The sequence below is a fragment of the Peromyscus maniculatus genome, chromosome 11, assembly GCF_049852395.1.
Source record: "Peromyscus maniculatus bairdii isolate BWxNUB_F1_BW_parent chromosome 11, HU_Pman_BW_mat_3.1, whole genome shotgun sequence".
Taxonomy (NCBI): domain Eukaryota; kingdom Metazoa; phylum Chordata; class Mammalia; order Rodentia; family Cricetidae; genus Peromyscus; species Peromyscus maniculatus.
The window spans coordinates 40,160,819-40,409,241 of NC_134862.1; the positions used below are offsets into that span (position 1 = coordinate 40,160,819).

Genomic DNA, 248,423 nt, shown 5'->3' on the forward strand with positions numbered 1-248,423 from the left:
CACAAATCATAGTTCTGTCCTGGGACACCTATGTGGGGATGGAACTCTCTCTCTCAATCTCAATTCCAAACAGTATAGAGTGACAAATATTTATATCTGTGGGGTGTGTGAAAGACTTCTACTTTGCAGCCTGATTAGAGACAAGCGCCAAACTGGGTCTGGATCTAATTTTATAGGCTTCTAGGGTTGCATCACACGCCTATTTTCTACTAACAAATTTAATGTGTATTTGCTGCTGTTATTTCTGTTACCACAGTAGAGTAAGCAGGGGGGGGGGGGAGAGAGAGAGAGAGAGAGAGAGAGAGAGAGAGAGAGAGAGAGAGAGAGAGAGAGAGAGAGAGATCTTAAACCCAGGCTGCCCTGGAACTCACTATGCGATCCTGAATAGAGATGAATTCACAGTGCCCTAGCCTGAGCCTCCCAGATTATGGGCTCCACCACACTGGAGACATGTTCTTTCTGGTGACCATTCAGAACAGCAGTGTACTGTATGCTTTATTTGAAGTTTGGAGTCAGTATTCTCAGGTATATAGGATCCTATTCTCTCAGGGCTTCCGATTTTCCTGTTCTCATTGAGAATTGGTAACTTGCCACCCTCAACTCACCTTAGTGCTTGGAGACCATGACTCACAAATGAATCCTAATTTGATGACTTAGAAAACTGTGTATATCAGTTATTCTCTGAGCAGGAGATAGTTTGGGGACCCCGCACAGCAAAGCCAGAATCATACTGGATGGTGACATTTTCAGAATCAACATACTTATCCACAGATAGCTGTAGCAAGCTTTCTTGTCGGACTACCTTTGAATTCCCAGCCCTGCAAATAGCGACATGGAGACTTATTAACTATGAAATCTTGGCCTTAGCTTGGGCTTATTCTCAACTAGCTCTTATAACTTAATTAACCCATATTTTTCAAATCTATGTTCTGCCAAATGGCTCGATTACCTCTTCTTAGTACGGCACACCTGACTTGCTCGCGAATTGCGTGCCTAGATTGCTCCTCCCAGTTTCTCTCCCCGGAAGTCCCACCTATCCTTTCCTGCCTAGCTATTGGTCATTCAGCTATTTATTGCACCAATCACAGTAACACATCTTCACACAGTGTACAAATATCCCACAACAGACAGCTTTCTGTTTCTCGTCTCTGGCTTCACACACAGAGATATAATGAAAACAGTGACGACAGGTAAGATGAACTCTCACTCTCCATGGCCCCAGTCCCTCCTTGGCAGCTAATAAGTCACGGCGGCCGGCTTGTCCATCTGGTAAAACCTTTCTGTTGTATGAGCAGGGATATGTGTCAAACACTATGAAGCCTGCACTCTTAAATTTATAGACCTCAAACGAACGTTAACTTATGTGCTACTCCAAGGCTTGAAATATAAAATTAAACACATTCATTGGGAAAACACTTTTTTAAATTAACCTAACAAATATTTGCAAAGTTCACCCCCATGAGGCTGTTTGGGGAACAATGAGCAACATTCTTGAAATATCACCCCATTTTTAAATTAAAACAATAACTCACATCTGCATTTATAACTAGCTGTATACTAGTGGGACATGTTGATTCTTACAAACTATTAGACAATTGCCTGTGGACAGTAGACAATTATTCTGCAAATTATAAATCAATGCATTATGAAATGTCTTCTATTTATACAGTGATTTATAATTTTACACTACTGCATTATTTATTTTTATAATAATGTGGCAATTTACCATGTTAATAGAAAAAATGTTCTACTTAATGGATACTACACTAGAGAAAAATAAGGCCTATAGAAGAATTAGCTTTTAATCATTTGGAAGTATTCACCTAAATATCACACATTAATATAAAATTGTTTCTGCTAGATAAGTACCTTAATGATTATAATATTTAGCTTCCAGTGATTCTATAATTACATAGTTAAATGTATTCCTTAAAAACATACTTCATTGTACTTAACATGGAGCTGAATTATAGCCACTGGCTAACTACTTCTTAAGAATTCTTTCTTCATCCCTTAATTTAAACTATTTACCCTTTGCCATACCTTCCTACTCAACCATAAAGGACAGGAGGACACCAGAGTAGAGGAACTACGGCTCTGAGGAACTACAGTGCTGGGGAAACTACCTGTAATTTCCAGGGCGTGCTGCCGAGTGTCAGAGAGGAAGCCCTTGGACACAGCATTCTCAGATACCCTGGATCACGTTAAAGGTGAAACTCTAAATTATCAACGGCTTGATGCTGACCCCGGGTGGCTAAAACTTAGTATGGCCAGCATGTTAACTCACTGAAGGAGAAGAGCCGAGTTGAACAGGTCAGGTACAGAACAGAGCTGGGCAGGGTCATCCCACGACAGGGTGTGGAGACAGGAGTAGATTCTCTCCTTCCACCATGTGGATCCTGGGGTTCAAACTCAGGTCCTCTCCCCAGGCTTAGCTGAAGATACCTTTCCTCACTGAGCCATCTCACAGACCCAACTCCAAGACTTTCTCACTGTTCCCTCCTCCCCACAACAGGGACACTTACTGCCCCCCCCACCCCCCCCCACCCCCCGCTCTGCATGTCTGGCGTGATCTCCACCAACATCCAGACCTGGCAGATCTTCAGGGACAGTGTGTATTCTTGATGCGTCTGTGACATCAAAGTAACCGACACTGGGGATACCTCAGGAGAAAACTAAAGGGATAGGCTGTGATTCTGTTTAAAACCCCAGTAAAGTACACATGGGCATTAAATGGTAATGAACAGCACACCATTACCGTAGATAGGAGCATGCCAACTTACAGTAATGTTTGGTGGTAGCTAGATCATAATGAAGACCTTTTTATTCCAATGTTAAACCTCTCATAAATACACTAAGAGAAAAGCTTTAGAGGGCTTATTTGTTAGCCCCCAAACTTAATTCAGTGGTCACTATCTGAGTTAAAGCTGGTCTGCCAATACCTGCCAAGTATCTTATGCACAGACCATATATTTGTGCCTGCTTGAAGGGGAGCAGGGCATTATGAACCTGTATTTCTTATGATTTGCCATTTGGACAGCAGTGAGTATTTGTTACCTAACATTCTAGAGACAATGGTGAACACTGGGGGAAAATGCAAAATAATAGCTTTTACCATCAAGCTGAGCCGTCACAAGTAAAATACAATCCTAACAACCATGTGTATAGCTCCCAGAAACAAAGAGGAACATTGCCCAGAAGTCAGTGAGTTGGCCCTCCTCCCTAAAATATCAGTGATTAAGTGTCAGCCTTCCTCAAGAGAAAGGTGAATAAAGCTGCCACATGATTACTTCCTCTTTCAAGGAAGAACCAGGATAATTTTAATAAGTTGTCGATTTCGCTTATTAATCAGGTTTCCATAAATTACTACATTTGGTTTCCTGGGAAGCTACATCATGAGTGTTAATAGCATGTTTTGCAGACAGGAGAAAGAATGCCCAGCTTAACTTTCTTATGACTTGCCAAGTCTGATCCTAAACTCATCTGCTTCAAGCTTTTCACACTACACGGAACTAATTTACAAACATTTCCTGGGTGGATTCCTGAGACAGTCACTTGGGTCAGTGTCCCTAGAAACCTCACACTTCTACTGTGGTAGGAATGCTCATAGACTATGGCTTTATCAGGAGACCAAATCCCCATAAAACCTACTAATCATGAGTCCTAGTCAGTCACTCAGGCCTTTATCTACATGTGTGTTAAAAAGAGTTTGAAAGTAAAATAAGCTCTATGATGTTTTTCAGTTCAGAAAGTCTAAATTTTATGCTAAGGGGAAAATTGTAAATAATAATAGGCTCATTTCCTTAAAGTACATGAAAGGATTGAGATTTCCATGGATGGAATCCCTCTCCTGTGCACCCCGCCCCAAATGATCATATTGGTATCTATTGAATGAGAAAGGTAAATCGGTGAAGGTTCTGTGAGATTGTTTATCCGGTAAAGGTGTCTGTTGTCAAGCCTAAGAACCTGAACTTGGTCTGCAGGACCCACAGAGTATAAGGAGAGAACCAACTCCCACAAGTTGTCTTCCTACCTGCACCTGTGTGCCATGGCACACACTCACTCACCCACTCACCACCCCCAACACACACACATTAAATAAATAAAAAGTATATACATGTGTGTGCATTAAATGTTTAAAAACATTTTTTAAAATGCTTTCTTAAAATATCTATATGTAAGTGGAAAAATAGCTTACTGGTCTGCTTAGTTTACCAAGAAGTCCTTGAAATTGAGTGCAAAAAATAAATATCATGAAAAGCAACCCAGAATATATTAGTTATGGACAAAAGGAATGAAAATGGAATAGAAGGAAATAGAGTTTGCATTGGTGATCAATTACCTGTAGACTGAGCTATATATACCTTACAGAACCTCAGATGGAAACATTCTATTTATCTACAAGAAAATGAGAACCGATATTTTTATCTACCAGTACCCATTATAAGACCATGTCCCAGGGAGGCAAGTCAATCACTTGACTTCCCATCATGGAGGATACAGTGATTGGCCTTTTCAGCAATAGATTCTCATCTGCATTAGGATCATATGCTGTGGCCAAGCTTCTTCCATATATATCATCTGTGATACAGAGCCATAAACACAGAGCCAAATGCAGAGTTAAAAGCCCAAGAGGTCAGAGCAGTAGTTAAGAACTGAATCTAAAAACCCTTTCTTACCCTTCACTGCTGCCGCCATCCTTCCCCTCGGAAAGAGACCTACTTCCTGTGTGTCTGTCTTTTTATTGACTTTCTGTTCTGCCTTCTTATTGGTTGTAAACCCAACCACATGACCTCCTCATCACTGCCTGTCTATACAGACCTCTAGGTCTCTATGGTTGGTATTGAGATTAAAGGCATGTGTCTCCATGCTGGCTGTATCCTTGAACACACAGAGATCTGCCTGTCATATGATCAGGATTAAAGGTGTTTGCCACCACCACCTGGCCTCTGCTATGGCTTGCTATTAGCTCTGACCCCCAGGCAACTTTATTTATTAACATACAAATAAAATCACATTTCAGTACAAATAAAATATCACCATAATTCTCTGTCATAATAGGATACACTATTGTTGTATGACAAGACTTTTCCTGGGGAGATACAACACACATGTCTACTTGCCCAAAATAGGGAATCCACAACAGACCAAAGTATGGATACCACTAAAGTCTAACTTGGTGAACCAATGAGTTTTATTGGAGTTCCTTTCAGGAATATGGGTGAGGGGTTACTTACAGGAGCAGAAATGACTCAAAGGTAGGTGCATGACCAAAGCCCACTCTAGCACTGATGACAGATCATAAAGCTGGGAACCTGTAGTCACCAAACACTCTACAGGCAGCTCAACAGGTTGGAAAGTCCTTTCCAAGTCCTTTCTGTAGGCATAAACCTCTCCCAGGTAGCTCAGCTGGTTTCTGCTTCTTCTGGGTAGCTGGTATAATCTCAGAATCTTCTTTGCAACATGGCTTGTCTGAAAGTGACCCTCAGTGGTCTTTATTATTTATTGTGGGAGGAAAGGGGGCCTAGTGAATCTGGTCAGTTTCAGGGACTTCCTGAAGCCACTTTGTGTTGTTTACCTTCTGTCTTAAGAAGCTTCTCTGAGAGATGGAATGTTTCAATCTCCGAGGAAACTGCTACACAACACCATGGAAACTCAGTTGACATCAAGAAAAAGGAGCACCGATAGACTGATAGTGTGGAGCTTCACTGGTCCTAACTAGCATTCCATCATAGTATCATAAAGCTGTAGTAGATAATACAGTGTGGTATTGCTGTGGTCAGCCAAACATGCCAAGCATCACCAACCAAAAACCAAATAACAAATCTAAATACATGTGGTCGATTTGTTTGTATCAAAATGACTTCAGAATCACAGGCATAAATGTGAAAGTGAAATTACACATTTCTGTCTTAGTTACTATGGCTGTGATAAAACATCATGACCAAGGCAACTTTTAAAAGAACGCATTTCATCGAGACCTTACTTAGAGTTTCAGAGGATTAGCCCATGACCATCATGGTGGAGAATGTGGTGGGAGGCAAGCAGACATGGCACTGGAGAAGTAGCTGAGAGATCACATCCTCATCTGCAGGCAGCAGGCAGAGATGGACTTAGACTGGGCCTGGTGTGGGCTTTCAAAACCTCAAAGTCCACCCCTAGTGACACACCTCCTCCAACAAGGCCACACCTCCTAATCCTTCCTAAACATTCCAACTAGAAACTAAGCATTCAAATATGTGACCCTATGGGGCCATTCTCATTCAAACCACCACTATATCCTAAAATAAACATATGAAAATTATATTTATAACCTTGGGGTAAGTATATATTTCTCCAACAAGATACAAAAAAAAAACCCTGGTCAAAAGTGAAATACAGGTGTTTTGTGATACTTGTGGGATTCCTCACAGACACCAAAAAATCAACTCAAATAACTTATGATTATTGCATGATCATAAAATGTTTGTGTATGAGCTATGCAAATATTCTTGTATTTCTTAAATTTTCTACATTTCTTAGAATATCTAACACAATGTAAATGTTATATAAAAAATGTTATATTGTTTGGGGAAGAATGATAAAAAAAAAGAAATCTGCATGTGTACATTACAGGTACAAGTTTTTGGGTGGGAGAAATAGTTCTTAACTCCAGCTGGTTGAGTCTGCACGTCAGAAAACTACAGAAGTGTAGGGTTCACTGCATTGCATTATACTTACATTCTGAGTTTATGTTTATATATATAAAACCTTGTGGGGGAAAAAAAGACACATCATAGTGTGGAAACAGGTGCCTTAATGCCCATCCCAGAACAGACTGGAATTCATAAACATCTGGACACTAAATCACAATTAAATAAACAAGCCAATGGGAAAAATGGATGAAACATCCTAATTAAGACTTCATGAAAAAAGAAAATCTGAAAGTACAGTGATGAAGGGACTCCGCCAGCTCAAGTGAGATGAGCCTGGCTCAGGCAGGCCTTGCCCTTCTCTCTACCCTCTCTGTCTTGCTAAAAACTGTTAGCTTGCTTTCCTAAAGCTAGCCACCAAGGACTATTCCCTATTTGGCCACTTCCTCCTCCTGAGGCTGACTACCAAAGTCCAGCAGTCAAAAGCCCCCTTTGGTTCACCTAATTAACATGCTCAATTAAAATTAAAACACCTCATCCTAACATGGGGGTCCCCCTTTACTTGTATAAACCGCCATTTTCCTATGTGCCATGTCTGTCTCCCCTCTATCCAGAGGCGGCCCCTTGTCCCTCTGGGATAAATATCCGTATCCCTCCCCCCTCCCCTCAAGCCCATCTCCTTTACCACCCCATCCTAGCCCCTTCTAGGATCTCCCCTTTTCTTCTTCTTAAAAATTACACCTGCAAGGTCATTTGCTGCTGTTTTTCTGCCAAGTCAGGAAGGAGTCATTTTAACTTTTCTTCCCTGTTTAATAAAGGATCTCTCTGTGAAAACAAATGTTTGGGTGTGGTTTGTGACCAATCCTGGGACTAGGAGGGAGACCCTGCTGTGCACTAACGTGGACTGAGGGGAGTTCCCTTCAGTGAACATGTTATTCAAGCTCATTAATCTTCAGAAAAGAACAAGTTAGAAGCTCAACTTGGTGCCTAGCAGAATTTCCCAAGAAGAAAGAGCAAAGGGTGGAAACACCCTTTGGTGGAATCATTTTGGAAGGCTGCTGAGAAAATGCATGCATATGCATAGTGAACCATCAATCAATTTCACCCTCAGCTCCTCATGGAATAAAAAATATACCCATATATTTAGTAGAAGACACATGCAAAAATATTCTAAGCAGTACACTCATAATATCATAAATGGAAAATACCCCAAATGTCTGTCTACCTGAAACAAGTAAAATGTGCCATAGTCATAGAGTGATATAAAACTAAATAGCATGAAAGTAAACGAACTTCAACTAAACGCAAAATTCACATATGTACACAAATGTTTATGAACAAAGGTGAGATCAAGCTAATTTATTGTGTCTCTTAGTTAGGGTTTCTATTGCTGTGATAAAACACCATGACCAAATGCAATTTGGGAAGGAGATCATTTTATTTCATCTTATTACTCTAAGTCCATGGAAGTCAGGGCAGGAGCTCAAGGCAGGAACCTGGAGACAGGAACTGATACAGAGGAGGAATGTTGCTGACTTGCTTTCTCTCCTGGTTTTCTCAGTTTCCTTTCTTATATACCACAGAATTACCCGTCCAGGGGTGACACCATCCACAATGTGCTGAGCCTTCCCACCTCAATCATTTGTCAAGAAAATGCCCACAGGCTGGCCTGCAGGTCAGTCTTACGGAAACATTTTCTCAATTGTGGTTCCCTCTTCTAAGATCATTCTCACTGGTGTCAATTCAACAAAACCAAAAACAAACAAACAAACCAGGATATATATGATATGAATCTGATTTCATTTCTATAATGTGGAGGGAGGAACACACAAAACCAATTTGCTTTCAAGGGAAACTACAAGTCCTTGTTAGTATGGAAAGTGACCAGAAGGGGGCACCAAAGAATCTCTGCAGCCCGGTAAGGTTCTCTTCTTCCAGAATAATGTTCCTTTAAATTCAGATCTAGTTCTGCAGGTTCAGAACTGGCAGGTGCTGGGCCCATGAGACACAGGGTCATGGCATTCAGTCACAATTCAGCAGGAATGGGGTTAGGATAGTCTGAGCTGATTTCTTTGCAATGTAGAAAATAAAGAAGAAATAAAATTACCTACAGACATGTTAGTGAATCTGTGTCCCGGGTATGTCATAATTATGCAACATACTAAACAGAATGATAACACAAATATTTGGTATTTAATAGTTTATATTTAACCATTACAAGGAGTCAAGCCAAGCCAAGTAGACAATTGAACCACAATGGCTAGCCAGTAATCATCATTGACATAGCTTCAAAAAATAAAAAAATAAAAACCACCTAGGTTCTTCTGGCTCAGAAACTTTTTAACAGGAGTGGTGGTGCTTAAGAATCAGAACAGCTGCTGCGTGGAGATTCTGTCCATTAACCAAAAGGCCTGAATGGCCCCTTAATTTTAACATATTTCGAAGGTTTCCTGTGGGTTCGTGTCCACTTCTCTTTCTCCCTTTCTAATATTTCGATCTCCAGGAACAGTTTGTACACCTCCAGGGCGTTTTTTACATCTTCTGGGTTTGAGAAGCACTGCAAGCGTTTTTTGCCTTCAGTCACTGGTCTGCAGTGTTCAAGGACCGTCTACAAGAAATGTAAAGAAAGAAGTTGGGGGAGGGTGCAGCCTGAGGGGGATTCTCGGCAAAAGTGAGGTTAATATAATTGACGGACATAAGGAAATCAGGAGACTTTGCATCCTTAGTAGGTGTTCACATGCAGGCCACACTATGAGGGAGGTGTGTGTGTGTGTGTGTGTGTGTGTGTGTGTGTGTGTGTGTGTGTGTGTGTGTGTGTGTGTTTTCAGACAGGATTTTGCAGCCTAAGACAGACTTGAAGTTAGGACCCTTCTATGCCCACCTCCTTGTTGCTAGGATTACAGGTATATGCCACTACATCTGGCTCTTGAAGAGCAGAAAAGTTTAGTTGAAGAAAAGACACAGCTCCGAGGATCCAGAGAAGCCCCATAAGGATAGGTGAGGGGGAGTCCTGAAATGCTCCAGAAGCAAAGCAAAAGTATACAGACCACAAACATGGGAAGCTATGGTCAGGGCACTAGGTCTAGGAAATCCTCAATTCTAAAGTTCTGGATCCAGCCATAGAGCAGAAAAACCTACTCCTTCAATCTCACCACGATGCTTCAAGGTTATAAGTGTATATCTGGTAAACCAGGTATCGGGTAGATGCCAAGTGACACCAGCATAGTCTGGGACAGAGCCTTGGAAGAGGTTGCTATATTTAAGGGTGACATCGCAGAAGGTCCCCAAATTGTGCCACTCACCATTTTACAGTTGGGTATTTCAGGGTACCATGTTCTGTTTTCCGAACAAATGATGTTTGGGGGACCAACTATGGTATATCCAGTATCACAACGAACAGTGATGTTTTCCAGTTCAGCATACTGAGCTTTATCCACAGACAGGTTTCCATGTGAGATCACTGGTTTGGGGCACACAGCTTTAACGGGAACATACCTTGTGCTGTCTTCTTCTAAGTGGTGTCAAATTTAGACAATGAAAATGAGAAACTTTGTATATACTTGCATTCAAGTTCTGCAAAACTTACTGATTTCAATAATAATTATAATAGTCCTGATACCTATTGAGAAAAGTACTATGTATATCTATTTGCTAAATTTTTGTTGCCTTATAAATTTTGTTATAATACCTCTATGAATTAGTTTCTATTGTTATTAACATTTTACCAACCATGAAACTGAGAAAATTAATTCTCTAAGTCTCATGTAGCTTTTAAGTGTTAGAACCAATGTTTGCATTTCTGTCCCACAGCGTTGATTAAATGCATGATGCTAAGGATGTGCTTTTCATTGTCCTTACCTTTTAATATTGCAGGGTTCAACAGAACAGTGGCTTTTGGTCGTTAACAAAATGATGCAGGAACCAAGGACACTGAAGAGGTAGTCAGGTTCTTACCTCATCCTCAGTTTATATCAGCGTATCGACCAGGAGCATCATCGGCTCATAGACACAGAAAGGCCATGGAAAGATGGTGGCCATCATAAGATTTCAATGGAAATTTGCAACACTTTATGAACTATGTGTTAACCCTTGAGATTCCTCTTTCTTGAATACTTGGAAAGAAATGAAGGTTGTCGTGGAAAGTTTACTAGAGGCACAAGTAGATTCTTAGATCAAAGTTATCAAGTCTAGCCTCTAAGTATTCTAGAAAGACAGAACAACTGAATAGTAGTGGCTGCTTCTGGCAATGGTGCTTATCTGTGCTTTAAGGCTCAGGAAGGGAAACTAGTGTTCATTTTAATGTTTATTTTTTGCCAGTTTTTTTTTAAGTTTACCATTCATATCTTAAATGTTATCAAATAAATAGGTAAAAGGTAAAATTTAGGTAGGCTTTGATCAACAGAAAATATTGCTGTTATTCTTTTGAACTCTGTCTTCCATGCATTGCTAGTGGACCTGGTGTTACATTGAGGAGGCAAATGTACCCAATAAAAAGACATACAAGACACACAGAAAGTCCAACCAAAACATACGCTCCAACACATTCAGACATACATGCTTCAAAGTAAGGAGGTGTCTGTCTATTGTCTCTTCCTGTAACAGCACACTGTACTCTGGGTAATCTACAGAGAAGTGAGTTTATTTAGAGTCTGTCTATGCAAATCTAAAGAAATAGGGTTGGGATTTGGTTCCTTCATGCCTCAGTGGTGAGAATGAAAGAATAAAGTATCCAGAAAGACCAGAGCAAACAGCTCACATGTACTACAGCTCACCCTGGCATAGCTGCTCCATCCCCAGGACGAGCACGTGTGAGCGATTCAGAAGGGCTCAGTCACCTCTTACTTCAGAGTGCTGATCCATCAGGCCATGTTTCAAGCATAGGGACTCTAGTACAGGAGATGTATCCGATCGAATAATACCCTCCTGCCCCTGGACATTAAGTTCATGTCTCTCCCACTGAAGAATGAATTCCATTCCATGCTAACAACTACCAAGTCTTACTTGTTCCAACCTAAAAAATACAAAGTTCGAAGTCTCATCTGAGACTCAAGGTATCACACAGCCTGAGGCAAATCCCTCCATCTGTGAGCTTGTGAAATCAATTTCTCTACGTCAAACGCGGGGTGTAGGACCAACAGAGTGAAGACATTCTCAAATGAAAGGGAGAAACAGGTATGAAAAATGAGACATGGGGCCAAAGGAAAACTTCAATGGGGGAAATGCATTGAACCTTTTTTTTTCCTTTCCCCAACGACCGTACAAAGGAGAAGGTTTCCTTCCGGCATTTTCACGTAGTTTTCATTGATCTTCCCCTGTCCACTCTCCTCTGTCTCGCTCCTCCCCTCCCATTTGAAGCCTTCAGTGCCAAGCCTTTCACCATCCACTGTCGTCACGTCACCGTGTGTCCTGTGATCCTCCCTCCCTCCTCCCTTGAAGCCCGCTCTCTCCTGCTGGGCACCTTACTGTCCTGGCCTCTCTGCAGGCTCACTCGCACATAAATATACAAAGTACACGCTAAAGTCCCATGCAAGAGAGCACACACAGAATGTGTTTCCCTTAGCCTGTTTCCTCCCAGCACTTTTTCTAGTTCTAGACGTTGATCTGTAAATTTCATCTTTCTTTATGGCCAAATAAAATGTCGTTGTGTGTATGTACCGCATGTTCACTACCCATTCATCTGTTGAGGGCCATCTAAGGCTGATTCTGTTTCCATGGGAATCAACAAATGTGGATGTGCAAGTATCTCTGTGGTAAGAGATGGACTCCTTTGAGTGTATGCTCAGAAGTGGCTTAGCTGGGTCATATGTTAGTTATATTTTTAATTTTTAAGAACCTCCATACTGCCATGATGATTGTAGTAGTTTATACACCCACCTATAGTAAACGAGGTTTCTTCTTTCTCTATGGCCGGCCTCACTAGCGTTAGTTTTCATGTTTTCTCGATGACAGCCATTCTGATGAGTGAGCTCAAATCTCAAAATACTTTTAATTTATATTTCCCTGATGGTTAAGGATGTTGGACACTTTTAAAAATACATATTGATCCTTTGTATTTCTTCTTTTGAGAGCCATCTGTTCAGTTCATTGGCCTACTTGTTGAACGGAAGTTTGTTTTATCGGTGTTTAATTTTTGCATTTTTTTAAATACTCTCTAAATTAACCCTTTATCTGAAGTGTGGCTGGAAAAGCTTTTCTGCTGTTTTGTTGGCTGTTTGTTTACTATGCTGATGGTTTCCTTTGCTGAGCAGAAGCCTTTCATTTTCATGGAACCTCATTTGTCAACAACTGTGGCTATGTCCTGGAGAACTCCAACATCTATATTCTGAAATATTTTCAGCATCATTTTCTATAATTGCTTAAACATTTTTGGTGTTAAGGTATTTGTTCCACGTTGGATTAACTTTTGTACAGGGTGAGAAATATGGGCCTAATTTTGTTCTTCCATAGGTACTTGCCCAGTTTTACCTGCTAGTACCATTTCTTGAATGGGATTTTTTTCTTGATAAACTTTAACTCTTCTGTTAAAAATGAGGTGTGCATATCTGTATGAGTCAACTTCTAGGCCCATTATGTTCCCTTGGTCTATGTGTCTGTTTTTGTACTGGTACCATATATGCTGCATTTATCTCAAAGGCTCTGTAGTCCAGTTTGAGATCAGATAATACACCTCTGGCTGTGTTCGGTCTGTTTAGGATTACTTTGACTATCTGTAGGATTTCCATATGAATTTTAGAATTTTTTTAAAGTCCTGTGAAAAGTGTCATTGAAATTTTAATGAAGATTGCACTGAATGTGTAAATTTTTTTTGGAGAGCCTCGTTATTTTCACAGTGTTACTTCTATCAGCCCAGGAGCAAAGTTTTTTTTTTCCCCAACATCTAATGTCTTCTTCAATTTCCTTTTCCAGTGTTTTAAGTTTTTCATCTTCTTGGTTAGGTTTATTCCTGTATATTTTCAATTTTATTTTTAACTAACTAATTTTACTTCATATGTGTGCATGGGTGTATGCGAACCACATGCTTTGCCTGGTACCTGCAGGTCAAAAGAGGACATCTTATATCCCCCTCAAACTAGAGTTATGGAGGATGCTGGGAACTGAACCTAGATACTAGAAGAAAGCAACAGGGCTCTTAACCGTTGGCCTGTCTCTTCAGCTCCATGTTCCTAGATATTATTTCTATTGTGAATGGGATATTTTATATAATTTGTCAGAAAGCTCATTACTAGTAGACAGAAAAGCTACTGATTTCAATTTCTGTTGGTGGTTAAGTGCATAAAATATATTTGATAATGAAAGTATAAGTCACAGGTGAGGTTCCACAGTTTCAAAACAGCTATTCTATGTGTACAGAAAGTTCATTGAAATGCACAGTTTCTGGGTCTGGTCAATATGGGTGTGTATTTGGGGGGGAGTTCTTATTATAAATTAATGAAGCTTTAATTTTAAAGAGTATTATGTTCTCTTGTCAACATTTCTTGATGGTTGGGGGAAAGTTCAATGCCCACTTTTACCTTGGTTTTGTCCATCAGGACACTGCACAAAAACCTCTGTCATCTGGCCGGTTCCTCCATGCCATGGCAGGGATGGGGTGCCGAAAGTCCCTGAGTATCAGCTGCTCACACCTCTGCTGCACCTCCACTGCCCGTACAGCTTGAGGTCTGTTGTATCAGGATGATACATCATCTTCTTCTGAGTGCTGATGCCCTAGGATGGATCCCCTGCTCCATGGGACAATACTGGGATAGGGATGATGATGAGCACTGCAGACCTCTCAACTCTGGGCTGTGTCTACGGGTTGCTGTGGCACTGCTCTCTGCTTGGTGGATTCCAACAGGCTATGTTTAGCCTTTGCCAAGCGCCTTTTTCCGTGGTCCTACAATCCAAGCACCTGCTCTTCCATGCAATAACAAGGATGAGGGAATTTGAACATTGGCCATCTTCCGGTTTCAGATTCTCCCACATCCTTTACAGTGTGTGTCTGCTCTCTTCCTTCTGTGGCTGCGGTATTTGTCCTCTGGCTTGGGTTTTCAGTAGCACAGACTGTCTGCAGCCCTGCAGCTCTCCTTGTGCCAGATGCTTTGAGTCTTTCAGGACACTTCCCTGGTAGAATCCTTCTCCACACACACCACTTGGCATGGCATATGCTAGCTAGCTTCTCTGTAAACAAAGCCAATGTAAGCTTATTCCTATTTTCTCTTGTTTCTACATTGGTGGTTTTTAGTTTGACTTTCTTTTATTTAAGGTGTGTGTGTGTGTGTGTGTGTGTGTGTGTGTGTGTGTGTGTGTGTGTTGTGCAACTAAAAAGGGAGTCACGAGAGGGGAGGGAGAGTTCTTATGGTAGGGGTAAAGAGAAAAAAAACATAACATTTGTGACATGAAAGCAAAGCAAGGATACTCTCAGGGAAAAAAACAGAACCAGCCCAAGAAAAGTAGGCAGGAGGCAGAGAACAGGAGGAGAGGGGAGCAAATCAGGACAAAGCATAAAAACACAATGTATAAAAGTTCCATAATAAAACTCATTATTTGCATGCTAACCCTCAAATATTAAAGAAAGCAGGAAGCATACATATGCATACATATAAACATACAACACACACACACACACACACACACACACATACACACACACATGTAACAGAATAGAGATGCTACCTTCCAGGATGCTGGCCAGTATCTCTGTGTAGCTATGTGACTACTAGGTGGAAAACACAAAGCCAGTGTGGTCCATGCCACTCAAAATTAATCCTACCAAACCATTTGCATGATATTGGCATAATTTACTTTTCTACTTGTATCTTTAGATCGGTAGACCAGGCATCACGCTTTCCAAGGCCAGAGGCAAAACAATCCAACCAGTGGACACTGAAGCTGTCCACTGATAGTGAAGCTATAACTCTCGGCAAATTCCTCTGGGCTTTTTCACCTGCTGGGACAGCTTGCATGAGGAGAAATGCTACCATACTGTGCGGTAATAAGCTGCGGCCATGATGAAGAGCCAGGATGTCTGGTACATATTGGTTCAGGAAATAGTATATCTGGAGCCCAAGATAACCACTGGAGTATCTCTTGAGTCGCACCCATAGGGTTTATACTGAGTAGGCAATTATGAGACATGAAGAAATTCTGTTCACCAGGAGTAATAGCTAGAGATATCACATCTGTCAAAAAGTCCAAGCCTACTTGAGTGTTAACTGAAGGAAATAGAATGGACAGTAGTGAAAGAAAATTAGTTATATCAATTACAACCCCCAGAGCAGAGATAACTTACTTTTAACTCTCCTATACAGTGACCTTTAAGACTATGGATGGACACCATTTTTCCCATGATTCTCACCTCCCACCCCTAATTCCTATGTTCTACAAAATTAGCTTCTAGATCCCAAGTTATCTTCTTTTTTTTAAATTTTAGTTTATAATTTAATTTAATTTTACATGTCAGCCACGGATTCCCTTGTTCTCCCCACTCCTGCCCCCCCACCTTCCCTCCAGCCCATCCCCCATTCCCATCTCCTCCATAGCAAAGACTCCCCTGAGGATTGAGTTCAACTTGGTAGATTCAGTCCAGGCAGGTCCAGTCCCCTCCTCCCAGGCTGAGCCAAGTGTCCCTGTATAAGCCCCAGGTTCCAAACAGCCAGCTCATACACTGAGGACAGGTCCCGGTCCCACTGCCTGGATGCCTCCCAAACAGTTGAAGCTAATCAACTGTCTCACTTATCCAGAGGGCCTGATCCAGTTGGGGTTCCTCAGCTATTGGTTCATAGTTCATGTGTTTTCATTCATTTGGCAATTTGTCCCTGTGATTTTTCCAACCTTGGTCTCAACAATTCTCGCTCATACAACCCCTCCTCTTTCTCGCCAATTGGACTCCTGGAGCTCCATCTGGGGATGGATCTAGAAAAAAATCATCCTGAGTGAGGTAACCCAGACTCAAAAAGACAAACAAGGTATGTGCTCACTCATAGGAGGACACTACATGGGGAACAAGGATGACTAGACTGCTACTCACAACTCTGGGGAGGCTACCTAGAAAACAGGACCCCAAGAAAGACACAGGGATCACCCGATGATGGAGAAATGGATGAGATCTACATGAACAACATGGACGTGAATGGGGGTAATGAAGGGCAAGAGTCAAGGGAAAGTGAGCTTAGGGGAGCAGGAGATCCCAGCTGGATCAAGAACAGAGAGGGAGAGCAAGAAATAAGAGACCTTGATAAATGAAGACCACATGAGAATAGGAAGAAGCAAAGTGCTAGAGAGGCCCACAGAAATCCACAAAGATACCCCCACAATAGACTACTGGCAATGGTCGAGAGACAGCCGGAACTGACCTACTCTGGTGATAGGATGGCCAAACACCCTAATTGTCATGCTAGTAACCCCATCCAATGACTGAGGGAGCCGGATGCAGAAATCCATGGCCAGGCCCAAGTTATCTTCTTAAACTTTGCTTTTATATTAACCCAAACTATGGCGTGCACTACTAGACTGTCATGTTGAATTAAAGACTCATTCAGAGTTAAGATAATCATTAAGTTAAGATTCACATTGTTCTTCAATGATTATTTTCAGCATCTTACCATTTTCAGATATATATTTAATGCTTGAGTTTTCGGCAAAGCTTGGTAAGGTAATAGCAGGACTGTTTTGCAGGCCTGAATCAGAACAAGGGAATGAAAAGTTGATGTCAGTCACTAGGACCCAACCTTCCCCTTTATAACAAACTCTCTCATTGTTTAATAATTATATAAGCCACTCTTTCCCCCTTGATGTAGAAATGCAGAGACTCACGGAGTAGTCTTTTACATTACTAAAATATTGGCCATAATGTTAACAGATAATATATGCAGGAACATTAACAAACTGCAACACTGAAGGATCTTATTCAATGTGCTATGTTCTTTGACAAAAGCTTTTGTAAACCCTCTGTTAGTATATCTTGATCCATACCTTTATCTACAGCTTTGGTGGTGCTAGGGCAAACATCTGTGCTCTTCTGCATAATACTGATTGGAAGAACAATCCCAAACTCAGTGATTTTTAAGAAGATTATTCTTCATAAAACTGCATAGAATCACTAGGGATATCTGGGAAATGATGATGACAAGTTCCCTCAATATTCTTACCTGCCTGACATGATGGTATTGCAGGGTCCCACTTTCCATTTTCCTGACATGCACTCCTTCCATCAGTAGACGTAGGGGAAGCACCTTCACCACAAACATAGAAAACATAGTCTCCATAGGCATAGGTGCACATACCAGTGAAATCTCTCCTTTCACTTACAATTTTGATTTTCTCCATATTTGGTATTGGGCAACATATCCCTTGGAGATACAAAGAAATGGGCATACTTCATCATATGGGAAAGGCATCTTTGAAGCTTTTGCTCTACTTTATGAAAGACATTAATAATCAAACTCATGGTAACAGGATAGAATGTTGCTTTCAGAGGAGAGGAAGAATTGCTGAATAGGTATAAAGTTTCAGTTGAATAAATTCTAGAAACATTCAATGCAAAGCAATACAGCAATACAGTTAACAATCACAACACTAGGGGCTGATCAAAAGAGTATACTTAACTTTTAGTGTTTATAATCATGACTCAGAAGAAAAAGAAAGAAAGGGCTATATCAAGATGGAAGAATAAGTATTTGATCATTATATTTCCCCCATTAGAATGTATTGTTGGTTACTTTTATGTTTCTGTGATGAGATACCATGATGAACTCAACTTAAAGAAAGAGTTTAATGGACTTATGACTCCATGGGGTTAGAGACCTTGATGGTAGAATGAGGGCATTGTGACAGGTGATTGGAGCAGCAGGTGAGAACTCATACTTGGATTCATAAGCAGAAGGCAGAGAGCACACTGGGAATGGTGTGAGTCTCTTGAAACCTCAAAGCCTTCCCCCAGTGATGCACCTCTTCCAACAAAGCCACACCTCCTAATTGTTCCCAAACAGTTCCACCAACCAGGGATCAAGTATTTAAGCATATATGCCTTTGGGAACTATTCTTATTCAAATCACTACAAGTATACCTGGAACCACTAGCCATGCATGAAAAGTACCTTCCCAAAAGTTAGGAGACTCTGGCATGAGGGCATTATAATAAGTTTGAGCCTAGTTAAAAAGAAAAGATGCATTGAAGAAGGAAAGGAGGAAAGAATTACAGGTATCATAGCCACTCACCCCCAACTCACCCCTGTTCCCAACTCTAAGTACTGCAATAGGGAGAGAGACATCTTTTACTTGGAAGAAAGAGAGGGAACTAGACATATGCCCTACACCCAGTGCCAGGTTTGCCTCAGTGACCACTGCTGGGTAGAGCTCCATGGCCCCTATGTCTAGGTCAGTGTCTGTGGACAGAATCCCCATAGACAAAAGAAAACCTGAGACTTCTAAAGGACGAACTCATGCATAGGAACTATTGATGGAGTTAGGGATCGACAGAATTTTCTCTTTTGTCTGCCATAGTATGAGCCTAAGGACATTCTCTCAGGGGTCTGTTCAGGTATAAACTTCCAGTGTGGCCTAGATTAGTATCAGATTTAGTGACCAAGGGATCATTTTTTAATTTCCTTTCTCAGCCTTGACCTACCTTAACCCTCAATCAAGAAAAACTCCATCTGCTGAAGGTAGGATAAAGGAAATAAGATCAAAATTTGACTTTGTAACTCCCGCTATAATCAAACTCAATATGGGCAGAACGCAATAACCCTTGATCCAAAGCTAGTGCCCATTGCTACACCCACTACTGCTGAGGTAACAGGTGGAGACACAAACAAAGCTTGGTTAGAATACACAGTACAGCTCATTTCTATCAGGCTGCTACACTCTCTGACCAAAAATGAGGAAGAGCAGGCAGTCATAGAAGATGGGTCTTGGTCTTTGGTCCTGATCTTGTGTTGTGCTCTGCTGGTCATGGCAAGCAATAGATTCCAGGATGATCCAGTGATCCATTAGCCAGGTGATCATAGGATTGCATAAACTGTGGCACCTAACTACAAGCCAGTGATCATGAATGAGGATTCTAGGTTTGCCCCAGCAAAAATAAAAGTCTTCAGGACCCAATATGAATGGAATACTCTCTTTAGCATCCTCACCACCCATCCTGAGCGTCACACTAACTGCAGATTTGTGACAAGTTTGGGCTTGGAGTACCTCTGGCTGCTAAAACACTGATAACGACTCAGTTCACAACTTATGGCAAACCTTGACCCGGGATGGTAATTAGTGTTGAAATACCAGTGGTAACCACTGACTCAAAGAACATCATAAATGTCTTGAACTTGCTCTGCAGTTCAAGAAGGCTTTAAACTTGTGATCTCCCTGCCTTAGCAGGAAAAATAGGTACAAAAAAAATGTGCACATACAAAGATACAGTTCTGAATACATGTGCCTTGCAAGGATTGAGTCATGAAGAGAGAGAAGACTGATAAATAATGATACTGAGAGAGGAATAAAAACTCGCCTATCAAAGGTAGGAATAGATCCAGGGGATTTCACTAATACCAGTTTTTGGATTATATAAGAGAGTTGAAACCAAAGGAGTTCTTTTAAACTCTTTATAAGACGCTCTTTCCAGAGTCAGACAAAGGCACAACAAGAAGAATGTTATAGGGCCAATAGCCCTGAAAAAAAGACACAAAAATCCTCAAAATGCTATCAAGCCAAACCCAACAGCACATTAAAAAGACGTTTTACCATTGAGAGTTAACCCAACAATGGAAAGATGGTTTAACACAGGCAAATCAATAAATGTAATACACTACATTAGTAGAATAAAATAAATAAATCTGAGTATATAGATGAAAAATGTTTTTATAGAACTCAAAACACTTTCATGTAAAAATCTCTGAGCAGCCGGGCGGTGGTGGCGCACGCCTTTAATCCCAGCACTCACGTGGCAGAGGCAGGCGGATCTTTGTGAGTTTGAGGCCAGCCTGGTCTACAGAGCGAGATCCAGGAAAGGCGCAAAGCTACACAGAGAAACCCTGTCTCGAAAAACAAAAACAAAAACAAAAACAAAACAAAACAAAACAAAAAAAATCTCCGAGCAAAGTAGATATAAAAACCATTTGCCATATGCAATACACCTGTAGTCAACATTATCCTAAATGAGTAAAGCTGAAGTATTTCTCTATAGGATCTGGAATAAGACAAAATACCCAGGTTCACTACTTTGAGTCAAGATAGTACTGGAAGATCTGCAAGCAAGCAAATGAAAGAAAAATTTTAAATGTCAAGTCATAAGAGGAAGTCATCATCACTGTTCACCGATGACATCATATTTACAGGAAAAGCCCAATGACTCTATTCAGAAAGTACTAGGAATATTAGGCAAATTGTAATGGTTAATACTGTCAACTTGATGGGCTCTGTAATCCCCTAGGAGATAAATCTCTGGGCATACCTGTGAGAGATTATCTAGATTAAGTTAATAGATAAGGCTAGCCTCTGGGTGTGTCTGTGAGAAATTATCTAGATTAGGTTAATTGAGATGGAAAGACACGCAGTGAATATGGGCAACACCATTCTATGCCCTGGGTTCTGGGCTTCATAAAAGGGAAATAGGTTGAGTTCTAGCATTCAAGAGTGTCTGGTTCCTGACTGTGCATGCAATGTGGTGGACTTCCCCCAAGTCCAAACAAACTTTTCTAACCTTGCATGGTGCTAAGAAGTGGGGTCTTTGCTGTTATAATGTGAACATGTGATACTTTGGGTTTGGGAACTGGTTTAGGGAGGAACATGGGAGAGTTTGGACCATCAGATCCAGAGCCCTGTAAACCGAACTTAAAGAACCATTGTGGTGGGACTTGTAAAACCAGAGTGTCAAATGCAGACTCTGGAAGCAGCCAGGTTATGAAGTTTCAGAGAGGAACAATTAGCAGCTCTATTGGGAACTGGTCAAGAGGCCATTTTTGCTATTCTGGCCAAGAATCCGGCTTTATTCTGCCTGTGTCTTGAGAACTTGAGTGATATTGAACTCATAAGTAAGCAACTAATATCTTTGGCAGAGGAAATGTCAAGACATCCTAATATTCAATCTACAACATGATTAATTCTCAGCGCTCTTGTTCAGAGAGAGAGAGAGAGGAAGAGAGAGAGAGAGAATGAAGTAAAAATATGAAAAAGAATATGAAATGCAGCAAGGAAAGCTGTACATACAAATTTAAAATTTCGGGCAGGGGAAGCGCCTACCTACAAAAGTCTAAAAGAAACCCCACTCTTTTCACTGGAACAATAGCAAAGGCTCCTTGGCAGCAAGGCCCCACCCATCCCAGGAGCCAATTTATGAAAACACAGATTTATGTAAGAGGAGTTGGCCCATACAACAGTGCAGCTGCAGGGTCCCCTGATCTAAAATGACTGCTTAGGAAAGCGGCTCCTCTGTAGCCTCAGCCCTCGACAGCTGTGGTCCACAGCTGACTGACTGACAGTCCATCCTTGACTGACTGTAGAACTCAGCAGCAGCATCCACATGGCACTTGTTTCAAAAACATGAAAGATGCAAGATTTGTTCAGAAGTTTCAGGGGGTCACTAAGACCAGTCAGCACGTAATAGGGTTGGAGTCTCCAGGAGGAATTCCTAAGAGACCCTTGTGTGAAACTGTGAAGATTATGCCCCTTGGAGCCCAGATGATTCCATCGTGTGCCCCAGATGCCAGACAGAAAGCTGCAAGATTTAGCATTTTCAATACTGGGTTTCAGCCTCACTTTAACATTTTCTTTCAGCCGGGCGATGGTGGCACATACCTTTAATCCCAGCACTTGGGAGGCAGAGCCAGGCAGACTGACTCTCTGTGAGTTCGAGGCCAGCCTGATCTACAGAGCAAGTCCAGGACAGGCAGCAAAACTGCACAGAGAAACCCTCTCTCGGAAAAAAAAAAATTCTCTCTACATCTCTGTTCCATTTAAAATGGAAATTATTATTCTATGCCATTGAATATTAGAACCATATAGCTTATATTTTATTGTACAGAGGCTCACAGTTAATAGACTGCCTAAACTCTACACTTGGACTTTTAAACAGTGTTGAATTTGAAACTGTTAAAGATTATAGGATTTTTTTTCTTTTATTTTTGAGATTATAATTGCATCATTTCTCCCTACCCTTCCCTTTTTCTCCCTCCAAACCCTCCCATGCACCCTTCCTTGCTCTCTTTCAAACATGGGGCCTGTTTTCTCATTAATTGTTGTTACATGCACATGTGCACAGAAGTTTCCTTGTGAGATCTGAGTTTGCCTGACAGAGCAGAGCTGCATAAGGGGATGATTTGACCATGGGCAAGGTTGCCAGGTGGTTGGAAGGATCTGCATTTGTCTGTGCCTGGGGGGAGGTCTTTTGCTCCACCCCTTGGCATTCCTTTAAAAGCCCTTTGGCAGAGACAGTCAGGGCCCGATGGATAAGGATCCAGGCCCTCCTGAGCCTGTTCTGTGTTTCTGTCTGTCTCTCTCTAGCTATATTTCTATCTAATATTTCCTGCTGCTCCTGCTCGAGTACCCTGGGGAAAAGTGGGGGTGGGATGGCCCCCCACAAATAATCATCAGAGTAAACAATCGTAAAATTCATGACAGAAATAAACCAAGATGGAATAAAATAAACCAAGAAAACCCTTGTCTGTTGAGACTTGGATATCCACAGAACATATCCCCAAACATTAAGATGAACACATAGCAGGAGATGGACAAAGAACGTTTTATCATCAGCAGACCAGAAAGGAGACCAGAGTATCTACTGGGGAAAGGAACATGGTAGCTAGCCTAAGTCAAAAGAACCAGAAGAGATTCAACGGCAGGTATCAGTGAGAGCAGTTATGTGGCATTTAAAACTTACATAGAATTGACATGTACAAAAAAGTAATAGCATTTAGGTGGAAGCAAATCAGGGTTCTAAGTCTTCCTAAGCCTTGAAAGAGGTGAAGGCATTAACTTGTGGTACAGCAAAAACATAAAAATGCATACTATAATTTTTATTGTATATTAAAGCAAATAAAAGATAGGTGTGTGTGTGTGTGTATGTGTGTGTGTGTGTGTGTGTGTAAAAAGAGACGAAGGAGGAGACACACAGACAGAAAAGTAAAGAAATGATAAATTCAAAAGAAGTCAAGGAGATAACAATACAAAAAGGCAGAAAACATAATATACTATGTTATGTCATATGATTATATGTTATAATTTCATGTGCATTACTAGCTACATTAATTACACATTAACCTTATTTTAAAACATATTTAAAATATTGAACAACAGAAAGCTTAAAACTAAGTCACACAACACAAACTTAAATAAGCTGTGAGCTATATTGACACAAAAATATAACTTAAAGACAAAATAACTACAGCAATAAAGGGTCATTTCATAATAATAAGATGAGAAAAACATCAGTAACATATGCCATTTCAAACATGTACATATCTGTTAATGTCATCTCAAGATACCAAAAAGGAAAAAAAAATGTTTTAAAAGATAAAACATAAACCTGTCATCAGTCCTTCAGTGGAGATTGATATATAGACTTAAATCCTAACATCACAATCACAGAATTAGAACTAAATGACAAATACACACACACACACACACACACACACACACACACACACACACACACACACATATACACAGAGAGAGATTTAAATTCTAACATCACAATCACAGAATTAGAGCTAATTGACAAATATAGAACACTTTAACAATAATCACAAAATAATGCATATTTTCAAATGTGCGCTGAATTTTTACAAAAACTAATCATATCCTATATTATGTAACAGGCCCCAGTAAATTTCAAAGATTGTGCTCAATACATTCAACAAATAATTTAAAAGACGTGTGCAATCGATAGCTTTTTCAAGTGCGAGGTCGCTTACGTTCACAGCCCTTGGTAGGTGTCCACATCAAATTCTCTTGACAAGTCACAGTCTGGGGGTCGTTGGGAGGCGATTGGTAGCCAGGTTTGCACTGGAATTTCAACTTGGTCCCAATTTCAAACATTTGAAAATTTCTTAAAGCAAGCTTATTGCCCTCCCAGGAAGCAAAGGGAATATCTGGTACACCAGTACAACCACCTGACCACGAAAAACAAAACCACGAAGACATGTTAGTCATTCCCACCACCTTTTCCTCCTGACTCCTCTCCATACCACTACAGGGATGCAGCTGAAGCCCCTTCACTTTTAGGTGATGGTGATAGATGTCTGTCAGCCGTATTCTGTCCCACTTCAAACTGTCTCTTTAGTCGCTTCCCTTCACCTTCTGAGTGTGTTATACAGAGATGTTTTGCTACTGACATAGCACGATACCACTTTTGACTTTGCATCCCATGGTAGCCATGACAGCTGGACTAGGACATACAGTGGGAGTAGTGATGGAGCTATTGATGTCCTCAAGTAGAAGGTCACAAGACTCTCACTAGAGACTCCAGCTGTTGTTCCTGGGTCCCCTCCCCAGCTGCATGTGATCTTAGGGATATAAGAGAATATATAGGAAGTGAAAGATTAATTGAAAACAGTACTGCATGATTCAGCTTCCGGGAGGTTGCCATCCAGAATGGGGTGGAGCTTTGTAGCAATACAGCTGTTATGGAGTCACTGGCACTCCATAAATAGCTTCTTCCCAGTGCTCTGAAACCACTCTGTAAGCATGCCTAGTAAGCTCATATTGGTCCCCCCAAGTTGGACGCTGGTGAAGTCATATTTTGTTTCGTCCATTGGTGCCCATCAGACACCAACGTCTGGGGTGAACAGACATTTGTTTGTACAACTCTGTCACACACTAGGCGTTTCCTCATCTGACTCTTGCCAATACTGCCAACACTTCCAGCCGCAGCTTCTGTCTGTTCTGCAGTCTTCTGTTGTGTTTGATTGTGCAAGTCTTGCCATAGAGGCATGAGGATCATCTAAAGAAGGCTGGCTACCATGTAAACATGGGCTTGTGAAGTTTCCAGCGGTAACAATGCAGTAAGAGAGATCTTGCAGAAAGCTTTTTTTATAAAATGCACAGGATTATAATGTAGATTATTATCATAAACTCTAGACCAGTCTAATGAATGTAGCGTAATGGCTAAACAAATGAATTGCTTCATTATTGCAATCATTCATTTGTATTTAACTGCTGTCACTACCTCCAGTACACACACCTTATTCTTATAAATAAATGCAAACAATGGAAAGCAGAATTCGTCACTGGGACTTACTTCCACAGGCAGGAGGACTTGGGCTCCAAACACCTACTGTTCTGTTCACCACAGTGCAGATGATGGAGGCATTGCCAAGGAGCGTAAAGCCACTGTCACAGCTGTAGATGACCGAGGAGCCATATGTATAAAGATCTTCCTCTCTACCACTGTGCTTCCCATTGCTGATTTCTGGAGGGGACTCACACGTGACAACTTAGATGAATAAGGGGAGAGAAAGGAGCAATCAGGAAGGGTATCATTGTAAATCTAAAGTTCTGTCAGTTGTAAATGGAGGGTCCAGGAGGCAATAGAGACACAAGTAGTTAGTATATAATGTGGTGTAAGTGTCATATTATCATGTCAGAAAAAAATCTTTACTTACTTACACATTCTGGGAGAGAATCACTCCAGTCTACTCCTTTACCTTGGACCTCACACCGGCTAGTTGTTGAGCCAATCAGAAGATACCTGAAAGACGGATCTAAGGTTTATCTGGAATCTTATTTTCGTTTACTCTAACAGCAACTGGAATCAAGGTGTTGAACAAATACAATTTTATTCATCATTTTAAAATAAAACAATTGATGTTCTATTGACCAGTAATTACCATTAGAACCATCTTGGAGTTCAATTTCATCATATGGAGCAGGAGCATATTTTCTCATATTAAAATTTCTTTCATCCATTTATGACAATTTATTAATTTTTCTAAGTGTTGTATAATGCAACCAAAGAAAAAAACACATATAAGTTTGGAAGCTATAATTGTTTTTAAACTAAATACAACTTACTAGAACCTTAAAAATGACGTAACTCTTTTCTCAAAACAAATATTTGAAAATTTCCCCACACATTAGAATGTACTTTGTCCTCAGAGCATAGTTTAATATGCATGTGCACATGGTCTTGATTCCTTCACGGTTTCATTACACTGTAGCAAAAGGAGGGAGCAAAATCACCAAAAAAGTCACACCATGCACCGGAAGTTCAAAACTTGCCCTATCCATCTTGTGACTTCTGTTCTTTCTTCCTTTTCCTTCTTTCCTTCCTTTCTTCTTTCTTTCCTTCCTTCCTTCCTTCCTCCCTCCCTTCTTCCCTTCTTCCCTTCTTTTCTTTCTTATTTATTTATTGTTGTGCTGAAAATGGAACTCGGCCTAACACATGCAAACGTAGTGATTTGCCAGGGAGCCTCATGACAACCCCATCATTATCATCCTTTCCTGAAGAAAGCATAAAGATAATTATAGCTAATTAAAAAAATCTTTCCCACCGTGACGGCAAGACCCTAAAATTCAGCCAACCCACCCACAGGCTTTCGTAAACACTCTCCACTGGGTTAACCCTGAAGCCCTTCTCCCAATGTGATGGGCTACCAAAGTTTCCACATTCCATCGATTTCAAAACTTCAAGTATCACATCCATGCTATGGATAACAAAGTATTACTTCCCTGAGTGGTAGATAACAAAGGCCCATGAAGAAAAAACTTCTGGTTAGGAAAATGGAATCTCTAACATGGGTAGAGTCCAACCACGGGACAGGTCAACCACCTGGTCAATGGACCACCTCTAGGAAGGATGGCTCATCTTAAGGCATACTAAAGAGGTGGGCGGATAATTAGTCCTTTAGTGAGATGCTGCTTTTCCTCTCCACAATTCCCATCCCTTGCACAGCCTCTTGCAGAGCACAACCGTGCTGGTTTGTAAGCTTGCCCACTTGTCTGAATTCCTCAGAAAAGGATAGCTTTCCTTTCCTTTCAATTTGTTGTGCTATGGGCATGCCTTCATTAATATTTTGGGGCTTCCCTGATATTTTGGACTTTCTATTTCTCTCAAGCTTCTCTACACAACAGGTGGCTGTTGGTCTGTGATGTGTCTGACCTCCAGACAGACTTAGACAGCATCTCCTCCATCTTCCTCCCCTGGGTGTTGCTGAGATTTAAAGCTTGGCTGCCCTGGTCTGCTTTTCCCTTAAACTCTAATAAAACTGTCCTTGAGCTTTCAGTTGAGTGCATTCTTATTCCTTTATTAATGAGATTAAGGTTCCCCAAAGGGAACCCCAATTTCCCCTATATCATCTGGAAACCACAAAGGGACTCCACACAATTCTAGTGATTCTGTTAGGGGTCAAAACTGAAACAAAACAAGAAAGGTCCCCCCTGCCAGGGCGGTTTCCATTCTGATCATTATTGTTGTTGCTGCTGTTTAAAATCCTGATTCTGTCATTACAAGGAGGAAATCCTAGGAGATTACTCCGTCCTTTCCAGACTTCCATCCAGCCTCTCTACCCAGAGGATGCCATGGTGTCTGACTTCAGAAAGCCCCGAAGCTGCTGGGGCTGACCTTCTGGGAGGAAAGACTGGTGCTCTAGGAGGTGGTGTGTATGTGAGGCTCGGTGGATGCTCAGAGTAGTTGATGTGTTCTTTAGGAGCACCCTGCTTCTCACCAGGTGTCCTGTACACTGGGATCCCTGCAGAGCATAACAAAGCAAACCCCCCGGAGGAGGTAGCAGTGGGGAGCTCTCTTGCAAGAAGTGCTCCAGTCTGAGAACGGTTTGGGCTGTGCCCAGAGGCCTTTGTCCTCTTCACTCTGCCACCTCGATGAAAACGTAGTGTTCCTCTTGTTCTTGTGTGATCCTAGCCCTCAGAGGCAATTGCAGGCCATCAAGTGCCTGCTCAGGCTGATGCCCGTCTGACAGGTCCAGGAGCCTTCATCGTCTTTCATGCAGGACCACATGTTTCTGGTGTCCCAGATGCTCATACAGTTGTTCTTGGGGACAGTAGCCACTAGGCTGCTGTCCAAGCTGAAGACCAGGCTGCTGGTGGTGTCTGTGCGGCCTGCACCTACATACAATCTTCATACTTTGCTCATCATACATTTGTTCAAGAACAAGCTACAAATCAAATGGTGTACAATAGATGCATGGTTCAGCTGTGTTTGCTAAGTACTGTCCTTGTCATGTGCCATCAACTATTTTGACACGATTTGAATCTTCTGGTTTTAAAGCTTGGCATTCCCTTATAAACCATTTACTTTATAGTTGTTATCACATCACGTTCGCTCTCGACAATTCCTTCTCCTTCTAAGACATTGAAAAATGTCCATTTACCCTGAATATCCATAAAATTTTATGAATAAAGTATTATCCGCCAGAATGGAGAAATGTTTTGAAAGAAAAGTATACTATGACCAAATGGGTTTATTTTGAGAATGAAAGGAAGATTATAAAGGTAGGAAAGAGAATTCTGTATTACAGCGTTATAAACTGAACGTATGTGCCTGCCCCTCATAGTCACATGGGGAAGCCATTTATTTGTGAATCTGTATAAAGAAGTCATCATGATTCGTGAGGATGGAATGGAGCCTGAAACCAGGAAGATTAAAAGTCTTTGTAAGAAAAGAAGCCAAGCCAATAAACATGTGAAGAAATATCCAACATCACTAGGAATCATGGAAATGCAAATTAAAACTCCATTGAGATTTCATCTCATCCCACTCAGAAGGGGTATCATCAAGAAGAGAAATAAAACCATTGTGGATGAAGATGCAAAGAATAAAAGACCTTAATACATCAGTGGGAACACAAGCTGCTCCAGTCACCATGACAATCAGTGTGGATGTTCCTCAAACTGTCACACAACCAGCTATACCGCTACTGGGTATTTATCCAAAAGTCTCTAAGTCAACATATCACAGTGATGCATTTACATCAATGTTTAGTGCTTCACTATTCCTAACAACTAAGTTACAGAACCAGCATAAGTATCTAAAATGCAGAGTGGATAAATAAAAAGTGCTACATGTACTTAATAGAAGTTTTTCAGCAAGAAAGACTGAAATTAGTTCATTTTCAGGGAAATGAAATGTTACCAGAGATTATCAGATTGAATGATTAGGTCAGGCTTAGAAATATAAATATTACATAGTTTCTCTATGTCGATTGCCTATATTGTTTGGGGGTTTATGGCATGCCACTAACCAATATTCAAAAAGTTAAAACTTCTGGGCCTTCATATTTGTTAGCCTGTACTGTCTAGCAGGGCATTGCTACCTTGTCAGGGCAACTCCATTTAAACTCTGTCAACATGTGTGTATATTTCAGGAAGCTTCTATAATAGTAGGTTTCAAAGGTCTTCAGTGATGCGCATCCTCTCCCAAACTCCCTCCTTTATCCTGTCCTCTGACTACATTGAAGACTTTCCTTGTCCCCCTTCATTCTATCCCCTTTATGTAAAGGAATCTTTTAAAACTATTCTGAAACCCATCGTAAAGAACAGTTAGTTGGCTGCACTTGAAGTCTCATATCATAAAACTGAGATTAGGAGTTTGTGCAGAGATTTAATTGCTGAGGAATTTATGCAGGAAGTTAATTGCTGTTCTAGATAACTAGCCAGACTAAGGGAAAGGCTGGTGCTATGATAAAGTTTCTTTGTACCTATAACTTTGGTTCAACAAAGTTGAACCAGCTGTCAGCTGGCGACTTTGTCCTTGTAAACTGGACTGGAGCTGGCTATCTGCCCTTAAGAACAGGGCTATTTCCTGGAGAGGTTTATCTTACAACCCATATAGCAAGGACACCTGGTCTAATCTGAACTTACTTTGAGGCTTTAAATCAGCTAATGGTATACAATTGTCTTAGAGCTGGAGAGATACTGTAATTTTCCTATGTCAGCCTGAGCTCTGATCTAAAACAGGTCTCTAAGTCTCTCACAATTTTAATAGACTTAGCTATAAAAACATATTTTTATTCATGAAAATTACACAGTTTAAGAAGAAATCATCTTCCTGATAATCCATAGAAATAAATGTTCCAAATAGGTGGGATATATATTCACGAGGAAAGCATATTACCAAATACAGGCTGTAGGAAAAATCCCACAGCTGTTTAGGGAAGAATTGTACTTAGCACTTGAGAAATTACAGACAAAATTACAGACAAAACGGTATTCATAGTCTGTGACCCCGTGGTCCTTGCCTGCCAGGACTCACCATCAGAGAATTACTCAACTGGAGGGTTGACCTGATGAATATTAGTTGCCATCTGCTGTAGATTGCCATGACTCGTGGCAGAAGAAGGCAACCAAATTAAAAGCTGTATGAGCCGGGTGGTGGTGGTGCTCGCCTTTAATCCCAGCACTCGGGGGGGGGGGGGGCAGAGCCAGGCGGATCTCTATGAGTTTGAGGCCAGCCTGGGCTACAGAGTGAGTTCTAGGACAGGTTCCAAAACTACACAGAGAAACCCTGTCTCGAAAACAAACAAACAAAAAACAAAACAAAACCAAAAACAAATCAAAGTTGTATGAGAAAAAGAAAAAGTAAATTACTTCTAAAGGAATACTGACAAGTACCACGCAGGAAAACTTAAAAGATGGGATACTAAAACCAGCAAAAGATACATAAAAGAATCTAGGGACCAATTCCCTTGTTGGACATAGATGAAAATTTTCTCAATAAAACATTCATAAATGAAATTAAAGAACACATTAAATATTCAACATCATGGTCACATTGGTTTCATTTCAGAAATTAAAGGCTGGTTCATAAATGTGATTAGATACAGACAGGAATCTAAGAACAGAAACCATATGATTATCTCATACATGCAAAAAATGTTCTTGACATTCCTTCATAATAAAAGCCTCAAAAAAAAAAACTAAGAATACAAAGAACATATTTCAGTGAACAAAGTCTGTATATAAGAAATCCATAGCCAACAGCATACTAATACTAAATGGGAGAAAACTGAAAGCATGTCTTTTAAAATCAAAAGCAAGACAAAAGAATACACTCTCCATTATTTTCAATATGGTGCTTAAAGTCCTAGCTACAGCAACAACTCAAGACAAGTTAAAAGGGATATAAACAAAACAAATGAAGAAGTATCCCTTTTTGCAGATAACATGATCTTGTACTTAAAAGACACCACCAACTCTAACCAGAGAACTCTTAGACCTAACCAGGACTTTGAGTAAGCAGCAGAATACAAGATCAAATTGCAAAAATCAGATTTCCTATAGACAAATTATAAATTTGCCATGAAAGAAGTCCCATTCAGGAGAGCTTTTTTTTAAATCCTAGGAATAAGCTTACCCAAGGAAGTAAAAAACCAGTGGGATGGAATTTTGAAATGATGAAGAAAGAAACTGAGGATGAACCAACAACGTAAAGACCTTCCATGCTCATGGTAGCAGATTTAATACTGTAGAAATGGTCATTTACAAGTACGTGGTGGTTTAAATGAGAATAGCACCCATAGGCTCATATGTTTGAATAATTGATGCCCAGCCAGGGGAAATGTTTGGGAAGGATTAGGGGGTGTGGCTTTGTTGTAGGAGGTGGTCACTGGGGCAATGCCATTCTCAGCCAGCTCCTTCTGCCTTGTGTTTGGAGATCAAGATGTGAGCTTTCAGCTACTCCTCCAACACCATGCCTGCCTGCTGCCAAACTTCCTGACATGATGGACATAGACTCATCCTTTGGAATTGTAAGCCCTCAATAAATTCTTTCTTCTTAAGTTGTTTTGGTCATGGTGTCTTATAACAGCAATAAAAAAAAGTAACTCAGACAAAGTAGAATGTGATTCCCATCAAAAGCACTACTCATCACAGAAGTAGAAAAACACTAAAATACATACAAAACAAAAAAACCAAGTAGTCAAAGCCATCCTGAACAGAAAGAGTAAGGCTAAGGATGCCACAATAACTGGTCTTAGAGCCATAGTAACAAACCAAGAATGAAGTAGTGCACACATAAACCTATACAACTTCAGCTGCTCGATGCCTGACAGAGTTGAAAAAGAAAAAGAAAAAAAGCATGGAGAAAAGACAGGTTCTTCAAACAAGGGTACTGGGGAAATTGTGTCCCCATTTACAGAAGAATGAAACTACACCCCTACTTACTCTGTAAGAAACTCAAGAAATAGAAGACCTGGAACCCTTAAACTGCTAGGGAAAATAGGTAGAACACACTTCAAGATATGAGAATAGAAGAAGACTTTATGCAAAATTACTCTAATGACTCATAGAACAATCCCACAAACTGACCAAAGGGATTGCATGAAGTTAAAGAGTGTCTGTACAGGGCTGTACAGTACAACCAGCTGACTAGAAATATAGGATGGGAGAAAATCTTGGGCAATTGTACATTCAATAAGGGATTCATGTCTATAAATGGGCAAATAAATTAGTCTTCAAATGATGAAGTCCAAATAGCCAATAGCTCTTAGAAAGCATGTTCAGCATCCTTAGCCATCAGAGAAATACCAATTAAAACTATACTAAGATTCCACCACATCCCAGTCAGAATGCCTACTATGAAAAAAACAACAACGAATGCTAGTGAGGAAGTGTGTGTGTGTGTGTGTGTGTGTGTGTGTGTGTGTGTGGTGTAAATAATTGAGTTTTATTCAGTCCTAATGGTCAGAATTCTCTCATTTGCAGGAAATTAGGTTAAAATGAAGAGCATCATGTTAAGCATATAAGCTAGCCTCAGAAGCACAGATATGCCATGTTTTCTCTTATGTTCTTAATTAAGATGTGTATAAGTGATAGTAGAAGGGCGGGTATGAGAAAGAGTAGGATGAAACGAGCATGAAAACAAGAATTATGAAAATACAAAATAAAAATAAAAAACAAGAAACTTATTGTGTGAATATATAAACACACTAAAATCATTGAATAGAAAGCCTCTAAGTAGATCCAGATATACCCAAAAGTAAATATAGTATCTTAGAAGGTTTTATCTTATATTATTAGAATAAATGTTGACTTTTAAAAAACATTTTACCACATTTTATTCATTTGGACGGGGCAGGGGGTAATGCATGTGTATCTGGAGTCAAGAAGACACCTTGCAGGAATAATTTCTGTCCTATCATGTTGGTCTTGCAGACATATTAGAAGAAGGTATAGATACAATGATACATGAAAATATCATAATGAAATCTCTTACTTCTGAGGAGGGTAACTCCATAACACCAACTTCTCCAAAAATTATCATCATAAAGTTAGATATAAAATTTAAACCTACAGAATGTTTAGGAAAAGCTAGAAACACTTATGGAGAGCCATAAGTGCACCTTTGGACCCAGAAGATGGCGGGCCAGAGCTGCTTTGCAGACCTGGGTGGGAGTGGCAGCCCCTGAGTTACATGGTACTTTTTTATCCACGTGGTGCCAGAAGTACTCCTGGTTTCCTGTGCAAGGATCTCAGTATGGCTCAGAAGACAGGCAGCTTGTGCCTCAGGATATAGTGGGGAAGATATATCTGAGGGGAGAATTCATAACTGACACCAAAATAATGTTTCATGAAAGAAACATGGCTGGACTGGATCTCACCAAGATTAAAATCCTTTTCCTTGTAAAAGATCTTGTGAAGAGGATGAAAACATTTGCAGTCTGGAAGGAAACTTCACAGTTTACATATTCAATGAATGACTAGAATCTAGAATATGCCAAGAATTCTAAGAATGAAAGGAAAATATCAAATAATCCATTGGAAAATGGGAGAAAGGGTGAACAGATACTTTGGTGAAATATGCACATGGGAAGGAATAGAGGAAAACAAGATCAAGACCATTACCTCCTAACAGAAATGCATGCTTAAAGCCCAATGATGTCACTGATTTGGTAACGATAAAATGCCAAGGCACCAATAAAGGCTAATGTTGATAATAAAGGTGACTTTAAGGTTAAACATTACATTGTTAATCTAGTAATTGCATTCAAGAAATAAACACCCAAATTCAACCCTCCCCTCCCCCGCAAAAAAAAAAAAAAAAAAACCCACCCTCTGGATATGAGTGGTTACAAAGCATTCTTCATTGAAGATGAGGGGGAAACACCTCAAGTGTCCCTCAACAGTCAAGTATTGAAGCACATTCTAGACTGTGGGATCTGCCTCAGCAGTGAGACAGGGGAGACTGTGGATGCACATAACAGCTTTGGTGGGTGTCCAGAGGATTATCCTTCATCCTAAAAGCAATCTCAAAAGGTCACACACGTGTGATTCTATGTATACAATGGTCTTGAAATGGTACAGTTGGAGACACAGACATCAAAAGATGACAGAAGTCAGGAAGAGAAGGGAGGGAGAGGGCTGGAGACAAAGGGTTAACAGGTACGATGGAGCCATCCATCTCCTGACTGTGGCAATGGTTACGTGAATGCACAGATTTGTCAAAGCTTACATAGAGTAAGCGCATGTTCTCCCAGATGAGTGTATGTAAAGCAAGTGAACTCGGTGTGGTGGCCAATAGATTATATTAATTTCTCTTTCTCTTTTCTTTTATTTTTTTTCTTGTTGCTGTTTTTGTGTGCAAAGTTTCTCTGTGAAACAGTCCTGGCTGTCCTGGAACTCACTCTGTAGACCAGGCTGACCTCAAACTCACAGAGGTCTGCCTGCCTCTGCCTCCTGAGTGCTGGGATTAAAGACCAGCACCACCATCGCCCAGTGAATGCTTATTTTCTTGTTGGGATATGGAACTATATCATACAAAATGTAACTTTAGGAGGCAGTGAAACAGTATATGAAAATTTCTTACTATCATTTCTTATAAAAACAAATAGTTTAAAAAACTACAGTGAGTGTTGATTGGTTTTAACACCTTAATAAACAAACATTCTAAACTTTGATGAAATGTTCACTCTGAGAGGTGGAGTGGAAGTTTGTCTTAGAAATAGACATTCATTTTCATTATAAAAATTTTAACAGTCTATGAAGAGTCACCTGACAAACTTTATCAAAATGTCGGTGTGTCTTTTGGGTAGATACAGTGGTTCTCAACCTTCCTAATGCTGTGGCCCTTTAATCCAGTTTCTCATGTTGTGGTGACCTTCAGATATAAAATTATTTCCTTTGACCCTTCATAACTGTAATATTGCTACTGTTATGAATCATATTGTAAATGTCTGTGCTTTCCAACAGCCTCAGTTGACCCCTGTGAAAGGGTTGTTTAACCTCCAAAGGTCAAGACCCATGGACTGAGAACCCCTGGTGTAGAACAACCATCCTATTCCTGGAGCTGTAACCTTTAGAAAAATCTATATACATATGTCAGAGATATATCTAGAGAATAGTGAATTCAAGAATAATATGTAATAACATGAGATTAGAAATGCACAGACATCTGTTTTCAGGGACCATTGAATAAATTATGCTAAGCTCTGATACACATTGAAAAACTTGATCTGCTGTAGTATGGTTATGGAACACCCCTCAAAGGCTCAGGTGTGGTAGGTGTGGTTCCATGCTGGTAGATCTACTAGAGAGATTTAGAATTAGAAGATTTAGATTTAGAGAAAATTTAGAATCTAGTGTGAGTATGTAGGGCTGGGGTGCCAAGCCCTTGAAGGATATGTTAAAACCTTCCCCTTCTCACTCTTTTTTGCTTCCAAGACACCAGGGGTGAACAGCTTTCCTCCACACACCTTGATGATAGTGCCTAGAGACTGTAAACTGAAGCCTCTAAAGTCATGGCCAAAATAGATCTTTCCTCCTTTCAAATTGCTAATCACAAGTATTCTATCACAACAATGGAAAACTAATGCAGTACTCATAAACACACAATACAGATGTGGAATGAGCAAACAGTAGGAACAGGAGGATCAAGGATCTTGGATACATATTTATCGTCATAATATGCTCCATGACTTAACAAATATTTCATTCTCATGGTTCTGGAGACTGGAAGCTTCAAGGCTGGGGTGCCTCTACGGTTAAGTTCTAGAGGCTTCCCAGGTTGCAGAAAGATGCAGAGGAAACAAGTTCTCATATACATCTTCTTTTAAGAGGGGAGGGGCGTACACCTAAAAAGGCTCATCTCCAGGTACCTTGCAAATAAAGATACGGATTTGGGTAACAAAAAGCCACGTTCAGCACAAAGCAATGCAGTTCAGAGGGAAAAAAAAATCAAAGTTCAAAACAGCGTGAGAAGTCAAGTAAACGTGCATAAAAGGGGGGTAAGACATTGGTGGAAGTTTTTGTCCTCAGTTGTGTTTGTATAATAAATACTCATGTAATAAATACTGAAAAGACAGTCATAAATGAGCTAACATCATTTCTTGTCAGAAGACAGAGAAGAATGGGTAAATGGGACTGAGTAGAAGCAAGAACTTTCTAGTTATATACACTTACAGAGTTTTATTGTGAAAACATAAATGTGTTAACCCCTTATAAAATTAATTCAAAGAAAAGTATTGCTTCCAACTTGCCTTATTCTCACTTACCCCTTCGCACAGCTGAACTCTATGGTTGAACCTAAGAAAAGGTCAGTCGTAATATCTATTTTCCCATTGACCAACTCGCCGGGGTTTCTGCATCGTTTCTCTGCAGGAAAATTAAGCTGATGATTAGTGGTGAAATACTCGCAAGATATAAAATTAAGGGGAGTGCTTAGTTTTGGACATCAGTGTTGGATTTTATCACAGAACTGGAAATAGGATGACTAAATGGCTCAGCTATACCACTCGTAGGCAAACACCCAAAGCATCTTCTATCTTACTGCAGAGATACTTGCACAAACACATTCACTGTCACTCTATTCACAGTAGCAAGGAATTGGAATCAACCCTGATGTTCACCAACTACTGACAGGATGATGAAAGTGTAGTACATATACACCAAGAATATTACTCGGCCGTAGAGCAAAAAGGAAGTCATGAAATTTGCATTTAAATGTATAGAACTGGGAAAAAATTATACTGAGTCAAGTTGCCCAGGCCTCCCCAAAATAAACAATGCATGTCTTCTCTCAAATGTGTGTGCTAGCTTCAAATGTTCGATCACACGTGTTTAATCTAAGTACACGTGGAAGCAGGGAAACTAGAAACAGGCCACTGGGGGATGCATTTAGGGAGGATGAATGTAGAACTTAGGTGATGAAAGCAATGGGTAGTAATAGGAACAGAAAGGCTCAAGTAGCTAGTGAGTGACGGGAATAGGGAAGTAAGGGAGGAAGGTTCACCAAAGTGAAGTGTGCATGGAGACGTTATACGGGAAACTATGATCTTGCAACTCAAGTAAAAATATAATAAAAGGAAACAGTCTAACACGTGTGATAGGAATGAACAGGTATGCTGGGAGCTGAAGGTTTCGGTGGGGATGGTAACAAGTGGGTGAGGGAAGGGAAGGATAAGGAGTGGGTTAACCACAACTGAGGGTGTATGGAGAAGCTTTCCAAAACCCCACTAGTTTGTAGGCGAACGTAATTTTAAAAGGAGCTTAAACAGAATTAGCTCAAGTGGGTGAACAATGCTGCTCCCAGAACACATGGGTTATTAAGTGAACATCTCAAGGCCTTATTGCTGAAGACACCACACACATTGGCTACAGGATATAAAAGAAATCAATCTGAATAATAAAAAAAAAAGAAGAAGCGGGGAAACGTCCCCCCTTCTGACTAGCTTGGCTAGCTTTCATGGTGCCAGAATGTGCTACACAGGCTACTGGAAGAGAAAAGACATGGGTGGTCTTACCCGGCACTGGACCCTGCATGCTGCAGGACTGGCCTTACAGTAGGGAAGCTTAACCCACTGGTATGATACTAACATGACTGTTATGGGGCAACCTGAATAAAGTGGATCTGAGGCCTGCTCCCCAGAAAAGAATTCATTCCTGGTACTGTAAACTTGGTCAAAGGTCCATAGATTGGGGGTTGGGGGGCGCGGAAACGGGTCATAGGCCCTAGGGTAGAACTTTCTATTGTTCTTTGGCTAAATGGCCATGCTGTTAAACTGCTTTCTAAACATCTATGTTTATCCCCATAAACCTGGGCTACTCTCCACCTTGAACGTAGACGCTTCTTATTGGAGAGGGTAGTGGTTTATACAGAGATTCATAACTGTTTAAAGTGCTGAGGATATGTGAATGCGGGTGCTCAGTGATAGGTGGGTCATTTATATCAACCCACAGCTTCACCCCTTAAGGCTCAGAGGACATTAGGAAAGAGAGGGTAAAAAGAATGAAAGAGCTGGTGGACAGGGAAGAGGGCTGTGAAAGTCTGTCTTCCGGACACGACAGCTGCAGCACACGTGGACTCACAGCGGCTGTGGCTACCTGCACAAGATTAAAGCCAGTTTAAAAAAAAAATTCCAGGGTGGAGTTGGGGAGGGACTCTCTGTACTCCACCCTGGCGGAAGCAGCTGATGGCTACTGAGAAAAGGAGAATCATTTTACTTTGGGTGGTGACCATTGGGAAGTTCTCCGGCACCCGTCATGACTCAGGTGTGCACACGTGCAGGTAATTGGACTCCCTGGGTTATAGAAAAGAAAAGACGACGTGAGGCTGAGAGAAAGAGAGCGCATGAGCTCTGAGAGGGGAAAGGGAGCTCTGGGGAGGGGCTGGAGTGGATGTGACCAAGATACCATGTATCCATGTACAAAATTTAAAGAATAAAATAAACACAAAAGGCCACTTCATTAGTTTCAACTCCTGCTTCCAGATAGCCCTGATGATATATTCCAATGCTGGTTTCTTTTCCTGACTCATTGAATTGTTATTTTGGGGGAAAATAAAAATAAATACATTGCCAATTTTTATAAAACACTTTAAAAAGAGAAAAAATGCTATATCCAGTTTCATTTGATTAAGTAAACCAATAATGTAATATAGAATATAACACATGGGTGGGTTTTATTTCTAAAGACATATTTTAAATGTTTAGCCTTGTTCACAGACAGAAGAAAATAGAAAATAGGTTTTGAAATGCTCAGTGTTTTAAAAATAGGATATGGTACACTCCCAACTTCCTTCTTTCAAATAGCATAGTTAATGTTAATCTTTAAAAATATTTATTTCAGTCATTTCAGTCAGTGTGTGTGTGTGTGTGTGTGTGTGTGTGTGTGTGTGCATGTGTGTGCACAGTGCACACAATGAATGTGGAGGCTAAGAGAAGGCATCAGAGTCCCAGGAACTAGAGTTACAGATATTAACTGGACACCAGGCTTGTTACATGGGGGCTGGAATCCAACCCTGATCCTGCCAACGGCTCTGCCCTTCTCCAGCCCCAGGTAATATTAATTTGTAGCACGATGTTGTTCGAAGGATTTCTTTAGGCTCGAGGGGTTTGTTACATTTCTGTGAGCACTTCCTGAGAAGAAAAAGTACAGGTGAGGATATAGGTTGATACTCACTGGCACAAAAGATAGTATAGATCCACGAACCATTTTCATCACAAACAAGATGGCTTGTGTTGATTTTCTTGAAGCCGTGATGGCAGGCATATTTCAGAACAGTTCCAGATGAGAAGGTTGTCTCATACAACTGGTTGATTGGAGAAGCAAATGGCAAACTGGGTGGAGGTCCACAATCGCCTGGACACCGGATTACAAAGAACACCACAGGCTGTATCTTCAGAGACAGGACCTCCGTGTTGAGTAGTGATGTTTACAAAGCAAGGACCAGGCTTCTTTCTCATCCTGACTCTCACTACCCCAAATCTCACTGAACACAATAGATGATCACTGACACGTGCTCTCTGATGATAGTAAGGATGGTGATAATGCAGATAGACATTCACCTACTCTTTCCTACTCAGCAACATAGGTCAGCTTCATTATTTTCTCATTGCTTACATCTGCCTACTCAAAATATAGTCATCTGTGTCATGTCAAATAATATTTCTTCCTGCCTTTGTAAAAATATATTTCATTATGGAAGATCAGCTGTCTCAGAGAACAGGGACGGGAAGGAAGCATTTCATTTATGTTCTCTTGGAGCTTTTGAAATGTGTATGAAATGCCTGCTTTAAAAATGCTCTTCTACATCATCACCATTTGGAGACTACATTAAACCCTTCAGAGAAAAACTCAATTCTACTTCCCTAGAAAGAATCATTAAATAAAATACTAAATACCTTTCACATGGCCCAGTGGAACTATTTGTATCTATTCTATATAAATAATCACTTAAACAATAGGAAATTTTCATGGTCAGACTGACAGATAATATGTATTTATTCTTGGTCATAGTTGCTTTGAATTTAGATTATTTGTAGATCTAAACTCATATCAAAATTTCAATACTTATGAAACCTTATCTTTAGTCAGGAGTATAGCAAATTTTCCTAAATCTACCCTACAATGTAAAAAATGGATATCCACTAGCCGTTGCTTAAGGCGGGCACATGATGGACTTGACTCATGGTGTGGTGACTTATGGCTTATCTCTGCCAGCGCACCCCCCCCAGCCCCCATTACTTACCAAGAACAGGAGCCATCAGAACAGTGGCCAAGGTCATTTGGAACAGAGTTGAATGAGAGGTTTTCCACAGCTCAAGGAAGGACCAGGCTGTCATTACCCCTTTTCTGTGGAGGGCGGAGCTCTTGGTGAGTACATGAGAAGACCTTGGAGAGCACATGATCTGATGCCTTTCCAATATGTTTCTACTGTAAGACTCAATAGGCATTGGTCTTATGCTTGTCATCAAGCACTAAAAATAACACAGGAACTATCTTCAAAGGGGTTATAACTGAGTGTATAAGAAAACATATTGAATACAAATATTTACAACACATGGCAGCTTCTATTGGCATAATATACCCCAGGAACTTACTCAGAAGACTGGTTAATTCTATACGGAGAGATAAGTGTGGGTCTTCCGGAAGTGGCTTCCTATGTGGTAAGTATTGCTCTCAAATCCAAAGTAGTAGGTACAGAATACTTTGTATTAAAATGAAAATCAAGTGTGGTCAAAGCAGTAACAAGTGAGAAATAAGAGTCATCTCTAGAAAACTATAGTCATCACTTTGATTAGTTAGAAGGTAAGAATTTTAACAGGAAAGTGTTGGTTAAAGACAGAGACAGATTAGCAGTCGACTGGACTGGGTTTTCAGTGCTAGGATTAGGAGTTTGTCCTCAGTGAATGGACAAACCTCTCTGCTGTTAGGGTGACACAATGACCATGCTTTCCTAAGATCACGACTGCATATGTTTACAAGGTAGTGTCAAAGAGAGAGAAGGTAGAGGGAGGTTTATTTAAAGCACATATGCACTGAGCATCAACACATCCAGTTTAATGAAAGAAGAACTGCCTAATATACACGCATAGATAGGCCCCACACAATGTTAGTGGGCGATTTAATACTATTCTCACTATCAGATATCTATACAATGAACTGTGAAGAAACATTAGAGTTCAATGTCATTGTAGATAACAGGGATTTAATAGGCATCTACAAAATATTCCACTACCAGCCACAGGATGTACATTATTCTCAGCAGCCTACAAAATATTCTCTAACATAGAATATGCTTTACACCAGAAAACAAGGCTTAACACATGCAAGAAAACTGAAATAACTTTTTATATACCATCTTCCCACAGTGAAAACAACAACAAACTAAAGCCCAACAGCATGAGAAATACAGAAAATCAATGAACTCATGGAAATCAACCAATATAATATCAAATGGTCAATGGGTCGTTGAAGAAATCAGGGTGGAAATGACAATTTCCTAGAATCAAATGAAAATGAAAAGACATTGTACCACAATCTGTGGGATACAAACAAAATAGTGACAAGAAGGAAATGTCTACCTAAAATTACCTACATAAAAACCAGAGATTATCAATAAACAACTTGATGATATGCCCACACATATTAGAATAACAGGACACCCCAACCTCAAATCAGTAAACAAAAAATAATGAAGAGAAGGGCAGAAGTTAAGAAAACAGAAATAAAAAGAACAATACAAAGAAAAGAATCCGTGACACAGATGGCCAGTTAGCTAGAGAAAGGGAGGAAAGAGAGCAACGGAGGAACAGAGACACAAAGAGTAAGAGAGGAAGAACCCAAATGAATAAAGAGGAAACATTAGCAATGAAATCCGGAGTTTGTGGTGGTATTGTGTTCCCCAAAATATTGTGTACTCTAATAAATTTATCTGGGGTCAGAGAACAGACAGCCACTAGATACAAAGGCTAGAAAATGGTGGCACTCACACCTTTAATCCTAGCATTCCAGAGATAGAAATCCCTCTGGATCTCTGTGAGTTCAAGGCCACATTGGAAATAGCCAAGCATGGTGACACACGCCTTTAATGCCAGAAAGCAAGCCTTTTAATCCCAGGGAGTGGTGGTAGAAAGTAGAAAGGTATATAAGGCGTGAGGACCAGAAACTAGAGGCATTTGGCTGTTTAAGCATTTGGCTGGTTCAGCATTTGGCTGGTTAAGCATTCAGGCTTTTGAGCAGTAATTCAGCTGAGACCCATTCCGGATGAGGACTCAGAGGCCTCCAGTCTGAGGAGACAAGACCAGCTGAGGATCTGGCAAGGTGAGATAGCTGTGGCATGTTCTGTCTCTCTGACCTTCCAGTATTCACCCCAATAACTGGCCTCGGGTTTGATTTTATTAATAAGAACTTTGAAGATTCATGCTACAGGAGTTTAACTGGACACACTTTGGACACTTTAAAATACTGAAGAAGACACTATAATATGGAAATATCTCACCTCTCATTGGTCAACAGAATTAATATTGTTAAAATGGATGATTAGCAATGAATTGGAAAATCTACAAAATACAGGTACATTTCTAGACACATCGAACCTACTAAGCCAAGAGACTCTAAATCACATGAGTAGACCTTTAACAATCAAGAGTAAAACTGTAATTCAAAAGTCTCCCATTCATAAAGGAGCACAGGTCCGAATGATTTCTACCTTTATCCTTAAAGAAGCACTAGCAGCAGCGCTCCCCAAATTACATCATAAAATAGAAACAGAAAGAAACCACCGGATGCATTTTACAGACCCAGTGTTACACCGACACCACGACCAGATGCGGAGATGTGAGGGCAGAGGGTAGCATGAGAGATCAGTCTCCCTGAAGAATGTGAATGACTAAATTGTCAATAAAAAAAAAAAAAAAAAAAAAAACTTAGAAACTCAATTCAGCAACATCTAACAATGACAACTTACAGTGGTCAACTTGTCTTTATTCCGAGGATACAAGGATGGTTCAACACACACAAATCAATCAAGGAAGGCAGAAGACAGGTTGATTTAAGGACAGACATCACACAACGGACTCAAAGATGCAGGAATGAAAGCCTTTGACAAGTTCAACACATTGTCAGGATAAAAGCCCCAGAGGAACTGAGAACAGAAGGGATGCATCTCAACATAACAAATGCTATATCCAGAAAACATACAGCCACATTTCACCTAGGAGGGAAAAACTGAGACCATTTCCTGGAACCCTGGACAAGAACAGAGCATCCACTTTCTCCACTCGTATTCATTAGAGCACTTGAAGAAATAAGCAAAAATAATATATTGCCAAAGAAATAGATAATAAAGAAATTCAAGCTGGTTGGTGGTGGTGCACGCCTTTAATCCCAGCACTCGGGAGGCAGAGCCAGGCAGATCTCTGTGAGTTTGAGGCCAGCCTGAGCTACCAAGTGAGTCCCTGGAAAGGCACAAAGCTACACAGAGAAACCCTGTCTTGAAAAAAAAAAAAACTTAAAAAAAAAAAGAAATTCAAATACTAAAAGAAGCCATCTTATCCCCATTTGTAGATGATATAAGCCTATAAATAAGAGGCTTAATACTCCACCCAAAAACTCTTAGACCTAAAAAGCACTCCAGAAATGTAATGGGATACAGAATCAACATATAGCATCAGCACTTTCCTGGACGCCAAGAACAAACGTGCCAAGAAAATCAGGAAAACCATCCATTCACAGGAGCTTCAACAGTACTTAGGAATAAACCTAACCAAGGAAGTAAAAGCTCTACAATGAAAACTTTAAAACCCTAGGGAAAAAAAAAGTTGAAGAAAATATTAGAAGACTGAAAGACTTTCCATGCTCATGTATCAGCAGAATAGGAATCTTCATAAAAATTCCAAAGACATTCTTCATAGAACAACAATAATGAGAAAAAAAATCTTAAAATTTATATGGAAGCACAAGAGGCCCCAGATAGTGAATAAGCAATTGAGCAAAAAGAGCAACGAAAGATGCATCATCATATCTGATTTCAAATTATACTAGACGGCCACAGTGACGAAAACAGCCTAGTGCTGGCCCAAAAGCAGACATGCAAACTAAGGGAGCAGAACGGAAGCCCCAGACTCAATACTCCATACATACAGAGTTTCAACAAAGGAACCACAAGTAGACCTTGAAGAAAAGGCAACCTCTTCAATAAACAGACACCCACATGTCGGGAGAACGAAACTGGGTCCCTCTGCCTAATGCTACACAAAAGTCATTTCGAAAGGGATTGAAGATTTTATTTTTAAGATAGGAAACTGACACTGCTGGAGGGAAGGCCCCAAGGTATGGACAGAGGCAAGGACTGCCTCAAAAGGTCTCTAATGTCACAGGAACGGACTGCAAGAACTGACCAATGAGATTGCATGAAATTGAAAACAAACAAAAGCCATTTCTCCACAGTAATGGCCACAGCCAGCAGAACTGGACCAGCGGCAGAACAGGAAGACCCTGGCAACCACACATCTAGTAAATTAGTACCCAGAGTCTATAGAGAACTAAACTAGTCAAATGCCAACCCCCCAACAAGAAATGGGCTGATAACTGTTGAAGCACAAATAATAGATAGATATGTGAAAACTTGTCCACCAGCCTTAGTCACCGAGGAAATACAATTTCAAACTACACGAAGATGCCATCCCGTCCCCGTGGAAAGGCTATCATTAAGAAAACAAATAGCGGGGCTAGAAAGATGGCTCAGCAGTTAAGACACTGGCTTCTGCTCTTCCAGAGGTCCTGAGTTCAATTCCCAGCAACCATGTGGTGGCTCACAACCATCTGTAAACCTGTAATGAGATCTGGTGCCCTCTTCTGGCATGTAGGATGCATGCACACATAATAAATAAATCTTAAAAAAAAAAAAAAAAGGAAAGAAGGAAGGAAGAAAAAGAAAGAAGGAAGGAAGAAAGGAAGGAGAGAGAGAGAGAGAGAGAGAGAGAGGAAGGAAGGAAGGAAGGAAGGAAGGAAGGAAGGAAGGAAGGAAGGAAGGAAGGAAGGAAGGAAGGAAGGAAGGAAGGAAGGAAGAAAGAAAAGCAACCACTGATGATGAGGATATGGAAACCCTTGGACACCTGCTGATGGTAATAAAAATCAACCCAGCCACTATGGACAGAGTATAGAGCTTTCTAAAGAAAGCTAGAACTAGAGTTGCCATATGCCCTGGCTGTGACACTCCTGGGAAAATGCCTGCAAGAGTATATGTTGGCACACTGCTGTGGGATGTTCTGTATAGCAAATGTGTTGCTCTGATTGGTTAGTAAATAAAACACTGATTGGCCAGTCGTCAGGCAGGAGGAAGTATAGGCGGGACAAGGAGGAGAATTCTGTGAAGTGGAAGGTTGAGTCAGAGACACTGCCAGCCACCACCATGACAAGCTGCATGTGAAGATGCCGGTAAGCCACGAGCCACGTGGCAAGGCATAGATTTATAGAAATGGGTTAATTTAAGCTATAAGAACAGTTAGCCATGGCCATACAGTTTGTAAGCAATATAAGTCTCTGTGTTTACTTGGTTGGGTCTGAGTGGCTGTGGGACTGGCGGATGAGAGAGATTTGTCCTGACTGTGGGCCAGGCAGGAAAACTCTAGCTACAGCACACCACAAACCTGCTTGTACATGTTTGTTGTGGCACTATTCGCAATGACCAAGTGATGGGAAGGATAAGAAAATGTATTATATGTATACAGTGGAGTCTTATTAAAAGCCCACACGGTGGAATGAGAGAATTGACTGTCACAAGCCTTCCTCTGGCCTCCATATATGTACACCGCAACACACAATCCCTGCCCCCTCCAATCAATAACTAAATATGCATTCTTTAAAAAACAGGATTTCATCATTCTCACACTAGGGAAACTAAAGTAGGAGAATCTCAGTCTGGCTGCCTGGTTTTCTGCCGAGAGCTTCCGCCTGTTTTAAAGGCAGGCTCACCTGGAAGAAACTGACCTCTCTGAGGAGGCACCGAACGATGGAGGGTGGGAGAGCAGGCTGAAACTAGTGCTCTCAGCACCAGTCACTAAATCCCTGCTCACGGCAGCTGATTTCAGTCCTGGTGGCAGACGGCTGCCAGGCACATTTGCTTAGGGGTGAAGAAGGCATGTCACATCCCTCATTTACCGCAGCCTCAACTGAGGCCACAGCTAGAGAGCTGGGATCACAGAGGCCACTGTGACCTCGGAGAATTTTTCCTTTTATAAAGTTAGAACGTCGGTTGTATATGTCTGTTAGAATTATTGACAGACTTTAATACTGATGTCCTCTGAAAAGGAATTGGCACCATGCTCACAAAATGGAAATCCATTACGTTAGAAAATATTTTGGAAGATAGTCCCAGAATTGAGATTAGAATATGACTCTGCCAACACCAGAACTCTTAGAAATCAAAACATCAGTATAATGATTTAAAATATAATAATGGGTGGTTGCATCGCCAGAACACTTTAATTACATGTGCTCCAGGGCAAAGAAACACCCCGTAGCAGTGGTACCAGGGGCCCTTCGTCTGGTGTCCAGTGGCCTCTGTAAGAGCCAGTTTATATGCAGAGCAGATAGACAGGGCTGTCCTGCAGCCCTTTGCCTCATCTCCTGTCTCCCACCCACTGTCTCCTTAGCATTCATGCATTCCCAGAGCCCTGTCCACATATATAAATTGCTCACAGACCACTGGCTTCAAATGGTAATAATCTTATTCAGTCATATTCCTTCCCACATATGACTACTGTGGAGAGCTTGTCCAATTAAAGTGTACAGCTCTGGGAGGTTGTGTATTTCACTGAACTTCAGGGCATTTCTTATCACGTCTTCCAAAGTCACACTCTCATTAGTAAGCATTTCTTTGCTCTCTTCCCCAAACCTAGCAACCACTAGCCAAATTCTGTGTTTCCAGATCTTCCTGTTTTAGATATTTCATATAATAGATGTGCTACAATGTGTGGCCCACTGCAACTGGATTTTTCTCTACTTAGTATATATTTTTTAATTAACCTCTACCAAAATGACTTTTCATGGCTCAGTAATACCATTGCATTCGGTCACCATCCCATATTCTATCCAACTTCAATCGATGGACATGTGGGTTGTCGATGTAGTAAACTAAAGAGGTTCCTTGATGTCTCATTGTCCCACTGAAAACTGTCGTCACAAATAAAAAGTGCATTTACTGGAGCTAGCTTGCTGTCTCGGTTTAGCTTTCCCTGTTGCTGTGATATGTGATAACATACCCTAACAATAGCAATGTACGTGAGAAAGGGTTAGTTTAGCTCACAGTTTGAGAGCACAGTCTCTCAGGTGGGAAGTGCCAGCTGCAAGAGTTGGGGAAAGCGCCAAGATGTATCCATAATTAGGAGGAAGGGAGCAATGAATCTTTGTGCACTGCTAGCTTGCTCTGTTTTATTTAGCACAGGACCCTAGCCCAAAGAATGGTGCCACCCTTCCTTAGGATGGGTCTTCTCACCTGAATTAACATACTTCACCTCTTATAGGCATGACTAGAGGCTAGTCTAATCAAAATAATCCCTCACAGGCATGACTAGAGGCTAGTCTAATCTAGATAATCCCTCACAGGCACCACCAGTGGCTAGTCAAATTGAGATAACCCCTCCTGGATGTGCTTAGAGGCTTGTTCCCTAGGAGATTCCAGATCCTGTCAAATTGATACAAACCCACCAAGGAACATGCCTTAGCCTAATCTTCATTAAACATATTCAGAACACTAAGACAAAAACCATCTAATTAATACAAAGCCTACCTTGAAATAAAGTGCTGAAAATCTCATGTACACAAACTGGGCATTTTGTAAACATTACAGGATCAGAATCATAAAACACAACACCCCGGAACCCCACTGGTAGCACAGTTCATTATAGACTATCAGTCATTTCCCTCCCACTTCCATGTGTGACTGGGAGCTAAAGGTTCCCATCGCTGCTCAGCATCGCCTGATGCTAGCTCAGGAAAACACCAAACTTCAAAACTCCAAGTCTGGTTTCTGTAGCATTCACTGATAATAACATCTGAGAATGACAGGAAAATCTGTCATGTTAGAGATCATTTATGTTATAAACAATGCTGCCATGAACATTTGTGTACAGTTTTCTGTGTGGATTTTTTTTTTTTTTCATTTTTTTCTAGGGCATCTAACGCTAGGCAAGAGACTCCCGGATCAACAACAATGTTGTCATCGTTCTTAGCAACAGTGAACTGTTCCAAAGTTACTGCACTGTTTTACATTCACACCCCTAACTCAGGAAGATTCTGTTCTTGACATTTTCCCTATAAGCTTTTGTTTACTGTGGTTTTTTTTTTGTTTGTTTGTTTGAGATACAATAGCCTTGTCTGTTGAGGGAATGGTGTCTCACTGTGAGTTTGATCTGAGTTTGATCTAACTTTCCCTAATGAAAAGTGATACTGATGGTATTTTCATGCACTTGTTTGCATCTTGTTTGGAGAAACATGCATTCAAATGACTATTTTTAATTCAACACACCTCCTTTTGTTGATAACCCATGAAAGTTATTTCTTTACCTTTTCTTTACTTATGGAGAAAACCTGTTCCTCTGAGGTACTGGTAGCCCAAACTAGCCTTAAATTCCCTGTCTCCTAGCCTCTACTTCCCAAGTGCTGGCATTACAGCCACCACATCCAGCTTTCTAGTCATCCTTGATAGTATCTCTCTAAACACAAGAGTTATTATTATTATTATTATTATTATTATTATTATTATTATTTAATGTAGCCCAACTTTTCTCTTTCTGTTGTTGCTCATGTTTTTAGGGAAATATGTAAGAAAATCATAGCCTAAACAGGGAGTAAAGATTCACTCTTGTGTATTCTCATAGGAGTTTTATGGTCAGGCTTTTTTTTTTTTTTTTTTTCTAATACAGGTTTTCTCTGCGTAGCCCTGACTGTCTTAGAACTCACTCTATAGACCAGGTAGCCTCGAACCTCCAGAGACCCACTTGCTTCTGCCTCCCAAGTGCTGGGATTAAATGCGTGCACCACTACCTCTATATCTTTCTCCATGAGATATTAGTAAAACAACTATAATAACTTTGTCAGAGTCAAATTATAGAGTCTGCCCGGCTGGTCTAGCTTTTATGTTTAGGTTAAAGGTCTTTTATTTTTTAAAAGCCAGAGCACAATACTAATTCTGGAAAAGTGAGGAACGGGAGGAGACACATGGAAGACTAAACTCTCTCTTGAGAGATGGCATAGAGGGTAACAGGTGTCCTCTTTATCAATCTACTGCTCTTCCCTCTCAAAGGTCTGTGGCCAGATGGCGTCTCTGAAGAGAGAAGGCTGGCTGCGTTGCCGGCTCCAGGCCCTCCTGTGCTGGGGGTAGGCTCTCTCCTCCCAGCGCTTTCCCTTCACTGGGTGACCAATACCATTTGCCATTTCTACTCCCAAATCCAGGGAGTAGACAAACAAACCAACACATTGTGTTTCACAATCAGAAAAACGGTGCCAGACATTCCTAATCTACTATGCGACTTATTTCCTTGTTAGGCATTACGATTTCCCCACTTCTGTACTCCTCGAGGTGGTGAAACTCTACCCTTTCCCCAAGGTTGTCTGAGTGTTTAGTAAATGACTGACCTGCAGGTATCTGAATAAGACGGAGGAAGACTCCAGCGTTGCCTTGGTTTTTTTCCCTCTCACTGACATTCTTGCCCCTCCCTGGAACAGAATTACTGTAACATTCTTTCCTTTCAAGCAAATGTTCTGCTCAAATTCTGAAGTTCCAGTGATGTGGTTAGTGGTTGGCTGGTCAAGTGGGGATGAGTTCAAGTAGTTATTATGTCGGTCATTATTCTTGTAAATAATCAACTGCAGAGAAAACACTCCTTACTCTCAGCTAATCTTCAAATGTGATAAAATATACGAGGGCTTGGTTTTGTCTGGCCTGCCCATGAGAGGTAACTGGGAGGGTGGTTCTCCTGATGTACCCACAAGACAGTCTGCCCACGGTAGACTGGTAGATTGTGTAGGTCGGGACGTAGTGGCTGTGTCTCTCCTGAACGTGTACGAGCTGTTGTACATTATTCCTTAAACAATACCATACAAAAAATTTTTATAGTATTTACATCTTGTATACATTATAAGTAATATCGAATACACAAGAGGATGTATGAGAGTAATCCATAAATACTGTTGGATGAAGAAAAACAAAACATAACAAGAACATAGCTCTTACTTCAAAGGCAATAAGATCATTTATTCTGGAGCCAAATATTAGTGACTATGGCCCATGAGCATAGAGCCAGGTTTCTCAAATTTCATGATTCTGTGTGGCCATGGCTTCATGAAAGTTTTATAGTAACCAAGAAAGAACCAAGAAAGTTAAAAATCAACACCTTTCAAATATCTTGGTAGAAACTCCAGTGGGTTACTGCAAAGCAGGGCACCCTGCTCTGGGGCTCCGATGCTGTCTATGGACATTCTCGTCTCCTGGATTGATGCAATTCTGGGACCTGTTAACGTACCCCAAAAGGTTTCACACAAATCGCAAGGACATTAGGTGAAAGACAAAAGTGGGCAAGGAATAGAAATTAAGGAGGCTAAAGATACTCCCCGCAAAATGTAACCAGGCTCTGGACCTGCAGGACTCCAAACTCTGCAGTTCTCACCAGCCTTCTTAGAATGTTCAATGTCTTTGGGGGAATTTTAGTCACATGATCCATTAGTATCTAATGACTTTGAAACAAATCTCAGCCCACGGTGGCACTGAAGAAAAGCTTTATGTAATGCAGAGTGAAGCCTGACAAACTGGGTATAGATGCTTTTCCTGTCCTGTGGTCTTCAGCTTTTTATTGAAGAATGATAGTACACTCATTCTGCCAGCTCTTGCTGGCAAACTAGTTCTACAGTATTGGAAAATGATAACGATATTTTACCTCACCGCTTGGCATTCACCCATGTATATCCACGAGCACAGACTTTGCCTAGCAATACTCCAGAGTTAAAAACTGGATTATAGTAGTACATAATAACACTTAATAAATCATTCTCTTGTGAAACATACAATTATGTTAAAAAAAAATCTATTTAAGGGGGCTGGAGCCTCAGCTCAGCAGTTAAAACCATTGGCTGCTTTCCCAGAAGACCTGGATTCAATTCCTAGCACCCACATGGTGGCTCACAGCAGCCTGCAGCTCCAGTCCCAAGGGATTCGATGCCTTCTTCCGACCTCCTCAGACACCAGGTGCATAGACATATATGCACACAAAACTTTCATATACATGAAATAATAAAATAAATAAATCCAAAAATTAAATGTTACAAACACTTAAAAACAGGACAATTAAAAATAAAGCAAAAAAAATGTTTTGGGACATTTTATGTTTTAAGGGTGAAGAAACAATAATAAGAAATTATGCTTAGATACCGAGGACTGTTTCTAGCCATTCTTATTCATAATTTTGTTATTATGCCAGTCACTGGTCTTGTCTGCATGTAATTGATGTGCTCAAGATTAACTTGCTTGTTCTCCTAGAAGCTTTCCTTCATTCTTGCCATTTTCTCAGAAAGAAAATCAAGCAACAAAGAACTTTTTAAATATAACTCTTACATAGCACAGCCAAGAGGCAAACCTAGGTTTGAAAATGTACCTATGAAAATAAAATCTATGAAAACAAAAACATGTTACAGTCAGTAAGTTCACCGAGACATGTGGTAGTGTTCATAGTAGTGTAATAACAAAGGAACTAATGGAGGAGGTGGGAATGGGGAGTGGGGTGGGGGGAAAGCTGGGGGGTGGGAGGAGGGAGGAGAGTGGATCTATGGTTGGTATGTAAAATGAATAGAAATTTTCTTAATTAAAAAAAAAAACCTAAGGAACTGAAACAAGCTCTAAATTCCTCCCTTAAAGAAAGAGATAAATCATAGTATGTCTGCATGAGGAAATAATAAAGCACAGCAAGATGAATGAAGCTCTCTATGACATGAACAATCTCACAACCTAGAGAAGTCTCATACAATGCGGAATATGCTGTGTGACCCCATCATAAAAACAACCTCCCTGTTCATACTTTTCCTGGTCCTTCCTCTCTCACAGAACTGACTCTGGCCAACCTTCTAGGATTAACTTCCACCTACTGGTTTCCTATTTTTAAGAAAATCCTCGGGAGTACTATACATTTCTATGAAGAATCACATTTTTTTTTAAAAGATAATGCCTTTGGGTATGACATCAAGGAGATGAAGGAAAAGAAAAGGGCTGGCAGAGACGGCTCAGCTCATAAAAGTGTTTGCTGCCAAGCCCGATGATCTCTGTTCAATCCCTGGGTCCTCTGTGTCAAAAGAAAAGAACAAGTTGTCCTCTGGCCTCCACACATGTGCTGTGGTATGCATGCACCCTCCACGACATACACATTAAAAAAAAAATAATGTTGGCCAGGCAGTGGTGGCACATGCCTTTAGTCCCAGCACTTGGGAGGCAGAGGCAGGCAGATCTCTGTGACCAGTCTGGTCTACAGAATGTGTTCCAGAACAGGCTCTAAAGCTATACAGGGAAATCTTTTTTCAAACCCCCCTCCAAAAAAATTTTTAAAGAGGGCGATAAAATGTTTAATTTTAATATAAATTTTAAGGAATGAGGAAATAAAGATATAAAATAATTACAACTTATAACTAAGATTTTATTCTTTTTTTTTTTTTTTTTTTTTTTTTGGTTTTTCAAGACAGGGTTTCTCTGTGTAGCTTTGCGCCTTTCCTGGAACTCACTTGGTAGCCCAGGCTGGCCTCGAACTCACAGAGATCCGCCTGGCTCTGCCTCCCGAGTGCTGGGATTAAAGGCGTGCGCCACCACCGCCCGGCAAGATTTTATTCTTAAAATATAAAAAAACTTCTGTGGAAATCATTCAAAAATATCAAATAAAGCAATGAACAAATAAGCAGATAGAAAGAGAAGAAATGAAGATGCTCATTTCTAGGAACTGTTGCATGCGTTGGAATCCCTAGACAACAGCTCTGAGATGGAGGTTTCCCTGTGACTTGCTTATCTGAGGTTGCCATGAGGAAGAGTATCTATATGGGAGGACCAGGGCTGAGCAGAAATAAACTGATCTGGAAATCCAACACTCCAGATACTCTAAACGTTGGTTTCTCAACTTGTGGGTCATGACCCCCTTATAGGTCAAATGGTTTGCCCCTTAGGCAAACAGGGGTTGCCTAAGAACATCAGAAAACACAGATATTTACATTGAGATTCATAACAGTAGTAAAATTACAGTTATGAAGTAGCAAAGAAAATAATGTGCTATGGGATGGTCTTTCTGTACTCTGGGAATATGTGTTGCTACCACTGGTTAATAAAGAAGCTGCTATGGCCTGTGTCAAGGCAGAATAAAGCCAGTTGGGGAATCCAAGCACAGAGACAGGGAGAAGAAGGTGGTGTCAGAGGAGACACTGTGTGCCACCACCCAGGACGCAAGATGTAATGAGATACAGGTAAAGCTACAGGACACATGGAAAAATATAGACTAATAGAAATGGGTTGAATTAAGTTGTAAGAGCTAGGTAATGATAAGCCTGGGCCATAAGACAAACAGTTTATAATTCATAAAAGCCTTTGTGTGTTTATTTGGGACTGAACTGCTGTGGGACCAGTCAAAACAGAAACCTTCATCTACAGTAATTTATGGATGTGAGAAACTGTGTTAGAGGGTTGCAGCATCAGGAAGGTTGAGAACCACTGTTTTAAGCTGTCCCTATAAGGTGTCCCCAGTTGATTAAACTGAACACTTGCATCCCTGCATCAACCAATCAGAGGACAAGAAGGCCACCTTAAGTGAGACAAAAACACTTTGTGTTTATTAAAAACATAGATTCCAAGGGTGCACCCTGTGATCAAACGCATCTACTCAGTCTTCAAGGCCTGGATAGTTTGTAAACGTGCCACTTTCTTGTACCACAGTTAAGGAGTCTGCCACGAGGATGCTATCCACTCAATTTGCTTTGTCTTCCAGGATCTTTTATTTCAAACAGGGTGTATGTGGCCGTGCTTGGGCAGCTCTGGTTGCCTCACTCCTTTCATAAAGCATAGATTTTAAGTCCATTTCAATAAGTCAACAGTACATGTAGACTGATGATGTTTTTATTGGAAGGCTAGATTTGTGGATGTTTGCTACTGACATTCCCCATATGTTTTTCCCTGCTTCTTACAAAACAGACCATGATGTTTTAACTTTCAAACTGATTTTTTCTATTTTACTAGAGCAAATACATTTCCATTAAAAACTATATTTCTTTTTACCTACTGAAAAGAACATGTAACCATTGCAGTTCCCATTTTTACTTGCTTGAAGAAACAAAAAAAAAAGAAGAGAAAAAAATGTGTTTTCTGAAAATATGAATATAAATCCAGAGGAAATGTAATAAGAGCTAAAACTTGTCCTGTGGGAGTAAGAAAATGGAAATTTCTAGTGGATCCAGACAGGAAAGATTTCTTTAAACATGGATATAGTTTATTTTAAAATATTTACCTGCTAAGTCAAGAAATGGGTGTGTTTGTATTCTGGTGTATAATTTACTGAATTACTTACAGAAGTGAAAATATAAATACAAAGTTTACATTTAAACTGCAAGGAAAGAAAAAATATTTTAGATATGCCATATTTATTTTAGATCATTTTTGAGTCATTTAAATACAAGACTACACCTTTAAATGGGAGGCTAATTGCAGGAGTGTGAAAACAACCCTGTAGTGAACATGTGTATCCGTGGAGGTTGTGAGGAAAGAAGAAAGCAGGACGCAAAGGCCTCACATGCTCCTTCTCTGCCTTAGAGACTATGGCTGGTGGCACAGGAAGCTTTGAGCACACTGCTAGCAGGAAGGCAGAAGTGTGCTCGGTGTCTATTCTAAGACAGCAGTAAGACGGGGTGGGAGGTGGTTTTTCAGAGAGGGCAATTATAAATTAATTTTGGGAGTGAAAACATATGATTTCCGATTTAATCCCACTTTTCCAACCACTTTATTAAGCTACAAATAACTAGTGAGGATTTATACATATAGTACATTTAATATGTCAATCAGCTTCCCAATATTCTAGAAACTTACTAATAATTTAAGTGTAGTATGTATAGTACACAAGTTAATTATAATCCTAATCTACTCTGGACTATTGAATACATGTAATAAAATGTAACACAAGTAGTAAGTGGCAATAAAATTTTAAAATATTATTATTCAACTAGCACCTAATAAACTAAAAAATACTCATGTTTTAAAAATAATTATCTAATGAATGAAGATATTTTACAGTGACATTTGGTGCCAAGAGGAGGGAGATGTGGTCTCAAATGCTGATGGCAAAATACGGAAAAAGAATTAGCAAAAGCAGGTGTAGGTGAAAAAAAACCTGCCATATAATTATTAATATTTGGCCCCAAAACCCTGGCCCATGTGCACTCCTCTCCCCCAGGACACTGAAAGCAGCTGAAGAGAGGTGCAGGTGGAGGCTGCCAAGGTCAAATCTGCTTGGATTTCCTTTGTTTAAAACTGCACAGCCCTAACAGAGACCTGTGATGTAAGCGTTTTTAATAGGATAGACCTGCAGACCTCCTGATGAGTCGATCATAATACTTTTTCTAGACTTTATTTGCTATTTTGCTATGAAGTATCACCTCTCCACTGCCCTCACTCACATCACATGAGTGAGCAAATGGTTGAATGTTCCTTCCTTCTCTTGAACATTCTACCGGCAGGATTGGTTTAAACCACTTTCCTAATACTCATTTTCATTCTCTGAGTTCATAGTTGTTGTAAGTAATGAAGATGAGATGAACATTGATGCTCCTAAGGCATCTGAACAGTGGAATCAGGAGAAGGAATGCTGTTCTGAGAACGCCAGGAACACCCACAGAGCTAATGATACACCACCACACCGAGAACCAAGTGGGAATCAGATGTGTTCAGATGGGTTGTTGAAGAGTTAATAAGGGTTAACTAAGTAGTTTTTCAGGGGGGTTCAGCAAATGTCTGATTTGTGAGAATGTAACAGGTGGAATCAGTATATACCAGTCTGTAGGGAGAGGTGACCCACTCTCAAAACTGGGTGGGAATTGCGTCAGCAGCAATAGAAGGTAGAACAACCCAGGGACCAGACAGGACCGATGGCAGCTGTGTAGAGAGTGGTTAACTACAATGTGCCAGCTGATAGGTGACTAGACAAGGTGAATAGCACCTGCTCCTACATCCTTGGTCTACCCTGAAGTCCACTACAAACACCTCCTCAAGAGTGGTCCCTTTCCTTGCAGTATGCTTTGCTGCCTCTGGAAGTCAATGCTGCTGGAGTGAGCAAGTGGATGTACACCCCAGGTCCTCACCAGGAGGAGGCTAGCTCAGAGTCACTTTCCTTAGGTCCACAGAGAGCTATCAGCCTGACTGAGCCCTTGGGATCCACAGCAACAACACCCTTTAAAACGGTCCTTCTTGTGCTCTCTTTTCTTGTCCTGTCTTGCCAGCATCCCCTCTTAGTGCTCACCAGAACCACCTTCTAAGTAAATCAGCTGCCACACATGCTTGTATCTGAGGATGAACAAAAATAGTCATCCAAGACAGAATTTCAAGTCACCTCTTAGTATTGGGTAATGGCTTTGATGATGGCAGATGGGAGCTTTCCACATCACATGTGCCTATCTAGCCGTTCGGGCACATCTGTCTCATCTAAGGCCCAGAGAAAACGTGCTATGTACCTTGGCCTCCTGTGGAATGTTTGGGGAAAGCCAACAAAAAGACTAAAGTTACCCACAGAGTCCCATAGGAAGAGACACGAGGCACCGAGACAAGAATGAGAAAGGCTTAGAGGGAGCAGGAGTTGGTGCCTGGAATATGTGGTGCCCCCAGAGAACTCAGATACAAACAATCATGAATAGGGTTTCTCTTCCGGTGTTAGGGAAGTGGCTCCAGCCATGTTCATTCAATATCAAAGAAAACAGTGATCAAATCAGACAAAAGACTTGAGAATGTGAAGATGGCTGAAGTGGTCTTCACAGTCATCAATGCTTTGAACTTCCTTCTCTGGGGCTGGAGTAAGGTTAGAGAGACTACGTGAGTCCCCTTCAAGGAGGGTGGTGGCTGACATGCAGCCTGAATGAAAGAGGGACTTTTCACAGTTCAGAGGAGACTGGCTAGCCTTCAGTGGGTAGCCTGGACCGGGCTGGTTCGGGGGTGGGGGGTGGGGAATGGGGGATGCTGGCAGTTGCTCTGAACTCTAAGGACCTGGCTGACGTGCACACGTAAGACTGTGAGATAGAGGCAGTCCACGGACACAATAGCATGAGTGCACTAAAATGAATTTTGTACCTCATATTTTTAAATAAATGGGTTAGTTTTATATAGTACTAAATGAATACAAGAGCAAAATTGATTTTTAATTGAAAATATGTGCACGTTGTATTCAGAAAAAGCAAATTTACGAGCCACAAGATGATTAATTATTTCATAAACTTAAAACATTATGCTTTAATGAATTAGCCTAACCAGATATTTATTATCATGAACATTAGTGCCAAAGCGACCAAAGGTGCTAAGTGCAGGCGACCTGTTTTGGCACCGAAGTCAGAAAGACAATGCCGTGCTTCTTCCTCCTTCTTGAGAGAGCTTCCAGTCACCACTCCAGGGTAGTTTGTGTTTCCTTGCGTATCTGTAGCTCTAATATCTCAATCTCCCGAGAGAGCTTGTAAATCTCCAGTGCCATTTTCACATCATTGGGATTTGGTAGACATTGCATCAACTTCTTGCCTTTGAACACATGCTCACAGTCTTTAGAGGCCACCTGAAAGAGATGGAGGTTTGGGGTAGCAGTGAGTGGCTCCAGATGATCATTAAGAAATAGAGCAGCCAACATCCTTAATCATCAGAGAAATGCAAATCAAAATGACTCTGAGATTCCACCTTACACCTGTCAGAATGGCTACAATCAAAAACACCAATGACAACCAATGTTGGAGAGGATGTGGAGCAAAGGGAACACTCCTCCACTGTTGGTGGGAATGTAAACTTGTACAACCACTGTGGAAATCAGCATGGCAGTTTCTCAGAAAATTAGGAATCGAACTACCTCAAGACCCAGCCATCCCACTCTTGGGCATATACCCAAGGAATGCTGATTCATACCATAAAGATACATGCTCAGCTATGTTCATAACAGCACTATTTGTAATAGCCAGAACCTGGAAACAACCTAGATGCCCATCAATGGAAGAATGGATGAAAAAAATGTGGTACATATACACAATGGAGTACTACTCAGCAGAGAAAAACAATGAAATCATGAAATTTGCAGGCAAATGGATGGAACTAGAAAAAATCATCCTGAGTGAGGTAACCCAAACTCAGAAAGACAGTCATGGTATGTACTCACTCATAAGTGGATTCTAGATATAAAATAAAGAACAATGAGACCACAACCCATAGAACCATAGAGGCTATATATATAGCATGGTGGTCCCTAGGACGACTGTGGCTTATAATAAATTTCGGTTTTACTCAATTATTGAAAAAAAATAGCCAAATGAATGGAAACACATGAACTATGAACCAAAGGCTGAGGGGCCCCCAGCTGGATCAGGCCCTCTGAATAGGTGAGACAGATGATTGGCTTGATCAGTTTGGGAGGCAACTTGGCAGTGTGACCAAGTCCTGTGCTGATTGCATGAGTTGGCTGTTTGAAACCTGGAGCTTATGCAGGGACACTTGGCTCAGTCTGGGAGGAAGGGACTGGACCTGCCTGGACTGAGTCTACCAGGTTGATCGCAGTCCTCGGGGGGGGGGGGGGGGGGAGGATTTGCCCTGGAGGAGGTGGGAATGGGGGGTATGCTGGGGGTAAGGGAAAGGGGTGGGAGGGGGGAGAATAGGGGAACCCGTGGCTGATATGTAGAACTGAATGGTATTGTAAAATAAAATATATAATAATAAAAAAAAGAGAAAATAAAGCATGTGAATAAAAAAAAAGAAAGAAAAAAAAGAAATAGAGCAGCATCACATTACACGGTCTGAAAAAAAATAGGAGGCAGTACTCCTAGGTCTATGGAACTTCACTCTTGACAGGATTCAGTAGTTCATGTCCTCAAAGAAAAATAGGAAAATGTGCTGTGCCAACTTGCCAAATGACTTTGAGGAAAACACAGGTTCTCTGAACGACTTAGAAATGATTCACAACAAGTCATAGGTCAGCGCTATTGGCTGGGAAGCCATCTTAGTGTTTGATGGCACAGCACTTCTTGATTTGCACCACTTACCTCCTCACATTCGGGCAGCTCTGGGTACCAGGTTCCATTCTCTGAACAAGTGATACTTTGGGAACCTAGCATGGCAAAGCCAAAGTTACACTGGACGGTGACACTTTCAGATTCAACATATTGATCTTTATTGGCAGACAGCAATCCATTCCTTATCTCTGGTTTCTGGCACAGAGCTATAATGAAAACATGTTTTAGATAATTGTCTGAGGAGAAAAACATAATAGTCTGCAGCAAAGAGAAACAACTGATCTTGTGTGTAGCTTATTCTGCTTTCCATTCATTTTGTTTTTGCAAAATATTGATGAGCATTTTTCTTGAGCATAACAGTCTATGTATACTATACAACTTTGACTTAAGTCTCATGATTCTCCTGCTAAGTGAGTCTATTATTTTCCCATTTTGTGAAGAAGAAAACTCAGATACAAAGAAGGTAAGAACTTTTTCCATGGCTATAATATGTTTAAATAACATGACAGGATATTTGTAACAGTGTATATGACACCAGATTCTCTCTTGACACATTAACTCTTGCTGTAAATAGTTCTGCAAGACTCTAATCATGAAGTTTTGATCTTCTGTGAACAGAGAGGACAATTATGCCAAATAAATCACAAATTACTATGAATATAGTTATACTAATATTACATGAACGTAACCTAAGACCTAATCCTGACTCTTCCTGCTCCCTATAACTAATTGGCACTGTGTTTTCTCAACACACCACATCTACATCATGGTAGGTGGAGCCTTGGCAAAAGTTCTGAGGGCAAAACCTGTCACTCTGTTTGAAATTAGCCCAACAGAGACTGTGCTGATACCAGAACAAGTTCTGTTAAATTTTTTACAGGCCCACAGGTGTGATTATAATATGTTTTGCTTCTATAATATTTCTTAAAACATATATAAGAAACTGAGAACGTGAGCTGCTCAAGAAGGCTCATACTGTGACTGTGAGGAAGAAGCAGAAGGAATTAATATCGTGCATGCGTATTTTTCTATGGTTTTGTATGGAATATCATCCATTTATATTAGTTATTTAAAATAAGCAAAATTGACTCTACCAGAGACCATGCTGACTGCAAGACGTCCTCCAAACTCCCTCACTATCTCAGCATCCTCCCACCCTATCCCCAGTCCAGCATTCTCCTAGCTGCCTTGCCACAGCCTCCAACTGGGGCAAAGACTCCCCTCTCTATCAGATACTGTACAGACTGAAGCAAGAAGTCCAGGTAAGCTGCCAGCTAGCCAAACTCCCCTACTCACCCTCTTGGTGTCTCCCCACTCTATCCCCAATGATAAGCCTTTCTAATCACTGTGTTCCATCCCCCAACTGGGGAAGAGACTCCCTGCTCGACCAGAGACCACAGTTGCTCCAGAAGTCCAGCCTCCACTCCAGCCCCTGCTCAACCACAGGCCACATTTACCAGAAGACAAGAGAAGAAATAGAAACCAAGAAACAAAACATCTATCCAACAAGGACTAACTCAGAAATTGTCACCTAGACCTACAATCACCCCAACCCCAGATGCCTAGATGTCAGAACACAATCAATAACAGCCAAGCAGTATGTCATGACCAGAGCCCAGCTATCCTATTACAGCAAGCTCTAAATATTCCAACACAGCTCAAGCACAGGGAAAAGGACCTGAAAACAAACTTTATGAAGATTATTGAGGTCCTTAAAAAGGAAATTAATAAATCCCTTAAAGAAAGCCAGGGAAAAACAAACAAACAGTTCAAGGAAATGAATAAAACTGTTCAAGACCTGAAAATGGAAATGGAAGCAATAAAGAAAATATAAAATGAGGGAATTCTGGAAATGAAAAATCTAGGTAAGTGAACAGGAACCACGGATGCAAGCATCACCGACAGACTATAAGACATGGAAGAGAGAATCCCAGGCATAGAATATACAGTAGAAGAAATAGATACATCGGTCAAAGAAAATGTTAAATCTAAAAAGTTCCTGACACAAAACATCTGGGAAATCTGGGGCACTATGTAAAGACCAAGCCTAAGAATAATAGGAATACAAGAAGGAGAAGAATCCCAGTTCAAAGGCCCATAAAATATTTTCAACAAAATCATAGAAGAAAAATTTCCTAACTTTAAGAAAGATGCCTATAAAGGTACAAGAAGCTTATGGAACACCAAATAGATTAGACCAGAAAAGGAAATCCCCTTGCTACATAATAAAATACTAGATATTCAGAACAAAGAAAGAATACTAAAAGCTGCAAGAGAAAAAGAGCAAGTAATATATAATGGCAGACCTATTAGAATTACATCTGACTTCTCAATGGAGACTCTAAAAGCCAGAAGGACCTGGACAGATGTCCTACAGACTCTAAGAGAAAACAGATGCAAGCCCAGATTATGATACCCAGCAAAACTTTCAATCATCATAGATGGAGAAAACAAAATATTTCATAATAAAGTCAAATTTCAACAATACCTATCCACAAATCCAGCCCTACAGAGGGTACTAGAAGGAAAACTCCAACCTGAGGAGGATAACTACACACTGGAAGCCATGGGAAATAATCTCACACCAGCAAAACAAAAGAGAGAGAGAGAGAGAGAGAGAGAGAGAGAGAGAGAGAGAGAGAAGAGAGAGAGAGAGAGAGAGAGAGAGAGAGAGAGAGAGAGAGAGAGAAGCACACACACACACACACACACACACTCACTCACTCACTCACTCGTATACCATCATCAACAACAGCAAAAAAAGAAAAAACACCCCAGGAATTAACAGTCATTGGTCATTGATATCTCTTGATATTAATGGGTTAAATTCCCCAATAAAAAGTCACAGACTAACAGAGTAGATGTGAAAACAGGACCCATCCTTCTCCTATATATACAAGAGACACACCTCAATATCAAAGATAGACATTACCTCAGAGTAAATGGTTGGAAAAAAATTTTCAAGCAAATGGGCCTAAGAAACAAGTTGATGTAGCCCTTCTAATATCTAACAAAATAGACTTCAAACCAAAATTAATCAAGAAGGAGAGGGAAGGACTTATCAAAGGAAAAATCCAAGATGGTATTTCAATTCTTAATATCTATGCCCTAAATGCAAGGGAACCCAATTTTGTGAAAGAAACATTACTAAAGCTTAAATCACACACTGACCTCCACACATTGATAGTGAGAGATTTCAATACCCCACTCTCACCAACAGATAGGTCACCCAGACATAAAATAAACAGAAAAACACTGGAGTTAGCAGATGTTATCAACAAAATGGACCTAACAGATATCTACAGAACATTTTACCAAAACACGAAATAATATACCTTCTTCTCAGCACTTCATGAAACTTTCTCCAAAATTGACCACATACTGTGCCACAAAAAAAATCAAAACAGATACAAGAAAATTGAAATAACACCCCTAGATCATATCAGATCACCACATATTAAAGCTGGATTTCAATAACAAGATAAACAACAGAAAGCCTACAAACTCATGGAAACTGAACAACTCTACTCAGTGACTAGTGGTCAAGGCAAAAATTTTAAAAAAAATTAAAGAGTTTCTAGAATTCAATGAAAATGAATACACAACACACCCAATCTTATGGGACACAGTGAAAGCTGTTCCAAAAGGAAAGTTCATAGCTCTAAATACCTGCATAAAGAAATTGGAGATATCTCATACAACACACTGAAAACTCTATAACAAAAAGAAGCAAATGCACCCAAGAGGAGTAGATGGCAGGGAATAATCAAACTGAGGGCTGAAATCAACAAAATAGAAACAAAGAGCAATACAAAGAATCAATGAAACAAACATTTGCTTCTTTGAGAAAATTAATAAGATAGACAAACCCTTATCCAAACTAAAAGATGGAGAGAGAATATCCAAATTAACAAAACCAGAAACAAAAAGGGGGTCATAACAACAGATACCAAGGAAATCCAAAGAATCATTAGGTCATACTTTAAAAACCTATACTCCACAAAATTGATAAATCTAAAAGAAATGGACAATTTTCTCAATAGATACTACTTACCAAAGTTAAATCAAGATCACAGAAACAATTTAAATATGCCTAAGGAAATAAAAGCAGTCATTAAAAGTCTCCCAAAATAAATAAATAAATAAATAAACCAAAAAAAAAAAAAAAAAAAAACAGGGACCAGATAGTTTCTGTGCAGAATTCTACCAGACTTTCAAAGAAGAGCTAACACCAATACTCTTCAAATTATTCCACAAAATAGAAACAGAAGGACCATTGCAAAAATTCATTCTATGAAGCCATAGTCATCCTGATACCCAAACCACACAACGATGCAACAAAGAAAGAGAATTATGGGTCAATTTCCCTATGAACATAGATGTAAAAATACTCAATAAAATACAGGCAAACTGAATCCAAGAACACACAAAAAAGATCATCCACCATGACCACGTAGGCTTCCTCCCAGAGATGTAGGGATGGTTCAACATATGAAAATCTGTCAATGTAATACACCATATAAACAAATTGAAAGAAAGAAAAGCACATGATCATCTCATTATATGGTGAAAAAGCCTTTGGCAAAATTCAACACCCCTCCATGATAAAAGTCTTGTAAAGAGAGATGACTGGCCACACTAGTGGAAGTCCATGAACTGTGGACTGGTAGCTGTGGTGCCCCCATGGAACTGGATACAGAAGATGGTTGTTTGGCGTGAACTGTTTGGGGGGCACGCAGGCAAGGGGATCAGGATCTGTCCCTGGTGCACGGGCAGGCTTCTGGGAATCCGGTGCCTGTGGTGTGACACCTTGCACAGCCTTGGTGCAATGGGAAGGGGCTTGGACCTGCCTAGGCTCAGTGCGCCGGGCTCTGCTGACTCCCCATGGGAGACTTTGATTTGGGGGATGTGAGGATGCAGGGTCACTTGGAGAGAGGGCTGGGGGGTAGGAGGAAGGAGGAGGGGGATCTGTGGGTGGTATGTGGAGTAAGTGGAAAATTTCTTAATAAAGAAAAATTAAAAAAAAAAGTCTTGTAAAGAGTAGGGATACAAAGGATATCCCTCAACATAACAAAGGTATTTTTCAACAAGCCTATAGCCAACATCAAATTAAAGGGACAGAAACTCAAAGCAATCCCACTAAAATCAGGAACAAGATAAAGTTGTCCACTCTCTCAATATCTATTGAATATAGTATTTGAAGTTCTAGCTAGAGCAATAAGAGAACTAAAGGGAATCAAGGGGACACAAATTGGAAAGAAAGAAGTCGAATGTCGCTATTTGCAGATGATGAGATAGTATCCATAAGTGACCCCAAAAATTCTACAAGAGAACTCCTACAGCTGATAAACACCTTAGTGGAGTGGTTGGATATAAGATTAACTCAAAAACATCAGTAGCCCTCCTATGTATAAATGACAAATGAACTGAGAGAGAAACCAAGGAAACAATGCCCTTCACAATAGTCACAAACAATATAAAATATCTTGGGAGTAACTCTAACCAAGCAAGTGAAAGACTTGTGTGATAAAACTTCTAAATCTTTGAAGAAAGAAATCAAAGAAGACCTCAGAGGATAGAAAGAGCCCCCATGCTCATGGATCAGTAGGATCAATGCAGTAAAAAATGGCTATCCTACCAAAAGAAATCTATAGATTCAACACAATCCTCACCAAAATTCCAACACAAGTCTTTACAGACTTTGAAGGCAAATACTCAAATTTATAAGGAAAAATAAAGAAAAACAGGATAGCTAAAACAATCCTAACAATAAATGAACTTCTGAAGGTATCACCATCACTGATATCAATCTGTATTACAGAGCTATAATAATAAAAAAAAAACACATGGTATTGGCATAAAAACAGCCATGTTGATCAATTGAATCTAATCAAAGACCCAGACATACATCTACAGACCTATGGATACCTAATTTTTGATAAAGGTCCCAGAAACACACAATGGAAAAAGAAAGCATCTCTGATATGTAGAACTGAATGGTATTGTAAAATAATATATATATATATATATATATATATAAATTAAAAAAAAGAAAGCATCTTTGACAAATGGTGCTGGTCTAACTAGATATCTACATCTAGAAGAATGCAAATAGATCCATATTTATCACCCTGCACAAAAGTCAAGTCCAAGTAGATCAAAGACCCTAAATAAAATCAAATACACTGAACCTAATAGAAGAGAAAGTGGAGAATAGCCTTGAACATGTACAGGAGACAACTTCCTGCACAGAACACTGATAGCACAGGTTCTAAGAACAACAATCAATAAATGGGACCTCATTAAACTGAAAAGTTCTATAAGGCAAAGGACACTGTCAATAGGACAAAACAGCAGCCTACTGAATGTGAAAATATTTTCACCAACCCCACATCTGACAGAGGGCTATTATATAAAATGCATGAAGAACTCAAGAAATTAGACATCAACAAACCAAATAATCCAATTTTTAAAAAAATGAGGTACAGTGCTAAACAGAGAATTCTTTGTTTTTGTTTTTGTTTTTAAATACAGCTTTGGGGAAGCCCTCAGCCCTGCTGGCTGCTGGTCTTCCAATGTAGTTAAACAGAGAATTCTTAACAGAAGAATCTCAAAACACTTAAAGAAATGTTCAACATCCTTAGCCAGCAGGGAAATGCAAACCAAAGCTACTTTGAGATTCCATCTCACACCTGTCAGAATGGCTAAGATCAGTAATACAATTGACAGCTCATGCAGGTGAGGATGGGGACAAGGGGAACACTTTTCCATTTCTGGTGGGAGTGCAAACTCATACAACCACTATGGAAATCATTATGGCAGTTCCTCGGAAAACTGCTAATCTACCTACCTCAAGATCCAGATATACTGCTATTGGGCATATATTTAAAGGATGCTTCCTCTTATCACAAAGATAATTACTCAACTATGATCATAGTAGCTTTATTCATAATAGCCAGAAACTGAAAACAATCTAGATGTCCTTCAACAGAAGAATAAAGAAAGAAAATGTAGTACATTTACACAATGGAGTATTACTCAGCTGTTAAAAGCAATGACATCATGAAATTTTCAGGCAAATAAATGAAACTTGAAAAAAAAAATCAAACTGAGTGAGGTAATCCAGACAGATCCAGAAAGACAAACATAGTATGTACTCACTTATAAGTAGATATTAGCTGTTAAGTCAATGATAATCATGCTACAATCCACAGACAGACCCAGGAAGGCTAAGTAACAGGAAGGCTCTAAGGGAGATGCATGGGTCTCCTTGGGAAGGGAAAATAGAATAGATTTTTGTGGGTGGACTAGGAGAGCATGTGGGGATGGGAACAAGGAGGGATCAGGCAGGGAGAGGGGGTGAAGGGGGAGCACTAGAAGAGATTACTGGAATTGGAGGACATTTGGGGGGCAGGTAATGTGGAAACCTAGTCCAGCAGAAACTCAGAAGTCTACAAGGGTGACCCTAATGAGGACTTCTAGTAATGGAGGAATCAGAACCTGAACCAGCCATCCTCTATAACCAAGCAAGGCTTCCAGAGGTGGGATGGGGACACTGGCCCAGCCATAAAACCTTCAACCTATACTCTACCTTGCCTGCAAGTTGTACTGGGGCAATGGAGGCACAGAACTTGTGGGAGTGGCCAACTAATGACTGGTCTAACTTGAGGCCCATGTCACAAGAGGGAGCCTATGCCCGACACTGCCTGGATGACCAGGAATAGAGGCTAGATAGCCCAGGCTAGATAGATAGAAAAAAATCAATAAAATGATTCCCAAACATATTCTTATATGCTCATAAATTGGTGCCTGACCCAATAGTCATCAAAGAGGCTCCTATTGGCAGATGATGGGAGCAGATACAGAGACCTACAGCCAAACATTAGGTAGAGAGCCAAAACTGAAGATCTCCATCAGGTTCCTCCCCTTGTAGCTCCAGGAACCCTATGGAAGAGGAGGAAAAAGAAATGTAGGAGCCAGAGAGGTCAAGGATACCAGGAGAAATGGGCAACTTAGCAAGCCTTATAGGGGCTCACAGAGACTGAAGCAGCAATCATGGAGCCTGCATGGGTCTGCACTAAGAATTCTGCATATATGTTATGGTTGTGGCTTGATATTTTTGTGGGGCTCCTAACAGTGGGAGCAGGGCTGTCTCTGTCCCTTTTGTCTGCTCATGAGACCCATTTCCTCTCACTGAGTTGCTTGATATGAGGGTTTGTGCCTAGTCTTATCCAATCTTGTTATGCCAAGTTCAGTGGACACTCCTGGGAGACCTGATCATTTCTGAAGAAAAATGGAAGAGGAATGGATCTGGGGGAGAGGGGAGGTAGGATCAGGGGTGGGAGGGATGGAAGAAGGGAAAACTGAGGTTGTAATGTCTTGAAAACAAAAATTTTTTAAAAAAAAAAAGAAAGAAAAGAAAATCATATAATTACAAGAAAAAAATAATCAAATGTTTTGTCCTTCATCTGTCAGGGAAGAACTTTGCTCTCAATTCCCGACAATTCTACCCATGTGGCCATGGGGTGGGAAGGAAGAGGAAGTTACCTTTACACTGTGGAGCTGCTGATCTCCATTGTGAAAGCCAGCAGGAGATATTTGCCTCTCCAACCAGTCTGTATCCTTTATCACACCGATATGTTGCCACAGTTGTGAAGTAACTAGTAGATGTGGTGGTATAATTTCCATGGGCAATGTTTGGAGGAAAATCACAATCTGGATGATAAAACACAGGAGAGAAAGTGAGCCTGTAAAATATGTCAAATAACACTTCCCAGGAGTTGTGCACCCTGGCTGATTCATTCTGTCCTTCTTTCCTCCCTGCCTGGAAGATCCCTGGACCAAAGCCATGCACTTGAATGATCTTCCTGGAAGCCTCAGGTTCAGGAACTTGGAAGTCTCAAACTACCCACTGGTATAATTTGGATGGTGAATTTCTTGGAGTGACCTATAAGTTAAAGGCTTAGCTCCCAGATGACACTATCGGAAGGTGTTGGAAACTTTAGAAGGTGGGGGCCTCATGGGAGGTTCTTCGGTCACTAGAGGCTTTCTGGTTATGGAGACTGTGCGTCTCCAGCCCTCCCGTCTCTTTCTTTCCTCTCTGCCTCATGACTGGGAAAATAGTTTTGCTCCAACTTATACTCTTGCCATTTACACAAGTCTAAAGCAATGGATTCAACCTCTGAAACTATAAGCAAGCCCTCAATTAACTGTTTTCTTTTATAAGAGTTGCCTTGGTCATGGTGTCTGTTCACAGCAATAAAGACAGTAAGACTCATATAACTAAATATGTTGAAATGGCCATTTTCATATTTCTATTAAATTCACCAGCTTCTTCACTCCAAAGTTAGGATTTTGGAGACTTCAGTCTTAACAACAGCTGAACCCTATGTGATATATTTACTATAAAAGAATAATTCAGCTTTGAGTAAATGAAGTCACTGATTTAGCAAAGGCCTGTTTTTCTCCACCTGTATCAGAAAAGAGGTTAGGAACAGCATTGACACACTTGGAAACGTCAAGACCTTACACTTCCAGCTTGGGTCTTGGGCTGGGATAATTCTCCTGCTTTCCTACAGTCAAGCAGCAGTTCTCTTCACAGGGGTCACCTAATATCATCTGCACATCAGTTATTTACATTACAATTCATAACAGTAGAAAATTTACAGCTATGAAGTAGCACTGGGAACAGTTTTATGGCTGGGGGGGCGGGCGGTCACCATAACATGAGGAACTGTATTAAGCAGTCACAGCATTAGAAGGTGTAATGATACCTTGACAATCTGAATATCCATAGCACATTACATTGATCCAATATATTAATGGCATCATGCTAATTCTAGTGATGAGCATGAAATGGCTAGCATGATGGCACTCCAATGCACAGAATATGAACTGTCCAAGACTTGCCACACTGACAATTTTTTTACTTTCAAGGTTCAGTAACTATTAGGTATCCACTGAAGTCAAAGTCACATGACTGCCACTTGCATGTCCTGCTATAAGGAAGGAGCTGAGCACCAAGCAGTCCTTTCTAGACTCTAGAGGCAGCATAATCTATACTTGGGAATATTGCTCTAAGCCCTGTACTAGGTGACATGTGAGACTGCCAGGTTTGAGTGGTGCTTCTGTTTGGCAAGGAATGTTTAGCAGATCTGGGTGATTCTATAGTGAAATCGTGCTGGTGCTAGTCTATAGGATTGGGCTTTGTGTGTTAAAGGTGGCTATAATAGGGAAATCTTCAAATGTTGGTGGGAAATGCACATCATAGGCTGCTGAGGTCCTGAAGGAAGGATGTGGGCTTCAGATGAGAATTACATGCTGCACAGAATTACATTGAAACACAAATCCTGGCATTTTACCATTTTACTTAGTCCTTAGACAAGGCTCCCGACCTTGGGTCAAGTGACCATATAGCCAGAATCATTTGTCACGAGCAAGATCTGTCAAATGTATCAAGTTATAAAGCCAGACAAGTATCCATTATAAAATAGAAATGAAACATTCGGGATCAGACACTGGAAGAATCTGACGACATTTCTGAAAATGCACCCCAGAAATCTCAGTCCCTGCTGCTGCATGGGTGCTTTAGCTCACACCTCTGGCTATAGGATTCCCCGCTCTAGCTCACAGCGGGATGAGGAAAGGTCTCAGCATGATTCGTGGATGGGCATTTTGCTCTGTGTGTACAAGTTGAAATGAATGGAGGCTCCATTAAACCCTGTCAGGGTCCTCTCAAAGGGGAGCCTTCCTGATAGGCCAAGCTGTAGGTGGCATGCCTGAATAGACGTGGCCCAAGAATTGACTACATTCGGATTATTGAGATAGAATGAAGGGTTTATCTGGCCAGATATCTGTAAGGAGAAAGATGGGAATACTGGGCACAATACTGGAATCCTGGAATCCTGGCAAGGAAGCAGGTGAGTCGACACACAGAGTGGGCAGGAAGGTTGAAGGTTTTTGTTGTGTGCGTTAATGGCAGCGCATCCCCTATTAAGAGGTGTTAAAGGACCAAGTAGATATCTACCAGTTAAAGTTGGATATGCCCTGTCATTGTCTTTTTTCACTCGTGAAATCCAACAAGTAGAATCAGGGGATAGGAGAAGCATTTCATCATGGTTGAGTGGAAGATATGCAGGGGCCAACAACATGGACTCCCATTCACCAAGGCCAGTCAGTCATCATTATGGACTTTCCAACATTCCATCAATGATGTCCTTGATATGACACAGTGGCTGGAAGTAATAAGAAAGCCATAGTAGCAATTGTCTTTATCAGACTCCTTCTACCCTGGAAGACTGTGATTTGTTTTGATAGGTAAATATTGCAGGAATGAGTTTACCTTTCTTGACTGCTCAACCTCAACCTAAAGTACTTCCTTTAAGAACTACAGAGTAGGCTGGTTAAACAATTAGAAGATGAGAGGGCTAAGGACAGGCAACCCCAAAATATGATTGCTGCATTGATCATTTAGAGACGAAGGCAACTTGAGAACTAGCTGCAGAGAGGACTATCTAAACTGCCACTTTCCCACCTATATCAAACCATAAAACTTCCTTGCACCAGCCCAAGAAAATATCAGCAGAAATGGAGACTGTTGCTGCTGCAATGTGCCTATACACTAAGTTCTCTAAAATAACACCTATGTTCTACTAGCTTTACACCCCACATAGACCTCCCAGCTATGGTAAACAGACTCTTCACTTGAGCCCAAAGATGCTTGGTAGATGCCTTTTATTCTAAAGCAGAATAAAGCCTGGCACCTCTGCCTCCATTTTCTAAAGGCATCTCCTTTGTTTGAACAGTTGAGGTCATGTTCCTGGTTGATTTGGCATATGAGTCACACACTGCAGTTCCGAACATCAAGTATCTCCCTCAAAAAGGTGCTGGATTTGAAGTGCTGGCTCCCAATACAATGGTGTTCAAATGGGACTTTAAGGAAGCAATTGTGCCTACATTCGGATTATTGAGATAGAATGAAGGGTTTATCATGAGGGTTCCGACTTCTTCAAGAGATTAATTCCATTTATAGATTCATAATTTGATGGCATTTGGGTGAAGCAATGGGAAGGTCAGAAACTGGGGCCTAGTTGTCGGAGGTGGGACACTGTGGACATGTCTTTGAAGTGTGTATCTTGTTCTATTCCCCTCCCTTCCAATGTCTCTCTGCTTTCCGGCCACTGTGAAGTGTTCAGCGCTTCCCCACCATGGCATTCCTTACAGCTTCATCATAGACTCAAAAGAATTGAAACAGCTGTCTTAGTCAGGGTTGCTATTGCTGTGATGAAATGCCAGGACCAAAAAGCAAGTTGGGGAGGAGAGGGTGTATTTGGTTTACACTTCCACATTGCTGTTCATCACTGAAGGAAGTCAGGACAGGAATTCAAGCAGGGCAGGTACTGGAGGCAGGAGCCGAGGCAGAATTCCACAGAGGGGTGCTGCTTACTGGTTTGTTTCACATGGCTTGCTCAGCCTGCTTATAGAACCCAGCACCACCAGCCCAGGATGGCATCACCCACAATGCATTGGATCCTCCTGCATTGATCACTAATTGAGAAAATGCCTTACAGCTAGTACACCAGTCAAACTAAGTGTAACCTACCTCTATTGCCATTCAAAATCATTCTTCCCCTCTTTGAGCTGTTTCTCTCAGGTACTCGTCTAGCAATAGTTAAAGTGTTAACCATTTAAGGGTCTGTCTAAGCCAGGCAGTGGTGGCACACGCCTTTAATCTCAGCATTCGGGAGGCAAAATAGAGGAAAAGGTCAGCAAAATGGATGAGAAAAACAGCAGTATAAAAAAGCCAGCACCATGGAAATAAACTCGGCAAATAAACTGGGATTTTGGAAAACATAGAAATATAAATGAAAACCTCCACGAATCAAAGGATAAATACAACGAAGGCACCACCAACTCCCACTTGACAAGTAGAAGACAGGATGTCAGGGAGAGAGGAGAAGGTTGAGGGAATATCACATACAAACATCGATGAGAAAAAAAGGAAATGATTGTGACAACAGCATCCAGGAACTCCGGGATATGAGTGAGGGAACACACCTAAGAATCCACAGGCCAGGAGAAAGAGCAGAGACAGATGCTGAAGGTGCTGAGGATCTATTCAATAAAGCTAAAGCAAAAGAGTCCCAGATATAGAGAAAGAAATAAGCATTAAAATAAGAGGCATTAAGAAAGAAATGGAGATTCAAACGTAAGATGTGGCCCCGCCTATTACATACTATATTCATGATAGGAAATATAGAGAGCAAAGAGATAATGTTAAAAGCTGGAAGGGAACAATGCCAACACACCTACAACAAAAGAAGTAGCAGAAAAACATCAGGTCCTTTTTCACTCATTAAGTCTAAAAGTCGGGAAACTATGGAATGTTATACTTCAAGTCCTGAAATCGGTACCTAACGATTCCTATAACCAGCAAAGTCATTATTTCTGTTGTGTCTCTTGCTCCTGCAATAAAACACCCTGACAAAAGCAACTTAAGGTGGATGTCTTAGAATTTTTTATTGCTGTGAAGAGACACCATGACCATGGCAACTCTTACAAAGAAAACATTTCATTGAGGTGGCTCACTTACAGTTTCAGAGGTTCAGTCCATTTAATAGCATGATGGAGAGCATGGCATCATGCAGGCAGATGTGGTACTGGAGGAGTAGCTGAGAGTCTTACATCTTGCAGGCAACAGGAGATGGACTGAAACACTGGGCTGTATCCTGAGCATAGGAAACCTCCAAGCCTGCCCCCACAATGACACACTTCCTCCAACAAGGCCATGCATACCCCAACAAAGTCACACCTCCTAATAGTGTCACACCCTGTGAGATTATAGGGCCAATTACATTCAAACTACCACAGTGGGATTATTTTTGTTCACAGTTCCAGGTCCCTCACTGTGGAGAAGTAAGCAGCAGTAACTTGAAGCTGCTAGTCACATTACAGCCATAGTCAGAAAGCAGAGTGGGGATTAAAAGACACATGCACACTCAGATCATTCTCACGTTTTCATCAGTCCAGGGCCCAACCTATGAAATGGTACCACCCATACTCAAGGTAGGTCTTCCCATATCAATTAACATGATTAAAATAGTCCCCACCTCCACCCCAGACATATATACCAACACGCCTACCTAATCTATCAATCCCCCACTGAGAGTCTCCTCTCAGGTAATTCTTGCTGACAATTAAAACTGACCATAACAGCTAACTTTTGAAACTGACAGAGAACAAAGGCTATTCCAAATCAAGCACAAACTAAGGCAGTTAATACCACCACACTCCTACCACAGAAGACACAAAAAGGAATATACAGAGGAGGAAGACATTTTTAATGGCAAGAGCACAGAAAACAATAAACACCATGAGAGAAATGGCCAAAGGCAGGAGAGCTAGGAAGGAATCATGTCCAGCAGAGTAAACAAACCCCTAAAACAAATAGAGAAGAACACAAAGAACGAACAGTAACTCAACCAACCAGAGAAACAACCAACATCACAGGAACTGGTCATTGTCCCTTAATAATAACCTTCCACGTAAATGTCCTCAAATCATCCACAGAAGGATGGACCCTGGCTGACTACTGATTGCAAAAATGAGATGCAACTTTCTGTGGTCTCCAAGAAACATTCACTGACTGAGAGTCAAAGTTTAAAAGAAGATCTATCCAGCAAGTGGAAACCAAAAATGAGGTAGAATAGCTATTCTTGTATCTGATAAAGTAGATTTCAAAGCCAAATTGTATTAGAGATGAAGAAAATCACTAGTTTAGAGGAGGGAACAAGGAAACAAAAAGAAAACAGGATTTCCTACGTAGTCCATCCTTGTCACTACGCTGCCCAAGCCAGCCTTGAACTTACAATTTCCCTGCATTTGTTCTCTTGAAAAAACTTCCTTTAATAATCTCCACACTATTCATATAAAGGAACTCTGGGGCTGGAGAGGTGGCTCAATGGTTAAGGTCATTGGCTGCTCTTCCAGAGGACTCAGATTCAATTCCCAGCACTCACATGGCAGCTCATACTGTGTGTAACCCCAGTTCCAGGGGATCTGACACCCTCAGACACATATGTAGGTAACACACCAATACACATAAAATATATACATTTTTTAAAAATGAAAAAAAAAGAAACTCTCCCCCACAAAACATAGTTCTGTTCATTCTTACTCTGATCACATGATGGAGTTTTGGGATGCCATGTGCCATCTGAACTGCAAGTAGCCGAGGAGGTTTTATCATCATGGCATTTGTATGATACTGTGTCATCATGGAAATAAGTACAGCCATTCTCAGGATACATTCTTTTATGTTCAATGACTCTAACATTCTTTGCATCTGGTACTGGACAACATATCTCTAGAAAACAAAAATGGAGAATAAGGGTCAATGAAATCATCATGAAGGAGTTTCTTACAGTTAATGACTCAATTTCCGCAACTCCGAAGAGAAGTTTGGGGCACAGGAAAGGAAGCCCAAAAACTGAGTTTCTACCTCCTGTAGAATTTCTAAAAAAAAACTCAAGTCCAATCACTTCCTCCAAGTAAGCCATTCCTTCATTGTTTGGTAATTTCAAACATGCATATAATGTGTTTTAATCAATTCAACTCCAATTCTCTCCACAACAGTTGCTCCCCTAGCCCCTCTCAAATTCATATTTCTTTTTTTCAACACACTGAGTGCGCTAGATGCTTCCAGTACATGCACAGGTGTAGGGCCACCTGCTGAAGCATGAGTAGCCTTCTGAGGCTACATCCTGAACAAAACAACAACAACAAAAAAAAAAAAAAAAACTGACTCTCCATTTCCTAGCAGCCATCAATTGCTAACAGCTCTGTTTCCTGTCTCTAAACACAAGCAGAGAGTGGTTGGTTACTCCCATAACATGTATACCTCTATTGCACGAGTGGGCAGATCTTGCCAGGCCAGTGTTGCAACAATTCACAGCTGGATAATACTAATGATTGCCTTTCTCTCCTCCCCTGCCCGGTAGTGTACACATCACCCTACAATACAATGAAAGATAGCCACTAGGGATAAAGCATCTAGGTTGATATAAACTTGATTTCTCCATATTCTATGACTGAAGTATGAGTGAAGGCAATAACCTATAATTGTTAGGGGTCTTTGGCACCCCACTGACCAACACCTTAAAGAAGTAACTGTATGTGGCACTGTGATTTTTATTTAATAGCCTATGATGCCTGAGAGAGGCACTGTTGTCTGCAACCCCCATTACAGGGTGATTTCATTTAAACTCTTTATATATGCATGTATGTATGTTTTTAGGAAGATTATAAAGTAATGGGCTTCCAAATGGCTTTTTAAAAGAAGTCTTTAGTGTCATCTCTCCCCATACTTTCTCCTCTATCCTGCCCCCACCACCCTCTCATTTAACCTTTCCTATTCCACTATGCCTCATTTCCCTCATTATATCAACTGCATTTTTTTCTCCCTTCCATTGAAATATCATGCCGTGGGCCCTTCCTATTTTACTAACTACTATGGGTACTACAATTTAAACATATATCTAAAGATACAAAGCCAGCATTCACATGTGAAAGAGAACATGCAATGCTTGTCTTTCTAGGTCTAGGTTACCTCACTCAGAATGATTTCAAGCTCCATTAATTTATCTGAAAAACTTATTTTTCATAACAGCTGAATAATATTGCATAGCGTAAACTTATCACATTTACATTATCCATCCATCAGTTGATGGACACTTGGGCTAGCTCCATTTCCTGACAATTGTGAATAGAGCAGCAATGAACACCGATGAGCGAGTATCTCTGTAGCAGGACTTGAGGCCTTTGATTACATGCCCAAGAGTGGAATAGCTGGATCATATGGTACAACTATTTCTAGCATATTGAATAATTCCCACACTGCTTTCAATAGTGGCTGTACCAGCTCGGACTCTAAGAATCAATGAGTAAGTATCCACTTTCCCTATGTTCATAGTAGCATTTGTTCTTATTCCTTATTCCTAATCTTAACCATTCTGACTTTGGTAAAATGGAACTACAAACTAGTTTAATTTGCCTAAAGTTCCCTACGGATTTTGAACATTCTAAAAAATATTTTTCAGCCATTAGTATTTCTTCTTTTGGAATTGCTTAGTTCAGTGTTGAAAATTTTAATTGTGTTGTTTGTTTTTTCTATGTGCTGGTTAGTTTTTGTCAATTTGACACAAACCTAGACATAGCTGGAAAGAAGGAACCTGCTGTGGAATATTATTGTTACTCTGTAAAGATAAGTTAGTTACATTTGTTTCTACTGCCTTTGTTAATGATGTAAAGATGTGTTACATTTGTTTATGCGGCATTTAATTATGTAAAGATATATTGCATTTGTTTCACCTTGCCTGCCTAAGGCACTTGATTGGTCTAATAAATAGCTGAATGGCCAATAGCTAGGCAGGAGGGTAGGTGGGGCTGGTGGGCAGAGAGAATAAGTAGGAGAAGAGAAGAGAATGAAAGGAGAATGAGGAGAAAACAGGAGAAAAGAGAGGAACATGACCAGGGCCAGAAGCCAGGCAGCCACCAAATAGACATAAGAAACAGTGAAAGTAAGATGTACTGCTGTGGAATAATCCTTCTGTAGACTGTGAAAATGTGTTGCTCTCATTACTAACAAAAAGCTGATTGGTTGATAACTAGGCAGAATTTTCAGGCCAGAAGGAATGTTAAGAAGAAGAAGGGCAGAGTCTAAAGAGTCTCAGGCCAAATGCAACAAAAGCAACATGAGAAGTTCATAGATGAGGTAAACTAGCCTTGGGGATGCACATAGATTAATAGAAATGGGTTCATTTAAGTTGTAAGAGCTGGCTAGAGACAAGCCTAAGCTATCAGCCTAGTATTTTTAATTAATATTAAGCCTCTTTGTGGTTATTGGGGAGTGGGCTGATGGAACAGAAAAGTCTAGCTACAATATACAGAAGGAAAGAAAGGTAAAAAGCCCTGAGGCAAAACATAGATGAAGAGAAACAGGTTAAGTTATAAGAGCCAGCAAGAAAGGAGCCTAAGCTAAGGCTGAGCATTCATAACTAACAAGTCTCTGAGTCATGATTTGGGAGCTGGTTGGTGGCCCAAAGAAAGCCTGGTACATTTGGCATTCCAACATGGGGCAAGAATTTCCACATAAGGCCTGAGATAGCCAAATGAAAAAAAGAAGCCAGTACACTAAGTAGAAACAGCAAGGTAAGTAAAAATGCCTGCTGCAATGTGGGCACGGGCATCCCAGAGCTGGGACAATTGCAGTTAAAACACATGGCTCTGGGCCAGTCTGACATGGACCCGAGTAGGAGGCAGGACCAGCCACCAGAGCCACTGGTGCAGGGCCTAGCCACCCCTTGTCAATTTAAAGTTTGGCTCACACATCAGAGAACACCGCAAGTGCACAGCTGCAGGCACTTAGGAAAGCAGGTTCAGACAGAGAGAACCTCTGTGCAGGCTACAGTGTGTTTAAAAAATGTGCATAAGCTTAAGAAAAGGGGTATAGACAGTCATAAAAAAATTAAATAGTTTAAAAATAATAAAGTCTTTAAAGAAAGTAAAGTAATATGAAAAGGATAAGCCATGTAAAGGTGAAAAACACACAGAGAGTCATAATCCTGTATGATGTTGTGTTAACTTAGAATTTTTTGAATATTAATAAGCAAATGACAGCTGCTGAGAGACATGCAATTTTAGGAGGGACTGGTGAATTAACCAGCCTACAGAATTAACGCAGCCAGATACTTTAGGAATGCCTTAATTTTAAAATGGAACTCAGAAAATGTATTGCATTGGGGAAGAGGTTATATTTTTGTTTCTACAAGAAACAAAAAGGTGTGGATTCGTTCAAGGTTAATAGTAATCAGGTTTGATGGGGGGGGGGGGACCCTTGAAAAATTCTGGCTATAGACATAAAAAATATAACTAGAAAAACTATAAGACAAGTGACCTATATTTTACCTGCTCAAAAAAATAAATAAATAAAAATAAAAATCATCTTTGCCTGGCTTCTGTGCAATGCACAGTTCATATTTGTGCTAATGCAGATATGTATGTTACCTTTTAAAGTTAGTATATTTTCAGACCAAGGGGACCAGACACCAATGGAAACAGGTGGCCCAGGTGATCCAGCCTCTCAGAGTGCCTCTGTTGCAGTTTCCCTCAGAGTTCTGCATTCAAAACGGCTTCAAGACTGCTGGCTGAGACAGTACAGTCTCACAGATTATTGTAGCCAGGACTGCAGATAAGCCTTACACTTTCCCATCACACAGAGACTGAACAACAAATATTATGGCTAGTTTTCCCAGGATTTGACCATTATCTCAATTTTCTCTGGTTCCCTAAAGATGCCATTGCCCACAGACAGCAGGAAACAATCTAGAGAACAAAACACCCACATTCCCAGTAGGTGGGGTGGGTGACTTTTGGTCATTTGGTGGGTGATAGATGTTTGTCATTATTTAGAGGGAATATAAGATAAAAGGGACAGCTATTAACCTCAAATATTTTACACTGAGGTTGTGGAATATTAATTTAAGGTGTGTTACATTTGCTTATAGTGTAGAACATTCATTTAATGATGCAAAGATGTGTTGCATTATTTTATGTTGCATTTATTTAATTCTATGAAGCTGTGTTACTGTACCTGTCTAAAACACCTGATTGGTCTAATAAAGAGCTGAACATCCAACAGCAAGGCAGGAAAAATGATAGGTGGGGCTGGCAGGCAGAGAGAATAGATAGGAGGAGAAATGTAGGAGGAGCAGATCAAAGAGTAAGAAAAGAAGGGGCCAGCCACCCAGCCACCCAGCCACCCAGCCACCCAGCTACACAGCCACCCAGCCACCCAGCCACCCAGCCACCCAGCCACCCAGCCACCCAGCTACACAGCCACCCAGCCACCCAGCTACACAGCCACCCAGCCACCCAGCTACCCAGCCACCCAGCCACCCAGCCACCCAGCCACCCAGCCACCCAGCCACCCAGCTACACAGCTACACAGCCACCCAGCCACCCAGCTACACAGCCAGATATGGAATAAGAAGGACAGAAAAAATATGGAAATAAAGAAAGGGAAAAGCCAAGAGGCAAAAGGTAGATAGATTAAATTAAGAAAAACTGACTAGAAACTAGCCAAGCTAGCATTTATAAGAAAAAATAAGCCTCCGTGTATGATTATTTGGGATTATTTGGCAGGCCCCCAAAGAGTAAAGAGTAAAAACATCCAACTACACATTGGTATGGGCTTTGATATATTGATACAAATTTAAAGTTATTTTTGTTATACTAAATTTATGTTTTAACTCTTATTTGGAGTATTATACCTATGCAGCTCATTTAAAAATGTAATGCATAATTAAGAAATGCAGGTTAGTAGTTAGTCATCTATAATAATCAAACCTGTAGTCATGTTAGGTATGTTTTCAAAGTTAAACAGATATATTTTAGATAGATAGATGCTCTTCAAACACTTCAAAAACCTACAGAATATGGCATTTAAAATGTTTTGTTATAACATTGGGCTTTTTATTGACAGTGAGATACGTTTGCTCCTGGCAGCACCAATTTACTTCAGAAAGGATGATGGGCATCAAAGAACATCCATGTAGAGTTTGCTTTCAATTTGGCAAAGCTAGTCATTTGGGCAAGAAACTGTCTTTGCCTTGACTGCTGACAGTATACTGTCCAAACTGTATATGCAGGGCACAAAGGAAGTGACCGTCAAACTTTGCCAAAACAAAACGGGACAGTCCTTCAAAATTCCTGCTTCATAGAAAAGTCTGCCAGATATACTAGGCCTGTAGGCTAAAGATTGGATGCTTCAACATTGCAGAGGAACCTTGGGTGACTACTGTCCAGGTAGCCAGCTGTCTCTGATGTTTTGGAAGTTGCTTGCTCTGCACTTTCTGTTTACTCAGGCAATATCATACCCTTCTGGGGTCTTTGATAGAGTTGAAGACTAGATAGTTATAGTTACAGTTTTCTTTAGTTATGATGGAAGATAAATTAGGTACAAAACTTTGGACTCACCAAGACAGGATAAATGATGGAGTATTCTCTCTGCATTTGCCAAATACAAATGGACTGCATATTGTAAATGTAATCCTTACTTGATAATTGTTCTTGTTGTATATAGTTTTACTATGTAAAAATTAGAACCCTTCCTTTTTGTGTAGACAAAAAGAGGGAAATGTTGTGGAATATTATTTTAACCATGTAAAGATGTGTTACATTTGTTTATGCTGGTACAGGAACCTCAGCTAAGGAATTGCCTCCATCAGATTGTCCTATGGGCACGTCTAGGAGCATTGTCTTGATTAATAATTGATGTGGGAGGACCCAGCCCACTGTGGGCAGTGTCACCCCTGGGCAGGTAATCTTGGCTTATATAAGAATGCAAGTGGAACAAGCCATGAGGAGCAAGCTGGAAAGTAGAATTCCTCTGTGATCACTGCTCTAGTTCCTGCCATGACTTCCTTCAATGATGGACTGTGACATAGAACTGTGATATAAATAAACCCTTTCCTCAAGTTTTCTATTGATCATAACATTTATAACAGCAACAGAAAACAAACTAGGGTGTTCAGTGTTTTGTTTTTTAGTTCTTAGTATATTCTAGACATTAACCCTCTGTCAGATGAATGGCTGGTAAAGTTATCTTCCCATTCGATAGGCTGCCTCTTCTTCCAAATGGCAGTGTCCTTCGCTGTATAGCTTCCTAGTTTCATGAGGTCTATTTGTCAAGTGTTGGTGTTGCTGCCTATACCAGCGGAGGAATGTTCAGAAAGTCCTGTTCTGTGCATATAAGTTGGAACATATTCACTGTTTTGTCCTTTAACAGAGTCAAGCTATCAGGTATTATTGAGATCCTTGATGCCTCTGGAAGTAAAAACTAAGGATCTGGTGCCATTCCTGGACATGGAGTTATCCAGTTTGTCCAACACAGTTTGCTGAAGATGCTGTCTTTTTGCCAATGTGTACTGTTGGCCTCTTTGTCAAAAATCAGAAGGTTTTAGGAGTGTGATCTTATATTTGAGTCTTCAGTTCTACTCTATCGGTCAATGTGTCTGTTTTGATGCCAGTACCACGATGCATTCACTACTCATAGCTCCGTGGTATAATTTGAAATCGGAGTTGTGATACCTCCAGTGATGTTTTTATTGGTCAGGATTTTTTGGCTTTCCTGGAGCTTCTGTATTTCAATATGAATTTTAAGATTATGTTTTTGATTTCTATGAAGAATTGGAATTTTGATAAGGATTATATTGAATAATAGATTTTTTGGTAGGATGGCCATTTAAATAATATTAATCTTACTATTCTATGAGCAAATGATATATTTCCATCTTCAGGTGTCTTCTACAACTTCTTCCCTGTTTTAAATATTTCATTGTCTGAGTCTTTCAGTTCTTTCCTTAGATTTAGTCCAAGATAATTTTTGAGGCTATTAAGAATGGGATTGTTTCCCTAGTTCCTTTCTCAGTGTTTATCACTGGAATATAAGGCTACTGATTTTGTGTGTTCGTTTTTTGTATCCTACAACTTTGCTGAATACACTTATCAGCTATAAGTGTTTTCACTGGAATCTTTAGAGTCTTTTATGTATAGGAATCATATCATCTGCAAATAAGGGCACTTATTCCTACCCTATCCATGCTACATGCCACAAGATTAGGCAGTGAGAGCTCAGCTGTTATTTAGAAGGCCAACTAACCAGAAACATGAATTCTGATGGAGGAAACCATCATGCAAGGCATTTTGGAGTTATTGCCTTCTAAATTGACAGCTGTTCTTGCTCTAAGATTTCTTGTGAAGCCATAGCTCTTCCCATCTGTTACAATTTTGGAATTTATTCCCACAGCTTAGCAGTGTATTGATCATTTATTGGGCACAATTTCCCCTATGCATTGGCATATTTGGATGACTTTCCCCAGCTATGTGTAAAAGTAAGTCACATGGCCAAAAAAACTTTGTTTCTAACATCCAGATCTTTGTTCCCCTTCCCAATATAAACTTTGAAGTCTGCCTTCCTGCAATTATTTTTTATTGGGAAACAGTTGGTCAGTATTAGTGTACAGGCAAAAGGACCTTACTTGAGACATTTACAGATGCCTAAGGACAAGAATTACAACATGTCTGTAATTGTTGATTCACAGCCTTAGAGAAGATAGGAAACAAACATACCCTGGTTTCACCTTGCCAGCAGATAAGGGAAGTGCTTCCCCAAACTAACCTCACACTAACAAATTCTTAACTCTTTGTACTCACTTTCACCTCGGTTTATTAATCACCTTATTTTCTAGCTGCACTTAGGAATGTAGTAAAACAGCACAAATTCCCTTCTTAGATTTTCCTATCGATTTAAGTCTCTCTCCCTCTCATTTGTCCCTGTTCCCTTTAAGAGTTCACTGAGGCTTTTACAAGTCACTCCCACCTTGAGTCATTAAGAAAGCCCGACAGTCACTGCCTGGTGTAGCTCTCTTAATCTGTTTTTATGACCTTGAAAAAAATCATTGCCAAAGAATTGCTGATTGTGAGTGTATATAAACTGCAATCCTTGTGGTAGCTGGAGAAGGATAAAGAGACATGCAACAAAGTACGGTATGAGCAGATTCATTTCTTCACCCTCAGATCATTAGGTTTCCCTTGCTTGTTGTAATGTCTTTTTTGGACTCTGAAAGAGGCCTTTAGGGCTGGTACATAAAGGACCTCAATACATCCATATCCCCCTTATCTCCTTCACTTGTCTTATTGTTTTAGCTAAGAGTTCAAGTGTATATTGGATATACATGGAGATATCAGGAAGCCTGGTCTGCTTCCTGATTTTAGTGGTAATGCTTTGGCTTCACCTCCATTTAGCATGGTGTGGACTGTGAGCATCTTGTATAATGCCTTGATGATATTGAGATATGCTTGTGAATCTCTAGTTTCTCCAGGGCTTTTATCATAAAGAGATGTTGAATTCTTCAAAGATCTTTTCTATAGATACTGAGATGACCTCATGATTTCTGCCCTTGAGTTTATTTACTGGTGGATTACATTTATTGTTACATATGTTGTACCATCTACTCATCTTTTGGATGAAGCTAACTTGATCATGGTAGATTGATCATGGTGGATATGATCTTTAATTCAGTTTACAATTATTTTACTAAGAAATTTTGCATTTAAGTTCATCATTGACCTATAATTTTACTTTTTCATTGTGTTTTATCTGGTTCTGGTATCAGGATAATAGAAAATTAGTAAAAAATGGAAGAGTTCCTTTATTTTCTATTATATAAGAATAACTTAGAGAATATTGTTATATTGTTATTACTTATTCTCTGAAGGTCTGGTAGAAAGAATTCTGTGCTGAATCTACCTGGCCCTGGTTTTTTGTTGTTGTTGTTTGTTTGTTTGTTTTGTTTTGTTTTTTAGTTGAGAGTTTTGTTTTTGTTTTTGTTTTTACTATTGATCCTATGTTCTTGGTTTTTATAGGTCTTTTTAAATTATTTGCTTCATCTTGATTCAACTCTGGTTGGTGATATGCATCTAAAAATTCACCCCATTTCCTGTAGACTTTGTTATTGAGTGGAATATAGGTTTTTAAAATATGGTTTTATGATCCTTTGAATTTCCTAAGTGTCTGTTATGTTTCCCTTTTCATCTACGATTTTGTTAATTTGGGTCTTCTTTCTCTTTCTTTTTGTTGATTTGGATATAGGTTTGTCAGTCTTAGAAGTCTCATCAAAGAACCAGCTCTTCTGTTCATTACGTCTTTGTATGTTGTTTGTTTACTTGCTGTATTTTATTAATTTTGACTCTGGTTTATCTTTTCCATTCTACTATTTTGTGTGTAATTTGTTCTCACTTCGCCATGGATTTTAGGTGGAGCATTAAGTTATTAATTTGAGAGCTCTCAAAAAAATTCATGTAAGCACTTTGTACTATAAGGTACCCTCTTAAAATTTCTTCTATTGTGTTCCATAGATTTGACATACTGTGTTTTCATTTTCACTTACTTCTAGGAATTTTTAAGTTTCTTCTTAATTTCTTCATTGACCCAATTATCATTCATTAATGTGTAGTTTAATTTTTGTGAGTTTCTGTAGTTTTTATTCCCATTGACATCCATCTTTATTCTCTTGTTGCCCAACATAGAATGTTATTTCAATTTTTTATATTTATTGAGACTTTTTTGTCTTCTACTGTTGAAGAAAGTTCTATGGCCTGCTGAGAAGAATAGGTATTCTTTAATGTATTCTGTAGATGCCTGTTGGGTCTGTTTTATTTATGTCACTTAATTTTAATGTCTCTTTGCTTAGTTTTTGTCTGGTTGACTCTCTATTGGTGAGAGTGAGGCAGTAAAGTCATCCACTATCACTGTTTTGATTAATCTGTAGCTTTAGGTCTAAGAGTATTTCCTTTATGAAATTGGGTGTATCTAAATGTGGTGTATACATGGTCAGAATTCTAACAATCCCTTAGTAAATTTTCCTTTCATGAGTATGAAACGACCCTTTATTTCTTCTGACTAGTCTTTGTTGGAAGTTTATTTTGTCAGATAACCAAACAGCTGACCCTGCTTGTTTTCTAGTTCCATTTTCTTGAGTACCCTTTCTCATCTTTTTACCCTAAGTTGGTATCTATCATTGAAAGTAGAGTGTGTTTCTTGGAGGCAGAAAAAAGATGGATTTTATTTTCTAACCCCATCTGTTATTGGAAAATCAAGATCATTGATATTAAGAGCTATTTGTAAACAGTGTTTTAATTCTTGACATTTTGTTGTGATGGTGGTGTTTTCTTAGACCTCTTTAGATTAATCATTCTGGAATTATTTATTACTCCTTATCACCTCTTGGTGTTTTTAATCCTTCTCTTGAGATGAAAGTATTCCTTTCAATGTCCACTGTAGAGACAGCATAGTGGCCATAAATCACTGTAATGTGTTTTTACCATGAGATGTTTTTTGTTTCTCTTGATTATGACTGATACTTCTGCTAGGTATAGTAGTCCAGGTTAGCATGTGTTGTATTTCTGAACTTGTAGAACATCAGTTCAACCCCTTTTGCATTTTAAAATCTCCATTGAAAAATTAGCTGTTATTCTGATGGTCATGTCTTTATTAAGTGATTTGGCCTTTCTTTTTTGCAGTTCCCAATATCCTTTGTTTCATGAACTTAGGTTTTTTTTAACTATTAAATGTCAAGGGAGTTTATTTTCTGGTCCAGTCTAATTGGTGTTCTATATGCCACTTCTGAGTCAGGAGTTAGTGCCTGTCTTCTTGAAGCAAGAACTCTGTTAGGTTGACATACCTGTGGCTCAACAACTGTAAGACACATGCCAACTTGTAGGTTGTTGAATTCATAATGGTCTCATGAACTCTTCCACCTGCCAGAACCCCTAGACTTCACATGGGGGAGGAGGGGCTATAGAATCTCATCATGACAAGCGTTGAGCTGAGTGCTGCACCCCAGACCCCTCAGCAGTGAAGTTGAAACATAAACCTGCATGCTGTCTGGCTTCTATATCTGTTTCTTTTGTTCATTTCTAAAGTGGCCTACAGAACGATTTATAATCTTAGCCCCTGAAACTTTATGACCACTTTTGATACTAAATAGCTTCTACTTTAGTCAAAACAGTGTATTCAAGTTTTATTCTAAAAGTGATAAAATTATACTCACATAAGGTATAAGGTCCAATCACTTAGATATTTAATACCCACACACATTTGGGAAACCAGAACTCACCCTTGCATCCTTTAAACGGGCTCCAGGTGAAATCCTTCTGACAAATCACAGCCGTCCGCTGTCTTAAAGCAGGCTCATAGCCAGGCTGGCAATTGTAGTGTAACATAGTCCCAACCGGATAAAAGTCTTCTTTTGTTGGCTTGGGATTTCGTGTCCAGGAAGCATGTGGAATGTCTGGTATATTAGTGCAACTATCTGCTCATAAAACAAGAACAAGAGAAAAGGACATGGTTAATAGGGTCGCCATAGCACTCAGAGAGCATGTCTCATCAAAGGGTACCAAAAGGAACTAATCTTCCATAGCTCACATTGACCACACCAGAAAATGTATAAGGATGTTTGCCAAGATTGGCCCAGAACCTGACAGGTTCTCACCAAAGGCACTACCAAATGCTCTCTGTGTGCTGTGCCAACCACACTCAACAGTAATTCTTCTTTCCGTTGTACTCCAGACAGTTTCATTTCTAAATTGAAGCATTAGGCTTTTTAAAAGAAGATGGCAGGACAACTATCATAGACAGCAAAAACTAACTGTGTATGGTTTCTTGACTAGGGAAACTGAACAAAAGTTATTTCCCTCATCCAGGAAAACTCAGAACAAGAGCAAACAGAGCACTAACAATTTTGAGCCTAGGCTCTGAGGCCTTTCCTCTTCCCTTGCCTGGTACTGCTAGTTTATAAGTAATACACATTTACCTGCGGAGTTGATGGTCATTATTTTGAATCTCCAAACATTCACCATAGGATATAGAGTAAAATCCTCCAGAAAGTACAGGTTGACAGTTTTTAATATTTGTGGAGTTGTGTGGCTTTCTATGCTGTCCAATTTCAGGATATCTTCATCATCTCATGAAGAAACCCCATGTTTTTAGTATTACTCCTACATTGAGTTTTTTAAATAAATGGAATTATACAATGTGTTTTCTTTCCTTTTTTGTAGCTAGCTTCTTTTACTAGAAACCATACTCCAAAATTAATCCATGCCAGCATTTACCCGTACTTTGTTTTTATTCTGTATGATATTCCATTGTATAGCTCTACCAATTTATCACTATTGTCCCATGGATGGGTATTTCGGTTGCTGGCTGTTAAGAAAAATGCTGGTCTGAACTTTCATGCAAAACCTTCTGTGTGGATATCTGTTTATATTTCTCTCTGATAGATACTCAGGAAAATGACTGTGAATCATACAGTAACAACATGCTCATACTTCAGAGGACTGTTGAAATCATTTTCTAAAATGTCTGTAATAATTTAGATTCCCACCATCAGTGTATAGAGTTCTAATTTTTCCACAAATCTTGGTAACTATGTCAGGCTTTTTATAGAACCATTCTGATATTATTTATTATTGCTAAAAGACAATCTTTACAAGAAATAAGAGAGCAATTTGCTCTGGCTGGAAGCATGCAGGAAAACATGAGCACAAGAAAGGTCATTGTATAGATACTTAAGAAGTAAGAGGATGATACAATCACCCATCCCTAGTTAGAAATGGAGATAGGTTTGCAAAACTTCCAAAGACCCCTACTCCATAGATGCTTAAGTCTGTAGTATAAAATAACACAGTCTCTCCACATAGCCTACATACCTCCTCCTCCTCCCACATACTTTAGTTACTGATTTGCCTATGATAATGTCAATATCAGTAAATACTGTTTCAGTAGAGTGTTTAGAAGCTATCAACAGAGAGTCTGTACATGTTTAGTACAGATACATTTTTTTCAAACATTTTAAACCCACAGTTGATTGACTTCCCAGATGTGGAAACTCGATACAAGGAGTCAAGTAGGCCCATTTCTTCTATACAACTGATTTTAAGGAGCATGCTATAAAAATGAAAATAATTGAGTTATTAAGCATATGTAGAAATGTGCTATGTTTAGCAATAATAGCACAGGGTGATAGCTGTAGACAAAGACATATTTGCCAATAAAAATAGCAGACATTAGCTGGAATCTACAGGAAGAAATGAAGAGTCTATGGTAGAGTGTAGTAAAGTAGTTGCCCAACGTGTGTAAAGACCTGAGTTTGGTCCCCAGCTCAAGAACAATAAGGAAAAAAAAAAGAACAATAAGGAGGTAGCTGGAGTGAGACTGGAAGCTATAAATACACAGTTACACTCTGCTTTTCTCTCCACAATCATAAATACATGAAACATAAAATTTTATAAAGTAGTAATCTTATCTGTGATGTGGACATCTCTCTGTATGCTGTGAATGTGTTGCTCTGATTGGTTAATAAATAAAATGCTGACTGGCCAGTAGCCAGGCAGGAAGTATAGACAGGACAAGCAGAGAAGAGAATTCTGGGAACAGGAAGGCTGAGTCAGGAGTCACCAGCCAGACACAGAGGAAGCAAGATGTGAAGGCAGAACTGGGAAAAGGTACCAAGCCATGTGGCTAAACATAAATAAGAATTATGGGTTAATTTTAGTGTAAGATCTAGCTAGCAAGAAGCTTGCCATGGCCATACAGTTTATGAATAATCTAAGTCTCTGTGTGTTTACTTGGATCTGAGCGGCTGCAGGAGCCAAGTGGACACAGGAAAACTCCAGCTACATATCTGTTGTGTTGTTTCCAACAATATGGATGTGGAATGTTTCGTTGGATTGTGGGTTCATGTTTTTCTTTACTTTAACTCTATCTTCTTCTCACTGCTGTGTGGCTTCCATCATCTCTGAATGAAAACCCCGATGTTAGTTTTGTTGATGCTCTGTGTTTCTCTTGCTGCTTCCTCTCAAAAGCATTTTCTGTTTATTTTTACCTTTCAATATTTTCACATGGTATCTCCAGGATATATGAAAATGTAGCCTTCTTCAGTTCAAGTGAGCTTCTTGGATGTATAGATTAAATATTTATGTCAAACTTGGAAATAGTTGATCATTTTTTTTCTCAGAATAATTTTCTCTTCCTTTGTCTCTCTTCTCCTTTTGAAATGCTTGTTACTATTTCTCTTGTGCACTGCTCCTCTTTTCTCCTTTTTTTTCTATGCTACAAATCTCACAATCTCTCTTGCTTCTGTCTATAAAGTCGGTTCTCTCTTCATCTTACTTGACTTTACTACTGAGCTCCTCTTGTAAATTCTCCATTTATTTACTGTGTTTTTCAATTCTCAAACTTGCATTTAATTCTTAAAATGATTTATCTTTATTCACATTTCTGTTTGATGAGACATTGTCATAATACTTTCCTTTAATTCTTTAAACAATGTTTCCTCTAGTTTTAAAACTTATTTATAATAGCAATTTTGAAAATATTTTCTGTTTAGTCTTATATTTGGGCCAATTCAAGACAGTTTTTATTGCCACCATTTGCTTCATGTGAGTTACTCTTGGTGATTTCTTCATATCTGACCATTATTTCTTGAAAACTGGACATATAAAATAATAGTGGTTTGAATACTCTTTTCCCCTCATCACCATTGGAACCTTTTTATTTTCCTTGTTTGCTTGTTTGTTTGTGTCTTGACTGGAGTGCTCAAGTTGAATCTATTGCCCTTAAGTATGTGACATCTAATGACATAACTCAGAAAGCACAGCCTTGAGCATCCACATAGTCTTCCTAACTACCTGGAACAACTAATTTTTCTCTTTGATTCTCTTATTGTACTTTTAGCTGATCTGCCTCTGTAGTAGTATGTACAATGGCTAGCATTCAATATTATCTGATTGTCCCAGTGTATGGGTTTAAAAAATTCCTGGAGGCATATATTACTTCATAGTCAGGCTCAATTAAAGTCAGGGGGCTATTGGGGTGTAGGATGTTCAAAGTCTCTGAAGCCTGTTCTAAATCTACTCTAGAATATTCTTTTTTATTTGATTTTTGTTGTGTATATTAACTAGTCACAGTACTGTGCTATAGAAGGGAATTTTCATACAAGTGTATATACAGTGAGCAGATCCCCTCAAACCTCCTACTTCCCTTTTCTCATCCCTACCCTCCTGTTAGTCCCCTTTGGCCCCCTATTTCACTTCTACTTTTATGGCATATACTCACACGGGTTTTTATGTATTGATATATAATCTAGAAATCAGAAATGAGAGAAAACATACGATGGTTGTCTTTCTGAGATTGGGCTTAATTTCCATAATGTGGTTATCTTGTGCTATAGACAGGGACTGAAAAGACTAAGTCAATTCCTTCACCAGAACCCTTTCTGTAGTGTAGGGACTGTGAAATGGGAGAAGAGGTATGTCTGTAAGGAGTCCTACATTCAGCTGTACCCACCACATAGTCTACAGCCCAGAGTCAAGAGAATGAAATCCATCAATATTTGTTTGTTTCTAAGTCTATAAAATGGGAAAACTGGAGGTGATAGTTTGCTGGCTAGCCTACTAGAACATTTCTCTTCCAAGACGGAGCTGTTCAGAAACAGGAGGATACAATTGCTGCAGCTGCCTCACCTGGCTTCTCCATCCAATGCAGTAGAAGCTGGGTGGATGAACAGACCTGATGTCTGGCTGCTGACATCTGCTCCACATAAGCTTTTCACAGCATGGAACTTTAGAAAATTCACAAGATTCAATAATAGCCTATCCCACTCAACAGCAGATGAGAACTGCCATTTATGAGTTCACAGAAAGGGTTCTCAAAGAGTTGTTGTTGCTCATTCAAGACAATGGCCTCTCAATATTTCTATCAAGTATCCATGGATTCGCTGCACAAATGCTTCTCAATTTGTTGTAACTCCTTTGAGTACTCTCCAAGATGCACTGAATGGTTTCTTTATTTATTTTGGTCAGTTTAATAGAGGTTTCTCCAGGGTAGAGATCTACCCCACTATTTGTACCACTGTTACAGAAGTCTCCAGGATAAAGACTCATAGTACTTCATGAGTGTAAAACTAAGAATATCCTTATAAGGCATCAGAGGCCTCTTCCCCTTAGCAGCTGTGTGACCTTGAGAAGTCACTTACCTTCTGAAAATGTTTCCTCATCTGCCAAGTTAGGGCAATAATATTGCCTACACATGGTTGATTGCTTTAATTCTTTTTATGAACCAAGGCTAGTTCCAACTTAACATTAGAACATTTGTCACTATTGAAAAGATCTACAAGTTAATTGTTTTAGAGTGTCTAGGCCATATAACACTTTTGTACAAAATTTCTAATTTATTATTACTTGTCTTTCAAAAATCATTTTGCTAGCCAATTATCTATTAACTGTCAAAAATTAATGATAAAGTCTGTAGTGGTATTTGCTCCACCCATGACCTTGGGCTATATGGCCCAAAGGGGGCCTGATGTAACCAGACGTTGGATGACCTGGGGATTGAACACAGGTCCTCTGTAACATTAGTTAGTGCTCTTAACCATTGAGCCATCTCTCTCCTCACTCCAAGAGAATATTGGGCTTCCACGACACTCTGGAAGTTTGTTTTCTTCTTGGCACAAAATGGCCTGCTGGGCAAAGAACTGCCCTTGCCTTGACTACTGGCAGTATGAACCTTGTTCTTTCCAGATGAGTAGAACACAAGGAACAGCAACTACTGAACTTTGCCAATACAGGGTAAGATGGTCTTTCAAAATTCCTGCTTCTGACATTGGTCTGTCACATTTTCTAGGCCTATAGCCAAAAATGGATGCCCCAACAGTGAGTGTTTAGGCTGCCAGCTGTCTCTGTCAATTCTTGCAGTTTTCAGAAGCTGCTCACTTGCACTTTCTGTTTACTCAGGTAATATTATAGCCTTCTCAGGTCTTTGATGGGGTTGAAGACTAGATAATTACAGTAATAATCCTCTCATATCTTAGCTAAGAACATTTTAGATACTGAAGTTAGAATCTTCAGGATAGGACAGCTATTGGAGTAATCTCAGTAATTTGCCATTTACCTATGATCTGGACTTTTCTGACATTTAGCATGTGTTTCTTATTGGATGTTATTCTTGTTGGTTGTAGTTCCATCTTTGTTTATGTTATTATCCTTTGTTTTTCTTGGACAATACTTGATAATCATTCTTATTGTATATAGTTTGCATTAAGTTTAGAACCTTCTTATTTAGACACAAAAGGGGAAATTTTTTAAGAGGTCACATACAACGGCAAGAAGCACTACCTCCTTTGGACCGTATAGCCCAAGGTCATGGGTGGAGCAAATACCACTACCTAAGTATACGAATCTTCTATGTCTACAACATCAACGTTTCTCCTTAGGACTGGTATGTGAATAACCATGTATGATAGATGACCTTACAAGGAGTACTAAAGTCACCCTTCTTTCCAACAAGAAAACAAGATAAATATTGCTAATCCAAATTTACATTTGTTGTGATTCAGAATCTAGACATGAGGGTATGTCCACCCATTCCTTAGGTTCCAGACAGTGAAAGTTCACCATGGTCCATACTTACTGAGCTCACAGATGGGGAAAGGACTCCAGTTTCCATCCTCTCCACAGTGAACGAAACTGCTGCCTCTGAGGATGAACCCTTTCGTGCAGGTAATTCTAACGGATTCTTTGGGTTTGTAGGTAGTTCTAAATCCAGAAACAATTGTTCCATGTGAAATATTTGGCTGAGAACAGGTGATTCCTGAAGAATTATGAGAAAAGGCAAGCAGATTTTAAAAGTTAAAGGGTATTGGGGCAATGGCTCCATGGGTAAAGTGTGCGCAAAGACCTAAGTTCTAATCCCCAGCACCCATATAAAAATCCAGCATGGTGGCATACATCCGTAGGCTCAGTGATCCTATAATAAGAGAGGAGACTTCCCTAATGCTGGAAGGACAGTTATCCTGGTGTATGCCGCTTAGAAGCAAAGCCAGACATGGTAGTGTGCACCTTTAATCCCAGTCCCTGGGAGGCATGCATAGTGAGACCCTGTCTCAGGGTAGAAGAGGGGCTGCCTCAAGGTCGAAGGTCACCACTAACCTCCAAGGTGTCCTCTGACCTCCACATGCGTACTATGACACTCGTGCACCTGTGCATGTACACGCATGTACACACACACACACACACACACACACACACACACACACATACCACAGATAATTCGAGATCTAAGGATATAGCTTAGCGGAAGGGCACCTGCCACGCATGTATGAGGCCCTGGGTACCACAAAAAAAAATGTATCTTGGAAAATTAACATAAATAGTAGAAGGAATTTTATTGAAAAGGACAGGGGATGCCTCTGAAAAAGCCAGTGAAGAAGTCAGAATAAGAAAAAAGAATAGACTTTATTTAGAAATAGAGAAAGAGCTTTAGATATCCATAGAATAATTGAAAAGGATGCCAGAAAAGAGCAGAGATGGAAACAGATCCTTGACACAGAGACCCTTGCCTCAGCAACTTAGTTCTCTGTGGAGTAGGGGAGCAGAAGGCACCCAGAAGCTAAGCCAGACAGAAAATCAGCAAGTCTGACTCTCAAGACAAGCTGAAAACCCTCATAAGCCTCAGATCCAACTGTAAGACAAGGATTCCTCCAGCAGATGGGGCCAGCCATGAAGAAAAGTCCCTTTTGTCACAGGGCTGTGACTTTGGAGACAGCAGCAGAGCAGATACAATCCTGAAGGAAAATCTGTCCCTATAACTGAGCTACCCTATGGGCCTGAGGTAAATCAACCAACAAAAACCAGCCCCAGGTTAGGGAGCCTTGGTCTGCTGCAGTCTCTAGAGAGGAGAAGCCCAGAGCAGCAACTGTGGATAAGAGGGGGGTGAGTGAAGAACTCTTCCACCCCAGTTAAGACAATGAAGGGATTTCCTACAGGCATGCCTGCGAGGCTGTCTTCCAGGTGACTCTGCTTCTGTCCAGCTGATGGTTAACACTAATCATGCCAGATCAAGATGAAAAATCTAAGAATCCCCTGTGTAGAAGAAAGAAATAAGATAATACTAAAAGCAGACAGCATCTACTCAATGGAAGGATAGCAGAAAGTTTCCCAAATCTAGAGAAAAGATTTCAAATACAAGGGGCATTTAGAACCCAAAACAGACATGCCAAGAGGAGGACTCCCTCCAAAACATATCATAGTCAAGATGTTAAAAATGACCAAAGGGTAAAAGTCAGGGACTCAGTGGATAAAAGTCAGCTGGCCAAGCCGGACTACCTGAGTTCAATCCCAAAGACCCACATGGTGACTAATTTTCCTGATCAAAACAGACTTTAAAACCTCTCATTAATTTTTATAAGCCAAATCCAAAACCATTTTAAAATGATCATAGGCCACGACCAAGTGGGTATCATTCCAAAGGTCCAATGTTGTTTCAACATAAGTAAATCAGCAAGGTAATATATTCAGCATATAAACAGACTTAAGTACAGAAATCACATGATCATCTCAACTGATACAGATAACACCTTCCACAAAGTCCACCATCTCTGCATGATAAAATTCCCGAAGAAAGTAGGAATAGAAGGCCCACACCTCAACATTACAAAGGCTATAAACAACTAACCTATGTGTGTGTGAGAGAGGGCTGGGGGGGGGATGGGAGAGGTGGGGGGGGGGGAATCTGCAAACACCACAGCCAGTAGAGTGTCAATCCATAGGGGCAATCGGTTCAACAGGACTGAGTGTAAGTGTTACAGCTCCGATAGAAAGGTATCCTGGCAGCCAGAAGCCAAGGGATACCACAAAGTCACACCACACAACAAACCTCATACAAGAGATTTATTGGGAGGGGAAAAAACCAGGATGGTTGCTGGGGCAAGAAAGAGCAGCAAACAGAACAGGATGCAGGGCTTATACAGGGTTTCTTGGGAAGGGGGTGGAACTTTCCAGGGTGGAGATTGGTGGATTTCAGGTCCAGAGATTGGGCTTTTACTCTGTAGGGTGGGGCTTGGGTCCAGCAGTTAGGACAGTTATTCTGTGGGTGGAACCTGGCAGTTAGAGGTCCTCAGGGGAAGGGCTTGGCCACTCACGTAGCCTGAGTGGCTTAATGCTCAGGTAACTGCTGTTGGCTCCAGGTAATTTATTTTAGGCATATTTAAGCACAGAACAATTTGGGGAAAAGTTTCCTTGTGGCAAATAACTTAATCCCACATGTACAACAGAGACAAGGACATGACTGCCCTGAAACTCTTGTAAAGTATAAGTGCTTTCTTCCGTAAAGACGGGTTCTATGGATTAACAGAGCAAGTAGGCTCAAGGTAAACAATGCTCATGACAAGGATCTAGGGGGAAATAGTGCTATAGACTGGCTGAAATAAAAAAGCCCAAGAGTCTTGGGGAATCGGTATGGCCTGGCCATACAGATAGTGCAGAGGTCATCAGGCTATTCACCGCATCCATTCCTAGCCTTCTGAGTGGAAAACAGGTTATACATGTCTCCCTTTGAAGAGACAACCCTACACATTTGATATTCCTGGTTTCCCTAGTGCTTATATGTGAATATAAGTATCTACATGCTTCCAATACTATAGCCAACATCATACTAAATAGGAAAAAATAGAGTATTTCCTCTAAAATCTGTAATGAGACTCAGGCGCCTACTCTTGCTACTCCTATTCAATTGCAGTGCTTGAGACCCTAGCTAAAGCAATAAGACAAGAATAAGAAATAAAGGAATATAAATAGTAAAGAAAAAGTCCAAGTATTCCTGTTTGCAGATGGCATGCCCTATAATTTTTTAAAAAATTAAAGACTTCATCAGAAAACTCTTAGATCTGATAAATACTCTAGTTCAAAAATAGGATATAAGAACACATATATATTACTAGTTCTGAATAAAAGGTGGCAATATAGTCACTCCCAGCCAAAGGATAGAATTTATTTTTCTTTCTTCTACTAAAGAAATTAGAAAAATACATTTCCATATGGAAATGCCATGCGACCTAAGAAGCTGGACTGCTGAGCTCTATTCTAAGTTGTTGGCATGCCTAGGATGCTCTCCAGGGAAGGTTGTCTGAGTGTAGTGAACACCTTTGAACAGACTGTAGATGAATGAGAAATTCTTACTTTACCAAATCACTATGATATAGTGTTATTTGCCACTCTAATGCATTGAATATCTCTTAGCCAAATAATAGATGCACGCACACACACACACACACACACACACACACACACACATCCATTCATTTATCTTGAAATTGTTCTACTTCCCACAATAAATCCCCCTTCTTTTTTCTTCTAAGCAAAACATACGTGAACAATTGAAAGCAGAATTAGCACTGGGACTTACTTTCACAAGCAGGGGGGCTTGAACTCCAAACACCTACTGTTTTGTTCACTACGGTGCAGGTAATGGAGGCATTGCCACGGAGAATGAAGCGGGAATCGCACCAATAGGTGATGGAGGAGCCATACGTGTAGAAGTCATCACCACCACTGTGCCTCCCATTGTTGATGTCTGGAGGGGACTCACACTTGACAACTAAGAAATCGGTAGAAGAGAAATGTTCAGGGATGGGCATGATAACAATTCTTGCAAATGTATGTGGAGGGTACAAGCGTCAGGAAGAACACACGGAATCATTCCCTAACACAGTTCTGCTTATAGCCAAGTCAAAAAAGATTCTTTACTTACTTACACAATGTGGGAGAGGATCGCTCCAGGCGACTCCTTTACTTTGGATCTCACAATAACTAGTGGATGAGCCAACTAAGATATATCTAGATAAGAGAAGGTCAAAGGTTTTAATGGAATTCCCACTTTAAATAAAGTTGTGTAAAGGTGACCAAACAGATAATAAAATGAAGAAACGATGTTTTCTCAGCTAAGGAGTCATCATGGAGGGTTTTGGGGAGAGAGGGACAAAGTAGAACAAAGTATAATACCACATGTTTGAGGATGCCTGATGAACCCGTTTTTTTGTTAGAGATTAAAAGTCAGAAAGTGTAGTGACACATACGTACAAAAATGTCATAATGGAACTCATCACTCTGTATGCTAACCTTAAAACTTAATTCGATGGGTGGTGGAGGCGCACGCCTTTAATCCCAGCACTCAGGAGGCAGAGCCAGGCGGATCTCTGTGAGTTCGAGGCCAGCCTGGTCTACAGAGTGAGTTCCAGGAAAGGCGCAAAGCTACACAGAGAAACCCTGTCTCAAAAATAAATAAATAAAACTTAATTCAATTTTTTAAAAAAATCATCACACATTATAGTAGGAGAAAATACTTCAAAATGCATTTCAAGTGACAGTTACAAATGATCTACATATTTAAATTAATGTGCACATTAAGATTGTACATTACATAGCAGTGAAAAATTGAACCATATAAAACAAGCATAAAAAGTCCAATAAAAACAAGTAAGAACACTGAAGGATGGCTCAGCGATTAAGAGCCCTTTCATCCGGGCGGTGGTGGCGCACGCCTGTAATCCCAGCACCTGGGGAGGCAGAGCCAGGTGGATCTCTGTGAGTTCAAGGCCAGCTTGGTCTACAAAGCTACACAGAGAAACCTTGTCTCGAAAAACCAAAACCAAAAAAAAAAAAAAAAGAGCCCTTTCAAAGGACTAGAGTATGTTCCCTAACACTTACCTAAATTCACGGAAATCCACCTGTGTCTGCCTCCTAAGTATAGGATTAAAGGTTTGCATCATTAAACCCAGCAGGATTCAGGATTGTTTTACATTACTTATTCTTGAGAATTTCACACAAACATTGTATACAATGAAATATAGTCATATACATTGCTCTTTCCCCTTCCACCTTCCCTATGTAAAAAGCTTAAACACGAACTAAATTTGTTATCAGAAAAGGGAAATATAAGAACATGTGCTAGTACCTTGGCTTGTATTTGAATGAGGAAACACTACAAAGATATAAAAGAAATTGATAAAAGCAAATTCTTTTGTTTAAATATAGGAAGGAATAGGGTACACGGAGAATGGGTGAAAGTGAGAATTCTTAATACATACTCTTAATATCACTTTAAATTTTGAAAGTAGCTATTTTTTAAAGTTAATTTGTAATTATTTCTAAATTACCTCAACTCACCCTTCTGAGCAGCTGAATTCTACCTGTGATCCAAAGGAGAAATCTGTCTTGACTTCCACTTGTCCATTCTGTAATTCTCCCGGATTCCTGCATGATTTTTCTAGAGGAAAATTAAAATGATGGTAAGTGGTCCCACCATTCACAGATGCGACCATTGGAAACTTAACAGACCTAAGTCTACCTCCACATTCAGAAAGACCTACCTGTCTAGAGTCACACTTATCTCTGGATCTGACACACTGAATTTTGGTTCTGGAGAGAAGATTCACACAAATTTTGATCTCTTTTAATCACCCTGGTGTATTTTAGCAAGAATCATTTTCTTGATTATAAAAAGGGACAAAAGAGAGAAAGCAGACATTGTATGTCATTACTCTTGGGGACCGTGCAGAATGATGCCCTGCTCACAGTGTGAGCTCCTCTTCCAAGTCCACAAAATACTTGGTTTTATGCATGATTTTACTTAATTTTTAAATTAGTATACAAAATAATGGGTTTCATTATGACACTTTTATATAAGAATAGCATTTTATTTTAATCATATTCATCAGCCATTGTGGTCACCTTCCTTCCCCTAATATATGTATGTGTTTATATATTGTACGTGTGTGTATGTATGTATGTATGTATGTATATGCATGTATTTTTTTTTAATTCCAGATTCTGTGTATAAAAGCAATGCTCACCATGTGTTTGAGGTAGGATTGCTACTTTCTGGCCATTAAACCGCAGAATGTTTTATCATTATTATTATCATTCCTATTTTTATTGTTGTTGTTGTTGTTGTTGCTGCTGTTTGGGGGTTGGCCACAGCCTGCATGTGGAGCTCAGAGGACAGTTCTGGAGGGTCTGTTCTCTCCTTCCACCTTTATACAAGTTCCAGGGATGAGCCTCAGGCACCTTCATCTGCTAACCCATCCTACTAGCCCAACATTTTCCTTCCTTTCTTCTCTTTTCTTTTTGTTTCTGAGACACGGTCTGTCACTATGTAGCCCTGGCGGGCCTGAGAATCGCTGTGCAGACCAGGCTGGCCTCCAGCTCAGATAGGTCCTTGCTTGCCTCTGCTTCCCAAGTGCCGGGATTAAAGGTGTTCACTATCTCACACCAGGCCTTAGTCCCAATATTTATTTAAAGAAGTACCTGGTGAGTTACTGAAAACTTAGTTAGGGTTACTATTGCTGGGATGAAACACCATGACCAAAGCCACTTGAGGAGGAAAGAATTTATTTAGCTTATACTTTCACATCACAGTCCATCATTGAAGGAAGACAGAACAGGAACTCAAGCAGGGCCAAGACCTGGAGGCAGGAGCTGAAGCAGAGGCCATGAAAAAGTGCTGCTTACTGGCCTGCTCCTCATGGCTCAGTAAGTCTGCTTTGTTATAGAACCCAGGACCACCAACCCAGGGATGGAACAACCCACAGTGGACTGGGCTCTCCCCCATCAATCACTAATTAATAAAATGCCCTTCAGGCTTGTCTACAGTCTGATCTTATGGAGACATTTTCTCAACTGAGGCTCCCTCTTCTCTGATGACTCTAGCTTGTGTCAAGTTGACACAAAACTAACCAGCATAGTATAGTGATCTTCATTGCAATTAGCTTGTTTCTTATTTTTGTTTTGTTTTATTCTGCTTTTCAGAAGATTCATACATATGTACATTCAAATTGCTAGTTGATGAATTCACTAGTTCCTTAGTGACTTAAGATTCAGTAATTATATAACCCGAGACAATGTTCTGAAACTGATACATGCACAGGTGAGAAAAATGAATGTTGATACTTACTGACACAGGCAATATCAATCCGCCATTTCCCATCAGGTTCACAGTAAATGATCTGGTTTGAAGATGCCCTACTGTAGCCAGGACGACAAATGTATTTCAGGGAAGTTGAGCTTTCAAAGTCTGTCTGGTTCGTCTCACTTACTGGCATGGCATCAGGTAAATCAGGTGGTGGACCACATTTACCTAGACACAAAGAGGACGGCAACACTAAATGTCATACCTAAGACACGGCACCTTAGTGTTTCAGTGCTATAATTGTAGAGGGAAAACAGTTCTTTCCTCCTCTAATCAAAAAAATCATAAATGTATTATTCCCCTGTGTCATGAGTTCATGAGAGATGTACACATATGTCTGTTGATAAATGATAACAACAATGATGATAAAAGGAATACATTTTGTCTCTTCTCTACTATATAAAATATTTTTTCTAAAAAGGACAGTCATATATTTCATAGCCTGTGTTACCCATCTCTGCTCAGAAAGCATCTATGAAATGCCAAAAATTCCTATAAATTTGCCTTAAGAGAAACATTACCATTTCATTTGGACTGACATAATGAGCCAGACATGGTGATGTGTAAGAAAGATTATGAATTCAAGTCCAGCCTGGGTGATATAGAAGAGAAAGCATAGAATTCTTGAGACATAAAAATCTCAATCCTACTTTCCCTATTAAAAATGAATAGTGTATAGTATATAGCATATTGATATAAATTCAAAGTTATTTTTACTATATATATATATGTGTATATATGTATATATATACATACATATATATATATATCTACTTTTGTTAAAGGTATTGTACCTATGCAGTTCATTTAAAAATGTAAGGTAAAGTTCTAGTTTTTGAAAGCTATTATTATGAACTATTCACAACAATCAAGAAACAGGTCAGTAGTTAGTCATCTATAACAATCAAATTTGTAGATGTGTTAGGTATGTTTTTAAGATCATATAGAGATATATTTTAGATAGATAAATAAATGGTTTTCAAACACTTCAACGGCCTATGGAATATGGCATTTAAAATGTTTTGTTAACCTAAGGTTTTTTCATGACAATGAGAACCATCTGCTCCAGGCAGCACCAATTTATTTCAGAGATGATGGGCATTGAAGAAACTCCTTATGGAGTTTGCTTTTATTGTGGCAATGTTAGCCCCTGGGCAAAGAAACTGCTCTTGCCTTTGACTGCTGGCAATGTGCTGTGCATACTGAACGGGAAGGACACACAGGAAAAAGACTGTTGAACTTTGCCCAAACAGGGCAGGACAGTCCTTCAAAATTCCTGCTTCATAGAAGAGTCTGCCAGATATTCTGCAGGACACAGAGGAAAGCAACTGATGAACTTTGCCAATACAAGGCATAACCGTCCTTCAAATTTCCTGCTTCACTGAAAAGTTTGCCAGATATTCTGGGCCTGTAGGCTGAAGATGGATGCCCCAACATTGCAGAGGAACATTGGGTGACTGTCCAGGTAGGCAAATGTCTCTGTTGTTAGATAACATTACATCTTTCTGGATGGTCTTGGATGGAGTTGAAGACTAGATAGTTATAGTTGCAGTTTTCCTTGGGTTATGATAGAAAGTAAGTTAGGTGTAAAACTTTGGATTCACTAAGATAGGATAGATAATGCATAATTTTCTCTGAATATGGACAGAATATTGTAAATGTAATTCTTACTTGATAACTGTTTTTGTTGTGTATAGTTTTACCATGTTAAAGTTAAAACCTTTTTATTTAGACAAAAGGGGGAAATGTAGAATATTATTTTAAGGTGTGTTACTTTTGTTTATGTTGCAATTGTTTAACTCTGTGGAATCTGTGTTACTTTGCCTCTCTAAAACACCTGATGGTCTAATAAAAAGCTGAATGGCCAATAACAAAGCAGAAAAAGGGTAGGCAAGGCTGGTAGGCAGACAGAATATATAAAAGAGAAGTCTGGGAGGAAAATAAGAAGTATCCAGAGAAGGAGGAAGACTCCAGGAGCCAGCCACCCAGCCATACAACAGCCATGGAGTAAGAGTAAGATTTACAGATGTGCTGGGTGGTGGTGGCACACGCCTTTAATCCCAGTACTCGGGAGGCAGAGGCAGGTGCATCTCTGTGAGTCTGAAGCCAGCCTGGTCTCCAAAGCGAGTTCCAGGAAAGGCACAAAACTACACAGAGAAACCCTGTCTCGAAAAACCAAAAAAAAAAAAAAAAAAAGATTTACAGATATAAGAAGCCCAGAAGCAAAAGATAGATGGGATAATTTAAGTTAAGGAAAGTTGGAAAGAAACAAGCCAAGCTAAGGCCTGGCAATTATGAGTAAGAATAAGCCTCCATGTGTGATTTATTTGGTAGCTGGGTGGCGCCCCCCTCCGCCCCCAGAGAAATGGTTTGCTCCTAATTTCTCCATTCCAGACCAATCCCAAGCCATGAAATGTGTTTGATCACTGTTAGACAATATAGGTTTGTTTCAAAACCTAGAAACACCTAGCTCCAGATGGCAAAATAAATCCTTTGTTGCTGAAACTGGATCTCCACTAGCATAACTATCTCATCCAAAGTCTTGTAAGTAACTCTTCGTTGTCCATCTGGACTTTTTGCCTACTACTCACCAAAAACAGCAACCCAGAGAGCAGCAATGATGGTCATTTGGAACAAAGTTGGGTCAGAGACTCTCCAGAGCCTAGAGAAGGGCCAGGCCACAGCATCCCTGTTTCTATGAAGCCTCCCATGTGGAGCTCTTGTGGGGCGCATAGCCTGCAGATGATTTGCCCACATTGGTTCTGCCAGAAAACCTGAATTTAATAAGCAACTGTTTAATCTACTTGTCATAAAGCATTGGGATAAATGCTACAATATCCACCTCTTCAAGGAAGTGACAGCCTAGATGGGAAGAAGAGAGGCAAGTAAGGATGTTAGCATGAGAAACAACAAGGACTCGCCTCTGCAAAGACCATTGTGGGAAGAGAAATTCATTCCAAGTGGGGAGAGGAAGTGAATTTGCAAAGGAGGATATATCTGAGCAGTGTTTTGTGAAGCCAGAGAATAAATTCAGGTCAGCTGGGAGCAGAAGACAGTGTTTCAACTTTGCAAATCAAGAGACCCCCCCCTCCTCTCTCCTAGTCCCTTACTAGACACCTAATCCTGTTGGTTATTCAGAATGTAGACACATATTAAAGACTGAAGAGCTAACATGCACATATAAGAGAAAACACACAATATTTGTCTTTTGGGGTCTAGGTTACTTAGCTCAGGATGATTCCTTTTTCTAGCTTCATCTGTTTACCTGTGAATTTCATAATGTTATCTTCCTTAACAGCTGAGTAATATTGAATTATGTAAATGATTCACATTTTCACTATTCATTCACCAGTTGATGGATATCTAAGCTATCTCTAATTTCTGGCTATTATGAATAGATCAGCAATGAACATAAATGAATAAGTATCTCTGCAGAAGGATGTCGAGTCCTTTGGGAGTATGCCCAAAAGTGGAGTAGCAGGATCTTGTGGTAGATTGGTTTTCAGTTTTTGAGGACCCTCCACACTGATTTCCACAACAGCTATATCTGTGTGGACTCCCACCAGCAAGGAATAAGTTTTCCCCTTTCCTGGCATCCTCACCAGCATGAGCTGCCATTTGTTTATTGATCTTGGCCATTCTGACTGGAGTAAGATGAAACCTCAAAGTTGTTTCAATTTCCATTTCCTGATGGCTACAGATGTTGAACATTTCTTTGTTTCTCAACTATTGGTGTTTCATCTTTTGGGAACTTCCTGCTCACTTTTCCGCTTAATTCTGTACCCCATTTTTAATTGGATTATTTATTTTCTTGATGCTCAGGGCTTTTTAAAATTCTTCATGTAGTCTAGATACTCACCTTGCAGCCAATGTATAACTGGTAAAGATTCCTGAAAGAGGATGTTTTTCTTCTTCATTCTATAGGGACTGCTTTGCCCAAACAATGGCGCCCTTTGCTATACAGAAGCATTCTAGCCTCATGAGGTCCTATTTATTAAGTGTCCGTCTTAGTGCCTGTGCTATCAGCATCCTGTTCAGAAAGTCCTTTCCTGTGCCAATGTGTTCAAACCTATACAACATAGTCCTAAGGATAAACAAAAGGAAAGCTAGAACAGGAGGACTAAATGGAGAGGGGAACGGGAAAGCAGGGTACAGGAGGGAATATGGGGAGTGACAACTAATGTTAAAGGCCATTTGAAAAATCCTATGGAAACATGCTACTGTAGAAGCTTCCTAAAATAGATGCATTTATGAAAGGAATTTAAGTAGAGTCACCATACAATGGGGGAGACAATGCCCCAGGTAGACATCTTATGCCACCAAATATCACAGGCTACGTCTAAGGCTATTGGCTGCTTTTCACCTGATGGTGAGTTCCCGTTTCTGAAGACAGCAACATTTATGTCATCAAACATAGAAAAATGAACTCATGCCTAACTAGAAGCTTCACCCTTGCTAACTAGTGTTCGTGGTACTAGAAGGCATTCTGCCTAGAAGGTAACTAGCGGAGGAGGAAGGTGATCAGCAATATCACCCAGATACAAACTCTGAGACCTACAACAGAGAACTGCCTGCAGGATACACTGGTACACAGTGACACGAATGTCGTGGGAGTAAACAACCACTCCTCTTAAATCGGATTTAAGGCCCGCTCCATGAGATGGAACCCAGACATGGCACTGCTACATTGGCCAAGAACTTAAGATTAGGTCGGTCATGGGCCTAAAAGAAAACCTACTACTATCATTCTGTTAAATGAACATAACAATAAAGTGACCCCTAATGATATCAAAATACCCATAGATGAGTACCTCACTCAATCCTCATCAGAGAAGTGTCTTTTTGCAGTAGATTGGAATTAACACAGACACCCCAAACTGGACAATGTGTAGAAAGTGAGAGGCTTCAAAGCACTCAGTCCTAAATGAGATGTCGTCATCAAACCCCTCCCCTCAAGGCTCAGGGATCTATGAGGAAGAGGAGGTGGGAAGGTTGTAAGAGCCAGAGGTGGTGGACGACTCTAAGGAAATAGTGGCTTCCATACACAACTCTTAACTTTTTAACTTAAAAAAAAAACATAATACGCATAATGTAACTCCATGTATAAATATACAAGTATAGTTTGGGTTTGTTTTTGCTTTGATTAGGTTTGGTTTTTTCAAGATAGGGTTTCTCTGTATAGCCCTGGCTGTCCTGGAATTCCCTCTGTAGACCAGGCTGGCCTCAAACTAGATCCACCTGCCTCTGCCTCCTGAATGCTGAGATAAAAGGCGTGTGTCACCACCTAGCAAAGTGTTAAGACAGACAGATTGGCAGAGTCAAGGGATCAAGGAGTTTACTGTGGGGTAACTAGTAACATCAGAAGCTATACCAGTTAAACCCACCAACAGGACCTCCCAAACATGAACTGAACAAGGAGGACACCAATGAATATACAAAACTAGATGGGGAAGAGCTCATAGGGCCTTGATTCTACACACAAAGAACTATAGACAACTTAGAAAAGCTGGGTGGGGGGGAGAGGTGGTCTTCTCCAGGGAAGAACCACAGCAACTGGTTGTCCAGTGCCAAACATTCAGCCCTGAAAACACACATACAAGTAACATTATGTGGACTGAACAGGTTGTATTTAGGAATATATGATCACAATCAGAATTAATGAAAAAAAGGTCATAAATTTGAAATAGAGCAAGAAAGGATGCACAGGAGGATTTGGGAGGAGGGAAAGGGAATGGGAAAGTGTAATTAAATTATAATCTCAAAAATAAAAAAAAATAGCACACAGAGATGTATCTCCTAAAGGACCTGATGACCATCTTTACCCACAACCCCCCACTCAAGTGATCAGTAGCTCACTGACCTGCAGTAGCAGAGGAAATGACTCTGTGATGATGCCTTGATCTCTACTGTACTGTACTTGATCTCCCAAGATGACAGTTGATCACAATATCCTAAAGGTGGCCAGTAATTGCTCCACCAAAAAGTCCCTGGATTCTCCCCACACACATGGTCCTTGGATTCTACCCACGCAGGTGGCTGATCAGAGGCAGGTAAATAAAGATGGACAGGGAGAAACTCTCCTCTGTCCCAGTGAATGATTAACAAACTGGAGCAGTGGTATTTACCTAATCTCCTTCCTCACCAGCCTGCAGTCTTGATCATGTGTTGCAATTATTTATTTTCTTCTCTGCCAACCATTTCCCCTAAGTTAGAAGGGTGATTGGAATTAGATGCCAGAATGTTCCTTTTTTTTTTCATAATCATAAGAGTTATGCAACACAAAATCCAACCAGCCTAGAAACCCTGAGAAGTTCAGACCCACTTCAACCCAAGGGGTCTTCTTCCCGGGACACTAGGCCCAGGGACATTCAGGGATCCCAGGTCTGGGGGCCTTGCTCTTCGCTTGTCTCCATGAGGCACAAGGAGGTACAACAGATACAGAATGTATCTTTTTAATTGGGTTTCTATTGTGTGATAATATGCCTGGAACATACTCAGAGCTCAACAAATGTTGACAATCCACCAGCAGGCACCAAACGGTCTCCAGAAGCTGACCTCACACCGATTACCACTCAGAAGAATGCGATGGAGAGGCTAGTAGTGTTAGACATCACATAAATCTACAAATAGCATCAAACCCTGACATGGCCCATTTAATCTGTCAATCCTAAAGTTTCAGATTTGTGTGCCCAAAAGACTGCTATTGAAAAGCAGTTCTGGACCAGTGAGATGGCTCATTGGGCAAATGTGCATGTTGCCAAGCCTAATGACCTGAGTGTCATCCCCAGCATGAACCATCTCTGATGACCACACGCTTGCCATGCCATGAATGCCCCCCATATAAATTAATAAATGTAAAAAAAAATAGTTCTTACCAGATGTAGTGATAGGAGCTTATAATTGTAGCACTTAGGAGGCTGAGGCAGGAGGATTAGGAACTCAGGATCAGCCTGGGCTGTATATAAGATCCTGTCTAGGAAGTCAAGGGCTAGAGATGTGGCTCGGTGGTAGAGCACTTGTCTAACATGTACAGGGTCCTTGGGTTTGATCAGCACAGCAAAAAAGAAAAAAAATTCTTGGTGGTATCATAATTTATTTTCTGTAATAAACACTAATGGCCCCCCAAAATGAGGTCATCAGGGAAGTTTGACAGGGATGTGAGATTTAGGATGGGCCTTGAATGATAATCACAAATTACTAGATGAAAATGAGAAGGAGATTAGCACAGCCACTTCACAGAGCTAAGAGACTCACTTAATTTGATAAGAATCCGAACAAAGGACAATTCTACAAAGTCCTGAAAGTTGAGTTGGAGGAAATAATACCTTTAAAGTTCAATCTTCAAAGCATCATTTCCAATGTGTTCAAGCTCTTTGCTCTGGTCTCTGCTATGGTGGGCGCAGAGCTTCCTCTCCAAGGAGACTGGCTTGTCTAACTCTCAACAGATCCTTTTGCCTTCTCTTTTACTAAAACTCCTTTTGTATTAGTTTTACCCATGTCATTCTTTTCCCTCTCCTGTCACTCCCAATTTAAAGAGATGGCTCTTCTTTCCTACATGTTCACTTTGTCTCTTACTCCGACGTGTTCCTGCAGTCTTGCCAAAACTTCAAACCCCCGTTCCTTCTTTAATGTGATGCCACACTTCTCAAGAACGAAGGCTTTGCAAGTTCAAATGTCTTCCGTGTATTTCTTATCGTTTCTGTGAAGTCTTTAACATCGCCAAACATTTCCATTCTAAACCATTCTTCCCCCTTTGACTCCGTGCTGTTGTCAACTGGCAAATGTAAGAATCATCTGGGCATGTCTGTGGGGGGGGGTATCTTCATTATGCTAATTAAGGTGGGAAGACCTGGGCACCACAGGGGACACCATTCCCTAGGCAGGGGGTACTGGGTGATAAAGGACAATGACAGCACATGCATGCATTCATTGTCCTCTTCTGAATGAGAACATAATATGATCAGCTACTTCAAGCTCATGAAGTCTTTAATCTCCTGTCATGATGGACTGTAATAGTGAGCTAAAAAAAATAAAAAACAAAAAACCCACAGTTTTCTTTGGAAAGAGTATTTTATCACAGCAACAGGAGGAGATACATGAGACAGCTCCCACAATTAACCTTAAATTTTCCTGATTCTTCGAATTTCTCTTAAATTTTTAAGAACTCCTTTTCCTCTCTCATCCATAAACATAAATACATTCCATTCCCTTCTCTCTCTCTCTCTCTCTCTCTCTCTCTCTCTCTCTCTCTCTCTCTTTTTATTTTATTTTATTGTTTAGATGTAGCCCTGACTGGCCTGGAACTCATTACGTAGACCAGGCTGGTCTCTGCTATGCCCAGCTCTTTTCCTTACTAAAGAAACAAAAGAAACAAACAAAAATCTCTTCGCTTCAATGAACTTACTATTCTCATCTTTTAAACATCCCCAGGAGGAGGGCCACTCCGATATAGACCATAGTCTCTGATTACTTTCCCCAGGAGGAGGGCCACTCCGGTGTAGGTCATTGTCTCTGATTACTTCCCTAAATTCTGTTCACTTTGTTGTTGGCTGTGCGGTATAGTCAAATACCTCACACACAGCACAGCTAAAGAGAGAACTCTGGGTCCTCAAGAAAGGAATTTCAGGGCTGCTTTTGAATACCTCTTCCCTAATAAAATCAGTTCACAAGTCATTTCGACATAAGTACCCCACAGCTCTCATTCTCTCTGTTTCATTTGAATTCCCTCTGCTGTGAGAATAGCTGAGACCATCAGTATCTTTTGTGTGGATGTCTCGGTCTGTTTTCTGTTTCTGTCACAGAATGCCCAAGACGGACTGCCTTATAAAGAACAGAGATTCCATCTCTGGAGACTGAAGGGCCTGCTTCTGGCAAGGGCTTTGCAGCTGCCTTGTCCCACAGTAGGAGGTGAAGGACAAAAGGACAGGCAGGACAAAAGGACAGGCAGGACAAAAGGACAGGCAGGACAAAAGGACAGGCATGAGGCAAAGAAGGAATAGAACTGAACTCGATTATTTTGTCAGGTCTCCTGTGGTGACTAATACACTCGGTACCAATCCATTCCGAGGACACAAAACCCTAATCGGCTCCTTCACTGGATAGTTTTATGTCAGCTTGGCACAAGGTAAAGCAGTGGTTCCCAACCTCCCTAACGCTGCGACCCTTTAACACAGTTCTCAGGTTACGGTGACCCTCAACCATAAAATTCTGTGTTGCTACTTCATAACTAATCTTGCTACTGCTATCAGTCGTAATGTAAATTTCTGATATGCACGATATCTGAAATGCGACCCCTGAGAAAGGGTTGTTGGACACCCCCAAAGGGGTCACCACCCACAGGTTGAGACCTGCTGAGCTAAAGTCATCTGAGAGGATGACTATAAGAAAGCAGGCTGAGCAAGCCAAGAGGAGTAAGCCAGCAAGCCGCACTCCTCCGTGGCCTCTGTACGAATTCCAGCCTCCAGGTTCCAGATGTGCTTGAGTTCCTGTCCTGACTTCCTTCAGTGATAAGCTACAAAGTGGAAGCGTAAGCCAAATAAACCCTCCCCTTCCCAACTTGTTTTGGTGATGGTGTTTCATCACAACAATAGAAACCCCATTGGAGTTGTCTCCAACATGAACTTCGGGGAACACACTTGAACCACTGCAGTAACCCTTTACTGGTTTCTCCACCTCATCCATTTTCCACCTCGACCCGTGCATGCTACAGGCGATTTTCCTTACCACTGTGAGAAATCATTCTCTGTGTTGTTCTCATCTCACTCCTTGAAAGCCATGTGTGCCCTGCCTAACAAACGAAGTGCAAGTTCTCGGGCAGACGTTTTAAAACTCTCTGTTGGCTGGATTTAAGCAACCTTCCTATCCTTCACCATTGCTTGTGTTTCATTCAAGCCAACCCAAGTTACATGCTATTGCCTAAACACGTTCCATGTTTCTTGCATCTCAGCGGCCCTTTCTGAAAAAAAAGCATATCAAAACTTCACTTTAAGACATTAAAGTGCCTTAGGCAAGCCTTCGGGTTCCTGTATCTTTCCTGTATGAGAAGAAAATGCACTCATGTTACTGCACCATCCCAAACCAAAGGGTTGTCATTGTGTATAGTTTGTGTTCTGACAAATACAGCTTGCCTGGAGATCAGAAGGTGGAGCCAGCCACTAGTTAACCATAGAGGCCAGGCAGTGGTGGCACACACTTAAATCTTTAATCTCAACGCAGGAGGCGGAGAGAGGAAGTGATAAGGTGAGGAGGGGACAGGATCTGGAGAGGTAAGAAGTCACTGGTAGCTGCTCCTCTGCTTCTCTGAACTTTCAGATTATTACTACCATGATATCTGACTCCTGGTTTTTATTGATAGGACTAATTAGGTTCTTGCTTCACATGGTGATGAGGGGCTGGGAGTCATCTTTTTTTTTTTTTTTTTTTTTTTTTTTTTTTTTTTTTTTGAGACAGGGTTTTTCCATGTAGTTTTGGAGCCTCTCCTGGAACTCAACTGTGTAGACCAGGCTGGCCTCGAACTCACAGAGATCTGCCTGCCTCTGCCTCCCGTGAGCTAGGATTAAAGGCATGCGCCACCCCTACCCTGCTTTTGAGTTATTCAAAAGGCAGTAACAATATTATCACATAAGGTTTAGAAACCTGGCTTCATAAACCAGGTGTAGAGAAGAGTCTGGAGCCTAATTCAACTTCTGTCACAATGAGTCATTTTACTTATTTTATTTTGTTGGAAACATTTTAGTGTTCTTAATAATTCTTTGAGAATTTCACATGGTATATTTTTATAGTATTTTCCCATCCTCCAGCTCCTAATTCCCCCCACCCACAAGACTTCATGTTCTTTCTCTTTTTTTTTTTTTAAAAAAAAAAAAGTGCCAGGCCATAGAGGCACACAATTTCCATCTCAGCCCTCATGAAGCAGAATCATGTGGTGATGTATTGTGTCCCTCAACATACTGTGTCTTCCAACAAAATTTACCTGAGGATCAGAGGCAAAAGCCAGTCACTATATAGAAGTCAGGCAATGGTAGCACACAACTTTAATCCTATCACTTGGCAGACAGGGATCTGTCTGCATCTCTGTGTGTTTAAGGCCACCCGGGGAACAGAGCCAGGCATGGTGGCACATGCCTTAAATTCCAACACTAGTTAACCATGGAGGTCTGGAGGTCTGTACAGATGGACAGGAAGTGACAGAGCTGGGCAGGAAGAAGAAGTGATGTAGCTGGACAGAGAGAGCAAATCAGATGGCAGAACAGCAAGGCATATAGACATGGGTAGACAGGAAATCACTTGCTATTGGAAGCTGCAGAGTTGGTGAGGTAAGGTTAGCTGTGGCTTTCCCTATTTCCCTGATCTCTCAGGTTTTCACCCCTATATCTGGCTCTGTGCTTTTTATTTAATAAGACCATTTAGAAATTTGTCTACAGAAGCAGGTAGCTCTCTGTGAATTCAAGGCCAGATTGGAGTATAGAGAGAATTCCAGGACAACCAGGGCTACACCAGAGAAACCCTATCTCTAAAAACAAAAAGAATTTGATTTGTGTTGACTAACTGTCCCTGAACATGGGGCCTGCCATGGAATGTGGCCGATACACCAGTGTTATCCATTGAAGAGAAGTGATATTCCCTTTCCCAGCAGCTATTAGTTGAGAATAGCTGACTAGCTAGGGGCAGGGCCATGGCCACTTCCTGTCGTCCGTGCTGGGACTTTTTCCTGCTTGAGTTGGTGCAGGTCTTGGCATTCTGTCACAGTCTCTGTGAGTTCACATGAGCATCTTTCCTGTTGTGTCTGGGAAAAGCTGTATCCTTAAAGTCATCGACTACTTCTAGCTTTTAAATATTCCCACCCTCTCTTCTGCATAACTCCAAGTTTTAAGGGTCGTGGTGTGATAAAAATATCCCATTCAGAGCTGAGCAATTCCAAAGTCTCTACTCTGCATGTTGTCCAGTTGTCTCTGTCTAAATTATCACCTACCGCAAGAAGGAGCTCCTCTGATGAGTGTTGAGTGATGCACTGATACTTGGATAGAGCAGTATGTCATTAGGAGTCATCTTACTGTTGTGTTCCTTTTGCAGAATCATAGTGGTGCATTTCCCTGAGGACCTAGGACCTAGGACCTCTCTAGTCTCAAGGTCTTGGCCACTTACATGGTGTCGGGGATGGGTTCCATCTCACGAAGAAGGCCTTGAAGCCAATCAAAAAGTGGTTGGTTATCCCCTAACATTTGTACCACTTTTGCACCAATGGGCATCTCTTGTATGTGGATCATTATTACAGCTTGCAGGGTCATAGCTGAAGGTAATTAATGATTACTTTTCTCCTCCGGTAGCATGTATAGAACCTTCGAGCACTATGAATACTACCCAGAAGGGATGAAACTTCCAGTTGAATACCAGATAAGATTTCTCCATGTAGTAAGTCCTAAGTATGTGGTGTCATCAGCAATAGGGACTTAACTATCAAGTTGTCAGAATAATCAATAGCACTGGCAATAATCTTTAGTGCTTGAGAGGTGTATGGGACTCAGTAGGTAACTTTAAAGATGTAATTGTTGTTAAGCATATTTTTTCCAGATTGAAGGGTTAGTTCCTATCTCAGAAAATTTTGACTTACAATTCATGTCTCATGTGAGGTACCTTCAGACCAGATGCACGGTTTCTTATTTCCCATACAGCCAAAGAATGAATCTCTACATTCTCCATTAGCATGTTGCCAATGCTGGTCTGAAGCCGATAACCACCATAGCTGGCCCTTCTACATTCTTAGTAAAATTCCCACACATGCCCCCAAAGCGTACACAATACATCAGTTGTATGGCCACATGACCTTGCATTTCAGCTTAGTAAGGAACGACCTGTAAGCACCTTCAGAAGCTGTTTATTCACAGGGTATTTCTGTTTCCATCTTGCTTAGCTATGATATTTCAGTAAAATGTCTGCCTTCAGCTTAGTTTTCTTCATCTCCAGGGAATACTTCACTTCTTCCATGGTTAGTCCGCTTTCCTTCAGTCTTCTCACAAAACTCTCTGTGGCACCACAAAGGTCCTTAATCTCCCGAAAGGCAAGCTAAGGGAAGAAAAACCTTTCAAGTTACAACCGGGGAGCAGAGATTCAGTTCTCTACTCTGAAACCACGAAGCTGCCAGCCCAGGGAACTTCCCCATGGGTCTTGGCCTTCAACATCATCAGTCATTTACATTTTCTGGTTTAAATATATAATCACTAATATTTCTCCAAGAATAAATACAGGCCAAAGTGAGTCCGAAGGAAAACAAATGTGTTCAGAATGTGTTGGAACCTAGAATTGGATCAGCTTCTCACAGAGGCCAGTACTTCCAGATCCCAGGCACTGAGTAATTATATACCTTCTTTTATACGCTGAATGAGGCAATCCGTCCCGTAAGAAGGTTTTGTGAGGTGTTTGTGATGATGGTGATGAATGTGAATGTTATCTAGGAATGTGGGTTGGCATTTTATAAGGCCCCTTCTGCAACCAGGTCAAGGTTACCCATTCAAAAACATTATCCAGAAATGAACAGATATCCACTACGCATATGCCAAGAGTAAATTCGGGCCCGAGACTGCAGCTAAGAACAAAACGGATAACAGCCTCTACTTACAATTGCTTTCTCAAGTGCAATCTGTTCAGCAGGTCTTGGGGCTTCCTGAACAGGCTCACAGGTAGGACAGGAACTGCTCCACTCTCCATCAATGCATTGTAGCTTCTGTGTGCCCACTAAACGGTACCTGGAGATGTCAGAACAACGCTTAGCCTCTGCGTCTTCAAAGCTAAGCAATGGAGACTAGTTTTGTATAGCTGTATTTCAGTGTTTCAATCTGTGATCAAATCCACCTTCCTGCCCCCGAGCCTTAGTGTATGCTTAAGTTATCTCATTCTAACAAAACAGCTATGAAGCGAAACAGCTCTCCTGAAATGGTGGGCAGACCCAAGGGATGAGTCAACCCAGATTAACACGGCGGAAAGCAAAAACTTCAGAGCCAGTGTGTTTTGGGGGGACAGGTGAGGGAAGAAGTGTTTGACCAATCACAAGCTAAACAGGCATCTGCATTAAGCTCTAAAATGCAGGTGCAGGTGAACGGGATAAATGAAGGCAGTAGTGTGTGATCAGAAAAAAGCAAAAGGTCATTCCAAACTGACAAGTGGAACTTAAAGGCTGAAGAAGGTACATGACCCAGATTAAAGCAAGGGAAAGAAGGGCGGGAACCCATCAAGGAAGGAGACCAGTCCATCTGAAGGAGGGTTAGTCCTTATCACAATGCTTTAAGGGTCCAAACTCTAAATCATTACATTTCTGATTTTTTTGTCTAAGGTTTCTGCTCTTGGATTTCGTGAGAAATATTTCATTATTTGTATCTGAGGCAGTTAGACAACCCCATTCTTGCAGATGTTCTGCGGACTGTAGCCACACCTGTTGATGGAGGGGGCGGGGTTTGCTGGCCATTGCTCTCCTTTGAAGACAGGAAAACAGAGAAGGAAGATAAGGCCTGGTAGACAAGCAGACCAGGCCCATGAGAAGGTCGTAACTGCTGCGTTGAGTACTAGGATCCAGTTTCCCTCTGTTCCCTCTGCATATAGATGCTGCTCTGCTTGTAAACATGGTGCAGATCCCTGTTTTCTGGCCTGATGCTACCAAGGATTGCTTGATAATGAAAGATGTCCAAACTCCCATGGAGTCCTCTGATTTCTTCCTTAGGTATCTTCAAATAGTTGTCACTCCTAAAGCCTCTGAGGCCTTCCAGTTTTTCATAAAACTGGCCTTGTCAGCAGAATTCCAAGAGGGAATTCTGGGTATGAGCAAACTCTGGGTGTGGACATGGGTTCTGCCAGGGAAATCCTAGGCTGGCCTCAGCCACCTATGTGATTTGATGTGTCCCCATTCTGTGACTTGTGGGAAGCACCCTGTGAGTACGTGTATGCCTCAAAAGTCCAAGAAAGATTGCTAGCCAAGTTGAAGGCAAGAAACAAATCAGTGTGGGAAAACTGAGTGGCCACTGCTGCCAATGCGAGACAATCATTCTGGCTCAAAGAAGCCATTGAGAAGGAAATAACAGGATGGAGAGATGGCTCTAAGGTTAAGAGCACTGACTGCTCTTCCAAAGGACCTGGGTTCAATTCCCAGCACCCACATGGAAGCTCAACACTGTAACTCCGGTTCCAGGGGACCCGACCACCTCACACAGACATACATGCAGGCAAAACACTAATGTTCATAAAATAAAAATAAATAAAATTTGCCAGGCAGTGGTGGCTCACGCCTTTAATCCCAACACTTGGAGGCAGAGGCTGGCGGATCTCTGTGAGTTTGAGGCCAGTCTGGTCTACAGAGCGAGATCCAGGACAGCCAGGGCTGTTATACAGAGAAACCCTGTCTCGAAAAACCAAAATAAATAAATAAATAAATAAATAAATAAATAAATAAATAAATAAATAAATAAATAGGTTTAAAGAAGGAAATAACACGGGCTCATGAGTGGAAAGACCATAGGGAGAACTAAAGTTAGAAAGAGACACCAGAGTGGCATAAATCAACAACAAAGAAACTTCAGCAAAGAAGCTCGAGCTGGCAGATGAGCGTTCACAAGTATAATTCTGCAGCAGACTCTACCAAGACACAGAAGACCTAACATGGAGATCCCCTGACGATAACGACTCACAGTATCTGCCTGCCTCCCCCTAAGACACCCCTCCACTCCTCTAGAGGTAGTGGAACTGAGAGGCAAGTCCAAGCAAAAACAGAGTGTGTGCCTGCTACTGGGACTGTGGGACAAGAAGGCTGGTGGCCTCTCCCCAGGACTGCAGCAGCTGTTACAGTCAGCCACCACAAGGGAATGTGGAGTACGGGCGGCACGGTTAGCGACTGTCACTAGACATCCTTGGTCCAGCTCTAAAGACAGCCCCGTGCCAAGTGAAATATAGACACCCACGGAGAAACTGCAGTCATATTGGAATGAAGCACTCAATGTGTGTTGCGGCTTTTTCTGGTGCTTACAATGACGTGTACAGTGGAGAGGAGAGATGTCATCTTGCACTGGGTACCTCCAGTCAGGTCTGAGCCCTGATATCCATAAGGTTGCTGGGCTATGCCAATAATACCAGAAGGCGCGGATGGTGACAGACTTGGTGGAGACAAAGACAAACTACAGGGGTGTGCTGTACTCGGAATAAGTAAATACAGAAATGGTGAGAGTAATGCAGGGTGGCCCAGGGAGCCTCCCCAATGCAAGCGCCCCAGTTAAACTCGGTGGGTGTCCCCCGACACAACAGGAATGTGAGGGAAACTTGTTGGAAAGAAGGAATTTGGTGGAATCGGGTGAGAGATGAGTGAAAGGAGGCAATGGGGGGGGACATGAAAATGACCAAAATATATTATTTACATATATGAAATTGTCAGGCAATAATACATTTTTTTAAAAAACAGTCAAGCAGCCAAATTTGGACAATAAAACTTTGGAAATCACTCCCTTAAGAAAAGACTCCAACTCCTATTCCTGAAAAGACAGTGTGTACCTTTAGAACTCCAGAACAGGCACTTGTGTGTGTGTGTGTGGGGGGGAATAAAAGGGAAAATCCGGGCCCATCCTCCAGTTGGAAATGCCATGAGAAACACGGCTTCCCCTGAGCCAGACAGTACAGTGAGCCTGTGGTTCTGGAGAAAACAGTGAATAGACACTTGTTCCCAGGCTCCACGTCCCTGAAACAGACTCCTCATACAGAGTTGGCTACATATTGGTCCCTGTAACACAGAAAGGGTCACAATGCAGACAGCTCCAGGTGCCACAAATACACAGATCCGGAACTCCAGAGGAGCTTAAGAACCACTTAGCAGGAACTGAGAACTCTGGTGGACAAAGAGTCCCAGTTCTCACTTTGAGTCTGGGGCACATGCCCCCAAAGGTCTATGCCATAACCCCTGAACACATTGTGAGAGTAGACATATGATGGGGAAAGGTGCATGACAAACAAACATGTCTTGGCCATAAAGTCAATCTCCAGAGACCATACCGGTGACTCCACCGGCGCCAAGGCCATATACCAGTACTTTCTAAAGGTATGGGGGAGCACCAAGAGATCACAGAAACAATCCATGAACTGGGAAAGGTAAACATCACAATGCTTGTGTGTAATCCCTTTAATTTGTTGTCATCCCTTATCCAAAGGCCTGATAGGACATAGCTTAAGACAGCTGGTTACTGGGAATAGTAAATAAGTTGTATTTGGCTATACTTAACACTGTTAAAGTCTCGGAAATACAACTGGGCCATCACCATGATGTTCTAGGTACTGGATTTGTCCAGTGATTTCTTCAGCTCTGATATAGTAGTTGAAAGGCAAGAATGTTTCGCCTTTCATCTGGGAAAGCCATCAGTGGACTTTCACCATGGTTCTCCAGGGTTATTTACACAGCCTCACAATATGCCATGGGATAACAATATCTGACCTAGCGGAATGGACTGGAACCAACAACTGTTCAAATATTGCATTACACTGAGGAGACATTAATCCAAACAAGGTCCAAAGACCTGGATTGTTTATGAAATACTTGAGTGTTGTCTGTTACCATAAAATGAAAGTATTGCCACAAATATGACAGACAAGGCACAGGCTTTCCTCCTTTTCTACATGGGTAAGAGAACACAGAAATATGCAGGGCTAATTTGATACTAAAGGGCTTCCATCCCATGTCTGGCCCCTCCCACTTAAGGCTATTCTACAGTTCAAATACAAAGGAAGGTATGGGACAGTCAGCTCATTCCATGGTGTTCAAGGAAGCAAAACCAGCTGTGGACCACGTCCAGGCTATGTAGATAGTTCACACATGATAAGGTGCTATCCATGCATTATCTGTTGGAAAAGTAAGGGTGTACTACTTACGAAGTCTTAATAGCCACAAAACCCATTGACCTAGAAGCTGTTGTCAAGGTACTGACCACTTACCCACTGGAGGCTAGATATGATAGTTATAGCCCCACCCACAGTCGGGTACAGCACTGATAACTGTAGCAGTTAGAATAAGTGAGAATATCTTAGATACGTAGATAGCACATTCTCCGTCAGAAGAGAACTCCAACAGTGTGGATACCCCATTAACCATCAAATAGAATACTTTCACTAGTGTGGTGGTCTGAAGAAGAAGTCCCCCCCCCAGTCTCCAGCCCTTGAACTCTTCATTCCTAGTGAGTGGCACTGCTCGGGGAGGGACACCCTTGTTGCAGGAAGTGTGTCACTAGAGGGGTTGCTATGAGAATTTAAAGACTCATGCCACTTGAGTTCATGCTCTCTGCTGAGTGCTTGCAGTTAAAGATGTGAGCCCTAGGCTCGCTGCTCCAGGCACCCTGCACCTGCTGCCACGCTCCCTGTCCTGAGAGTCGTGGACTCTTATCCCCCAGGAACCATCGACCCAAATCAACCCTCCCTTCTGCACGTTGTCTTGGCTGTGGTGTTTTATCACAGCCATAGGAAAGTAACTGCTCCAACTAGGACACGAAGGGTACTACTCTAAGCTTACCTGTCTTCACAGTAATAAGTAACAACAGATCCCGAAGTGAAAGACTCTCCTTCAAAGTAGCCATGGCTAGGAATCTCAGGGGGGTCACAGTCTCCTAAGGGGAAGATGGCCTGGAGTGAGATTTGTGGGAGCGGGGTACAATCGACAGGATAGTGCACTGTGTGTGCTCTGCAGTCCGCCATCTTCACGTTGGTACAAGTGAGAGCCGGGTACAATCGACAGGATAGTGCACTGTGCATACTCTATGGCCCGCCATCTTCACGTTGGTACAAGTAAGAGCCGGGAGCATGCTCTCCATCCACTCTTTCTCATGAAAATCAGCATTGTCCATGGAAAAGACTCTTTCCCCAGCTCATCCCCTGAGTTATAAGAGTTACAAGGAGCCGGGAATCCTTTCTGACTGGCAGAGCTCCAGGAACAGAGCTACACACTATAGGGCTGCCAACTTATCTTGCAAAAGAAGGCAAATTAGGGTGGAAGCTGTGGCTCAGCTGGTAGAGTGTCTGCCTTGCATGCATGAAGCCCTGGGTTCAAGCACCAGCGCCGGATAACAGGAACGGTGGCACTCCTGAAGTGGAGGCAGGAGGATCAGAAGTTGGGAGAGGAGGGGAGAAAAGAGGAAGAAAGGAACAAAGAAAATGTGTGTCATAGGGGAAGGAAAAGAAATCCATAAGACAGGAGGTGAAGGTTTTATTCTGGTTTATACACTAATATGGCCCCCAAAAGCAATTTTACCCCAGAGTGACAATACTAATCAGTACTTACTACTTTGGCATATGGGCAAGGAAGGTGCCCAGGTGTGGTCCTCTAGGCACTGGCTCCAATTGCTTCCCTTGAGGATGTAACCATCATTGCACTTAAACATGATTTTGTCACCTGCATTCACAGGCCCAGAATAATTGATCCTGCCATTTTCCAGTACAGGCTCGGGACAGTGGCCCACTGGAGAAGAGAACAGTCAAGAGGCTAGAGTGAAGTAAAAGTCACGCTTCCCCAAGCTTCAGAAAGATAATAGTAACTCGGTACTTAATGGTGCACATATATCTAAAAGGATAGGTATATATTATCAAACCGTACCCATGCAGGATGAGAAAAGTCCAAGGTACCACAACAGTGGACAAAAGGGAATGGGGTCTATTGTGTGGAAATTTCCTCCAAAGCTCCTTGAGACTTATGACCTTCAAAAGAAGGCTCATTAAGACTCTGGAAGTTCTAAAGGGAAAAGACTCCACAAGAAAACAGGAGTTTTAAGAAGCCTCAGGAACTTCCTGAATCTGACTAGATTCACAAGGTTCTTCCCTCCCTAAGGTTACACAAACAACAAGGACTGCTGGGAGCTGCTCAGACCAGCTGAGTGGCCTGGAAGAGATTTTTCAGCCTGTTTAGCTTGCCTGCAAGTTGTACAGAGGGCTGCAGGTTCCCAGCTTTTGTGAGCCATCATAAATGCTGGGGTGGGCTTTTGGTAATGCGGCCGGCCATCTTTGAGTCATTCCTGCTCCTGTAAGTAAGCCCTCACCCATAGTTCCGTAAATAACCCCAATAAACTCACTGATTCACCAAGCTGGACTTGGGCAGTATCCTTAACTTTGGTCTGTTATTAATTCTCTATCTGGAATGGTAGACATTTTTCATGGAATAGTGTTACAAACATGGTTCTGCATAAGAATGATATGATTGACAACTGGACTACACATAATGAAGGACGTAACTAGTTATTACCAGCAGCATGTTCACTATACTGCTACGGTGAACTTTGTTCAAATATCTTAAGCCTATGTTTCAAGCTTTCCTTTTCTTCCATGTAGCCAAATATACACTTACTCATGTCTTACTTTGTTTTTTCATATATAAATTTTAATTATTTCTTTCTTGTTGAAAATCAGGGGTCAATGGAGAGGGATGTAAATTTTTTCATATGGAAAAAAACTTCAAAATGTTATGTATACATAAAATTAACACAACTTATTAGAAAGTATAATAACAAAATGATCTGGAAGAATTATGCTCTGTCATCATAGAAGATAAGATAACATAATGAGCTTTGCCACCTGGAGCAAGCCGCTTTAATCTCACTTATCAGATATGTAAATTGAGAATACAGTTTCTCCTAATTTAAAAGTAACATGATGGACAGGCATGGGTAATGTGCCTGGAATCCCAGCACTGGCAGAGAGGTTTTAAGTTCCAGGTCACTAGGGGCTACATATCAAATTCCAGGCCAACATGATGGGCTACTGTAGCAAGATCCTGTCTCTGAAGCACCTGGGAGAGATGGAGAATAGCTTCTTAGAAATTGAGTTGTTTTTAGTTGTTTGTTTGTTTTTGTAATTTTAACATGGCCTACAGGAAGCAGGATATAATAGAATATAGGAGAAGTCGATATGAACAGAAAAACCAAACTCACAGCGGCACTCAGGGGAGGGACCCTCCCACTCCTCTGAGAGACTGAGGGCCAAAGTCTGTTCTCCCACCAGGTGGTAGCCTCTGATACAAAGGTACACCCCCATAATCTGTCCTTCTTCTTCCTTTGCAACAAACACACTGTTGTCCACTGGAGGAAGTTCCGAACAGCTCTCTGTTAGAAAGAAAACAGAGAACAGAATCATTTGGCGTATCACTGGCTGTGTGGGCACCCCACTGGATTCCTCCCGCCAAGTCTCTGGGGGACTAATCCTCACACCGTGTCCTCTCTCTCCCATTGCATGTACATCCCAATCCTCATTCTCCAAGAATTTCTGAAGTTAGGTTTCCAAGCAGATCATAGGCACTGTAGTCAAACTCAACCACGAGTTATCCATTCCTGAACAAGTAATTCCTTCCCAAGTATCAGTCCTAGAGTTTCCAATAGTTGGCGTCTCAGGATTTTGAAATTGTCACTTTTTGGGGTTCCAGAATAAAAAGAGAAAATCAGCAATGACCACCCATCAGAAGAAGCAAGATCAACACTAATATACACCAGGTCCCCAATGAGTATAGAGCATATACCATAATTGAGAACTTTTAATAAATATTATAAATGTAAATTTCATTAAAACTGTATACAGAATGCCTCTTAAACCACAAATTGACATGAAATATCTTGTAAGGAAATCACACTTACCCTCTAAGGCAGAAATCAGCCACATCAGACAGCACACAACCCAACAAAGCATTTGGCGAGCAGTTACTTGAACCAGAGTGAAATTAAACCGTGATTTCGATCAAAAGCCCTTCTAACCACTTAGGATCAGAACAACTTCCTTCTAGAGTAGTTCTATTTTCCTCCTGGAACAAATGTGAAAAAGAAAAGCCCTTCCTGTAACAGGGAAGAACAGCAGAAAGAAGACAGTGTAGTCCGTGGCTCTGCAACCGCAAACAATGATTAAAGAGCTGCCAGATTTAAAATTTTAAGAAATTTCCCAGTTTCTAGAAATGCAAACCAGCTGACCAGTCGCGTTAAACTGCAGGTTTATCCTTCCCCAACAGGCATGGGCCAAATGGTCCTCCACGACCTTGACGTCTGTCAATATTTGCCAGTGTTTACAGTCCACTGCCTACAGCTCTCTCCAGGTCTGGGGGCTGAAGACGGGGTGCTGATCAATGGTGTCACCTCCTCCCTCCTTTTCTAAATCCTCTTCTGTGCCAGGAATAGTACTGACAGGCAGGGAAGATAACGTAAGCTGGGAATGAGCGCACCAATGACACCGAGGCAGAAGCTGAGTTTATCAGACAGACTTCAGTACCACCTCAGTGGGAAAGACACTAGAGAGGCCAAGTCTACCCAGAGGCCACTGAAGGGGCTGCTTTGATCTGGTGGTAGGAGTTCCATGGGCAGCCAGCCAGTGTTTCAATGTTACAGTGTTCTGGAAAAGTGAAGTAGTGTTAGAAGCAATGATAGTCTTCACCCTTGAATCAGAAATAGCTCAACACAACCACCTGTCCCGAGCAGGCACCCACATTTTATAGCTAGAGTTCATTGTCAATAACTCTGATAGCGGTCTTCCTTGGAGGCAGCAGTGGCCTCGCTCTGAGCCAAGCCTTCTGTGAGCCAAAGCGGTCTTGTTTTGAATGCCTCAGTCCATTCATCCATACCAGATCAGTTTCTACATTAGCCACCTCAGGTCCATGCTCAGTACTGAAGACCGGAAGTTCGAGTAGTACCAGGAAACTAAGAATTTCTTTTTGGATGCTTAATCTAGTTGATAAAAGAATTTTAAAACAGAGTCAGAAGGAAACTTGTGAATGACTTTATTAGAGTTTGAAGGAAAGAACAAGAGAGCAGGCAAGGCTGCAAACCCTGGCAGCTGCCATGAGGAGCGAGGTGGTGAAGAGGAGGAAATAAAGCCATGTAGTATGCAATGGAGGTTGGCAGGCAGCCGCGTTGGGACCAGGGGTGAAGGTACTTCAGAGAAAGAATGAGAAATCCCAGAGTGCCTGGGAAAGCAAGCTTCTACTTTGGGCTGATTTGGAAAAAAGAAGGAAGGGAAAGGTGTATCTGAAAGCAGAGGGCCTCTGCAGTGTTGACCGAGGGAAGCACTCTCTGCCTGAAGGAGAAGCTTCTCCTCATTATCGCTTCACAGCTACCTCTTCCTGGATGCTGCCCGATTTCATTAATTATTCTTTCCTCTCCTTAACATAGCATCAAGCAAATCAGATTTCCCTGGGTGACGGGGTGAGGGAGTGGCGGGATTCTGGCCAGGTGATTGACCGGTCCAGCTGGTTAACTCTTAAAAAAAAAAATTAGTACGTTTTGAGAGGCTTAGAATGTCAGCTCTCCACCCAGGAACAGAGGTAAAACTTAGACCCTGCGTTTTTGAGCAGGAGGAAGTAGTCTTACCTTAATAGAGCTCAACAAGGACTTTGCCTTTTCCTACAGTAATTTAAATCCTATGGTGCTTGCCTTTCTAGTGTTACCAAAGAAGCAAGAAATGGGCTCAAAAGGCCACCAGGAGGGAAGGGCCCCTCTTCAAAAGCCTCCAAGGCTATTAATACCATCCCCCAACTTAAGAAGGTACATTTAACCTACTTGTCTGTGGCTTCCCAGAACTGGATTGAGTCGTTACCTGGCAATCAAGAGGCAGTCATTAAATATTTGTACATCAATGAATGAATGTCTAGACTGGTAACAAGGCATGGCTGTAGCAATGCCACGGACTTTGAAATGCTAGAGGGACTTGATCGTCATACCAACAGCTGGAAACAGGTAACACTTGCTAACTTCAGAATCAGTTCTTTCAAAACTTTCAAGCACATTTTGGAAAATACTAATATTATGTGCATCTGTAATGTACCAAATGATGTCTTTTTGTATATGAATTGAAAATTTCATTGCACCTTTTAATTAAAAATAACTTTATTTTATTACAAAAGCAGTTTATATAACTCAGATATTTCAGCATGGTTTTACTATCCAAGAGAGAACTTTCTCCAGAGAAATACATTTCTTGGTTTATAATAAAATTAATGAAAAAAAAAGTTAAAAATGCACTATCCTAACATAGTTATCATTCTCTTACACACACAGGTATTTATGCTCTACAAGTTTAACCTAAGGTGATACTATGGACATTCGGCTCGACTCCTAACACAGCTAACAGAACACAGAACATAGATGACATTCTGATTAAATACATGCAAAATCCTCACACACAATAAATAGCTTCATAAAAATACCATCTGATCGTCAGAAAGGAGTGTACTTCAATACAGAAATCGGCCTGGACCACAAGAACAAAAGCCTTGTAGTACAGCATGCTGCAGGCAGCCAAGGGAGATTCCCTACACTAAGCAGAGCAAGGAGCCTCCCTCCAGGTGATATGTATATAAAGTACGCCGCAAGGTGGGAGACACTGAACTGCCCGCAGTTCACCACTTCCTGCTTAGGTAACCGTCTCCAGTATTGTCCACGATATATAAAAGAACCATGTAGAAAAAGCTGTATTTCATGACTTTTCTTGCTACAATCTTTCTGCCCAACAAGTGAGCATTTCAAGTGAAAAGGAAACAAACAAAAACAAAATGAAAAAAACACCAGATTCTACTTGGGAGGTAAAATATACTTTGTGGCTTCTGCATTCTTCTTCAGGAACAACACAATAGTAGAGCATTCGTAGTGACGGTGTGCACACTTTTGACACTCAGTGATGTAGGAACAGCAATCTGACTCATCTGGGAGGGGCATCCACTCACTGATGCATAGAGGCCATGCTCCCTCTGTCAAGTGTTACGGGAGACCAGCTGATCGCGGTAGTGACAGCTAGAGCAGAGGCCCCCATCACAGGACCACTGCTCCTGCAGTCAGAGCCACAGCTTTCCCAGACACCCTATCAACAAGACAGATGCAAGGGCCATGTCTGCCTCTGCCTCTTGATTTATTATCAAGAGGCCATCTTTATTTCCTGGTGGGATGGAGATGGTCCGACCTAGCCTTCGTTCTCAACCCCTTGGGAGGCACTGAATCAGTCCTCTCCGGCTGTGTGCAGCACAAGCCTCAGAGAGAAAACACACTAGCTACAAGCGAAGGTCAAGGCTGGTCCCCTTTGGGGAAGTCTGGCAGCCAGACCCTGCACCAAAGAGTATGGAACAAGAAAAACTTCTCTAACTGAAAAGGGAGCTGTGGATACTATTCTTCTGTCACCAGGGAAGAGGCACTTCAGAGCTGAGCTCCTGACGCCCTCCATTTACCTAGTCGTAGGTCTCATTTCCCATACTGCCCGAGGCAACAGCTAGTACTCAGACTGCACTCCAGCCTGCTCACCTCCAACGGGTTCGAGGAGCAGCTCTCACTGAGCAGGAAGGGCTTCCTGAAGCTCATCCTCACCTAGAAACCGATTCTAGAGCAGTGCATTCGCATGTGAGGGAGACCTCCAGCTAACCATGCAGGCAGTCACAGGTAGAATATTGAACGCCTAAGTAGAACGGCATTTGCAAACTCCAAAGACAGAAGAACTAACTCGTTCAGGCTGTTAAAGATTTTTGAGGCACAGTGTAGTAATAATCCTGGGTAGGCATGAAGGGAAGAAACGTATGAAGGTTTTCCAGGCCTCACTTTTGGTAGCCTCAAATGAGAAGTTCCCACTTAATTTCCTGTTCTAGCCTCAGTGATGCTGGCATCCCAGGCTTTTTAGTAGATCCAGTTCCTCGGAGAGGTCTGGCTCAGCCTCACACCATCAGGAGAGCAATGTGAGGGATGCCATGGAGGGGCGTCTATGCTCAGCCAGCACAGTATCCACTTCCTAGGAGTCAGAAAGAGAAGCAAAGCCATTATGCCACAGCTAGATGCCCAGAGAAAAGTGAGAATGCATCCCCAACCCCAACTGTTCGCTACCACATCCCCACATCCACACACGTGAGGACACACTGCTATGCCTGCACACACCTTGACCTGGGGACGCAGGTAAACATTAATGGCCTAGCCATTTAATGGCTTCTTTCCCAGAGAAGCTGACCTTATGACAATAACAGGGTATGTGTCTGTTTCAGAACTGGACTGTAAGTTACATATCTAAGATACAAAGAAGAGATAGGTTGGATCTCTGTGGTAATACAGGCTACATCAGCCAAGAGACCACACACACACACACACACACACACACACACACACACACACACACACAGTAGCAATGAAGTCACATGCTATAGGGCTTCTGAGGAGAGTCCCAACTGTTATGGTTACCTCAGTCCACCCTGAAACCAGTAGCCAGAGCAGATCAACTTCTTCCCATGCACTGGTATTGAACATTTACCTTGTAAGAAATTCTTTCCCTTAGAAAGTTTGTTTCTCAAGTATTAAATGTACCTATGAATCCAATCACCTAGTGATCTGGTTAAAATCCTGGTTTAGTAGGTTTGGAAGGAAGCCTCGATTCTGAATTACTAATGAGCTCTGAGTCCTTGCTGGCGCAATGTGGGATAAGGCACGAGAACAGTGGATACCCACTGGTATCTTCTGCTCCAGGAGAAGTTGAGTACTATCTCATACCATTGGCTGAAGTCTGTTTGGAAACAGACAGGATGTATTTTAGAAACAACAGCCTGGTAAATTTTGAAAGATCTCCCAAATTTTTCTTTACAGATAACAGATAATAGATAACAGAAGCTCCGTGTAGTGTGGTCTGTTGTAGTTCTTAATTCTTGCACAGGTACCAGAAGATGCAAGTGATTGACAACTGAAGTTGATGCACGACCAATAATGTCCTTCCCACCTTCCCCCAGAAGGGGGTGGAAGAGAGCCATGCCCACGGCCCAAGACGCCAGGCATTCTGAGAACTTCCAGTGGTTTGCTAAGTCTCGGCTTGTCTAGCACGAGACAGTTTAAGATGACAGTAGATGGGAAGAACAACTCAGAATACAAACCAAATAATAATAATAATAGTAATAAAACCAGAAACCTTCTGATACGGTCAAGTTACTCAACAACTTTATTAACCCATTCTATACAGACATGCACATAAAACACATTTTGAATACAATTATATACACTTTAAATGGACCCAACGCAATATTTCATTATCAATTATCACGACAATAAATCAGAATGCTACTAAGGATTGACATCCCCACGTTCAGCAGACCTGTGCCTAAGAAATCTGCAATAAAATTCTGTTATTGGGCTTCCTAAGTTCAGCCAGTGTTAATCCAGACCAGCAGCGCTCGGCCCTCTGTATCACACACCCCCAATCCAGACCAGCAGTGCTCAGGAGTCACACTTCCCATTGGTGACAGGCCCTTTGCCACAGAAAAGCCACCACATCTGAGTAAGTTGACCTTGTTGCCTCAACAACAACAACAAAATACACACCATTCAGAAGTTTCTTGAAAAAGTGAGTCACATGAATATTAGTCACACACCCAGTGAAAGGCTTAAGAAAAGAAATACTCTGAGTCACTCTTGAGATCAGTTTTTGGATGCACATTTCCCTTTGTGTAAGATTAAGGCCAAACACACAGCAGACTAAAAACAGCAGCATTCTCAGTAAGAGTACATGACAGCATAGTGTGAGGAGACATTAGGTTCAGAAATGAATGGTAAAAAGGAAGTCCTGCCCTGAAGCAGGGGACTGGATGAAATAACTTCAAGTCAAGTCACAACTTTATTGTTACTGTGACTTCCGTAAGTCTCAACTCTTATAGCATTACCTTAGCTAGGATCACAAAATGCCATACAAGTCACCTACAACATCATCTTTTAAAAAATAATGAGAAGTTGGCCACTATTACACAATAATTATCTATGAAAAGTCATAGTGTACCGAATTTCTCCAAAAAGGAAACATGCACAATATTCAGTTCCTTTCTTGAAGGACATGTGTAATAGGTAAAGAATTAGAGTGATGTAAATAGACTACCAATCAGGACAATGAGAAATGAGAGACAGTTGGCAGACAGACCTCTCATCTTCTGGACACTATAAAACGAAACTCTCGGCCACACTTCTGATGTGTGTCCATCACCTCTAGGGAAAAGTGGAGATCTTGCACAGCAGTCCCGCTACCTGGCTCAACTGCTACATAGTTTTAAAATAAAAATGCTTTAAAACACAAACAAGTAAAAATGAATACAAGGAAAACTGGGTAATTTACTAAAACTTCTACAAACAGAACATTCTTCTGAGACTAGCAAGGGCAGGGGGATGTGCGTGAAACCCCATCACTAGGAGCTGCCTCAGGCACCTGACGCGCTTCCCCATTCACTGGCCACTCCAAACACTAAAGAGCTTCTCTGGAACTCAGATCACAGCCGTCCCAGAAGAATCATCAGGCAGGCTTATTCCCTAACAATCACACTGTTTTCTCAAATGAGGGGCCTGGAGATCAACTGTGGTTTTCAAAGAGGGTTACTCAGCTCCTTGCCTGAAATGTTCAACCATTTGATGGTCTAGGAACCCGAACATGCTGCATCCCTAACTGACTCCTTAGGAACCAGGAAGAGTGACACACACATAGCACAACGCCTGTCTAAAAATCATGAAATGATTCCTTTACCAAGAGAAAAGGTCCTACATCAATGATCAGTAAGCGCTAAATTTTAGTTTGGAAACAAGACAGGACAGTAGCGGTTCTTTAACTCTCTTTTAGATTTCTCTCTCAAATCCATTTCCTGACTTTATCACTCAGTGTTTTTTGTTTTGTTTGTTTGTTTGTTTTGTTTTGTTTTCCCCAGGGCTGGGGATTGAACCCAGGGCCTCCTCCATGCTAGGCAAGTACTCTACCACCAAGCTACAACTCCCACCATTCTTTGGGGTTTCAACTTCCATTCAGCTTTGAGTTTAAAAATAAATAACTAACTAATTAAATAAATAAATACAGACTATTACTTTCTCTTCCATTTTACACAGGTAGATTCAAGCCTTCACCTATTCCCTCCACAGCAAAACTGAAAGCCTCGATACAGGGCTTGTGATACAGACACAGGCACAGCAGGGTCATCTCCCACCCCTAAGTAACAAGGGGGAGAGATGAGAAGTGGGACTTCCCTCAGCTCTGGAGTAAGGGCACTTTCCACTCTTTTCCTGCTTCTCCTGCTCAGCTCCTCCGAAGGATCTTGCTCTAAAAGGTGAAGGATGCTGAAACCCTGCTGCTTTTCAGCTCCAACTTCCACTCCTTGTTATCCAGGGATAACAAGACTTCCCCAGCTCTTCTTACACCAGGAGTGAACTAACAGGGAGGCCGGGAGAGCGAGGAGTGGACAGAGAGTCAGAATGACGGTCCAGGGAACCACCCCTGAAGACGGTAGTTACAACAAGCTGGCTCAAGTGGTCAGCAACGGCTCCTCTAGGAGCCTAGATCCTTAGTTGTTGGACCAGTGTTCTTCCTCTTCCCACTCAGTAGCTCTGAATTACCCTTACCTGGCAGCAGAAGAAAGGACTGAATGCCAATTTAGACCAGAGATGCTAATAACTAAACAGTAGACAAAGGAACCATGTAAAAGTGCCAGACATACCGCCTAGACCACATCTCATCCTCACACTGTGGGAGAAGACATCCCAAACCTCTGGGGTCTCACAGGCATAGAGCAAGAAAACAGTCCGAAGACAGGCTATCCTCTCCTCCAGTGTCAGCCCTCCTAGCCTGTTTGATTCTTTTGATAATCCATTCACCAATTACATCTCCCGTCTTTTTAAACTTTATTTTTAGTATCTTATACATCCTGTTCCCCGTCCGACTCTGCCAGCATTTCCCTACTCTCTTTCAAGTTCATAATCTCTTCTAGTTAATTGTTACATTCGCATACATGTATACACGTGTACGAATAAAAACCTCCACCAGATGAAGAGCCACAGGCAATCAAGGCTGCTGAGAGAGGAGACTCAGTTTCCTCCAGGAACAAGCCTTCCCCACATAGGCTATCCAGTCCCAGCTAGCCCGCCCTAACACGCATACATGCCTGGCCTCCTAAGGGTTGGTTGGTTGTCGTTCTGTCTGTAATATCCAGGGCAAGGAAACGGGAAATGTTTGTTCTGTTTTGTCTCTCTGCATGTGTTTTCCTCACCAAGTCCAGTGCCCACAAACAAAGGTCCAGAGGGGACAAGGAGCAGCGCCTAACAGCAATTCCCAGTGTCTTTGTCTTGGATGAGTTTCAAGAATCCAGGCAGCCTCTAAAGGATGGATGGGTAAAGGACTCAAGGCCAGAAGTCAGCCGCCTGTGATGACCACCTCCATCAGGCTCTACCTCTGTGTACCTTCACCTTGCCTAAATTCTCAGTGTGGATCCAAGGGTATGTACGTGTTTAAGTCAGTAATGTGCTGCTCATGCTTCTGTGATACCAAGGTAAAAGATGGGACTAGAACCCAGAACACCTTTCTAACAAAGCAGCTTGCCTTTGAGGAGGAAACTCATTCAAAACTGTGCTCTGCTCTAGCATCAGAACCAAGAATTCACAATTTCCAGTCTGATACATTCTTGTGTAAGATACCAATATATTGGCATTTTTCTATTCAGCTTAATAAAGTGGGATTTATGTGTATTTATATGTCTATGTATATATAAGCTACATATATGAAGTACCTGGACAGCCAGGGAGAGAGCACCAGATCCCCTGAAGCTGGAGTTACAGGCTGCTTGCTGTAAGCCACTCATCATGAATGCCAGGGACCAAGGTCTGGACCTCTGGAAGAGCAGCATGTGCTCTGAACGGCTGAGACATCCCCCCAGCCCCTCAAGTAGCCTCTCAACCTGGGACTGACTAAGTGGACTGACCACTAAGGAAGTAATTTAAACATCCACATATCTAGGCTCCAAACCCAGAGATTTTGAAGCAGTACTCAACCTGACTCAAGGGGACCCAGGCATGCACATATTTCAAAAATTCTACAGCACAGTCTAAAGACTGTTTCGGATAAGAATCCTTCAAAAAGCTTTCTATCACAAGACAAAGTCTCAGGAAACTGCTAATTTTCTCTCACCAGCTGGCCCCACACAACCAGCTGAGAGGTAGGGAATCCCCTGTCTCTTCTGAAAAATCTCAGGAGACCTTTAGATCTGTCCCTTAGGAAAGTGTACACAGATGAACTGGTACTGAGCTCAGCAGACAAGGCCCCAGGCCAAGGCAGAGAGAATCCCTTTTAAGCAAGTAATAGACACATAGAAACTTCCAAGAGCCAAACTTCAGGAGACCCCCTTGGAATACTGAGATAGCTTCCCAATACCAACAAAATGCCCCAATAAGAGGCTAAATTCATTATCAAAACTTTGATGCTCAAAAAATAATTTTTCATGTAAAAACTTAGCTTAAGGAAATTATTCTAAAAAGTATTGGTGAATGATGAGCAGCTTTACTGAATTTACTGATGCCTTTTGCCTGGAGAAATTCAGGGCTCCATGGTAGATGGGATGATTTTAAACAGCCCCAAAGACCATGGGCTGCAGGAAAGCTACTGGAATTCGAAGAAACTGAGTGCCACAGGACCAGAAGTCTGAACTGTGACTCTGTAAGATCTGGACTTCACCCCACCCCCAGCCCACTCCACACCAGCAAAGGACTGTCTGGTTCCTCCAGTTAGTAACACGAACCAAAACATGTCCACATCCTTAGAGCCAGCTCCCCAGGGCAGCAACAACTTCGGACTGTTTCTCAGGAAAGGAGGCAAGAGCTCTCACCCTATGTCCACTTGCAACCTCCAGGGCTTTCTGTGGATGATCTGTAGCCTGGGCTGACCCCTCCTGGACCTGGCTGGAGAGGAAGGGAGAAGGGAAGGGAAAGACTCCCGGTGCCCATCCAGACCCACCTGCAGACCCACAGCATCAATGGGGCTTAGACCCCTATCAACCATCCGCTCCTTTAAGACACCACAAAGCCATGCACCACACCAGACAACCCAAAGAGAAGCTGTAAGACACGGAGTTAAGTAAGGAGTGTACGGACAGAGTAAAAGGACACGGGTGAAGGACAAATGGGTTTTTTTTTATCCCCCTCTATTCAGCACTCCCTCCCAAGCTACTCCCCCCCACCCCACCCACCCACCCACCCACACACACACACCTCACAGAGACATTAGTGGGTCAGACATGAGGAGACAGAAGAACCAAGTCCATGACTCATGCTTGGCTCCTCTTCCTTCAGACCATCCCATCTGGGAACCTGTCCTGAAAAGACCCAACTTGCCATCTTGCCCCCGGCTGAGGTGTTTACACTAGAGAATGGCTACGGCTGCTCTGCACACGCATGAGCTCGTATTCCACGTTCAGATTAAGGTCGGGACGGGAGTAGGGTCAAGTTAAATGACTTCTTGTTGATTAGTGGCAAGGGCAAGAGGCCAAGGCTGGAGGGAGACACACAGTTACACCACCGGGATGCTGACTTGGGTCTTCGGCTGGTCCGTCCCTTCTTGCATGTCCAGGGCACGGAGAGGGCTGAGGGGCTTGAGGGGCCGGCTCCCAACACTGTAATTTCTTGGACGCCTTATTGTGTTCGAACTGGACAGAGGCGTAAAGCTGTTCCTTCTCATCCTTACAGGGGTTTGGCTCTTGGGGAAGTTGTGCTGATTGGAAATGGAGGGACACCACATACATGAAAGCCATACCAAACCTTACCCACAGAGGTCACACAAAGCTCCTGAGCGTAACGGCTCTTCCTCCTGCTTCTCTACACACAGGACCGAGCAGGGCAGAGTCTGGGCCCATAGCCCCGGAGGAATAAAAGGCTCATCACAGGGGAAGATCCCTGGGCACCACGTCGAAGGGAAGTAAGGGAGCCAACAAAGGCGGTTGCTTAAGTCCACACAGGTTGCCAAGCGCAGACCAAGGAGCTGACCGGAAGCTCCTGACTACACTGGTAATGACCCCTTAGACCCTGCTTTGCAAATGGAGACTTCTCTGGGGGTGCAGCATGGGAATTCAGACATTTCACTTCAGCCAAATACTTTCTATATTGAACTCGATTCCCAGGAGCTAACTTTCAGGGCTATGATTCATGAGAGAGATACTCATTCAAACACTAAAAATCCCTTCATCTTTCCCTGTTGGAAGTAAGGAGACCATTACGGGCCATGAATTCTGGATTTGTTTTTCTTTATAAAAGAAACCCAAGCCTCTTGATGACACCAATTCAAAGATTCAAGGTAACTAGGGAATACTTACCGTTGGCCTATCACGATGTGTGTCCACAGCCTCCACATTGAGTTTAATTGTTTCCACTTTGCATCCTGAAAAAAAAAACAAAACACCAGGAAAGAAAAGCTGTCAGAGCCAGGCATGGTGGCTCACTCCTGAAACCCCAGTACATGGAGGCTGAGGCAGGTGAACTGTCATGAGTTCCACACTACCTGGAGTTCCAGGCTAGACCCAACTAGTCCCCAAAACAAAACAAAATAAAACCAAGCACAAGGAATAAACAACCAACAAGAAGGGGGTAGGGGTAGAGAGGAGGAGGAGGGAAAAGCCCCCAAGAAGCAGCTCAAAGAAAACTCTTCAGTCTCAGCATGGTCGAGCATACACTGGGGCATGCATACGTGTATTCCAGAGAAACACATGTGCATATGCTCTTTTCAAGCGGAAGCTACTAACAGAACATCCCTGCTACATAGAGGATATATATATATATATCTCCTGATGTTCCTCAGATCCCACCTCTCACCAGCTCAAGCTCATAGTTACCATAGGCCACAGGAGTAAGTTTGAAGATGGTGTGGAGAGGACACCTCAAGTATGGTAACTCATCTGAAAGAAAAAAGGACCCGGGGAGGGAAGTCTGAGTATTAAGGAATAAGGTCATTTGAGGAAAAGAGAATCTAAGGGCCTATGAGCTTTCTTTACCCTGACCATCACCTAGAGTGGCTCAGCTTCTCCCCTAAACTCAGAAAACCGGCAGGTCCAAAGAAGCCACCCAAGCTACCGGGTGGTAAGGAAGGAAACGAGGGCCAGTGTAGATCCGAAATGCATGAAAAAAAGAAATGCAAGGCTTCAAGCAACCTAAGGACTGGGGACAGACAGGCCAGAGGAGCACTTCCTACTGCTTTTCTGAAACTGCTCTCTTCCCCCCACCAAAGGGTGAAGACAGTCCTAATAAACCACCCGCAATCATTGGACAGACAAACTGGACTGTTCAAGTCCCCGCCTTGACACCGCCAGTAAGGTCGGCTGGAGGGGACCCTTTCGGCAGACCACGCAGCATCCAATCAGCCATCCTCCTCCGCTGCCAGCTTTGGGAGCAGCAGACTCAAGTGAGTAAGGGGGGGGGGGGGGGCGGGCGGCGGCTGCTGGGCGCTCCACACTACAGCCTCAAGAACAGACTCTAATATGAGTGGAAGAAGGAAAGGCAGTAGTCAAGAATCCCGGGACCACCACGTCCAGCCTTGTCCCTGTGTGTGTGTGTCATCCCCTCCCCCACCCCTCCCCTCACACAGCACCTGCTCCTTTATCCAAGAAGTAGGCCAGGAGACAGCGCATGACGGCTTGGTGAGAGATGACCAGGATGTTGCCCTGACGCTCCAGCTCCATGATGACAGGCTCCAGTCGCTGCACCAGGTCCTGGTAGGACTTCGGGAGAAGGAAGGAGAGCTGGTAAGAGGCCAGGTGCGCGCTGGCAGCCAAGATGCTGGCTAAGTTCCAGAATCAAGAGACGACTCTGGCGGGGGAGGCGTAGTGCCTCTCTGCTGCCTAACTGCCCAGCCCTGGTTTCCTAAGAACATCCAGATCTTTCAAAAGCAATTATTTAGACCAAAAACCACCGTTCAAGAAATGCAATTTATTTCTCTTTTCCTCAGAGACATTAATAGGCAGTGTGTAGAGCAACAAAAGAGCTCTAGAAGGTTCCTGAACCTCGGCCATTACATTTCATTTACCCTTGCCACGCATACCCTAGGGTAGAAAGCCATTTCAAAAAGGACAGTGCCTAAAACGTGGTAAAGGAAGTAACTCATGCCCTGTGCTTACTTAAATGACTCTATCTGCCTGTAGGAGTGGAGGAGAGGGAAGAGAAGGGAAAAAGTAACAAGATCATGTTCGTTCTATAACATTCTCAACACAAAAGGGATCTTGTCACCCTGTCCCCTAGGGATCTTAAAAAGTTAACGAAATGTAGAGCTGACTGTGTAAGCTGAATTAAACAGTGGAACCAAAGGCAGGATAAGAAGGGATTCCTAGGTCACCCTTTCTCCTCCCCCTGAGAAAAGAGCCCAGCAAAGCACTAGACAGCTACGCCAAGTGAATGAGGCCTCACCTCCCCACCAGGATATCGATACAGGTACTTCTCTTGATCCCGAAGTGCAAACTCCTCGGGGTACCGCTTCTCAATCTCCGCATACGTCATTTCCTCGCACACGCCCTGCAAGAGCCGTACCAGCGTCAGGACATGGGCTGGCCCACGCTCTCCCCGTCCCAGGCGAGGACAGTGACACTGAGGGACAGCAGTGCCTCACTGTGAGTGGAGGCCACGTGCTGAGGCCGGCCTTCCGTGTATTGCACCTATCTGTGGCCAGCGGCGGCAGCTGCCACAGGTGCTGTGGGGAGGAGGCTTCTCTAGCTCGACTGCCACTCTATCCTACTGTGCAAGGGAAGTCACAGGTCAGCAAGCGTCTGCAGGACGACAGGATCAGGAATCAGAGGAGGGGAGACTGAGGGGAAGAGAAACCCTGTGGGAGGAACAGAAGGGCTGGCAAGGATGGAAAGAGAAGCGTCTAAGCTGACCTGTCAGCTCAATGGCTGGGACGCTGAGGCAGGACGATCATGATGAGTTCCAGGCCAACCTGGGCTAGAGTGAGCCCTGGTATCAATAAAAACAAAAAGAAATATATATCTGGGCTAAGCAATAAAGAATGCCAAGAAAAATTTGGGGAAAGACTTTCCCGGAACTGCTGGCTGAATGATCAAAGCAAGTATTACAGGACTGAGTGATTAGGAATTTCCCTTGCCTAGAAGGGAAACAAAATGAGTCCTTGTTGGCTCCACTTGATACAAGCACCAGTGGTTCGGTGAAGACTGGTGTCTTGCCTTGGGCTCAGGTATGAGAAGAGCCCTGATGAGGAGTAGTTAACCTCTTTCTCGCCTAACCTCTGAAATGGCCAGATTCAGATCCCGCAGTTTCTAGGTGATGATTCTGGTTTTCTAAGTTACCCAGGTTATGACTTCTGAGAGTGTCAATCAGGAATGCCGACTCACAGCATCAATCTCATTCAGTATCTTCCACTGCTCATAGGTCACCCCAAGGCACTCAGCAGTCTGAATAGTCCTCTTCAACTGGCTCGTCCACACTTTGAGGTCCTGGATCTCCTGATCCTCCAGAAACTTCTTCAAAGCCTGAGCAAACTGGGATTTGGAAAAAAAAGCTAAACAAAGAAAACCCACCATACCATACACACACAATACACACAGAGACTACTAGCCATGGTCAAACCATAAACCCAAGGGGAAATGAAAGTCGGTTGGAGGACTCTGTGTCACATCATAAATAGTGCCCAATAATTTCCTGATGGCTGAATGATCACAGCAGAAAGGGTCTCAAGTGACCCACACTTTAATCCAGAGTTAGGAACAGTAAGCAGAGAACATCCTTAGCCCTTGCCTGGCTGTGTGACACCACAGCCTAAGCCCAAATGGGATTTAAGCAGGAGGGGATAAAACAGATGACCTCCAGCATGCCCTTCCAACTCTAAGCGTAGGAAATCCAGCCTGCTGGCTAACTACTCACCTGCTTTCCTCGAGGTGAAAGACCAGAGTCACCCCCAATCTTCCCCAGAAGATTGAAGTCGCTCTCCCCATGCCGGCAAAGGTAGATTGTGCGAGGCTGGACATGGATGTTCATAAGGTAGTAGACAATTTTACTCTGGATGTAGTCCTGGACTCTGTTGACCAGAAATCTCTGGCCTACATTTATCACCTTGATGAAAGACAGATCCCTGGGATAGGGCAGAAAGAAGGAATTCCCCGGTGAGAAAATATGAGAGGAGGAGTGAGGTGGGCGGGGAGCAAGGCTGTCTGTCGGCCCGGCCGACAACCCCAGCACTTAGGAGCCAAGGCGGGAGGGGTTCGAGTTCGACCCTGACTCAAGACAAACGAACCAACAAAACGGGTGGGGAGAATGATTTGTACAGTGCCTGGGCCCCATCAAATAGCTCTTCCTTCTCTCCCCCTCACTGCCAGATTTACAGAACAACCAAATGCCAAGAGATAGGTTACATCTTCAAATGAAGGCGGCACACATTTGACTGAACTTCCAAGTATGGACAACCTCCTCGGTGTCCATCCTGCGCCATGCCGTATGTGCAAGTGTGGGGAACACAATTCACACGTCCCAGAGCTAGGACTTCAAGTGACTTGAAGATCTTGCTAAATTCAGAATTCGGTGAGATACGTGTGGGCCCCACAGGATGTGGTCAAAATCTAGACAGGGCATGGCAACTCCGGCGGGGGTGGTGGGGACGAGGAAGGAAAAAACCAGAGCGCCTGCGACACCCTGCACCATCTAGCCAAGCTCTCTCAAAGACACTGCCCCTAACTATTTGCTTTGTAGCCATAGGATTTTTCTTAAAATTAGAGTAATAAGAGATTATTCAAAACAATGATTGGGAGAAAATGATACAATAAGGTAAGTCACCCATTGACCTACCACCAGAGATAAAAATCTATAAACATACATGCTTATCAACATAAATATCTCTGTAGAATGCTTTTCTACACAGGAATTAGAGAGACTGGAGGTATCTTCTCATGCCATACCTAGGGCAGTGCCTTTTTTCAGCCACTTCTTATGGAAATGCTTCTAAATACTTGTATTCTGGGAAATCCATTTGGAGAAAATGAAAGCTCAAGGCATTAATGAGATAACTCCAGTGACTTAATCCTGGGCTGCGCACAGTACTGTGAGGGCTGGTTCTGATACTCAGCACGACTGGATTAAGAACTGCCCGGGGCACTAGAGACACACCTCTGGGTATGTCTGTGAGGGTGTTTCCACAGAAGACTAAATAAGGGCGGGACCCTCCCCCTGACTACAGACAGCAGCATCTCATGGTCTAGAGGGTCCTGGGCCGAATAAAAAGAGAGAATGGAGAGAGGCATGGGGGCTCACACTTGCAATCTCAGCACTAGGGCCGCCCTGAGGTCAAGGCTGTCCCAGAGCACACAGGGAGATCCTGACTCAAAAACTGGGCGGAGAGGGGAGAGAAGGCCAGGGGAGCACAACTGTTCTGCTTCCTGAGCCTCTGAGATGTGAGCAAGCAGCAGCCTTCCACCCCCATGGGAGGGGGCAGGGGGGTGGGGGGGCAGCGGCGGGGAGTCCTGCTCCCAGGCTGTCCCCACCACCACGGTGCTGCTGGACCTGCTGAACACTGAGCCCAAACAAACAGCCCTCCCGAGTTCCTTATGCCAAGTGTTCCGTCACAGTGATGAGAAATGAGTGGATATAACGCTGTTTCTTGGAAATATAATCCTAGCACTACAGAGGGCGGGAAGCACAAGGTTCAGGAGTTCAAGGTCATCCTGTCACAGAGTAAGCTAAAGGCCGGCATGGACTCCTTGAGACTGTCTCAAAAACTCAAAACAAAACACACTATTTCATAAGGCAATGTTCCCACAGGTTTCCATACATACATACACTGCCTTTCTGCAACATGGACTTAACATGTCACAATACCCCACACCAGGCCAATCGGTCTGTATTCTATGCCTCACTGCCAGGAGACATTACCACAGTCAGAATGGCTAACATCGATCAGACATATCTCCTTCTGTCAGGCAGCATCCCCGAGTTCATGTGATATATATGTAACAAGCATATATACTAAAATACAGATTATACATGGTAAACTTCAACACTGATGACATACCTCTAAGAGATACCCTACAGCATTCTAGTCCAGATTTGCGGAATCTGGAACAGTGCTTTGTAACTAGAGACGGTTTGGGTCCCTAGGAGACATTTGGTAATAGCTAAAAACATTTCCACTGTCACAGCTTGGAGGTGTTTCTGGTACCTAGTGGACAGAGGTCAAGGAGACTGCTACACATACTAGAGTACACAGAGAAAGAATTCCACAGTTCAAAATGTCACTAAGGCTTAGATGGAAAACCTTGTTCTAGAGCAGTGGTTCTCAACCTTCCTAACGCTGAGACCCTTTAATACAGTTCTTTATGTTGTGACCCCAAACATAAAATTCTCGTTGCTACTTCATAACTGTAATTTTGCTAGTTATGAATCATAATATAAAATCTGACATGCAGGATATCTGATATGCAACCCCTAAAAAAGGGTCATTCTAACCCCAAAGGGGTTCCCAACCCACAGGTTGAGAACCACTGCTCTAGAGATTAGAAAAGAAAAACTCATGATAGGAAAATATGGTTAAGTATGGTTAGGTAAAACACACAACCCACATAAATATCTGTCCTGGATAGTTTAATGTCAACTTAACATAAGCTAAAGTCATCTGAGAGCAGGGAACCCCAATTAAGAAAATGCCTCCATGAGATGAGGCTGTAGGGCAGTTTCTTAATTAGTGATTGATGGGGAAGGGTCCAGCATGTAGTTGGTACCATCCCTGGGGTGGTGGTCCTGGGTTCTATAAGAAGGCAGGCTGAGCAAGCCATGAGGAGCAAGCCTGTAAGCAGTACCCCTCCATGGTTTCTGCATCAGTCAGCTCCTGCCTCCAGGTTCCTGTCAAGCTTGAGTCCTGTCCTGACTTCTCTCAGTGATAGACTACAGTGTGGAAGTACAAGCCAAATAAGCCCTTTCCTTCCCAGTTTGCATTTGGTCATGGTGTTTCATCACAGCAATGGTAACCTAACTAAGACAATATCACAACAAGAACCCCGTTCTGTGAAATGGCGTAAACAGCGTAGGTTTAGATTACCAGGAAGAATCCGAGACCAACAGGGAGAAAGACACTTTTCCTCCTGCCTCAACCCTCAGACCATGGTGTTGAACCTTACTTATCATAGTTGTCTGGGTCAAGGGGCTGGTAAGTGACTTTGTAGCACTCAATTCTCTTCAGGAAGTCCTCCATCACATTCTCCCTATTCCTTTCAGGATAGTCAGGGCTCGACACTTTTACCTCCTGAAATCACAGGAACATAAGGGCCCGGTCAGAACTCTGTTCTTCACAGCCCTCCTACAAACAGCCACTGCTAAAAACAGAAGAAGTCCATAAAAACAGCTTTCACTGGAGCGCTGGCATTCCCCGTCCACTGAACACTCCCATCCTGTCCTGTGACCCTGGCAACCAAGAAAGGGAAGACAACTGGGGAGTCATGTGCCTGCCTTCTGGCCCAGGGACAGAGGGAGTCACGCAGCTAACGCTGCTTCTGAGCCCTGAGCCCTGTACGTATTTGCCTGCAATCACAGAATGGGCTCCAATTTCCCCCCACTGCTTCTCAGCACCGGGGATGTGGCCCAGTGTTTGACTTAGGGATCACTGCCTCTTCCTCAAATAAGGTCACTCCAGCTCCTATGATGGGAAGGCACCTCTGGGAGAGGATACAAAGATGCCCATGGGCACAGGACAGAACAACCGACCCAGTGACAACTGGCTGGTGCTGTGCCCCGCAGGGCACTGGAGTGCAGTCGTCAATGCTGATCGCAACCTTACATGATACTGAATCAACAACCTTCCTAGGAGGTGGCTGAACAGGAAAAAGAAGTCTAATCTGGCACACCATTTAGGTCTCCCGCATCGGGTAATGTCAGAACACAAAGCCAGGGCTCCCAGCCTAAGCTGTTCCCCATTCAGCACCTCATTTCTACTGTATTCTCCACAAACCCAGGTTCTTTTCCCAAGAGAAGATTTCAAAGGTGCAAATGCTCCCAGAAAAAGAAGATCTCTCCCTGTGCTTCCTTCTTTCATTACCCAGAGTTCTCTCTCTCTCTCTCTCTCTCTCTCTCTCTCTCTCTCTCTCTCTCTCTCTCTCTCTGGAGAGCAACAGAGACAGAGAGACTGAGACAGACTGACTGGCTGACTAATGGTTACAGGGATGACACTCACCAGAATATTGGCAGCAATGACATCAGGATCATCACAGACAGATTCCACAAAGAACACCTGGCCATGGAGCGAAGGCGTGATAATCCCGTCAAAAACGCCAGATTGTTAACTGAAAGTACATCCTCACCCACCCCGCCCAACCACCACATCGTCAGGACTTCCTTATGAAGTGTCCCCCAGCCTGCCTTACAGGCTAAATAAAGGCCAGAGAAAGGATCTAAACAAAAACAATCGAGGATAGGCCTATGCCCCAAGTGGTCACAATCAGATATCCTAATCCTGTGTTCATCAGAGTCAAAGCCATCTACATTCCCGTCTCTCCATCCTAGCTCCCCACCTCCACACCTCCCTTCTCTTCCAACATAGAGTCAGAGCCCACCTTGAAGGCATTCTGCTCAGCAAAATTCAAAATCATGTCCCTCCTCTCCCGAGTGGTATTGGTAGCATCGAACACCTAGGCAGAGAGCATACAAAGCAAATGACCAGGAAGGGAAAAGTGAAACACCGCCCAAGGCCGACTCCAGGTGGAGCTGAGTAACCAGGATGCCAGAAGAGTGGGGATGAAGGGAAGCAGACACCGCTTACCGCAATCTGCCCACTCTCTTCAGTAAAATAGGCCTTTACATCTTCCAGTGCTACCAGAGCACACTGTCTGCCAGGAGAAGAAAGGAACTCAGTGGAAAGCTCTAAGAGCAAGCAAGGCCGGAGACACACACAGTTGTACTGCCCACTCAATTTCTTTCTGGTCATGCTCCCCCTAACTAAGTCTTTCAACTTTCCCAGGAAGTTTGCACACCATCCTACAATTTCCTCCATGTCCAGTTTATAGGCCGTATACCTCTTTAGACATCACGCAAAAGCATCTTCTACAGTCCTGTCTGCTACCCACCCACCCAAGCTGATCTTTCAATGTAATCATATGCATTAAAATGCCCCCAAGGTATTTCCTGAGAAAAACTAGGCCCTAACACATTCAGTCTCACAACTGGCCAGAAACAGCTGACTTAGGTCAGGCCTTGAAAAAGAAAAAGACTCACTTGCGGATCTTCATAGCCTCCTCATTGTCATGTCGAAAGAAGTCGTAAGACTTATAGGACTTGACCGCTTCGCGCCGATATACCCCGAGGTTAAACACTGCAGCAAAAACAATATGATGGCCCCACTAAAGGAGACTTCTTGGCCTAACAGAGTGGCCAATGGGATGGAAAAAGCTCCATGTATGTAGGAAACAATACCAAACTAAGACAAGCTGGGTTCAAGTCCTGCCGGGTGAAGAACGTGAGCAAGCTGAAACTGAGCATCTTATCTCCTTAGCTACTGTCTCACCAGGGTATCATCAAGGTTCAGAACATGACACATGTGCCATGAGTTCTGAGACAGCACATTCTCATTTAATTCTGACTACTTCTACCAGAGGCATTCTATCAAAAGCAGGACGATCTGCCTAGGCCTGGAGGAGACATGTCTGGGGACAGGAAACAAACCCAGGGAACGAGGAAGCAATCTTTATTTTCATCAGAAGTATTAGAGGACCTCGACGTTAGGAAGATTAAGTCTCTCAGAGGCCTGTGGGGGCCCCGAACTAATCAACTCCCTTCCCGAGGAAAGGCCTGCACCTACCTTTGGTGGGTACCCCAATCCAGTTGAGGTAGCGTGTTAGTTTCTTGGACACGTAAGTCTTCCCCCGGGCTGGCAAACCAATCATAACGATGAGAGTTGGGGAGTTGGTCATGTAGGAAGCCCATGCTGAAAGAAGAGGAGACAGGTAGGGCTAAGTGACGACACGTCTCGTGAGGCTTATGTCCCGATGAGGAACTCCGTAGTCATCATCTCATTTAGTCCTCACAAGCCTCCTGGGCAAAGGTCCAGCAAGGGTGAGAAGGCAAACCGAGGCTACAGAGTTAAAGGGTCATGCAGACTTCCATAAAGAACCCACACCCAGGCATTTTTTCCCAAGTCTTCATTCAGAGAGGTTCCCAAGAGGGAAAGAAATAGTAAAGATTCGAAAGAGCAAGAATGATTAAAAACATTGTAGCTATGATTCCATTCACCCCCAAACCAGACTGACTTTAAAATAGGTCCCACAGAGTGTCTCCCTTGAGAATCCCACCCATCCCTCCAGAGCCACGGGCAAAACTTTGATGGTCTCTGCAAAAAAGATCCCTGCCTCAAGCCACCACACTCAGGTCATGAACTCCTCCCCCACATAATTTCTAAACCACAGTCCCATTTGGGAGCCAAAGCCTGCAGGAGAAAGGTTTGAATAGACTCCATAAAGGTTCAGGATCAAGCACAAGGACATGGCGGCCTGCCTGCCTCAACAGCTCATACAAAGGCAGGACGACCAGTAAGCAGGGCAGTTGGTGGTGCTGACCTTTCCATAGTAACTAACTTCTCTCAGGAGTGGTCCAAGTACAGGTTTCACTGGGCTGGTGGGCTTAGACAGTCTGTGACTCGTTACAGCACAAGATTAGTCAAGTGTAGATGTGCCCCTGGAATCCAGACCGGTGCGCCCCAGTTGTTCTCCCTAACAAGAGGCCTTTTTCAGTTTACTCACAGAACTGGCTCCTCCATGTGCATGCTGCCACCAAGCAGAGGTGGAGGAAAGACCTGCATCTGTGCCTGATCAACCCTTCTTGGAGCCAAGACCCCAGCTGACGTCACCAGGGAGAGTTCAGGCTGCAGGCCTTCTCCATGGCAAAAGACAAGAAAAGGAAGAAACCTGCCTTGACCGTCTACTTCTAGCACCTTTTTCCAAAGGGACTCTGTAACATGTGTCACCTGATGGTGTCAATGCCACTCTGAGGCTAAGCATCTTTGAAGCTGCAGTGAGGTTGTTCCCACTGTGCCAGAAACTAAGGCACCAGGGAATTTCCCCACACATGGTCACTGACGGTCTGCATCCTCAAGACCTGATATCATCATAATGTCATGTGCATTGCTGTTGTGACACCTCCCCGTCTGCAGGGTCATGGGAAGAAATATCCTAAAAGGGAGATGTGGCCCACCATGATTTGGGAGGACAAAGGCACCCACCTCATAGTTCAGAACCTGCTGGGCTGCTTCCTGCCTTGAAGACGCCCATTGCAATCTCCTTAGAGTCTCCACTTTGTTTAGCTTTGCTAAATAAACTTCTGTTTAAGCATTCTATTAACTGTCTCTATGAATTCTTTCCTTCAAAAAGAACTAGGAGACCACCCACTGAGAATCCAAGCCCTGCTGCGTGGGGGAAATTGCTGACTCTGGACAGGAGCTCCACCAAGATAGGTCATGGGGCAGCAAAAGCAGTTTCCATCTCCATCCACACAAGGAGCTAAGAAGTAAGTAAACAACACCTGGGAGCCTCTGTGGGCATTAGTCCCTGAGCACTGACCCCGGGAGGCAACAGGCCCGCCTGGCAACAGGTCCGTGCAGTAAACCCCCCCCCCAACCCTCCACCCCCAAGTCTTCATGGTCTCCAGCTTATCACATCCTCCTCTGGACATGTGATGATTTGGTTCATTAGCTGCACTTACAGGCCTCTCTGTCCACATCTTCTAGCCCATTAGGCACTTCCGCCAATGACGCTGTTACCCTCCCTGAAGTTTAGAACGAAAGCATGCTTAGGAGCTACTCTGAGAGAAGCCTGGGAGTAGCTGCTCTGTGTTCACCATGCTGGACAGAGAAAGCTAGAAAGCTAACAACAAAAGATAACAACAAAAGGGTTGGGCCCACGGGCACGCCATATCCCTACTCTTCAGTACCACTCTTCCAGCCTCGGCCTACAGCACATGCATACACACACACACACACACACACACACACACACACACACACACACACACACACACACACCTACTATAACCAGGGCTTTCTGGGGAAAGCAAAAACCAAAACCCAAATACTACTTCCTATCTCAAACTGCTAGGCTGGTGAAACTGGGAACTTTGTTGTTCAAGGAAAAGCACCACCTGAGTGTGAATAGAAGGTACTTCACACTGATTGACCTAGAGATATGTAACACCACCTCTTGACATACAATGGAAAACTGTTCCAATCCTGAAATCCTTTTGTCTTTTTTATGCAGAGTTTAAATTTGCTTTATCCAGCTTCAATTCATTTCTCTTTGTAAGCATGCTTAGTAAAAATGAGAACTTGAGAGTTTCTTTCACATAAATGGAAAAACTAAATCCCAGAGAATGTATGAGCTTGGCCCACAGGACCACAGAAGAGAGTCAAGGTCAGGCTTCTTGACCACATTACTGATCTCATGACTGCCTATTCAGGCTTATCTGCTGGTTCTTGGCCATCACATTAGCACATAACGAAAGGTCCCATTGAAAACATGATTGTGTTCTCCAAGCTTATCTGGGAGGATGTCTAGGAGAGTAATGGTTCCTGGTCTCCTCCCGGCCAAGGACTTTTTCCATTATCCACATTCAACAGGCCCAGTATTTTGAATATGCAACCGATAACACATTATCATTACTGTTACCTTAATGTTATTCATTAAAAATTATAAAATCTGATTATCTACTGCTGTTTGACTGATGAGCATGAAATAATCAAGTTGGAAGAACTGCACCCAAACACTAAGAAAACTGAGGTTTCTGGTAGGCAGTGCAGCCTTGGCCAGTAATAGGCAACTTCCAGCAGATACATCTCCAGGCCCAGAAACTGCACAGAACACATTACAACATGGCGGAGGGCTCCCACTGGGTCTGTCATGCTCCTCTTATGTCTGTAGGAAATGCTGTTGACATGAGCATGCAGACGTATAAAGGTGCTCACCGAAGCGTTCTTTTTGATGGTGAAAAGTTTCAAACAATTATCAGGGAGATTCACACAATGGAGAATGAATGAGGTCAACATGGATGTACCAATATGTAAAAAAATAAACAAGAATCCAAAGTATAATAAATACTTAGAAAGGAAATGGCAACAGAACAGACTATGTATATCATGAGTCTACCTATGTCTGGTAATGGGATACACCAGAACTAAACATCCAAAAGAAGTGACGTTAGCAGAGAGAAGAGAGACTAGAAGAGATTTTACTTTCCATGTTTTCTTTTTTAATTATCTGAGTTTCCTAAACATGCATTACTTTTGTGTTTAGGGGAAAATATACTTGTCTTCTCCAGATCTACTCAAAATATTTTAAAAATAAATAAAAGAAACCAAAATATGAGAAAGAGAAAAAGTCTTAATAAGGAAAGCGTATAGGTCCCTCATTTCCTGCTCTCAGAGACCCCTGAAACCACCCACCTGGGTACCTTAAAAAGACCCCAACCAGCATGCCTACAACCCCATCCCAGGAACAACCCAAGTCCCAGGAAGGCTCCCGAGGTCTTGGCTCCTTGCAGTCATTCTTTGGCTTGAAGTGAAGCCCAGTCACTTCCCAGACTCAAAGTTAGCTTGCAGGTGTGAGGAGCAGTGAGAAGACAGCAGCTGAGCTATAAATAAAGCAACACGAGGCAGGCGGCGAGTCTCTAAACAAGGGACCGTCTCCACATGATGCGGAAGGGGTGAGTCTGGGTCTACCAACTTAGGAATGCTATCTACACTTAGTGAGGTTTTTAAAAAGGACACAGTAACAGAGACCAGAACAAGCCGTCTAAATAGTCAAACAGCCAAGTCTCTGTGCACAGTACAGAAAAAAAAAAACAAAACAAAACTAATACTCTCCTAAGGATCTCACAATCTCAGTCCTTCCATGAGGTAAGAAAAGTTGGGTACATAAAGGACAACTCAGAGCCCTTCAGTTGGGTAGAAAAAGCAGTTTTAAAAGGGTAGAGATTAGAAAAGAAAAACTATGGCCAGGAGCAGGGGTGAGTCTAGAAATCATAAACAAGACCTAGGATTATGCTTCTTAATCAAAAGCCCTCGGGTAGAAGAGCTATGAAAGGGTTAGGAAGGCAGGCAGAAGAAGCAGCCAGTTGGAGAGCAAGGCAGAGCTCGGAGGGCTGAGAATGTGAACTAGCTGGTCCTGATGTCCACCCCCATCCCTCTCCACTGCCTTGTGGATCACATACCCCAGTAACAGGAGAACAGTCCATTTAAGAGGACCACACTGGATCAGAACATGTGAGTTATAATACTGTCAAACAATAGAAAACATTCTTCACGGAAAAAATAAAGGGCTCTTAAACTATGAGGGGTTGCCAGCATCTGAGTATCATACTACTTACATGTATTGTTTCAAGCGTAAATACAAAAAGTAGAGTTACTTGTGAAAAATTATACACAGCAGTTAGTTCCAACATTCGTCTGAGTGCTTGTCTGTATTTTCTTATTTAATTCTCACATCACTCCCGGGAGAACAACCTTAGTATCTCCACTACATAACAGAGTAAACTAGGTTAAGAGTGGCGGTGTACACCTGTAATCCTAGCACTCTGGATCTAAGGCAAGAAAATCACGGTTAACGCTGATCTGGGCCACACAGTGGGACACTGTCAGGGGAGAGAAAAGAGAAGGGGGTCATAGGGGACAGAGGGAAGGGAGGCTTGAGTCTTTAAAAAAAGGAGTAAACTGGGGGAGAGAGAGGTTAAGCAAATCGCTCAAGGGTGCACAGCTAGGAAACAGGAAAACCACTATTCAAACCCAGGTAGTCCCAATGAGGGGTCTACAACTAAGCATCTTGCCGCCTAGTTTACTCACGAGACAGTTTGCCCTCCGTACTGACTTCCTGCCCTAACCAGAGGTGTGCCAAGCTCAGTACTATACCTGCATCTATCCAGGACATGACATCATGGACGCCAGATAAGAGAGCATGAAATGAACAAGAGCATGACCCCGTGGCGGAGCCTCTGGGGTAGACTCTGAACACATCCAGTACCTGGTCTCAAGCTGACCACCCACCTCCTTCCACCCACATGCAGAAGCACTTCTGACTCAACTGGAAGGGTTCCAAAAAAGGTGTACTCCACAATGAAGACCAAGCATGCTAACACTCTTCTGAGGGCTCTAGAAACATCTGATGGCCAATGCCCCAGACTTTTAGGGAACTCTAGAACCTTGCCTAGGAATGTAAAGTCGGGGGAACATTCCCCTGCCACCACTGCTGTCCTCTCTGCGCTTATGTGAAGGAATCTACAAAATGCAAGGCTAGCCCTGTAAGAATGCAAGGACCCAAGACACCAAGATTCACGTGTCAGGGCTCGTTCCCCTCAGGCCTGGAGGTAAAGGACAAGTACTGGCTTCTACCTGCAACTCCTGGTTGCTTGCTTTTTTTGAGACGAGGTCTCGAGTAGCCCAGGCTTACTCTGAACTAAGTACATGTAGCTGAGCACAACTTTGAACTCCTGATGCTGCCTTTATCTCACCAGGGCTTGGATTACGGGTGTGGACCACCCTGCCTGGCTTCTGAGCGCAGTTTAGTGTCACCGATCTAGAACACAGTCCAAGAGATTAAGGGAAATGGAGAGTGACAGCCCCAGATTAATCCTGTACCTTGACACTCTGCCATCCTACGTATGTAAGAACTTGTTCTAGTTTCCAACATCAGGCAAGTGCTCCCATGGCCAATGAAAGCAGCAAGAAACTCTGAGCCACACAGCAGTCAAGCTCCAAAGACACATTTCAACAAGCCTACTTGTTTGGGACAGGAAATTGCCCACCGTGTAGACTTTGTTTTAAATCCCATGTCACGTCAGACACAGTGGCACACATGTGTACTCAAAGAGGCTACAAGAGGAGAATTGCCTGAGTCACAGGGTAGCCTGGGTCACACAGCAAGTCCCCAGCAAGCCAGGGCTCTGTAGTAAAACCACCCCGTCACAAAATAAATAAAATGTGCGTTGCCATGCCCAGGAATTACTGTTCACTCCCACAGAGCAAGGGAGTCTAGGATACAAACACATTTCCAGGACAAAGAGGGAGCAGCCTTCACTCTACCAGAACTCACAGCATTTCTTCCCTGCCTTCCGAAGGTTGGAGGCATGAGGTTTACAGCTGCTGCTGCTGCTGCTGCTGCTGCTTCTGTGTTCTGTGCAAGATGAACTATCCCCAGACATGGTAGTTCCTCAGAAGGCACCTGGGAAAAGAGGGAGAAGATACAAGGGCTGGATGGAAGATGTCCCTAAAAACAATACAGAGATTAGTGTGCTACAAGCAAGGAGCCCCTAGAAGATTCAGGGCCAGCCTCTCCCTCCCAATTCACAGCCACTTGCTCTAGGATAAGTCACAAACCTGATTCTTCACCTACAGAGCTGCACTCCAACTTTGCGCGTATTTGCTGGCCTTGTTCACATTCATCTATCTCAAATCCAGCACGCTTTCCAACAGTCTTTTAATGAAGCATATTTTCCTATCATGAGCACTTCATTTCGTTTTATAGAACTGACAAAGATAACCGACTAAAAAGTGCTTGTCCAAGCTTCTTGACCTCATGTTCTAGTTTTAAGAATATGGGAGGGACAGAGGTGGCAATCAGAAGTGAGGTGGAGGTGAGAATAAGTCAAGAGCGTTATCAAGAAAGCAATCTCAATGCAAAGGTAAAACTCAGTCTTGAAGAGAAAAGAGAAAGAAAAAAAGAGAGAGAGAATGGGAACGGTGGTGAGAAGGACAGGGGCAGAAACATGTCCTCTAGAAGAAGGAAGATGTAACGGGTCTGAGATCTCCCTAGCACGTTATGTTCTCCAGTGTTCTCCATTCTCAAGCCTCCCTCCCTACCCCCTGGGGCTCAGCGGAAGAGTATGGCTTACCTGCTAAATAAGCCTTGGGTCCTAATATCAATTAGGTAGGAGGGACCGAGTTTCACTTCTCAAACCCAGATAGATACCAAGGAGCTCAAGACAAAAGGTTCTATTAAAAAAAGAAAAGAAAAGAAGAAAAACCTTGCACTGCTCCTCGCCTAACAGTGCAAATGCACCAGCTGCAGCTCCGGCAGCGTCCCCGAAGGTCTGCACGCCCAGGAGTGCCAGGGGAGCTACACTTCCCGAAAGGGCGAAGCACCATCGCTCTGCACCTTCACCGCGCCCGCGCAGCACCCCATCCTCTCGTCCGGACTGCTCGACTCTCGCTCACCCTATTCGACCTGCCCTATTCGTCCTCCCGGCTGTGGACCGGGTGTCGCCACCGGAGCGCCGCGAACCAGACCTGGCAGATTGACTGAAGTCTGGGCTCCCCTGCTGGAACGGGGGTTGGGGGGTGGGTAGGGGGAGGATCACGTGGTCCGCTTGGCTCCGCCCACCAGCGCGTCAGCCCTCACCTGGAGGCAGGCTGAACCAATGAAGCCCCTGCAGGGCAGGAGGCGGGCTCCTGGGGAGGCGGACCTGCCTCCGGGAGGACCTGTGATCGCCTAGGGCAGCCGGCTCCCAGACCAGCCGACTCAGTGGAGCTTGGTGGCATCGTTGCTTGGGAACAAATCGAGCTGGAGGCGGGGTTAATAAGACGCCTTACCTTAGTTTTTCTTTTTCTCGCGAGACCTATTTGACTGACATCTTGAGTGGGAGTGCCTGGTGAAAACGCAGATTAACGCCTTCACTCCCGAATTACAGCTAGACTCGGTTGTCGTCCCCCCCACCAAAGTCTCCCCGGGGGTAGACATTTGCTTTTAAAGATGCCTCACTGGCTACCAGGGTGCAAGAGCTGACTACGACTTCTGGTCAGATCCTGGAACCTTAAGCCAACCATGCTCGGAACCGGGAGCTTCCCTGGACCCAGGTGACTTCTCCAGGTCTCTCCAAAACCGCGTCCCTTTATTTCCTCCTACTACCCCGACCCAGACTCTATTATCTGTGGTCATCTGGAAGCACCAGGGAGGAAAACTGCACCCGCTCCTGGTGTGGGGGTGGAGGGGAAAGGATTTGCTGTAATCGGTTCATCGGTAGAGGCTGTTTCAGTGGGTTTTACACGTTCCCAAACTACTTTTCAAAGTTGCCCCCAGCACACTGTTGGGGCTTGATTCGACGGACAGTCCCGTGGGGGCGAGGGAGGGGAGGGGAGGGAAGGTGGCTGCTTTAGCTAAAGTATGAAAAATGAAAGAAAAACAAAAAACAAAAACAAAAAAACGAGTGCTGCTTTTACTCATTGCTTCTTTACCGAGGAGTCAGGCAGGGTCATCTTCCAGACAGTCCGAGTATGCGTTTTACAACCTCAGCGTGCCATCGCATGCTATAAACTCGGTCATTAGCTGGCGTTTACTGCACACTTTTTTTTTTTTAAAGTTCAAGGCAGTCTCGGGCTCTCGGCACCCACAGCTGGAAACTGGCTAGCGTGTCTGGCCGGTGTGCCTCTTCTTCCCCGTCTCTCCTGCCACATCTCGGCCGCAGTGAGGACTTGGCTGCACCCCAGGCGGGAATGAAGTGTCTTCCTGCTTGGATACCAGGCATCGAACTGGAATCCGGATGACAGGAGTCTGGGACTCGGCCACCACCCGAGGGAGGCCATCCATCGCCCTAGGCACTGAGGCTTGCTGACCTCACGCAGTCTTTCTGGGGTGGCAGGTGGACGCTTTCAAGTTCGTCTCACCCACCGAGGAGCCCGGCCGTCCAGTCTCGGCCTCGATGAATCAGTTCTGACGGAGGGGGCAGGTCCGGTGACCTATCCTGGCATCTGTTTACCTTCCCAACTATGAGTCTGCGCTTCCTGCTGCTGCAAGAGCTGCGGCTGCAAGAGCTGCGGCTGCGGCTGCTTTCATCATTTCCGACCTCCCTGCAAGGTGACATTCTGCTCTGCTAGACTCGGGGAACTCCTTCCCCGCCCTCCTCCCTGGGGCATAAATGCTCGCGGACGCGCAGGGCGCCTCACCGCAGCGCCCCGAAAAGCCGCCCGAGCCTCCAGCCATTCCGCTCAAGCCGCCCCCTTTATCGCTTTAAGAGTCCGCACTTGAAGGAGGGCCGGGGGCCGGCTCCCCTTACCCGAGGTGTCGCGAGAAGAAGCGCCGCGGCGGCTACTTCTCGCGATGTTTGGCGGCGCGAAAGGCGGCCATTTTGGGGTCCCCCCCGCTGGTGGCTCCGGCGGCGGCGGTGGCGGCGGCGTCTCCTCCTCCTCCCCGGCTGCGGCTGGGACCAAAGCTGGCCCCGCAGGAGGCCGGCCGGCCGGCACGATGTGGCGGCTCCGCTGCAAGGCCAAGGGTGGCACCCACGTTCTGCAGGGGCTGTCCTGTCGGACCCGCTTGCGGGAACTCCAGGGCCAGATCGCCGCCATCACCGGCATCGCTCCGGGCAGTCAGCGCATCCTCGTCGGCTACCCGCCCGAGTGCCTGGACCTCAGCGACCGGGACACAATGCTTGGGGACCTGCCCATCCATTCAGGTACGGGCACCGGCCGGGGCCGGGTAAGGCCTGGAGGACGTGGAGGGGAGAAGAGTGGAGCCGGTGAGGCCGGGTGCCGGTGGGCCCGCTGGGGGCTTGGACGACCCGAGCCCCGGGAAGGCTGGGGCGAGTGCTTGGGAGCAAAGCCTTGAAGTTCCCGATTCCCCAAGCCTGCTTCCGGGGTCAACCTTGGGACCATCTCGTTTTATTTTGTGTTCTCTGCTTTCCCAAAGGACAGCAGGACTCTTTTTCCGCTGATACGGTGGGTGGTTCTTTTTCCCTATCCTGATCAGCAGGCCGGCAGTCGAGATACCGATTTTGTCTAAAATTTGTTTTTATAATTTGTTTTGTGTACACTTTTACCTGGACTGTATGAACTGTAAGAGTTTTGTTCCCAGTGTTAAAACTCGAACATCGGTGTTGACCACTAAAAACTTTACGTTCTGTGTCAAGACCCCTTGTAAACATCAAATGGTATGTATAGTCATGCCAAGTGCAAGGAGAACACCCTGGTGACCTACCTAGTCTGTGGTGAACAGCCGAAAGATTCCCGTTTTTAAGTGAAGAATATAGGAGATTTTGTTTTTCAACTTACCTTTTTACATAAAGGTTTTTGTCTTTAAGTTGGGATGCGACAGTGAACTAAAAAAACAAACAAAACTTAGGTGTTACTGGTCTCTTGTTTACAGAGCCATGTTCTCCTTGGTAACCCACTTTATGCTTGAACTCATTTGGCTCCTAATTTACCGAGTTGGCTAATAAGCCCCCCATCTGTAACTTCTCTGCAGTTCTGGATGTGTTTTATTTTCGACAGGTGACCTGCTGATTGTTGAAGAAGACCACACCAGACCAAAAGCGTCACCTGCATTTTCCAAACACGGTGCTTCTAGCTATGTCAGGGAACCTCTGCCTGTGCTTACCAGGACCGCGGTCCCGGCAGACAACTCTTGCCTCTTTACCAGTGTGTACTATGTCGTTGAAGGAGGAGTCTTGAATCCAGCTTGTGCCCCTGACATGAGATGCCTCATAGCACAGATTGTAGCAAGCGATCCAGACTTCTATAGTGAGGCCATACTGGGGAAAACAAACGAGGAGTATTGTGAATGGATCAAAAGGGATGACACTTGGGGGGGAGCCATTGAGATATCCATTCTGTCTAAGTTTTATCAATGTGAAATATGTGTAGTGGATACACAGACCGTCAGAATTGATCGTTTTGGGGAAGACGCGGGGTATACCAAAAGGGTGCTGCTCCTCTACGATGGCATCCACTATGATCCGCTTCAGCGTAACTTCCCCGATCCAGATACGCCTCCTCTGACCATTTTCTCCTCAAATGACGATATTGTTCTCGTACAAGCCCTGGAGTTAGCTGATGAAGCTAGAAAAAAGAGACAGTTTACTGATGTAAACCGCTTCACCCTGAGATGCATGGTGTGTCAGAAGGGGTTAACTGGACAAGCAGAAGCAAGGGACCATGCCAAGGAGACGGGCCATACCAACTTTGGAGAGGTGTGATGTGTTCATGGTAAGAGTTGGAGCCTACTACCTCACAGATCCAGAAGGCTCTGGGTTTTCCAATAAGCTATTCATAACCCTACAGAATAGAAGAACACAGTGCTTGGACCATCCTTTTAACTTAACCAGTATGACTGACACTGAAAATCCTTGTTAAGATTAAAATTAGTGTGCAAGTTTACAGATGTGTGGCTACACTAGTGGCATGCCCTCTTCCTACTAGGGTGACGGAATAGGTGGCTTGGGCCACTGCTGATGCTGGCCTGAAGACTGGATTCTATTGTAAACCAGCACCCAGCGGCTTTAACTTATAGAAGAAAGCATCCTATTTTAGGTAATGTGGAAAGCCTTGCGGAGGGTCACTGGACATACACCACAGTGTCTCCAGTAGTTGATTCCTTTTAATAACTCTGAATGAGTTAGTAGTTTCTAAATTCTGAATTGATTCATCCAATGAAGATACTCAGAATTGTCAAAATTTTTTATATTGCAATTTGGTAGACTTTATAAGTGTATCTAACAACTTATAAGTGCATAAGAAGCAATTTTACAGGGATGCGTGTGTTCCTGGAGAATGTTATCTAAAACAGGAATGGGGTCCTGTTGGAGATTTCTAGTGTATAGAAGTGGAATGTATAAGGGGGAAAGGTGCCTGACGCAGCTTCCTGAAGCTTTAAAAGACCGTTGGCCTCTTGTTTTAATGCAATTCACTGTTGGTGTTTGTTACATTAGATACATTTTTTTAAATGAAGCAGGGTATGCCTTTTTAATTGCTAATTTATTTTAGAATTCAAGAAGTATCTTGAAATTGTGGTTTTTGTTTTGTTTTTTTTTCTTGTGCTGTTTTCCATATAAGTTTGTCTGAGGGGATTTAATTCCCTCAGCTGTTCGCTGAAAGCACTTCTTACAAACAAGTCTTCCTCTAAAGTGTCAATGGTGTGCTTTTGATTGATCTCATAGATAACAGTGTTCAAAGCTCCACTTTGATCTTTCGGATAGTCCACATTTCTGCAAGTTAGTACTCTGTTTACCTGTGATCTTTGACTTTCAGTTTTTAAATAATTGGTTGGGTTTGTTTCACTTCCAAAATATAAAAAGTTTAAAATCTTTGCCTTATGCAGCTCTCTCAGAATACTGCTACCTAGTGACAGATATGTAGCCATTTGCTTGATGGATTGATCCTCAAGGCACACCCACTCAAACTTAGCTTCACTATAGAATCTTCCAGGTAAAGTCTTCTACCTCTTAATTCTTCTAAAGATCAGGGATCTTTAAGTTCCAATGTGGTGTGTATTCTGTCATACAATGTAAAGAGGCATACTGTTGTGAAGTTTTGTTATCTTGATCTCATTTAAATAGCTCAGACAACCATCGGTGTACTTTAAAGCACTTCCATCTTTTCCCATGTATCTTAGCAAATGTTTTCAAACTAAGGTTAACCCTTAGCCTTTTACTAGGCAGTGGTAACCATATAAAATGAAGGAATATTAAAGTGAACAGTTTAGAGAGAAACTTGGTTCCTTTAAGGAACAGTTGGACAATTCACAAAGTATGCTTCAGTCATCAGATGACATTCTTTCTTGCTTTGAGACAGCGTCTCCCTATGTGTTTCTGGCTGGCCTGGAATTTGCTATATAGACCAGGCTCCTCAAACTTGAAGTAATCCTTCTGCCTCAGCCTCCTGAGTGTTGAGATAACAAGCAGGGACCACCATACCTGGCCAGATGGCTTTTCTTGAATACCCTTTGTGCACATAGCCAGTCAGGCAATGTCCTATAAATTGAAAATACTTAATTTTTGTTTTTTTTACTGAGCCTTAAAAATAGCATGAGTGAGCTTAGGACACTGAACATTTGGCATTTGTGACAAGTGCAAATGATTTCACAAATGTCTCTTTGGTCCAGATGATTTTTTATTTCTTTTATTTCCTCTATAAAATATTTAATTTAAAACTGTACATTAAAAATGTAACACTGGGTAACATCCATCAAATTGAGTTTTATGCATCATATTTATAAAGTTTGCCTTCCTGTACCACTTGAGCATCCATATTCAATGTTTCTAAAATTTTGGATCCAGAAAATTTGTTCATGCAACAAGTATTTATTGAATAACTTATAATATGTCAGGCATGTTTTATTTTTTTGAAGATAAATTCCTGTCATTTTAAAACTAAGTCTATGTTATCTACAGAGAAGGATTAGTTTAGTAAATGTAAAGAAAAGAATGAGTACTGGTGTCTTAAAAATCAAACTCTTCGTTCTAAGTGTTTTTTCTACATCTTGTTTAGTATTTATTTAGAGGATTACTTCTTGTCGTATTTTATCTTTTACCTGATTTGTCCAGTTGCCAGGTAGACGCTGATAGTCAAAGGGCTTTCAAAAAGGCTTTTTAATGATTTGCTGACAGGAAAACTGGTTTTAGAGTAGTGTTCTAGTTGTAGAACATTCAAGGTGAAGCATTATATGCAAATTATTTCAGTATTAATTTATGTTCAGTATAAATACAAGCTAGTAAGCCTCATAGAATTTAAAAGGTTTATTGTTGTTTTATATTTTTTCCTGTGCTTATTAAGCTCTTGAAATTATTTATTAATGTGAGTAAACTCATTTTGAGAATTTGGAAAGATCTGTGAATTTAGTTGTACCCTAACTAAAATCAACTTTGTGCTCATGAACCCCTTCCTGGTTGTTCAGTTGTTGCCTGTCCTCCAGGAGTTTCTGTTGTAGTTCAAATGAGACCGTTTATATTAGTGTGAGAGAGCAGCAGTGGTGGAGGAACAGTCACACCTTTGCCCTGCTGCTCCATTCTCCCTCCCTCTTCTTTCCATTAAAGACTCAGTGTGCTTTTATGAAGATGCCCTCCCTAGTCATGGTATTAGTCCATATGAATGTCCCTGGGAGTTTTGTGATGTGACAGCCATATGAAGACATCCGGATGTTACCACATCTTTTGCTAGTGATTCATGGTTGGTTTCTTAATTGCCCTCTATGAATGAGAAATGGACATAAACAAATGGTTACTGGCCAACTTAGCCCTGTTGTTAGGAACTAATACCATTATGCCATTTGAATATCCTGTCGAGTTCAAGTCCCAGAAAACAATCCAAAGATAACATTCCTTCCCTACCTATATAGCCCCTAACTGTTCATGCCTAACTTGCTTGTCTTCTAGCTTCTTCCTTCAAGCTGCCCTAGTTGAATTTTCCGTCCTTTTGGAAAATGTACGGTAGGCTGTATGTGAAATTAAGCAACAGTGATCCATATACACACATTATATAACATGCGTTATATATTAAAAATCAGGTGGCCTTCTTAAATTTACATATACTAAGAATTACATTTTTCATGTGTTGAAACCTTATTTTTGCAGCACTTTAAAAATTAGAGAATAAAAGTTTACGTAGCCTTCTAGAGATCTTGAGGACAGGAAAGATAAAACCTTGAGCTGCTAGCCAGCAGTTATTACCATAAGTAATTATTGTATCTTATGAGAAAGTCTAATTTCAGTCACTGTTAGGAGAATGGTTTGTGCCCTAACATATGAAATGTTACTTCTGTAATGTGATTGTTATCACTTGTTTTACAGTATTCAAATTTTGTTTACACCATAGAGTTTTTAAAAGAGTAGATTCATGAAACCTTTCATTTTTAAGTAAGCATTTTTTAGGGAAATTGATTTTTGAGTAAGATATGCAAGCAATATTTGTAAACCTGAAGGAACACTTGATTTGAATAAGCTAGTTTGTTTCTCATAGTGATAGGCACCAAATCAGGGCTTTGCGCTTGCTCACTGATCAGCATCCCCGGCCCCATGTTTTTTCTTAATAACCATTGTAATATGTCAGCACATCCAACTCAATGAATGTAAGATGGTCTTGATTGTGGTAAAGTTTTTTTCTTCAAAAATTAGTCAGCATTTTGTTTACAGTGCTTTAAATATTTTATTTGGAAAACAAAGTATTATGTTGGTACTGAATTATGAGGTGTTTACATCTTAATTTAATAGAAAAAAGTACTACTAAAAAGGAAATGTATATGGCCATGAATGTTAGCATTTGCATGGCACACTTTTTTACTTTTGTTTTTGAACACATTGACCTGTACGTAGGAATTTTAAGTATGGTGAAGGTATGATTTGGTTAAGTTATAGGTAAAGAGGTTAAGAATTTCTACCGAGATGTTGTGACTTGGCACCAGAACTGGTATAGAATGTTTAGTTGAGTATAATCCCTAGGTTGCTTAAAGGATAAGGGTTTCCAGTTCACATTTTGTGCCAGTCAGGACTCAAGGTGTCACAGGAAATACATACCAAATTAATTTTTCCATAAGAATGCCTAATAAGTACATATAGCTTGTCAAAATGATATGAAATGAAAAATAGTCTATAGTGACTGTATTAACACAGTAGAGGCAGAGCTCCTTAAATAAGAAAACAGCCATAAAGCCTGAAATACAGAGCTCTAGAACATGATTGCAAAGGGGCCAAACAGAAAAAGAGTTGTTTTCTTGGCATAAGAAAATGTGTTCTTAGTGAAGATGAACAGTATTGCTTTCAAAATGTTCCCTTGTCTACTTGCCAGCAAGTTTTCAAAGTTCATGCACTGCTGCTATCTGGAAGATGTCTAACTTTATTTAATACAACTCATGATTTTGCCTTTGTTATTAAGATGCATTAATTTTATTTATGACATGTGATTTTTCAATATCTTAAATGTATGAAGTGACTTGTTTTAAAGGAATAAATGAAGTGAAAACATTGTTGTGTGAGCATATTTTGGGGTCAGGGCAAAGGGCCAGTGACGAATACTACACTCAAGTTACATATTACCAACCCAAACCACAGCTTGGATTTGTGTACCTGATTCCCACGCCCTTTGAGTAGTTAAGTGTTTCTCTTTTCTGATGCCAAAAGTCATTCAAAATTTCTCTACACTGACTAAATTTCTTTCTAAATCCCCTGAAGTTTAAATTCAGTAGCCTTTGCTAATGGATTGTTTAAATGGAAAGGTTGAGTGTACCTGTTTTTACTAGAATAGGATCTGGATAGACTTACATCTGCTTGAAAATGGTAGCTTCTCTATAATTTTTAAGTGTCAGCAGTTAAACACTAGAAACCCTGGGGTCGTTAAGGTTGGCCAGAGCTTGGGTTTTCTAACTTGACCTAAGTCTACAAATACAAACCACAAGAAACTGACAAGAGTAGAAAGAAATGGGTGCTTTAATATTTTTAAAAAACTCAAATACTGTGAAGTCTCCTGCATTATGGGAATGATACTAGAACTTAACTATCTTGAAAAATATTTTAATACCAGCTCTAAAATAATTACAAAAGAACCTCTTCCTCCTTTCAAATGGTATTACAATATTACACACACACACACACACACAAAAAAAAAAAAAAAAAACAGGGTTTGTTTTTTCCCCCCTCTTATCCTGTTAAAGTTTGGAAAAGAGAGTCTTAGCTATGGTATAAACTGCAAAGCAGGACATCCATTTGTGACAGATGTATACTTTTTGAATTGACAAAGATCTTATATCTCCAAACCTGAAATAAGGCAATCAAGAAACAGAAGTTACACAAATACACTTTGTTTTGAAATTTTGTTCTGATCTGGATGTCTTTTGTCTCTCTTGCAATGGCACCAAGTACCAGCTTAGACTGAGTAACTAAATGTGACAATAACTATAAATCGGATGCGTTGCTCCTCACTTCAGGGTATAGCATACTGGGGTTTTAACCTACACTGGGTATAGCCCTTGTTCTCTTGTTCTGTTCAGCTATCACAAGTACCACTCAACCTTTCAGCATGTCAGCTACCCAGTCTGGAATAGACATCTCCGGAAGAAACATGGTCAGGCACAACACATCATACCTACCCTTTCCCTGTTCCAGGCCTAGTAATTTACCAAATTCTTTATTGCCTTTTTGGGTCTTCATTACTGCAGCAGGAGGCTCATTTGAGTTACTTGGATCAACATTTCTAGAGGTGAATGCCTGTAAGATTACCTTTCTTATGATTATCAACACCACTGCCATGAAACTTAAGCGGAGGGTGGGTTATAACTTGAAAATGGTAGATAGAGGAGGAGGAGGAGAAAAGAGTAGAATTCGTCTGTTTGGGATGTAGAGTGTTCCAGAAAGAAAAGTGCTTAGCAAGTAACATGAACATACCTATCACAGTTCTCATTCATCCTTGTGGATATTGTATTGAAATATCTACCCAAATTGTAGATACCAAAATTTCACAGATACTAGAATTCCACACCTTTTTTTTTTTTTTTTTCTGTTTTTCAAGACGGTTTCTCTGTAGTTTTGGTGCCAGTGCTGGATCTAGCTCTGTAGACCAGGCTGGCTCGAACTCACAGAGATCTGCCTGGCTCTGCCTCCCAAGTGCTGGAATTGACGGCATGTGCCACCACCACCCAGCAGAATTCCACACTTTTATGAATGAAACTGCTTCCTACTGGGGCTAGGAAATCAATGCTCCCTATAGTCTTTATTGTTACTTTTTCCACGGCATGAATATTACAGGAGAAACCAATCAGATTCTTTTTGTTTGTTTTTGGTTTTAGTTTTTTGGAGACAGGGTTTCTCTGTGTAGCTTTGGTGCTTTTGCTGGAACTCACTCTGTAGCCCAGACTGGCCTCGAACTCATGGAGATCTGCCTGCCTCTGCCTCCCGAGTGCTGGGATTAAAGGCGTGCGCCACCACTGCCTGGCCCAATCAAATTCTTAAACCTCCAGAATATGGGACGGATTGGATTATGACCTTTTGCAAAAGTGCTCTCCCTCTAGGTTCATTTAATATCAAAACATCCAGTTTGGTTTTGTTTGGGGTGGCTTTGTTTTGTCTTCCTTAAAGAGTCTCACTGTGTAATCTAGGTGGGCTCCAACTTGAGAACCTCATTGAGTTTGTCCTCATTTCCTAAGTGCAAAGATTATAGGCATGTACTATTGTGCCTACCTCCGGTTTTGACTTTCTTACTCTTAAAATGAAAACTGAGAAAATGATTTTTGTCTAAGAGAAGCTAAGTTATTTTAAGTAAGCTGCTAAATCCTTCCTAAATTCTACTTCTTGGGCATGAAGTTACATATCTCAGGATTACAAAAAAATGGAGATTCATTGAGGGAGCGTTCTTGAATGGCACAGCTGTGTCAAACTGCCCTGGTTGCTAGATAAACTGGAAAATAAAGGAAAAATAAAGACCCAGTGCTGTAAAGAAACTAGAATGTAGGTTCCATGAAGAAAATAATGGGGTGGGAACAGCAAATTAAAATTGGTGAGTCTGGGAGAGCCTTTTAGAAAACATGGTATTAGGGATGAAAGCTAAACTAGACGTCCTAATTAGTCCTTTAAAGAGTAGGAAGAGCATCGGAACTAGGAAGTGGCAGCATCTGTAAACTCAGTACTTACTGTGAGAGGGATGGCGCTATTTCCCTAACTGTCTGCTCATAGTACAAATGAGGGAAGAGGAAAATAGATGCTTTTAGAAGTGGGCAAAGACCTAGATTTGTGCTGTCTTTGGCTGTCTTAAGCCCTTATTCCGTGTGTGTGTGTGTGTGTGTGTGTGTGTGTGTGTGTGTGTGTGTGTGTGTGAAGGAAATAGACATTGACCTTGATGTTTGTTGTAGAGTGACTGAAAGGACATAAAAACATTCCAATGAATCATCAGATCTTTGTCTCAAATGAATTTTATTAGCTCTTAACTGGGAAATCCAAGAACTTTTGACATGACTAGAAACAGCTTCAAATAAAGTCTTTGACTCTTACAAACATCGTCATCGTTGTGGAACTTTTTAAATACTAGAAAGAGAGAAGGCCCTAACATTTAGAATAAATATGTTGGAGGCTCTTCACCAGCCGTACTGGAAGCCAACAGAAGGTAACTTAAAACTGTGTGTGCAGCCACTCAGTACAGAAATAGCAATAAAGTTCTTTTCAGACACACAGGAGTTTAAGCATTTGTCCTTGGGAAATTAATAAAAACTGCCGTGCCAAGAGAAGAGGGCTAACACAAGAAAGAAGGTCTACACTCCAAATAACTCAACAGAAAATGGATTTCTCCCAGTTATTTGATGAAGATAACAAAATGACAGCCATTGACCAGCTTACAGAACGCTCTTCCCCCAAACTGATGCAGGTCTGGAGTCTGAAGGAAATTTTTCTTCAGGATGAAAGTAATAGAAAACAATGTATATGTGAGTGTACTGAGAGAGAATTCACATAACGGATAGGGGTGAAGGGTCCAGAGATACACAGAAAAGTGAGCATGTTGTATCTAATAGCTCAGCTGCCAACAGTTGTGTGATAACAGGAAACTGAGTGAGTGAGTGAGTGTGTGTGTGTGTGTGTGTGTGTGTGTGAGAGAGAGAGAGAGAGAGAGAGAGAGAGAGAGAGAGAGAGAGAGAGAGAGAGAGAGAGAGAGAGAGAATATGAAGGTGAGAATGTGGGCATAGATGTGATAGGAACAAACAGTACTGTGTAAAAAACAAAGCCATCCTCTTGCTCAGTAGAAAGAAGATGTCCATACCCAATCTGTAAACATAAATTCCAAACTTCCTCAGCAGGTGCAGGTGGGCTAGAGAAACATCCGAAAAGAAATAGGGAAGAACCTACTCCTGGAAACTACTTAGCAATTATGTAGTGTCAGAAACTAAAGTCTACTTTAGTATATGACTTAGTTTCCATTCATATTAGGCTTAGTAAGACTCATCCTTTGATGAGAGCTTGGCGGCTTATTAACTGTGGCCTATTCTAGAATTTATAGCCAAGTTATACCCTTGAACCCATTCCTAGTCTTTCCTTATTTAGGATCAGCTCTGCATTCCCAGCCTCTACTTAACTGTAAACGTTTCCTTTCTGCCAGTATCTCAGAGGTCACACTTAGAGCCAGCCCCAGCACATATCACCACGAAGGGATGGGGCACCAGGTGTTCCCTGAGAGTAAAGCTAACAATCTTCCTTCAAGAGAAAAGGAAGGACGACACTGACCAGTGGAGTGTGCATGAGTATGAAGTTTGGATGGAGGCCCTCAGCTGGTCTGCAGCCTGACTTTGTAAGGAACCCCAAGGAGCCGGTGTTATTTATTTTGACTTCAAGTGAGTGTGGATGTGTGTGCACACACCTGCCCATACTTGGGTCACCTAAGTGACTGCCTCACTCACTGAGTCAGGCTGACTGCGGAGGGAATGATAACGCAGCCTTTAAAGGTCACTGTACTACCGCAGGGACAAGGACTATGGCGACAGAGTCCTGGAAGCCGATCTGTAATTGGGTGTCAGAATCAGATCATCGAATAAGAATTCATTTCCAACTCTCAGCAATTATCTCTGCAGACACAAATGACCTACATCGACCATCAAGCTTTATTTCAGGTAGTTCTGACTTGGGGGGGGGGGTGTCTTCCCTTGTCTGTAGTCCAGGCCACCTTCTTAATTCACTTGGAACCTTGGAGGTTCATATGTTTCCAAACAAAACGTAAAGCAAAGCAAAACCATGCTCAATTCCAGAGAAAATAATAAGGCCATGGAGAGCAAGAAAGACCAGAGTTAGGATAGTAGTTTATTTCAACCAGGACACGTGTGCTTTGAGGAATGGGGGGAGGAGCTGAGGCTTATACATAAAGTTTTATACCTCAGTAGTAGACAGCAGGCTGCTGTGCCCAGGTACCTGAAATATTTCCCAAGAAGAGTGTCTAGGGTGAAAGAGAAAACAAAAGGATTATTTTATATTTAAAAGTCACGCGGGAGGCCGGGCAGTGATGGCACATGCCTTTAATCCCAGCACTTGGGAGGCAGAGCCAGGAGGATCTCTGTGAGTTTGAGGCCAGCCTGGGCTACCAAGTGAGTTCCAGGAAAGACACAAAGCTACACAGAGAAACCCTGTCTCGAAAAAACCAAAAATAAAAAATAAAAAAAAAGTCACCTGGGAAAAAATAGGGAACCCTCCAAATTATTCTAATTTTATTATAAGTTGAAAAATTGCCTGTTCAAAAAATTGAATTTTTTGCTTATATTTTAAGCAAATGTGTAAATTACTCATCTATATAAACCTGGATCAAATCCAGCAACTCCAGCCATGGGTGGAGCTCCAGTTGCAATGAACTGATTGTGGAGATCCCTTCCTGTTTTCTCAGTATTATGACATCACATGTGTTTGATGATGTGTTAGAAACAGAGGTCATAGCCCTGAAGATCTTAGTCACCTGTGACATATGACGCTGACAGGGTACGGGGTTGTCCCAAGCTTTCTCAGAGTTCCTTCCACATTATTCCTCATCTTGGCCCTGGGATAATGTAGTTATTTCCTTCCCACCTATGATCACAGGGAAGAGATGGAAACCATGTGTCATCCTAGAAAACATGAACATCTGTCTGCAAGTCAGTAGTGAAATAGAGAATGGCACAAACTGTTAGAATTAAGGATGCAAATTATTTTTGCACTTAATGCTTCCCACTGGGGAATTTTTTTTTTCCAAAATATAGGCAGACTGGGATCATACTGGTGCCTTTCAACTGTGATGATTGATATTGTCAGTTTTACTGTATAGGAAATAAATGGTGAGGTCCCTCCTCAATACGAGCTGAATTCAGAGCTCTGCGGTCACAAATAAGCATTAGGCCCTCTCTCCCCTAGCTGCCCGCTGGTGCCTACTTGTCTCGGAACTCTGAGACTGGGAAGTGACAGCTATGTGACCATAGCTGAGTCCACCAACAGAAACTAAGGCATTCTCAAGCCCCAAGAGATTCATTTAATAAGGCTTTGGTTTATCTCAAACCAATAGAACAGGGAATTTGGGAGGAGTCCAAGCTGGAAGAGAATAAAGATGGTAACTCTGGGTACCAGCACATAGGAAAAGGCCAGAATTACACAAAAGCAGGAACTTTACACACCACTGTTCCCTGCCAGAATGCCATGCCAGCTGTTCTTGCTGTCGCTACACTAGTATATTAAAAACTGTTTCATTTCACTAGTCTCTTGAAATTGTTTTTGCAGAGTGAGGGTCTTGCTTCTTGAATCAGAACCTAAACTCATGTAGGAAACATGCCTCTGTGCATAGCTGTGAGATCTTATCTAGATTAGGTTAATTGAGTTGGGAACACACACCTCCATCCCCCACTCCCCCACCTCTCCACCCCCCCCCCATACTTAATGCTGGCAGGACAGTTCCAATGACTGGGGTCCTGGAGGACTGAATAAAAAGGAGGAAGTAAGTTGACCACTAGTGATTTCTGCTTCCTGACTGGACAAGTCGTCTAACCTCCCTATGAAGTGTGGATAGTAACAATGCCAGTGCTTTTAAGTTGAAGCAAAAATTAAATAAGACATCAAAATGCTTAATGTAATACCCAACACACAGCAAGGGCTTAAATTGAGCAATCCTTGCATGATTGATTCTGAGTTTCCTTTTTGCCCTTTTACTGCCAGCAAGTGAAATACCTTTAAAGTTGGTAGTTCTTAGGGATAAGCTACCGTCAGGAAACTAAGGCCACTTCTGGACAGAAGTCCCGCCTGGCATGAGCGGCCTCTACCTGGAGGGAGATTGCTTCCTGAAAGCCAAAGCCGGAGATTCCTCCCATGCACACCAAACATCTCCCCACAAGAGAAGTACTTGCCAGACTGGTGGGGAGCTGACTTTACATGTACAATATGTCCATTGCCACCGTCTCTAAGCAGCCAAAAGGGGCCAGAAACTCAAATGACAGAGTTCAAGTTCTCTCCTTTCTGGCTGTTGGTTCTAGCAGTTGTTGTTGTTGCTGTTGTTGTTGCTGCTGTTGTTGTTGTTTAAATCCAGAAAAGGACTTCCTAGAGGAAGGAGAGAAGGTGGTTCTATTTCCCCAGAAGGAAAAAGGCCAGGACGGCTGTCAGCAAGCCCCAGGGAACGGGTGACTCAGCTCCATCCCTAACCTGGAGATCCCTGAGCCTCCTCCAGACAGGAAACTGTCCCTGGCCGAGCAGTTAGTTAGAAAAGGCGGTTACAAAACTAGCCACCAGTCTACAGAGCGAGATCCAGGGCAGGCACCAAAACTACACGGAGAAACCCTGTCTCGAAAAACCAAAAGAAAAAAGAAAACAAAACTAGCCACCAGAATGGTAGCCTGGAGAATACTCCCAGCTTCCAGTGGAGGAAGGCTGGTCTAAACAGGAAACCCGGTTCTCAGCAGGCCCATAGAAATGCACAGTGGCCAGCCGGACGGTTGTGTTCCTTTCAAGGAGGAAAATCAAGCACCTACCCCGCCAAACTCTCCTTTCTCTCTCCATTCTCAGCTTAAACCAGCGCTTGCCTTCTACTACTTCTACCTTTTTTTTTTTTAAAGCTCTCTATTGGCTCTAAGCCCAAAAGAAGGCGGGGGCAGGAGGTGATTGGCTAAGGCAGAGAAGCACCACCCACTCGTTCCCCTCCGGAGTCCTCCCTGACTGAACAGCTGGAATGAGGAGTAGGGAGAGGAGCTAGGATTGGCTGAGAGTCAGCGGCAGGGTGTGTCCAGGCCCCACAGATGAAGCATTTACCTGTCTAGGTAAGTCAGGGGGAGGTCAAAAGAAGAGAACTGTAGGAGAGGCGGCCGACAGGCAAGCCGTCTCCATCTCTGCCCTTTGGACTAGAAGGGCATTCCTTCCTTCTCCTCAGACCCCAGCCCAGAGAAGGTGAGTCAATCACTGACCAACTCTTGCTTATTCTGCAGCAAAGGAAGGGATCGTAAGGGGAGGCTACAGGGCTGTGCTGGGGAGCGCTGCAAGAGTGTCCCTTGACATCCAACCCGGGGTTTTCATCTCTTGCTCAAGTCTCTCGGCCAGCCTAAGATTAAGCCAGATGAGGTTTTTCTCCGCCCAGAGTTGAAATATTTTTCATGGAGGCCTGGAGAACATCTCTTCCATTTACTTATTTAAGTTACATAAGAATATTGTACAAACAGAAACCAGAGCCAGACATGCTGGTACGCACCTATAATCATAGTACTCAGAAGGCTGAGACTGGAGGATGGAAAGTATGAAACCAGGCTACCAGCAAGTTCCAGGCCAGTCTGTCATACCTGGCAAGACCTGTTTCAAAGGGAAAAATTTTTTTGTTTAGAATTTGGAAATTTCCATCTCTGAACAACTAAGATCAAGTAATGATTTTGAAAATGAGTAATTGGAGCAGAGGGGGGTCATGTAGGTGAGCCAGGTACCTCAGTTTTCCACTTCATTTTTAAAGGAAGCTCCCCCATGACTCGGTGTCTATCTTCATTTAACTAAAGGGTGCAGTGTGTGTGTGTTAGGAGATAATGGTGCACTCTGTGCAGATATGTAAAGCCTGGGGTGAGCTAGATTGTTTGCAATGGAAATGGAGGTTTGGAAACGTTGAGAAAACTCCAATCCAGGCTAGCATTTCATCTTTGGAAAACCCACAGGTAAACTAGCTTAGATTCAGTTCACTTGGGGTCTCCTAGTTCAATCTCTGACTTTACCTGTTAAGAGCTGTAGAGCCTGGAAAACAGAAAGTTACCTGGCCATGCTGGGCCTCACCCACATTTTATTTCATTGCGGCATACCAAGCCTAACCAGATTGCCAAGTGGGGCTCAGGCCGAGGTGATGCCGCAAAGTCCTTAGAGAGGAGAACCAGACCCGGTGGAGGTTTTTCTTCGCACTTCTTCAAGTGTCCCAGCTGACAAAATAGTGCAGCCAGTGAACCTGCCTAAGGAAGCAGCATATGGAAATCCAGTCGGAAGAGTGCATAAACTATCATCATCGTGTGTGTGTGTGTGTGTGTGTGTGTGTGTGTGTGTGTGTGTGTGTGACGTGCAGCTGCTAACTTGACCTTCTGCAGAGGAAAAGACATCAGCACATAGCCCTAGAGCAATGGCTCTCAACCTCTCTAATGCCATGATCCTTTAATACAGTTCCTCATGTTATGGTGACCCCAACCATAAAATTTTTTTTCATTACTACTCCATAACTGTAATTCTGCTACTGTTATGAGTCATAATGTAAATATTGTTTAGAGACAGAGGTTTGCCAAAGGGGTCACAACACATAGGTTGAAAACCATTGCCCTGGATGAATATATTGAGTTTCTGGTCGTGAATGCTGGAGCTTTAAATGTTATCTTCCCTTAGCCCATAGAGTCAGCCTGCTTCAGTCACTGAAGGCTATCATTGGCAGCAAACATCAGCAGTAAGGGTCACAGGGGTCACCTGCAATGTCTAACAAGGCTCTTCTGTGCAGATGGTATTTCTACCAAGCCCCTCCCACAAAGCACTGGTCCAAGAGAGACTAGCATTGTACAGATTGCAGTCTTTCTGGAGCTCTCCTTCTGTTTTCCGGGTATTCTCCGGCCAAGGCGCATGCTGAGTCAACTGAAAGCAGAGACCCTTGCCTAAGAGCAGCATTCCTCTGTGACTCGGGGCTGAGTTCTTAGGAGACAGGAGGGTGTGCTCACGGGAGAGGATGTCGAGGATGCCTGGATCTGTTCAGAAGGTCTGATTCAGAGAGCCTAGAATGGCGCTCAAGCCCTCTCCACACCCGCTGCCTTGGATGCCAGGGCTCTGTATCCATTTATTTACTCTCTTGCAAGGCTTGGCTAGTTTTAGAGAAGTAGTTAATATTTAATGTGTCTTTGGATAGGAGGCCCTGACTATAGGCTGTGCACATTTCTTAGCTTGTTCCCTTTACCCCTTAAGTCTCCGAAAGAGGTCAAGGGTGAAAAGATACCAAACTTTCACCTTGAGTGCTTTGCTTGTTTCTCGGGCTTCTTATCAGGCCAGAAATGCCGAGAGTTTCGATTGCTGCCCTGATACAGCCCACAAGTTTCAAGGTTATACATTTGGTAGAAGGAAATAGCACGTCTAGGTTAGGCCAGGCCGGGGAAGGAGAGAGGTGGGAGAAGAAGAGGTGTTTTCTGCTCAGAGGGTCTGAGTCAGAGAACTGGGTGTGGAGTCAGGGGTCCAGCAACTGATTGCTCGCGCATCCTGAGGTTACGTGGCGCCGACATCTGCGCCTGCTGTTTTTTTATTCCCTTATGCCTGCTGTCTGTTGTCAGGATAACCAACTGACCTAGAAATACAAAGCTGAACCCAATAATGCACAGGATTTAAGGTATGACGCAGAAGAGAAGGGGATCTTTGGACTTTTGGTAGCGGAGTGGCCAATGACCCTTACTTGCGTGTGCTGACATCTAGTCAGTCTTGAGATGTCTTTGGTAGGGTGAGGCATTCCTACTTCACTTAGGAATTTGGGAAGACCCCCAGTTTTCTCAGCTGTGGAAGGAAGAAAATGCTACCAGACTCTCCTGAAGATCCTGTTGGCATGTCTGAGAGCGCTTTGTAGCGGCAGCATGCAGATGGTGTGAAGCAGAGCTGTGCCCACTGTCCCTCCTCAGCTGCTTCTGGTGTAGAAACAAGAGTGCAGTGGGCTTCCCTGGCAGGAACCAGAAGCCAGCGACCCACAGGACAGCCTGAAGCACACAGAGAGGAACAAAGGTAGCAATTTTCTCTGAAAGTAATAAGAGGCACCACCCCACCCATTTGGAGAAAATATCCCATTCATTGTAATGAGTCACCTTAAAGATTTATTACTCATTAACCATGGAAAATCGGGGCCAAAAATAGCCCCTTGAATCCACACTGACCCCTTGAAAATAATGGTTTTTGTCTTATACAGTGCCTATTGGGTGCTCACAAATGATAATCTAAACAAACATTCTCCAAATTCTTCTGCGTCACTTACTCTAGGGGAAATAAAATATTATGGAAAGGCTTACAGTGGTGTGTTCAGGCCAAGAAGAAGCCTCCATCCAAGTAGCTCACCCAATAGGCTTACTCAGACAGCATTGTTTTTTAAATTAAGTTAGCTCTTCGACAGTTCCAGACATGTATATAATTTATTCCGGTTGCTCTCTCCCACGGTCTTCCTTGCTTTCCTCCTACCCCATCATCCTTTCCTCTTCCCTACCTGTCCCTCTCCTGCTCTCCCAGATTCATGACTTGAGACTCTGTTGTGTGGCCCATTTAGTTTATTCAGTGCCATCTTGGTGACCAATGGTGGGCTCACCAAGGGGTACACTGAATTCATGCTCCCTTTTTCCCTGAATCTATCCCTAGGAAACAGCTCAGCAGTGAGGGATAGGGCCCTGAGTCCCTCCTCCATCCTTGCTTGGCCATTGGTGGGCCCATTCTTGTGCAAAACCAGTGCAGTCTTCAGAAGTGGATATGCCATGCCTAGATGGTGACATTTCACACACACACACACACACACACACACACACACACACACACACACACACACACCTACCTACTGCATTTCTGGCTCTCTCAGTCTTTCTTTCTCTCTCTCTCTTTCTTTCTTTCTTTCTTTCTTTCTTTCTTTTTAAGATTTATTTATTTATTATGTATACAGAGGAGGGCGCCAGATCTCATTACAGATGGTTGTGAGCCACCATGTCGTTGCTGGGAATTGAACTCAGGACCTCTGGAAGAGCAGTCAGTGCTCTTAACCTCTGAGCCATCTCTCCAGCCCTCTCTCAGTCTTTCTACCCACTCTCCCACAATATTCCCTGAGCTTTGGTGGGACAGTATGAATGTCTTGTTTAGGACTGAGCACCCCTGTTGCCTACACTCAGCACTGTGTGCAGACATGTTTCTGCAGACAGCAGTTCTGGGTGGCCTTGCGGAATGTTAGGAATAGTGATTGTCTGAACCTGGACAATCACTAACGAAACGCATAGCGGAAATGACTAAAGTTAGTCCACAAAGGTCTTGAGCTTCTGTCTCTTTGGGTTTGGGATGTTGAGGAACTGACCTCATGGAGAAAATGCTAGAGCTACCCCACACAGTATTGATTAGCATAGGGCTTCTTTGTTGTCCCTTCCCTTCTGGGCTGTTCCTCATTTCCTGAGAGGAACCTCAGGAACCCTATGTGACTCAGGACCATCTCTCTCCCCAGCATCCTGCTCATCCTTCCATGCCCCATTTACGGGTCTCTCTAAGCAGGGGAGGAGCCTTGTGAGGCCTTGCCTTACCCTTGCCAGTGTGACCAGGTTGGAAGACTGGTTCACCTAACTGAGCCCAAAGCTCACATTGGCACTGGTACAACTATTGGCAGAGAAATGTGTATCCTGGCATCTAAGCCCCAAGTCCCCAGATCTAGTAAAACATACTGTCCCAGGACAATTTATCTTCTATTAGGAGAGTAGAAGAAATGATTAAAATATAGTATAGTGTTACAAGCAAAATATGGATTTGAATCATATAAGATTTATTGTAATTCTAGCTCTCCCCCAACTTTCTTTTTGCCCTTGCAACTGACTTTTGTTCACAATTCTTTAAAATTTTCATTTTCCATAAGAAGAGTCATTCATGACCTGCTCTTCTCTGGTGGACTATTTCACACAAACAGATGTGAAAAATCCTCAGCAGAGATGAGGTGGTTCATTGCTTTGGTTTGGTTTTTGCTATTTCGATTGCCACAATGAACTTGAACCGTTTCTCCCCATAGAAGCTGGGGTCGGGAGGAGCTCCACTGGACATTTTTCTTGTTCATTTGGCGTAGTCTAGGGAACTTCACTGCGAATGCGTGAATGGCAGAATACAAGTGTCATGTGGGGAAGATGGGGTTGCACTCGACCACTGCAGGTGCCATGTGCCCAGGGCAGAAAGATGACTTCAGCCCACTTGGTGCCAGTGTCATGTGTATGATATTATTAACAGTGATTGCAGGCGACATTCTGGGGCATAAACTGTACTACATAGGCCGTTCCATTTTTCCTGTTCTCATAATAACTCTAAGAAGTACATTATTAAGGCCCTGTTCCTTCTCTCAAGCCTGTAATTCCCCATTTAGACAGAACCCTTCTCTCCAAAACTCTTGTGCTTGGGTTTAATCTGGTCCGAGATGAATCTTGTCTGATTTTTATAAGAATAATGGTAGTTATCCTTTTAATTCCCTTGCTGATTATCTGCTACCAGCAGAGCTGTGTGTGCTAACTGGCCTCTCCTTTAACCCTTACATTAATCATATTTAACAAGTAATTTGCCTAAAATCAACTAACTAAGTGGTTCAACCAGGATTTGAATCCAGAACCCAAGCCCTCAACCTTGTAATATGTATTGGGTTGCAGAATGAAATTGCAAGTTAAACTCCTTGCTTCATAGAGGAAACAAAATCAGCCAAGAGGAAGACTCCAACCTCTTTCCTGAGTCGCCTGCCTCTCTGGTCCCTGAATCCATCCTTCTGCATGCGTTTGAACCAGCTTAGGTGTCCCTCCATGCAGACTGGGGGTGGAGTTCAGACAGGCCTGGCCGTGGCCCCCTTCCAACTCTGTGCTTGCTTGGTGTCTTGCTGCCCTAAAAGCCCCAGGGCCCGCAGTGCTTTGGGAAGGCTCTGCTCACACGTGGCTGTGATTGTTCTCTTTTCAGGCCCAGCTTGGGACATTCTTCACTTCCCTTCACTTCCCCTCTGGGAGTCCCTTTCACCCCCGCGCCTTGCTTCGGGCGGGCGATGCCCAAGAGGGAGCTTTGGCCAGCAGGGCCGTGCTCAGAACCCGGGACCCACATCGGCAGCTGTGACAGCATGATGAGCGCCACCTCCGCCCACTCTGGATCTGTATGTACTCTCTCCCTCTCGCAACCTGGCCTGCTCTGCATCCCCGCCCGCCCGCCCGCCCTACCCCGCCCTGCCCTGTCCTGTCCTGTCCGGCCGTGCCACCCACCATCACTCACTGCACCTTCTCTTTCATCTTCTGCACCAGGGAGTGAGTCACTGGATTCTTGCTGCTTCTGAGTCACCTCTGCTTCTAGAGAGAATTGGGTGGGACAACCTCAGAGAGCAATAGGATCAATACCCAACCACCCCTGCTTTCGTTAGATTAAAGGGCTTCGGTGGGGAAAAGGAGCAGGCACTTGGGTCATGGTGGAAACTGGAAGGCAGAGTCTTGTAGCACATGGACTCTTAAAATTCTCTGCAATGAATAGCATGGCTTTGGTTTTCCACAAACAAACAAACAAACAAAACAAAAACAAACAAACAAAAAACAAAAAAAGAGACTGGAGTAACTGGGACCCTTATGGAGCTGAACACATCCAGATTCCCTCCATAGAAGCCATACTACCTTGAGCATATCATCAATTTCTCTACACTTCAGCCTCCTCAGTTTGGGGTTGTTTGTTTGTTTGTTTGTTTGTTTGTTTGTGGTTGAGACACTGGGTTGTGATCTCACTGCATTGCCCTGCCTAACATGGCATTCAGGCATTCACTATGTCAACCAGGCTGGCTTTGAACTCACAGAGAACCACCTACCTCTGACTCCCAAGTGCTGAAATTAAAGTTGTATACCACCACACTGAGCTAGTCTCCTCCGTTTTCAAATAGGGAAAATATTAGTCCCTAATCTTAATGGTTCTTGGAGGGAGTAATAAGATGTGTTTGTTGTATGACTTTTCCTGGGGAGGCTTGACAGGGCGCAGACAGACCAAAGAGATGATTCCTAATATGGAGAGTTACCTACAGGAGCATGGGTGACAGCTTCAAACCTACATCCCTGCTGCTCCCTGACCAACTTGCAGATAATCTCACAAAGAATCTCTCTCTCTTCCTCTCTCTCTCTCTCCCTCTCTCCTCCCCCTCTTTGCATTTGCCTACTGCCTACATAACCTTGGGGAGGGGCCATGTGAATCCTGGAGCCTTCTGAGCTCCCTGAGTAGTCTGAGTTTTATCAGCTGTCTGAGTCTTATACGTTTCCCCCAAAAGGGAGTGTCTGGGGTTAGAGGACAGCTAAGCAGCGTTAAACAGCGTTTAGAAAGCTAGGGGTAGGGTGCTGCCCAACGGTAGACTGATTACCTAGTGTCGACAAGCCCTGAGTTCCATCCCCAGTGCTTCATAAAAAAGAGAAGGAAAAAAAAAGCTTTTCTCGAGGAGTATATTGGCATACACCCAGTCTCAACACCTGGGAAGCTAAGGTAGGGAGACCACGTTCTCCGCCAGCCTGTGCTCTATAGCAAAACTTTGTCTAAATAAAAAGGGCTCATGAAATGGCTCAGGAGATGAAGGACGAGTTCTATTCTCAGATCCACATGGCACAAAGAAAAATCTGACTCTTGGGTGTTTCCTCTGACCTCTGTACACTCAGTAGCACACACATGTCCACAAACAAACACAAAATAAATAATAAAAAATTTTAAATAATAAAATAAAGTAATAAAGCACTTAAAATTTACCTCTATGTAGAAAATAAATGGCCCTCTATGTACAGAGATAGAACTGTCTGAAATCACAATGCGTAGCTGTTTATGAGAACATGTAATAAGCTATATTTTTTTCTGGACATGATTTTAAATTCTGGGTGTTATAAAGTTGGGGTGAAGGAGTAAATATGCCTTACATCCAAGGTTAGCATTCCTTTGCTGTTTATCATTGTAACGGAGGGTATGGACGTTGTTGTATATGAGAATTTAAGCTGTGGCTGGAGATGCAGCTCAGGGGAAGTGTTTGCCCTGCAAGCACCGAGTTCTGGGTTAGATCCCAGATACTGCAAACAAAAACCCAGTTGATTACCAGGTGGAGAGAGGTGAATCAGGAATTCAAGGCCATCCTCTACTACATAGCAAGTTCAGGGCCAGCATAGGCTACAAGAGACCCAGTCTCAAAAAGCAAGAGAGAGAGAGAGAGAGAGAGAGAGAGAGAGAGAGAGAGAGAGAGAGAGAGAGAGAGAAGGAAGGAAGGAAGGAAGGAAGGAAGGAAGGAAGGAAGGAGAGAAAGAAAGAAAGAAAGAAAGAAAGAAAGAAAGAAAGAAAGAAAGAAAGAAAGAAAGAAAGAAAGAAAGAAAGAAAGAAAGAAAGGAGGAAAGAAAGAAAGAAAAGAAAGAAAAGAAAAGAAAGAAAGGAGCTGGGTGGTAGAGGTACACTCCTTTAATGAGCACTCATGAGGCAGAGGCAGGTGGATCTCTGTGAGTTCAAGGCCAGCCTGGTCTAAAGAGAGATTTCCAGGATAGCCAGGGTTACAGAGAAAACCCTGTCTTGAAAAAACAAAAACAAACAAACAAAAAGAAGCAAAAAGGAAAGAGGGTTATGAAAGGTGTCTACCAAATGTTAGTATTTAATATTGTTGATGGGCTTGTTGGTTGGTTGGTTGGTTGGTTGGGAGACAGGGTCATCCTGGGACTCAACAGTGTGCCCTCCACACCTGGATGGAAAAGGCAAAGTGCTTGCAGTAGATGCACATTTTCCCGTTGACGTGAGAGGCTGGGAACACAAGGACAGCATCCTACTTCTGACTGCGGACACCAGCGTGAACGCTCCCGTTCCATTGGCTAGTCTATAAAGGAGAAATCCAGAGGGCAGTGATGAAGAGCTTTATTCAAGGAACTCCCAGAGCTGTTTGGGGAAGGCTCCCTTGGTACGCAGGTCCAGGCATCTGACAGGGACAGGCAAGATTGGCAGGGTTATTTAACAACCTCTTCCCTGCTCCCCAAGATATTTCTAGGACTATCTGGCAACCTTCCCCAGGAATCTTGGTGAGTCTGGACAGTAAGTGCTGGAGTGTCGCAGGCGTTAGGAAGAGGGGTGGAACTGCCTAGAGAAAGCTCAGACCAAATGTCACGCATCCCCGTAGCTCCTTTTGGTTTTCACTTAGCTGCTGGCGGCACCGGCCTGCCAGGTAGCAGCTGAGAGGAGGCAGAAGTACTTTGAAAAGTTACAGGAGACACAGTGGAGTTTTAGCCATGTTTGTTACCCATACAATTCAGAATTAGATGGGAGACATACTTGTTGAAATATTGTTGAAAATCACGTGGAACCGGGATGAAACCCCGGGGCTGCTTCTGATCTGGGCCGCTAAGCATTCCGCTTACTCAGGACTAAGCAGTAGAAAGGCCTTTGCCAACCATCTGCCTACCCAGCCTTCAGAACTGGTTCCTGGTGGCTTTGGCCTGCCAGTCCTCCTCGGCGCCTACTGTTGCAGGGAGCAGCTTCACAGGTTGGCAGAGCAGAACCAGGGAAAGGTTGCCAGCTTCGCAGTGCTCTCCCCCCCCCGCAGGGTGGGTCTCGGGGGGCCCCCCATCTCACGATTCCTTCTCCCCGCAGAGTGACAACAGTTACGACTTCCTGTCTGCCGAAGAGAAGGAGTGTCTGCTCTTCCTGGAGAAGACCATTGGCTCCCTGGAGGCTGAGGCTGACAGTGGACTCTCCACGGACGAGTCAGAGCCAGCCACCAGTCCTGGAAGTTTCCGAGCACTACCCATCACCCAACAGGCTCCCCAGGGTAAGAGACTGTCTAGGGTGGCAACTCTCAGAAGACCAGTGTCTTCTCACTCTCCGCCTCACTTGCCCTCTGCAGCAAGCTCCTAGGCAGAGAGGGAGCCCTGCAGTCTGCTAGCCAGACTAAAGCCTTGTCTCCAGAGGGAAGGGGTAGGGGTGGGGGACTCCTGAGAAGCCAGCTTCTGCTGACTTTCTATGAAGTAACCGAGGCCTAGGAGGGAAAGGGGTTTGGCTAGCTCCCTTCCTGTCAGGGAAGAACTCAGAAAGAGATATGATACTGCGTGTAGGGAGGAGCCAGAGAGGCCCAAGTAATTGGCCCAGGAGAGTATGATTCAGCATAGGGAGCTAATCTGGGTGACCCAGAGAACAAGACTGGGGGAGATAAGAGTGTCCCAGCAGCACCTGGTCCCTTGAGGGCTCTGTCTAGAGACAGCAGAAAGACAGTGGAGTTCCAGTTCAGTAGATGAGGATGGGATGGCACACGGGTGTTGGGGAATGTGTCCCAGGGTAAACAGGAAAACATTGCTACTGTGAACAATCCCACCGGCACCGTTGACTCGTTCAGTAAATACTTTTAAATACTTGTCACAGCCTTTGGCCCTCCACTTAGGCAGAGCAGAAATGGAAAACTTCAGGTACCCTGGGGCTAATTCACTGAGCCCAGTGGACCTCACATACCCGCCGAGATCACTAGGCAAGATACCATGGCACTCACTGGTACAAGGCACTACGCTACCATAGAGTCATCCAGGCTCTCACAGAAAGTGAAAGCAGAGCGCCAAAGCATGTCCAGTTGACAGCAAGAGCCTCCCCTGGCCTCAGTTACCTGGGATCCATGCGATAGCATGAAGACCATCTTCAAGTCTCTCCCTGACTTTGAGGCATGCATGGAAGGCGGGGAGAGCCTGAGTTAAGATTTTGAAGCAACTCAGAAGTGATGTCTTCCAACCATTCTGGAAAAACCAATGCCCAGTCAAAAAGAACCTGTCGTTTTTGATCTACGAGTCTTTGTGACCTGCAGGAAACGGTGCTGCCCTGTTAAGAGGAGGCAGAGTCAGACAAACCCCATTCATGGGGGAGTGTGTGCTTTCTGCTTAGTAGCAGCAGCCTTCTCCCTCTGCTCACGCTTCTCCCCTCTTCTCTTTAATCCCCACAGGAAACCCAGAGGTGAGAGACACTCAGCAAGTGCCCTCACCAAAGAGAGTGGCCCACTCCTCTGGTCCTCCTGGGTCTCACGGTCTGGGCCTCAGGTCTGGTTCCTACAGCCTTCCCAGAAACCTCCACTTTGGCAGAAGCCAGAACCTCACGGAAAGCGCCACCCAGACGAACAGCCACGGATCTGAAACACCGGAGGTGTTAGCAGAGCCTGAGGAAGGGCGGACCAGCCAGAGCACTCAGCCCATCCAGCCGCCAGCCCCATCCCAGCAGCCTACCCTTGACCTGAGCACAGTTCTCATTCCCCCACCAGAGGCTTTTCAAGACATTAGGCCAAGACAAAGCGGGGAAGAGAGCCTACCTGAAGAGCTAGGAGAGAAGAGACACACACCACAGGCTGGTACTCCGGTCAGCTCCCAGAAGAAAGAGGAAATGTCTTCGGAAACGATGTCCCATAAGGCCACTGAGAAAGGCCGGACAGAAGGTCCGCCACAGCCACAGCTACCTCCTCAGAACACAAGAGCTGAAGAGGCTCCCCTGCCATCAGAGGTCAAGCCAAATATCCAACAGGCTCCCCTCACGGCCTCCAAGCCCCGCAGGCTGCCTCCTAATATCGTACTGAAGAGCAGCCGCAGCAGTTTCCACAGCCACCCCCAGAACTGGCTGTCACACCCCACCGAGGCTGCAGACTCTGTCCCTGTCCCTTCTTCCCTGCAGGAACAACAGAAAGCCCGCAGAGAGGCTCTGGCCAAGCTAGGGCTGCCCCAGGACCAAGATGACCCCAGCCTACCGGTAAGACATACAAGTACCCTCAAAGTCAAGGAGGCCCAGGCTCAGAGCCCTTCCCAGGCCCGGGCCGTGGTTCAGCAGACACCTCCAACCACGGCCCCAGGGGCTGCTTCTGCTGCAGGGAAAACTTCCCCAGGGAAGGCTGTCACCCCAATGGCCTCTTCGGGCAAGAGGGTCCCTGCCCAGGAGACCCCTCCAGGGAAGGTTGCAGCTGCCAAGTCTATGCCCATTCCCATCCCTAAGGCCTCAAAGGAAAACAGTTCCCTGACACGGCCCAAGCCTGATCCACGGCTGACCCTGCAGGAAAGTAGCATCCCCGGCCTGAGACAGATCAACTTCAAGTCCAATACCCTGGAGCGTTCAGGCGTGGGGTTGAGCAGCTATCTCTCGGCGGCAGAGAAAGACCCCAAATGCCAAACCAGTACATCTCTGGGAAAGAGCCCCGTCTCGGACAAGGCTTCACCCAGCGTCTTGCGTAACTCCCGGCCCCGGCCTGCCTCCTTGGGCATGGGAAAGGACTTTGCAGAAATCCAGGGGGGCAAATTGGTTGGCCTGGAGCAGGGCCCGCGCGCCCAGCAGCTGTCCTTCAGAGGACAGAGCCACGACAAGCTTCCTCGCCCGCCCTGTGTCAGTGTTAAGATATCCCCCAAGGGCATCCCTGAGGGACACAGGAGGGAGGCTCTAAAGAAGCTGGGACTGCTGAAGGAGTAGCCAGGCCGCCGACCGGCACAGCCGGCACCAACCCACCGGAAGAGACTGGCTCTACCTAGAGCCTTCGCGGCCTCACAGCTCAGGGCTGGCGTCTTCCCTGCCTGGGGTGGAGAAGGAAGAGGTTTGAGTCCAAGCATATGTGTGTACTCAGAGCAGCTGTGCTGTTCAGTACTGACAGAGATCATTCTAAAGACGCGGAGTCTCGCGGGAGCGGGAGGGAGAAGGAGAGGGAAGCCTTACGTATCACCGACACGGTTTATGTAACACAAAGAGTCGCTGTTCAAAACTCCGTTCTTGGTTGAGATTTTACACGTATAAAGTTCAGCCTGTCCCAGAACTGAGTGGAATAGAGTCCAGGGAGAAGTGGACCTGAGAAGTAAGGTTGGATGAGATAAAGGAGGTGGAACACTTAAAAAGATGAATTACATTGCACACGTGACTATGGTCACATGAGCTGTGGGATGAGTTTCTGCAGTCAATGGAGACTGGCTCCTCTATGCCATGCCTCTCTCTCAGGGTCTTCTGGAAATGGCCTGAGGCCAAGGGGAGCTGGTTCAGTATCTCTTTCCCCACTCACTGCCTTTCCCTGTCTATGGTTCTTGCAGGGTGGGACATATCCCTGTCTCTAGATCTCATAGTTCACTGACAGCAGGAGGCACTCCCAGGTCTGAGAAAAGCTGGGTAAATGGCACACACCCCTCCATTTCTACCTGGAAGAATCCATGTCATGGGCTTGAAGAATATAATAATAAACTGTGCCATGGCCTGTGGCTCTGGAGTCCCCGTTCTTCCTGCTTTCCATTTCCCTGGCTGGTTTCAGGGCAGGTCAACACTGAGCTGGAAGCCCAGCCCAGTGGCTTTATGAATACAGAATTGCTCCTGAACCTCCCCTGCTGTTCAAGAGTCTTCAGGTTTCCTGGGGGCTGGAGAGGTATCTCCATGGTTAAGAGTGTGTAAGGCTCTTGCAGAGAACCAAAGTTCAATTCCCAGCACCCACTCAAAACTGCTTACAACTCCAGTTCCAGCTCTAGGGGATGCAGCACCCTCTTCTGGCCTCCAACGACTCCTACACTCATGTGCACATACTCGCATACAGCTGCACACTTAACATTTTATGAGGGTTTTTTTTTTTAAAGAAAGTTTTCAGGTTCTTTCAGTTCCAATGATGGAAACTCAGCACACACACACACACACACAGACTATTAGAATGGAGGGAAATCTTAGAAAAGCTCCCTCCAGCTGCATCAAATTCATTCTGCCATTTAGTACCAGCTGAAGCTGGACCCCGGGACTTGAAATGCTCACACGGAACAGCTCACCGAACGCAGTTGACACGTCAGTCAGATCACCACACCATACTGCCGTCACGGCCTCTCAGCCACCATTCTAGGCCCTTCAGAATTCTAAAGCGTCTTCCAAAACACCAGGATTAGTATTTAGAAGAATATGTGATACTGTTTATTTTTTTCTTTAACAAGGGGGTATATTGTAACTCGTTCTTAATCATTCTTCCTCCCAATTTCCGAACAAGTTGTTCATGTCTTGAGTGAAATGGGTGAGTCTTGTGGCCTAAATGTCCAGGCATGGCCAGACACGACCCTCTTTTCCTTTCAGTGGTATATCCTGTGATGACTGTGAGCCAGTGGTAGTGGAGATGCCCAGAAGGGGCGAGCAGGCAAGCGACTGCTGCTGGAAAGATGACCCTTAGTCCTGTCATCTCTGGTCGGTGTCCGTAGGGACCCGTTGCCGTCAAAGATCAAAACTTCTGGAATGATGAGACGATTAGGATTAAGGGCAGCAAATGACTCCACCCCATCACGGTATGTGGGGTGTGGGTGTGGCAGTTTCTGTGTACACTCTTACACACCCCCACAGACTCACACACCCAAACGTCTGCTACCTGTTTCCCAGCTCCAGCTGAAGACCTGACCTCTCAGAGCTGGTAAGGACTCCCACATTGGCCAAGCTCTATCATTACAGGCTCCCAAAAGGCAGAAGGCCTATTCTAGAGGACTAACTTGACCTGCTCTGTGTACTTCAAGACACTATTTCGTTCCTTATTCATTCATTGAATAATTAAGAGAGAACTATGAGTTAAACCTCAATTAATACGGAGGCTTAATGGGAGTCTGGGAACAACACAAGGCTGGCTTTGTGCTGGTCAGAGGTGCCACCTTTTCCATCTCCATCCACGAGAAGGAAAGTTCATACTCATAGCACCCGGAGCCACGTACAGCCTGCACCTGCGCCTCTGGACGTCACCACAGTGTCAGGCCCGTTCCCCCCATTCTTAGTGTGAAGAACCCCCTTCTGTTTAACTGGAAGATCTATGCTTCCCCGTATGCTTGTTCTTCAGAGGATATTCTGCTTAAAAGAGCTGAGGAGAGCCTAAGGTAAATGTTTGCCACACCAGCATGAGGCTCTGAGTTCAACTCCCTGCACTCACATAAAATACAGAGAGAGAGAGAGAGAGAGAGAGAGAGAGAGAGAGAGAGAGAGAGAGAGAGAGAGAGAGAGAGAGAAAATGTTTTTCAGGATGCAAGAATATCAATCCAAACCTGGCCATCTTCATTTTGAAGAGGGGCAGAAAGGTCCAGTGAGGCTATCCATCTCCCCGAAGGTGATGCTCCACCCAACTGATCCGACTGGTCTACCCTCTTGTACCCAGATTGGAAGGAGTTCTCTTCATCGTCTTGCACTGGTGGGGTGGGAGATGGAAGTGAGTTAAGAGCTGCTCCTTTCTCTTTTCAAGAGACTTTGTGTAAGAGATTGTAAAACCTTATGTATGGTTTTAAAAGCCAAACTGACTAGTCTACTTTACTTGGGACTTAAAGTCTGCCGTATCCCACCAGAGCCTTGCTGCTGCTGGGTGCAAGCCATCTAACAAATGTAGAAGTAAGCTTCCCCCAAGCCTGGCACAGTGGGCTATGTGCCCCCTAGATGTACGGATAGCTGCCTCTCTGAGTCACCACTCACACGCTGCCCTGGGAGGACCCTATTGTGATTCCAGAGGGGCCCAGCAGGCCTATGTTCCAGCTTACACAGAAGTCTGGACAGACCCTCTCAGCTCTCTGCTTCCCCACAGTGGAAGTACAGCTTGGCAGAATCCACCCCATGACCTGTGGGTGGGCAGTTGTGCAAACATTGGTGTGTGTTGATGGGAGGAAGGGCAGATTAAGGAGGGGGTGTACAGGCTCTCACTAATGTGCTGAGTCTGACCTGGAAACGAAGGGTAAAGATATGTGGGTGCGGGAAGGCGTCCTTCTTGCTTCCATGGTTGCCTGTGTGGGCAGAATCAGAATGTGAAGCCTCAGTCTCATCGATCCAGGATGGACAGGTGAAATTGTGTCCATTTCTATCATTCTATGCAGGATTACAGATGTAATGCTTCTCTGAAATTTTTATCTCTGGGTGACTATGGGACACACAAACCCGTACTCAAATGTAATATTCATTTTAGACCAATCAAGTAACCTGAGGGTATCACTTCTGAATCTTACCATTTTTGTAAGTGACATGGGGGTAGTACTACCCAGCTGTTTAAGATGATCAGGATGAACAGCGCATACTGTCTTAGGGACACTCAGCAGTCTTAGCAACTCAATAAACCAGTGTTGCCTTTTAGATGGAAATTCCTCTTTCTCAGAGGAGAATACAAGTTTGGAAGCCAAGTGCTCAGGAAACTAAATTCTGCAAGGAACTGGCAACATGTGAAGTCCAAAGTAGTCCAGTCGTCTTCGGCTCACTCTCCAGGTGATACAACTGCACCCACATTTTGTTTCCTGGAGTCGGAAAAAGAAAGGATCCGCATGAATCTGATGTTTATGTCGTGTCGAGACTGAGCTGATGCTTCCTGCTTCTCAATTTTCAGAACCAGCTTCCTTGCCAATCTTGTGCCGTCTGTGACCAGACTGTCAACTTCTTCATGTCCCTGCTAACTTACGCACCAGCAAGGAAGTGTGCCCAAAGCAAGAGATAGAAGCTAAAAATGTTTTGAGGCTCCTGGAACACTTTGTAAAACTAAGATTAGCATCTCCCTGGCACAGATCCGCCGCTAGTTTGGAAGAGTGCAGAGTGCATGTGATGAGCTCTCTCACCCTCTCTGCTCTCGGGATCCCGTGGGTTGCAGCAGCCGTCACCACCATCAGAGTCACCGCTGACACCGAGCACACACAGGAGTTAAAGACAGGTAGCAGTCTAGATTGTCATTCTCTTGCCCGTTATGTAGCAGAATCTTCATCCTTGTTGGCCATCTGCCAAGGACACAGAGTTCAAAATTACGTGAAATGTAATGCTATCCTGGGAAAGACCTGGACCAGTGAATTTCTGTCTTGCTCATAAACGGGGTAGGAGAAGCAGACTAGGTCCGTTATGGCACTGAAATATGTCTGCTTTTTCACATCACCAGTCTGCTTCCAGTCCCCACCTACACAGGAACCAGGAGGATATTTGTCCCATTGCACCAGTTTTCACTGTAAGAAAGGGGCGCCTGAGAAAATGCACACATACTTGTACTCAGGCTTTGTATACTTTCTTATAGAAAGTATAAGAGCATTTCTTTAAGAAATGCTCATACCACAAAGATACATGCTCAACTTTGCTCATAGCAGCACTATTTGTAATAACCAGAACCTGTAAACAACCTAGATGCCCCTCAACTGAAGAATGGATTAAGAAAATGTGGTACATATACACAATGGAGTACTACTCAGCAGAGAAAAACAATGACAGCATGAAATTTGCAGGCAAATGAATGGAACTAGAAAATATCATCCTGAGTGAGATAACCCAAACCCAGAAGGACAAACATGGTATGTTCTCACTCATAAGTGGATTCTAGATATAAAGCAAAGAATAATCAGACTGCAACCCACAGAACCAGGGAGGCTATAGCAGGGGGAATCCTAGGATGACTGTGGCTTACAATAAGTTTTGGTTTTACTCAATTACTGGGCAAGCCTCAATCAAACATTTCACTATTAGGATAAGAACTTATACTGTATCAAGCTGATAATAGAAAAATAAATAAATTAATTAAAAAATCTTTGTTTACACACACACACACACAAAGTATAAGAGCAAACTAAAAACTGATGTGATTGATCACCTACAGAGATCAAGCAGGGAAGCCATGGAAATAAGGGGGAGTGGGAGCAGAGAGATGGGAATTCACTGCTATGCCTTTCTACATAGTTCAAACTTGAAAACCTTGGTGACATTTCACATAACCACCAAATAACAAGCAAGCAAACCAACACTCAGTGTGGGCAGAGGGAGAAGTGGAATCCAAAATGGACTACAGATAGAAGACATTAATGTAACTGTGATAGGAATCATATCAAGGGGCAGGGGCAAGAAAGGACAAGAAAGCAGGAAGTTTGTCCAGGGAGAGGGCTCAGTGGGTAAGAGCACATGCTCTGCAAGCCTGAGGACCTGAGTTCAGATCCCCAACGCCCAAATAAAGAACCCCATGTCTGTAACCCACAGTGTTGGGGGTTGCAAAAACAGGTAGATCCTGAGAGCCTGCTGGCCAGCCAGGGTGGGAGACCAGCCCCCACACTTATTTACCCCAGGAACTCTTGAGGATTGAGGGATAAGAGACTTAGTGAGTTAAGAAGCAGAGAGAAACAGAGAGAAAACACAGGATAGACTCGGTGGGCCTGGATCCTTATCCACTGGCTCAGAGCTTTATTCCAAAGGGCTATTTATAACAATGCCAAGGGATGGAGCAAAAGACCTTCCCCTTGCTAGTTATAGTCATCTGGTATCCAGGCCCGTGGTCCAATCAACCTCCCATGCAGTCCTGCTGGGTAAAGCCTCTAGGAGACCTAGTGGGCTCCAACAAGCCAGCAGGCTTCTAATTCAGCAAGAGACCTTGTCTTAAGGAAATAAGGTGGTGAGTACCACCTTACTGTACCCCACATACAAACACACACACACACACACACACACACACACACACACACACGAGCATACATACACATGTGCACACACACGAGTGTATACATACACACAAGAGCATAAACACATACATACCATATTTTGACTATGCTTTTTTTTTTCAAAGAAAGGCAGACACTATTTCATAAATGTGTGTCTCACATTTATGGCTTAGAATTCTTAAAGCACGGGGGCTGGAGAGATGGTTCAGTGGTTAAGAGTACTGACTGCTCTTCCAGAGGACCCAGGTTCAATTCCCAGCACCCACATGGCAGTTCCCAGCTGTCTGTAACTCCAAGATCTGACACCCTCACATAGACATACAAGCAGGTAATGCACCAATGCAAATAAAGTAAAAATAAATAAATTTAAAAAAGAATTCTTAAAGTACTTTCTGTGTATTAGAGGAATGAATAAGTGTCTTATGTATAAAGAAGCCAAATTTATCACTGCTGGGGAAGGGAGCTAGAAATTCTAAAACAGAGACTAGAACGAACCCAGTGAGCTGGTGTGGAATTGGAGGCATCATTAACTTGTGGGTAAGTGGGAGACAGATAGACAGACACTCAGATACATAATAGATAATTATAGGCAAAGATGTATATGCATATATTTGGATATCTTTCCTAGTTCTCTCCTCTGAAATCATCTGGGAACAAAAAAGATCTCCCCCGGGGGCTGTGAACACATCTAACACCCAAACCTTAATTTCTCAATACCTTTTCCTACCAGAGGAAGCAAAAAGTCTTTGGAGAGTTCTCCACCAGTGCAGAGAGAAGACAAAATGAGCTTGAAATGTCCTTTGCTACCAAAAAGTAAAGAAAGATTCAAAAAGTGATGGTGGCATGTTGGAAGAATATCAGAGCAACACAAAGTTCTCTTAGCTAAACATGAAAGATGTTGAGCAACAAATAAATGGAAGTTATGGATTATACTACCTGGAATAAAAATAAATACCAGTGATTCCATATTGATAAAAATAAATAGACCCGTAAATAATTAAATCTTGACAAGGAGACATGCTACAATTCTGATAAATAAAAGCAGGATGACTGACCACAATAAAAGAAGCATAATTTAGAAAATATTGCAGGCTGGGCAGTGGTGGTGTACACCTTTAATCCCAGCACTCGGGAGGCAGAGGCAGGTGTATCTCTATGAGTTTGAGGCCAGCTTTGTCTACAAAGCGAGTTCCAGGAAACGTGCAAAGCTACACAGAGAAACCCTGTCTCGGAAAAAAGAAAGAAAGAGAGAGAGAGAGAGAGAGAGAGAGAGAGAGAGAGAGAGAGAGAGAGAGAGAGAGAAGAAAGGAAAAAAGAAAGTGAGAAAGAGAGAAAGAAAGAAAAATAGAAAAGAAAATATATGCTTATTGTTGGGTGCTGAAACTCACAGAAGAAAATATAATGAGATATTGGTATAATCTCAAAGTATGTCTCTACAAAACAACACCAAAAACATATTATTAGCCAGGCATAGTAGTGCACACCTTTAATCCTACCACTTTAGAAGCAGAGGCAGGCAAAGCTCTGTGAGTTTGAAGTTAGCCTCATCTCCATAGCAAGTCACAGGCCAGCCAGAACTACCTAATGAGACCTTGTCTCAAAAACAACAAACAAAATTATTATGAAGAAAAATAGTATCTTTGCAAAGAAATGCTTAGAAGATATGTTTAACTCAGTGATCAAGAGTTAATGTTTTTGTGTCATTCTTGCTAAAAAAAATTTTTTAAAAAATTCACAACTTGAGTTTAACGTGAGAAAACAAGCAAACACAAACTTGGAGACAGTCCACAAAAGCATTGGCCTGTGTTCTTCAAAAACACCATGGCCTTGAAAACTGAAGCCTCGGGGAATCATCACTTGTTGGAGGAGACAAGAGACACAACACTTGAACGCAGTGTGTGATCGTGGATTGGATCCTGCACCAGAAAGAGACACGCTGATGTGATAACAGGGCCTTGGAAGATATTGGCATTTGGGAAAACTGGGTGAAGACTATGTGAGAATTCATGCTATGTTTGCAAGATTTGTATATTTTCAATATCAATGTTTTGGTTTTTTACAACATTTTGTAAATTAAATATTATCGCAAAATAGTTTTAAAATTTCAAAAGAGAAGGCTGAAATAGTCATGGCCTGCTTTCCCACTACTCTTAGGATGCAAACCAAAATGTTTTTCTAAATTATATCTATTTATTTATTTGTGTTATGCATATGCCATGGGATATACAAGGAAGTAAGAGGACACTTCAGGGATTGAACTCAGGTCATCAGACTTGGCAGCAAGCACCTTACTTCCCTGGGCCATCTCACTGACCCCAGACCAAAAATCTTCAACACAGACTCCAAGCTGTCTCAACTCCAGCGTAGATAACCCCAGTCCATCCCTGTAACCGTCCTTTGCCTTCCTGAATTTTAACCACCTTTCTAGTTCACAGAACTGGATGCCTCCTCCAAAAGCATTTGCTCATAATTATTTTGCTAACATCAATGCCTCTGTTAGACAGAGCTCCATAGGATGGGCAAGCAACATTGTACAACATATCATCCCCCTTGCTCAGCACTCAGTATGAAATGGGCACTCAGTGACATCTATTGAATAGCACATGACTGAATAGGGTGCTACAAAACCCCACCATTCCTAAAATTCAAACAAAAGTCAGGGCACTTTTGACTCTCCAAGTCTCAGGTGCATCTTTTTCATTTTTGTTTGTTTGAGACAGAGTCTCATTCTGTAGCCCAGGCTGGCCTTGTAATAATCCTGCATCAGTCTCTTCACTGGGACTGCAGATGTGTGCTACCATGCCTGGTTTTTGTTGTTGTTGTTGTTTTGTTTTTTTATGATGCAACCAATTCACACTGGGACTTGTCATGTGGGAGGTAACCAGGTGGTCCCAGTGGTCATCTTGTAAGTCAGTCTTGGTATACAAATGTGTAGACATTGCCTCAACCTAGGGTCTTGTGTTGCTAGGAAAAGTCCTAACCAGCAATGTTAATAGCAACTCTGTGGGCCAATGCTTAGAGCCGTGAGAGGCAGCAGAGTATAGTTCAAGTGGACAGACTGGGTTGTATCTTGAAAATTTTAATGAAAAAGGCCCATGTGTTACAGGCTTAGTCCCTAGCCTGGTGCTATTAGGAAAATGCGAGCACTTGAAGGGGCTTTGAACCACTGAGAGGCTGCCCTTGAAGTTGACTTGGGACCCAAACCCCGTTCTGGCTCTGCCATTCTTGCTCTGTATTGCTCCCCAGGCATGAACGGGGTTATTTTCATCTACTACATGTTCCCTATCATTACCGTCCAACCCCACCAGCACAGGCCTGAAAGAAAAATAGCCCAATTGCTGGAGCCTTTAAAACTAATAGCTAGAAAAGAAGCTTTTATCTTTATAAATTGACTATTTCCAGTTATTTTGTTACAGCAGCAAAACTGAACATTATAGCCATTTTGTAGACTAAGAAGCTAAAAAAGAAAGAGATTAGGAGGCTTACTTCCACAAGTGACAACCGACAAGCTACCTGGCCTTGAGCTCTGTCTTTTAAACAAACTCCTGAAAATTGTGTCTTCTCAACAGACCATGTCCATCATCTTCTCAACAGGCAAATATTGTCTTACTCAGTGTAGGTGGTTCAGTAGGAAAGGCCTCTTGAAAGTCACTCCTATGGTTACTCCGCTCAAATGACCTGGGACATCAGGAGGTGAGTACACATTTTGGCAGTGTCTGGAAATGCCACCTCCATTCATGAGCATAGCTGATGAGACTTTGTGGAGGAATGTGGAACCAGAGCAGGCCTTGGCCAACCCAGGAGTGGGAGAGAACCACCCGAGAGTGGTCCTCAGCCAGATGGGCCTCCTGGACCTACTGCACTCTGGGTCCAGTTCATGAGTCTTGGGGCTGATTTAGGAAGAACAAGACTTCTAACCTCTCACTGTCCTGCTGTCTTGCAACCGGAACTCTCTATCATGAACCCTCCAAGAGCACATGACAGCATACAGAAAGGCAGCCTAGGAGAAGGTGTGGAGTGAGCATTCTACCCACTGATGCATGATGCCCCTGGAAGTCCAAACCCGTACTTAATTAAACCAGTGAAGGCCGGGGTAAAGATAGCAATTCTAAATGTGTTTACAATGCTAACTAGCCTCTTAGAGAAGGATGGGATATAAAGATAAAGGAGAAAGAGGAGTTCAGAATGGTACCCGCATTGCTCTCCTAGACAAGTGGATGGAAATCAGAGAGGTGCTGTAGTGGTTTTACGGGGGGTGGGGGGGTGGGGGGGTGGTTGCACCTGGGGCATGTTGAATGCAGAACTGCTGTACACCTACTGGATGGCACGGCCCCTAGGGTCATATGGAAGGAAGATATCGTAACAACCACCACCAAAACCGGAAGACAGTTGTCTGTGAGCAAGGGTGACATTGTCAAAAGGGGACGGGGTGGGATGAAAGTGGTGTCCTGGGTGGATCTCAGCCCCTGACCTCAGCAGGTGGGTAAAGAAAGAGAAGCTCACGGGAAGTCGGGGATGGAATAAATCTTGAACAGACTTGTCCAGACCCTGACCAAGGGACTGACTGTGTTCCCCTAAGGCTTGCTGAAATCCCCTGCCCCCATGTTGAAACTCCAGCCCCTTCCCCCTCACTGGCATTACCTAACTCAGTCACCCACTATCACCCACATCCTGATAACCAGGGCAAGGCAGTTCCTAAAGATAAGACAGCCTTGTCTGGGCAAACAAGTCCTGGAGGGAGAGCCTGGGGACCGGCATGTAACTCCCCGCAGCTGGGTTAACTTCCCACTCTCCACCCCCCATACAAACTCCAAGTGCCTCTTCCCTTTTCACAGACACCCCTTTCCTGCTATGCCTACCCCCTTGTCCCATCCTCTGAGTGTCTGTATGCCTGTCTCTCTCAAAGCGGCCTCTGAAATCTGACACCCTGAACCCGTCTCTCATTTTGATATAATCACTGCTGTGTTTAGACTCCCTCACACTGAAAAACTGACAGCAGTCAAACTGAATCTCTTTACTAGAGATCTATAATCCAGTTACTTGAGAAGCCAAGGCTAGAGGATCACAAGCTCAAGGCTTTCTGGGCTATAGGGTGAGTTCAAGGTCAACCTGGGGACTTAGTGAGACCCTGTCTCAAAATAAAAAGTTAAAGCTAGGTGATGGTGGCGCACGCCTTTAATCTCAGCACTTGGGAGGCAAAGGCAAGTGGATCTCTGTGAGTTCGAGACCAGCCTGATCTACAAAGTGAGTTCCAGGATACCCAGGACTACATAGTGAAAACCTACCTCAAAAAACCAAAACTAAATAAATATTTTTTTAAAAAAAAGTTAAAAATGGTTGGAGATGTAGCTCAGTGGCAATGTACTTGCCTAGTATGTGTGAGGCCTTGAGTCTGCAACACACACACACACACACACACACACACACACACACACACACCAATCAAACCAAGCAAAAGAAAAAAATTAAAAATCCTCCTTAGCTTCACATTCTCAAAAGCATGATTGTCCACTTGACCACTAGAATTTTCCCTAATTTGATAAAAACACATTGTACCTGTTCTGCCCAGGTGAGTATCCATTAGCTACATGGAGCTACATTTTAGGAAGTGTGGCTAGTTCTCTTTACTAGGGACCACACTTGTAACTTTGCTTCATTTTAACGAATCAGAATTACAGTTGTTGAGATTTTATTTGTGTGTATGTGTGTGCGCACGCACGCGTGCATGTGTGTGTGTGTGTGTGTGTGTGTGTGTGTGTGTGTGTGTGTGTAGTATGTGCACTTGAGTGCAGGTGCCCAGAAAGGATGGAAGAGGGTATCAGAGCCTCTGAATCGAGAGTTACACATGGTTGTGAGGCACCCGTTGTGGGTTCTGGGAGCTGAAGTAGTGTCCTCTACAAGAGCAAAAAGTGCTCTTAACCCCCAGCACCCAAATTAATGTTCTCATGTGGGTGTGGTGGGTGCGACACTGGTCAACCTGCTGTGCTCTGCCTGAAGACGCTTTGTGACCCTCACGCGCTCTCCCCTCCTCCCACACATCTGTGTATCCTAAGAGCCCTACAACTGAGTTTCCGAGTCACTGATGACGCCCGTTAGGAGGATTCGGTCGTCCTCCTCCCTGGGTTCTGCTGTGGTTTGGGTTTATGGTTTGTTTTTCTCTCAGCAGTCTTTGACACAGTTGGCAACCTCTTTGCCAGCTTGTCCTCTCGGATTCCAGAAAGATGTTCCCATACGTTCTCCTTTCAGTACATCAAGTGTGCACCAGCTCTGAGACTCGGTACCAGCGTTCCTTCTGCGGGAATTCTCTTGCCTTGAGGACCCAGGCTGGCCTGTGGATGTCTTCCTGCCTGCCCAGGCCTTGAGGACCCAGGCTGGCCTGTGGATGTCTTCCTGCCTATGCCTTGAGGACCCAGGCAGGCCTGTGGATGTCTTTCTGCCTACCCAGGCCTTGAAGACCCAGGCTGGCCTGTGGATGTCTTCCTGCCTGCCCAGGCCTTGAAGACCCAGGCTGGCCTGTGGATGTCTTCCTGCCTGCCCAGGCCTTGAAGACCCAGGCTGGCCCTTGGATGTCTTCCTGCCTGCCCAGTCCTTGAAGACCCAGGCTGGCCCTTGGATGTCTTCCTGCCTACCCAGGCCTTGAAGACCCAGGCTGGCCTGTGGATGTCTTCCTGCCTACCCAGGCCTTGAAGACCCAGGCTGGCCTGTGGATGTCTTCCTGCCTGCCCAGGCCTTGAGGACCCAGGCAGGCCTGTGGATGTCTTCCTGCCTGCCCAAGCCTTGTGGGTGGATTCCAACCCATCTGAGCAGAATGGCATCTCCCTATCTTTTTAATAGCCAGCTCCTTACCACTCTTCAAATCTCTGGTTAAATTTCAAACCTCCAGAAAGTCTTTGCTGGGTGTTTAATCTAATGGCTTTGCTTTCACTGTATCACCCTCTGCTTCTCTATACAGCACTCCCCACAATCTTATCTCTTTATTTATTGATCTGGTTGTTTTATTTACTTCCTCTTTCTATAGACCAAATATAAATACTATGAAAACAAAGGCTTTGCAAACCTTGCAGAAGAATTCTTGGCACGTAACAAGTATTTAGCAAATATTTGTTTAATGACTAGATGAAGGTGTTCTCTAGGTCAATCTAAAAGAGGATGTGGTCAACAATAGAAATGCTGTAGACACATGAGATACAACGAAAACATTTCTGGGGCGTGTGAGGTGTGGGCATTAAGAAGTAACTAATAATCTCAGCCAAACTGTTTCAGACGAGAAGTTCAGCTTGGTTTGGTTTTTTGAGGCGAGGTGTTGCCATGTAGCCCAGGTAAGCCTAGAATTCACACTCCTCTTCACCTTGGTTCCCAACCCTAGCGTGGTGCTTGTGCGCCACCAGCTCAGTGGAGGGGTGAGCATGGGCAGTTAACTTAAGCATGTTGCAAAATCAATGAGCATAGCACTAATTTAGCTAACTAAAGAGAGAGAGAGAGAGAGAGAGAGAGAGAGAGAGAGAGAGAGAGAGAAAGCCGGGGAAATTGACAGTTGTTAACCAAGGGTCTAGGAAGCTTTAAAAAAAAAACAAATAGATTTGAACTTGATCAGGTGCTAGAAAGGAAAGGGTCAGTAAAGGAAAAAAATAGAAATATGTGGGAAAATCATGATGAGAAGGAGGCTCTTGAATGAAAGCAGAAGAGACATAATCTAGTAAACAAGAATGAGTTCTTGGGGCAAGTCAGCACCTTCTCCAGGGCTGGGAGGAAGGGCCCATGGACAGACTCAGAAGAAAAGGAATGCGTCAGGAAAGAGGAAGAAGTGACAGGAGCTTCCTCCCAACAGGTCACCTTTTCCTTTTTAATCTGAAAGGTCCTGTGACCTGCTGAAAGTGAGGACACTGGGGACAAGATGGAGAACTTGATGGGAAGTCGGGTGTGACGACAGGTCTCTCATCGAAGCTACTTTGAAGGTTGAGGCAGGAGGATCATGAGTTCAAGTCCTGCCTGGACTACAAAGTGAATTTGAGATGAGCTTGGCAGCTTAGTGAGACTCAAAATGAATAAACAGAGAGATGGAAGGGGGGGGGCTCAGTGGTAGAGTACCTGCTTAGCATGTACAAGGCCTTAGATTTAATTCTTGGTCACACACACATGCACATGTATTCACACACACACACACACACACACACACACACACACACACACACACCCTCCCTTCTATCATCCCAGATGTGGGGAGCTGGGAAGCTTCCTGAGCAGGGGGTGAGAGGGCCTGCACCACACACTGAGGCTGAACTGGAGTGACTCTCTAGTGACAGTCGATCTGAGAAGTCTACTATGGAACCCTTTGGTCAGCGCAGGCCAAGGTCCTGCCTGGTAGAAACAGGTCCCACAGGCTGAGTGTAAACACTTCTCACCCAGGAGTTCACTTCTCAGAAAGGAGAACCGAGGACTACAGAGGGGAAGGCAGGTGACTGAGGAGGCTCCAAACTCTCCACTTTCTAAAGCAGGACCAGCCTTCCAGCTTGGAGGATTCCTGCAGAGCGCACTTACAGGGGAGGCAGGGGAGGCTACTGAGCGACAGGGACCACAGTCGCCAGAGACAGCCTGGGGTTGACTCTTCTTTCTCTGCTATTGCTCCTTCTTTGTGCTGGCTTAATCTGTCCTCCACACAGGTCCTTCCAACACTGTCCTTGGGAGAGGTGTGGCAAGAATCAGGGCACAGCAAACACTGAAAGAACTGGGTGTACTGCATTCTGGTTACAAGTGCAAAGACGGGGAGGTCTCGGGCGAAGTCTGGCCACCAGAGAGCATTCCGACGAGGGACACCAAGTCCCAGTGGGCACTCAGACCTGAGGGGTGAGGACTGGATGGAGAGCTGGGGGGGGGGGCTGATAAAGGAATGTGAGTAAGCGTGGATGATACTGAAGTCCATTTTGAAGGGGGAAGTCCTCAGCCTGAGGGTAAAAGGAAAACCGAATCTGCTTTACTTTAGGAGAAAGGAAAGTTGTTCAATTGGTCATCACCTGTGGACGAATGCATCAGTCACATCAGCCAGGCTCGGGGTCTCCACTCACAGCTGGATTCCTAACATCAGGTCTGAGGCCACAAACCAAAGTAGAGGCTCTGGTAGGACTCCAGTATCTGGACAGAGTCCCAGCAGGGAAATGACAATAGCCTAACGTTCTGCTCGGACAACAGAGACCCCTTGAGAGGAACCTCAGGCAACACACCCTTCCTCTTCACAAACAAGGATTGACTCTACACAGGCAAACAAGGCCAGGAGGTAATGGTGAGGAAAGGGCCCCGTCCTCTCACAGAATGTGCTTGGACAATGGGGGTGCAACCTGGACTCTGACCCCTTATCTGCTTCTGTTAATCTCCCCGATAAGGCTTCTCGTTACTCAGTGTTTTTATCTGGCTCTGAATGAAGAGCAGCTTGAGCCATGTGAGTGCAAGGGATGAGTAGGGACTTGCATCAGCACTGGGGATGCCATCACACACACACACACACACACACACACACACACACACCACACATACACACACACCACACATACACACACACTATACTCCACACACATACCATATCTCATACACACCACACACACACACACACACACATACACACACACATTATGCTCCCCACACATACATACCACACCATACACATACCACACCACACACACGTACACACACACTATACTCCCTCCACATACATACCACACCACATAGACACACACATCATATCACACCATATACCACACACACACACACACACACACACACACACCCCACATCCAACATACACCATAGACCATACACACAAACCACATACCACACATACTCTATAAAACCAGACACACGCCACACACGCATATACCATACCCCCTACACACAAACACACTTGCACGAAGGCCTTTCCTAGATGAATCCCTTAGCATGCATTCTAGATTTCCATTTTTCTCTGAACAATATTTCCTTGGTGACTGTTATTTAAGCTCCTAACCTTTCCAAACAAGAAAGTAGGAGGCCGCAAGAAGATGGCCGTGATAAAGACAGCACAGTGCAGAAAATGGGGTGAGAAGGCCTGTGTGCAGGGCTGTAGAGGAAGCAGATAAAGAAACCTGCTTCAGAGGGCTCTCCGGCCAGTGGGGTCGGCGCTGCTGAACATCCTGGTCCCTGAGGGCTTTGGAGTCCTCACTCCAAGGCTGACATCAACCTCTAGCCTACACACACACACACACACACACACACACACACACACACACACACACACGCACACCACAAATGAAGTTATCTGAGAGCACAGAAATGTTACTTTCTCGGTCCCTTGCATGTCACCAGCAGCTGCTTTGCTGCTCCAGCACTTTTTGGTACATGGTTTTCCTCCTTTCAGGAAACAGAGGCACCGGGACACAGCCAGAAGCCATCCTTGCAGCCGATGGAAGAAGAGGATCAATGAGATCCCAACACTGAGGAGGGGAGAAGATAACTCAGACGACAAGCACGGATTCTCGCCATTCTCTTTCTTGGCTGGGAAGGAGAGAATAAAGAGAGGTCCGAAGGGCTGGGTCAGAGGTAGGTGCTTCTCTCAGAACATGTGAGGAGGCTGAGCAGCTTCCTGGCTCCAAGCCTGAGGAGCTGTAGGTGAGGAGAGGCCATGGCAAGTTGCTCATGAGCGGGTAGAGTCTGATGGAGAGGAGGTGGGGGTATGTAGACTAACTCACACGCCCAACCTAGAGGTGATGCTTTGCATTTCCTAAGGGGATTGGCCTCATCAAAACCCAAGGACGTCAGTAGTCCACTTTGGCCAGTTCCATGGGCTGCTCCCCACAATGAAACCAAGCATCCAGAGGCATAGTGGTCCAAACCCAGGAGGCATATGGAGAGAAAGACCTCAGGCCAGCAAGGTGAGTAGTCCTGGTTCCTCACCCAGTCACCCTTAGGGGTACCCTCACCCCATGCCTTGCCTCTGCTAATGTTGTCTTCCGGGGACCTCTGCTTTCTGAAACCAGGGTCCAGGCCAGGTGGTAGAAGCTCTACTTCCATCACCAGATGTTTGGCTGAACCAAAGTCGGGATTATTTCCAAAGGATTTTTACAGAAAATTATAAGAAACATGGACTTCCCAAGCAAGAAAGTGGAGGATCCATGAGGCTGAAATCTTCCAAGCCCAGATTCCTTGCCCATATTGTCACAGACTGATTCGAGTGTCAGGAGTCCTTGGCCATCGTTAATTGGCAATTGTTAGTTAATAACTAATTAGAAATGTCACAGTCAGAAGGAGGAGTGGGTGATGACAGACATGGGTGCAGGCACACATGCTCAGCAAGTGTGTTCATCAAATCCCAAGTGAGCAAGGGCCGCCTGTCCTCTGAGTCAGTCGTGGATCAAGCTGCCTGCCACCGTTCTACACTTGGACAGCAGCCATCTCTTCCTCTAGCCCAGCAATCCTCTGTAATCAAACACGTCTGGTCAGTCTCCCTGGGGTCTGGAAGACAGGGAAGGTGGGATTTCAAACAGATTTTACTTTTCAGAGGAGAAAGTGAAAACCAGCCCCAGGTTAAGAGGCTGATGCAAAGGCCCAAAGTGATCCATCCAGAGCCCAGCTCACCTGGCACCCATCCAGGCTCGCCTGCTGCCCTCCCCACATCTGCTGGGACTTAGCTTTGGAGTCAGCACTCCATGTGGCTCCAGGCTGGACACTCCTTTCATGCTTGACTCTTCACTGCCGCTGACCTGATTGGTAATTAGGCCAAGCAGGGCCCAGAGACAGACATACTCATCTTAGTTCCAAAGACTTTCTATACTCAAAACCACCACTGTACTGCTGCTTTGGTCTCCCACTGACTGTGTACCCCACCCGCTCGCTACAGTTTCCTGCTGTGTACCCCGCCGCCCGGCTGCTTCATCTCCCACTAACTGTGTACCCAGTCCAGTGGACCTTATAACCCAAGGGAAGCTGGCAGGACTTAGATGCAAAACACGGACGTTAGCGGGGATTCCTGTCTAGGAAAACGACTGTGAACAAGTTACTCTACCTCTCTAAACTCCAATTTCTTTATGTGCCCAACAGGGAGAATATTTTCTTAAGATTTGTTTATTTATGTGTATTGATGTTTTGCCTGCAAGTATGTCTGTGCGAGGTTGTCGGATCCTCTGGAACTGGAGTTACAGAGAGATGTGGGTGCTATGAGGTTGCTGGGAATTGAACCCAGGTCCTCTGGAAGAACAGCCAGTGCTCTTAACCACTGAGCCATCTTTCCAGCCCCATCAGGAACAATAAATAATACATGGCATTCGTTGTTGTTGAGAAGATCAAATGAGATGACTTTTAGAAAGCTCCTACAAGCCAGGTGGTAGTGGTGGCGGCGGCGGCGGCGGCGGCGGCGGCGGCGGCGGCGGCGGCGGCGCACGCCTTTAATCCCAGCGCTCTGGAGGCAGAGCCAGGCCGATCTCTATGAGTTTGAGGACAGCCTGGTCTACAGAGCAAGATCCAGGACAGGCAGTGAAACTACACAGAGAAGCATTGTCTCAAAAACAAACAAACAAACAAACAAACAAGCAAAAACAAAAAACAAAAAGAAAGTCCCTACAACGCAGACCACAAATACACTGCTCTTTCCCTCCATTATTCCCTCCCCTCTCTGCCACACCTTCCTTTCCCTCTGTGCTGTTTCCCACAATCCCCCTCCCCCATCAGCATTCCTGGACTGCTCTCTCCCAAAGTTCCCCTTGTGCCAGCCAGCTCCAGCGGTGGTAATCTTGAATGGACCCCATTGCCAAGTCCAGTGGTATCTCTGTTTGCCGTGAGGGCCCTCCAGCCTGCCCTGTCCTTCAGACTTCCCCAGCTGTTCTTCAGAACACAGGTGGTGAGGTGGTCCTTCCCAGAGGCTTGTTCCCCTCCACTCTTCTATCCTCCCATTCTTGGGGTGCCCTTTCCTATCTCTAGCCTCAGGCTTCCTTCCGTACTCAGGGTTCTCTCTACTCAGAGATTTCCGGTTTCACTTACTGGCCATGTCAACACACGAAACCATGCCCTTATGTTGTTGACTGTGCCATTATCTTTCTATTATCCACTTTCCTGAATGGTCCTTGAAGGCAAACCAAAGCCTTCTATTTCCTTGAGTTCCCTAGTGGACCAGGAGAACTGGAAGGAACTCTGAATTAGGTCTGAACTCACACCTCTAGACCTGGGACTTAGTCCTTGCTCTAGCATTCACCGAGTTGGAGAATGTTGTGTTTCTCAGCTAGAAAGGAATCATTCAACTTCATCAGAAGATTTCTCTGTCCTTTAAGTAAAACGTTTACTGAACACATACTACATGCCAGGCCAGTGCTTTCCAAATGTATGAACTCATCTAGGCTTCCAAATCTCAATGTAAGGAGTGGGTGTGGTACAAATGTAGAAAGAATGTGAGAGCCAGAGATGGTGGAGGACTACAGTGTAGCAGTATTGTCTAGATGTAACAGGGTAGATGTACACAAGAACTCCCAGCAGTAGTGACCACATATACAGGACCTGGATAAGCTAAGCTGGATGAAATCCTAAATGGAGGGGGAGGAGGGAGGCGGTTACCAACCCTATCCCTGGTTAAAGAGTTATTGGTAATTATTAGTTGCCCGGAGAGGGAGAGTTAGTTTTCTTTAAGGGCGTAGTACCCAGTGGGTCAAACACACTTCAGTGGGTGGCCACACACTCAGGTGTTTATAGGTAGCACTAATTGAACTCAAGGGCTTAAAGAAAATGATGACATAAAGTTGAGTGGGTAGGGAAGGGGTGGATCTGGGAGGAGTCAGAAGAAGAGGATACATATGACCAAAAAAAAAAAGTGCGAAATTCTCAAAGAATTTATACAAGTATACACACACACACACACACATACACACACACACACACATACACACACACACACACATACACACACACATACACACACACACACACACACACACACACACACACACACACACACACACGGCGTCTTTAGCCCTGGAATGTCAAACTCTGACAGGAAGTATATGGAAATTAAACAAATTATTTAAGAGTGTATGTGGAGGTCTAGCATGTTGGACACATAGAGGTACCTACCTAGTAAGTCTTGGCTGAATCTGGGTCCTCGATCCTCAACAGGACCCAACTGACTGGCATACACACAGCAGCAGAGATGCTAAAGTGAGAACTACAGTGAGCTTTGGTCCTTCACACACTATGAGATTGGCATCAGATCAATAGCAGCCGCTTCTTGCACTTGAGACAAATACAGTCGGATATAGTGTGGAGCATGGGGCACACACATAAGGACCTAACGTGGGATAGAGTGTGTGGGTAGAGGACTCTGAAAAAGGACACTGGATTCCTCCTGGAATAATACAAATAGAAACAACGTGTAGAAAGGACCTGGAGGTGGGAGAGCTCCACTGGGCTGTGGGAGCGGCAGGTGCAAAGGTGTGAGGCAGGGAACCCAGGGTCCTTGCCGAGAACTGGAGCTTGGCTTGCCTAGCAGCCAGAAGATGGAGCAGAGTAAGGCTGCCTGTGAGCCTTGTTGGCCATGTCTGGAATTCGGATGTGTCATACAGTGGGAGCTGATAGCTGGAGAAGGGACATGATCGGCTGTGAGATTTTAGATGCTTACTCTGGCTGCTGGGTAAAGAATACAGGAAAGAGCAAGGGCAGACTCAGGAGAGGATGGGGTAAAGAAAACAGGGGTCTGAAACACACCCAATGAAGCCCCGACAGTGCTCATGGGCCTGAGAGTTGGTGTCGGGGACCTGGGCTCAGAGGAGCGGAAGCAGAGGCTAAGCCTGAGTGCCAATGCTCCTGGCACAAACTGTGCTGCCCCACAGCAACCTGTCTCCCCTACTGGCTTCCTTCCAGGGGGACAGATACTTGGGGTGGGGTAGAAAAATGTCATGTCCACCCCATGTTGGAGTAGAGGCTAAACCACTGGTTGAACTGGTTTGAACCTGTCCGAGGTTGTTTCGAGGCAAAGGCCCATCCCACCCAGCTCAGAGTGGCCTCACCACATTCCTGTGCCCACACTCACCCTCAGGAAATTAGGGGCCCGCCTCTATCTGTCCTTCCTGCCCAGACAGTTGGCAGCAGCCTAGCCACAACTTACATAACCCAGTCCAGGGCATGGTTCCATTCCCCTGTCAGGGCTGGGTGGCTTCTGGAGGAGGAGTCAATAGGTAGGTCTCGGTTCCAGATGTGAAAATAAAAAGCAGTTTCCAGTTCTACTGGTCCATACATCGAGACCTTTGAACACGTCCACGACACAGACAGACACCCAGGGTCAGACGACTCCCCAACACTCAGTGTTCAGGGTTCTCTTCTGGTGTGAGGAATGCGAGTGAATCTTTGCCAGGGTAAAGGAACTCTACTGTAGACAAGACACACAGCTTCTCTGGCTGTTTTCTTCAAATGTGAGGGGAGAAGATGATCACCCCCGCCACGGGCATTTCGTGAGGGAGGAAGGAGATGGAAGTGACCAGTCTCAGAAAAGCTAAAATACACCAACTGGGAGAAGTCCCAGAGCCAATATCAATGGTGACAACAACTACAATAATAATAATTTCTGTTCAATGGTGTGTGATTCATTTATGGCATCAGAGCCCTGAGGACATCTAAGCAAGAGCTCAGAACATAGTGCACACAGTTAATGTTTCCCACTGACCATTTATCCTCCTGGCCCCAACCCTAAGGCAGTCGGGGGCAGGCAGAGGTTCAGCTCTTAATCATGTTCCTTAGGTTAGGGACATTGCATGCTCCGGAGGGCTGCACCACCCTCTTTCAGCTGAGACATGGTTACTCTAAAGTTCCATGTGACTGGAGCAGCAGGTATTTCTGAAGGAAGTGGGAGGAGATAATTGTCACCTCAGAAATGACAGTTGTAACAGCCCAAACAGGATTAAAACCAACGACTAAAATTTCTGTTCAATGGTGTGTGATTCATTTATGGCATCAGAGCCCTGAGGACATCTAAGCAAGAGCTCAGAACATAGTGCACACAGTTAATGTTTCCCACTGACCATTTATCCTCCTGGCCCCAACCCTAAGGCAGTCGGGGGCAGGCAGAGGTTCAGCTCTTAATCATGTTCCTTAGGTTAGGGACATTGCATGCTCCGGAGGGCTGCACCACCCTCTTTCAGCTGAGACATGGTTACTCTAAAGTTCCATGTGACTGGAGCAGCAGGTATTTCTGAAGGAAGTGGGAGGAGATAATTGTCACCTCAGAAATGACAGTTGTAACAGCCCAAACAGGATTAAAACCAACGACTAAAATGAAGATTCTTGGAAGGATTTGGTGCCCAGAACCCAAACAGGAAAGGGAGCAAGGCCAGCCAGAAGACTAAGTAGTTGCATGCATCCTCAGGTTGCTGTGTTTTGTTATGACGTTGGAGGGGATGCTATTTATTATTTTATTATCATTGTCTGTGTCTGGGATGCATGCATGGTATGCACATGCACTCCTGCCAAGGCATGTGTACAGAGGCCGGAGAATAATTTTCAGGAATCAATCTTCTCCTTCCGCCTTGCTGTGGTGTATACACCGTGCTAGATGGCCCATGGGCTTCTGGCCAGTTCTCCTGTTTCTGCTTCCCGTCTCTCCACAAGAGAGTTGAGACTACAGATGTGTGTCAATGCAGCATGAAGGTTCCAGACACTGATGACTGTTTGTTTGTTTGTTTGTTTGTTTGTTTGTGACAGAATCTTGAACTCATGATCCTCCTGCCTCAGTCCGCAGAGTACTAGAATTCTAGGATCCTTTCATCATTCTGGATTCTGCCAAGGTTTTCATTAAGGTGTTCCATATATTTAGAAATTCAAATTTAAGACAAAGAAATGAATCTGTAAGAATTCACATATATCCATGATAGTTCAAATAGCAGAGACAGCCAGGCACACGGGTGTAGTCTGACAAATTTGGATTCATTGATTGACTCCATGCAATGAGGTAGGGTGTCCCGGAAGAATGAACCATGGAGTTTAGCAGGAGATGCCTCTTGGGAAAGGTTGGGGATCCTGCTTTGGGATTGTGAGGGGCATCTCAGGGAAGTGGGGATACGTGCTGAAATGGTTAGGGTTTGGATGCAGCATCCGGACAGGTGGAAATTAAGGACTGGGTGCTGTCATGGCCCAAGGCAGATCAGCAATTGCTATCCCCATTATCCACCCATCACTGGAATAAATAAAGTTGGCACAGGGAGCAAGAACAACCCAAGACTTTCTCAGAGGCTCTGATGAAAGGACAAAGGGAACTTTAGTTCTGTGTCCTTGTCCAAGAGTGGACTTGGCAAGGACAGTCTAGGGCTGGAGCCAGTGCCTCGAAGGAGTCAAGGTTACAGTTTCTGGGGACCTAACTCTTCCCCCTGGGCTGTGGTTGTCAGGCCTAAGGCAGCTGTATCTAAGGTACCCTGTGTTCTTTTTGCCAACATTGTCTGACTTAGCTCTCTGCTGACCTTGGTCATCCTCCCCCCCCCCCTGAAAATAGTATATAAGATGCTGTAATTCTCAATAAACTTGCTTAGCTTAAGAAAAAGCTTGTGTAAGACCCTAGAGTTTATCTTTTCTATCTTCTATCGTTTCTGTCTTGCTCATCCCCTAGCACCTCCCCATCAGGACCCTGTCACTGAAGAACAACCTGCTGGTTCAGGTCAGGGAGACGTCACTCAGAAAGTGGACTTGGCAGTGCTTACAGCGATGCCTAACTTGGGGGAACTTTCCTCCAGTTCACGGTACAGCTGTGCCTCTCCTTTCAGCTAGCAAAGTTGCTTTACTGAACTCTTCGGTATGGTGCGGGTGTTACACCCTCTTACCCTCTCACCTACCACCGCTGTTCACAGGACCTTTGGGGTGGCGGCTCTGTGGAGTTCCTGGATTCAGACTGGCTGTCGTCATATCCTGGTTCTGCTGCTTCCTTGTCTCTGAGATCTGGGGCAAACTATTTACCACCTCTGTCTCTCCATTTCCTCATCTACAGAACAAGAAAACGGAGAGTACCTGGCCCCAAAGGTGGCTGTGAAAATAAGGAAAAGAATCCATGCAAAGTTCTAGACTAGTACCTAGCCCAAAGTCAGCGTTTAGTAAACATTAGATCTTTTGCTGTCGTATGTATTTGAAAAGTAACCCAACTTATCATTTAAAATGACAGACTTCCTAACCATAGTGTCTTCTCCACCTAGATGATCTTTCTAAATCATAATAAAGAACTGAAAGATATCAGCTCCAAGGGTCAGGGAGATGGTTCAGCAGTGAAGGCACTTGCTGCCGAGCCTCACATCCTGAGTTCAAGCCCCAGAAACCACATGATGAGATGAGAAAAGCAACTCCCACAAGCTGTCCTCTGGCTTTCACATGCAATTTATGGTATGTGAGCATGCGCTTGCACACGCAAACACACACACACACACAATGATAGACAGGCAGAAATATATATATATATATATATATATATATATATATATATATATATATATATATATATATATATATGAGAGAGAGAGAGAGAGAGAGAGAGAGAGAGAGAGAGAGAGAGAGAGAGAGAGAGAGAGAGAATACAAGCCTGTAATCCCAAGCACTGGGGAGCCTGAGGCAGGACAATTGTGAATTCAGGGCCAGACAGGGTTGCAGAGTAAGTTCAAGGCCAGCCTGGGCAACTTAGTGAGACCCTGTCTCACAATTAAAAAAAAACTAAAAGAAGATCTGGGTAGCTCAGTGGTACTGAACTTACCTATCATGTATAGTACTCGAAAGACCTTGATTTAATCAGAGGGGGGGAGGAGGGGGGATTACACTATCTTCTTTGTGACTCTCAGTGACCCTCCCTGATCACATTCTTACATCTTCACCCTTGCTAAGGTCACCACTATCCCAAATTGTGTTAATTATTCCCTTGCTTTTTATTTTGTTTTGAGACAGGGTTTCTTTGTGTGGCCCTGGCTTTCTTTGAACACACTCTGTAGACCAGGCTGGCCTCAAACTCAGGGATCCGCCTGCCTCTGCCTCTCGAGTGCTGGGATTTAATAGGACTTCATCATCAAGCCCAGCTATATTTATTTTTGAATAACAGTTTTACTACATCCACAACACAACATTCATTCCTTAGAACTGTACAACCCATTGGGGTTTTTTTGTTTTGTTTTGTTTCTTTGGTATATTCACAAAAATTTGCAAGCATCATTCAATTCCAGATGTTTTCATCACCCAGACAGAAACAGTTATGCAATGCTCACTTACTATCACTCTGCAGTCCGGCTCAGCCTGTCCCAGACAGCCACCTTTTCCCTCTGTGCCTGTAAGCATGCCTCTGCCATTCATATAAGCGCATCTCACAAAACGTGACTGGCTTCTTTGACTACACCTGTTTTCAATGTCTGTCCACACTAAGCTGGTGTCAGGACCTCATTTCCGTGGCTGAATGCCACTCTGTCGTGGGTGCACACTTTATCCATTTTCAGCTAGTGGACAATTGAGTTGTTTCTACTTTTGAGTGATTACGGATAATGCTGCTATAAATATTTGTGGACAACTTCTTACATGGACACATGCTTTGCTTCTGTTGGAGTTACTGGGCCATATGGAGACCTGCCAGACTGGTTTCCAAAGTTACTGCACCACTTCACATTCCCAAACAGAAACCCTGAGGGACTCCTAGAGTACTTTTAGATCCATTCATATTGATGTCTGTGACTGCTAGTAATCCATCTTTAAGTACACTGTACTTCATAAATGCATTCTATAGCTAATAGATAGACATTGATAAGTTAGTTCCAATCTTTCTCTGATACACACAATGTTTCTACAAACATTCTTCTGTAGGTTCAGAGTATAGTCAATCTTCTTAGATGCAAAAGTCTTCATCTCCACACTCAACTAACTGTAGATTGAAAATAAAATTTATTTATTTGAGAATTATACACTAGATAAATAGGTAGGTAGGTAGGTAGATAGATAGATAGATACATAGATAGATAGATAGATAGATAGATAGATAGATAGATAGATAGATAGATAGATAGATAGATCAAATTTACCCCAACTGTCTCTCTCCAAATCTTTGCCTATTCCACCCAATATTCCCTGCCAGTTGTATGGTTTTTGTTTTGTTTTGTTTTTAAACCACTGGATCCACATAGTGCTGATCCACATAGTGCTGAATGGTTCTAGGGCCATCTACTGGAGAATGGATGGCCTCTCAGGTGCTGCCTCCCAGATGAAAACTGACTCACCCTCTCGCAGCAGCAATCAGTTGCCAACAGCTCCTCAGCTAGGAGTCAGACTTCACGGCCATCTTCCTCATCCACGTTGGAATTTTCAGTGTCTCCATATCGCCCAGGTGTTGTGCATGCAGTCCCACTACTGGGGGTACATGCGTGCTACTTCCCTGTGGTGTCTGGAAAGGACTTTCACTGTGAACATCCACTACCTCTGGGTCTGACAATCTTTGCACACACCCACCCTTTCTGCAATGATCCCTGAGCATTTGGAGGAGGGGGTGTAATACAGATGTCCCAGTTAGATATGACCATTCCACAGTCTCTTATTCTTTGTACCTTGACCAATTGCCGGCCTCTGTGTTAGTCGCCATTCACTGCATAAAGAAGTGTCTCTGATAAAGGCTGAGTGATGCATTAATCTATGGGTAAAAGTATAATGATAAGTCATCAGAAGTCTGTTGAATACTGTATCCATATGCCAGGAAAATAGCAGTAAGGCCTCTTCTAGGGCCTGTGACCTGACTAGCCACAGGTTCTGGCACCAATTATGGTACCTGGTGTAGGTTTCATCTTGTAGAGTGGGCCTTAAATCCAAACAGAGAGTGGCTGGTTACTCACATAACATCCACGCTACTGTTGCCGCAGTCGACATATCTTGCCAGGCCCGTGGTTATTATAGCTCTGGGTTCACAGTTGGATAAGACTGTTGGTGGCTTTTCTCTCCTGGTAACATGCATAGTACCCTCCAGCACCATGAAAGCTAGCCAGCAGGGATGAAGTTTTCTAGGTTGGTACCTAGCTTGATTTCTTCATGTTCTGTGATTCAAGGATGTGGTGCCTTCAGCGAGAGGGTTTTACTATCAAATTCTGGAGGTTAGCCGAGTGCAATGGCAATAACCTGAAATGTCTGGGAACTATAGTACACCCCCACTGACCAACAACTCAAAAAGAGACAACCCATATCTCACATTGGGCTTTTGATTTGATAGCCCATGGTATCTGGGAGAGGCACTGTCCCCAATAACCCCAATCAGTTACAGGGTAACTCCATTTAAACTCTTACTATATGTGTATATTTTAAGAAGCTTCTAATAATACGCTTCCATATAACTCTTTCAAAAGTGGTTGATGTTAGTTATCCTTCCCTATACTCTGTCCTCTACCCTGCTTCCCCATCACCCACCCTACTTAACCCTTCCTGCTTCATTATCCCCCATTTCCCCTTCATATTACCTGAGTATCTCTCCTCCCTTCAAAGACAACCCATGGCCCCTCACTAGTTTCCTGGCTTCCATAGATACTACAGTTTAAACATACATACAGAATCAAAGCAGCCATCTGCACGTGAGAGAGAACATGTGGAATTTATCTTTCTGGGTCTGGTTTCCCTCCCTCAATGATTATTTCGAGTGCTATCTATCCCTTTAGTCACAGATCTCATAATTTCATTTTCTTTTGAATTTCATTTTCTTAATTGCTGAATACTGTTCCACTGTGTGAACACACCATATTTCTGTTGTCTACTAGTCAATGATGAACACCCACACTGCTTCAGTTTCTTAGCTATTGTGAATACAGCAGCAATGACCATGGATGGGAAAGTATCTCTATTGTAGGAGATAGTCCCTTGGCTATATTTCAAACGTTGGCTTAGTTTTATCATACAAAAATCTATTTCCAGTTTTTGAGGAAGCTCCACACTGATTTCCTGCCACACCACTGTGCACTCTCACCAACAGTGAATAAATATTCTCCTTTCCCTGCATCCCCACCAATCATTTGATGCCATTCATTTATTTGACCTTAGCCATTTTGACTGGGGTGAGATGAAATCTGTAAGCACTTTTAATTTGCATTCTCCTGATGGATAAGTTTGTCAAACATTAAAAGATTTTTAGCCTTACTGTTTTAATTTATGTGTATGAGTGCTTTGCCTACACGTGTGTATGTTTACCATATGCATACCTAGTGCCAGTGGAGGTCAGAAGAGGGTGTTGGATACCCTGGAACTGGAGTTATAAATGGATGTGAGCCACCATGTGGGTGCTAGGGACTGAACCTGGGACCTCTGCAAGAACAAGAGCCCTAACCACTGAGCTATCTCTCCAACCCAATTGGACATTTAAAAAAACATTTCTCATCCATTTTTATTTCTTCCTTTGAGAAGCTTGTTTAGTTTTGTGCCCCATTTTTTAATTACATTGTTTATTTCTTGATGTTTAGCTTTCTGAGTTCTTTGTGTATTCTAGAGACTAACCCTCTGTCCAATATGTAACTGGTAAAGAATGTTTTTCCCATTCTCTATTTTTAAATCAGCTACTAAAATACTTTTAACCCCAAAATTCCAAAAAGCAAAATTAAATATGCTACAGACCAAGTACCACACTGAATCTATTATGAATGAAGTGATATTTAAACATACGGGGGAGGGTGTGTGAGGGGGAGGCTCTCGTCCCTCACAGAGCCTCAGTCTCTATAGCATCATTGATTGCATGAACATTGTGTGCCTGGGTCTACTTCCTGTAATATGGAGTTAGGATGAGTCAGTACTAAGCATGTACAGTATTTTGTCTTATTATTTATTCTTCAGACATTACAATATAGCAACCCAATACATTATATTAAGTCTTGCGGGCCACAAGAATATATCATAGAGATTCAGCTGTATATCAAAGCTGAACTTTGATTGGCCAAGATTCTGTCAAAAAACAAAGCCATTTATTATGAATATTTGGTGTTATACAGCCTTTAATATTCCAGCTGTCTTCTGTTATGAAATCCTTGCGTGCCCAGACCAATTGGTAAATAGCTTAGCTCCCCAGACCTGCTGAACCTACTAAGTTACTAACTGCCCTGCTGAGCTTAGGAGACAAGCCAGTGAGAGATGCCTAGCTTTGTTTCCTGTGCTAGTGAGGCTCAGATCATCCCCTGGCCTTGAGGAGGCCTAGTGGTTCTCCAGAGGACTTTGAAAACAAAAGAGGTTTTTACATATCAAGGTGAGAGATAAAACAACATTCCTGAGGAGGCAGAGAACCAGTGCCCAAGGAAAGAAAAGGCAGGTATTTTCTGTAGACAGAGAACAGATGGAGAAAAGAAAAGAGAATGGAAGAACTAGGTGGGCAAGAACTTGAGAGGAACAAACTGAGATGGGGAAGAACTAGATTGAAGGGCTAGAAGAGAGGACTAGAGAGAGGAACGAGATGGGAGATGAGGAAGAGCCAGATGGGGAAGAACAAGATGAGGAAGAGCCAGATGAGAGAGAAGGAGATGGGAGAGGAGCTGATAGGGGAAAGAACTAGATGGATGAGAACCTAGAAGGGACAGAACTAGATGAAGGAATTAAGATGGAACCTAGAGGGGACAGTAGACAAATATAGAGAAATCAGGCATGAAAGGAGCTAGACATGAGAGCAGAATAGAAGCTGTGTAGAGAGAGAACTATCACAGAATAATAAAGTGTATGGACTAAGGAGTTTTGTGTACATAGATTCATTTCTTTTCATCAAAGATTAATTATCAGCTGGTTGTAGATTCTTCCCGGACCCTAGGAGGGGACTATTGAGGGGCTGGACCCCCTTAGTCTCAGATAATTAAGTATTATAAACAACCTATAGATTACTTATTATAAACAGGGGAGGTTGTATATTATAAATAAATATATTATATAAATACTATGCCCTATTATAGAAAGAACTTGAGCATCCACAGGTTTTGGTATCCATGTGACTGGGGGTGATGTGTAGAGCCAATCCTTCACAGACATTGGAGGATGACCACACATGCCCAAAGGTGGAACTGCTGATATATTGTGTCATTTCACGGTTATTATAATAGTTAGTGCAAATTTTTTTCCCAAAACATCATTCTAATAACTACTTCTTTTTCAGTATTTAAGAGACAGTTTCTTGTACCATATACACACATGATCATATCATTGAAAATCCCTGGTAATTTAGTGAGTGAGCAATATCACAAGATGTAGCTTTGAACTGGTATTTTTGTTATTGTTTATTTGTTTATTCACCTCCCATGCTTTGGGGCCATTTAGTTTTCTCTCTGTTGGAAAGTAGAACTTCTTCTTGCAATTTTGCTTTGTTTTTATTTTTCTCAGTGCCTTGTGGAAAGTTTTCCTACATTTTGCCTTTGTCGTAGCTAAATGCTGCAAACATATTCTCCTGGTTTAAAGTTTTGTTTTCCTTCTCTTCAGGGCATACTTTAATAAGCAATGGCAAAACATTCAATGGATTCAAATGTATGCTCTATTAACGTGCTCCAACATATCCATCTTTTCATTTCACTTCATCTGTGAATTATCTCAAACGTTTATTTTTCACAGTTATGGAGTGTGGTATTCCAGGGTTAACACGGTAGAGGATCCAGGGCCCAGCAATAGCTTGGTTCTTGCTTCATAATTTATTAGTGGGAAAGGAACATATATTGTTTTTCTGTCCAGTTCAGTCTTCTCTAAGGCCTTATGTGTTTTTTCCTACGCAAAAGACTTGCATACTCTTGTTAATGACATTTTTTACATTTGACTACTTTAGTATGTTTTCTTAATGACTCTAGTGAATGTGTAGCTAAAACCTCTACTGCAGCCTCTACGCTGCTCCTGACTATAGCATGCTGTGGAATAATGCTTTTATACACTGGTTTACTAAAACACTGATTGGCCAGTAGCCAGGCAGGAAGTATAGGCAGGATAAGCAGACAAGGAGAATTCTGCAAAGAGGAAGGCTGAGTCAGGAGACTCAAGCCTGCTGTCCAGGGAGCAGCATGTAAAGGCACACAGGTAAAGCGACAGAACATATGGCGACATATAGATGAACAGAAATGGGCTGAGTTTAAGTTCAAGAGCTAGTCAGTGGTAGGCCTGAGCTAATGGCCAAGCAGTTTTAATTAATATAAGCCTCTGTGTGTTCACTTGGGTCTGAGCGGCTGTGGACCAGGTGGGACACAGGAAAACTTTCAGCTATGCCATGCCCAATGCCAGGGGTGGCACATAACCTCAGTGCTTAAGAGACTGACATGGGAAGACTGCTGCACATGCAAGATCAGCCTCAGGTACACAGTACATGCAAGACCAAGGCCAGCCTGATCTACACAGTACACGAAAGACCAAGTCCAGACTGAACTACAAGGCAAGGCTTCCTCTCAAACAAACAAATAAAAATCAAAACACATAGGTTTTCACACTGGCAGCATTTGAACTTTGTTCCTGCTGTTTTAGGATGTTTCATTTTGAGCAAGCAGGGTTTACAGTAGACCTTTCAGCCAGCTCAATATAATAAGAAAAAACAATCATTTTAAAAGATAAAAGAAAACTTTTGGGGGCTGAAGAGCTGGTTCAGCAGAGGAGCACTTGTTGCTCTCGAAGAGGACCCAGGTTCAATTCCCAGCACCCACATGAGAGATCACAACTGTCTGTAACTAATTCCAGATCTGACATCTCCTCCAGCCGCCAAGGGTAGCAGGAATGCAAATGGTACACATGCACATCTGCAGGCAAGACCCTCATACATATAAAATAATAAAATCAACAAATCTCTAAAAACTAAAATAAAAACCTTTTGCTGTTTGTCAATGATATGAATCCCACATTGGGAAAGTCAAGTAATTTACATTTCATTCATATAATTTACATATCTATTTAAATAATTCAGAAAATATGATAAAGTGACTAATGTAAACAAAGAACACAAATATTAGTTTTATCTTTAATACCATAGTTTTAATTTATTTTTATACAAATAATAAACAGACTATTTTTTTAAAAAATGACTTTAAAAAGAAGTATATAAGGCTTTAATACAGGAAAAATGTAATTCTTAGAAAAACTTTTGAGCCAGGCGGTGGTGGCACACGCCTTTAATCCCAGCACTCGGGAGGCAGAGGCAGGCAGATCTCTGTGAGTTCGAGGCCAGCCTGGTCTCCAAAGTGAGTTCCAGGAAAGGCGCAAAGCTACACAGAGAAACCCTGTCTCGAAAAACTGAATAAAGAAAAAAGAAAAACTTTTGGAAAGCCTAAATAAACAAAAAAAAATGTACACATGGGAAAGTAAGGAACAGTTCTCTGACTGTGCACACTTTCTCCATTTTAATCCATAGGATGAAAGAAACTCTAGTTAACTTTTCACAGAACCTCCACAGTGCACACTTGAGAACACAGGCCTTCACCATGCACACTTGAGGACACAAAGGCCTTCACCATGCACACTTGAGGACACAAAGGCCTTCACAGTGCACATTTGAGGAGACAGGTCTTCAGAGTGCACACTTGAGGACACACAGAAGTCTTCACAGTGTACAGAGACCTTCAAAGTGCACACTTGAGGACACAGGCCTCCACAGTGCACACTTGAGGACACACAGGCCTCCACAGTGTACACTTGAGGACGCAGAGGTCTTCACAGTGCACACTTGAGGACACACAGGTCTTCACAGTGCACACTTGAGGACACAGAGGCCTCCACAGTGCACACTTGAGGACACACAGGTCTTCACAGTGCACACTTGAGGACACACAGGCCTTCACAGTGCACACTTGAGGACACAGAGGCCTCCACAGTGCACACTTGAGGACACAAAGGCCTTCACAGTGCACATTTGAGGACACAGGTCTTCAGAGTGCACACTTGACACACAGAAGTCTTCACAGTGCACAGAGACCTTCAAAGTGCACACTTGAGGACATAGAGGCCTTCACAGTGCACACTTGAGGACACACAGGCCTTCACAGTGCACACTTGAGGACACACAGGCCTTCACAGTGCACACTTGAGGACACACAGAGGCCTCCACGGTGCACACTTGAGGATGCAGAAGTCTTCACAGTGCACACTTGAGGACACACAGGCCTTCACCGTGCACACTTGAGGATACATAGGCCTTCATGGTGCACACTTGAGGACACACAGGCCTTCACAGTGCACACTTGAGGACACACAGGCCTTCACAGTGCACACTTGAGGACACACAGGCCTTCACAGTGCACACTTGAGGATACACAGGCCTTCATGGTGCACACTTGAAGAGCTCAGAGCAAGATACAAACAGGTGGATCAATGCAGATACTGGATGAAATTATTATAATAGCAAAAGTGATTTATTGCTAATGGCTAGGGCCTGATCAAATCGTTGGTGGTTTGGTCCTATAGGGGAATGCTTCACAACTGTCTGAGGTGATGGCAAAGAAATCAATTAACAAGTCAAATTGGTGACAAATAAATGTCTGGCAGAAAGGGTCTCTTTGTAGTAAGCTATTGATTTAATAAGATTTTCAGACCAAAAAGAATGCTATAAAATAAATAATGCTCTAAAAAAAAATGTCAGTTTTCTCTTTCCACCTTTATGTGGATTGTGAGAGTTTATCAAATTCAGGTTGTCAAGTCTGTGTGACAAGAACTATAGACACTGAGCCCTCTTGCTAGCCTTCAAGTACTTTTAGTGCACAAACAGTAAATACGTATTATTGGAAGCATCAAAAACAAACAAAAGCCGGGCGGTGGTGGTGCATGCCTTTAATCCCAGCACTTGGGAGGCAGAGGCAGGCAGATCTCTGTGAGTTCGAGGCCAGCCTGGTCTCCAAAGTGAGTTCCAGGAAAGGCGCAAAGCTACACAGAGAAACCCTGTCTCAAAAAAACCAAAACCAAAAAATAAATAAATAAATAAATAAATTAAACATTTTGGTCCTTCCTTAAATATCTACAGATAAATTCTTTCTTTCAGTAAACTGGGTAGACAAAACTGGACAAGTGATCTTTTCCATATCTAAACCTGTATTACTCAAAAATTCACAATTCCCAGCTTTGAGGATAAAGACAATTTTTTCTTGATTTTATAATTTTGTGAACTGGGTTGGCATTATCCACCCACTGCTACCTGCATTGGCTTACTATAATTCTCCACTGCAAAGTCAATCACCACATAGCATCTCAAAGGCTGATATGGAAGAAATTCACCGTGGAGCACACTGCAGATTGACAAAATAAAAGTGATCACAGCGCACATCTGCATCTCCACACAAGGAGGCAGAGGCAAGAGAATCATTAGTTCCAGGTCAGCCTGGGCTATCTATCAAGACCCCATCTAAAACGAAAAGGAAAACAGTACACGTCTCCAAATCTTTGGACTACGATTCACAGTGTTACTAGTACTTTTGAAAGAAAACACTTCAGTTTCTAGAACAAGCCTTACAGCTCATTTGAACATTCCACTCAGTTTAACAAAACGTTTTGAGGTAATGTTGTGGTCATTCATTTTATTTTTTGTTTTGTTTTGTTTTGTTTTGGAACAGAGTCTCATACCAGCCTTGAATTTGAAATCCTCATGCCTCAGCCTCCTGAGTGCTGGGATGACAGATACGTATTACCATGCCAGGCTCCAGTTAGAATGCTTTTTGAAATGTAGCATAATATAACACAGAAGCAAACAGTCAAATTTTACTTTCAGGTCTAATACCAGAAATAAAAGTGGTGATCTGGTGTGGCGGGAATATGTGTAATGAATGGTACATATAAAACTGGGGCCTATTTTTCCCACTCTTCTTTGACCGTTTTCAGTTCATGAAACACGCTCTGAAACACTCAGCAAGGGCTGGAGAGCACTCGCCAGCCTGCACAAGGTCCCAGTTTTGATCTCTGTGTTGCAAATAATAATAAAGGAGGCAATGATAGATAACAAAGTTTAAAAGCGAGGGTTTTCGAGTAACCTGAGCATTTAATAATGCTGCCGGCTTTGTGATACGGATTCTTTTGACATAGTATAAATAAGCAACAGTCACACAACATTAGAGCTAAGACTCTTAAATGATCAACTGAAAATAACTATGAGGGGTTGGAGAGATGGCTCAGTGCTTAGGAGCACTGGCTGTTCTTCCAGAAGACCTGAGTTTGATTCTGAGAACCCACATAATGGTTCACAGCCATCTGTAAATCCAGTTACAGGGGATCCAAGACCCTCTTCTGGCTTCTGTCAGCACTGTGAACACACGTGGTGTGTAGATACACATGCAGGCAAAATAACCACCACCACCACCACCCCACGCCAAAAAAAAAAAAAAAAAAAAAAGTAATACTAAAATTTTAAAAATAAAATACTGCTCATGCAGAGGACCTGTGTTCAGTTCTCAGCACCCACATGGCAGCTTACTGTAGCTGTCTGTAACTCCAGTTCCGGGGGGAGCTGGCACCCCTCTTCTGGCATCCATGGGTCCCAGGCACCCACAAGGTGTAGTTACACACACACAGGCAAAACACTCATACGTAAAGTGAAAATAAAAACTGTCACTCACCTGTCTGGAATTTGTGAGATGGCTCGCTTCCAATCATAATTGTATTGAGCTATGCGCGTTCTCTAGAAGTGTTCCAGTTTGCCAGTGAGCTGCTGACCCAATTATATGCTAACTGAAAAGCAGCCTGAACAAGCCCTTTGTCCTCTATCACCTGGCAAAGACGTCAAAATCTTTCTGCCTGCTGGGTGCCCCCTAGTGGCTCACTCAAGTTATTTAGCCAAAGCAACTCACTTTACAAGGAAACACAGTAGATACAACGTTAAGCCTTCCATATCTCATTTAAACAGGGCTTCCTTGTGGATTTCTGTGGGCCCCTCCAGCACTTTGCTTCTTCCTATTCTCATGTGGTCTTCATTTATCATGGTCTTTTATTCCTTGTTCTCCCTCTCTGTTCTTGATCCAGCTGGGATCTCCCGCTCCCCTAAGCTCTCTTTCCCTCGACCCTTGCCCTTCATTACTCCCACTCACGTCCATGTTGTTCATGTAGATCTCATCCATTTCTCTGTCATTGGGTGGTCCCTGAGTCTTTCTTGGGGGTAACCTCCCTGGAGTTGTGAGTAGCAGTCTAGTCATCTTTGTTTTACATCTAGTATCCTCCTATGAGTGAGTACATACCATGATACCCCCACAATAGACTACTGGCAATGGCTGAGAGACAGCCCGAACTGACCTACTCTGGTGATAAGATGGCCAAACACCCTAATTGTTGTGCTACAAACTCCATCCAATGACTGAGGGAACTGGATGCAAAGATCCACAGCCAGGCCCCAGGTGGAGCTCGAGGAGTCCAATTGGTGAGAAAGAGGAGGGTTTATATAAGTGAGAATTGTTGAAACCAAGGTTGGATAAAGCATAGGGACAAATAGCCAAACAAATGGAAACACATGAACTATGAGCCAATGGCTGAGGGGCCCCCAACTGGATCAGGTCCTCTGAATAGGTGAGACAGTTGATTGGCTTGATCTGTTTGGGAGGCATCCAGGCAGTGGGACCGTGTCCTGTACTCAGTGCATGAGTTGGCTGTTTGAAACCTGGGGCTTATGCAGGGTCGCTAGGCTCGGCCTGGGAGGAGGGGACTGGACCTGCCGGGACTGAATCTACCAGGTTGAACTCAATCCTCAGGGGAGTCTTTGCCCTGGAGGAGATGGGAATGGGGGATGAGATGAAGGGAAGGTGGGGGGAGTGGGAGGGGGGAGAACAAGGGAATCTGTGGCTGATATGTAAAATTAAATTAAATTATAAAATAAAAAATAAATAAACAGGGCTTCCCTGAAAAACAATTTTTAAAAAAGCAATCCAAAATAAAAAAAGAATTTTTTTGTTTTGTTTTGTTTTTTTGAGTCAGGGTTTCTCTGTAGCTTTGCGCCTTTCCTGGAACTCACTCTGTAGACCAGGCTGGCCTCGAACTCACAGAGATCTGCCTGCCTCTGCCTCCCGAGTGCTGGGATTAAGGGCATACGCTGGAGAGATGGCTCAGCCTTTAAAGTCTAGGCTCACAACCAAAAATATAAGAGCTTTCTAAAAATAAACCTCCTTTAAATTTTGCCATGAGGGGGGATAATCATCAGAGTACCAAATCTACAAGTAATGCCATTTCAGCCACCTTGAGAACCAGTAACAGGGAAGCTTACATGGTGGTGTCGGTGTGCTTTCTGACTTTGGAGGCAGAATTGAAACAGCAGGGCTGTGTAGGGACAATGGCAGCCTGTAATGGCAATCTTTATGTTGATTTGTATATTAACACTGTCTTAGCGTCATCTCTCTTACTGTGATAAAGCACCCTGATAAAAGGCAGCTTGAGGGAGGAGAAGGCACCAGGAACTTGAAGAAGCCGGTCACATCCTCGGTTAAGAGAATGGAGCGGAAGAATGCATGCATGCTTGGTACTCAGCTCTCTCTACCCTCACCCAGTCCAGGGCCCCAAACAACAGAACTGCCTCACACATCAGTTAAGGTAATCATGACAGCCCTCCACAGACAGGCCCACAGGCCAGCCTGATCTAGACAGTCCCTCATTGAGACATCCCTCCCAGGTGATTCAAGACTGCCAAGTTGACAAACTAACTTTTAAATCAAGACATCTTTTAAACCAAAAACAATGCTTATCATTTTGCTAGCTTGGCCAAATACCAAGCCAGGTACATCCTGTCTTTACAAAACTAGAAGGTGACTGACAGAGACACACATTGTCAAGAACAACAATCCCGTTCAAAGCATATTTACAGAAATAGGGGTGATCTGCCTCCGATCCTGTCAGCACTGAATCAGAACAGCTCCCAGGGTCTGAAGTGACAGCTGGCGTCCCCAGACAAGAAACCTGAGGAGCATCCCAAAGAATTTTAGGGGAAGATATTAGAGAAAAAATGGGGTTTCCAGGAATGATCACACCTGTCCCATGCATGGTTGATAAAATGACACTAAACCCGCCAAGAGAATGATTAGTATTGTGAGAGAGGAGAGCATGCAGGCTGCATGGTTCTAGCATTGTTCTGCACTGTCCCAAACTCCACTGGTCCTTGCCACTTGAGACTGTCCCTATGGGCTTTTGCCTCATCTGGAGACCCATTGGACAAGCACTCATATATATACTGGTCCGAAACTAGGCTTCACGGCTCCCAACATCTTATTATTTGACAGTTTCATACACGTATACAATGTATATTGATCATACCTAACCCAGCTCCACAAATCTTCCCTCCACCCTCACGTTGTGCCTCCTGTTGATTTTGTAAGCACTGTGTTCACTACGTGCTGCCTGCTGGAATGTTGCCTGAGCTTGTTGGGTTGATCTTGCGTGAGTTCAAGTCACGTACAGAAGATAACATTTCACTGTGTGTCTCACCGTCCTCTGGCTCTTATATTCCTTCCACTCCCACTTCCATGATATTCCTGATGCCTTGGGGAGTGGGGGTTAACACAGACACCCCACTGATGGATGGGAATCAACAATCATTTATTCTTTGTATGGTCCCCCACTGCCTTCATCGGGATGGCAGGATTTCTTCTGATGTTGCTGGCAAGTTTTGCGCTCCCCCAGGAGACCGTAGAGGATGTGGGAAGTTGCTGTGCAGTGGTCCTAGAGGCAGTGGAAAGAATAGAAGGAGGGAGGCCAGGCATCTGGGCTCAGTAGGAAACATGGGAGTGAATTTTTACAGATCGTTCCAATTTTGTGGGAAAACATGGAGGACAAATTAACCCTGAGTGCTCAAAGGGTGTGTCTTTAAATGACAGAGATAGACAAACTTTTCTCCGGCTGTTGGTGTATTCTAAATATATCACTGCAAAGCTATTATTTTTATAATGATTTTTTTAGATAGGGTCTCACTGGCTTAGATCTCACCTTCTTCCTGCTCCCATCACTCAGGTGCTGGAATTTCAGGGTGACACCACCTTGCTCAGCATGAAGCCTGTTTTGTAGCGGTAGCTTGCTCTGGTCCTCTGCCTAGCTGTCTTTGGGAATTGGTTTTGAAATAAATGGGGTTTCTTAGGAGTGGGACCGGAGGGAGGTGCTATCCCTATAAAGAGAAGAGCAGGAAAATGGTCCTACAAGACAAGTCAAGAGGAAATTCCACATCAAAACCAGAGAAGATGAGGGTGGGAAGCGGGATAGCACAGGTCATGTGGCCATTGTCCTACTAATAGTCAGCATGCCTGTCCTTCAGGGGACAGCCCCCTCCCCACAAGTAATGAACATTTCTGTTTTTACTGAGGAAGACAAAGATATTATCTGAGTCTCAGAGGACTACTTACAGAGGGAGAAAGTGTTAGCCTGGTTTCTCAGGAACCAGAACAATGGCAATAAAAATTTTATCTTGTCTGCCTGGTCAAGTGGTCAGTTCAATCTCTGAGATTCATGGCAGGAAGAAGGATATGCTAAAGACATTTGTGTCCTGCCCTTTGTCTATCAGATTATTGAAATGGTAATCACCAAAAAATTGGAGTTTTTTTCCTGGAAATCTCACACCAGGATGACAAGGCTGAAGTCCAGTGTCAGCTAGAGCGGAAGTTTGTCTCTGGGAAAGAGATTTCACACCGTTCTGACAACTTGTCAGAACGCTTTGCAGAGATGATGATGTGAGCTGGACCATAACTTTCTGGATCAGCTTAGCTACGCATAACTCAGGTCTGCTTAAACTGAAACCTCACATCAAGACCCCAAGAAGAGACTCCCAGATGGTCACTGGGTTTCTTTGTTCTAACTAACTCTAGCAACAATGTTGGCGCTTCCCTCTTCCGGAGGCCTACCTACACTTTCCTTTCCTTATCATCTGCATGTTGGGGGAGGGACCTTGTACACCACGGCCATTGGGTCTCACATTTCTCCTAATTTGCCATTCTGGTTACACCTAGGTGAAAGGTTAACTCAGAACAAACCAACCTTCTGTAGTGTACCTGTTGAGTTACTTGAGTGTGCACATGCAGATCCCTTTGTACAATATGAAGTACAAGTGTGCTTTTGTAACATGCTACGAAGGTCCCCATATCCATTCCCTAGGTCTCCTATCACTGACCTGTTCTATGAGTTCATCCACACACACAGGGAACACTCATATAACCATCCTAACAGAAGAGAAGATATTTTAAAGAGCAGTATTGTGCCCTCCCTTTGACTGTCAGTATTGAAATAATGGACCCCAAAGACTAAAGTTTCCACAGGAATTCCATGCTGCAGGGAGGTGGTGGGGGGAGGAGCAGTGCCAGACAGAGGATGAACCACTCTTTCAGGAAGAGGTTTCATGCAGTTCAACTTACCAGACCAACTCAAAAGAGACTGGAGCAATGATAAATTGGTGTTGTGGGTGCTGAGCAGCAACATCCTTCAAGACAAAATATTCCATCTTGGAGAGAAGCTCTTTAAGACACTGGATGCTCTAAAGGAAGGTGAAACATTCCACCCTGCAGGGAAGTTCCTTAAGCTCAGGAAACAACTCAATAGTTTCAGAAAATCCCTAAAACTGACCAGATTCACCAGGTCTCTCCCTCTCCAAGGACTGCTAAGTGATACTTTCAGGCCAACCAAGCTGTCTGAAAGAGCCTCAGACAGACTGAGAAACCTGGAAAAGATACTCTACAACCTGCCTACTTGCCCTAAGGTCATACAGCGTGCTCCAGGTTTCCAGCTTTCATGTGTCATCACCCATGCTAGGGTGAGCCTTTGGTGATATAGCTATCTTTGAATCATTTCTCCTCCAGTAATGAACCCCAGTAATAATCATTGGTTCACCAAGTTTGACTTTGGTGGTAGCCTGACTTTGATCTGTCATTGGTTCCCTATCTGAGGTGAATAGACATGTGCTCATGCCTCCCTAGGAACAGTGCACACAACGTAATTGACACCTAAACAGGGACTGAGAGAACTGAAGATGAGTTTGGGAGGAGTGAATTGCATGGTTCTGGCTATGAGTAGCTACCAGGGTCCAGCCTCAGCTCAGATTCAGGTCCTGAAATGGGAAAGGGGTGTTGGCACAAGGAAAAATTCTGACCACCAAGTGGATTGCACTCAAATGGCCCCAATAGCTCAAGCCATCTTTATCTATTTATACATAAACAGAATTTTTCCTACCAGGGTTACATGAACAGCTTTATTTTTGGCTCCTATTTTTGACTTTTAAGAAATACATCACAGCCGGGTGGTGGTGGTGCATGCCTTTAATCCCAGCACTCAGGAGACAGAGGCAGGTGGATCTTTGTGAGTTCGAGGCCAGCCTGGTCTACAGAGTGAGTTCCAGGACAGGCACCAAAACTACACAGAGAAACCCTGTCTCGAAAAACCAAAAAAAAAAAAAAAAAGAATGAAAAGAAAGGAAGGAAGGAAGGAAGGAAGGAAGGAAGGAAGGAAGGAAGGAAGGAAGGAAGGAAGGAAGGAAGGAAAGAAATACAATCATTATGAAAGCCCCCATTTTCCCCTTTATCCTTCCCCAAATATACTTTCTCACCCCCTACAAAACTTTATTCTAGACATAGAATTCAGCATTTCTGCAAGTTGAACTAACTATCTAGCCAGACACATCCTACTCTTGGAGCACTTACATCAGCTGGCAGCTACTTGTGGTTACAGAGTTAAAAAGTAGTAGACATGGGGGCAATGCTTTAAGAACTACAGTATTCAAACCCAGACAATTCTTTCATGTCTGCAAGGTATATTTTTATACAGTCCCCTTTTCTAAAAGAGGGTCTCATGTCTCAATCTCTCTGTAAAAGGCATTCTTTTCCCATCTCACCATATCATACTTCTTCCACCAATATAAGCTCCTGTGTATGGTAAAGATGGATCTCTCCATCCCATATTTTATATTGCGTTTTTCCTCATTGGATCACACTAGATTCTAGCATTGATTCTATATGCTTAGTGTCCAGGGAACTTACTCTTAACAGTTGGCATTATGTGTATTCCTAAGGTTTTTTCCCTATTCTGTATATGCATGCCTTACCCTCCTTTTCAGAACTGTGAGACATGGTTAATGTTCCAAGTATTATTTTCTCATATGTACCAACTGTCTCTATTGAGTCAGAAAAGTTCCCAGGATTAGAAGTTGTAGTTAGTAATTCCAGATAAGAGATTTTTGGAAGCATTAGCTCTCTGCTGAATCTTAGGAGAAAATATTCAAGAAAGAACAGAATTTTCAGGGAAAAATTACAGCTGTTGCATGTGTGACTGACAAAGTAGAACTAAAAACTGCCCAAAGAATCAACACTATAATGAGAAAGAAGAGAGCCTGCAAGCTGCACGAATTTTGCGAATTCCTATGCTGTTCCGTGGACTACTGGTCCTTGCCAAGTGAGAGTCCATTTCTACAGGTGCCTTGTCCTGAGGAAACTTGTTGGATAGGTGAAGTCATATGCTGATCCAAAACTAGGCTGCATGGTTCCTGACAGATAACAAGGCATGCCGTTGAGGGTGGAACACCTGTAGGGAGAATCCCAGTATGACCATCTTTCCCTATCCAGTGTACACTAGAGTGTGGTGATATTTTATTTGTGTACCCCAATAAAGTTTATCTGGGGATCAGAGGGAAAAGCCAGCCACTATATTAAACATAGAGGTCAGGCAATAGTAGCACATGCCTTTAAATCCTAGCATTCGGGAGGCAGGGATCCATCCAGATCTCTGTGGGTTCAAGATCACACTGGGAACAGAGCCAGTCATGGTGGTACAAGCCTTTAATCCCAGTGCTAGCTAACCATAGAGGTCTGGAGGTATGGACAGACAGACAGGAAGTGGTGTAGCTGGGAAGAGAGAGGAAATTATGTAGCTGGGCAGAGAGAGGAAGTAAGATGGCAAAGCATGGAAAGGTATATTAGGCGTGAGTATACAGGAAGTAGCTCTCTCTTTGGCTGAAGATCTCCTAGAGGTAAGGCATGGCTGGCTTGCTCTCTGATCTTTCAGCTTAAACCCCAATACCTGGCTCTGAGGGTTTTTTTTTGTTGTTGTTGTTTTTAATTAGTAAGACTGTTCAGCAACTCGTGTTACACTAGAGTTACACTTTTTGCTGTGGCCGTGGTTACATGAGTCTTGGCTATGGATCATGAGATCTGTAACTAAAGCTGAACCTTTGGGAAGTGGCGTGTCCATGGAGAGATCACAGGTTGGCCATCTTCCTCTGTGTGGTGTGGTGTGGTATGTCTGCGTGCTGAGTGGGGTCTGTCCCATGAGTATGGGCATGCCCTGAGAAGGGCTGAAGGTTTAAAGCGAGTGTGACAGTCCCCGAGAGTCCCACACAAAGGACAAGGGTGTTGGCAGGGGTTGCACAGCCCCTGGTATGTGTGATAAGATGTGTAAGTGAGAAGGAAGCACAGTGGGGAAAGGAAATGTGGCTAGCATCCTCCACATGAGCCTCGAACCAAGAAGGGATGGAGCTGGAGTTATCTCCAGTCCCACCCAGGCCGGCAGCCACTCAGACTCAAATAAACACACAGGCGCTTATATTGTTGAAACTGTTTGCCTAACAGCTCAGGCTTCTTGCCATCTAGTTCTTATAACTTAAATTAACCCATTTCTATAAATCTATACCTTGCCATGTGGCTTGTAGCTTACCGGTACTTTACATGCTGCTCCTCATGGCGGCGGCTGACAGCGTCTCCTGACTCAGCCTTCCACCTCCCAGAATTCTCCTCTCTCCTTATCCCACCTATACTATACTTCCTGCCTGGCTACTGGCCAATCAGCGGGGTTTTTTTTTTCTTTTTTGGCTTGTTTGTTTAATTAATCAATCAGAGCAACACATTCACAGCATCCCCAGCAAAGGGAAATTAGACAGAGGAGAGGATGAAATGGAAGTGCTGCCTTGCCATCTCTTATACCTAGGGTGGCAAGAGGAAAAGAGAATACAGATTATGTCTGTGCTCCAGAGCCCTTCCTGGGATCCAAAACCCTGAACCCTGTGGGAAGAATCAAGGAGTAAGGAAGAATACATTCTAGAAGTAATGGAAGACACCCTCTGGTCAGACATTCCATAGGGAAGAACGGAAAATATGTGAATCAATATGAGATGGAGACCTAGTATATGAGTACATGGAATACTTGGTACCTCAACTGCTGAACTGGGAAAGAATTTGAAACAAGCAGTGTGTCTCTTACAGCTTGTAGTAATATTTTCTCATCAGGACCACCAATCTGCAAATAATGACATAGAGACTTATTATAAATTATGAAAGCTGGGTCTTAGCTTAGACTTGTCCCACTAGATCTTATAACTTAAATTAACCCATTTATTTTTATCTACATTGTGTTGCATGGCTTGTTGTCTCATCTCTCCATACTGTTCATGCTGCTTCCTCTGTGTCTGGCTGGCAACTCTACCTTTCTTCTTCCCAGAGTCCTCTCTGTCCCCGGAAGTCCCACCTAATAATGTCTTCTTATCTAGCAATTGGCCATTCAGCTCTTCATTAAACCAATCAAAAGACACCTTGGCAAAGACACATCTTCACAGTGTAAACAAATATTCCATAACATTTCTCCCCTTTTGTCTAAATAAAAAGGAAAGGTTTTAACTCTAACATAGTAAGACTATATACAATAAGGACAATTATCAGGTAAGAATTACATTCACAATGTTTAGTCCATATATATTTGGCAAAATCAGAGAAAGTACTGTATTATCTATCCTATCTTAGTGAGTCCAAAGTTTTGTACCTAATTTACTTTTAATCCTAACTAATATTACCAACCCAAAACTATCTTTTTAGACCTCAAAACATTTTCTTAGATAAACAATTTAAGCTTTTATGTCTCTCAACCTTATACATTTTATACTTCTTTTGTGAGTTTCTTTTCTGAATTTGGCAACAAGAAAAACTGTAACTATAACTATCTAGTGTTCAACACCATCAGAAACCTGAGAAGGATCTAATATTGCCTAAGTAAACAGGAAGTGCAGAGCAAACAGCTTCCAAAGCTATAGAAATAAAAGAAACAGCTGGTTGCCTGGGCAGTCACCGAAGGTTCCTCTGCAATTTGGTGCATCCATCTTTGGCCTATGGTCTAGCATATCTAGCAGACTTTTATGTGAAAGCAGGAATTTTGAAGAACTGTCCTACCTTATCTTGGCAAAGTTCAACAGTCACTTGCATTTGTGTCCTGTTTGTCCAATTTGGACAGCATACTGACAGCAGTCAAGGCAAAGACAGTTTCTTCATCCAGTGGCTAACTTTGCCACAAATGAAAGCAAACTCCATATAGAGGTTCTTCAATACCCATCATCTTTTGAAGTAAGTTGGTGCTGCCAGGAGCAGAACTATCTCACTGTCATGAAAAGCCTTAGGTTATTAAAACATCTTAAATGCCACACTCTGTAGATCTCTGAAGTGTTTGAAGACCATCTGTCTATCTAAAATATATCTGTTTGACCTTGAAAACATACCTAACATAGCCATTAACTGCTAGATGATTAACTACTAACATATATTTCTTAATTATCCTAAATAGTTTGTAATAATAACTTTCAAAAACTAGAAATTTACATTACATTTTTAAATGAGCTGCATAGGTACAATACATTAAACAAGAATAGAAACATACTCAATATAATAAAAATAATCTTAAATTTGTATTAATATATGAAAATCCATACCAATATAAACTATTTCAGAATAGTGGTTATTCAAAAGTAGACTCAACTATCCCCGCTTTTTCCCTTCAGAAAGAAATCCCTGAATCTAATCTCCTCTGTTCAGCTTTTTCTGACCATTACCAATAACAACTTGTAACCAACCCCCCTAAATGGTGATAACCATCAATAATTCATAGAATGACCAAAAACCACCCACCCCGTGTCCTGAGAACATGGGCATTGTATTCTCTAGACTGCTTCCTGTTGGCTGGGGATGATGACATCTTTAGGGGACCCTGAGAAAATTGGGATAATGGTCAAGTCCTGTGAGAGCTAGGTGAATCATTGTTTTGTTTAGTCTCTGAAGTGTGATCCTAATTAGTCTTACCAATAAAAACTCAGAGTCAGATATCGGGATGAAAGCTGAAGATCAGAGAAGCAGAGCAGCAGCCACTAAAGACTTCTTACCTTTACAAATCCTCCAACCAAAAAAGGGCCGAGATCCTGTCTCCATCCTACTTTATTACTTCCTCTCTCCACCCAGCCTTGTCACTTGTCTCCTGTCTGTACAGACCTCCAGACCTCTATGGTTAACTAGTGGCTAGCTCCACCCTCTGATCTCCAGGCAAGCTTTATTTGTCGGAACACAAACAAAATATCACACAACAAGCCTCTGTCCGATGGGAAAGTGTAGAGCTTATCAAAAGATGTGGTCTGCGAGGCTGGACCATAGAGCTAGCAGCTCTGAAGTTGTTCTAGATGCAGAATTTTGAGGAAACTGCAACAGAGGCTTTCTGAGAGGCTGGGTCACCTGGGCTACATGTCTTTATTGGTGTTTGGCTTTTTTTTTTTCTTTCTGAAAACATACAAACTTTTAAAGGTAACATATATATCTGCATTAACACAAGTATAGAATGTGAAGTGTGCACAAGTCAGCTAAAGATGACTTTTCTTGTTCTGTGTTTGAGCAGGTAAAAGGCATCTCTCAACTCTATAAATCCGTTTGGACTTTATAACCAAACCTCTATCCATGCCACATGAAAGGATGGCATGTAATAATAAGTCATGAGGACTCTGTAGCCAACAAGACTTATCATGTCTCATCCAGTCTCAGAGCTGTTTCCATAGTAGAGGGATCAGCATATACATCATCTGTCCTGTAGTCTTTCTTGGTTTCTTTTCTCATGTCTATAGCCAAGATTTTCAGGAGGTCTCCCCAAATCAAATCTGATCTACATTAATTTTGAAGAGAACCATAACTTTTTGTTTCCTATGGAAACAAAGGCATAACCTCACCGCCAAAACAACAGATTTCTTGACTTCCATTTTGAAATTAAGACATTCTTAAAACATATAGATTGGTTTAACTTAGCGATTTCCATAATCCAATGTCTCTCAGCAGCTATTGTTTTTTTGTACATTTAGCATTTAACAATTCAAAGTCAGCAAAGCACCATACTGGACCCAGATGCCCTGTGTATTTTCCATCTTTATGTTACTTTATTTTTTTCTTTAAAGACTTTATTATTTTTAAACTACTTTTTTCTATGACTGTCTATAGTTTGGACTGTTTTACTGCACGCCTGCAGCCTTCTCTGACTGTGTGAGTCAAGCCTTAAACCCCCCATGGCTCAACACACGGTGCTGACTGGCTCTAGCCTACAGGCAGCCGTCATAGCTGAGTCTGTGTGCACACAGCAGGCTGCAGCCTGCCTGAGAGACTGCAAGACTAGGAAGCTGTGTCTGGCTTGTGCTTGTGTTTTTGGAATTTTTTTTCTTAAGCTTTCTCAGATTCTATGTGGAAGTAAGTGTCCCCAGGTGGGATGCCATATGCAATTAGTCTTTTTCTGTCCTGCCAGGCAGTTCCCAAATAATGATACAGAGACTTATTATAAATTATGAAAGCTGGGTCTTAGCTTAGACTTGTCCCACTAGCTCTCATAATTTAAATTAACCCATTTATTTTGGTCTACGTTATGTTGCCTGGCTTGTTACCTCATCTCTCCGTTCTGCTCATGCTGCTTCCTACGTGTCTGGCTGACAACGCCACCTTTCTTCTTCCCAGAGTCCTCTCTGTCCCTGGAAGTCCCACCTAACTTCTTCCTGTCTAGCTATTGGTCATTCAGCTCTTTATTAAACCAACCAGAAGGCACCTTGGCAGAGACCTGTCTTCACAGTCTAAACAAATATTCCACAATAAACTCTCTTCTTCCTTTGTCCCTAGAGGACTTCCTGGACGGTCCTGCTGCCCCAATACAAGGATTGCCAGCTCCTCATACAGAGCAAGCTCAGGCTTGCTAGTCTCTCTGGCCATGGAGACTATCTGACACAAGGCGGCGGCAGCAGCCCACAGTTGAAGCCCTGTGGCAGCTTGTGGACCTTTGCAAGATCTACTAGGAAGTGTATTGAGAGGATAGTGAGAGGAGGTGGAGTTTTGTCCCTGATAGAAAGTTGGATGAAAGTCAGACCCTGTCAACACCCATCCCCCTCAACTTCCACCCCATGTCCTCACATGCGTGCGCACGCACACACACACACACACACACACACACACACACACACACACACACACACGCCTCTTTCCTCCCTTCCTCTCCCCTCGGCAAAAATGGTGGTAAAGAAAAGCCGAGCCACCTTTGTCTCATCTACACAAAAATCAATTCGAAATGATTCAGAAAGCTCGAAACCTCAAACTACTGCAGGAAAACACTTTAGGCTGCAGGCAGAGGGGAGAACTTTCTTGCTCTCTCTAGTGCTCCCCCTCACCCCACAGACAGGGTTTCTCTGTGTAGCTTTGGAGCCTGTCCTGGAACTCTGTAGACCAGGCTGGCCTTGAACTCACAGAGATCTGCCTAGCTCTGCCTCCTGAGTGCTGGGATTAAAGGCGTGCGCCACCACCGCCCAGCTGCAGTTTGAACTTTTATTGAAAAACGTTCATTTTCTGTTTTTCCCTCTCTCTCTCTTTTATGTTCCACATAGCTAAACAGGACAGGACAGGGATTTTACATTTCCATATCCATCATGTTACAACCGTATACATTGTAGTGGGCTGAGAATCATTTAACAGCACAACAGCAGCAGTATGAAAAAATTCTGAAAACAAATTTCCTGACACACACAAAAAATGTACATCACAGTAAAACTGCACTCATGTCATTATTTTCCTTCCCTAAATAGAAATAGACAAGTAATCTGTTCCACTTTGTGCAAAGAAAAACAAGACATGTTTTAAATTGAAATCACTCAGAAGTAAACTTGGATTTTATATATATATATATATATATATATATATATATATATATATACACACATATGTATATATATAAAAATTTGTGAGTATAAAGATGTTTCAGACTTCCATTAGTGTTTCTCTTCCTTTTTATTAATTAAATGTGTTCGTTGACAATTTCATTTATGCATGCAATGCATGCTTATTACTCTCACGTTCCACCCTCTTTTAACCCCCTCCTACCCCCATCTACTTTTTCTTGTCCCCACAAATGTTTCTCACATTCCTGTCTGTTAACCGAGATGTCTCAATGACTATGGGTCTGTTGGAGCCTAGTGGGCTCCGCAGTGGGTGCAAAGCTGAAGACAGCCGCTCCCTCTCCCCCAGGATCTGTCTAAAGTAGTTCACGAGTGAGGGTAAGGCCCTCTAAACCCTGGTTCCAGTCATGTTGGACTGATGATGGGCCTGTTATTATGCAGACCCAGTGCAGGGATCCGCAGTTGCTATGAGTTCATGATGGCTGTGTTGTGCCTATAGGGTGATATTTCACAGCCCTTCTTCATCTCTTCTGACTCTTACGTTCTTCTCACTGTACCTTCTCCAATGCTCCCTGAGCATCAGAGGGTATGGTATAAATCCCTTGTATCCCTGGTCTTTCCAAAACGTTATCATGAAGAGATGTTGATTTTGACAAAGGCCTTTTCAGCATCTAGTAAGATGATTGTGTGGTTTTAGTCTGTTTATGTGATAGATTATGTTTATATGTTTATTGATTTACATATATTGAGCCATCCCTGCATCCATAGGATGAAGCCAACTTGATCATGGTAAATCATCTTTTTAATATTTTCTTGAATTTAGTTTGTTAAGATTTTATTGAGAATATTTACATCTATGTTCATAGGGGATATTGGTCTGTAATTTTCTTTTGTGTTTGTTCTTTGTGTGGTTTTGATATGTGGGTAATATTGACCTCATAAAAAGAATTTTAAAATGTTCCTTCAGTTTCTATTTTGTGGAATAATTTTAGGAGTATTACCATTAATTCTTCTTTAAAGTTCTGGTAGAATTCTGTGTTGAAACCACAGAATAAACAATATAAATACACTATTTATATTGTTTATTTCATCTTGATTTAACCTTGATAGGTCATATACATCAAGAAATTCATTAATTTCTTTTAGGTGTTCCAGTTTAATGGAATACGTATTTTTAAAGTGTATCTTATGATTCTCTGAATTTCACCAATGTCTGTTGCAGTGAACACTTTTTCACCTCTAATTTTATTGATTTTGATCTTCTATGTATATCTTTTGATTAATTTAGCAAAAGATTTGTCAATCTTGTTGATTCTTTTTATTGTTTTTTGTTTGTTGGTTTGTTTCTATTTCATTGATTTCAGTCCTGGGTTTCATTATGTAGTCCTGTCTGCTTTGGGGGCAGGATTATTTCTTCCTGTTTTTGTAGAGCTTCCAAATTATTAATGCATCATTAAATTATTAATATGACAATTTTCTAGTTTTCTGATGTACACACTTAGTGCTATGAACTTGCCTTCACTGAGTCCCATAGGTTTGAGTATGCTATGTTTTCATATTCAGCCAGCTCTAAAAGTTTTGAATTTCGTTCTTTATTTCTGTCTTGACCCAATTTTCATTCAATAGTGTATTGTTCAGCTTCTGTGAATTTGTATACTTTATGATATTTTATTGTTATTGATATCCAACTTTAATCCATGGTGGTCAGCTAGGATACAGGGTGTTGTTTCAATTTTCTTATATCTGTTGAGATTTTCTTTGTGTCCCAACATATGGTCAATTTTGGAAAAAAGTCAGTAGGCTGATGAGAAGGTAGTATATTCTTTAATGTTTGGGTGGAATGTTCTGTAGATGTCTGTTAGGTCCATTTGATTTCCGTCATTATTTAGCTTCAGCATTTCTGTTTTGTGATCTGTCTATTGATGAGAATAGAGTAATAAAGTCACCCACTATCACTGTGTCACTACATTAGGGTCAATATGTGATTTTTAGCTGTAGTAGTGTTATAGAGAGTCCACCAGAGGTGACCACTAAGATACAGTTTATAGCCAATTGAAAGTCTTTATCCCAGCCATCTGGGACTGCACTTGGGTATTTGGGATACAAGTGTAGCACCAAGTATTTACAGTAAGAAATTTTTGAAGGCAAAAACCACATCCTGATATCTTGCTCTGCAGCTGCAGGGAAGCTTTTGTGCAAGCAAGCAGTTTAACAGAAGCTAAGCTAGCAGTCAGCTGTTGGGAGAGGTTCTGCACCAACAGGAAGTTTAACAGAAGCTAAGTTAGCTGGGGCATCTTGAACTTGGTTTCCTAGAATAAAATTGGGCAATTTTCCACAGGTTTCTCTGTCAAGGAGACCAAATTCTAGTTAAACCTTGAATGGACTCAGCAAGAATACAAGATGGAGAAACCTCTGAACTATCTTGCTCTGTTACATTAGTGTTTCTTTTATGAACTTAGGTATCCTTGTGTTTGGTGAACACACATTTAGAATTATATTCTCTTGGTGGATTTTCCTTTAATGAGTATATAGTGTCTTTTCTTATCTCTTCTGATTAGTTTTTTTTTTGAAGTCTATTTTGTCAGATATTAAAATAGCTATGCCTGCTTGCTTCTTGGGTCCATTTGGTTGGAATGCCTTTTTCTATCTTTTTATCAGAAGGTGATATTTGTTCTTGATGGTGAGGTGTGTTTCTTAGATATAGCAGAAATGTAGATTGTGTTTTCTAATCCAATCTGTTAGTCTGTGTTTCTTTTATTGAGGAATTGAGACCATTAATATCAAGTTATTAATGAGCAGTGTTTGTTGATTGTTGTTATTTTGTTGTGATGATGTGGGTTTTTTCCTCTTTTGGTTAACTGTTCTTAAATTATTTATTCCTTGTATCCTCTTGGATTTAGTTAACCTCTTTAGACTGAAGTTTTCTTTCTAGTGCCTTCTATAGAGTTGTATTGGTGGACAAAATTTGATTAAATTTGTTTTTAATTGTGAAATGTTTTCCTTTCTCTGTCAATTGTGATTGGTAGTTTTGTTGGATAGTTGAGTCTGGGCTGGCCTCTGTGGGCTCTCATAGCTTGTAGAACATCCATTCAGGTCCTTCTGACTTTCAGAGTCTCCATCAAGAAGTCAGGTGTTGCTCTAACAGGCCTTCCTTTATGTGTAACCTGATCTTTTTTCCCTTGCAGCTTTACTATACTTTCTTTGTTCTGTACATTTAATATTATGATTATTATGTATCAAAGAGAGTTTCTTTTCTGGACCTGTCTATTTGATGATCTCTGTGCCTCTTATACCTTGATAGATGTCTCTTTCTTTAGATTGGGGAGATTTTATTCAGTGATTTGTTTAAAATATTCTCTGTGCTTTGACCTGGGTTTCTTCTTCTATACCTATTGTATACAAAGGGGTGTGGTAAAGAAGATGCCACCATGACCATTCCATAGTATAGTTGGAAGGTTTTTCTTGTGCATAGAGAAAGAAAATACCTGTCATCTGGAGGAATTCAGAATAGAGAGAAAAGAAAACAGAGTGGACATAGTCAGCAGACTGGATATGGCCAGGGCTATCTGTGAGAAAAGAGAGAATAGCAGGGACAATAGCACATAGTGAGAGAACTAGAGGATAGCAAGAGATGATAGATAGATAGATAGATAGATAGATAGATAGATAGATAGATAGATAGATAGATAGATAATTGATAGATAAGATAGATAGATAAGATGAGATGAGATAACGTAGATGATAGATAGATAGATGATAGATAGATAGATAGATAGATAGATAGATAGATAGATAGATGGAATAGGATAGGATAAAATAGTGAGAATAGCAGGGATAGGGGTTGGGGAGGCTAGCATAGACTTTGAAATGTATAACAAGTACTTGTGAGTAGGGACTGAGGGATCCTGGAGGCCAGCATTGGCTCTGATATGCAATCATAGTACATGTCAATGGAGAGTCATGTGTGTCTTCTGTCAGAGGCAAGGGAAATGACTTCTTTTGGCATAAGGGAACAAGTTTCACAAGTTCCTGAGGAATACTATTTTTCCCCCAATGGCCAGAAATCATATAATCCAATTTGAGCTCTTTTCTGAATATATGGACAGCCTTTGAGGCCTACCAGCTATTAGTCACAGGTTTAGTTTTTTTCATGGTGTCCAAGATTTCCTTGATGTTTTATGCCTGAATATTTTTTAGCTTTAACATTTTTTTTTTTTGGACTTGACTTCCCATTTCTTCAATCTGTCTTCAAGATCTGATGTTATTTCTTCTATGCCTTTTAATATGTTGGTGAAGCTTACCTCTGAGGTTTTCATTTCCAGGTTTATTTCAGTTCTTTAGTGGTGCTATTTCCTTCTCAAATTCTGCTTTCATGTCCTGAACTATTTTCATTCACCTGTTTGTATTTTCCCTGCCTTCATTAAAACATTTGTTCACCAGGCGGCGGCGGCGGCGGCGGCGGCGGCGGCAGCAGCAGCAGCAGCAGCAGCAGCAGCAGCGCACGCCTTTAATCCCAGCACTCAGGAGGCAGAGCTAGGCAGATCTCTGTGAGTTCAAGGTCAGACTGGTCTACAGAGAGAGATCCAGGAAAGGCGCAAAGCTACACAGAGAAACCCTGTCTCAAAAAAAACAAAACAAAACAAACAAAAAACCCCCATTTGTTCATATTCTCTTTAAGGTTCTTTTTGTTGTTGTTTTGGTTTGGTCTTGGTTCTTTTTGAGACAGGGTTTCTTTGTGTAGCTCTGGCTGTCTTGGAACTAACTCTGTAGGCCTCAAACTCAGAGATCCACCTGCCTCTGCCTCCCAAGGGCTGGGATTAAAGGAGTGCACCACCACTGTCTGGTTCTCTTCAAGGTTCTTAAATATGTTCATAATTGCTATTTTTAAAGTCCTTGTCTCATGCTTCAGCTAAATTGTTTTTCTTGAGGCCTATCACTATAGGGTTTCTGACTTCTCAAAGAGGTATATATTGTTATATACAGATGTTCATGTTTATGTTTTTGCATGGGATATAGGCATCTGTGGTTATGAAGCGTTTCTTGGTATAGATGTCTGATTTTTTTTTTAATGCGTCCCTGATAGGACCAGCAGACACCCAGGTAGATGCCAGGTCTCTTTCTTATTTATTTATTTATTTTTTTAAGATTTATTTATTTATTGTATATACAGCATGTATGAATACAGGCCAGAAGAGGGCACCAGATCCCATTACAGATGGCTGTGAGCCACCATGTGGTTGCTGGGAATTGAACTCAGGACCTCTGGAAGAGCAGTCAGTGCTCTTAACCTCTGAGCCATCTCTCCAGCCCTAGATGTCTGATTTTTATCTTTGTTGGGTGGGTGTTTCATTCTTTGGTTGCTATTGCCCTACTCTGAGTCCCAGCCAAGTGTGGGGTGCCTGGTAGAGATCTGTTCTGTGTGTTAGTGGGGAGTCCAAAAGAGAGAGGGTACAAGAGCTGGGCAGTGGTGGTGCACGCCTTTAATCCCAGCACTCAGGAGGCAGAGGCAGGCGGATCTCTGTGAGCTCGAGGTCAGCCTGGTCTACAGAGCAAGATCCAAGACAAGCACCAAAGCTACACAGAGAAACCTTGTCTCAAAAAAAACCAAAAAAAAAAAAAAGAAAAAAAGAAAAGAAAGGAAGGAAGGAAGGAAGGAAGGAAGGAAGGAAGGAAGGAAGGAAGAAGGTACAAGATGAAAGGAAAGACTGAATGAGATAGTGGGGAAGAACTCAGGAGACCTTGGGTCTGCACTGAGAGGCCAAATCCCATGGGGCAAGCTGCAGCAGGACTAAGGGTAGGTCTGGTACCAGAATGGAAAATACAAAGGTGGACAAATGTCACCTGCTTGGGTCTTAGGCAATGGTGCCAGCTGAGGGTCCCTAGTAGAGAGTGTTTCTGTGGTTCAGCAGGAGTTACAAAGGAATAGAGATGGTCTAGAAAGAAAAAGGCAATAGAAACTAATTAGGAGGACCCTGGGTCCACAACAAAAGGCCAAGTCCCTAGGAGATAGAGGTTGCTGGGAGGAGGACTGTAATATAAAATATTTATATATAATTTAGTAAATTATATAAGCACACAATGTATTTATAATATATAATAAATATACATATATGCGTATATTTTAGTAGAAAAAATTAGCTGAGCCATGTACATACTAATCACCCTGAAATTACACTGGAGCACAGAGATCTGTTGGGGCATTTGGATGATGACAGGACTATAGGTTCTGCTCTTGGCCACTTGTGAACTACATAAATGTAGGTAAATCATCCTCTGTGCCTCAGTTTCCACACCTGTAAAATAAAGTTCTTCTGGTAACTTTCTATTTAGTTGTTGTGGAAAGGAAATGAATGAAACCATATAGGGTGATGGGAGAGCTCCTGGCTGCTGTGGAGCTAGCTGGAGAGTTAGTTATTACGCACTCTGGGCCACCAGAGAGGTCTCACTGTAAGCATACCACATTCTGTTGACACACGTCTCTGGGGTTCTCTTTGGCCTAAGAAAATAACTGTGCTGTCTATTCCCACAACATTTCCCCCCAACCCTTCCACCTCCCTTTTTGAGGTCACCAACTTCCTTTCCTTAACACTCCTGGGCCAACATCAAACTCCAATTTCACTTTTACCTCATGCAGCACAGAACGGGGATGAAGGCAGGATTCCTATTTTAAAATTCCTTAACAATCTATGAGCCATTGAAATTTCTTTCCTAACCACTCTGGACCATTGCATTATTTTCATCTTTCAGGAGTCCCTTTTTTTTTTTTAAGAATATGTAAATGCTGAAGTAAACTGTGTGTTTTCATTATCCATTCTATGATTAGGTGGTTAAAATGAGAAAGAAAAACGTGGGTAAATGAATATTTAGGAGTAGCAATTTATAATACTATTTTGCCTCCTCGGGTTAAGTAATTCTGTCAGTGTAGAGCTTGAAGGTTGTGGTAGTTTGAATGTAATTGGCCCCCATACTCTCATAGGGAGTGGCACTATTAGGAGATGTAGCCTTGTTGGAATGGGTATGTCCTTGTTGGAGGGAGTGTGTTACTGTGGGGGTGGGATTTGAGGTTTCCTATACTCAGAATATCACCCAGTGTCTCAATCAACTTCCTGTTGCCTGCAAGATGTAGGACTCTCAGCCACTCCAGCACCATGTCTGCCAGCACACTGCCATGTTCCTCGTCATGATCATAATGCACTGAACCTCAAAACTGTAAGTGAGCCACCCCAATTAAATGTTTTCTTTATAAGAATTGCCATGGTCATGATGTCTCTTCACAGCAACAAAAACCCTAACTAAGACAGAAGTTGGTACCAGGGATTGAGGTATTGTTGTGATAGGCCTGACCATGTTTTTGTTTGGAGGAATTTGGACATTGTTTCTTTGGGTTATGAAAGCAGTGGAATGCTTTAAGCACTGCTTAATGGGCCAAACTAGTAGGAGCATGGAAGACCGAGGTGCTAAGAGTTATTTAAACTGTTGGGGGCTCACTCAAGAGGTTTCAGAGGAGAAGAATTTTAGTATGTTGCCTAACAATGTTAGATTATTCTTGTGATATTTTGGTGAAGATAGTGCCCTTGTCTGAAAAGTCTGTCTGAGGCTAAAGTGAAGAGTTGTGGATTAATTCCAAAGGCAGAAGAAATCTCAAAACAGCCTAGTACAGACTGTTAAGTGGTTACTAGTGTTCATGCTTATAAAGATTTATAATGAAAAGGAGCAAGCTGAGCAGGGTAAATTACAAACTGTAAATTTTGAGGAGAAAAAGAGCACCAGGAAGTGGAATAGAGCTGAATCCTATGTTCAAGGAGATAAATGGATTAATAAATGGAATACAGGGAGTGGTGACCTCAGGGGAAGATCCCATCCAGCTAAGTTTCCACTTGTGAAAAGGAACTAAAGAAAAGCTGAGAGCCGTGTGTGGTGGTACACACCTTTAATCCCAGCACTGAGAAGGCAGATGCTGGCAGTTCTCTGAGTTTGAGGCCAGGCTAGTCTAGAGATCCAGTTTCAGAACAGCCAAGCTTAAGCAGTAAAGGATAGAAAATTGGTGAAAATGTAATTGAACAAGGGGTCCCATGTTCCAGTCCCAGGAAGCAGCAAAACTTGGCAACTTCAGTCACATAGTTCTGGCATTAGAATTAAGGATAGTAGAAATGGATTATGGAATTTACCTCTGCACCTAAAGAAAGCCACTGAGGTCAGGCATGTGTCAGGAGTATCCCTGAATGGAGACCTAGTAGAGAGACCATTGTCTGAAACTATGAAGTTGAATCCTGGATTGCCTTGGAGAACCCAAGATGTTAGAGATGCCAAAGGTGTGAGATACCTGCCCAGGAGAGCTGCTAACAGGGAGTGGAAACAGTTCAAAAGAAAGAAGTGTGTTGCAATCAGCAAAGCTGAATGGAGTTGGAGATCTGAAGAGCGCTTTAACACCAGACATGGAGATGCAGAGTTTGAAGTTTGCCCAGTTGTTTTTCAGGCTTGCTTTGGTCCAGTATGTCCTCACTATGCTCCCCTCCCTGCTTTTGGAATGGTAATATATATTCTGTGCCATTATTTGTTGGAAGTATGTGATCTGCTTTTTTATTTTGATTTTATAAGGGATTACAGTTAAGAGATTGCATGAATCTCAAAAAAGACTTTGAACTTTGGACTATTAAACATTGTCAGGATCGTGATAGATTACAGGGACTTAAGAAATTGGACTAAATGCATTTTGCATTATGATACTGTTACAAGCTTACAGGGGCCAGGGAGTGGAATGTGGTAGTTTGGATGTAATTGGACCCCATAATCTCATTGGGAACGGCACTATTAGGTGTGGCTTTGTTGGAGTATGCATTGCCTTGTTGGAGGAATTGTGTCATTGTGAGGGCAGTCTTTGAGTTTCCCTATGCTCAGGATACTTCCCAGTGTCTTGGTTGACTTCCCATTGCCTTCTGATCAAGATGTAGCCCGCACCATGTCTGCCTACATGTCTCCATGCTCCTGGTCATGACAATAATGGACTGAATCTCTGAAACTGTAAGCAAGCCATCCAATTAAATGTTTTCCTTTACAAGAGTTGCCATGGTCCTAGTGTCTCTTCACAGCAATAGTAACCCTAACTGACAAAGGTGACAGTGGGAAAAATCACCATTGTTTAGAATTTAAATATTAATGAAATTCCCCATCACTGTGGAGGCTGACACATTGCAACAAACTGGAGACAAAGTACATTTACTTGTTTTGATACTGGTAGAGGAACAGTCCTTGACATCTTTTAGCGATTGCTCCAACTGAGTGATATTTCAAACAAATTGTCAAATCATTAACAGCCTCCCTGTGTTAGATATTCTTGGTTGTCAACTTGACACACTGTAGCACGAATCTTAATAGGTCTTATTAATAAAAACAAACCTGGAGCCAGGTACTGGGGTCAACACTGGAAGATCAGAGAAGCAGAACAAGCTACAGCCACCTCACCTCGACAGTTCCTCAGCTGATGCTATTTCCTCAAACTGGAAGCCTCTCAGTCCTCATCCAAATGTATCTCAGCTGAACTGCTGCTAAAAGCCTAAAAGCTTAACCAGGCTCTAGTTCCTGGTCCTCATGCCTTAAATACCTTTCTGCTTTCTGCCACCACTTCCTGGGATTAAAGGCGTGTGTCACTTTGCCTGGCTGTTTCCAGTGTGGCTTTGAACTCAGAAAGATCCAGACAGATCTCTCTCTGCCTTTGGAATGCTAGGATTAAAGGCATGTGTGCCACCATTTTCTGGCCTCTATATCTAGTGGCTGTTCTGTTCTCTGACCCCAGATAAGTTTATTAGGGCGCACAATATTTTTGGGGAACACAGTATCACCACAACACACCTAGGAAGAGGAAGCCTCAGTTGAGGAACTACTTCCATCAGATTTGTCTGTGGGTATGTCTTTGGGGGATTTTTTTCCCTCCTCCTCCTCCTCCTCCTCCTCCTCCTCCTCCTCCTCCTCTTCTTTCCATTTTTTCCTTTTATTGAAAACAGAATCTTTTCTCATACAATATATCCTGACTATAGTTTTCTCTCCTTCTACTCCTACCAGTTCGTCTCCACCTCCCTTTCCTTCCAGGTCAACTCCATTTCTGTCTTTAATTAGAAAAGAACAGGCTTCTAAGAGATAACAACCAAACATGATAAAACAAAATATAAAAAGATTAAGCAAAAAACATCACATCGAGCCTGGACAAGGCAACCCAACAAAATGAAAAGAGCCCCAAGAGCAGGCACAAGCATCAGAGACATACTCATTTACACACTCACATGTCCCATAAAACACACTAAGCTGAAAGCTACAGTATATAAACAGAGGACCTGGTGCAGACCCATGCAGGCCCTGTGCTTGCTGCTTCAGTCTCTGAGTTCCTATGAGCCTTGCTTAGTTGATTCAGGGGGACTTGTTTTCCTGGTGTCCTGCATCCCCTCTCGCTCTTATACTCTTCCTGCCTCCTCTTCTGAGGGGTGCCCTGAGCGCTGAGGTGAGGAATTTGATAAAGACAGCCCACTTAGACTCTCTCTCTACATAATGTCTGGCTGGGGGTCTCTGCATCTGTTTCCACATGCTACTGGAGGAAGCTTCTCTGATGAAGGCCGAATAAGACACTGATCTATGAATACGGTAGACTATCACTAGGAATCCTTTTATTTATTTATTTTTTAGACCAGTAGCATTTGGTTTTTAGGTCTTTGGGTTATCTAGTCCCTGGTTCTTGGTTACTAATTGATGTAGGAGAGCCCAGCCCACCATGGGCGGTGCCATGCAGCTGTCACTGGGCAGGTGGGCCTCAGGGTGTGGGAATTATTAGAAAGGTAGCTGAGCCTACAGGGACAGAAAAACAATAAAACACATTCCTCCATGGTCTTTGCTTCAGTTCCTGCCTCCATGTTAGGCTCCTGCTTGAGTTCCTGCCCTTACTCCCTTCAAGGATGAACTGTGACCTGGAAGTATAAGCCAAATAAGCCCTTTCTTCCCTCAAGTTGGTTCTGGTCAGTGTTTTATCACAGCAACAAGAAGCCAGCTAGGACATCTGTGTAGGACAGTTGGCTTTGCCCATTCTAGTCCATAGAACACACAGCTTGGAGACCAAGGAGAATGGAAACATTAGGGAGAAATGGGATGCTGCAGTTTGTCAGGTACATCTGGGTGGGTGATCCTCTCAAATTCTGAATGCACAAGTTCTCCAAATCTGGGCCTATGGAAGAGCTAACTGCTCTCTGCTTTCCCAACACTTCTGCTTCTATACTGTTTGAAGACAATACAGTGGCTTCTCCCACCGTTGTGCTCTTCAGAGCTAAGATTAAATAATCGCATAACCCAATAGTGTACTTGTCATGTTTGAAAGGGGAAGAAAGGTACTTTAGACACCAAGTGAGCAGCAAGACCTAACTACTATAATCCAGCGGAGTCAGAGGAAATTGTGTGGGGATGGATCTTGAGCAGTCTAGATCACAAAATAGGACAGGAGAAAATTACTGATTGGGCAGCATTGCCCATAGAGCCAAGATGGATAACACCAGCAAGGACCTAGAAGATGATGTGACAGAATGATTCCAATTTCTCCTAGAAGGGTAAGTAAGGGACCAAACGAGATGGAGTTGAAATGCCAGTACAATCCAGCAGGGCCCAGAAGAAGGAAAGAAAATCATTAGGGACATGAGGAGCAAGAGCAGATATACTATAAAGCTAGAAGACTGTCCACCCAAAGCACAGTTCTCATTTCAAAAGGAGTAAGACATAGCTTATTTTTGAGCCAACTATGAGTGACCATGGTCCAGAAGTATGGGTTTCAGTTGCTCCATTAAACGTTCTAATGTGGCAATGAGTTTACAGTATAGTATAAAAGTCATAAATCAAGGCATTTTTCAAACACTTTGGTGGAAAAATCAGATTGGAAGCTACAGCAAAGCAAGGAGATCTCTCCTATAGGTTTGAGATGCTATTTGACTACATTCTTGGCATGTGGGTTAGTAGGAGAAAATCGTCTGTTAATGCATCCCCAAAGATTTTACATAATAGTCACAAGAATATTAGAGAAGACACAGGGATGGGAAATGAATGGCTATTAAGGGGTTAATGATAGTCAAAATACTTTGACTCTGGATCTGTAACTTTTCAATCCTCCATAATTAAATAAAATTCTAACCAATTAGCTTTATAAAATGTTCATCATAATTTTTTTTTATTGTTTGCTTTGTTTTGTTTCTGGGACCAAGAGTTCACAAGACCTACCAGCTGATTCTTTTCCATGAAAGAGCCCAGGAAATACACAATTCATAAAAGCTCAAAGAAATGAGCTAATGACTTGGTTGCTCACCATAGCTGAACGGTAAAAACCTATTACTAAATACACCACACTTTGGTCATAGCACATAGAGAAACCAAGCTGGAATTAACCTGGAAGCGTCTTCTCTGCTAGCTAACTTTGATGATGTAACTGTGCAGGCTGCTGGGGGAGAAAAATTATCAGTGAACTTACCCAGCAGTGGACCCTGAATGCCACACAATATTCACTTGCCAGGCAAGGTGTGCCCACTGATACAGCAGTGGCATGGCCCTATGGGAATAACCAACCACGTTGTGTTTGGATTTAAGGATGATTCCACAGGAAGTATTTCACACTGTTACCGTCAACCTAGTCAAAATCTCATGGTTGGGTGGGACTAGAGAGGTATCTCAGCAGTTAAGAGCTTGCAGAGAATTCAGATTTGATTCCCAGTGCCTACAAGCAACTCTCAACCTTCTATAACTCTACGACTTCTTTAACAGTTCTGGGGTATCTGACTCCCCCTTCTGGTCTCCATGGCCACCAAGTATGCACATTGTGGGGGGGGGGTTGAAAGAAAATGGCCCCCAAAGAGGGTGGCGTTATTAAGAGGTGTGGGCTTGTTGGAGGACGTGTGACACTGTGGGGGAAGGCTTTGAGGTCTCTTTTGCTCACGCTCCTCTCAGTGTGACAGTCAGTTGACTTCCTGTTGCCTGCAAGATCTAGCGCTCTCAGCTCCAGTATCACATCTGCCTGCCTGCTGCCCTGCTCCCCTTCATCATGATAATGTACTGAACCTCTGAAACTGTAAGTGAGCCACCCCAATTCATGTTTTCTTCATAAGAGTTGCCGTGGTCACGGTGTCTCTTCACAGCAATAAAAACCCTAACTAAGACACACACAGTGCACAGACATACATGCAACACTCATACCCCCCACACCCGAAGTTCATGGTTGGGTAGGTCAGAGGCCCTCTAGGGGGATCCTATCACTGTTTTATTTTTCTAAACATACATGTTGCCTACCCCTTTCTGAAGATGGAATAGGGCAGCTCTCAGTCTTACTTAGGGAAGCTTCTTTTTGCAGTCAGCAGTAGTTAAATCAGAGACTCGTGATTGGTCCAAGTGCTAAGAATAAGTGACTAAGAATAAGTGATCCTCTCAAATGAAGCATCTATATCAACCTTCACAAACACAAAGAGCATCACAGAAGAGAATGTCAGAACAAGAAAATGGAAGGAGCGCGGTGAAATGCTCTCTTCTGGACATGACCATGGCTACTGTGCTCATCAACTCCTAGCAACTGTGGTCACCCGTGCAAGACCTGCACCAAATCAAGCCAGTCAAGACGACAGCAGGGGAAGGGAGGGTATGGGCCCATGAAGTCCCAGGCCTGGCAGAAGAGCTGTTGGCAGTTGATGGCTGCTGGGGAATGGGGGTCATTTTTTTTAAAAAGAGTATAGACACTGGTAGATTATCCACATTTATGCAGGTGGCACTAACCAGTTTCAGTTGGTTATTAAAAAAACAAACAAGCAACAACAACAACAAAACAGAAGAGGAGGATATAAGAGTGGGAGGGACACATGTTAGTGAAAAGAGGATGGACTTGGGGGTGGATGTAATCAAGATACATTGTATACACTTATGCATTTGTCAAAGAAAAAATGTATAACATTTCAAAATAAGAAGAAAGGGATGAACTAGTGAGAAGGACATCAGGATTCCTATGGGGGTTAGGAAATAAAGTTTTGGCCAAGGTCCAGCTGGGTCTAGTTGTGGAATGAAGGTATGATCGGAATTGATACAGCTGTTAGCTGGATCAGTGGGTCCTAGGCTTGTGATTAAGACCTGTAGTGGAGCCAGATCAAGTCCTTGAAAGTACCCCATCTTTAGTAAATACAGACCACGATCTCATGGGAGTTCTAAAAGACCCAAAAGTAATAGCTCCCACAACGTCACCATTAAATTCTACAATTATTCCCTAAAGAAACTAGGTGAACTCTCAACACCACCACCAACTCAACCAAATAGTAGTTCCAACTCTACCACAACACCCACTTACCTTCCTCTTCCAGTTGACCGATGTCTTTTACCTCAAACAGAGCAAAAAATCATCTTTGGCTGATTTGTGCCCACCACACATTCCATACTTACATTAATGCAGATATGTATGTTAGCTTTAAAAGTTTGTGTGTTTTCAGAAAAAAAAAAAAAGAGCCAAACACCAATGAAGACACGTGATCCAGCCTTTCAGAATGCCCCTGCTGGCATTTCCTTAAAAATCTCCATTCAGGACAACTTCAAAGCTGCCAGCTGAGATGGTCCAGCCTCACAGACCACTCCAGCCAGGACTTCATTTAAGTCCTGCACTTTCCTATCCCACAGAACTGGACAACAAATGATAGAGCTAGCTCTCCCAGGATTTGACCATTATCCCAATTTTCTCATGATCCTCTAAAGATGCTGTTTCCCCCAGACAACAGGAGGTAATTTTAAGAACATGATGCCCACATTCCCAAAAGGTGAGGTGAATGGTTTTTGGTCGTTTGGGGGTTTATGGATGTTTGTCATTGTTTAGGGGGGTTAGTTGCTAGTTGTTATTGATCATAGTCAGGGAGAAAGCTAAACAAAGGAGGTTAGATTAAGAGATTTCTTTCCTCTATCCTTCTTTCTCTTCTATTTAGCATTGAAAAAAATGGAGTAGGGGATGAAAAGAAAGAAAAGGGAGTATATAGGAATGATAGGATAAAAGGGTAGATTATTGAATCTACTAAAAAGTAGTTACTAGTTTCAAATATTTTACATTGATATAGACTTTTGTATATTGATACAAATTTAAGGTTATTTTTGTTAAAACATACTGTGTATCTGTTTCTAATCTTGTTTAAGGTATTATACCTATGCAGGCCATTTAGAAATGCAATGTAAAGTTCTAGTCCTTGAGAGCTATTATTACAAACTATTTAGGATATTTAAAAAATGCAGATTAGTAGTTGTTCATCTACAACAATTGAACTTGTAGTCTCATTAGGTATGTTTTCAAGATTAAACAGATATATTTTAGATAAATAGGTGGACTTAAAACACTTCAGATATCTACAGAATATGGCATTTGAAATAATTTAATAATACAAGGCTTTTTATGACAGTAAGATACATCTGCTTCTCCCAGCACAAATCTACTTCAGAGAACATCAAAGAACCTCCATATGGAGTTTACTTTAAATGTGGCAAAGCTAGGTACTGGACAAGAAACTGTCTTTCCTGGACTACTGACAGTTTGCTGTCCAAATTGGGCAAGCAAGATACAAAGGAAGTCAATTGCTGAAATTTGCCAAGACAAGGCAGGACAGTCCTTCAAAATTCCTGCTTCACAGAAAAATCTGTCAGATATTCTTGGCCTGTAGGCCAAAGATGGATGCCCCAACATCACAGAGGAATCTTGAATGATTGTTCAGGGAGCCAGCTGTCTCTGTCATCTCTATAGTTTCAGAAGTTGCTTGTTCTGCACTTCAGGTAATATTTTGTTTTTAAGGTCTCTGATGGGGCTGAAGACTAGATAGTTATAGTCTTATAGTTTTTCTTGTTACCAAATTAAAAATAAACGAACAAAAGAAATGTAGTTCATAAAGGTTGAGAGACATAAAAGCTTAAGTTGTTTATCTAAGAAAATGTTTTCAGGTCTAAAAGGATATTTTTAGGCTGGTAATACAAGTTATGATAAAAAGTGTTTTAGATATAAAACTTTGGACTCTCCAAGATAGGATAAATAATAGAGTACTTTCTCTAAATTTGCCAAGTACAAGTGAACTGGACATTGTAAATGTAATTATTTTTTTGTTGTTGTTTGTTTGTTGTTTTTGTTTTTCGAGACAGGGTTTCTCTGTGTAGCTTTGGACCCTGTCCTGGAACTCACTCTGTAGCCCAGGCTGACCTTGAACTCACAGAGATCCACCTGCCTCTGCTTCCCGAGTGCTGGCATTAAAGACGTCCGCCACCACTACCCGGCGTAAATGTAATTCTTATCTGATAACTGTTCTTATTATATATAGTGTTACTGTGTTAGAGTTAAAGCCTTTCCTTTTTATTTAGACAAAAAGGGGAGAATGTCGTAGGATGATCTTTTTGTGTGTTGTGAAGATGTGTCTCTGCCAAAGCACCTCCTAATTGATTTAATAAAGAGCTGAACAGCCGATAGCTGGGCAGGAAAGGAAAGGCATCACTTCCAAGCAGAGATGGGAACTCTGGGAAGGAGTGAGGCATGCAGGATTTGCCAGCAAGGTGCTGAGCAAGTTGGATGAACAGTATGGAGGAGAGTCAATGAGCCATGTGGCAGAACATAGATTAATATAAACAGATTAATTTTAAGTTTTAGGAGCTAGTTAGAAATCAGCCAAAGCTAAGGTCAAGCTTTTATAATTAATAAGAAGTCTTCATGTTATTATTTAGGAGCTGGTGGTCCAAAGAATTCTGACTAGAACACACACACACACACACACACACACACACACACACACACATACACACACACTTTCATCCCCTTCCCATTCCTGCTGTATCCCTTTTTTCTCTCCAACAAGTTTCTCTCCACATCATATTCAGAAGACAATGCTTCACAGCACTCTTCTCCATTCCACCCTCTCTTCTACAGTGTTCCCTGAGCCTTGGAGGGAGTGATACAGATGTTCTGCTTAAGGATGGACTCTTAACAGTCACTCATTCTCAGTGCTTTGACCAATTATGAGTCTATATATTAACCATTGCACACTGCAGAGAAGCTTCTCTGGCTAAGGTTGAGAGCAACACTATCTTTAGGTATAAATACAAATATTTAGAAGGCAGTTTGGCAATGTGTCTATTTAGCAAGACAGCATTAATAGCTGCCTCCTCTAGGGCCTATGATCCTCTAGGGCCTATGATCCACCGCTCCCCCATACACACCATGAACTTTTGACTATATTTACAGTACCAGACATGAATTCCTAGGGAATGGGCCTCAAATGCAAGCAAACACAGTTGGTAACTCCCATAACACTTGTACCACTACTGCACCCGCAGGCACATCTTGCTTGGCAGGTCAGTATTGTAACATGCAGGGTCCACTGGAGATATGGCCATTGATGACTTTTCTCCTCTAACAGCCTGCACAAGCACCTTCTGGCATCATCAAAGCTAGCTACCAGGGAGGAAACATCCGGTTCAATTACTGCTTGTTTCCTTCATAAGTTATGATCGAAGTATGTGGTGTCTTCAGCAACAGTATTACCATCCATTTCTGTTATACAACCAAGAGCAATAGCAAATAACCTGTATTGGGGAGGGGGATATCCCTGGGGTCTCCCTGATCAAAAGTGCACTGATATTTTAGTATAATAACCTATGGCTTCTCGGAGCAGCATTGTTCACTCACACAGAACACTGCCATTTATACGCTTCCTTATCATCATGTAGTTTAATTTGTTTACAAGCAAGTAGATTTCCATATGGCTTTTTCAATCACCTCTAGTCTTGGCTAATCCTCCTTAATCCTCTTTCCATACCCTTTCTTCTCCATCTTCTACCTGTTATCCCCACTTCAACTTCTCCATCCCCACTGTGCCTCCCCTCTGTTTTCATAACACATGGAGGACACCTTTTTTAACAAAGATGGTAGAACAGATAGAAATCCTAGGCTTAGCGCAGAGATGAGCTAGTTTGGTCAAGCTGAAAAGGAACCATAAGCATCCTACAAGAAGAGGCCTTGAGGGCAATGGCAGAGAAAGTCCTTTCACGGGATCAAGCTCTAGATAGAGTGGCCAGTTACCTAATTTTCATGAAACAAAAGACAGCTTAATAAGAGCTAAAGAGATTGCTCAGCGGTCAAGAATACTCGCTGATTTGGAGAGGACTGAGTTTAGTTCTAGGCTATTCCACCAGGTGGCTCGCAACTGACTGTAACTCCAGTTCCAGAGGATCTGATGTCCTGCTCCGGCCCCTGCTTCATATGAAGAGATGCACAGAAGCCTACATGCATAAAGGAGTGGGAGATGGGGTAGAGAGGCATGCGGGTGTACAGAGAGTGGGCTAAATGTGCGCAGGTCAATGCTCACCGTATAGAACCCACATAGAAAGACACACCGAGCTCCCAAGTGGACACAGTGGCTTGGCCGTGTAACCTCAGCCATCTTAAGATATTAGCAACTCGGCGCTGGCACCTGGGGATAGCACCCTCTGGTGGTGTCTGTTTGTGGCCCTAACTAACAGCACAGCTCTTTACTAAGTCAGCAACTGTTATCTGTCTGTTTGTCAGTACTGAGAATGGAACCCAGTGCCCTAGTGCACGTTGGGGTTAGGTAAGTGCTTGAACACCCAGTTGTAAGCCCGGTCCTATGGTATCCCAGCAACAGAGCTGAACATCAAATCGCCGGTATAGCTCCATTCCCCCAGGAAAGCCATCAGCTTCCTTAGTAGCAGATCAACTACTTAGAGCTCCTTTTGGTTCATAGGGCAAAATCTATGATCTTAACCAAATTATCCCAACCAGTATGAACATCCTTCTCACTTCCCCGATTCCAGTCCCTCCGGAAAGAGGGCAGTAAGAGCTGTGGATTGTTTCTTACAGCGACCCACACCAAACTTTCTGGTGTGAACTACAGAGGAAGTTTTCAAGTAGCTTGCTTCCACTCCTGAAGGGTTCTCCCGGGATCCTTTGTTCCACCTCTGTGGGCAAACTCTACAGGAACTCAAAAGTCTCTCAACATTCTCCTAACTGCCTTTAGCATGCCGCCTGGGTTTCGGCATTGAGCATTGCTGGATCACAAGCCCTACTATCAGCTAAACGATGGTTGCAGTTGTAAAAAAAATCTGCCAAATGCCATTATAAAATGATTACTTGCGCTATTCAAACAGCTTTCTCCGTTGTTATTTGGAGTGGTGACAAAGTCTCAGAGTTCAACTTCCTTTGTGGATTTCTGAGAGTGATCAGGACGTGTACTGCTGGGGTGTTTTTTCCAATCCTTGATCTGCTGACATGAAGGGAAAGCGTATCTTTCCAGCAGATAACAGAGGCAGGGGAAAGGGCTTCAAAGCACCAGGTATAAGGAGTAGGGAAGAGCTCTGGGGAATCTGCCCAAAGCGCCCTCCATTCTTTGCTCTCCGATGTGGGGTTCAGAGCCGAGCTTACTGTTTGCTATTCGTAGTTTTGTGAACATGTTCGGTAAATGAGGCCATTTGCTAAAACTGGGGCTGGGAGCTTGGGGGATGCAGGGACAGGTAGGAAGGGGCTAATGATGTATAGCCACAAGATTATTTAACCTGATTCTGAACTCAGGGGGATCCCAGTATATGACACAGCAAAAGCTTATGTAAAAGAACCAGTCCAGACTTTGTTCTGGGCAAGGAAATCCAGTTACGCCCTCATCCAAGTAGGAGCCAGTACAACAGGAGGCAGTACAAAGTTTTCTCTCCATAAAATTTCAGAAGCAGAGTGTCGTGGCTCTGAGTCTGTGCTTTGAAAAGTAGCCCAGTGTGATGGAACCATCTGTGCCTTCAGTGGCTTCAAAGTCTTCAAACGGTTGGGAAGTCGATTAAATTCTGAAGGCACACCTTAATATGCATTATTTATAAAGTGAAAGACTTTAACATATGAATTTTAATTCAGTATCATCCTAAAACACTTTAATTTTAGTCTTTCAAATACCAAAATGAGAGGGGTAAAGGAAGGAAGGAGGGGGAGAAGGAAAGAATGGAGGGGGAAATTCATGGACAGATGAAAACTTGCAAAGGATTTTGTTGTTGTTGTTTTAGCATTTGGTTAATGTAAGACACCTGCTTCCTCTTGCTATAAACTAAGATAAGGATATCATCAATGGCTAACGTTTCCTGGGAATTTATTGCAACTTTTTTTGCATTTATTTTACATGCTACCTTTATGGAACGAGAGCTGTTATTTCTTGATTAACATAGGAAAGCGAGGTTTCCTAAACATTAGGAAAACGAGGTTTAAAGAGAATAAATAATCTGGCCCATATTACTTTCCCACAAAAACCTGAAGTGAAGGGAAGCCTGGCTTCAAAGTCTATGTGATCCAACACAGTGTGATATTATTTCCCAAGGAGCAGAGAAGGGGAAGCCAGGCCTTCCTTAGCCACCTCTCTACCACCTGCATGAGGATTATTAGTTCTGGGGATCAGTCTCTGAGGGCAGGGCCATACGCAGTTAATTCTTCATATTGTACACTTCTAAGAGGATGCCTCTCACAGTGCTGGTGCATTCTAACTTATTCAAGAGGCTATTGGTGGGGATGAAGACCAGGAGCTCTGGAATAGGAACCCAGTGGAAACCTATGCTGGCCAAGTCCTGGCATAGCAGTAGACATGACTCTCACAGTCACCAGTACACATGCACACACTCGAATACACAC

At 42.8% G+C, this 248,423-nt stretch overlaps 6 protein-coding genes and 2 long non-coding RNA genes across 25 annotated transcripts; 3 read left to right on the forward strand and 5 right to left on the reverse strand.

Annotated features, from left to right (window-relative positions):
* Positions 1-8,817: 8,817 nt before the first annotated feature.
* On the reverse strand, positions 8,818-50,574 carry LOC102915133 (zona pellucida sperm-binding protein 3 receptor-like). Of its 2 annotated transcripts, none has more exons than XM_076547318.1 (11): positions 50,402-50,574; positions 41,010-41,238; positions 39,941-40,120; positions 37,036-37,135; positions 26,197-26,282; positions 25,833-26,027; positions 24,508-24,705; positions 17,759-17,959; positions 17,213-17,287; positions 9,935-10,143; positions 8,818-9,240 (listed from the first exon to the last, which is right to left on the reverse strand). In XM_076547318.1, exons 1-11 carry the CDS (start codon positions 50,468-50,470, stop codon positions 9,031-9,033), a joined length of 1,752 nt encoding a protein of 583 aa, XP_076403433.1. In that variant the 5' UTR covers positions 50,471-50,574; the 3' UTR covers positions 8,818-9,030. The 2 variants fall into 2 exon arrangements, with proteins under 2 accessions (XP_076403433.1, XP_076403432.1); XM_076547317.1 differs by having other exon boundaries at positions 41,010-41,113; positions 50,402-50,528.
* A 7,582-nt stretch (positions 50,575-58,156) lies between these two features.
* Positions 58,157-106,544, reverse strand: LOC102915448 (C4b-binding protein alpha chain). 6 transcript variants are annotated; one of them, XM_076547319.1, is made up of 13 exons: positions 106,294-106,487; positions 105,245-105,400; positions 103,025-103,207; positions 100,419-100,601; positions 98,633-98,732; positions 97,218-97,303; positions 96,873-97,064; positions 93,102-93,281; positions 86,752-86,946; positions 75,192-75,380; positions 68,564-68,731; positions 60,047-60,222; positions 58,157-58,581 (listed from the first exon to the last, which is right to left on the reverse strand). In XM_076547319.1, exons 3-13 carry the CDS (start codon positions 103,188-103,190, stop codon positions 58,414-58,416), a joined length of 1,803 nt encoding a protein of 600 aa, XP_076403434.1. In that variant the 5' UTR covers positions 103,191-103,207; positions 105,245-105,400; positions 106,294-106,487; the 3' UTR covers positions 58,157-58,413. The 6 variants fall into 6 exon arrangements, with proteins under 6 accessions (XP_076403434.1, XP_042114004.2, XP_076403435.1 ...); XM_042258070.2 differs by lacking the exon at positions 105,245-105,400 and having other exon boundaries at positions 106,294-106,544; XM_076547320.1 differs by lacking the exon at positions 105,245-105,400 and having other exon boundaries at positions 68,564-68,729; positions 75,196-75,380; positions 106,294-106,488.
* On the forward strand, positions 98,642-124,304 carry LOC143267776 (uncharacterized). The gene is made up of 2 exons (XR_013043229.1): positions 98,642-98,754; positions 123,844-124,304. It is a non-coding gene; the product is annotated as an uncharacterized LOC143267776 (long non-coding RNA).
* On the reverse strand, positions 113,292-122,570 carry C4bpb (complement component 4 binding protein beta). Of its 2 annotated transcripts, XM_042258081.2 has the most exons (7): positions 122,057-122,570; positions 121,637-121,832; positions 121,361-121,531; positions 119,722-119,898; positions 118,957-119,050; positions 114,049-114,175; positions 113,292-113,495 (listed from the first exon to the last, which is right to left on the reverse strand). In XM_042258081.2, exons 2-7 carry the CDS (start codon positions 121,653-121,655, stop codon positions 113,340-113,342), a joined length of 744 nt encoding a protein of 247 aa, XP_042114015.1. In that variant the 5' UTR covers positions 121,656-121,832; positions 122,057-122,570; the 3' UTR covers positions 113,292-113,339. The 2 variants fall into 2 exon arrangements, with proteins under 2 accessions (XP_042114015.1, XP_006995716.1); XM_006995654.4 differs by lacking the exon at positions 121,637-121,832 and having other exon boundaries at positions 122,057-122,564.
* Pfkfb2 (6-phosphofructo-2-kinase/fructose-2,6-biphosphatase 2) lies at positions 124,271-151,342 on the reverse strand. Of its 8 annotated transcripts, none has more exons than XM_015989096.3 (17): positions 150,035-150,488; positions 149,236-149,364; positions 142,968-143,093; positions 142,385-142,481; positions 141,933-141,999; positions 141,727-141,801; positions 141,348-141,404; positions 140,299-140,423; positions 137,060-137,267; positions 136,531-136,677; positions 135,593-135,697; positions 134,781-134,910; positions 134,029-134,091; positions 133,513-133,577; positions 132,735-132,914; positions 132,034-132,106; positions 124,271-126,170 (listed from the first exon to the last, which is right to left on the reverse strand). In XM_015989096.3, the coding sequence occupies exons 2-16, from the start codon at positions 149,342-149,344 to the stop codon at positions 132,035-132,037; spliced, it is 1,626 nt and encodes a 541-aa protein (XP_015844582.2). In that variant the 5' UTR covers positions 149,345-149,364; positions 150,035-150,488; the 3' UTR covers positions 124,271-126,170; position 132,034. The 8 variants fall into 8 exon arrangements, 7 of the variants coding, with proteins under 7 accessions (XP_015844582.2, XP_015844587.2, XP_076403445.1 ...); XM_015989101.3 differs by having other exon boundaries at positions 132,034-132,102; positions 150,035-150,134; XM_076547327.1 differs by lacking the exon at positions 124,271-126,170 and having other exon boundaries at positions 127,333-132,106; positions 150,035-150,134; positions 150,357-150,486.
* Positions 151,343-152,235: 893 nt separating this feature from the next.
* Positions 152,236-158,865, forward strand: Yod1 (YOD1 deubiquitinase). The gene is made up of 2 exons (XM_006995656.4): positions 152,236-152,587; positions 153,402-158,865. Exons 1-2 carry the CDS (start codon positions 152,236-152,238, stop codon positions 154,103-154,105), a joined length of 1,056 nt encoding a protein of 351 aa, XP_006995718.1. The 3' UTR covers positions 154,106-158,865.
* A 4,643-nt stretch (positions 158,866-163,508) lies between these two features.
* Positions 163,509-166,509, reverse strand: LOC143267775 (uncharacterized). The gene is made up of 4 exons (XR_013043228.1): positions 166,342-166,509; positions 165,724-165,913; positions 164,313-164,422; positions 163,509-163,802 (listed from the first exon to the last, which is right to left on the reverse strand). It is a non-coding gene; the product is annotated as an uncharacterized LOC143267775 (long non-coding RNA).
* On the forward strand, positions 165,906-179,760 carry C11H1orf116 (chromosome 11 C1orf116 homolog). Of its 4 annotated transcripts, none has more exons than XM_076547324.1 (4): positions 165,906-166,626; positions 172,502-172,688; positions 176,162-176,339; positions 177,492-179,760. In XM_076547324.1, the coding sequence occupies exons 2-4, from the start codon at positions 172,584-172,586 to the stop codon at positions 178,988-178,990; spliced, it is 1,782 nt and encodes a 593-aa protein (XP_076403439.1). In that variant the 5' UTR covers positions 165,906-166,626; positions 172,502-172,583; the 3' UTR covers positions 178,991-179,760. The 4 variants fall into 4 exon arrangements, with proteins under 4 accessions (XP_076403439.1, XP_015844588.3, XP_076403441.1 ...); XM_015989102.3 differs by having other exon boundaries at positions 166,626-166,753; XM_076547325.1 differs by lacking the exon at positions 165,906-166,626 and adding an exon at positions 169,077-169,567.
* Positions 179,761-248,423: the final 68,663 nt, after the last annotated feature.

Bases quoted from the DNA above. Each gene is read 5' to 3' on its own strand.
- C4bpb (XM_006995654.4), bottom strand. From the start codon at position 122,108: ATGCTTTGTTGGGTTGTGTGCTGTCTGATGTGGCTGATTTCTGCCTTA. The intron at 119,051-119,721 runs GTAAGTACTGAT...TCTTCCCCTTAG, and splicing joins CTTGCCCATATGCCAAAGTA to GAGACTGTGACCCCCCTGAG. The intron at 114,176-118,956 runs GTAAGCTTAGAG...TGACATCTCCAG, and splicing joins ACTTATTACTGTGAAGACAG to GTACCGTTTAGTGGGCACAC.
- Pfkfb2 (XM_015989101.3), bottom strand. From the start codon at position 149,344: ATGTCTGGGGATAGTTCATCTTGCACAGAACACAGAAGCAGCAGCAGC. The intron at 141,802-141,932 runs GTAAGCGGTGTC...CTCTCTGCCTAG, and splicing joins AAGAGAGTGGGCAGATTGCG to GTGTTCGATGCTACCAATAC. The intron at 140,424-141,347 runs GTGAGTGTCATC...CTGTGATTTCAG, and splicing joins TCATTGCTGCCAATATTCTG to GAGGTAAAAGTGTCGAGCCC.
- LOC102915448 (XM_042258070.2), bottom strand. From the start codon at position 103,190: ATGTGGGCAAATCATCTGCAGGCTATGCGCCCCACAAGAGCTCCACAT. The intron at 100,602-103,024 runs GTGAGTAGTAGG...CTTTGTGTCTAG, and splicing joins TCTCTGGGTTGCTGTTTTTG to GTAAATGTGGTCCACCACCT. The intron at 98,733-100,418 runs GTAAGTATCAAC...ATTTTCCTCTAG, and splicing joins GATTGATATTGCCTGTGTCA to AAAAATCATGCAGGAATCCG.
- LOC102915133 (XM_076547318.1), bottom strand. From the start codon at position 50,470: ATGTCAGTGAGAGGGAAAAAAACCAAGGCAACGCTGGAGTCTTCCTCC. The intron at 41,239-50,401 runs GTCAGTCATTTA...TGTTATTTTTAG, and splicing joins TCTTATTCAGATACCTGCAG to TGCTTGATGACAAGCATAAG. The intron at 37,136-39,940 runs GTGAGTATCAAC...ATTTTCCTGCAG, and splicing joins CTATACTATCTTTTGTGCCA to AGAAACGATGCAGAAACCCC.
- C11H1orf116 (XM_076547324.1), top strand. From the start codon at position 172,584: ATGCCCAAGAGGGAGCTTTGGCCAGCAGGGCCGTGCTCAGAACCCGGG. The intron at 172,689-176,161 runs GTATGTACTCTC...TTCTCCCCGCAG, and splicing joins CCTCCGCCCACTCTGGATCT to AGTGACAACAGTTACGACTT. The intron at 176,340-177,491 runs GTAAGAGACTGT...TAATCCCCACAG, and splicing joins CACCCAACAGGCTCCCCAGG to GAAACCCAGAGGTGAGAGAC.
- Yod1 (XM_006995656.4), top strand. From the start codon at position 152,236: ATGTTTGGCGGCGCGAAAGGCGGCCATTTTGGGGTCCCCCCCGCTGGT. The intron at 152,588-153,401 runs GTACGGGCACCG...TATTTTCGACAG, and splicing joins GGACCTGCCCATCCATTCAG to GTGACCTGCTGATTGTTGAA.